Source organism: Plecotus auritus (assembly GCF_963455305.1).
Source record: "Plecotus auritus genome assembly, chromosome: 3".
NCBI classification, from domain to species: Eukaryota; Metazoa; Chordata; class Mammalia; order Chiroptera; family Vespertilionidae; genus Plecotus; species Plecotus auritus.
The window spans coordinates 100,002,948-100,234,833 of NC_137772.1; the positions used below are offsets into that span (position 1 = coordinate 100,002,948).

At 41.0% G+C, this 231,886-nt stretch overlaps 2 protein-coding genes and 2 pseudogenes across 4 annotated transcripts; 3 read left to right on the plus strand and 1 right to left on the minus strand.

Annotated features, from left to right (window-relative positions):
- Positions 1-34,393: 34,393 nt before the first annotated feature.
- On the plus strand, positions 34,394-171,279 carry LRRC63 (leucine rich repeat containing 63; the record flags this gene model as incomplete). Its single annotated transcript, XM_080660134.1, has 8 exons — positions 34,394-34,478; positions 72,559-73,239; positions 90,228-90,388; positions 100,589-100,687; positions 113,830-113,966; positions 142,469-142,552; positions 158,614-158,853; positions 171,123-171,279. The coding sequence occupies 8 exons, from the start codon at positions 34,394-34,396 to the stop codon at positions 171,277-171,279; spliced, it is 1,644 nt and encodes a 547-aa protein (XP_080516260.1).
- LOC308243289 (ataxin-3-like) lies at positions 103,617-109,305 on the plus strand (annotated as a pseudogene). The gene is made up of 4 exons: positions 103,617-103,637; positions 107,071-107,437; positions 108,286-108,971; positions 109,297-109,305. The product of its transcript is annotated as an ataxin-3-like (transcript).
- On the plus strand, positions 149,890-158,462 carry LOC308243290 (neurofilament light polypeptide-like; the record flags this gene model as incomplete). Its single annotated transcript, XM_080658644.1, is given in 5 exon segments — positions 149,890-150,264; positions 150,396-150,501; positions 150,504-151,267; positions 151,271-151,565; positions 158,440-158,462. Coding segments are annotated over 5 exon segments (1,563 nt in total).
- Positions 171,280-187,222: 15,943 nt separating the features above from the next.
- Positions 187,223-187,637, minus strand: LOC308244102 (annotated as a pseudogene). Its single transcript has one exon. The product of its transcript is annotated as an uncharacterized misc_RNA (transcript).
- Positions 187,638-231,886: the final 44,249 nt, after the last annotated feature.

The window sequence follows — 231,886 nt, forward strand, 5'->3', positions numbered from 1 at the left end:
AAATGAATGTTCCTTTGTTCATAAGTGATTGAGAATTTTTAGGTGGTGACAACAGAGCTTTAAGCCAAGTGTAGAGCCCTTCTGAGTATAGAACCCTGCAAAACTGCATGGGCCATACATGAAGCCAGCCCTGATCAAGAATCCTTCCTTCATTAATGAGAAAAAAGAACAATTCTGGAAGAATCACACACCCTGACTTCAAACTATACTGTAAAGTTATAGTAATCAAAGCAGTATGGTATTGGCAGAAAAACAGAGATACAGACCAACAGAAGCAAAATAAGAGCCAAGAAATAAACCCACACATATATGGACAACTAATTTATGAGAAAGAAGCCAAGAATATATAATGGATAAGAAAAGTCTCTTCAATAAATGATGCTGGGAAAACTGGATAGCCATAATCTATACAGCATGGTCCTGGCATAAAAATAGACACATAGTTTAATGGAACAGAATGAAGAGCCCAGAAATAAACCCATGCCCATATGATCAATTAATATATGACAAAAGAGGCAATAACATAAAATGAGGTAAAGACAATGTATTCAATAAATGCTATTAAAAATTGGACAGATAAATGCAAAAAATGAAACTAGATAATCTTTTTACACCATACACAAGAATGAACTCAAAATTAATTAAAGACTTAAATGTAAGACTCAAAACCATAAAATTTCTAGAAGAAAATCTGGGCATTAAAACCTCTGACATGTCTCTTAGCAATATTTTTTTCCTAATATATCTCCTCAAGCAAGGGAAACAAAATAAAAAAAATAAAGGAATGAAGCTACATCAAACTAAAAAGGTTTTGTATAGTAAAGGAACCCATTAACAAAATGAAAAGACAATCTACTGAATGGAAGAATATATTCACCAATGAGAAATCTGATAAGAAGTTAAAATTCAAATTTTATAAAGAACTCAGACAACTCAACACCAGAAACACAAACAATCCAATTAAAAAATGAGCAGAGGACCTAAATACATACTTCTCGAAAGAGGACATACAGATGGCCAATAGACATATGCAAAGATGCCCAACTTCACTAATCAGTAGAGAAATGCAAATTAAAACTATGAGATATCACCTCACACTTATCAAAATGACTTTCATCAATAAATCCACAACAACAAGTGTTGGTGAATATGCAAAGAAAATGAAACCTGCGTGCACTGTTGGTGGAAATTTAGGTTGGTGCAGCCACTATGGAAAACAGTAGAGGATCCTCATGACCCAGTGATTTAATTTCTGGGTATATAACTGAAGAAACCCAAAATACTAATTGGAAAAAATATATGCACCCTATGTACATTGCAGCATTATTTATAAGAGCCAATGTATGGAAGCATAAACGACTGGATAAAAAAAAAGTGGTACATTGCAATGGAATATTAATCAGCCTTAAAGAATGAAATCTTACCATTTGTGACAGCATGTTTGGACTTAGAGGGTATAATCCTAAGTGAAATAAGTCAGTTAGATAAAGACAAATACCATTTGATTTCACTTATATGTGGAATCTAATGAGCAAAATAAATAAATAAATAAATAAATAAATAAATAAATAAATAAATAAATAAATAAATTGAAACAGACTCCTAGACACAGAGAATAGACTGATGGTTGCCAGAGGGAAGGGGAGTTGGGACTGGATGAAGAAGGTAAAAGGATTGGAAAATTACAAATTGGTAGTTACAAAGTAGTCACAAGTATTAAAGTACAGTATAGAGAATATAGTCAATAATCTATATTATTAAAACCCAGTGGCCCTAACGCTGTAACGACCAAAGACTGGCGTGGGTGGGCGGGGCTGTGAGCACAGCCAGGAGCGCACAGGTGGGCAGGGCTGTGAACATGGCGAGGCTGCGTGGGTGGGTGGGGCTGCGTGATTTCACACACTGGGCTTCTAGTATTATAATAACCATGTATGATATCTGGTGATTACTGGAAATATCAAGGGGGACACTTTGTAAAGTATATGATTGTGTAAATACTAGGCTGTACACCTGAAACTGATACAAAATAATACTGAATGACAACTATAACTGAAAAATAGAATTTAAATAGAAAAAAAACTGGACAGCAATATGTAAAAGAATGAAATTAGACCACTATCTTATACTATACATAAAAATTATCTCAAAATGGATTAAAGACTGGAATGTAAGACCTAAAACAGTAAAATACAAAAAAGAGGAGCTCCCTTCTCTTTGCTAGACAGGCTGCTGCCCAATACATGAATCATTTAATAAAGCCAATTAGATTTTAAAATTTAAAATAAAATAAAATAAAATAAAATACAAAAATGAAAATATAGGCACTAAGCTTCTGGACATTGGTCCCAGAGGTGTTTTTGTAAACTTGACTCAAAAAGGAAGGGAAACAAAGCAAACACATCCAAATAAAAAGCTTCTGCACAGCAAAGGACACTATGGTGTCAGCACAACAAAAAGGCAGCCAACTGAAGGGGAGAAGATTTTGATAATGACACTTCCAATAAAAGGTTAATATTTAAAAAATGTAAAGAATTCATACAACTGAACAAGAAAAAATACACGAACAATTCAATTAAAATTGGGCAGAGGATCTGAAGAGATATTTTTCTAAGACAGACATACAGATGTCCAACACACATGAAAAAATGTTCAACATTACTAATTTTTAGGTAAATGCAAATCAAAACCATAATGAAGGGGTCATAGCCCCACATCAGGCTCCACAGACTATGGTTCCAGTGCCTGGAAGAGAAGTCCCTATAAATTCTGGCTGTAAAAACCAGCAGGGATTGTGGCTCATTGAGACAGAGGAAGACTTGAGTCCCAGGCATTCCTCTTAAAGGGCTTACACACAGTTTGACTTACTGAAGCATTGAGGCACCAGCTTGAAAAGCACCAGGATATACAGAGAAGAACTGAATTGTCTGCTTTCCAGGATGAGGGCTCGAGGGCCAGCTTCCTCCCATACAGTAGTATGGTCAGAAGCCATTGCTCCTTTGTTGAGCCCTCTCTCCACTCAACCTGCACATGCAGGCTGGCACAAAATCTGAGTCTCCATCAACATGGATAACACTCTTAGCCCCACTGGTGATTCCATGAGACTCTGCCCCACCAAAATTGCTGGCCCATCCCTCTAGCCCAGGGATAGGGAACCTTTTTTATGCCAAGGACCATTTGGATGTTTAGAACTCACTTGCGGGTCATACAACATTATCAACTTAAAAATTAGCTGGCTATATTTGATCAAACATTTAGTTAACTCACCTTGGAAGGCCAGGCAAAATGATTTTGAGGGTCTTACATGGTTCCAGGTCTAGGACGAGTGGCAGCCAGCCTCAGTTCACAGCTTATTTAGCCTCTCCCAGGAGCCTCCAAGCCCAGCACAAGCAGCAACCATCTGCAGGTCACTTTGTAGCTTATACCAGGAGGCTCTGGGCCAGGCACAGGCAGCAGCTGACCTTGGCCTGCACCAAACCTTCTCCCAAGAAACCCCAGAATCAACATACCTGGTGACAAGCTTCAGAACACACCAAAGAATCACACAACCATGTCCGCAAACCACACACACGAAGGGTAGACTCAGCAGGCCCCAGAGTCCTGATAAAGCAAATCTTGCTCTGTGGGGTCAGCCCATGCACTAAAGATCCTCTGCTGTAGTCATGGCCAGTCCTCACAGCCAATCAACATGAGAGTCAATCCCTCCCACTGACATGGCAACAGCAATCAAAGCTCAACTACAACAGGAGGGCACACAAAACCTACACAAGGAACACTCCTAGAGCCCCTGAGTTAGGTGATCAGGGAGACTATATAACTGGGTCCCACAGGATACCTACTACATAAAGCCCTTCTGCCAAGACCATGGGATGTAGAAGCTCCACCTAATACATACAAACACAGGGAGGCAGCCAAAATGAGAAAACAAGAAAACATATCCCAGATGAAAGAACAGAACAAAAATCCAGAAAAAGAACTAAAAATGGAGACAAGCAATTTACCAGATACAGAGTTCAAAACACTAGTTATAAAGATGCTCAATGAACTGAGGGTAAGAGTGATTGAACTTGGTGAGAACTTTAACAAAGAGATAAACACAAAAATAAAGATAGGAAACAATAAAAGAACCAGTCAGAAATGAAGAAGACAATAATTAAAATGAAGTATACAATAGAGGAAATCAACAGTAGGTTAGATGAAGCAGAGGATAAAATCAGTGATTTGAAAGACAAGGTAGCAGTAAACAACTAATCAGAAAACAAAAATAAAAAATATTTTAATACATGTGGATAGTTTAAGGATCCTCTGGGACAAAATCAAGCTTACCAACATTTGCGTCATAAAGGTACTAGAAGGAGAAAAAAGAGAGCAAGAAATTGAAAACTACTTGAAATAATAATGACAGAAAACTTCTCTAACCTATCAAAGTAAATAAACAAGCCCAGGAAGTGCAAACTCCCAAACAAGATAAACCCAAAGAAACCCCCATCACACATCATAATTAGAATGAAAAACGGAGAATCTTAAAAGCAGAAAGAGGAAAGCAGCGCTCCCTACAAGGGAACTCCCATAAGAGAGTCAGCTGATTTTTCAATGAGACTTTGTAGGTCAGAAGGAATTAGCACAAAATATTCAAAGTGATAAAAACCAAGGACCTACAATCAAGATTATTCTACCCAGCTATGCTATCAGTTAGAATCAAAAGACAAAGATCTTCCCAGACAAGGAAAAGCTAAAGAAGTTCATCACTACCAAACCAGAATTACAAGAAATGTTAAAGGGTCTTCTTTTTTTTTTTTCATTTAGCAAATCATTTATTGAGTGTCCACTGGAATAAATTTATTCTAGGTATTAGGGATATACCAGAGAACAGGCCAAGTCTCTTCCATTGTAGAGCTTATATTCTAACATTTAGAGACATTTCCAAAATGAAAAGCACTTAATATTGGGTGAAACCCCTCTGTAGGAAGTCAGCAGTGAAAGAGTTAATATGCTTGTAGGGCTCTAGGCTTTTTTTGAAACAGATGGTTTCTCTGCTCCTGGGAGTGTTTTAAGGGGAATTAGAAAGGACTGGGCTGAGGAGGGCCTGAGACCTCTCTCCCTTACTCCATAGCACACACACCTGCTGTCCTGGCCCCCAGTGAGCTATGTAACTTGTCCCCTACTTGGTTAGACACATATTTGCAGGCTAGTGATTGTGGCTGTATGCTTCTGGCAGTTTTATTTTCCTTTCTTGATCTTTATTTTTCAACATCAGTGAAGTCCCATTTTAATTTAATAGATGTTGGGACTTGTTTGTGTTCCTTCTGGTCCATGTTTACTTTTACATAATTGTAACCTGGTCTATATATATTATTTTTCCAATCCACCTTTTTTTTGTGGTAAAATACACATAACACAAAATTTACCCCTGTAAATTTACCATTTTGAAGTGTACAATTCATTAACATTAAGTACCAGTGCATATACCAGTGTTGTGCAATCATCTCGACTAAGGGTCTTCTTTAAGAAAAAGAAGAAGAAAAAAAGATAAAAATATGAATAATAACAGCAATAACTACATACCTATCAACAGTTACTTTAAGTGTAAACTGATTAAATCCTCCAATAAAAAGACATAGATAGCTGAATGGATAAGAAAACAAGACCCATATGTATACTGCTTACAAGAGATCCACTTCAGATCAAAAGACACACACAGACTTAAAGTAAAGGAATGGAAAATATATTTCATGCAAATAGAAATTTTAAAAAGCTGGGGTAGCAATACTTATATCAGACAACGTGGACTTTAAAACAATAGCTATAAAAAAATGCAGGGACTATAACAAGAAAAAAAGGGCCAGCAATTTCACTTCTAGGTGTTTATCCAAAGAAACCCAAAACAGTAATTCAAAAAGATATGTGCATCTCTATGTTCATTGTAGCATTATTTACAGTGGTCACAATGTGAAGGCAATCTAAGTGTCCACTGAGAGATGAGTAGATGAAGAAGAGTGATACATATAGACTATAGAATATTGCTCAGCCATAAAAAATATACAGTCTTGCCCTGTGCAACAATATGGATGGAGCTTGGAAGGTATTATGCTAAGTGAAATAGCTCAAACAGAGAACGACAAATACCATATGATTTCACTTATATGTGGAATTTAAAAAACAAAATAAACAAACCAAACAGAAACAAACTCATAGATACAGAGAGCAAATTGATAGTTGCCAGATGGGAGGGGGTATAGAGGATGGTGAAAAAGAATAATAAATTAAGATGTGCAAATTACTAGTTATAAAAACAGTCATGGGGATGTAGGGTACAGCATGGGAAATATAGCTAACTAGTTGCCCAGTGCATGAAATTCATGCACGAGGGGGTTCCCTCAGCCCAGCCTGAACCCTCTCCAATCGAACATTCCTTTCGCAATCTGGGACCACTGGCTCCTAACCACTCACCTGCCTGCCTGCCTGATTGCCCCTAACTGTCTCTGCCTGCCTGCCTGATTGACCCTAACTGCCCTCCCCTGCTGGCCTGATCTTGCTCCCAATGGCCCTCCCCTGCCTGCCTGATCTCGCCCCCAACTGTCCTCCCCTGCTGGCCTGATCTTTCCCCCAATGGCCCTCCCCTGTCTGCCTGATCTTGCCCCCAACTGCTCTCCCCTACCGGCCTGATTTCACCCCTAACTGCCTCTGCTTGCCTGATCATCTCTAAAGGCCCTCCCCTGTGGCCTGATCACCCCTAACTGCCTCTACCTTGGCCCCCACCACCATGGCTTTGTCCAGAAGGAAGTCAGACATCCAGAAGATGGCCGGTCAAACCAGTTTAATTAGCATATTACCCTGTTATTAGTATAGATAGATTATATAGGATAGGATTGCTTAAATGGGAGGGGGGGGGGCTTTTTCAGCAGGAGAAGATGCTCTTGGCAGACAAAAATACATAATCCCTATATCTGGACTGATAGCCAGCCATATGCACTATATTGCCAAACCAGTCATTAAAAAATTGAACCGCTTTCTTACACCTTACACTAAACAGTTGTTGCCCTTAAAACCCCTGCTCAGCCCCCATCTTAGGTTCTGCCTTCACAGTTCACCCAGATTAGGTTCTGATTGGTCGGTTTCTATGCCAGTCAGCATCAAAAACTCTGCCTCCTAGGCAGCCATTGGTTCCTCACACTTCACCCAGATTTGGTTCTGATTGGTCAGTTTCTATGCCAGTCAGCGTCAAAAGTTCTGCCTCCTTGGCTCCTCAGAGTTCACCCAGATTTGGTTCTGATTGGTCAGTATCTATTCCAGTCAGCATCTCTGGGCCTATCTCCAGGCCTGATCAGAGAGGTGGGGCTGATCAGCAGCTCCTGTGGAGGCCCAGAGAGAAACAGAGGCGCAGCTGCTGGCAAAGCCTGGAGAGAGAGAGGCAATGGCCGATCAACAGCTGCCACGGAGGCTGTGGATCAGACCCTGCCTCTCTCTCCAAGCCTGATTCACAGCCCCCTCAGCAGTCAATGCTGGGTCCCCGCGCCTGCAGAGGCGGCAGTCAGTGCTGTGTTGCCACGGCAACCCAGCACTGGCTACAGGACTGACTTCCGGTGTTCAGTTGAGCCTTCGGTCGTTACAGACCCTGGGTTTTTATATATTAGGATAATATTGTAATAACTATGTATGATGTCAAATGGGTGCTAGAATTATTGGGGTGATCACTTCGTTAAGTTATATAAATGTCTGATCACTATGTTGTACACCTGAAACTAATATTTTATGTTGTGTAATAAAACTTTTTAATTTAAATAAGACCTCAATGAAATAACACCTCACATCTGTTAGAATGGCTATTAACAAAAAGACAAGAAATAACAAGTGCTGGAGAGGATGTAGATAAAAGGGAATTTTTGTGCACTGTTGGTGGGATTGTAAATTAATGCAGACATTATGAAAAGCAGTATGGAGGTTACTTAAAAATTAATACTAGAACTATCATATGAGCCAGCAATTTCTCTTCTGGGTATCTACCCAAAATTTATGAAAATAATTTATAAAGATATATGTACTTCTATGTTCATTGCAGCATTATTCACAACTAGAGGGCTGGTGTACAAATTTATGCATGGGTGGGGTGCCTCAGCCTGGCCAGTGATCCAGGCCGATCAGGGCTGGTTGGCCAGGTTGGGGGGACCGCAAGATATTGGCTGGCCATGGGTAGTTGGCTGTGGGAGCACACTGACCACCAAGGGGAAGCTCCTGCATTTAGTGTCTGCCCCCTGGTGGTCAGGGCACATCATAGCAACCAGTCATTTGGTTGTTTGGTCATTCAGTCATTCAGTCGTTCAGTCATTTGGTCATAACAGTCGCTTAGGCATATATATATATATATATATATATATATATATATATACACACACACACACACATAATATATATATATATATATATATATATTATAGATAGATATAGATGATAGATCAGCCCTGGGCAAACTACAGCCTGCGGGCTGGATCCGGCCCGTTCGGCTGTTCTATCCGGCCCGCGGAGCCGAAAGAGCGGAGGGTTCTCTTGCTCTCCCCTCCGCTCCTTCACTAGCAGCAGTGTTAACATGGCAATGTCGGGAAACACGGCCGCAGCTCCTTCTTCTGAGTGGGCGGATTTATATCCGCCCATTCAGTAGAAGGAACAACCTCTCAATCTTCCAGAGGCTCCTTGTATTGCCCGCGGACGCGTCCCCCGACATCACCCTGGGAATGCGTAGACACGTTATTGTGGTGATGTAGGGAGACACGCCCCTGGAGAGCACAGTATCAGAGCATTAGCTAAAAAGGAGACCAGCAACACTGTTCCCACTGAAGTTGATGTTTTAAAGACCAAAAACCTTTCAACCCAGTCTACATTGCCATCTACATCTACGTCCTGGGCATAATTTGGAAGTTGCACTAAAGAAAATGTTTAATTTACTGTTTACACATTTTGTTCTTTTCTATTTGTTTTAGTTTTAAATTATTTTATTATATTTAAGTTTAATTTAAAAGGCTTTTGTACCTTTCCTTTGTTAGGCAATTTTATTTTGCCTTTGCCATCTTCAATATAAGGTATGTTATTGTGCTATGATTCCTCCATTTTTTGAAGTTTCAAATTATAATAATTAGTGTTTACATTCTTCTTGTTAAAATGTTTGAAATGAATAAAACTATTGAAATAATAAAAAAAGACTGTACCCTTTTATGTAATGATGTTTACTTTGAATTTATATTAGTTCACACAAACACTCCATCCATGCTTTTGTTCTAGCCCTCCAGTCCCGTTTAAGAACCCATTGTGGCCCTAGAGTCAAAAAGTTTGCCCACTCCTGTGATAGATAGATAGATAGATAGATAGATAGATAGATGATAGATAGATAGATAGCCAAAACATGGAAACAATCTAAGTGTTCATCAATAGATGAATGGATAAAGAAGATGAAGTATATATATTAAAAATGGCAACATTTCATCTTTTTTGGATGAATCTTGAAGTATAGTGCTAAGTGAAATAAACGAGACAGAAAAGAATAAAAACGGAATGATTTCACTTATATGTGAAATAAAAAAAATAAAAAAAGAAGTGAAAAACAAACTAACAACTCAAAACAAACTCAGATACAGATAACAAAATGGTGGTTACCAAAGGGGAAAGTGATGGGAGGAGGGCAAACTGGGTAAAGGGAGTCAAATATATGATAACAAAAGGAAACTAGACTTTGGGTAGTAAATATGCAATAGAGTATATAGATATCAAATTATAATGTTGCATACCTGAAATTTATATAATGCTATTAACCAATGTTACCTCAATAAATTTAATAATAATAAAGAACAGTCCAGCTGGTGTGGCTTAGTGGTTCAGCATCAACTCATGAACCAGAAGGTCATGGTTCGATTCCTGGTGAGGGCACATGCCTGGGTTGTGGACTCAATTCCCAGTAGGAGGCATGGCGGAGGCAGCTGATAGATTCTTTCTCATCATTGGTGTTTCTATCCCTCTTTCCCACTCTCTTCCTCTCTCTGGAATCAATCTATATAATAAAAGCCTAAGCGACCATTAAGGCAAAACAACTGGGACAATTGGTCACTATGATGCTCACTGAGCAGGCAGGCAGGCGAGTGATTAGGGGCAATCAGGCAGGCAGGCAGGTGAGCGGTTAGGGGTGATCAGGTAGGCAGGCAGGTAGAGCTGTTAGGGGCAGTCAGACAGGCAGGCAGGTTAGTGGTTAGGAGCCAGCGGTCCTGGATTGTGAGATGGATGTTCAATTGCGAGAGGGAACAGGCCAGGCTGAGGGACTACACCTCCATACACGAATTTCATGTACCGGGTTTCTAGTAAAAACATATTTAAATTACTACAGACCCAGTGCACAAAATTTGTGCATGGGGGGTCCCCCTCAGCCCAGCCTGCACACTTTGCAATCCGGGACCCCTCGGGGGGTGTCCGACTGCCGGTTTAGGCCCAATCCCAGGAATCGGGCCTAAACCAGCGGTCGGACATCCCTCTCACAATCCTGAACCACTGGCTCCTAATTGCTCACCTGCCTGTCTGCCTGGTCACCCCTAACTGCCCCCCCCCCCCGCCCCGCCAGCCTGATTTTCTCTCACTGCCTCTGGGTGCCGGCCTGATTGCCCCTAACTGCCCCCCCTGCTGGCCAGGTTGCCCCCAACTGCCCCCTCCCTGCTGGCCTGGTCACTCCTAACTTCCCCGCCCTGCTGGCCTGGTCACCCCCTACTGCCCCCCCTCCTGACCTAGTTGCCCCTCACTTCCCCCCCTGCCAGCCTAATCACCCCGAACTGCTCCCCCCTGCAGGCCTGGTCACCCCCAACTGTATTCCCCCGCCAGCCTGGTCACTCCTAATTGCCCCACCCCCCTGCCAGCCTGGTCGCCTCTTACTGCTCCCCCTGCCTGCCTGGTCACCCCCAACTGCCCCTCCCCTGCTGGCCTGGTCGCCCCACACAGCCTGCTGTTCAGTCGTTTGGTCGTCCCTCACTAACCCCCCTGCCGGCCTGGTTGCTGTAGGCAGCCATCTTGTAAGGGCGTGATGGTCAATTTGCATATTACCTCTTTATTATATAGGATAGTAATAAAAAAGAACAGACTCCTTCCTTAACCACCAATCCAATTTTTCTTCCCCTAAAACCTACAGTATTTGTTTGTAAGCCATTCTTGACATTTATTCCATGCCACTTTTCTTTGTCAATTAATCTCTATGACCATATAACTGTATGTGCTTGTAGCACCGTTTAGGTAATATACCTAAATACGTCATATGCCAGGCCGGCAGAAAACAAAACTAACAGACTTATGCACACAAGGAGTTCATAATCTGGGAAGTTACTAAACATAATAATAATTATAATACTCTGTAATGAACACTATTCTCAGGGTACTAATGACTTGGGAGTGGGGCTGTAGAGAGGAAGGCATCTTAGAATATGTGTAAGTGAGCCTCAAAAAGTGTGGGACCCAGGAAAGAGAGTGATGAAGGCCTTTTAGGAATGCAAACCTAAATAAACATAAAAAACTAATCAGAAAAATATTTGAGAAGGATGGTACATGGGAAAAGCAAAAGATCTGATATTGGAACTCTTACAGACGAATCTTGATTCCAGCATATGTAAATGGATCTTGTACAAGGCATTTTTACTTTCCCTAGCTGAACTAATATGTAATTGGAGAAAATGCCATTTGTATCACATGTTTATTTTGAAGAATAAATGAGATAATATATACTAACACATGTAACATGGTAGTCATAATGCCAAAATTTTATTGAATCTGAATTAGTAAATTGTGATTTACACAAAATACCTAAATATTCCATTATGTCAGTTCAAATTCACTCATTCCACCAACCTCTTTATTAAGATTCAACTAGAATTTATTTGCATCTACTCATGTCCTGTGCTGGGTGCCTTAACACATCACATTTAATATTTGCAGCAAGCCCATGATGTAGGTGGCATTTATTCTAAGAAAACTGAAGCCCAGATGAAAAGTTTTTGTTTTTACTGTTTATCTGCAGCTGCAATAGGAAATATTTCTGGTCAAGTTCTCCATTTTTAAAATAGAGATATGAATCAGCTGCCCCAATTCTCTGCATATTAGGCTAAAGGATAGCTTTGGTGAATTCATATGATACAGCTTCCTTATTTCAAGCACTCATTTATTAAGCAAGTATTTATTGTGTATAATGAAGTGGCAAGGAAGACACAAAACAAATACAGGTAAAGAGAATCATACAGACCTTATGCAATAGAGAGTATAACAATGAAATAGATTATTTTTAGATTAGTCTGTTGGCAGAGAAAAGGTATAGAATGGGAAGTGACTGAAAACAAGCAAGATTAGGAAGCTATGGCTGTTGATGAGGTATAAGGCAATAATTGCCAGGCTTGGGATGGGCACCAGGCAATAGGAGAAAGAGAAACATAAGAAGTGTTCCAGAGGTTGACTTTATAGACAATAAATGAGAAAGGTGAGTCAAGGATGACTGAGGTTAATCACTTAAGGAATGCAGGGAAGAGTGATATCCCAGATTGAAACGTGGCATTTAGGGAAGACAAGGATGAAATCTACTGCCCACAATAAGATTGAGGTAGCACTGAAAAGACTCAGGAGAGCTGGCCTGTGCACAATGCAAACTGTGTGACTGTAGCTGTGGGCTGGGTCAAGGCAGAAGGCACAGACTTGTGCTACAGCAGCATGAGATAAATCGAGCTATTGGATAGAGTCAACTCTAGAAGAAAGCACTTACTAGTAGAAGCAAATGAGCAGAAATTCAAGAACTGACATCTAAAATAAAGAGGGGGAAATAAAGAACAAAGGCCAGTTTAATTAAATTAAATTAAATTTTTATACCTATTAAAATAGAATATATTTAGATAATATATTAAATTTTAGATTAGTTTAGATATTAGAAAATAAAGGAATATACTTTAATTTTTCTATGTCAAATAAAATTTAAATATCAATAAAGGAGAAAGCATGTGCACTTCAAATTCTGTCCATTTTGAAAAGAATCATTCAGGGAAAGGAAGTAATGACTAAAAATGAATTCCTTGAACCAAACAGGCAGTATTAATAATGGAATCATAAACACCAATGTGTAAGATAGCTTCTACCAGCAAATTGAAATGATCACAAAATCATAGAATGATCATAACATGCAAATTCATTCACTATTTTCCTCATTCATCTTTCCTTCTGCAAGTCTTAAGCAGAACCATATGAATATGTCAAACAGATAAAAGTGTAGTTCTCTTCTTGGAATTGCAGTGGAGGGAAGAATAAAGCCCTATAATCTGTCTTCCCCATGGCTCCTGAATACAGTTGGACACCATAGCCTCTTCCCTTGGAGAATATTACTTCACCTAGAATAACTGGCAGAGCAACTAAAGGAGCTTTCTCCTATCAAACAGATGACTACCTGGGACAAGTTGAAGAGAGAAGCAATGGCTTGGAATTTATTAATTTCAACCCTGATAAAATCTCTGACACCAAAACATAAAGGTGGGGGATTGGTGTTGTATATCCTGAAGGACTGTCAAAAGCATACTAACATCACTTTGTAATACTGACATATTCCAAAGTCTGGTGTGCACATTAGAAAAAAACTGAGAAAGATTATGTGTTTGTGGAATACCTTTCCCTCTAGCCACTCAAAGGAGGTTCACTTGCAACCCTTTAACCTCTTCTGCCTTTGTTAGGCTAAGCTGCCTCAAGAATGCTGAGAACAAGGCAGCTTTCATCCTTGGGTCAATGGCTGAAATTCATCATGGATTCAGTCTAGTTCAGTCAATGCTAACAGGAGCTCACGAACTCAACTCATGTGAAGGACAAGTCAAGGCTCCCTTACTTACATCATGGTACTTGGACGCTTTCAGGCACAAGCTGTCTCATAAGTCCTCTGTGGCCCAGGGGGGTATAAAGAACAGTGACAGAATGTAGGAACAATAGCATGGCACTTGTTTCACAATCTGAGAGCTCAGGAAGAGTCAAGTACCCCATCTAGGGGATGCGGCTTGCCCTACCCTCAGAAAACCAGCATCTACCCATTGCATCTCAACCCCTGAAGAGGAGACAGCAACAGAGGCCAAGCCTACAGGTTTAAACAGCCTCAGAGAGCATCAGTGACTGGCTTCAGGATAGGGCCATCTGCCCCTTGTCCTGGGAACCTGACGGGTACTCCCCCATTACAGGAGAGCTGATAGAAACTCCTGGTTTCCAACTGGTCCCACTGAACTGCATAGGAGGATCTCCACCCATCCGAGGACAGGGAAATATTGGGACACTCTCAGAGAAGTAGCTCTGAGATGATGAAACACACCCACCATTTCCCCTGAAATCTGAAAGGCACCTCCCCCTCACAGGAGACCTGCAGGTCTTATACTCCCAATTCCACCAAAAACCCTCTCAGAAACAGCATTTTCAGTGATTAAGACTGACAGCTGGCCAGAAGGTGAAGGCGAGCAGAGGCAGAGCCTGAGGAACCTGGGGAAGTTTGCTGACCTGTCCGAGTCCTATGCTGCTACCAAACAGGCCTTAGAGTGCAAGTTGGCCCTTTCTGTGTGCAGCCATATCCTGTGGAGACAGACACAAACTGGATCGCTTGAAGCTTATAACAGGTTGCTGAGAGCTAAATGTGGACAGCCACCAAAGTACCTCCCAGGAAGCCCAGAATTGGCAGACAAAATAGTCACCCTCAGTCAACAAAGAACAAGATCAAAAGGGAGCTCCCAGGAGGCACTATACTCTGCTGAGACAAATGCCACTTCACTGTTTTTTTGCATTAGTCAAACCTCAGTTCTTGAATATTTACCATCTCAAACACTTCAGTTCTTGACCAAGTTACTAATGGAAAAATGTCTCAGTCTTGAACAAAACTTTGGTTTTCAACCTGGCAACCCTTTCATGCTGATATATTAGCATGACAAAAAGTATCTCTCACACCACAAACAAAGGAGAGAATGCGAATCATTTTACCACTAAACCTCACATAGATAACATCTCAGGATATTGTGCTGTGAATATTTTGTGTGTGTGTGTGTGTGTGTGTGTGTGTGTGTGTGTGTTTTCTTTTGTTGCTGGCAAAATGGATGATTAACACAATTTTAAAATATGAAGAGGCCAACGAGAGTGCAGGAGAGGGAAATGCACACGGCGGGAGCTGGAGGATCTGGGGAAGTCTCTGCCCAGAAAAGTCTGCGGCCGGCCGTTGGGGCTGGCATGATCTGTGAGTGTGGAAGGGGATCCAACAGGCTGCTAACAGAAGGGAACTCTAAAAAGCAAACCATAGCTGAACTGGGCACAAAAGGCCAGCCTAAAAATTTTAACAGTGTGCCGGCTGCTTAGACCCAAGGTGAAAAAAGACTGCACAGACTTGCGCCGCAGCGCACGTGTTTGCCACTTACTCTGGCTCTTTTTTCTTTCTTTCTTTCTTTTTCCCTCTTTAAATCCTTGCTTTTGATTACTAAGCCCAATATATAGGATCACCCAATTGGGGACACTCTAAGAGGCTGCAGGGGGAAGTTGTTTGTGTGGAACCTGGGGATCAGAGTGGGGAATAACCATCATAGAACCAGCTCTGGGGCAGCCTATTCCCCCAAACCGGTATTAAGTGCCACAGGGAAAACAAAATCTAAATGCTAGCTAGAGAAGACCTATAGAACCAGAGTTCAATCCAGAAACACTGCCACCCAGGGGTTGAAACACAAATTGACTCTTGTGTAAACACAAATAAAGGAGTATAAGAAACAATGAAGTACTGCCTGCTTGAGAATCAGGACTGTGGCCTACAACACTGAGGAGAAGTGGAACGAAGGAACTTCAATGCTGTCCTGACTAGGAAACAGGCGAGCCAAACAGAACAGTAGAGGACGTGAATGACCTTCACTACTGAACATTTTTATTTCATCTTTTACTTAAGAAACCAAATTTTTTTTCTTTTTTCCTCACTTGATTTTACCTTTTTAATTAGTACATTTTTATTTATTTATTTATTTATTTATTTATATATATATTTTTAATTTTTTTTTAATTTTTCTATTTTTTTAAATTAAGGTATTATATGTGTACATATCTTACCATTGCCCCCCCCACCCCACTCCCATACATGCCCTCACCCCCCAATGTTTTGCATCTGTTGGTTACTCTTATATGCATGCATATAAGTCCTTCAATTGATCTATTTCCCCCACCTCTCCCTAACCTTACCGCTGTAATTTGACAGTCTGTTTGATGCTTTACTGCCTCTGTATCTATCTTTTTGTTCATCAGTTTATAATGTTTTTCATTATCCCCAAATGAGTGAGATCATGTGGTATTTTTCTTTCACTGACTGGCTTATTTCACTTAGCATAATGTTCTCTAATTCCATCCTGGTGCCTACAAATGGTAGTAATTCCTTCTTTTTTATGGCAGCATAGTATTCCATTGTGTAGATGTACCATAGTTTTCTGATCCAGTCATCTGCTGACGGGCACCTAGGCTGTTTCCAAATCTTAGCTATTGTAAATTGTGCTGCTATGAACATAGGGGTGCATATATCCTTTCTGATTGGTGTTTCTAGTTTCTTAGGATATATTCCTAGGAGTGGGATTACTGGGTCAAATGGGAGTTCCATTTTCAGTTTTTTGAGGAAACTCCATACTGTTCTCCACAGTGGCTGCACCAGTCTGCATTCCCACCAGCAGTGCACGAGGGTTCCTCTTTCTCCGCATCCTCGCCAACACTTGTCGTTTGTTGATTTGTTGATGATAGCCATTCTGACAGGTGTGAGATGGTATCGCATTGTCGTTTTGATTTGTATCTCTCGGATAATTAGTGACTTTGAGCATGTTTTCATGTGTCTCTTGGCCTTCCTTCTGTCTTCTTTCGAAAAGATTCTATTTAGGTCCGTTGCCCATTTTTTTATTTGATCTTTTATCTTCCTTTTATTAAGTTGTATAAGCTGCCTGTAGATGTTGGAGATTAAACCTTTATCAGTGATAACATTTGCAAATATGTTCTCCCATACAGTGGGGTTTCTTGTTGTTTTGTTCATGGTTTCTTTTGCTGTGCAAAAGCTTTTTATTTTGATGTAGTCCCATTTGTTTATTTTCTCTTTGGCTTCCATTGCCCTAGGGGCAGTATCAGTGAAAAAGTTCTTTTGGCATATGTCTGAGATTTTGCTGCCTGTGGATTCCTCTAGTATTTTTATGGTTTCCTGTCTTATATTTAAGTCCTGTATCCATTTTGAGTTTATTTTTGTGTATGGTGTAAGTTGGTGGTCTAGTTCCATTTTTTTGCATGTATCTGTCCAATTTTCCCAACACCATTTATTGAAGAGACTGTCTTGACTCCATTGTATGCTCATGCCTCCTTTGTCAAATATTAATTGCGCATATTGGTTTGGGTCGATATCTGCATTCTCTATTCTATTCCATTGATCTATATGTCTGTTCTTGTGCCAGTACCAGGCTGTTTTGAGGACAGTGGCTTTGTAATACAGCTTGAAATCTGATATTGAGATCCCACCTGCTTTATTCTTCTTTCTCAGGATTGCTGTGGCTATTCGGGGTCTTTTTTTATTCCAGATGAATTTTTGGAGAGTTCTTTCTAGGTCTGTGAAATATGCCATTGGTATTTTAATGGGGAGTGCATTGAATCTATAGATTGCTTTGGGTAGTATGGACATGATGTTGATTCTACCGATCCATGAATATGGTATGTTCTTCCATCTGTTTACATCTTCCTCTATCTCTTTTTTAAGTGTCCTGTAGTTTTCCGCGTATAAGTCTTTTACCTCCTTGGTTAGGTTTATTCCTAAGTATCTTAATTTTTTTGGTGCGATGGAAAATGGGATTGCTTTTTTAGTCTCTCTTTCTGTAAGTTCACTGTTGGTGTATAGAAATGCCATAGATTTCTTGGCGTTAATTTTGTATCCTGATACATTGCCGAATTCATTTATTAAGTCTATTAGTTTTTTGATGGAGTCTTTCGGGTTTTTTATGTACAATATCATGTCATCTGCAAATAAGGACAGTTTTACTTCTTCTTTTCCAATTTGGATGCCTTTTATTTCTTTTTCTTGTCTAATTGCAATGACTAATAGTTCCAGTACTATGTCAAACAGGAGTGGTGAGAGTGGGCATCCCTGTCTTGTTCCTGTTCTTAGGGGAAATTATTTTAGTTTTTGCCCATTGAGTATGATGTTAGCTGTGGGTTTATCATATATAGCTTTTATTATGTTGAGGTATGATCCTTCTATTCCCACCTTGTTGAGAGTTTTTATCAAGAAAGGGTGTTGGATTTTATCAAATGCTTTTTCTGCATCAATTGATATGACTATGTGATTTTTATCTCTCAATTTGTTTATGTGATGTATCACATTTATTGATTTGCAGATATTGTACCATCCTTGCATTCCTGGGATAAACCCTACTTGGTCATGGTGTATGATCTTTCTGATGTACTGCTGGATCTGATTTGCTAGGATTTTGTTAAGGATTTTGGCATCTACATTCATGAGGGATATTGGCCTGTAATTCTCCTTCATTGTGTTGTCTTTATCTGGTTTTGGTATTAGGGTGACGCTGGCTTCATAGAATGAGCTTGGAAGTGTTCCTTCCTCTTGAATTTTTTGGAATAGTCTGAGGAGGCTAGGTTTTAGTTCTTCCTTGAATGTTTGATAGCAGTAGTAATAATATGTATTGAAAATAAAAATGTAATAATTAAAAAGGTAAAATCAAGTGAGGAAAAAAGAAAAAAAATTAGTTTCTTGAGTAAAAGATGCAAAAAATGAAAAAAAAATAAAAAAAATAAAAAATAAAAATAAAATGTGGAGTAGTGAAGGTCATTCACTTCCTCTGTTGTTCTGTTTGGCACGCCTGTTTCTCAGTCCGGATAGTATTGCAGTTCCCTGCGTTCCACTGCTCTTCAGTGTTGTAAGCCAGTCCTGATTTTAAGCAGGCGGTGTGTCTTAATTTCTCATATTCCTTTATTTTTGATTACACAAGAGTCAATTTGTGATTCAGCCCCTGGATGGCAGTGTTTCTTGGTTGACGTCCGGGTCTATCTATGGCCTCTCTAGGCAGTGTTAGAGCCTTCTTTCCCTGTGGCACTCACTACCGGTTTGTGGGAGTGGGCTGCCTCAGAACTGGCTCTCCGATAGTCACTCCCTGCTCCGATCCCCAGGTTCCAGAAAAACAACTTTCCCCTGCAGTCTCCCAGGGTGTCCCCAACTTGGTGATCCTATGTATTGGGCTTAGTAATCAGAAGCAAGGATTTGAAGAGGAAAAAGCCCAAGTGTGCGAACTCCAGGGCTGCACATAAGTCTAGGCAGCCGGCACACCCCTGAAATTCTTAGGCTGTCGCTGCACGTCAGATCAAAATGGGTTGCTTTTTAGAGAGCCCTTCTGTTAGCAGCTCTGAGGACCCCCTTCCACATTCACAGATCATGCCAGCCCCAACAGCCACGGATTTTTCTAGGCACAGACTTCCCTGGTCCTCCAGCTCCCGCAAAATGCGCGTTCCTCTCTCCTGCCGGGACCAGAGACCTCACCTTATCCCAGGCGAAATCTGACCTTTCTGTGGTGGAGTGTAGAGATCCTCTGAACCCATGTGTTTGCGCCAATTGGGGAGCGTTGTTCTGGGGCTCGCAGCTGTTCCGTGGGTGCCGCAGTTGTGGATTCTCAGGCTTCCGATAAGCTCCACTTTCCAGTTCAAGATGGCGCAGACTCCACGTCCAAGCCCACAGCTCTTTGAGGGGACCCAGCCGCAGTGGGGGCTGCCAGGTCAGGGGAACCCTGTCTAGCAGTCCCCCACCTTCTTCTGGAGTTCAGCTGTCCCCCAACTTGCCAACAAACACTCCTCGTACGACCCTCAGCTCTTCTTTCTTTCTGCTCCGGGACAAGGCTCGGAACACGTCTGTCTATTCTGCCACCATTTTTCCCTCTCCTCCATTTTTATTTTTAATCAGTATTATTACTACTACTATTTAACCTTTTTTAAAAAGTGTCATTTTATTTTCTCTTTATTTTATTTTGAGATTAGTATTCTACATTATATTTTCATATTTCCTTTAGCATCATTTTACTCTATCTCAACTTTACCTTTATGCCAACACTCTCTTCCTCACTTTTCCCCTTTTATTGTCCTGTTTCTCTTACCCTATCTCTTACCCGGCTTCACAGGGGAGTTTTACCAAACATTCAAGGAAGAACTAAAACCTATCCTCCTCAGAGTATTCCAAAAAATTCAAGAGGAAGGAACACTTCCAAGCTCATTCTATGAAGCCAGCATCACCCTAATACCAAAACCAGATAAAGACAACACAATGAAGGAGAATTACAGGCCAATATCCCTCATGAATGTAGATGCCAAAATCCTTAACAAAATCCTAGCAAATCGGATCCAGCAGTACATCAGAAAGATCATACACCATGACCAAGTAGGGTTTATCCCAGGAATGCAAGGATGGTACAATATCTGCAAATCAATAAATGTGATACATCACATAAACAAATTGAGAGATAAAAATCACATAGTCATATCAATTGATGCAGAAAAAGCATTTGATAAAATCCAACACCCATTTTTAATAAAAACTCTTAGGAAGGCGGGAATAGAGGGATCATACCTCAACATAATAAAAGCCATATATGACAAACCCACAGCCAACATCATACTCAATGGGCAAACACTAAAACCATTTCCCCTAAGAACAGGAGCAAGACAAGGATGCCCACTCTCACCACTCCTGTTTGACATAGTACTGGAACTATTAGTCATTGCAATTAGACAAGAAAAAGAAATAAAAGGCATCCAAATTGGAAAATAAGAAGTAAAACTGTCCTTATTCGCAGATGACATGATATTGTACATAAAAAACGCTAAAGACTCCATCAAAAAACTATTAGACTTAATAAATGAATTCAGCAATATAGCAGTATACAAAATTAATGTCAAGAAATCTATGGCATTTCTATACACCAACAGTGAACTTACAGAAAGAGAGACTAAAAAAGCAATCCCATTTACCATCGCACCAAAAAAATTAAGATACCTAGGAATAAACTTAACTAAAGAGGTAAAAGACCTATATGCAAAAAACTTCAGGACACTTAAAAAAGAGATAGAGGAAGACATAAACAGATGGAAGGACATACCATGTTCATGGATAGGTAGAATCAACATCATTAAAATGTCCATCCTACCCAAAGCAATCTATAGATTCAATGCACTCCCCATTAAAATACCAATAGCATATTTCACAGAGCTAGAAAGAACTCTCCAAAAATTCATCTGGAATAAAAAAAGACCCCGAATAGCCACAGCAATCTTGTGAAAGAAGAAAAAAGTAGGTGGGATCTCAATATCAGATTTCAAGCTGTATTACAAAGCCACTGTTCTCAAAACAGCCTGGTACTGGCACAAGAACAGACATATAGACCAATGGAATAGAATAGAGAACCCAGATATCAACCCAAACCACTATGCTCAATTAATATTTGACAAAGGAGGCATGAACATACAATGGAGTCAAGAAAGTCTCTTCAATAAATGGTGTTGGGAAAATTGGACAGATACATGCAAAAAAATGGAACTAGACCACCAACTTACACTATACACAAAAATAAACTCAAAATGGATAAAGGACTTAAAATAAGACAGGAAACCATAAAAATACTAGATCAGGGGTGGGCAAACTTTTTGACTCGAGGGCCACAATGGGTTCTTAAACTGGACTGGAGGGCTGGAACAAAAGCATGAATGGAGTGTTTGTGTGAACTAATATAAATTCAAAGTAAAGGAGCTGAGGGGAGAGCAAGAGAACCGGATAGATCAGCTGGATCTGGCCTGCAGCCCGTAGTTTGCCCAAGGCTGTACTAGAGGAATCCACAGGCAATGAAATCTCAGACATATGCCGAAGCAATTTCTTCACTGATACTGCTCCTAGGGCAATGGAAACTAAAGAGAAAATAAACAAATGGGACTACATCAAAATAAAAAGCTTTTGCACAGCAAAAGAAACCATCAACAAAACAATAAGAAAGACCACTACATGGGAGAACATATTTGCCAATATTATCACTGATAAGGGTTTAATCGCCAACATTTACAGGGAACTCATACAACTTAATACAAGGAAGATAAATGATCCAATAAAAAAGTGGGCAATGGACCTAAATAGATACTTTTTGAAAGAAGACAGAAGGAAGGCCAAGAGACATATGAAAACATGCTCAAAATCACTAATTATCTGAGAGATGCAAATCAAAACGACAATGCAGTACCATCTCACACCTGTCAGAATGGCAATCATCAACAAATCAACATCCTTGCTGCTGGCAAGGATGCATAGAAAAAGGAACCCTCATGCACTGCTGGTGGGAATGCAGACTGGTGCAGCCACTGTGGAGAACAGTATGGAGTTTCCTTAAAAAACTAAAAATGGAACTCCCATTTGACCCAGTAATTCCACTCCTAGGAATATATCCTAAGAAACTAGAAACACCAATCAGAAAGGATATATGCACCCCTATGTTCATAGCAGCAGAATTCACCATAGCTAAGATTTGGAAACAGCCTAAATGCCCATCAGCAGATGAGTGGATTAGAAAACTGTGGTACAGCTACACAATGGAATACTATGCTGCTATAAAAAAGAAGGAATTCTTACCATTTGCAGCAGCATGGATGGAACTGGAGAGCATTATGCTAAGTGAAATGAGCCAGTCATTGAAAGAAAAATACCACATGATCTCACTCATTTATGGAAAACAAAGAACAGTATAACCTGATGAACAAAAAGATAGATACAGAGGCAGTAAAGCATGGAACACACTGTTAAACTACAGTGGGAAGGATGGTGAGTGTTGGGGAGGGGGGAAGAGATCAACCAAAGGACTTGTATGCATGCATATAAGCACAACCAATGGACACAAGACACTGTGGGGGGTGGGGTGGGATGAGGGCATGCGACAGGGGTTAGGGGAGACTGGGAGAAGGTCAATGGGGGCAAAAAGGAGATATATGTACTACTTTGTGTAATACTTTAAACAATAAAAAAAAGAATGCACTGTAAGGAATCAAAAGTTGAGTGAATGAGGCAGAAGATTGAATAAGTGACTTGAAACACAAGATAGAAAAACATCCAATTGGAGCTGCAAAAACAAAAATGCATTAAAAAGCAGAAAGGAAAAAAAGCAGGAGGATAATTTAAGGAAATTTTGGGACAACATGAAATGTACCAATATTCATATCATAAGGGTACAAGAAGGAGAGGAAAGTGAGCAAAAAATAAAGGATGTGTTTAAAGAAATAATGACAAAAAAAATTTCCTAACCTGGTGAAGGTAAAGGTCACACAATTTCAGGAAGCACAGAGAGTTCCAGTCAAGATGAACACTAAGACACACACTCCAAGACACATAGTAATTAAAATGACAAAGAAATTAATAGTAATTAAAGAATTAGTGGATAGAGCATCAGCCCACAGACTAAAGGGTCGTGGGTTCAATTCTAGCTTGAGCCCCAGCCGTGGGTCACATGCAGGGGGTGGCCAATCAATGTGACTCTCACATGGATGTTCCTCTCTCTCTCTCTGTCTCTCCCCTCCTTTCCAGTCTTTGGAAATCAAGAAAAAATATCATCAGGTGAGGATTAATAACCACCACAACAAAAATAATACCAGAGACCCACTTCAGAACAAAAGATTTGCACAGATTGAAAGTGAAGAGATGGAAGAAAATATTCCATGCAAATGAACATGAAAAAAAAAAAAACTGGGGTAGCAATACTGATACCTGACAAAACAGTATTCAAGACAAAGGACATAATAAGAGTCAAGGAAGGACACTGCATAATACTAAAGGGATAGCTCCAACTAGAGGATCTAACCCTGGTAAATATATATTTACACAACATAGAAATATCTAAATATAAATAAGAAACTCTAGGAAGGCCTTTAGGGAGAGATAAATAGCAATGCAGTCATAGTAGGGGACTTTATTTACTAATTTATTTTATGCTCACCCAAGGATATTTTTCCCATTGATTTCTAGAGAGAGTAGAAGGAAGGGAGGCATGGAAAAGAGAGAGAGAGAGAGAAAGAGAGAGAGACATTGATGTGAGAGAAATACATTGATTGGTTGCCTCCCACATGTGCCCCTAACCGTGGCTGGGGAACCTGCAACTGAGGTACGTGCCATTGACTGGGAATCAAACCCATTACCCCTTGGTATGCAATCCAACTCTATAATCACTGATCCAACCCAGCCATGGCAATAGTAGGGACTTTAACACCTCACTGTCATTATTCACTGATGACATGATATTGTACATAAGAAACCCTAAAGACTCCATCAAAAAGCTACTATAAAAAAACCCTACTATATTTAGTAAATAAATTCACCAATGTAGTAGGATACAAAATTAAGACCCAGAAATCAATGGCATTTTTATATACTAATAATGAACCCTCAGAAAGAGAAACTGAAAAAAAAAATCCCATTTACTATTGCAACAACAACAACAAAAGATACCTGGGAATAAACTTAACAAAGAAGGTAAAAGACCTATACTTGGAAAACTATAGGACATTTAAAAAAGAATAGATGAGGATACAAACAAATGGAAGAATGTGTTCATGGATTGGACAAATCAACATCATTAAAATGTCCATACTACCCAAAGCAATCTATAGATTCAATGCAATCCCTATTAAATTAACAATAGCATATTTCACAGATCTAGAACAAATACTCCAAAAATTTTGTGGAACCAAAAAAGATCCCGAATGGCTGCAGCAATCTTGAGAAAGAATAACCATGTTAGAGGGAACACAATACTGGATAACAAACTATACTACAAAGCCATTGTATTCAAAACAGCCTGATAATGGCACAAGAACAGGAATATAGATCAATGGAACAGAACAGATCCTAGAAATTGGCCTAAGCCATTATGCTCAATTAATACTTGACAAAGGAGGTAACAGCATACAATGGAGTAAATATAGTCTCCTCTATAGATGGTGTTGGGGAAATTAGACAGGTACATGCCAAAAAAAAAAAAAAAAAAAAAAAAAAAAAAAGAAAAGAAAAAGAAACTACACCACCAATTTACACCATACACAAGAATAAACTGAAAATGGATAAAAGACTTAAATATAAGTCAGGAAACCATAAAAAATTCTGGAAGAAAACATAGGCAGTAAAATCTCAGACATCTCTCCTAGCAATATGTTTACAGATACATCACTTAGGGCAAGGGAAACCAAGGGAAAAAATAAACAACTGGGACTACATCAAAATAAAAACCTTCTGCACAGCAAAAGAAACGATCAACAAAATGAAAAAGGATACTACTATATGGAAAACTATATTTACTAATGATACATCTGTTAAGGGTTTAATTTCCAAAATATACAAAGAACTCTCAAAACTCAACACCAGGAAGACAAACAATCCAATTTAAAAAGTGAGCAGAGGATACCTAGGAATAAACTTAACTAAGGATGTAAAAGACCTGTACTTTGAAAACTACAGGACATTGAAAAAAGAGATAGAGGAAGACATAAACAAATGGAAGAACATATGTTCATAGATTGTTAGAATCAACATCATTAAAATGTCCATACCACCTAAAGCAATCTATAGATTCAATGCAATACCTATTAAAATACCAATAACATATTTCCAAGATCTAGAACAAACTCTCCAAAAATTCATCTGGAATAAAAAAAGATCCCAAATAGCCACAGCTATTCTGAGAAAGAAGAACAAAGTTGGAGGGATCACAATACAAGCCACGGTTCTCAAAAATGCCTGGTACTGGCACAAGAACAGACATATAGACCAATGGAATACAACAGAGAACCCAGAAATCGACACAAGCCATTATTCTCAATTAGTATTTAACAAAGGAGGCAAGAGCATACAGTGGAGTCAAAACAATCTCTTTAATAAATGGTTCTGTGAAATTTGGTCAGATACATGCAAAAAAATGAAACTAGGTCACCAACTTATACCATACACAAAAACAAACTCAAAATGGCTAAAGGACTTGAATGTAAGACAGGAAACCATAAAAATCCTACAAGACTCCATAGGCAGCAAAATTGCAAACATGTTGTAGCAATACCTTTACAGACACAGATCCTAGGGCAAGAGAGACTAAGGAGAAAATAAACAAATGGGACTACATCAAAATAAAAAGATTCTGCACAGCAAAAGAAACCATCAACAAAATGACAAGAAAGCCCACTGCATGGGAGAACATATTTGGCAATGTTATCTCCAATAAGGGGCCAACATTTACAGGGAACTCATACAACTTAACAAAAGGAAGATAAACAATCCAATTAAGAAATGGGCAACGGATCTAAATAGAAACTTTTTGAAAGAGGACATTCAGAAAGCCAAGAGACATATGAAAACATGCTAAAAGTCACTAATCATCCGATAGATGCAAATCAAAACAACAATGAGGTATCACCTCACACCTGTCAGAATGACTATCATTAATAAATCAACAAACAACAAGTGCTGGCAAGGATGCGGAGAAAAAGGAACCCTTGTGCACTACTGGTGGGAATGCAGACTGGTGCAGCCATTGTGAAAAACAGTATGGCGTTTTCTCAAAAATGTAAAAATTGAACTGCCATTTGACCCAGTAATACCACTTCTAAGAATATATCCTAAGAAAACAGAAACACCAATCAGAAAGGATATATGCACCCCTATGTTCATAGCAGCACAATTGACCACAGCTAAGATTTGGAAACAGCCTAAATGCCCATCAGCAGATGAGTGGATTAAAAAACTGTGGTACATCTACACAACGGAATACTATGCTGCTATAAAAAAGAAGGAATTCTTATCATTTGCAGCAGCATGGATGGAACTGGAGAGCATTATGCTAAGTGAAATGAGCCAGTCAATGAAAGAAAAATACCACATGATCTCACTCATTTATGGAAAACAAAGAACAGTATAACCTGATGAACAAAAAGATAGATACAGAGGCAGAGAAGGATTGAACAGACTGTCAAATTACTGCGGGAAGGCTGGGGAGGGTTCGGGGGGGTGGTGATAAGAGATCAACTGAAGGACTTGTATGCATGCAAGACACTGTGGGGGGGCGGTGAGGAGGCATGTGCCAGGGGGTAGGGGAGGCTGGGGGAAGGTCAATGGGGGGAAAAAGGAGACATATGTACTACTATTTGTAATACTTTAAACAATAAAAAATAACACACACACACACACACAAGTTAAAGAAAGCTTTAGTACAATGAAAAAAATCCTATCTAATGAAAGAGTAATATGCAAATTGACCGTACCTCTGCCACACCCACAAGCCACACCCACCAGCCAATCAGGAGAAAGTATACAATTTAACCCAACCAAGATGGATGCAGCCACAGAGCGAGCAGGAGGCTTGGATTTCCCCGGTAATGGAGGAAGCCAAGCTTCCCGCACATCCTGGCTGGCCATGGACTCCACTCAAGGCTACAAAGTTTCAATTATAGAAGATAAATAAATCCCAGATACCAGGGCCTCCGCTTGGGTCGCTGGGGGGTGTGGCCAGCCTGCAAACCACCACAGGCCTCCCCATGCCCCAAGGGAACCCCCACCCTGATCCAGGACACTCTTCAGGGCAAACCAGCTGGCCCCCACCCATGCACCAGGCCTCTATTCTATCTAATAAAAGAGTAATATGCAAATTGACCATCACTCCAACACACAAGATGGCTGCCCCCATGTGGACACAGGATGGCCACCACAAGATGGCCAGCAGGGGAGGGACCAGGTCTGCAAGGGAGGGCAGTTGTGGGTGATCAGGCCAGCAGGGGAGGACAGTTGGGAGGGACCAGGCCTGCAAGGGAGGGCAGTTGGGGGCGATCAAGTCTGCAGGGGAGGGCAGTTAGGGGTGACAAGGCTGGCAGAGGGGGGAAGTTGGGGGTGACCAGGCCTGCAGGGGAGGGCAGTGAGGGGCTATCGGGATGGCAGGAGAGCAGTTAGGCATCAATCAGGCTGACAGGGAGTGGTTAGGGGGTGACCAGGCTGTCAGGCAGAAGTGGTTAGGGGCAATCAGGAAGGCAGGCAGGCAAGCAGTTGGGAGCCAGCAGTCCTGGTAGGATCAGGCCTAAACGGGCAGTCGGACATCCCTTGAGGGGTCCCAGATTGGAGAGGGTGCAGGCTGGGCTGAAGGACACCCCCCTTCCTCTCCATGCATGAATTTTGTGCACCAGGCCTCTAGTAAAAAATAAATAAATAAATAAATAAAAAGTGGGCAGAGGACCTGAATAGACACTACTACAAAGAGGACATACAGATGGCCAATATACATATGAAAATATTCTCAAAAGTTATGAATCATCAGAGAGATGCAACTTAAACTACAATGAGATATCACCTACCACCTGTCAGAATGGCTATCATCAATAAATCAAACAAGTGCTGGTGAGGAGGTGGAGAAAAAAGAACTCTAGTGCACAGCTGGTTGGAATGCAGACTGGTCTAGCCACTGTGGAAAACAGTATGGAGTTTCCTCAAAAAATTAAAAACGGAGCTCCTGTTTGATCCAGTGATCCCACTTTTGGGAATATATCTCAAGAATACTGAAACACCAATCAGAAATAATATATGCATCCCTATGTTCATAGTAGTGTTATTTACAATAGCTAAGATCTGGAATCAGCCCAAGTGCCCTTCAGTAGATGAGTAGATAAAAAAGCTGTGGTACATTTACACAATGGAATCCTATGAGGCCATAAAAAAGAAGGAGCTCTTACCCTTTGAGACAGTATGGAGGGACCTAGAGACTAGTATGCTAAGCAAAATAAGCTAGTTAGAAAAAGACAAATATCACATGATTTCACTTATATGTGGAATATAATGAACAAAATGAACTAATGGACAAAATATGTCCAGAGATAGGGATGCATGGAATAGAATAACAGATTTTAGTGGGGTAGAGGGGACAGGAAAAGATTAACCAAAAAACATATATGCATATATTCGTAACCTAGGGGCACAGACAATAGTATGGGGAAGGCCTGGGGTGGGGCTGGGGTTGAGTGGAGGGGGGCAAAAAGGGAGAAATGGGAGTCACCTGTAATACTGTAAACAATAAACAAAACAAAATAAAACAGAAAAACTTCAGTTATAATTATAGATAAAAAAAACCTTTAAAAATGATTTAAAATTTCACTCAATGTCTAAAAGTATAGAACCTCAAATGAGTCTTTATAAATTGTTTTAATAGAGTTTAAAGTCCATCACCTATCAAAATTCTTTTTGCATAGTAGGTTTCCTATGAAATTATTCTGGAATGAGTAACTGAATTCATGAATATACTTTTGAAAAAATAGACATTTGTCCTTTCATTATGTTTGGAAGGTTTGTTTGTTTGTTTGTTTTAATCTATGATATAACTTGCATGACATTTCCTTATTAGTAATGTGTGTGTGTGTGTTTTTAAGAAATCCCAAGATCACTCTCCAGTTTAAATAAAGGAAAGGAAATAACTCCCATTGTGAAAGACAAAGAGGAATGACTAAATACCTGACCAAAATATAATTAAGAACAGAAACAAAGTTTTTGTGTTTGCAGTAAGATATAAGAGGTAAAAAAAAAAGGAGCTTATTAACTTCTAAGAAAATATAAAACTGTTCTCTATGGAGCAGGATGAAAACACACAAAATAAATGTATACATTTCAACCTTTATGCTATTGAAAAGTAAAGACATTTCCCAGTATACATCCTATATAATAAAGAGGTAATATGCAGATTGACCATCACTCCAACACACAAGATGGCCGCCCCCATGTGGTCAAAGATGGCCGCCCCCATGTGGACACAAGATGGCCACCACAAGATGGCCAGCAGGGGAGGGTAGTTGTGGGCAATCAGGTCAGCAGGGGTGGGCAGTTGGGAGGGACCAGGCCTGCAAGGGAGGGCAGTTGAGGGTTATCAGACCTGCAGGGGAGGGCAGTTGGGGGCAACCAGGCTGGCAAGGGATAGAAGTTAGGGGTGACTGGGCCAGCAGGGGAGGGCAGTTGGGTGTGACCAGGCCTGCAGGGAAGGGCAGTTAAGAGTGACCAGGTCTGCAGGGGAGGGCAGTTAGGGGCAATCAGGCTGGCAGGGGAGCAGTTAGGCATTGATCAGGCTGGCAAGGGAGTGGTTAGGGTGATCAGGCTTGCAGGCAGAAGTGGTTAGGGGCAATCAGGCAAGCAGACAGGTGAGCGGTTGGGAGCCAGCAATCCTGGATTGTGAGAGGGATGTCCCAGATTGGAGAGGGTGCAGGCTGGGCTGAGGGACACACACCCCCTCCCCATGCACGAATTTTGTGCACCAGGCCTCTAGTCCTATATAATAAAGAACTAATATGCTAATTAGACTGAACAGCAGAACGACCATCCGGACAACCTTCCGGATGAAGCCGGGGCTGCAAGGGCTGAGCCCCTTGCATGAATTTTGTGCATCAGGCCTCTAGTCAATATATATAAAAGCCTAAGTGACTATTATGATGGAATGACTGGAATGACCAGAATGACTGGTCGCTATGACATGCACTGACCACCAGATGGCAGACGCTCAATGCAGGAGCTGCCCCAGCCCCTTGGCCCTGGTTGCCGATGGGGCCTGCTGGCCAACCTCCTGGTCCTTTCCCCAATTCTGGCAGGCCCCAATAGCCTGATCCGGGACGAGCCCCTGGGCTGGGACAGGGAACTGGGGGTGGGTGGTGGTGGATGTGGCTTCTTTCCCAGGGTGCCTGAGGGCTGGCTCCCTCCTTGGGGCTGGTGGCCAACCTCCTGCGTTCCTCCCCCCAGCCGGCAGGTCCCAATTGACCTGCCACCCACCCGCCGTGGTGGCAGTTGGCCCTTCCCTCAGATTGGCAGGCCCCGATCACCTGGCCAGGGTGGGGATGGGTGGTGGCAGATTCAGGAGGAGGTGGGAAGGTGGGGAACCTGATTGGCCCTGATTGCCGGCCAGGCCTAGAGACCCCACCCATGCACGAATTTTGTGCACCAGGCCTCTAGTAATTAAATAATCAGATAAATTCATACCAAACAAATACCTGTTTCTCAAAAGCATTTTTGGCCCTTGCCAGTTTGCCTCAGTGGATAGTGCATGGGCCTGTGAACTGAAAGGTCCCGGGTTTGATTCTGGTCAAGGGCACATGCCTAGGTTGTGGGCTCAATCCCCAGTAGGGGGTGTGCAGGAGGCAGCCAATCAATGATTGTCTCTCATCATTGATGTTTCAATCTCCCTCTCCCTTTCCCTTCCTCTCTGAAATCAATAAAAATATATTTTAAAAAAAAGCATTTTTGTCTCCTGGGTTACTGTGGTGACTCTATTTAACCAGTGTATACTCAAAAAGAAATATTCATGTTTAGTTATTCTTTTATTTTTTTTTATTGTGTGAGGTTTTTTTTTTTTTTTTTTTTTTTTTTTTTTTTTTTTACAGTAAACTAAAGTCTATATTTAGAAATTCAGGTAAAAATCACAGCAGTGCCTATGATTATAGAAGATAAATTAGAAACATAAACTAGCAATGAGACAATTTCTTTCAAATAGCAGGAAACATGTTCTCTACTGCCATTTTTAAATCATTATTTGTGTTGATCTATTAATTTTGGATTTAAGAAAAAAAAAACTTTGCTAATTATGACATCTGACCAGATAAGCCAATAAGTATATCTTAAATAATACAGCATGAAATAAAAGGCCATTTAATTTTTGATGACTTGAACTCCTTAATGACATTTCAGTTTTACATACTGTAGAAAGGTTCAAAAACCTTTGCTGATTTGCTTAAAATTCCCGCTGGTATTTAGGAAATCTTTTAAAAGTAATGTTCTTATCCATTTGTTAATACACATTATTAATGTAAAATTCTTAGTAGTTTACAGATATTTAAACCTTGGGTGCTAGAGTGATCTGTTTTAAGATCTCAGAGGTGTTATTTGACTTATTTACTCCAGAGCATCATACTTTTCCTTCCCTCCCGCCCAGGGGGAAAAAAGAAAGTCTTCAAAATGGAGGCAAATTTCCAGACTAAAGAAAACTAAGATTCTTGAGGCTTGGAGTATAATCCATAGTTAAGAGGAATGCCAAGTATATATATGTAACTTTTAAAATTTTTATGAAACAAAAGATGAATTTCAGCTGTCATATTCTTTGAGAATGAATGAGACATGATGAGATGTTACACACTTATCATCCTATATAATAAAAGGGTAATATGCAAATTGACTCTAACACCGCTGGGAACGACTGGTTGCTATGATGCGCACTGACCACCAGGGGGCAGACGTTCAATGCAGAAGCTGCCCCCCTGGTGGTCAATGCATTCCCACAGGGGGAGCGCCCCTCAGCCACAAGCTGGGCTGATGGCTCAAGCCCAGCAGTGGTGGTGGGAGCTTCTCCCACCTCCTCTGCAGTGCTAAGGAGGTCCAACTGGGGGTGGGGGGCGGGGGAAGGAGCAGGACTAAGCTAGCAGGTGGACATCTCCTGGGCTGCCAGAGGGATGTCTGACTGCCAGCTTAGGCTTGACCCCCCACCCCCAGGAGCAGGCCTAAGCCAGCAGGTGGATATCCCCTGAAAGGGTCTTGGACTGCGAGAGGGTGCAGGCCGGGCTGAGGGACCCCCAAGTGTATGAATTTTTCATGCACCAGGATTCTAGTATATAATAAAAAAACTTCAATTTCCTGCCTGAAGTTGATTTGGAAAATGGTACAAAGTCTACAGCTGCTTTAAAAAACGATAAGATAACAGATTCTAAAAGCCTGTAAACCATTGAAAGCACACACACATATATATCTATATATTCGTCCACTGTTTTTATATCTCACTATTTCTTTTTTCAATATCCCCTTATTCAATATCCCCTTTTATCTAGCACCTTTAAAGGATCAGAAAGACAAAACCATTTGCATTAAATGAACAGAAAGAAAACAATGTTGGCTTTTCCGGGGCACAGCAAAATCTGCAAGGGACAACTACATGGAAGCGCAGCATTAAAGAATGCAGTCTCAGATCCTAGACACCGATGGTAATCGAGAAAAGTAAATCACTGTCATTAAGAATAAAATAGTAAAACGGATTGTCTCCACGGGGTTCCTTGCAGTAGCTGCACGTGGAGCGGCGTCTCCTCCAGCTCTCATTGCCCACAGCCTCCCAGGCAGCCCCACACCGAGGCTGAGAAAGGAGACCTGGCTCCATGCGCAGGCACTTTAGGGCGGGCCAGCCCCGCAGGAAGCTGCTGAGGCACGCCCCGCCTGTTCCTCCCCTGGGGTGCTCCCCTCCAGCACCGTCCTGCTCTCAGCGTTCCAGTTGCTAGGGCCTGTCTCCTTGACTTTTGACTGCACCTGCCGTGAGGGTGGCCTGGGTTCTTTCTCTACCAACTGCATCTTGCCAGCAGACCCACCGCCTCCCTTGGCCAATATCTCGCTGCCTAAATTCCCAGGAAAAGGAGATAAGTAAAGAGGAAAATTCGGTTGTTTTGAGAAGCAGCTGATTGCCCTAAAGAATAGTAGAAGTCCAATGTTTCCAAACACCTCTTCAGATAATACGGAGGGAAAATAACCGTCATCAAGAGGGAGGTACTGCCAGGGAGCATACCTTTAACGCTTATGTTCACAGTAATCTTTTGGGGATAAAACGGCCCATTTTTGTAGCTCCAAAGCGTTTCCTTTTAGACTGTTAACAGAATAGTGATGTACTAGGCAGTTTGATGTTGCCCCGATAACTAAGTGCACATTTTGGGGGCTTACTGGCATCATTTCTAAACAGTACTAATTGGGACAGAAATCCTGGAAAATCTCATTACACTGAAGACCATCTTATTTTTGGATTAAATAGTTATGGCCCAACTATAGTGGTTGAAATTTAAAATAAGTCATTGTTACAGAAAGAAAACAACTCAGATATTGTGGGTCTTTAGAGGCTATCACAAAGTGGTGACTTTTTCATCTTTTGACCAAAAACTTTTCCAAATTTATAGTGATAACATTTTGGAGGTAGAGAAAAAAAAAGAGGGTCATTTTTACTGTTCTGTATTTACTAGCTGAAAGAGAACTGGCAGATTGAACTTTTTGCTAACATGGGAAATTTTAGAATGATTGGTCATAGCATATGTATTTTAAAATTCTGCATTAATTATAAAGCTAAATTTTACCTAGATTCTCTATAGAAGTTTTAAAGAATTATTTTCTTATCCTATTTTTCTTTTATAGGAATTCTGCTTGGATTCAGTAGTGTTCACACCGAATGATTTTCATTAAGATGCAATTGAGATTCGAATGAATTATTTTTCAACAATAATTCAAACATATTCCAAAGCTTTCCAATTTTCAACTAATAGCTGTGAAAAATAGTGCTTATTATTAATTAAAATGCAAAACCACCCACAACTTCTCCGAAGACCTTTACCTCCAAAGCTCCCTAAGCTGCCATTACATAAGACTAAAGTCCATAGAGGTATGTATATTAATCAGATATGTTATTAACTATTTTTCATAGAAAGTTCTCAATTTGCACAGCTCAGAATCACAATAGTTACAAGACATCAATAACCAGTAACGGACAAATGTTTGTTGTATGATGATAGCATTCAATTTAATTCTACAAGTATAGTTGATTCTCATTATTTGTGGATATTGTAGGTATGAATTTACCTAATTGCTAAAATTTATTTGTAACCTTCAAATCAGTATTGTTCTGTGTTTTCTCTTTTTAACGTAACACTATATCGTGAAGAACACCGCGGAGCAGCATACAGAGCTGCTGCTCACTCCTTGTGGGACTGTGTGGAGAGGGGTTTAAATGGTAACTCGCGGGCATTCTGGATATGCTCAGGGCAGTAAAAACACGTATGTTCCCAGCTGACACATTCTGACTTTTTTGTTTCAGCTCTCATATTGTAAACAACTGTCCTTTCCGCAGTCTCTTTAGTGCCATGTTTTTTGAATATTTGTGCTTCTTGTTGGTCATTTTGCTGCCTAAAATATCCCCCAAGCACAGTGCTGAAGTGCTGTCTAGTCTTCTTAAGCATAAGAAGGCCGTGATGTGCTTTACAGAGAAAAATATGTGTTAGATGAGCTTCCTTTAGGCATGAGTTACAGTGTTGTTGCCTATGAGTTCAATGTTAATGAATCAACAATATATGTTGAATAAAGTGTCTTTAAAATAGAAAAACATGTAACAAGATTATGTATTGATTAGTTGTTGCTAATGTTGAGAGGCTTGCAGGAATCTAATACTGTTTTCTCTAGAAGCCATGGCTCTGTTGGATAATTCAGTGTTCACTGACACATTATAGAACAGTTTGGCCATAAATAACATGAATTAACTATTTATAAGCACAGGACTAGGAACTGGGGATATAGTGAGCAGAATAAGCCCTGTGAATCCTCTTCATTAGTTACCCTCTGGTGAAATTAAATAATTACATATGTAAATGTAAAATTGCCCTGTGATAAATGCTATGAAGTAAATATGAGCTACTTTTATAACTATAACTTTATATAATACCCTTAATCCTCTTTTTCCCTATATAGTATCTATTGACTTGATAAAATTAGCATATCCCTTTTCTTTCCCATATTTTGGTTTCCTCTACCACCTGATTTTGGCTGATTGTATTAATTATTTTAGTGTCAATTTATATTTTTAAAATGTGCTTAGTCTATAACTTGATTTACAGTGTTAAATGATTACCTTTTGATCCATGGCTATTAAAGATGTTTAAATCAACACACCTATACTACTACCAATTTCCTTTCCCACTTGCCCTACCAACTTTTGTTATATCATTTCTACATTTTTATAATTTTCTACTTTTACAAAATGTTCTGTAATAGTAATACCCACAGTTATATAGATTCACTGCTTACTACCAGATCTTTTGCTTGAAATTTATGCTCCAGTATAGAGTTTCTCACTATTGACATTTTGGGGCAGAATAATTTTTTTCAGTAAGGGGTGGCTCTTCTGCTTTTGGTACCTTGGAAATTCTATGACCTTGACTATTATTAATCCTATGTCTCCAAAGCTCTTGGCAGAGTGCTTTGCACACAGTAAGAGTACCAAATATTTGTTGAATGGGTGAATTAATAGTTAGAGTAACTGAAATGTAATTCATAAAAATGAATACTCAAGCACAAATAAAATTTTGAAATAAATATCTACAATTTGCATGCAGTTCTAAATGCCATAGGGAATTAATGACATGGTTGATCTAGTCCCTGCATTTCAGGACCTTTCAAGACCATTAATGAAGCTTTAAAGATGTAATACACATAAAAAAGAACCTTAAGTAGCCATACAAAGCAGCATAAAATTAATGTCCAATTAATAGTAGAGACAGTATAAGTTAATAGATGTGAGAAAGCACCTGAGTAAGAATTCTGCTTGAACTAAGACTGGAGTGATTAGTAAAAGTGAAATGAAATATGTTTATTTATAGAGGACACCTGTGTAGTTTTTGGTGGCCAAGGAGAGACATTGGAAAAGTAGACATTTAATATACCAGAAAAAAGCAGTCATGGGGAAATGTGTCAAAAAATAAAGAAGTATGGAATTGAGAAGACATATCATTTTCATTAGGAAGATTTTCCTAAATACCCCTTTCCTCTTCACCTAGTTAGAGTGCCTTCAGTTATGCTTCCATAGTATCCCATCCTTTACCCCTATTGAGCAATTATCATTCTCTACTCTAATTGTTTACCTGCCTAGTTTCTATACTAAGTTGTAAGATCTTTGATTGTAGGATAGTTCTGTGTGATTGTACCCTCGGCACTATGTGTACAGTTGGCACATGGTAGGTGTTAAGTGATTGTTGAGTTAACAAGAACAGTAAGTGTTGGTTGTATTAATAAAAAAAGATGGATTGCATAAGGTTTAAGGTAAATTTCAAAAGAAGAATTTTTTTCAATTTGGTTAGTAAGAGAAAGTATTCCACACAGTTTTATCAACATGAAAAATAAAGTTATAAATGAGCAGTGTGCCCTTTGTGATTGTCAGTAATATTAGGAGTACCTAAGGGTTTTCATTGGAACGTAACAAGTCATCACGCAGCAAGGTTAGGACAAATGGATCCAGTTAAATATATATAATTACGACACTAATAAATCTGAATTGTCATTATTAAGATGCAGGTAATTTGATGAAAACACTATAAAGCTATGTCAGAAAAGTCAAGGGGAAATTTAAGTTGATGTAGACTAGGATGATGGCAGTGAAAATCAGAAGGGAAAATCTGGGGCTTTTTGAGCACTTAACTATGAGAGAAGGTTAAAAATGCAATAACCTGTGTGAGAGTACTTGATAAACTGTAAAACCACTCTATAGCTCTAAATGTTATAATACTTGTAATATTTCTCATTTGGCCCACAATTATTTACTGACTTGTAGAAACTTGAAATTATGTAAAATGCCCTAGAATGGATGTCCAGGGATATGAATTTTGGTCTTAGCTCCACCCCCATTGTGATGTATGGCTTTAATAAGTCATTTAGTCCAGTGGTCACTAACTGGTGGTCCGTGAGGTCTGAAAGGTTGGTGACCGCCAATTAATCTTTATATTCTGAAACAGCAGAACTTAATTAGATCACTGATTTTTAATCCTTGTATTGACTCTAAACCAAACTATGATGGTACACAAATCCATAAGAACAATAGCTTACTTCTTCAGTGATTCTCATGGTGGAAAAAGAGAGAGGGCATACCTTTGATAAGCTCATCTGTAGCCTCAACATGACTGAGGAATGAATCTGTGAGCTTGAAGATAGACCAATTAAAAATTCTCAACTGTTTTAAAATGCAAAAAAATAAAAAGAATGAAAAAAACAAACAAAAAATGGCAGAATACTGAAGGCTTATGGGAAAATTAAAAAAAAAGGTATAACATATGTATAATGGCAATACCAGAGAAGATAAAAAAGTGAAGAGAGCAGAAGAAATAATTGAAGTAATAATGGCTGAAAATTTTCCAAAATTAATGACAGACCAAGCTACAGATCCAGAAAACTCATGAAACACCTACCAGTATAAATAACAAGACAAAAAAAAAAAAAAAAAAAAAAAAAAACCCACGTAGGCATACTACACTCAAACTGCAGAAAACTAAAGACAAAGAAAAAATCTTGAAAGAAGCTATAGAGAAAAAAAGATAAGAATTACATTGGATCTCTTGTCAGAAACCATGCAAACAGAAAAAGAGTAGAGTGAAATATGTAAAGTGTTGAAAAAAAAACCTCCACCAAACTAGAATCTATAAACAGTGAAATAATCCTTGAAAAATGAAGGAGAAATATAGACCTTCTCAAATAAATGCTGTGAGAATTTGTTGTCAGTAGACCTGTCTTGCAAGAAATGTTTAAAAGAAGCTTTTTTTAAATGTTAAAGTAAGTTCAGTCTTGGGATTCAGCATGCATGCATTCACACACACACACACACACACATACACACACACACACACACACACACACACACACACACACAACGGGAAATAATATAGGTCAAAAACTCACAGCTTCCTAAACAAAGGAAGCATGTCAGAGAAGGAGTAAATAAAGGAAAATGAAAACTTTTACTTTTTTGCCCAGCCAGCGTGGCTCAGTGGTTGAGCATTGACCTATGAATGAGGAGGTCAGGGTTTGATTCCTGGTCAGGGCATATGCCTGGGTTTCCGGCTTGATCTCCAGTTTGGGGTGTGCAAGAGGCAACTAATCAATGACTCTCATCATTAATGTTTCTTTCTCCATCTCCCTTCCTCTCTAAAATAAAAAAAAATAAAAAATAAAAACCAAAATAAACTTTTACTTTTAAAATTCTTACTTGACCTCATAATTAACTGTTTGTTCTAAGCAATAAGAGCAAAAATGTATTGGATGATTTTAACATATGGATAAATGAGATGAATTACAGCAATGTTACCAGTATAATGATTGGGAGAGAGGAAATGAGGAGAATCTGTTAAAAAATTACCTGCAGCCAAGCTGGTGTGGTTCAGTGGTGGTTTAGCATTAACCCATGAATCAGGAGGTCATGGTACAATTCCCAGTCAGGGCACATCCCTGGGTTCTGGCTTGATCCCCAGGAGGGGGCATACAGGAGGCAGCCGATCAATGATTCTCTCTCATCATTGATGTTTCTATCTCTCCCTCTCCCTTCCTCTCTCTAAAATCAATAAGAATCATATTTAAAAGATTTAAAAAACCCTGCAATACTCATTAAGTAGGATAGTGTTATTTGAAAGTGGACTTACATTAGTTGTAAATGTATATTGCAAGAGGAATCTTGTGGTAAACCAAACAGAACAAAACCTCATCACCAGTAAACTCTAGGGCAGTGGTCAGCAAACTCATTAGTCAATAATAGAGCCAAATATCAACAGTACAACGATTGAAATTTCTTTTGAGAGTCAAATTTTTTAAACTTGAACTTCTTCTAACGCCACTTCTTCAAAATAGACTCGCCCAGGCCGTGGTATTTTGTGGAAGAGCCACACTCAAGGGGCCAAAGAGCCTCATGTGGCTCGCGAGCCACAGTTTGCTGACCACTGCTCTAGGACAACCACTTAAGAATATTAAAAGAGAGAGAGATTTCCAAAGTGGTGGCGGTTTAAATGGAGCTACACTGACACTCTCCCAGGACCAAACTGTAATTACAACTAAAATATTATCCTGAATAATCAACTGAAGACTAGCTGGAAAGAACCCTTAAAACCAAGGATGTAAAGTGGAGACCTCATAGAGCAGTGGTTCTCAACCTTTCTAATGCCGCGACCCTTTAATACAGTTCCTCATGTTGTGATGACCCCCAACCATAAAATTATTTTCGTTGCTACTTCATAACTGTAATTTTGCTACTGTTATGAATCGTAATGTAAATATCTGTGTTTTCCGATGGGCTTAGGCGACCCTGCTAGCGGTCTCAACCTGTGCGTCGCGACCCACAAGTTGAGAACCGCTGCTGTAGAGCCTAAGACCATCAGAAAATACAGCTATTTACATTACAATTCATTAACAGTAGCAAAATTACAGTTATGAAGTAGCAATGAAAATAATTTTATGGTTGGGGGTCATCACAACATGAGGAACTGTATTAAAGGGTTGCGGCATTAGAAAGGTTGAGAACCACTGTATAGAGACTGGTAGGAAGTGCGGAGGCACAAGAGGATTGGCCAGGCTTCCATAGATAGCAGCTGAAGTTCTGGAGAGATATCTCAGCTGTGGGGTGTTCCCACTGAGAACTCTAGGGTATAAACCTTAAACTGGGCTCCCCAGCCCAAAGCACCAGAACTGAGAAAGGTGACCACATAACATCTGGTTTTGAAAAGCAGCAAGGTTGTATCTGCCAGAGAGAGACAGCTGGAAAGGCAGACACATTCTTAAAGGGCCAACACATAAAATTTTGTGTACAGCCACTCAACTTGGGCTACTGCAGAGGGAGGGCAAAGTTGACTAGAGCTGTATGAGAAGAATACAGGGTTGGGGGCTCTGGGGTTAGAGCTCAGAAGGCAGCCACCTGGTATTCTGCAGAGGACATCTTTCTCAGGCAGACCTTTATCATCCAGGCAATTTTTGCCTGGAGGGGGCAGGGAAGAAATTGTCCTACCCCATTGGAAAACATCTTGCACCACCCTGCAGAGGCTCAGGCTCATTAAGAGACTGAGAATAACAATCACCCTTCAGGCAGAGGCAGATATCTGGAGGCTTTGAATCTTTGCCTGATATGCTTCTGGACACAGTGCTAGGAAAAACAGATGTTGGTGCATATCTTGTTCCTTTCTAAAGGCAGCCAGCCCCAGCAGAGGGAGCCACAAGCTGCGGATTGCTGATACCTCCAAAAGGGTAGTCAGGGCCAGTCACAAACAGTGTCTGACATTGTCCTGCACCAGATACATTCCCAAAAGGCTAGATGTAGCAGATCTACCTAATACATAGAAACAAACCCAAACAGGAGGCAAAAAAAAAAACCCAAAAAAAAACCCAAAAAAAACAAACAAACAAAAAAAAAACAAGCCTCAAATGAAAGAACAAGAGAATTATCCAGAAGAAGAGCTAAATGAAATGGGGATAAGAAATTTATCAGATATAGAGTTCAGAATAATGATTACAAAAATTATCAACAGCATAAGAAAATATATAGAAACTATGAAAAATGACCAGTGAGGAATGAAGAATGACATAGCAGTAATAAAGGACACATTGGAAGGAATAAACAGCAGCTTAGGGGAAGCCAAGGATCAGATCAGTGAATTAAAAGACAGTATAAAAATATCAATCAGAAAACCAAATAAAAAAACAAAACAAAAAAACAGATCATATCAAGCATCTTCTCAGATCACAGTGGAATGAAATTAGAAATCAACTACAGTAAAAACACCCAAAAACATTCAAACACATGGAGGCTAAATAGCATGTTATTAAACAACCAGAGGCCTGATGCACAGATTCGTGCACATTGAAAGGAAATTAATTAGAAGGTGGACGGTGGGGAGGGGGGGGTGCGCGGGACTGGGCGAGATGGGTGGACATGCCATGGAGCCAACCTTCCATGGTCCCTCCCTGGCCAGCTGCACCTGGAGTGGCACCAGGGCTCAAAGGTATCTGCGGAATGAATGGGGTCCCTCCAGCAGATGGGGTCCCTTGACCTGGCCTGTGGGGATTGGGCCAAAACCGGCAATCTGACATTCCCCAAGGGGTCCCAGAGTGAGAGAGGGCACTCTGCAAAGGTGCTGTCACTCAGCAGCTCCTGTGTTGAGCATCTGCCCCCTGGTTGTCAGTGCACATCATAACTACTGGCCGGTTGGCCAGTGGCTTAGCCATATATATATATATATATATATATATATATATATAGATGAATGGGTTACCAACAAGATCAAGAAAGAATTCAAAAACTTCCTGGAAACAAATGAAAATGAACACACAACAACCCAAAATCTCTGAGACACAGCAAAAGCAGTCCTAAGAGGGAAGTTCAAAGCACTACAGGCATATCTCAGAAAACAATAAAAATCAGCAATAAAATAGTTAACCCTACAACTTAAAGAACTAGAAAGAGAACAACAAGAAAAGCACAAAGTAAGTAGAAGGAAGGAAATAATAAAGATTACAGCAGAAATAAATAACATAGAGACTAAAAAAGAATAAAAACAATCAATGAAACCAAGGGCCAGTTCTTTGAAAAGATAAATAAAATTGCCAGACTCATCAAGACACAAAGAGAGGAGACCCAAATAAATAAAATCAGAAATGAAAGTGGAGAAGTAACCACTGACACCACAGAAATACAAAGGATTGTAAGAAAATATGATGAACAACTATATGCCAACAAGCTGGACAATGTGGATGAAATGGATGAATTTCTAGAAAAATACAACTTCCCAAAACTGAATCTGGAAGAATCAGAAAACCTGAATAGACCAAGAACAACTGATGAAATAGAAGCAGTAATCAAAAAACTCCCACCAAACAAAGCCCAGGTCCAGAAGGCTTCACAGGGGAGTTATACCAAACATTCAAAGAACAACTAACACCTATACTCCTCAAACTATTTTAGAAAATCCAAGAGGAAGGAACACTTCCAAACTCTTTTTATGAGGCCAGTATTATTCTAATTCCAAAACCAGATAAAAACACAACAAAGAAAGAGAATTACAGGCCAATATCCCCGATGAACAGAGATGCTAAAATCCTCAACAAAATATTAGCAAATCAGATACAGGAATATATTAAGAATATCATATACCAAAAAAAAAGAAAAGAATATCATATACCATGACCAAGTGGGGTTTATTCCAGGGATGCAAGGATGGTACAATATTCACAAGTCAATAAACATGATGCATCACATAAACAAATTGAAAGACAAAAATCACATGATTATATCAATAGATACAGAAAAGCATTTGACAAAATCCAACACCCATTTTTGATAAAAACTCTCAGAGGTAGCATATCTCAACATGGTAAAGGCCATATATGACAAACCTACAGCCAACATCATAATCAATGGGCAAAAACTAAAACCATTTTCCTAAGTACAGGAACAAGACAGGGATGTCCGCTTTCACCACTCTTATTCAATATAGTACTGGAAGTCCTAGGCACAATGATCAGACAAAAGGAAAACATAAAAGGCATCAAAATTGGAAAGGAGGAAGTCAAACTCTAATTATTCGCAGATGACATGATATTGTACATAGAAAACCCTAACAACTCCATCAAAAAACTACTAGATTTAATAAATTAATTTGGCAGTTTAGCAGGATACAAAATCAAGACCCAAAAATCGATGGCTTTTTTATACACCAACTAGAGGCCCAGCACATGAAATCATGCGCAAGTAGGGTCCCTGGGCCTAGCTTGTGATCAGGGCCATGTCCACCGCCCCACAATGCTTGCTGCCCTGCAATGCTCTGCGATGCTCCCTGCTGCCACCCCATTACACTCCTCGATGCTCCCTGCCCCACAATGCTCACCTCTGCCGCCTTGTGATGCTCTGTGAAGCTCCCCACCCCGTAAAACTACTTGATGCTCTGCGCTGCTGCCCCACAATGCTCCCCGCTGCTGCTCCACAATGCTCCTTGATGCTCCCGGCCCGCAAAGCTCTGTGACGCTCACCTCTGCCACACCTCAACACTCCACAAAGCTCCCTGCCCTGTAACGCTCCATGATGCTACCCGCCGGCACCCTGCGATGCTCTGCGACACTCCCTGCTACTTCCCCATGAAACTCCTTGATGCTGCCTGCCCTGTGACACTCCTCAACACTCCCTGCTCCGCGACACTTGCTGCCACCACCGCTGCCACCACCCTGCAATGCTCGCCACTGCTTGCTGCTGAATGCTCACCACCGCTTGCAGCCCACCGCCCACCGCCCACTGCCACTCAACAGTCCCCAGTCCTGCCCTGCTGCCACCATCCCCTGTTCGCCATGCTTCCCCATTCACCATGCTGCGATCGGAGCCTGCGGGGTGGGGTTGGGGGAGGGACCAAGAGGTGGTCAAAGCACCTTATGGCGCCTGGTCGAGCGGTCATTCTGGTTGTTACGCTTATGGTCCTGGCCTTTTATTATATAGGATAATGAATTATCAGAAAGAGAAACTAAACAATCCCATTTACTTTTGCAATGAAAAAAATTAAGATACTTAGGAATAAACTTAACCAAAGAGGCAAAAAACCTGTACTAGAAAAACTACAGGATGGTGAAAAATGAAATAGAAGAAGATATAAATAAGTGGAAGAATATACCATGTTCTTGGATTGGTAGAATCAACATCATTAAAATGTCCACACTACCCAAGACAATCTACAGATTCAGTGCAATCCCTATCAAAATACCAACTGCATATCTCACAGAGCTAGAAGAAATACTCCATAAATTTTATGGAATCGAAAAAGACCCCAAATAGCTGAAGCAATTTTGAAAAAGAAAAATAAAGTTGGAGGACTCACAATACCAGATTTCAAGTTATACTACAAAGCCACCATAATCAAAACAGTCTGGTACTGGCACAAGAACAGGCATAGAGATCAATGGAACAGAACAGAGAACCCAGAAATCAACACAAGCCATTATGCTCAATTAATATTTGACAAAGGAGGCAAGAACATACAATGGAGTCAAGATAGTCTCTTCAATAAAGGGTGTTGGGAAAATTGGACAAATAGATGAAACAAAATGAAACTAAACCAACAACTTATACCATACACAAGAATAAACTCAAAATGGATAAAAGACTTAAATGTAAGTCATGAAATTATAAGGATCCTGGAAGAAACCTTAGGCAGGAAAATCTAAACATCTCTGATAGTAATATGTTTACAGATACATCTCCTAAGGCAAAGGAAACTAAGGAGAAAATAAACAAATGGGACCACATCAAAAGCTTCAGCACAGCAAAAGAATCATTACTAAAATGAAAAGAGATCCCACTGTATGGGATAACATATTTGGCAATGATATATCTGATAAAGGGTTAATATCCAAAACATATAAGGAACTCATACAACTTATCAAAAGGAAGACAAACAATACAATTAAAAAATGGGCAAAGGACCTAAATAGATACTTCTCCAAATAGGACATACAGATAGCCAAGAGACATATGAAAAATGCTCAGTCACTAGTCATCAGAGAGATGCAAATTAAAACAACAATGAGTTATCACCTCACACCTGCTAGAATGGATACCATCAACAAATCAACAAATGACAAGTGATAGTGAGTGTGTGGAGAAAAGGGAACCCTAGTACACTGTTGGTGGGAATGCAGACTGGTGCAACCACTATGGAAAATCATATGGAGTTTCCTCAAAAAACTAAATATGGAGCTGCCATTTGACCCAGTGATTCCACTTCCAGGAATATATACTAAGAAACCTGAAATGCCAATCAGAAAGAATGTATGCACCCCTATGTTTACAGCAGCACAATTTACAATAGCTAAGATCTGGAAACAGCCCAAGTGCCCATCAATAGATGAGTGGATAACAAAGCTGTGGTACATTTGTACTATGGAATACTATGCAGTAGTAAAAAAGAAGACTCTCTTATCCCTTGATTCAGCATGAAGGACCTAGAGAGTATCATGCTAAGTGAAACAAGTCAGTCAGAGAAAGACAAGTATCATATGATTGAACTCATATGTGGAATCTAAGTAACAAAATAAATTGATGAATAGAGTGGATCCAGAGACATAGAAGCATGGAACCGAGTGCAGAATCTGAGGGAAGGTGGTGGAGGGTGGTTGGTTGGGAGGTGATCAACCAAAGACCTTATAAGTATCCTATATAATAAAAGCCCAGTGACCGAATGGTGGAATAACCAGAATGACCAGTTGACCAGTCGCTATAAAGCACACTGGCCACCAGGGGGTAGATGCTCAATGAAGGAACTTCCCCCTGGTGGTCAGTGTGCTACCAGAGTGGGAGCACTGCTCAGCTGACTAGGATGAATGGCTCCTCCCACTGCAATTGTCACCTCCTTGCCCCAGGCTCCTCCTCCTCACTCCCTGCCGCCTCCTCCAGATGCCTGCAGGCCATGCAGAGCTGCCACCATCGTTCTCGCAGAACTGACCCCGGAGGCTGGGAGGCGGGTTCATGGCCACAGCAGGACTGAGGCCTACTTTGCTGCCTCTCAGTGCTGTTGTCCCTGGGCCCGGCCTCGACTGGGTTCCCTGGAGAGGCGAGTACTCAGCTCCATGGAAGATGTCAGACCAGGGAGCAACTGCTCAGAGAGTGGGTCCACAGTTGCTCGGTTGACTGGAATGAGCGGCACTCCTACAGTGGGCTGATCCCCGCAGGCCACACACCCCACCAGTGTGCGAATCTCATGTACCAGGCCTCTAGTATATACATAATCCATGGACACAGACAATAGGGTGCTGAAGGCCTGGTGCAGTGTGGGAGGGTTTTGAAGGGGATCAATGCAGGGAAGGGGGAGGGAACATATTTGATACTTTCAACAATAAAGAATTATTTTTTTGAAAAAGCATTAAAGGTATATGAAAAACTGAAAAACAAAACCAAGAAAAAGCACAGGAGGACAGCTTAAGGGAGCTGGGGGACAACATGAAATGTAACAATATTTACAACATAGGAGTCCCAGAAGGTGAAGAAAGTGAGCAAGGACTACAGAACCTTTCCCTTTTACTAAAATGGCAGTAAATAAGAATCTATCAATAATAATCCTAAATGTAAATGGATTACATGCTCCAATCAAAAGACATAGCTTTTGGATAAGAAAACATGACTCAAATATATGGTGTCTACAAGAGATCTACCTCAGAACAAAAGATTTACACAGGATGAGAGTGAAGGGATGGAAAAAATTTTTCAATGAAAATGGAAGTGAAAAAAACTGGGGTAGCAATACTCATATCTGACAAAATAGACTTCAAAATGAAGGCCAAAAGAGGAGATAATGAAGGTAACTATAATGGTAAAGGTATTAATCCATCAAGAGGATATAACCATGTTAAACATATATGCATCCAATATAGGAGAACCTAAATTATATATATATATATATATATATATATATATATATATATATATATGCCTAAACAACTATCACAACTGAACAGATGACCAAACAGGCTGTGTGGTACAACCAGGCTGGCAGGGGGGTTAGTGAGGGGCAACCAAATGACCGAGCAGCAGGCTGCATGGGGTGACCAGGCCGGCAGGGGGGTCAGTGAGGGGTGACCAAATGACTGAGCAACAGGCTGCGTGGGGCGACCAGTCCAGCAGCGGAGTTTGTGAGGGGCGACCAAAGGACAGAGCAGCAGGCTGTGTGGGGTGACCAGACCCATGGCGGGGGGAATTGGGGGCATCCAGGCTGGTGGGGGGTGGGCAGTGAGGGGCCACCATGCCAGCAGAAGGGGCCAGTGAAGGGTGACCAGGCCAGTGGGGAGGGCAGTTGGAGGTGACCAGGTCGGAAGGCAGTTAGGGGCAACCAGGCTGTCAGGGGGGAGCAGTTTGGGCTGACCTGGATGGCAGGGGGCAGTAAGGGGATACCTGGCCAGAAGGGGGGCAGTTAGGGGTGACCAGCCAAATGGGGGGCAGTTTGGGGTGACCAGGCCAGCAGGGAGGCAGTTAGGGGCAATCAGGCAGGCAGGCAGGTGAGCAGTTAGGAGCCAGTGGTCCCAGATTGTGAGGGGAATGACTGACTGCCGGTTTAGGCCTAAACTGGCAGTCAAAATCAGGCCTAAACCGGCAGTAAGACATCCCCCGAGGGGTCCTGGATTGGAGAGGATGCAGGCTGGGCTGAGGCGACCCCCGCTCCCATGCACAAATTTTGTGCACCGGGCCTCTACTATAAAAATAACTTCTAGAGGACTTTAAGGGAGAGATTGACAGCAATACAGTCATAGTAGGGGACTTTAACACCCCACTGACTTCATTAAATAGTTCTTCCAGACAAAAAATCAATAAGGAAACAGTGACTCTACATGACACACTAGATCAGATTATTTTAATTGACATTTACAGAACATTTCACACCAAAGTTGCAGAATATACACTTTTTTTCTCAAATATCCAAGGGTTGTTCTCAATGATAGATCACATGTTAGGACACAAAACAAGTGTCTACAAGTTCAATAAAATCAAAATCATATGAAGCATCTTCTCAGATAACAATGGCATGAATTAAATCAAATACAGTAGAAACACTCAAAAACTTTCAAATACATGGAGGCTAAATGGCATATTATTAAACAATGAATGGGTTAACAATGAGATCAAGAAAGAAATAAAAAACTTCCTGGAAACAAATGAAATGAACACACAACAACCCAAAATCTATGGGACACAGCTAAAGCAGTCTTGAGAGGGAAGTTCATAGCACTACAGGCCTACATCAAGAAACAAGAGAAAGTTCAAATAAATAATATAACCCTACAACCTAAAGAATTAGAAACAGAACAATAAGAAAAGCCCAAAGTAGAAGGAATGAAATAATGAAGATCAGAGCAGAAATAAATGATGTAGAGACTAAAAAATAAAAACAATCAGTTAAAGCAAGAGCTGGTCTTTGAAAGATAAACAAGATTGATGAACCTTAAGCCAGACTCATCAGAAACAAAGACAGAGGACCCAAATAATCAAAAACAGAAATGACAGAGATGAAGGAACAACTGATAGCACAGAAATACTAAGGAATGTAAGAAAATACTGTGAACAAATATATGCCAACAAGCTGAACAAGAGGATGAAATGGACAAAATCCTGGAAAAATTCGATCTTCCAAAATTGAATCAGGAAGAATGAGAAAACCTCAATAGGCCAATAATGATTGATGAAAATGAAGCAGTAATAATAATAATAATAATAATAAAACTCCCAACAAACAAAAGCCCTGATCCAGATGGCATCACAGGTGAGTTTTACCAAACATTCAAAGAATTAACACATATCCTCCTCAAACTTAGTCTAAAAAGTCCAAGAGGAAGTAATATTTCAAAGCTTTTTTTAAAGAGGCCAGCATTATCCTAATCCCCAAACTAGACATTATTAAGAAAGAGAATTACAGGCCAATATCCCTGATGAACACAGATGCTAAAAATCTCAACAAAATATTAGCAAATTGGACCTAGCAAAATACTAAAAAGATCAGACACCATGACCAAATGGGATTTATTTCAGGGATACAAAGATAGTAGAATATTTGCCAAACAATAAATGTGACACATCACATGAACAAATTGAAAGATAAAAATCACATGATCATATCAATAGACAAAGAAAAAGCATTTGATAAAACCCAACACCCATTTTTGATAAAAACTCTCAGCATAGTGGGAGTAGAGGGGTCATACCTCAACATAATAAAGGCCATATATGACAAATTTATAGCCAACATCATACTCAATGGGCAAAAACTAAAACCATTGCCCCCAAGAACAGTAACAAGACAGGAATGTCCGTTGTCACCACTCTTATTTAACATAGTACTAGAAGTCTTAACCACAGTGATCAGACAAGAAGAAAACATAAAAGGCATCCAAATTGGAATGGAGGACGTAAAACTGTCATTATGTGCAGATAACATTATATTGTACATAGAAAACCCTAAAGATTCCACCAAAAAAACTACTAGATTTAATAAATGAATTCAGCAAGGTAGCAGGATACAAAATCAACACCCAGAAATTGATTGCATTGTTACACACCAATAATAAATTCTCAGAAAGAGAAACTAAAAAAAAAAAAAATCCCATTTACCACTTCAGCAAAATTTAAGATACTTAGGAATAAACTTAACCAAGGAGGAAAATGTCCTGTACTCAGAAAACTACAGGAAGCTGAAAAAAGACATAGAGAAAGATATGAACAAGTGGAATAATATACCATGTTCATGGACTAGTGGATTTAACATCATAAATATGTCCATACTATCCTAAGCAATCTATAGATTCAATGGAATCCCTATCAAAATACCAATGGCATATTTCACAGATCTAGATCAAATACTCCAAAAATGTATATGGAACCAAAAAAAGACCCTCAATAGCTGCAATAATTTTGAGAAAGAAGATCAAGGTTGGAAGGATCGCAATACCAGATATCAAGTTATACTGCAAAGCCACTGTAATCAAAACAGAACAGGCATATAGATCAATGGAACAGAATACAGAACACAGAAATAAGCCCAAGCTATCATGTTCAATTAATATCTGATAAAAGAGGTAGGAACATGTAATGGAGTAAGATAGTCTCCTCAGTAAAAGGTGTTGGGAAAATTAGACAGCTACATGCAAAAAAAAAAAAAGAAAAAAAAAGAAAAGAAAAACTAGACCACCAATTTACATAATACACAAGAACAAACTCAAAATGGATAAAAGACTTAAATGTAAGTTGTGAAACCACAAACATCTTAGAAGAAACCATATGCAGCAAAATCTTAGACATTGCTTGTAGCAATGTTTGCAGATACATCTCCTAGGACAAGGGAAACAAAGGAGAAAATAAACAAATGGGACTACTTCAAAATAAAAAGCTTCTGCACTACAAAAGAAACCATCAACAAAATGAAAAGGGAGTCCATTTTATGGAAGAATATATTTGCCAATGATATATCTGATTAGTAGGTAATACTCAAAGTACATAAGAAACTCATACAACTTAACAAAAAACAAACAATCCAATTAAAAAATGGGCAAAGGACCCAAATAGACACTTCTCCAAAGTGGACATACAGAAGCTGAAGAAACATATAGAAAAATGCTCAAAGTCACTAATCATCAGAGAGATGCAAATTAAAATGACAGGTATCACCTCACAACTGTCAGAATGGTTTCCATCACAAATCCACAAATGACAAGTGCTGGTAAGGATGTGGAGAAAAGGGAACCCTAGTACACTGCTGGTAGGAATGCAGACTGGTACAGCCACTATGAAAAACAGTATGGAGTTTCCTCAAAAAATTAAATATGGAGCTGCCATTTGACCCAGTGATCCCACTTCTGGGAATATATCCTAAGAAACCTGAAACACCAATCAGAAAGAATATATGCATCCATATGTTCATAGCTGCACAATTCACAATAACTAAAATCTGGAAACAGCCTAAGTGTCCTTCAGTAGATGAGTGGATAAAAAAAGCTGTGGTTCATTCATACCATGGAATATTATGTAGCAGTAAACAGAAGGATCTATTATCCTTTGAGACAGCATGGAGGGACCTGCAGAGTATTATACTAAGCGAAATAAGCCAGTCAGAAAAAGACAAGTATCACATGATCTCACTCATATGTGGAATATAAAGAACAAAATAGACCCAGAGACATAGAAGCATGGAAGAGACTGTGAAATCTAAGAGGGAAGGCAGAGGCGAGTGTTTGGGTGGGAAGTGATTAAATAAGGAACTTACATGCATATATGCATAACCCATGGACACAGACAATAATGTGGTGAAGGCCTGGGGCAGACTCAGGTGTGGGCTAGAAGGGGTCAATGGAGGAAAATGAGGGATATCTGTAATACTTTCAACAAGAAATATGAATTTAAAAAGAAAAAATAAATACATAAATAAAAATTTTTAAAAGGAGAGAGAGAGAGAGAGAATGGTCACCAGCCCATGATAATTCTATTTAGTATTTTAGAGGTTTTTAAAAATATCACTGAATTTGTTGATTCCTAGAATATGTTCTGAAATATAGCACAATTTTGAATATTTTAAAAGAAGTATAATTGATATGACAAGAGAGAAATTGAGGAATTGAAGGAGAGAAGCTGAATCTTAAATTAAAACCAAAAGACACAGGCCACAAAGGGGTGTACCAAGAGTGTCCACCTCAGGTAACCGGGGAGGCTGAGCCACTGGGCCCTATAGGTCACCTAGCACACAAAGCCACTCTATCAATGCAGGGAAGCAGCCAAAATGCGGAGACAAAGAAACAGATCACAAATGAAAGAAATGGAGGAAAGCAAACGACTGGATATAGAGTTCAAAACCATGGTTATAAGGTTTTTCAAGAATTTTCTAGAAAAGGCTGATAAATTTAGCGAGACCCTTGAGGATATGAAAAAGGACCAACTAGAAATTAAGCATACACTGACTGAAATAAAAAATATTATACAGAGATCTAACAGCAGACTATAGGATCACAAGAATCAAGTCAAAGATTTGAAATACAAAGAAACAAAAAACACTCAACCGGAAAAGAAAAAAGAATAAAAAAATATGAAGATAATATAAGGAGCCTCTGGGACAACTTCAAGCGTACCAACATCTGAATTATGGGGGTGCCAGAAGAAGAGAGAGAGCAAGATACTGAAAACCTATTTGAAGAAATAATGACAGAAACTTCCCCCACCTGGTGAAAGAAATAGACTCACAAGTCCAGGAAGCACAGAGAACCCCCCAAACAAAAGGAATCCAAAAAGGACCACACCAAGACACATCATAATTAAAATGCCAAGGGCAAAAGACAAAGAGAGAATATTGAAAGCAGCAAGAGAAAAACAGTTAGTTACCTACAAGGGAGAACCCATACGATTGTCAGCTGATTTCTCAACAGAAACTATGCAGGCCAGACGGGAGTGGCAAGAAATTTTTAAAGTGATGAATAGCAAGAACCTACAACCAAGATTACTCTACCCAGCAAAGCTATCATTCAGAATTGAAGGGCAGATAAAGAGCTTCACAGATAAGAAAAAGCTAAAGGAGTTCATCACCACCAAACCAGTATTATATGAAATGCTGAAAGGTATTCTTTAAGAAGAGGAAGAAGAAGAAAAAGGTAAAGATAAAAATTATGAACAACAAATACATATCTATCAACAAGTGAATCTAAAAATCAAGTGAATAAAAAAATCTGATGAACAGAATAAACTGATGAATATAATAAAATCAGGGGCATAGAAAGGGAGTGGAATGACAATTCTTGGGGGGAAAGGGGTGTGGTGGGTGCGGGAAGAGACTGGACAAAAATTGTACACCTATGGATGAGGACAGTGCTGGGGGGGGGGGGTAAGGGCAGAGGGTGGGGTGGGAACCGGGTGGAGGGGAGCTATGGGGGGAGGGGAAGAGGAACAATTGTAATAATCTGAACAATAAAGATTTATTAAATTAAAAAAATTAAAAAATAAAATGCAAAACAAAACAAATAAACAAACAAACAAAATAAAACCAAAAGAGGTAGAAGAATTTAAACCAGAAGAGGTAGAAAAATAAGGAAAGGTTTTTTTAAAGAGAGGAGGCAAAACAACTACAATGAATAAAAACTTTACAAATGTGGCAGATATTAAGCCTCTAATGTAAATAATTCATTAAAATGTGAATAGTCTAAATACAGATATTAAAAGACAAAAACTGTCAGAAGAGATACAAAAATAAGACCTACCTCTATGTTGTCTATAAGAAACTTACTTTAAATATAAAAACATAGAGTAAAAGTAAAAGGATAGAGAAAATATACCATACTAACACTTACCAAAATAAAACTAGAGTTGATATAATAATTTCAGAGCAGACTTGAGAACAAGAAAAATTATTAGGGATAAACAGGAATCAATTGTTGAAGAAGACATAATAATTCTTAACTTATATGTACCTAAAGGAGAGAATGAAAATATTTCTGGCAAAAACTGCTAGATATGTAAGGAGAAATAGAGAAATCCATTATTATAGTTGTAGACTTCCACACCCCTCTGTCAGTAATTGACAGATCCAATGGGTAGAAAATCAATCAGGATATAGATGAACTGAATAGAACCATCAATCAACTGGATCCAATTGCCATTTATAGAATACTTCATTTAACAGAAGCAAATGCATTCTTCTCAAGCTCACATGGGACATTCACCAAGACAGATCACTTTCTGAATGATAAAGGAGCAAAATCATATAATATCTTCTCTGAGAACACAATGGAATTAAACTAAAAATAACAAAGGATATATGGAAATCCCAAAATATTTGGAGATTAAACAATTCACTTAAATAGCACTTGGGTCAAACAACTAAGAATATTTTTCAATATTTTGAACTGAATGAAAATGAAAACACAACAAAATTTGTGGCATGCAGCAAAAACAGGGCTTAGAGGTTATGTATATTGTTGAATGCATATATTAGGAAAAGAAGATTGATCTAAAATAATTTGAAAAGAAGAACAATATAAACCTAGAGCAAGCAGAAGAAAATAAATAATAAAAGTTAGAGCAGAATTCAATGAAAATTGAAAAAAAAAAAAAGAAATTCAACTGAAAAAAAATCAATAAAACCAAGAGCTGGTTCTACAAAAAAGATTAGTAAAATAATAAAACTTTAACCAAGCTAACCAAGAAAAAGAGAGAAAAAGAAAATTACTAATACCAGAAATGAAATGGGTTCATCACTTCAATTCCATGGACATTAAAAAGAAAATAAAAGAATACTATGAACAATTCTAGGTCCACACATTTGGCAACTTAGGAAAAATAGAAAAATTCTTTGAAAGACATAAACCACCAAAATTCACACAAGGAGAATTAAATAATCTTATCTAATAAAGAGGGAATATGCTAATTGACCATCACTCCATCACAAAGATAGCTGCACCCACAGCTGAGGCCAAGTTCCCATAAGGAGCCTTAACGAGCAATCAGCAGGGACCTGAGGCTACGCCCGCCCCTGCCCCAGTGGAGCTTGACAGGGGACCTCAGGCTGTGCCCCCCACCTGGCAGGGCTTGATAGGGGACCTCAGGCCATGCCTCCCGCCCTGGCATCAGGCTGGGGGACCTCAGGCCGCACCCCTCGCCCCAGTGCAGGCCAGGGGACCTGAGGCAATGCCCCCCACCCAACAGGGCTTGACAGGGGATCTCAGGCCATGTCCTCCACCTGGCGGGGCTTGATGGAGGACCTCAAAGCATGCCCCCCACCCCGGTCTGGGCTGGGGAACCTCAGGCCACACCCCCATCTTGGCGCTGGGCTAGGGGACCTGAGGCTATGCCCCCTGCCCAGCAGGGCTTGACAAGGGTGGGACTGGCTCAGTCTGGATCTAGCCCAATGTGGGGGGCCGGCCGGGTCTGCGTCTCACGAGATTTTGAGGTGCATATGGGTGGGTGGGGACTTGACTCTGGGTCCCATGGTGTGCCCCAGACTCTGACAGGAGGAAGGTTTTCATATACATTTTACTAATTTTCTTTTATCTCTACCCTTCTATGATAGAGAAAGGGCAAATAGCAATATTAAATTATTTCCTCTAATTAATCCCCTTTTAATGTGCATGAATTTCATGCACCAGGTCACTAGTCCTATATAATAAAGGCTAATATGCAAATACACTGAATGGTGGAACAACCAGTTGCTATGACATGCACTGACCACCAGGGGGCAGATGCTCAATGCAGGAACTGCCCCCCTGGTGGTCAGTGTGTTCCCACAGGGGGATCACTGCTCAGCCAGAAGCCCTGAGCCGGGCTCACTGCTTGCGAATGTAACAGCAGTGGCGGGAGTCTCTCCTGCCTACGGGGCAGCACTAAGGATGTCCAATTGCCAGCTTAGGCCCACTCTCTGTGGGAAGTGGGCCTAAGCTGTCAGTCGGACATCCCCTGAGGGCTCCTGGACTGCGAGAGGGTGCAGGCCAGGCTGAGGTCCCCCCCTAAAGTGCATGAATTTTGTGCACTGGGCCTCTAGTCCTATATAATAAAAGCCTAATATGCTAAGTGTTTGGTTGTTGGTCGGCCATTCAACCAATCAAAACGTAATATGCTAATGATGTGCTAAGGCCACTCAACCTCTTGCTATGATGTGCACTGACCACCAGGGGCAGATGCTCCTACTGGTGGGTTAGCTTGCTGCTGGGGTCCGGCCAATAGAGACTGAGCCAGCCAGGCCAGACATGCCTTGGAGTCCTCCCACAGTCCCTCCCTGTCTGGCCAATCTCCTGCGTCCCTCTCTGGCCCTGATCGAGCACCAGTGGGGTCCCTTGGCCTGGCCTGCACCCTCTCACAATCTGGGCTGAGGGACCCCTGCTCCCCAGTGCATGCATTTCGTGCACCGGACTTCTAGTCTATTAGAAATAAACCTTTATTTTTATCTATTATAATAGATAGGCCTATATCTTTTTAAAAAAATTGAATCAGTAATTAAAAAGCTTCCAAAACAGAAATTACCAGGCTCAGATAGGATCACTACTGACTTCTATCAAACATTTAATGAGGAAATTATATAAATTCTCTACAATGTCTTATATGAGGATAGCATATCCTAATACCAAAACCAGACAAAAACATTTTAAAAACCCCACTATAGGTCCATATCTCTCATGAACATAAATACAAAATCCTCCCCAAAATATTAGAAAATTGAATCCAACAATGTATAAAAATAATTACACACTACAACCAAGTAGGATTTATCCTAAACATGCAAGGCTAGTTCAGCATTCAAAAACCAATTAATGTAATTCATCATATCATAGGCTAAAAAAGAAAAATCATGTTCTCATATCAATAGACGTAGAGAAAGCATTTGCTAAAATTCAACATGCATTCATGAAGAACTTAGCAAACTAGGAATAGAGGAGAACTTTCTCAACTTGCAAATGAACATCTACCCAAAATCCTACAGAAACCAGGTGCTTTCCCCCTGAAATAAGGAAAGGATGTCCTCTCTCCCATTGCTATTCAACAATTGTACTACAAAATCCTACCTAATTCAATAAAAAAGAAAATGAAATAAAAGGTGTACAGGTTGAGAAGAAAGAAATAAAACATTGTTCTTTATTCTATGTAGAAAATCCCAAAGAATGTTACAGGATACAAGATTAATATATAAAAATTGCTTTCCTATATACCAACAATGAACAATTAGAATTTGAAATTCAAAACACTACAATTTACATTAGTATTAAACACACTACAATTTATTTAGGCATGAATCTAACAATATAGGGTGAAACAAAAGTAGGTTTACAATTGTTCATAGGAAAAACAATACCATAATTAATAAATAATAATACAAGAATAAACTATGTTTTGCATACTCATAATTGTGAACCTACTTTTGCCCTACCCTATATATTTGCAAGATTTATATGAGAAAAACTATAAAACTGTGATGAAAGAAAGAAACATCTAAAATAATAGAAAAATATTCCATGTTCATGAATAGGAAGACTCAATATTTTGTTAAGATGTTCTTCTGAACTTGATCTATAGATTCAATACAACCCTGGTGAAAATACCAGAAAGTTACTTTGTGTACATTGACAAAATTATTCCAAAATTTATATGTAAAGGCAAAAGACCTAGGATAGCCAAAACAGCACTGAAGTAAATAAAGGAAGTGGGAGGATTGTCACTACCCAATTTTAAGACTTTGTATTAATACAGCTACAGTAATTAAGACAGTGTAATATTGAAAAAAGAACAGACAAATTGATCAATGGATGAGAATACAGAGTCAAGAAATACAGTCAACTTTGACACTGGAGCACAGACAATTAAATGGATAAAGTATAGTTTCTTCAGTAAATGATACTGAAATAAGTTAACTTGACATTCACCTACAAAAAAACACACACAAAAACAAACAAAAAAATCCCTAAAAGGACCTAGACCAGACCTTACATCTTTTACAAAAATTAACACAGAGGAATCATGGGCCTAAATGTACAAATGCAAAATTACAAAAGTTCTAGAATATAACATAGAAAATTTAAGTGACCTTGGGTTTGCCAATGACTTTTTAGATATAGATATGACACCAGAAGAACAATCCATGAAAGAAAAAACTGATGAATTGGACTTTATTAAAATTAAAATTTTTCTGTAAAAGAAATTGTTAAAATAATAAGATGAGAAGCCATGCACTAGGATAAACTATTTGCAAAATAAATATCTGATAAAGGACTTGCATTTAAAAAAAAAGAAGTCTTAAACTTAACAATAAGAAAACAACCCAATTTAAAAATGGGCTAAAGATCTGAATAAACACCTTGCCAAAGAAGATATCCAGAGACTAAATAAGCATATGAAAAAAATGTTCAACATCATGTGCTATTAGGGAATTGTAAATTTAAACAACAGGAAGATATCACTACAGACCAATTAGAATAGCTAAAATCCAAAACACTGACCACACCAAATGCTGAAAAGGAGCAAGAAGAACTTTCATTCATTGCTGTTGGGAATGCAAAATGGTACAACCACTTTTAAAGACAGTTTGGTAGTTCTGTACAAAGCTAAACATACTTTTACTATACAATCCAATTGAACTCATAGATATTTACCCAAGATGAAACTGTGTATCCACACAAAAATCTGCACGTGCATATTTATATCAACTTTATTCATAATTTCTCCAAACTGGAAGCAATTCAATAGGTAAATTGATTAAACCAACTATCCATGAGACTTGGCCTTGTTTTGCCATCTCTAGGTACATTCATGCAATGTAATTTTATTTAGTGATAAGAGGAAAATGACCTGTCATACCACGTAACAATAGAGAGGGACTTTAACTGAATATTGCTAAGTGAAAGAACACAGTTGAAAAAGTTATATCCTGTAGGATTCCAACTATATGGAATTCTGAAAGGGCATATCTATGAAGACAGTAAAAAAAATCCGTGGTTACCAGAGGTTCAGGGAGGGAAAGGGATGAATCGGTAATGCACAGGGGAATTTAGGGTGGTGAAATTATTTTGTATTACACTGTAAAGATGGAGGCATAACATTATGTATTTGTCAAAATCTATAGAGCTCTACAACACAAAGAATAAAACTTTTCTGTAAATTAACCATACATCAATTCATTAATTCTAATAAGTGTTAATAATTGATGAAACATGGGAGAAACCAAGATGTCGGCATAGGTAAGCACCTAAACTGCTGCCTCGCACAACAATTTCAAAACTACAACTAAAAGACAGAACGGACACCATCCAGAACCACAGGAAAGCTGGCTGAGTGAAAATTCTACAACTAGAAGGGAAGAGAAAAGCTCACAGAGAATTGGAGGTATGGCAAAGGGTCTTTGTGTGCGCAGAGAAGAAGGTTGGCTGAGAGCCTGGCTGACTTTCTCTGGCGGAAGGAGGAAGGAAGCCCCTGACCACACTGAACCCCAGTTCTGACTGCACTGAACCCCAGTCCTGGGCGAAACCCTGTGGACCCAGGCTCATACAGGGCGAGTCTGGACTGTCAGGTAGAGAGAAAGGCACCCGGAGACTCGGAGACCCGGGGGAGACCCGGGGGAGCCCTGGCAGGCAGGGTTCTGGAGGCGCGCACGCCAGTGTGCATAAAGGCTGTGAAGGTTGCCACAGGCTTTCCCTAGCAGAAGGGAGTCCGAAGCTCCTCACTGCACTGAACCCCAATTCTGACTGCACTGAACCCCAGTTCCAGGCAAGCCCCTGGGGACCCGCACTCTTATGGGGGGGAATCTGGACTCTCGGGCAGAGACTCAGGAGCCGGGGAAGGCAGAGGTCTGCAGGCGCGCACACGCGCAAGGGCAAGGCTGACTGGAAGCCAAGACTGTCTGCTCCGCCCTGAGACTCCACCCCATCCAAGCTGAGCACAGAGGCTATTGCAATTTGGCAAGTCTAATCCTATAAGGCTGTCTCCAGCACCGAACTTCTCCCAGAATAGACACAGCTGATCCTTACAGCCAACTGGCCTGGAGGTCAATTCCTCCCAGTGATACCAACAACAATCAAGACTTAACTACAACAAGGCTGTACACACAGTCCACAAAGGGGTGCACCAAGAGTGTCCACCTCAGGTTAACTGGGGAGGCCGACCCACTGGGCCATATAGGAAACCTAGCACACAAATCTACCCTACCAACTCAGGGAAGCAGTGAAAATGCGGGGTCAAAGAATCAGATCACAAACGAAAGAAATGGAGGAAAACAAATGACTGGATATAGAATTCAAAACCACGGTTATAAGGCTTTTCAAGAATATCCTAGAAGAGGCCAATAAATATAACGAGACCCTCGAAGATATGAAAAAGGACCAACTAGAAATTAAACATACACTGACTGAAATAAAAAATATAATACAGAGACCCAACAACAGACTAGAGGAACACAAGAATCAAGTCAAAGAATTGAAATACAAAGAAGCAAAAATCACTCAACCGAAAAAGCAAAAAGAAAAAAAAATCCAAAAAGTTGAAGATAGTGTAAGAAGACTCTGGGACAACTTGAAGCGTACCAACATCAGAATTATGGGGGTGCCAGAAGAAGAGAGAGAGCAAGATACTGAAAACCTATTTGAAGAAATAATGACCGAAAACTTCCCCCACCGGTGAAAGAAATAGACTTACAAGTCCAGGAAGCGCACAGAACCCCAAACAAAAGGAATCCAAAGAGGACCACACCAAGACACATCATAATTAAAATGCCAAGAGCAAAAGACAAAGAGAGAATATTAAAAGCAGCAAGAGAAAAACAGTTAGTTACCTACAAGGGAGTACCCATACGATTGTCAGCTGATTTCTCAACAGAAACTATGCAGGCCAGATGGGAGTGGCAAGAAATTTTCAAGTGATGAATAGCAAGAACCTACAACCAAGATTACTCTACCCAGCAAAGCTATCATTCAGAATTGAAGGGCAGATAAAGAGCTTCACAGATAAGAAAAAGGTAAAGGAGTTCATCACCACCAAACCAGTATTATATGAAATGCTGAAAGGTATTCTTAAAGAAGAGGAAGAAGAAAAAAGTAAAGATAAAAATTATGAACAACAAATACATATCTATCAACAAGTGAACCTAAAAATCAAGTGAATTAAAAACCTGAGGAACAGAATAATCTGGTGAATATAATAGAATCAGGGGCATAGAAAGGGAGTGGACTGATAATTCTCAGGGGGAAAGGGATATGGGGGGGTTCAGGAAGAAACTGGACAAAAATCATACACCCATGGATGAGAACAGTGGGGGGGAGGTAAGGGCAGAAGGTGGGGTGGGGCGAGGTAAGGGCAGAAGGTGGGGTGGGAACCGGGTGGAGGGGAGCTATGAGGGGAAAAAGGAGAAACAATGGTAATAATCTGAATAAAGATTTATTTAAAAATAAAATAAAATAAAATGTAAAAAAATAAATAATTGATGAAACATGTGCAATAAAGGGGGCTCAACCTTTTTATAGATCTAAAACTTCTAAATTAAAGTCTACTAATTTAATAAACAGTTACATAATAAATATCATGAAATAAACAGCAGAGAAGAGAGGAGAGGAAGTCAAACTAATGAGTGTAAACTAGTTTGCCATTGAAGGGAAGGATAAATGTGCTGGGATGGTGGTAGTTGGAAGAGGTTCTAGAGTCTACCGAGGTTTTTTGCTAAATATCGTGTTTTGTTTTGATGTGGGAGAGAGAAAAAAATAAATTTGAAGATAGTGGTACAATCATTTTATTGAATGTACGTGCTTTGATTAGTTCCATATAAGCAGTAAGCAAATATTCTTCTCCTACTACTGCCCTTCAGACTCACATGGCACACATCCCTCTCCCAGGGCTTTTCTAGACACTTTCATCTATTTGCCTTTTCTCATTTTCAGATAATAAGCAACTAGTCCAATCTAAATAAATATTTTCATCTAGTATGCAATCCAACCTGCTCTTTCTTTCAGATCAGATCAATTTTTAGACAAGCCAAGGGAAAGAGAGGCATGAAGTTCTTCCACCTTGTTCTTTTACTCCCCGCTTCCCCCCCCCCATCCCCCCCCACCCAGGTAATGGTTTCTGGTTCCTTGATAGATGGGGCTAGGAGTGAGGAAGAGTTAAGATGAGAACAGGTATCAATCCCTGCATACTCCTGAAATGGCAGGAAATATATGACAAGTAATTTCAGGGATCCTCTTGCTTTATTCCAGTTTGGACACAACCATGGGTAAGCCAATACATTTTTTCTATTCTGTAGATATTGGTAGGATAAATGGATAGGAGAATGGTGAGATTTTATTTTCTCCTATGGCATATACTCCTGTTCTCTATAAATGGTTTTCTAAGAATGCCCTCTCATTTGGATTGTGGTGGTGGGGAAATTATCTTCCTCCACCCACCAGGGGGAGAGAAAGATCAGGGCAACACATAGCACTTCAATAGCACTAATCAGAAGAAATCCTCTCTCTAAACCCAGATCAATCTCTAACTATCTCTTGTGTAAAGAGAACATGTAGGTGAGAGCTAGACTTGTTTGGGCTATCTCTCTCTTTTTATTTCATGCAATAAACATTAATATTTCCAAAAAACAATCTTAAATATAATAATATTACATGCAATAAATATTAATATTTCAAGAAAAAAAGATTTTAAAAATAATAATATTACCAATATTGTACTAACATAGTATATTACAAAAGTTGTAGGCAATATTAAAAATCTTCAAATAACAGGATTACTTTTATTATATTCTAAAATATTGTTTTCTCTGGCTCTATTTTTGTTCATCAGTTTATGTTGTCCATTTTATTCCACAAATGAGTGAGATCATGTGATATTTATCTTTCTCTGATTGGCTTATTTCGCTTAGCATAATGCTCTCCAGGTCCATCCATGCTTTGCAAATGGTAAGAGTTACTTCTTTTTTATAGCAACGTAGTATTCCATTGTGTAGATGTACAACTGTTTTTTAATCCATTCATCTGCTGATGGGCATTTAGGCTGTTTCCAAATCTTAGCTATTGTAAATTGTGCTTCTATGAACATAGGGGTGCATATATCCTTTCTGATTGGTGTTTCTGATTTCTTGGGATATATTCCTAGAAGTGGAATCACTGGGTCAAATGGGAGTTCCATTTTTAATTTTTTGAGGAAACTCCATACTGCTCTCCACAGTGGCTGCACCAGTATGCATTCCCACCAGCAGTGCAAGTTTTCTCCACATCCTCTCCAGCATTTGTTTGTTGATTTGTTGATGATAGCCATTCTGACAGGTGTGAGATGGTACCTCATTGTCATTTTGATTTGTATCTCTTGGATGTGTAGTGATTTTGAGCACATTTTCATATGTCTCTTGGCCTTCTATAAGTCCTCTTTTGAAAAGTGTCTATTTAGGTCCTTCGCCCATTTTTTGATTGGATTGTTTATCTTCCTTTTGTTAAGTTGTATGAGTTCCCTGCACATTTTGGAGATTAAACCCTTATCGGAGATAACATTGGCAAATATGTTCTCCCATGCAGTGGGCTTTCTTGTTGTTTTGTAATGGTTTATTTGCTGTGCAGAAGCTTTTTATTTTGATGTAGTCCCATTTGTTTATATTCTCCTTAGTTTCCATTTCCTAGGAGCTGTGTCAATAAATATATTGCTATGACATATGTCTGATATTTTGCTGCCTATGGAGCATTCTAAGGTTTTTATGATCTCCGTCTTACATTTAAGTCCTTTATCCACTTTGAGTTTATTTTTGTGTATGGTGTAAGTTCGTGGTCTAATTTAATTTTTTGCATGTATCTGTTCAAATTTCCCAACACCCTTTATTGAAGAGACTATTTTGACTCATTGTATGCTCTTGCCTCCTTTGTGAAATATTAATTGAGCATAATGGCTAGTGTCGATTTCTGGGTTCTCTGTTATGTTCCATTGGTCTATATGTCTGTTCTTGTGCCAGTACCAGGAAGGTTTGAGAACAGTGGCTTTGTAATATAGCTTGACATCTAGTATTGTGATCCCTCCAACTTTGTTCTTCTTTCTCAGGATTGCTGTGGTTATTCAGGGTCTTTTTTTTTTTATTCCATGTGATTTTTGGAGAGTTTTTTCTGGGTCTGTGAAATATTCCGTTGGTATCTTAATGGAGATTGCATTGAATCTGTAGATTGCTTTGGGTAGTATGAACATTTTAATGATGTTGACTCTACTAATCTATGAACATGGTATATTCTTCCATTTGTTTATGTCTTCCTCTATATCTTTTTTCAGTGTCCTGTAGTTCTCTGAGTACAGGTCTTTTACCTCCTTAATTAAGTTTATTCCTAGGTATATTATTTTTTGTTGTTATTGCAATAATAAATAGGATTATTATTATTATTTTTTTTTAGTTTCTCTTTCTGTGAGTTCATTATCCTAATATATAAAAACCCAGGGTCTGTAACATCCAAAACAACTGAAGGCTCGACTGAAGCCAGGCTGCATGCGCAACAGGCTACGGTGGGTGGAGACTTGTGGCAGTGGGGACAGGGGTGGGGGATGCGGGGCCTGGTGGAGGGCGGACTGTACTCCCCACATGGCAGCAGCTGTGAGTGCTCCTGATGGCCCGAAGGTGCTGCTTCAGCTCAGCCTTCAGGCTTCACTTGGCACTATTCACAGCTGCCACCACATACTGTGGTATAAAACACATTGTGTATGTTAACAGAAGTGCAGGCACCACCTCCATGCCACACCCCCACTTCCGTCAGTCCCACTAGCCCAGAGGCGCCTTCCTGGAGCTGTTTCTGGACCACAGTGCACCCACTTCCTCGGGAGCCAGGTGTGCTCTGAGGACAGGATCTTCCCCACCCCTCCACTGCACTTCTGTCAGTCCCACCAGCTCTGAGGTGGCCCCCCGGCGGGCAGTCTGTCTCTCTGTGCACAGAGGGCCTGGGAGGACCCCAGCAACAGAGGAAGCACCGGGCCCAGCAGCTGCGGTGACAGTGGCCCTCCCTCAGCCGGCCGCCCTCACTCTTGCCCTTGCTGCTGGCTGATCCCGGGTGCAGCCTCCTGGCCCAGAAGGTGCGTGATCAGAGGGACAGCCACTGTGGCAGGCCAGATTGACATCCTCCTGGCCGCGCCTAGTGGATTTGCAGATCTGCACAGGTGCAGGCCTCCAATCTGCACATCCTCTACCCCCACCTTGCGTGTTAACATCCCCAGCATGCTGTCACCCACGCACACCCACAACAGTTCCGGACCATGACTCGCACACATTCCCCTGCCGCCCCTTCCCCCGCCCCTCTGCCGCACTTCCATCAACCCCGGCGTGCCTACATCCCCCACAAGGCATGTGCACTTCCCCTCCAGCATGCTCACATCCTTTGGAGCGTGTCTGCATGCTCGGGGTGGGCACCTGCGCTATGACAGTGAGAGGGCGGAGTGGTGATGCCCTGTTCCCACGGAGGCCAGTGTGGCGATGTGATTGCCTCCATGGGCTAATGCAGGTGCTGAGGTGGGAACAGGTGCAGACAGGCACACCTGGTGGGTGCGGGGTGGCCCTCACTGAGGTGCCTTCAGTCAGCATTGGAGATCGGGAACCCAGAGGAGGAGAGGAGGTCCGTCCTCTCAGTGAAATGGCAGGAGAGTCAGGGCGACTGCAGAGGAGGAATGTGCACTTTGGGTGCCGGTGCCCATGAGCGAAGGCTGCCCTGACTGAGCTTCGCTTGCTCGGGGCCTAGCATGCTCCTGCTGGACAGTGGGTGACAGGACGTGCTTTTCCGAGTAAATGAGAGAAAACATTGATTCTCCCACTGCCTGTGAAGGTGGAAAGTGGAGTGGGGAGACATGCGGGGAGTGAGTGAGGTTCCCTGTCTGGGGGTTCTAAACCCACTGTTGGTTCCTTTCACCGCTGACTAGAGGTATACAGGCTGTCACCCAAAATGTATACACACTTTGGATACCTACTAATTCCAATAGGTTTAAGTATGAAAAGAAAGAAACAACAATGAAGCTGTCATTTGTTAAAAGTGCGGGCATAAACTGGCAGTCAGACATCCCCTAAGGGGTCCTGGATGGGAGAGGGTGCAGGCCGGGCTGAGGGACCCCCTCCATGCACGAATTTCATGCACCAGGCCTCTAGTTGGTTATAAAAAAGCCATAGATATCTGGGTGTTAATTTTGTATCCTGCTACATTGCCGAATTCATTTATTAAGTCTAGTAGTTTTTTGATGGAGTCTTTGGGGTTTTCTATGTACAATATCATGTCATCTGCGAATAAGGACAGTTTTACTTCTTTTTTTCCAATTTGGATGCCTTTTATTTCTTCTACTTATCTGATTGCTATGGCTACCACTTCCAGTACTATATCGAACAGGAGAGGTGAAAGTGGGCATCCCTGTCTTGTTCCTGTTCTTAGGGGAAATGGGTTTAGTTTTTGTCCTTTGAGTATATGTTGGCTGTAGGTTTGTCATATAAGGCTTTTATTATGTTGAGGCATGATCCCTCTATTCCCACTTTGCTCAGAGTTTTTATCAAAAATGGGTGTTGGATTTTGTCAAATGCTTTTCTGCATCTATTGATATGATCATGTGATTTTTGTCTTTCAATTTGTTTATGTGGTGTATCACATTTATTGATTTGCTAATATTGTACCAGCCTTGCATCCCTGGAATAAATCCCACGTGATCATGGTGTATGATCTTTTTAATATATTGCTGGATGCAATTTGCTAATATTTTTTTGAGAATTTTAGCATCCATGTTCATCAGAGATATTGACCTATAATTGTCCTTCTTTGTAGTGTCTTTATCTGGTTTTGGAATTAGGATAATACATTAAAAGGGTTTGGAAGTGTTCCTTCCTCTTGGATTTTCTAAAATAGTTTGAGTAGAGGTGTTAGTTCTTCTTTGAATGTTTGGTATAACTCCCCTGTGAAGCTGTTTGGACCTGGGCTTTTGGTGTTTTTTTTTTTTTAATTACTGCTTCTATTTCATCAGTTGTTATTGGCCTATTCAGGTTTTTTTATTCTTCCTGATTTAGTTTTGGGAGATTGTATTTTTCTGGGAATTTATCTATTTCATCCACATTGTCCAGCTTGTTGGCATATAGTTGTTCATACTAATTTCTTACAATCCTTTGTATTTCTGTGGTATCAGTGGTTACTTCTCCACTTTCATTTCGGATTTTATTTATTTGGATCCTCTCTCTTTGTTTCTTCATGAGTTTGGCTAATGGTTCAACAATTTTGTTTATCCTTTCAAAGAACCAGCTCTTGGTTTCATTGACTTTTTAGTCTCTACGTTATTTATTTCTGCTCTAATCTTTATTATTTCCTTTCATCTACTTGCTCTGGGCTTTTCTTGTTATTCTCTTTCTAGTTCTTCAAGTTGTAGGGTTAAATAGTTTATTGCTGACTTTTCTTGTGTTTTTTTTGTTTTGTTTTGTTTTGTTTTGTTTTGTTTTTTGAGGTATGCTTGTAGTTTTATGAACTTCCCTCTCAAGACTGCTTTTGCTGTGTCCCAGAGATTTTGGCTTGTTGTGTGTTCATTTACATTTGTTTTTTAATTTCTTTCTTGATCTCATTGGTAACCCATTCTTTTTTTAATAACATGCTATTTAGCCTCCATGTGTTTGAATGTTTTTGGGTGTTTTTACTGTAGTTGATTTATAATTTCACTAGAGGCCTAATGCACAAAGATTCATGCAAGAATAGGCCTTCCTTCACCTGGATGCTGGCACCACTTTTGCTCCGGCCTGGAGTTGCCTTTCCGCCTTCGCTCTGGTCAGAGCCACCTTCCATCTCTCGCCTTGTTGTGTCAATTTGCATATTCCCTCCTTATTGGCTGTGGGTGCCACCATCTTTGTCGTGGAGTTACCATCAATTTGCATATTACATCTTTATTAGATAGGATTCTACTGTGATCTGACAAGATGCTTGATATGCTTTCAATCTTCTTGAACTTATAGAGACTTGTTTTGTGTTCTTACATGTGGTCTATCTTTGAGAATGATTCATGTCACTTGAGAAGAATGTATATTTTGCTGTGTTGGGGTGAAATGTTCTATAACTGTCAATTAAATCCATCTGATACAGTGTGTCCTTTAGAGTCTCTGTTTCCTTGTTAAGTTATTTTTTTTTTTTTCAGGAAGATCTATCCAGTGAAGTCAGTAGGGTGTTGAACTCCCCTACTATTACTGTATTGTTGTCGATCTCTCTGTTAAAGTCCTCTAGAAGTTTTTTATATATTTAGGTGCTTCTATAATGGGTGCACATATGCTTGTTGGATCAATCCCTTTAGTATTATGTAGTGGCCTTTATTGTCTCTTGTGATGGACTTCATTTTAAAGTCTATTTTGTTGGTTATGAATATTGCTACTCCAGCTTTTTTTTCCTGTTTGCATGGAAAAATTTTTCCCATCCCTGTAGTCTCATCCTATGTGTGCCTTTTGTTTTAAGGTGGATCTCTTGTAGACAGCATATAGTTGGGTCATGCTTTTGTACTCAGCTATCTTATGCCTTTTGATTGGAGCATTTAGTCCATTTACATTTAGGGTTATTATTGATAGGTACTTATTTATAGCCATTTTAATTCTGTATGGTGAGGTTTCTCTCTCTGTTTCTTCTTCTCAGCAATCCCTTACAGCAATCCCTTTAGCATTTCTTGTAATGCTGGCTTGGTGGTGATGAACTCCGTTAGCCTTTTTTTTTTTTTTTTTTGGTCTGGGAAACTCTTTATTTGACCTTTTATTTTGAATGATAGCCTTGCTGGATATAGTAATCTTGGTCTCAGATCCTTGCTTTCCATTACCTTGAGTACTTCATGCCATTCCCTCTGGCCTATAGAATTTCAGATGAGAAATCAGCTGTCAGCCTTTTGGGAACTCGTTTGTAGGTAGTAGTTTTCTTTTCTCTTTCTGCCTTTAAGATTCTCTCTTATCTTTAATTTTTGGCATTTTAATTATGATGCGTCTGGGCGTGGGCCTGTTTGGGTTCTTCTTTTTTTGGGTTCTCTGTGCCTTCTGTACTAGTGTGACTTTTTCCTTTACCAGGTTAGGGAAGTTTTCTGCCATTATTTCTTCAAACACCTTCTCTATGCCTTTCTCCCTTTCTGCCTCTTCTGGCACACCTGCTATTCTAATATTGTTACATTTCCATTGTCCCACAGCTCCCTTAAGCTGTCTGTTTTTAAATTGTTTTTTTCATTTTAGTTTTCTGATTGAGTGATATTTTCAACTCTGTCTTCTAATTAACTGATTCAATCCTCAGCTTCCCCTAATCTGCTGTGTATTCTTTTCAATGTGTTCTTTATTTGTGTTATGTCATTCTTTATCTCAGACTGCTATCCTATCTAATAAAAGAGTGATATGCAAATTGACAGTCACTCCAACACACAAGATGGCTGCCCCCATGTGGTCAAAGATGGCTTCCCCCATGTGGACACAAGATGGCCACTACAAGATGGCCAGCAGGGGAGGGCAGTTGTGGGAGATCAGGCCAGCAGAAGAGGGCAGTTGGGGGGGACCAGGCCAGCAGGGGAGAGTAGTTAGGGGCGACCAGGCCAGCAGGGAGGGCAGTTGGGGGGACCAGACCTGAAGGGGAGGGCAGTTCAGGGGGACCAGGCCTGCAGGAGAAGGCAGTTGGGGGGGACCTGGCCTGCAGGGGAGGGCAGTCAGGGGCGACCTGGCCAGCAGGGGAGGGCAGTTAGAGGTGACCAGGCTGGCTGGGGAGGGCAATTAGGGGCAATCAGGCCAGCAGGGGAGCAGTTAGGTGTCAATCAGGCTGGCAGGGGAGTGGTTAATGGGTGATCAGGCTGGCACACAGAAGTGGTTAGGGGCAATCAGGCAGGCAGGCTGGCGAGCGGTTGGGAGCCGCAGTCCTGGATTGTGAGAGAGATGTCCGACTGCCCATTTAGGCCCGATATGGTGGGATTGGGCCTAAATGGGCAGTCGGACATCCCTCGAGGGGTCCCAGATTGGAGAGGGTGCAGGCTGGGCTGAGGGACACATACACCCCTTTGCCCCCATGCACGAATTTCATGCACCAGGCCTCTAGTTTTTTCATAGTTACTATATCTTTTTTCATGCTTTGAGCATTTTTACCATCATTACTCTGAACTCTGTTTCAGATAAATTTCTTATATCTGCTTCATTTATCTCTTCTTATGGAGAATTCTGTAGTTCTTTCATTTAGGGGTTGTTTCTTTGTTTCCTCATTTTGGCTTCCTGTTTGGGTTTGTGACTATGTATTAGGTAGGTCCTCTACACCTCTCAATCTCTAGTGCAGGAGAGTGTTAAATGCTGTTTCTGACTAATTAAATCATGCTTAGACTCAAAGCCCCCAGAGACCACCTCTGCCTACATACTGATAGGATTCCAAGTTGAATTGTCCCCCAGGCAATTGTCCTCAGGTGTGGCGGGAGTTTTTTTCAACAGGGTGGGGCAGTTCCTAGAGGCTAATTGTTATTTTTAATCTCTTAAGTGGCCTCAGGGCAAGGTGTTTTCCAATAGGGTGTGTTGACTGTCTTCCCCCCAGGCAAGGCAAATGTCTATGTGGGAAAGATGTCCTCTGCTGCATGAGGGAATGACCTAGCCCAGGAAACTTGGGGTGTCTGTCTTCTGAGCTCTATCCCTCAAGTCCCCAGTCCTTCTTTCACAGCTCTCACAGCTCCAGTCCACTTCACCCTCCCTCTGCTAGAGCACAAGGTAGGTGGCTCCACAGGGAATTTTGTGCATTGGCCCTTTAAGAAGGTGCCTGAATTTTCAGTTGTTACTCCCTGGCAGACAGCCCTATGCTGCTTTTTATATCCAGATGTCATGTGGGTACCCTTCTCTGTTTGGTGCTCTCTGCTGGGGGGCCCAGCTTGGGGATTAGATCCCGGAGTTCTCAGTGGCAACCCCCACCCCCACAGCTGATATCTCTCTCTGGGACTTCAGTTGCTGTCTGTGGGTGCCTGGCCATCCCTTTCCAGCCTCTGCCCCTCCTACCGGTCTCTATGTGGTCTCCACTTTCAGAACTCAGGTATCAGGATTCTCTCTTGCAAGTTTTCCATTGATTATTCAGGAAGTTTTCCTGTATTTTAGTTGTAATACCAGTTTGTTCCTGGGAGCATGTGCGTGTAAGCATCCACTTACTCTGCCACCACTTTTAATCCCTGGGCCATCTCTTTGAAAGTAATGTCTTGCCATTATGGATAATAGTATGGAGTTTCCTCAAAAATTAAAAATGGAACTTCCATTTGACCCAGTGATCCCACTTCTAAGAATATATCCTAAGAAACCTGAAACAGCAATCAGAAAGAATGTATGCACCCCTATGTTCATAGCAGCGCAATTTATAATAGCTAAGATTTGGAAACAGCCTAAGTGCCCATCAGCAGATGAGTGGATAAAAAACTGTGGTACATTTCCACAATGGAATACTACATAGCAATAAAAAAGAGAACTCTTACCATTTGCAACAGCATGAATTGACATGGAGAACATTATGCTAGAGTCTATGCAGTGGTTGGCAAACTCATTAGTCAACAGAGCCAAATATCAACAGCACAACGATTGAAATTTCTTTTCAGAGCCAAATTTTTTAAACTTAAACTTCTTCTAACACCACTTCTTCAAAATAGACTTGTCCAGGCCATGGTATTTTGTGGAAGAGCCACACTCAAGGGGCCAAAGAGCCGCAGTTTGCCAACCACGGTGCTAGACAAAAGAAGCCAGTCAGGGAAAGACAAGTATCACATGATTTCACTCATATGAGGAGTCTAATGAACTAAATAAACTATGAGCAAAAATAGACCCAGAGACATAGAAGCATGAACAGACTGTTGAACCTCAGAGGGAAGGCAGGAGAGGGTGGGTGAGAAGAGATCAATTAGGTAGGCATAACCATGGGGTGGTAAGGGCCTGGGGGTGCGGATGGGAGTGGGCTGGAAGAGGTTAATGGGGGGAAAAAGGGACCTATGTAATACTTTCAACAATAAAGATTAAAATATGAAAAAAATTAATGTTGAGTTTACACACAGTTGGTCCCAACTAAAAACCTCTGGTCTAGAATTGGCAACTACTGTAACTATCATCATGCAATAAATATGTGGGAGTTTTATTAAAAAATTTAAAAGTCTTTCCCTCTGGGGAGCTGGAAATAGAATAGGCGAGATTTGAGGAGCACTGTTTTTCATAACAAGCCATAGAGTGCTATTTGACCCTTAAACTATGTGTATGTATAACTTTGATGAAATGCATATTACATTAAAAAATAAGAAAGTAATGCCTTAATGAATCTATTATCTCCTCATTGGAATTTAGAGGCCCTCATCATTTATTGTACTCAACTGAAAAAATAGAAAATAAATGTCATTTAACATTCTGTCACATAGGAAAGAGAAAATGTATTTGATGTAGGGAAATACCTAAAAATGTAGACACAGTACATTTTCTGGACCTAAGAGAGAAAAGAATACTTACTGTTATAACCCAAATGAACTCGTGGTACCTTGTAGCCAGTATCATAATGTTACCATGTTTAGAGGACACATTGGTCTGACACCTGGCATTGAAAAGAAGTGTAATCTTTGCTCAAAGTGTTTCAAATAAGGAAGAGATGATGATAAATAGTAAACATTCATCAGAATTATTTTTACTTGTCCATATTGCCAGAGTTTTAGTGGTAACTGTCCAAAAATATCTTTTATACTCTATTCTTTTCTCCATCAATTCTGTATTTTTTTTCAAGAATAAGCTCCCTACCCTACCCTTCATAAATTTAATACAATTTAGCCTCTTCACTTCTCCAATTATTCATTCAAACTTTATCTCCGTCAGCTAAACAAAATTCCCAATAGCTGAATATATACAGAAATATTTTAGAAAGTGAGAGAGGGGTGAGTAAATAAAACAAAGTTATGAATTCCAAGACATTACAGTTTTGTCCCTGACACCTTGATGAATATAATCTAATTGTGCTTTTTTTCTCTTTTTCTGGTTTAGCCAAGACTGATAAAATTGAGCCATCACATGAAAAGTTTGCTCAAGATGAAACCACTTTAATTGAAGTAGATAAAACTAGTTTTCCTGATGTTGTTTCAAGAGAGCAATCACAAAGCTTTGTCAATATCCAAAATCTCTCTCTTAATCACCATGTACAAAGAAGAGTGGCTAGTATTTCCACACCTCGAAAATCTTCTAAAGATGTTTATTGGAGCATTCCAGAGACGGCTACTGGTTCCATATTTCTTCCAAGTTTTCATCCAGCTTCCAGGCGAGTGTTTGGGAAAGAAACAAGCCAAATGGAAAAATCAAGAAAACCAAAGGAAGAGCCACCTAAAATAAAAACAATTTCTAATGATCACATACTGAAAGATATTCTGATTCTCTCCTCAGAGTTCTCCAAACCTTTAAATGCCCCTTCCTCAGTTACCAGTCCAAAACTCAAGGAAGTTCACCCTGAGTATTGTAGGACCTATACTTTTAAGCACCCTCTAATAGATTTAAGTGCAACAATGCCACGCCCTCTCCCAAGAACGATGCCTGTTCAAGCACAAAAACATTTACAACCATCTGACCATTTACAACAAAGTACGGCAGTGATAAATATTAATCCTTTTCTTGATACTGTTCTCCTACCAGCACCAGTTTTACCAAGAAAACCTCACAGACAGTCTGAAATAGGTATGTCTATTCTGAACCTGGTCTGTAAAAATGGGGTCAGAGAAAAGGGAAGAGAAAGGCATACAAACAAATGGTGTCCCCCACTTGAGTTTGCAGAGTGGAATGGTTGGATTGCTCTTTGCCTATACATTTAATGTATGGGCCAGAATGCAGTAACAGAAGTTTTGATCTTGCAGGTCTAATTAGACCAAATTGGGTATTCCACCCAAATGGTGGTGGTGGGAAACAGAGAAGGAAGTTCAAAAGATCAAAGAATATAATATAAAGGAACAGTGAGAATGAACAATCATTCAGAAGGTAATCTAGATGAACTCTAGAAGCAGAATGTTAATGCTAATGGACGCCTTTATGGGCAGATTACCATAGATAATTCCAATTCATTAAAAGATTAACAATTATAATGAAATCATAACAACATCAACATGAATTTTCACAAGTATTCAAAGTTGTTTTGTTTTTTTATTTTTTCTAGAAACTCAGGTAATAGAAAATGAAAATCTGGAAAATGTTCCAAAGCAAAGCATGCCAACCCCACCTGAAGGTAAATGCTAGGTTTATGTTATTCTTTTAAAATTATATGTAATATTATCTCTCTGTAAAAGTATTCAATATGGACGAGTAAAAATAATTCTGATGAATGTTTACTATTTATCATCATCTCTTCCTTATTTGAAACACTTTGAGCAAAGATTACACTTCTTTTCAATGCCAGGTGTCAGACCAATGTGTCCTCTAAACATGGTAACATTATGATACTGGCTACAAGGTACCATGAGTTCATTTGGGTTATAACAGTAAGTATTCTTTTCTCTCTTAGGTCCAGAAAATGTACTGTGTCTACATTTTTAGGTATTTCCCTACATCAAATACATTTTCTCTTTCCTATGTGACAGAATGTTAAATGACATTTATTTTCTATTTTTTCAGTTGAGTACAATAAATGATGAGGGCCTCTAAATTCCAATGAGGAGATAATAGATTCATTAAGGCATTACTTTCTTATTTTTTAATGTAATATGCATTTCATCAAAGTTATACATACACATAGTTTAAGGGTCAAAAAACTTGTGTGTTTGAGTATGTCTGTGTGATTCACACATATGTCTCACTTCATTTTCAGTTCCTTAAGTTGTTTACTCAGCAACTATTTTTTAAATATTGACTATAAACCAAACTTTGTACTGATGTTGGGAACATAAAACCTGCAGTATTCTTAATCTGGCTGGGGCAGATAGACATGCAATAATGAGAGTTAGCTACTTGACATGTGCCAGTTACTGTTTTAACATCATTACAGACCTATAAAAATTTTTACAAATACAGTGTTTGGTAAGCAACAATTACCAGGCACATAAAGAGAAAGACAAAATAAGTGAAAACTAGCAGAAACAGTAAGCAGTAGAAACATACCCACAGGAGTTCTAGGTGTTAGAATGAACAGATACATATTTCAAAATAACCCAGTGACTTCTGGTTCTGTCTAAGATTGAGTAGCTTGTATTGGACAAGTCCTTTCACTAAAATCACATACGAAAACTGTCCAAAATATAGAACCCATCTTTTTAAGGTATTGGAGATTATCCGTTACAGAGAAGACTGGAGTGGCTATGATCCTTGAAATAAGGGAAGCCTATGAGTTAGTTCTACATTTACCTTGTCTTTTTGCCAGTTTGGAGACTAGAGCACAAGTAGATATTGGTAGTATTTCTGGGTTAAGGAGATAGCAGTCAGACAGTGGGACTGCCAATATAGCTGGGACTTGAGGGGCAAAATATCATAGAGGAGACAACTGAATCTAAATATCTGCATACAAATTCCTTTAAGGGTGTTGGCTGATTTCTAAGCTGTGCATGTGCAGGGCAATACTCTAAGAAACACAGCTGAAAACATCAGCTGAAGTGCTAAAAAACTGAAATAGATTTTCACAGTTGCACAGGAGACAATTCTTGAAGTTTAAGCTCTGCCAAAATGAAGGGACTTTTGTAAATACCCAGGGTTTTGTGTACTCACAACTGTAAATCGACTTTTGCCCTACCTTGTATGATTACCACAATCAATTTAGTTAATATCCATCACTTCACATAGTTATAATTTTTTTCTTGTGATGAGAACTTTTAAGATTTACTCTGTTAGCACATTTCAAATATAGCAATAATATAAATTTCTGAGCTCACTATTTCTTCTGTTATCACCATCTGTGACATAAATTAACTGCTGGATCTCTTCCATGTCAAAAATCTAAATAAGTCATGCTGCCATCTCTGATTTATTAAGTTTATTCCGCTCTGGTGGTCCCCTCTTTGGAAAGTTTTAGGTGAGTTTAAGGGCCCTCAGATTATTCAGAGATCTATCAGGGAATTCCTAACCACATCTTCACCTAATCTCCCTCCTTTCCACTCAAAACCAAATGCTTTGGCTTAGAACGTATGGGTGAATGATCTGGAACCACAGCACAGAATTATGTCTTAGCTCAATCATCTTTACTTCTTAATCAATTTCCTTTACTAGGACAAGGAATCTATGTCATGCCATACATCATCCTTCTTTATTCTGTGGTTAGATTTCACACCTATTGATCTGAAGTAGGCAAACAAGGCCTATTTTAGAAATTAAAAATTGAACATTGTTTTCTTTATTCTAGGATGCATTATTACCTCTCATTGAAGCAATAGCATAAAAATTACTGAGATTGTAAAATATGTTGCTGCAAGTAATTTAGCAAGAATGTCTGGAAAAGTAAAAAGTATTTAATAAAATTTCAAAATAGTTTCTTGCCACACTTGGGTGTATACTTGGACAGGCCATTTTTTTTCTGTGTTAGATGTCTTTTATTTATGTTTTGACTATTAAATTTATTGGAGTGACATTGATTAATAAGATTATACAAGTTTCAAGTGTATAATACTGTAATACATTATCTGTATATTGCAGGGGTGGGCAAACTTTTTGACTCGAGGGCCACAATGGGTTCTTAAACTGGACCGGAGGGCCGGAACAAAAGCATGGATGGAGTGTTTGTGTGAACTAATATAAATTCAAAGTAAAGGAGCAGAGGGGAGAGCAAGAGAACCCTCCGCTTTTTCGGCTCCACGGGCTGGATAGAACAGCTGAATGGTCCGGATCCGGCCCGAGGGCCGTAGTTTGCCCATGGCTGGTATATGGCATTGTGTTCACATCATCCAAAATTTAATTTCCTCCCATCATCATATATGTATTTGTCCTCCTTTACCCTCTTCAACCTCCCTCTACCCTCTTCCCCTCTAGTAACCACCATACTGTTATCTGTATCAGTGAGTTTTTATTTGTTTACTAGAGGCCTGGTGCACGAAATTCATGCAGGAAGAGGATCCCCTCAGCCTGGCCTGCACCCTCTTGCAATCTGGGACCGCTGGCTCCTAACCACTTGCCTGCCTGCCTTATCGCCCCTAACCACTCTGCCTGCCTCATTGCCCCTAACCCCTCTGCCTGCCTGCCTGATTGCCTCTAACTGCCTCTGCCTGCCTGCCTGATTGCCCCTAATAACTCTGCCTGTCTGCCTGATCATCCCTAACTGCTCGCCTTCCTGCCTGATCACCCCTAACCACCTCTGCTTGCCTGCCTGATCTCCCCTAACTGCCTCATTGCCTCTAACCACTCTTCCTGCTTGCTGATGACCCCTAACTGCTTGCCTACCTGCCTGATCACCCCTAACTGCTCGCCTGCCTGCCTGATCACCCCTAACCACCTCTGCTTGCCTGCCCAATCACCCCTAACTGCCTTATTGTCCCTAACCACTCTGCTTGCCTGCTGATCACTCCTACCTGCTCGCCTACCTGCCTGATCACCCCTAACTGCTCACCTGCCTGCCTGATCGCCCCTAACTGCTTCTACCTCAGCTCCCGTTGCCCCACTTCATCCAGAAGGTCATCCAGAAGGACGTCCAGAATGAAGTCCGGAAGGTTGTTTGGCTGTTTGGTCTAATTAGCATATTATGCTTTTATTATTATAGATTTGTTTTATTTGTTACTTTATGGTTTATATTCCATATATGAGTAAAATCATATGGTTCTTGTCCTTTTCTATCTGATTTATTTTGCTTAGCATGATAGTCTCAGTTCCATCCATGTTGTCTCAAATGGCAGTATTTCATTTTAATGGCTGAGTAGTATTTCAATGTACCACATCTTCTTTAATAATCCATCTAAGCACATTAAGGTTGTTCCATTGTCTTGGCTACCATGAATAATGCTGCAATGAACATTGGGGTACATGTATCTTCACAAAATGCTTTCAATTTGAGAGGGGATAAATATTCAAAAGGGGGGTTGTTGGGTCATGTGGTACCTCTATTTTTAATTTTTTTTAAGAACCTCTATGCTGTTTTCCATAGTGGCTCTACCAAGTTACATTCTTACCAGCAGTGTATGAGGGTTCCTTCTTCTACACATCCTCTCCAACACTTGTTATTTCTAATCTTGTTGATAATATACACTAATAAAAGAGAAATATGCAAATTGCCCATACCTCCACGATGCCCACCAGCCAATCAAAAGTGAGTATGCAAATTAACCCAATAAAGATGGCGGGTTAATTTGCATATGCAGGCATGAAGTGGCTGGGGGCAGGGCCGCCCCCAGCCACTTCATGCCTTCATGCAGCGGTACCAAGCGCTGCATCCCAGGGACAGGCATCCTCGGGACCCAGGCTCTCTAAGCCTATAGGCCTGCATGTAGGCCTGGAGCAGCCAGGTTCCCGGAATGACCCCTGGTCACTCTGGGCCTATGCGCGCAGGTGCGGAGCAGCCGGGGGTAGGACGGAAACATCCCCCGAATCACCATGGCAATGCGGCGGATGTTCCTGCCCCGTGGCTGCTTATGCTTGCGCTGGCACCAAGCAGCCTGAGTCCTGAGGTCAGGTGTCCTCGGGAGCCAGGCTGCTCTGTGCCTGTAGGCCTGAGTGTAGGCCTGGAGCAGCTGGGGTCTGGGAATGACCCCCTAGCTACTCCGGGCCTATGCGCACAGGCATGGAGCAGCTGGGGGTGGGGCAGGAACATCCCTGGGACCCAGGCGCTCAGAGCTGGTGCACACATGCAAGTGGCTGGGGGCAGGGCGGGAATGTCCCCCACTGCGAGCAAGCAGACACCAGGGCCCTGCTTGCCCCTGTGGTGATGAGCCAGAGAGCAGACCACAGGGCTTTGCTTGCCCCTGGCCCCGGTGGCTAAGGGCAAGCAGGCCCCCACAGAGAGCAGACACCAGAGCCTGCAGTGACATCAAGCAGGCAGGTCTGCAGAGAGCAGAGAACCACAGGGAGCAGGCCTAAGCCGTCAGTAGGACATCCCTTGAGGGCTCCCAGATTGGAGACGGTGCAGGTTGGGCTTAGAAACCTCCCCACCCCTGTGCACAAATTTTGTGCACTGGACCCCTAGTAACTATTATAACAGGTGTGAAGTGGTATCTCATTGTGGTTTTGAATTTCCCTTACAGCTAGTAAGTTAAGCATCTTTTCATATATCTGTTGGCCATTTGTCTGTTCAGTTCCTCTGCCCATTTTCAAAATTGAATTGTTTTTGCTGCTGAGTTGAATAAGTTCTTTATATAATATATTTAAATATATTTTTATTGATCTCAGAGAGGAAGGGAAGGGGAGAGAGAGACAGAAATATCAATGATGAGAGAGAATTATTGATTGGCTGCCTCCTGCAAGTCCCACACTGGGGATTGAACTGGCAACACGGTCATGTGCCCTGAGCCATGCCAGCGGGGCTATATATTTTTTATATTAGACCCTTATAGGAGATAATGTTGCAAGTATTCTTTCACATTCCATTGGTTGCCTTTTTGTTTTGTTGATCATGTTGTTTTCTGTTGTTGTCTATGGGCTGCTTTTTTTTTTTTTTCTATGCAGAAGCCTTTTCATTTGATACAGTCCCATTCATTTATTTTTGCTTTTACTTCCCTTGCGTTTGGGGTCAAATTTATAAAATACTCTCTGAGATCAAGGTCCATAAGTTTAGTACCTGTGTTTTCTATGTATATAATTGTTTCAGATCAGACTTTAATTTAGGTCTTTGATCCATTTTGAGTTAATTTTTGTGTATGGGGTCAAATAGCAGTCTAGTTTCATTCTTTTGCATGTGACTTTCTAATTTTCTTAGCACCATTTATTGAATAAACTTGTTTCTCCATGGTATGTTTTTTGCTTTTTTGTCAAAAATTAGTAGTCCAACTCTAGCTGGTTTGGTTCAGTGAATAGAGTGTTGGTCTGCAGACTGAAGGGTCCCTGATTCAAAACTGGTGAAGGGCATATGCCTGTGTTGTGGGCTCAGTCCCCAGTAGGGGGTATGCAGGAAGCAGCCAATCAATGATTCCCTGTCATCATTGATGTTTCTATCTCTCTGTTCCTCTCCCTTCCTCTCTAAAATCAATTAAAAAATATATATTTTTAAAAATTAGTAGTCCATATACATGTGGGTTTATTTCTGGGCTCTCAATTCTGTTCAATTGGTTCTGCCAATAATATAAAGTTTTGATTACTGTAAATTTGCAGTATAATTTGAAGTTAGGGATTTTGATAATTCCAGCTTTCTTCTTTTTTCTCAAGATTGCTTTGGCTATTACGGGCCTTTTGTGGTTCCATTGAAATATGATGATTTTTTAATTCTCTTTCTTTGAGAAATGTCCATGGGATTTTGATGGGGATTGCATTAAATCTGTATATTGCTTTGGGTAATATGGCCATTATAATTCTGTTGATTCTTCCAATCCATGCACTCAAAAATATCTTTCTATTTCTTTTCATCTTCTTCCTTTCAGCAATGGCTTATAATTTTCAGTGTATAGGTCCTTCACATCCTTTGTTAAGTTTATTGCTAAGTATTTTAATATGTTTGTTGCAATCGCAAAAGAAATTGTGTTTTGTTTTGTTTAGTTTTCATTTCTTTTTTGGAAATTTTATTGTTACTACATGGGAACACAATGGATTTTTTTAAAAAGTATATTTTACTGAGTTTTTACAGAGAGGAAGGGAGAGGGATAGAGCGTCAGAAACATTGATGAGAGAGAAACATCGATAAGCTACCTCCTGCACACCCCCTACTGGGGATGTTCCTGCAACCAAGGTACATGCCCTTGACTGGAATCGAACCTGGGACCCTTGAGTCTGCAGGCCAACGCTCTATCCACTGTGCCAAACTGGTCAGGGCCACAATGAATTTTTATACATTGATTTTGTATCCTGCAACTTTAAAGTATTTGTTTATTGTTTCTAATAGCTTTTGGTTGAGTCTTTAGGGTTTTTTTTTTTATATAAAGAATCATGTCATCTGCAAAAATTGACACTTTTACTTCTTCCTTACCAATTTGGATGCCTTTTATTTCTTTTTCTTGCCTGATTGCTCTGGCTAGGATTTCTATGTTGAAAAACAGTGATGAGAGTGGGTTCTTTAACTTAGAGGAAAAGCTTTCAGTTTTTCACCACTGAATATGATATTAGTTAAAGGTTTATCAAATACTATAGGCCTGGTGCACAAAATCCAAGCACTTAGTGTGTGTGTGTGTGGGGGGGGGGTCCCTCAGCCCAGCCTGCACCTTCTCACAGTCCAGGAGTCCTCAGGGATCCTGCATTGAGTGTCTGCCCCCTGATGGTCAGTGCGTGTCATAGCGACTGGTCATCCCACCATTTAGTCAATTTGTGTATTAGCCTTTTATTATATAGGATGGCTTATATTATGTTGAGGTACATTCCTTCTATGCCCACTCTATTGAGTATTTTAATCATAAATGGATATTGTATCTTGTCAAATGCTTTTTTTTTTTACATCTACTGATGTGATCATATTATTTTTACTCTTTATTTTGGTAATGTGGTGTATTACATTGATTGATTTGCATATGATGAACCATCCTTCTGTCTCTGGAATGAATTCCTCCCCCCCATCCCTTGACCATGATATATTATCGTTTTAATGTATTGTTGTATTTGATTTTCTAGTATTTTGCTTAGGATTATGGTATCTATATTTATTAAAGATATTGGTCTGTAATTGTCTTTTTTGTGTGTTGTTCTTGACAGGTTTTGGTATCAGGATGTTAGCCTCATAAAATAAGTTGGAAAGAATTGGTTCTTTTCAATTTTCTGGGCGAGTTTGAGAAGAATAGGTATCAAATCTTCTTTGAATGTTTGGTAGAATCTACTAGTGAAGCCATCTGGTCCTGGGCTTTTACTTGTTGGGAGGTGTTTTTGGTTTTTTTGTTTGTTTGTTTTTTGTTTTTGTTTTTTTACTGTTTCAGTTTTCTTACTATTGATTGGTCTATTTTGTCTTTCCAGTTCTTCATGATTTAGTCTAGGAAGGTTATATATTTCAAAGAACTTGTCCATTTCTTTAAGGTTATTGAATTTGTTGGCATATAGACTTTCATAGTATTCTTGTATAGTTCTTTTTATTTCTGTAGGGTCCATTTTAACTTTTTCTCTTTCATTTATGATTTTGTTTGAGTATTTTCTCTTTTGTCCTTAGTGAGTCTAGCCAGAGGTTTGTCATTTTATTAATCTGTTCAAAGAATGAACTATGTGTTCCATTAATTTTTCTGTTGTCTTTTTGTTCTCTATTGAATTCTTTTCTAATTTTTATTATTTCCTTTATTCTACTAACTTTGAAATTTGGGTGATCTTCTTTTTTCTAGTTCTTTAAGGTAAAATGTTAGGTTATTTATTTAAGATTATTTTATTTTATTTTATTTTATTTTATTTTTAAATCACTGTTTATCCCCCTATACCCTCTTCTACCTTCCCCCCACAATCACCACACTGTTGTCCATGTCTATGAGTTCTTTCTCTCTTTTTTCTTCTTTTTGCTCCATCTGACCGTCACCCCCATCAATCTTCCCCATACCAGAACTGTGTTCCTGTCTCTATCTAGGAGTCTATTTCTTGTTAGTCCAGTTTGTTCATTAAATTCCACATATGAGTACTTGTCTTTCTCTGATTGGCTTATTTCACTTAGCATACTGTTCAAATCCATCCATGCTGTTGTAAATGGTAAAATTTTCTTCCTTTTCATGGCCAAGTATTATTCAATTGTGTAAATGTACCATAGCTGTTTTATCCACTCATCTACTGATGCACACTTGGACTGCTTCCAAATCTTGGCTAAATAATGCTTCAATGAACATCAGGGTACATATATTCACTCAATTAGTGTTTTGGGTTTCTTTGGATAAATTCCCAGAAGTAGAATCACTGGATCATAAGGCAGTTCCATTTTTAACTTTTTTGAGGTAATTCTATACTGCTTTCCACAGGTTATTTATTTAATATTTGTCTTGTTTTTTTGAGGTAGGTCTATAATGATATAAATGTCCCTCTTATAACCACCTTTGCTGTATCCCCAGAATTTTGATATGTCATATTATCATTCTCATTCGGCTTTATATATATTTTATCTCTTCTTTTATTTCTTCTTTGACCAAGTCATTATTTAATAACATGTTGCTTAATCTCCACATATTTCTGTATTTTCTTTTTGCAGTTGATTTCCAATTTCAAAGCATTGCGGTCAAAGTATATGCTTGGTATGATTTTAATCTTCTTGTATTTGTTGAGGCTGGCTTTGTGTTCCAAGATATCATCTATTCTTGAGACTGTTCCATGTACTAGGGCACACTAGAAAAGAATGTATTTTTTGGTGTCCTGGGAGGAAGAGCTCTGTAATATTGTTTATGTCCATTAGGTCTAATGTGTTATTTAAGACTGATATTTCCTTATTGATTTTCTGTTTGGATGGTCTATGTATAGCTGTAAATGAGGTACTTTAGGTCCCCTACAATAATTATATTTTTGTTAGCTTCTCCTTTTAGTTCTGTTACTAGTTGCTTTATATATTTCAGTGCTCCTAGGTTGGTTGCATATATATTGAAAAGTGTTATTTCTTCTTTTTTATTTTTTATTTAAATTCTTTATTGTTTAAAGTATTACATAAGTCTCCTTTTTCTCCCATTGACCTCTCCCCAGCTGCTTCCACCCCCTAGCACATGCCCTCATCCCTCCCCCTCACTGTCTGTGTCCATTGGTTATGCTCATATGCATGCATACAAGTCCTTTGGTTGATCTCTTATCACATCATCTCCCTCCCCGCCTTCCCTTCTGTGTTGGACAGTCTGTTTGATGCTTCTATGACTCTGGTTCTATTTTTGTTCATCAGTTTATGTTGTTCATTATATTCCACAAATGAGCGAGATCATGTGATATTTATCTTTCTGTGACTGGCTTATTTCGCTTAGCATAATGCTCTCCCGTTCCATCCATACTGTTGCAAATGGTAAGAATTCCTTCTTTTTTATAGCAGCATAGTATTCCATTGTGTAGATGCACCACAGTTTTCTAATCCACTCATTTGCTGATGGGCACTTAGGCTGTTCCCAAATCTTAGCTATTGTAAATTGTTCTGTTATGAACATAGGGGTGTATATATCCTTTCTGATTGGTGTTTCTGTTTTCTTGGGATATATTCCTAGAAGTGGGATGACTGGGTCAAATAGAAGTTCCATTTTTAATTTTTTGAGAAAACGCCATACTGTTTTCTACAATGGCTGCACCAGTCTGCATTCCCACCAGCAGTGCACAAGGGTTCCTTTTTCTCCACATCCTTGCCAGCACTTGTCCTTTGTTCATTTGCTGATAGTCATTCTGACAGGTGTGAGATGGTACCTTACTGTCGTTTTGATTTGCATCTCTCAGATGCTTAGTGACTTTGAGCATGTTTTCATATGTCTCTTGGAATTCTATATGTCCTCTTTCAAAAATATGGACACTTTCAAAAAGTGTCCATTTAGATCCTTTTGCCCATTTTTTGATTGGATTGTTTATCTTCCTTTTGTTAAGTTGTATGAGTTCCCTGCACATTTTGGAGATTAAACCCTTATCGGAGATAACATTGTTTGGCAAATATGTTCTCCCATGCAAGTGGGCTCTCTTGTTGTTTTGTAATGGGTTCTTTTGCTGTGCAGAAGCTTTTTATTTTGATGTACTCACATTTGTTTATTTTCTTCATTTCAATTGCCCCAGGAGCTGTATCAGTAAATATATCGCTATGACATATGTTTGAAATTTTGCTGCCTATGGAGCCTTCTAAGGTTTTTATGGTTTCCCATCTTACTTTTAAGTCCTTTATCCATTTTGAGTTTATTTTTGTGTTTGGTGTAAGTTTGTGGTCTAGTTTCATTTTTTGCATGTATCTGTACAACTTTCCCAACACCATTTATTGAAGAGACTGTCTTGGTTCCATTGTATGCTCTTTGTCAAATATTAATTGAGCATAATGGCTTGGGTCAATTTCTGGTTTCTTTGTTCTGTTACATTGGTCTATATGTCTGTTCTTATGCCAGTACCAGGAAGGTTTGAGAACAGTGGCTTTGTAGTATAGCTTGATATCTGGTATTGTGATCCCTCCAGCTTTGTTCTTCTTTCTCAAGATTGCTGCAGCTATTCAGGGTCTTTTTTTATTCCAGATGAATTTTTGGAGAGTTTGTTCTAGGTCTTTGAAGTATGCCATTGGTATTTTAATGGGGATTGCATTGAATCTATAGATTGCTTTGGATAGTATGGACATTTTAATGATGTTGATGCTATCAATCCATGAACATGGTATATTCTTCCATTTGTTTATGTCTTCCGCTATCTTTTCAGTGTCCTGTAATTTTCTGAGTATAGGTCCTTTACCTCCTTGGTTAAATTTATTCCTAGGTATCTTTATTTTTTTGTTGCAATGGTAAATGGGATTTTTTTTAAATTTTCTCTTTCTGTGAGTTAATTATCCTCCTATATAATAAAGAGGTGATATGCAAATTGACCGTCACACCCTCACACAAGATGGCTGCCACCATGTGGTCACAAGATGGCCACCCCCATGTGGTAATCAGATGGCCGACACAAGATGGCTGGCAGGGGAGGGCAGTTGTGCATGATCAGGCTGGCAGGGGAGGGCAGTTAGGGGCAACCAGACGAGTAGGAAAGGGCAGTTGGGGGCAACCAGGCCAGCGGGGGAGGGCAGTTGGGGACGACCAGACTGGCAGGGGGGGGAAGTTGGGGGCAATCCAGCTGGCAGGGGAGCAGTTAGGCATCGATCAGGCTGGCAGGGGGGTGGTTAGGGGTTATCAGGCTGGCAGGCAGAAACAATTAGGGGCAATCAGGCAGGCAAGCAGGCAAGTGGTTGAGAGCCAGCAGTCCTGGAATGTGAGAGGGATGTCTGACTGCCAGTTTAGGCCTGATCCCCCGAGGGGTCCCAGATTGGAGAGGGTGCAGGCTGGGCTGAGGGATCCCCCCCCTCAGTGCACAAATTTCATGCACCAGGCCTCTAGTTGGTGTATAAAAAAGCCATAGATTTCTGGGTGTTAATTTTGTAACCTGCTATGTTGCCAATTTCATTTATTAATTCTAGTAGTTTTTTGATGGAGGCTTTAGGGTTTTCTATGTACAACATCATGTCATTTGTGAATAATGACAATTTTATTTCTTCTTTTCCAATTTAGATGCCTTTTATTTCTTTTTCTTATCTGATTGCTATGGCTAACACTTGCAGTACTATGTCGAACAGGAGTGGTGAAAATGGGCATCCCTGCCTTGTTCCTGTTCTTAGGGGAAATGGTTTTAGTTTTTGCCCATTGATTATAATGTTAGCTGTAGGTTTGTCATATAAGGCTTTTATTATGTTGAGGCATGATCCCGCTATTCCCACTTTGCTGAGAGTTTTTTCAGCAAAAGGTGTTGAATTTTGTTAAATGCTTGTTCTACATCAATTGATATGATTATGTGATTTTTGTGTCTCAATTTGTTTATGTGATGTATAACGTTTATTGATTTGTGGATTTTGTACCAGCCTTGCATCCGTGAAAGAAATCCCAATTGGTCATGGTGTATGATCTTTCTAATGCAATGCTGAATCCGATTTGCTAGAATTTTGGTGAGGATTTTGGCATCTATGTTCATGGGGGATATTGCCCTGTAATTCTTTTTTTTTGTAGTGCATTTATCTGGTTTTATGATTAGGGTAATGCTGGCTTCATAGAAAGAGCTTGGAAGTGAGCCTTCCTCTTGAATTTTTTGGAATAGTCTGAGGACAGGTTTTAGTTCTTCTTTTAATGTTTGGTAAAACTCCCCTGAAGCCATCTGGCCTGGGCTTTTGTTTGCTGGAAGCTTTTTGATGACTGCTTCAATTTCCTCCTTAGTTATTGGCCTGTTGAGATTTTTAGATTCTTCTTAATTGAGTTTTGGAAGGTTGTATTTTTCTAGGAATATGTCCATTTCCTCTAGGTTGTTTAGTTTGTTGAACTAGAGATGTTTATAGTATTTTTTTATTTTTACAATCCTTTGTATTTCTGTGGGGTCTTTTGTTATTTTGCCTCTTTCATTTCTGATTTTGTTTATTTGGGTTCTCTCTCTTTGCTTCTTTGTGAGCCTGGCTAGAGGTTCATCAATCTTGTTTATCCTTTCAAAAAACCAGGTCTTGGTTTCATTGATCTTTTTGTATTGTTGTTGTGTTTTTGGTCTCTATTTCATTTATTTATGCTCTGATCTTTATCATCTCATTCCTTTTGCTCACTCTGGGTTTTTCTTGTTGCTGTCTCTCTAATTATTTAAGTTGTAGAGTTAGATAATTTATTACCAGTTTTTCTTTCCTTTTCTTTCTTTCTTTTTCTTTCTTTCTTTTTTTTTTTTTTGAGGTAGGCCTGTAATGCTATGAACTTCCCTTTCAGGATTGCTTTCACTGTGTCCCAATGGTTTTGGATTATTGTGTTTTCATTGTCATTCATTTCCAGGATGTTTTTAATTCCTTCTTTGACCTTTTTGGTAACCCAATCTTTATTTAATATCATGCTATTCAGCCTCCAAGTGTTTGAATTTTTTATTGTTTTTATTATAGTTGATTTTTAATATTATGCCATTGTGATCTGAGAAGATGCTTGATATAATTTCAATCTTCTTGAATTTGGGGAGACTTTGCCTGTGACCCAATATGTGGTCTATCTTTGAAAATGTTCCATGTTCACTTGAGAAGAATGTACATTCTGTAGATTTGGGGTGAAATGTTCTGAAGATTTCATTAAGTCCATCTGATCTAATGAGTAATTTAAGATTGCTTTCTTTGCTGATTTTTTGTCTAGAGGATTTATCCAGTGATGTCAGTGGTGTATTAAAGGCCCCTTCTATGATTGTATTGCTGTAAATCTCTCCCTTGATATCTTCCAGGAGGTTTTTTTTTTTTAATGTATTTGGGTGCTCCTGCATTGGGTGCATATATGTTTACCAGGATTATATCCTCCTGATGTATCAATCCGTTTAGTATTATGAAGTGGCCTTCCTTATCTCTTGTCATGGCCTTCACTTTGAGGTCTGTTTTGCCAGATATAAGTATTGCTACCCAGCTTTTTTTTTTTTTTTTTTTCATTTCCATTTGCCTGTAAGATATTTTTCCATCCCTTCATTTTCAGTCTGTGTGAGTTTCTTGTTCTGAGGTGGGTCTCTTTAGACAGCAAACATATGGGTCATGTTTTCTTATCCATTCAGCCACTTGCTGTCTTTCAATTGGAGCATTTAATCCATTTACATTTAAAGTTATTATTGATAGGTACTTGTTTGTAGCCATTTTTATTTTTTGTGCCTGTGTTTCTTCTCCCCCCACCCCCCTTTTTTTCTTCTTTTTACAACAGTCGCTTTAGCATTTCTTGCCTTGCTGACTTGGTAGTGATAAAATTCTTTAGCCTTTCTTAGTCTGTGAAGCTCCCGATTTCCCCTTCAATTTTGAAAGATAGCATTACTGGATAGAGTATTCTTGGGTTCAGTCCCTTGCTTTGCATCACTTTATATACTTCCTACCATTCCTTTTCTGGCCTGATGTGTTTCTGTTGAGAAATCATTTGATAATCTAATAGGAGATCACTTTTAGATAACTTTCTGTCTCTCTCTTGCAGCTTTTAAGATTCTCTCTTTGTCATTAATGCTTGCCATTGTAATTATCATGTGTCTTGGTGTGGGTCTTTTTGGGTTATCTTGTTTGCGACTCTCTGTGCTTGTGTGACTTTTTTCTTCTCCAAGTCAGGGAAGTTTTCTGACATTATTTCTTCGAATTGATTTTCTAGCCCTTGTTCTTCTTCTTGTCATTCTGGCACCCCTATAATATGTATGTTGCTTCATTTCATGTTGTCCCAAAGCTCCCTCAGGCTCTCCTCCTGTCTTTTGATTTATTTTTCCAATTGAAGTTCAGATTGTGTGTGTTCTGCTTCCCTGTCTTCTAATTCACTAATTCGGTCCTCTGCTTCTCTTAGTCTACTATTGAAAGCTTCCATAGGGTTTTTTATTGTAGCTATGTCACTCTTTCTTTTTTCTTGGTTCTTGCATAGGTTGTTGATTTTCTCATCCATCTGGTTTATGAATTGTATTACCCTTATTCTGAATTATTTTTTCTGACATATTTCTTACCTCTGTTTCATTTAGTTCCTTTTCTGGCAATTCCTCCTTGTCTTTCCTTTGGGGGTTGTTCTCCTGTCTCCCCATTTTTGCTTTCACAGAAGGATCTAGGTGTAGAGTCACACAGCGCCTGTGGCTGCAGTGGTAGGCTTGGTGGTGAGTGGTGTGGTTGCACCTCAGATGGTCTTGGTGTCTGTTCCTCACACAGCTTTTCACGCTGTGGCAGGCTGCAGCTACTCCTTGGGCAGTCATGGCAGCAGGTGCTGGCGTGGGCACAGTGTCTGGGGCTAAATCTTCAGGCCTGTGGGAGGGGAGTGCATTTGGGAACTCACAGGAGCCTGCAGCTGTGGAGGCTTGAGTCCCGGTGTCCGTGGTTCTGCAGCCAAGGCAGCAGGTCCCTCGCCGGAGTGACTGTAAGGTCCCAGTGGTGTCTGAGAGCACCCTGTGTGAAGTTGGGCTGTGCTCCCAGTCAAAGCAGCTCTCCTCTTTAAGATGGCATGGCCTCTGCAGCAGAGATGGCCTCCTCAGGAGTGATTGCAGTGGTAGCAGAGGCTGCCCAACTAGGTGAGCCTGGTCCACCAGCCCCTGAAAGTCCTGAGGGATCTGTCACACACACACACACACACACACACACACACACACACACCACATCCACACACTCCTCTTTCTCTCCCTCACTCACTCACACTCTCTTCTTCACTGCCATTCTCTTGGCCACCATCTTCCAATATCTGTTATTTCTTCTTGATGTATTTTCCCCTTTATCATTACAAAATGTCCATTTGTTGTCTCATATTACCTTTTTATCTAGAAATGTATTTTGTCATATATAAGTATGGCTACACCTGCTTTTCCCTGGAAGCCATTTTATTGGAGTATCATTTTCCATCCTTTCACTTTGTTCTATGTTTGTCTTTGTAGCTGAGATATGTCTCATGAAGGCAGCATATATAGCTGGGTTTTGTTTTTTATTCAGCCCACTACTCTGTGCCTTTTAACTGGTAAGTTAAGTCCTTAGAGCAGTAGTTCTCAACCTTTTTAATGCCGTGACCCTTTAATACAGTTCCTCATGTTGTGGTGACCCCAACCATAAAATTATTTTTGTTGCTACTTCATAACTGTAATTTTGCTACTGTTAATGAATCGTAATGTAAATGTCTGTGTTTTCTGATGGTCTTAGGCTCTACACCTGCAGTTCTCAACCTGTGGGTCATGACCCACAGGTTGAGAACTACTAGCAGGGTTGCCTAAGACAACCCTGCTAGTAGTATTGCTGTATCTCCATTGTTTCTTTTCCCTTGTGTTTCTTTTTGTTTGTTTTAGTATGATGGTCTTTTATGATGTTTTCCTCAATTTCATTTTTTGTTGTTAGGTGTTTCAGTTCTAGATTATTTGTGGTCATCATTAAGTTTATGCAAAAGAAATTTTCATATATACAATAGTGCACTTTCTTCTGAGTCCATCTTATCTCCATTCACCAGTGTAAGTTCTTTCAAATTTCACTCTAAGTGATAACACATTTGTTTCATGTATTTTTTTTGTTTATTTAGGTATTATTAAACCTAGAAAACGAGATGAGTCAGAGGCAAAAGTTGTTCATGGTGAAGGTTTTAAGACTGTTGCAGCAACAAAATATGAAACAATAGCAGCAATGACCAACCTGGCTATAGTAAACTGTCAAATATATGGAAGAAATGCACTTAATCTTAAGGTATGCTAGATCTTTTTAATGGCATGTTTTGTTGTATTATCAATTATTTTTGCTTTAGGTTGCCTAACTTAAGTTAGTTTATATAGTATAAAGGAATCTTTCTTATTGCAATAGAGACTTTCCCAGGAACACATTAAAATTGCATCTCTAAACCTATCTGTCCTAGTTTGCCTTCATTCCAGTTTTTAAAAATGCTTATGTCCAAAGCGATTATAATGCTTTTTTAAATTACTTAACATGATTAAAATAGTGGGATTCAGAATTATCATTAATTTATCAACAATTTTTGGCCTTTGTGCCAACTCTAACAATAGGCTAGTTTTTCGCCCAGTATAATGAACAAGAGGCCTGGTACATGAAAATTCGTGCACTCCTGGGCGGGGGCGGGGGGGGGGGGAGGGGAGGAGTCCCTCAGCCAAGCCTGCACCTTCTCACAGTCCAGGAGCCCTCAGTCGATGGGGAGCGAGCCTAAGCCACAGTCTGGCCTCCCTCTGCAGTAGGCAACTGGTGGGCCAATCAGGGGATGGCAAGCAGCCAGTCCCACCCCCCACAATCGCCCCTCTGGCACTGCTGCTCACCACTGCCCAACGATCACCGTCCCCTCCCTCTGCCCATTGACACATGCCTTGGCTGGCCTGGCACCACCTGCTCACCAGCCTCGCCCCCCACTGACCAGTTGTTCTGTCGTTCAGTCAATTTGCATATTCCACTTTTATTATATAGGATAACTGTAATAATAGTTACCATTTATTAAGCACCCCCTATGTGCAAAGCAAATGATAGTTTTCAAACGTATAATTCAGCAAAAAACAACCACCTTATAATTTAGAAAAGTAGATATTATAATCTTCATTTTACAGATGAGAGCATTGAAGTTCAATGAAAGTAACTTGCAGATCGCAAAGCAAGCAAGTGGCAGAGCTTGCATTTGAACCTACAACTCTTTGACTTCAAAATCTATTTTTATATTAAAATATATTTTGAAATATTTTCATTAAAATTGAAAAAGTAGGAAAAGTTACAGGAAGAGTTTCTTTGGGAAATTAGGACATTAAAAAATTTTTATGTGCCTGGCTGGTGTGGCTCACCTGACTTCTTTTGCTGTCATACCCTCACCCATATGTACTCTCTCCTTTCCTTGGGATCTGAGATGCTCTTCTATGTTGACACCCTCCTCATTATTTGGGTTCTGTCATCCTGTACTGAAATTTTATGATGTGTAGAATTCCTTCCTGCCCTACTCAGGTTATGATGGATTATGTTGGAGTAATCCTTTCCTGCCCACATAGATATCTTTTGTTTTGGCTAATTTTAATATTTTCTTTTTGTCATTGAATTAAAGCAGTTTTACTATGATGTGCCTAGGTGTAATTTGTTAAAATACTTATCTTCCTATAGTTCATAGCACTTTTTAAATGTATAACTTTATATTGCTCGTCATTTCTGGCAAAATTTTCTTCAAATATGCCCCTGGCCCACTTTTTATGTCCTCTTCTTATTGGAATTCAGACACATGTGTCTGAGGCCTTTTCATCCTGTCCTTACTCTCTTTCCTGTATTTTCCTTTTACTCTCTGTGCTTTATTCTGAGTTTTTTTTTTTTATTACTTAAATTATAGTTCAATTTTATTCTCTTTTCAGCCAAGTCCTTGATTTTTGTTATTTTATCATCTAAATATTTTGTCATTTAAATTTTTATTTTATTATCTAATTTCTTGAGCCTATTAATCAGTTATTTTATTTTTTAAAGATTTTTAAAGTTGATTTTTAGAAAGAGAGGAAGGGAGAGGGAGGGAGGGAGGGAGGGAGAAAGAGAGAGAGAGAGAGAAACCCATGGGAGAGCAAAACCTCAATTGGCTGCTCCCTGTAGGCCCCCCACAGGGAATCGAGCCCACAACCCAGGCATGTGCCCCCACCAGGAATCAAACCAGCAACCTTCACAGGAGGTGCCCAACCAACTGAGCCACACTGGCCATGGCACAGTTACATTTTAATACATTGGATATATCCAATATGTGGTTTCTCTGTGGGCCTGTTTCTATGATATATCATTTATCTTGATTTTTGTCCAATTATTGTCTTTTTGCATGTCTTTTTATTCTTGACTAGAGGCCCAGTGCACAAAATTCATGCACGGGGGGGGGGTGTCACTCAGCGGAGCCTGTGCCCTCTCGCAATCCAGGACCCCTCAGGTAGGGTCCCTAGGCCTGGCTGGTGATCAGGGTCTATCGGGGCTTTCCTTCCCTTGGCTGCCGGCAGCTGGCCCTGCCCCCTCCACTGCCACTGCTTGCATTGCATCTCCCCCCACCCCCCGCCCGCCACTGGTCACCTCCCTCGGCAGGTGACAGGCATGGGGTGAGATCACTTGGCTGGCCTGGGCCTCTCTCTGTGGGGCACTGTCAGCCGGGTAGCCTGGGCCTCCCTCTTTGGGGTGATCCATTGCAGAGCCCCCTCCCCCCATTGATCATCCCACAGAGGGTGGTCTGGGCCTCACTCTGCAGGGTGATCATGGGGCAATGGCAGGGCCCCCCAACCAATTGCATTGCACCCTCCTTGGCTGGCCTGGCACCAGTGTGTGTCATAGCGTGGTCATCCAGAAGGTAGTCTGGACGGTCATTCTGCTGTTTGGTCATTTGGTCAATTTACGTATTATGCTTTTATTATTATAGACTGCTTGGTAAATGTTGTTTAGAGGGATTTTGAGGACCTAGATGATGTTCTCTTCTTCCAGAGAATTTTTATTGTTGCTCTGGCAGGCAGAGAAGCTAGGGAATATTCACTTTAATTCAGTCAGACAATAAACTGATTTTATCCTGGGCTCTACCCTTTGTAGAGGTTTTCTGTTAACCTCTTCTCTCAGGGCTGTAGCCTTTCAGCCATCTTATACCGTCTGTGGCCCCTCTTGCTTGGTATGTCCTGAATTCCATGTTTTGTCTCCCTAGTCCAATTAGACTGGCTATAGTTCTATTCAGCTTCTTGATAACAGTTTTGGTTTAGGCAAATGACTTTTTGAGAAAAATAGTATTGAGTGTTGTGTTTATCACTCTGAGGTTTTCTTCTCTCTGGAGTTTCGGCTTATAAGTTTTAGTTACCTTGGTCATTCCTTAAGTCTTTGTTGTGCTACATTTGTTTTTTGTTTTAGTAGAAGAATTGATTTGAAAAAAGGTCAGTAGTAGAAGTGAAAAATCATTTTATCTAGTTTTGAAGTGAATTCCTTTAATCAAAGTTGTCAAGCTTTTTCTGTAAAGGGCTAGCTAGATAGAAAAGTTGAAGGCTTTGATGGCTACATGGTCTCTGTCACAACTACTCAACTGTGTTGTAAAAAAAGTATTCATATACAATAGCTAAACTTGTGCACATGCTGTCTTCCAATAAAAATTTGTCAAGAAAAGCAGATGGCCAACTTTATTTTGCTACTCCCTTTTTAAATGGAAGAAGAATACATCTTTTAAAAAGTTGGTTGTATCTAGTCAAGAAAAAATATTTCCATAGCCATTAATAATATTTTTTAAAATATTGGACTCCAGAGTAGGATCCTGAGCTCTGTACAGTGATAGAAAAGAATTAAAAGTCATAATTTCTGGAGCTTATTAAAAAACAGATTTTATATAAACAAAAATTTACACAAATCAAATGTACTGGTCAATATTACATAGACTAAGTGCATAAGTGCTTAAAAGTTACTAGAGCAATTCAAAAAATTGAGAAAGCCTTCACATTATTATTTAGTTTTTTACATTCCTTCCATGACAACCACAGCATTGAAGTTCAAAAACAAATAAAGCTCTTTCAATTTCTCCATCTTTCACCTCTAGTCTTATTGCCTTCCCTGTAACCCCTGATTTGGGCAAAAATGAATGGGATTTGAACCTGAAGGTGCCCACTCAGTAGTCAGCATGACAGGATGAGGGTCCTGCCTCCTGGCTAAGCCAGCTCTGTCACAAACCCCCACTCTATTAATAAATCACCGTGATATGCACTACTTCTTTCACATCCTTTATATTAAATTGCACACAAAAAATGAATGGATCTATCATTTAAACCTATAATCTTGCCTATTACCAATAAAGCCAAACTTTAATCTTCAGGGGATTTGAAGTTGAAGATTAAAGTGCCTTTTTTTTTTTTTTTTGTCTTCTGTTCTCAGGACATAAACCCTGACTTCCACCTCAGCCTTTTTTCTAGCCTCCTCATTTTGAAACCACCATTTGAAGTCCCCCTAATGTACCAGGCTGCTTCTCACTCCATCTGTACCTCTTTTTCTTCTGGGAAGTTTGCCCTTATAGAAAAAGTAAAATCTTGGTCATAAAAGTTAATTCTATTATAATAGCTCTTCAATAAATATTTCCAACTCCTTAGTAACCACTATATTTTACCATTTTTAAAGTGTACATTGAGAAAGCCTTCACGTTATTATTTAGTTCTTCACATCCCTTCCACGATAACCACAGCAAACAGATTTTATGATGGAACAGTAAAAGAGAGATCTAGGGTACCTGGCATAGGCAGGCCTAATGTTATAGTCACAGTCTTAGACATTCACTCATTCAGCCAATATTTATAAGAACCCACTATGTACCAGAGAAAACTATGTATCTCACTATGTATTAATGTGCAAAACAAATAAAAATGCCTATTTCATGGAGCTTATACTTTAGTGGGGTGACATTATACAGTACATATAGTTATACATAGCCTGTTCTGTGGTGAGAAGAGCTATGAAAAAATAAAGCAAGTGGCTGGTCAGGGAGAGGTTGCTATTTATGATGGGTTGGTCAGAAAAGCCCTCTTTGTTCAAATGACTTATGAGTATACAGCTGACTATAAGTAGGCTGCTGACTGAGGTGAGAAGATAATTCTTGGGAATAGATAGGGGGCAAATTTATACATGCAGTCGGAAATGTAAAGGCCCTAGTTATGTGCACACACTAAGTTGAATGGTTAGAAACTGTAACAGACACATTTCTGCTACATAATTTAGTGTACCACGATTTCTGTCAAGAAGAGAAAAATGTTTAATACCAGAAAAAAATAACACCTACTTTTATCAACTACCAACATGTAGACATTTACAAATATTAATATTTTACTAAAATGTCAGTCTTGTACTGTCAATTCCAAGATTTTTTAGTCATGAACCTTTCATTCTTACATAGTATTTGCCATAGCCTAATTCATTGGCAAAATTACCCCATTCACTGCAAGCTTAGGTGTTTGATCATCATTAGAGTTCCTTGGTGCATTCAGTTGGTCACTACTGATTCTATGATCCCTAAGAAACAAATTTAATGCTTCAATTTTCCTGAAGCATTAAATATACTGGGGGCACCAGTCATGTTTTAGTCAGTTCAGGTTGTTATGATAACATGCCATAGATTGTGTGGCTTAAACAACATTTACTGATTACAGTTATCATGGTGAGAAAGTTTAATATTGAGGTCAGCTGATTTTGTTCCTGGTGAGAGCCCTCTTGTTCACAGCTGTCTTCTTGCCATTATCATATGGCAGGGAGGAGGGAGAGGTGGGGGTAGGAAGGGAGAGAGAGAGGGCACTCAGGTCCCCTCCTTTTCCTATAAGGGCTCAACCCTTCATCAGGGCTTCACCATTAAAACCTCATCTAACCCTATTTCCCGAAGGCCTCTCCTCTATGAAACATCACAGTGGGAATTAGTGTTTCAACGTATGAATTTGGGGGGACACAAACATTTAGTCCATAACAAGACATAAGTTTTCCTTTCAGAAATCTGTATATTTAAGCAATAAATTTTATATAGGTGTCAGATTAATACAAAGATAACAGAGAAATAGAAGTGTTGGCGATGTGGGCTCTCAGTTCTTGACTTTATGCAGGAAAGATTTCACAGTGTGAGTCCAGGTGATTTTGAGAGTACATTTATTAAAGCTGGGGATAGTGAAACAAAGGAAGGACTTAAGATAGAAGAGCAAGATCATAGCCACAGAAGTGAGCCTAGGCGGAGTTGCCTTGGTCCTTTTGAAAGAAAACACAGAAGCAGAAGAAATGAGCCAGCTGGGCTATATGGATTCAGGAAACAAGTTACAGAGGCAAAAGAAGGGCTATTGACAACAGGTTCAGGGGGTTAGTCCAGGATGAGCTGTCCCCCTTGGTTGTAATTCTCCTGGGAAACTTTAGAGCTTACAGGAGAAAGAAAAGCAGAGATATAAGCCTGAGGAAAGAAGTGGGGAAAGGCCATGTGCATACTCCAGAGAGATGGGGAGAGATGAGAGAGGAGAGAGAGAAAGAGAGAGAGAGAGAGAGAGAGAGAGAGAGAGAGAGAGAGAGAGGAACTGGATCCTTTGCCTTAAGAGGTTTTATCTGTTTTCCAAAGACAAGAATTTTAGGGGAGGTCTCAAGGGAGAATCTCAATAGAATATTCATCAGCTTTCCAGGTGTGTCTTTGAAAGGTCATGGTCTCTACTGTTTGTTTGGCACTATGGTAGGATTCATTAGTCATTGATTAATGCTTAAGGGAGTGGTAGTGCAAGGGAGAAGGAGGCAGGTGAGTCAGGGTGCTGGATAAGGCCAGTTTGAATTAGCTATCTGTCTCAGTTCCCCATTCAACTTGCTAAGGAATTTTCTTACTACCCTACCTCAGAACTAGAGACATGAAAAAACCCAGGTGGTGAAAAGGAAAATTAAATATAAAATATATTTATTGTTTCATAATTTACATTTAAGTCTTTTATTTATTTTGAGTTTATTCTTGTGTCTGGTGTGAGTTGGTGCTCTAATTTCTTTTTTTGCATGGACCTGTCCAATTTTTCCAGCAGCATTTATTGAAGAGACTGTCTTTACTCCATTGTATACTCTTTCCTCCTTTGTCAAATATTAGTTGAGCATAATGGCTTGGGTTGATTTCTGGGGGTCTCTGTTCTGTTCCATAGATCTATATGCCTATTCTTGTGCCAGTGCCAGGCTGTTTTGATTATAATGGCTTTGTAATATAACTTGATAGATGGTATTGTGATTCCTCCAACTTTGTTCTTTCTCAGGATTGTTGCAGATATTTGGGTTTATTTATTTATTTATTTATTTATTTATGGTTCCATGTACATTTTTGGAGTATTTCTTCTAGATCTGTGAAATATTCTGTTAGTATTTTAATAGAGATTGCATTGAATCTATAGATAGCTTTATGTAATGTGGACATTTTAATGATGTTAATTCTGCCAATCCATGAACATGATATACTCTTCCATTTGTTTCTATCTTCCTCTATCTCTTTTTTCAGTGTCCTGTAGGTTTTTGAGTACAGGTTTTTTACTTCCTTGGTTAAGTTTATTCCTAAGTATCTTATTTTTTGTTGTTATTGCAGTGGTAATTTTTTTTAAAGTTTCTCTTTCTGAGAATTCAATATTAATGTGTAAAAGTGCTATAGGTGGCAAAATCTGACATCTCTCATAGCCAATATATCTCCTGGGGCAAGGAAAACAAAGGAGAAAATAAACAAATGGGACTACATCGAAATATAAAAAGCTTATGCCAAGCAAAAGAAACCATCAACAAAATGAAAAGGGAGCCCATCCTATGGGAGAACATATTTGCCAATGATATATCTGATAAGGGGTTAATAGTCAAAGTACATGAAGAACTTATACAACTTAACAAAATGAAGACAAACAATCCAATTACAAAATGGGCAAAGGACCTAACTAGATACTTCTCCAAAGTAGGCATACAGAAGACCAATAGACATAGGAAAAATGTAAAAGTCACTAATCATCATAAAGGTGCAAATTAAAACTACAATGAGGTATCATCTGACCCCTGTCAGAATGGCTACCATCAACAAATCAACAAATGACAAGTGATGGTGAGCATGTGTAGAGAAGGGAACCCTAGTGCACTGCTAGTGGGAATGCAGACTGGTGCAGCCACTATGGAAAACAGTATGGAGTTTCCTCAAAAAATTAAATATGGAACTGCCATTTGATCCAGTGATCCCACTTCTGGGAATATATCCTAAGAATCCTGAATCACTAATCAGAAAGAATGTATGTACCCCTATGTTCATAGCACCACAATTTACAATAGCTAAGATCTAGAAACAGCCCAAGTGCCCATCAGTAGGCAAGTGGATAAAAAACCTGGTACATTTATACCATGGAATACTAGGCAACAGTTAAAAAAAAAAAAAAGAATCTCTTATCTTTGAAACAGCATGAAGAGACCTGGAGAATGTTGTGCAAAGTGTAATAAGCTAGTCAGAGAAAGACAAGTTGATACTTGGAATCTAAAAAACAAAATAAACTGTTGGACAACATAGATCCAAAGACATAGAAGCATGGAAGAGACTTTCAAATCTCAGAGGGAAGGCAGGGATGGTGGGTGGTTTGGAAGTGATTAACCAAAGAACTTATATGCATATATGCATAACCCACTGCCATAGACAATAGTGTGGTGAAAGCCTGGAGTGGGGTCAGATATAGGCTAGAAGGGGTTAATGGGGGGGGGGGAGGAGACACATGTAATACTTTAAACAATAAAGATAAATTTAAAAAATAAAATATATTTCAATATGTAGTGAACACTCAAAATGTTTGCTCATTATTAATTGATGTCCTGTAACACACATGTCCCTATACTTACTGAATACATAAATAGTTACTACTATTTCTATCTGATTTCGACCTCTTACATGTTTAAGAAATTACTAGAGGCCCGGTGCATGAAATTCATGCACAGGGGTGTGTGTCTCTCAGCCCAGCCTGCACCCTCTTCAATCTGGGACCCCTCGAGGGATGTCCAACTGCCCGTTTAGGCCCGATCCAGGTAGGATCGGGCCTAAAAGGGCAGTAGGACATCCCTCTCACAATCCAAGACTGCTGGCTCCCAACTGCTCGCCTGCCTGCCTTCCTGATTGCCCCTAACCACTTCTGCCTGCCAGCCTGATCACCCCCTAACCACTCCCCTGCCAGTCTGATTGATGCTTAACTGCTCCCCTGCCAGCCTGTTTGCCCCTAACTGCCCTCCTCTGCAGGCCTAGTCACCCCTAATTGCCCTCCCCTGCAGACCTGTTCCCCCCCAACTGCTCTCCCCTGCAGGCCTGGTTCCCCCCCAACTGCCCTTCCCTGCAGGCCCAGTTGCCCCCAACTTCCCTCCTCTGCCGGCCTGGTCACCCCTAACTGCCCTCCCCTGCAGGCTTGATTGCCCCCAACTGCCCTCCTCTGCTGGTCTGATTGCCCCCAACTGCCCTCCCCTGCTGGTCTGATTGCCCCCAACTGCCCTCCCCTGCAGGCCCAGTTGCCCCCAACTGCCCTCCCCTGCAGGCTTGATTGCCCCCAACTGCCCTCCCCTGCTGGTCTGATTGCCCCCAACTGCCCTCCCCTGCTGGTCTGATTGCCCCCAACTGCCCTCCCTTGCAGTCCTGGTCCTTCCCAACTGCCCTCCCCTGCTGGCCATCTTGTGGTGGCCATCTTGTGTCCACATGGGGGCAGTCATCTTTGACCGCATGGGGGCAGCCATCTTGTGTGTTGGTCAATTTGCATATTATCCTTTTATTAGATAGGATTAGATAGGATAGAGGCCTGGTGCATGGGTGGGGGCCAGCTGGTTTGCCCTGAAGGGTGTCCTGGATCAGGGTGGGGGTTCCCTTGGGGCATGGGGTGGCCTGGGCGAGGGGCCTGTGGTGGTTTGCAGGCCAGGCACGCCCCCCCGGCGACCCAAGCGGAGGCCCTGGTATCTGGTATTTATTTATCTTCTATAATTGAAACTTTGTAGCCTTGAGCGGAGCCAAGCCTCCTGCTCGCTCTGTGGCTGCAGCTATTTTTGTTGGGATTTATTTATCTTGTATAATTGAAACTTTGTAGCCTTGAGCAGAGGCCTGGGCCCTCCAGGGCAGGCGGAAAGCTTGGCTTCCTTCATTGCTGGGAACAACCCAAGCCTCCTGCTCTCTCCGTGGCCACAGTCATCTTGGTTGGGTTAATTTGCATACTCGCTCCTGATTGGCTGGTGGGTGTGGCTTGTGGGTGTAGCAGAAGTATGGTTAATTTGCATATTACTCTTTTATTAGATAGGATTATCATGACAGACTAAAATGAATGAGTGGGAGATAAGTATAGGCTTATTTGTGTACTGTGTCAACCACTATAAGTCAGAATATGGGATTTTTAAAAATTTTGTATAAAATATTTTATGTATTGTTAATAATTAACCTCTTAATCTCTGGTCACTTTCTTTTAGGGCTTTTTTATCCTGAATTGCCCGGACTTAACACCTTTGGCTTACCAATTGATATATCTTAACTTATCATTTAATGATATCTGTTCATTTCCCACAGAAGTAAGTCCATTTTTATTATTGTATAAACTTTAATAAATTTATTATGAATAATAATTATTATAATAAATAGACACATGATATCCTTGAATTACTATGAAGTAAATATATTTTAGATTGCATCCCAAAAGGCTTATTTTCAGAAGAATGAGAAGTACAGTACATCTTTCTTAGGAAGTCCCATGACATAATTCGTAAAGACTGTTATTATAGTCAGGCACTTAAATATGTTCTCATAATTATACAATGTATATAAAATAATTTATCTATTCTCACTCCAAATAAAACCTAAAATAAACCTATTCATGCGTTAATCCGAAATTTTAAAAACACAGTTTAGTGACCAGGTAATATGATACTATAACAAGTTTTAGCTATCATGGGTCAATATAGGATATTCTGCATAATAAAATATATGTAGAATAATCACATATGCTAATGAGCTAATGTATTGTTATTTTATTTTACTATTTTTTTAGTTTTTGACATTTTTAAACTTTTATTATTGAGAGTATTACAATATCCCTTTTTTCTTCCATTGCCCCCCTACACCCAGTTCCTGCCCTGCCCCAGGCCTTCACCACCCTATTGCCTGTGTCCATAGGTAATGCATATATGCATATAAGTTCTGCTATTAATCTCTTCCTGCTACCCCTCTCCACTTTCCTCTGAGATTCATTGGTCTCTTCCATGTTTCCATGCCTCTGGTTCTATTTTATTCATCAATGTATTTTGTTCATTAGATTTTTTGTTCATTTATTTTGATTTTTAGATTTAATTGTTGATAGATATGCATTTATTGCTATTTTATTATTCATATTTTTTACCTTTTATTTTTCCCTCTTCTTCTTGTCCTTATCCTTCCCTCTTCTCCTTCTCTTTCTCCCTCTCCCTCTCCCTCTCCCTCTCCCTCTCCCTCTCCCTCTCCCTCTCCTTTTCCCTCTCCCTCTCCCTCTCCCTCTCCTTTTCCCTCTCCCTCTCCCTCTCCCTCTCCTTCTCATCCTCCCCCTCCCCCTCCCCTTTCTCCTCCTCCTCCTCCTCCTCCTCCTCCTCCTCCTCCTCCTCCTCCTCCTCCTCCTCCTCCTCCTCCTCTTCTTCTTCTTCTTCTTCTTCTTCTTCTTCTTCTTCTTCTTCTTCTTCTTCAAGAACACCCTTCAACATTTCATGTAATACTGGCTTGGTTGTGATGAACTCCTTTAGCTTTTCCTTGTCTGGGAAGCTCTTTAACTGACTTTCAATTCTAAATGATAGCTTTGCTGGGTAGTGTAAACTTGGTTATAGGTCATTCCTTTTCACCGCTGAATATTTCTTGCCACTCCCTTCTGGCTTGCAAAGTTTCTGTTGAGAAATCAGCTAGCAGTTGTATGGGTGCTCCCTTGTAGCTAACTAACTGCTTTTCTCTTGCTGCTTTTTTAACAATAGATTTTATTGATTTTTTACAGAGAGGAAGGGAGAGGGATAGAGAGTTAGAAACATCGATGAGAGAGAAACATCGATCAGCTGCCTCCTGCACACTCCCTACTGGGTATGTGCCCGCAACCAAGGTATCCCTTGACCGGAATCAAACCTGGGACCCTTGAGTCCACAGGCCAACACTCTATCCACTGAGCCAAACTGGTCAGGGCTTCTCTTGCTGCTTTTAAGATTATCTCTTTGTTTTGAACTTTTGGAATTTTAATTATGATTTGTCTTAGTGTGAGCCTCTTTGGGTTCATGTTGTTTGGGATTCTGTGCTTCCTGGACTTGTATGTCTAGTTCTTTCACCAGGTAAGGGACGTTTTCTGTCATTTTTTCAAATAGTTATTTGATATCTTGCTCCCTCTCTTCTCCTTCCAGTACCGCCATGATGCAAATGCTGGTACAATTGAAGTTGTCCCAGAGGCTCCTTACACCATCTTCATATTTTTGGATTCTTTTTTCTTTTTGCTGTTCTTATTGTGTGTTTCTTGCTTCCTCATATTCCGAATTCTTGATTTGATTCTCAGTGTTCTCTACTTTACTATTGATCCCCTGTAAATTATTCCTTATTTAAATTAGTGTATCCTTCATTTCTGACTTGTCTTTTTTTATGTTGATGTTCTTGCTAAGTTCCCTAAAGTTCTCATTAGGTTCCTTGAGCATATTTATAACATTGTTTTGAACTCAGTATCTAGTAGTTTTCTTGCTTCCATTTCATTTAGTTCTTTTTCTGGAGATATTTCCTGTTCTTTCATTTGTAATATATTTCTTTGTATCTGCATTTTGACTGTGTTTGTTTTTATGTATTATGTAGATCTGCTATGTCTCCTGGAGTTAGTAGAGTGGCCTTGTGTAGTAGGTGTCCTGTGGGGCCCAGTGGCTCAGCCTCCCCAGTCACCTGAGCTGGGCACTCCATGTGCACCCCTGTGAGAATTATGTACACTGTCTGATTATAGTTGAGCCTTGATGTATGTTGGTGTCACTGGGAAGAGCTGACCTCCAGGCTAATTGGATGTAAGGACCACCTGTGACTATAGTGGGAGAGCTGCTGTGCAGGAGCCAACCCTATGGAGCAGGATTTGCTTCATTTGGCCTTTGGTGCTCACTGAGTCTGCCACTTGCTTGTGTCACTCATGGAGGTGGTAGAATTGTAATCCTGTGTGGTTGAAGCTGACTACTAGGTGTACTGGCTCTGGGACCTCCCAGGAGGTGCAAAGAGCCTCTGCCTGTGCCCTGTCTGAGGTCACCCAGCATGAGCTACAAAGCAATCTGCAGATGGCTGCTACTTGTGTTGAGCTTGGAGGTGCCGGGGAGGGGCCAAGCTATGAACTAGGGTGGGTTGCCACTAGTGTCAGGTCTGGAGCCCCTTATTGAGAAGTACAAGGGACACTAATACCAGGTGCTGCTTATTTGAGAGATTTTAGGAAATTAAAATGAGAGAAGAGAGGCCAGTTGTATGGAAAAGCCACTGGAAATGGCTTGGATGAACTCGAAAGTAAGGAGGGGTGGGGTCTCAGGAAATCACTGTACAGGTCAAATAGTATGAGCCAGATTGATGGAGATTCAGATATGGCACAGCTTGTCAGCTCTGTGGCAGGGAGGGCTCAGCAAAAGAACAATGGCCTCTGCCAGCACTTTTATCTGGGAGAAAGCTGTCCCTCCAGCTCTTGCCCTGATTCTGGACAATTTAGATCCTCTGTGAGTGGCCCAGGTTTTTTTCAATCTGCTGCCCCAGTGCTGGAGCTCAGAGGGAGTGAGTTGAAGTAAGTCCATGCATCAGCCCTTTAAGAGGAACTGCCTGGGACTCCAGCAGTCTGTGTCACTCAGCCACAATCTCTGCTGGTTTTTACAGTCAGCTCTGGGATCCTGGGTTGGGGGCCTGGTGTGGGGCAGAGACCCCTCACTCATCAGGGAAACCTCCACAGTCAAAATATCCCTCCTGATTTTAAACTACCAAATGTGAGTGTGGGACCAGCCAGTTCTGCGATTCCCCCCATGCAGCTATGATCCTCCTACTAGTCCTGATGCACTTCTTCTTTAATTCCCTAGCTGTAGTACTTCCATTCAGCTAGATTTCAGGTAGTTCTGAATGATGGTTGTTATGTATTTTAGTTGTAAATTTTGATGGAGTTGTGGGAGGTGGCAAGTATCACATTTACCTACACTGCCATCTTCTCTAAAAGCCTGTCATTTTAAATAAATGGGTCATTACAAGTAATTATGATAGATTATGTTCTCTGTGTCTTTATACAATTCTTTATTGGTCATTGGGTATTTGGTTGTTCTGTGAATTGACTTTCAGAATATTGACTTTTAGCAAATTGACTTCTTTCCTATTTAAAATACTATATAGTATTAAAAACATCCTATCTAATAAAAGAGTAATATTCAAATTGACTGTCACTCCAAGACACAAGATGGCTGCCCCCATGTGATCAAAGATGGCTGCCCCCATGTGGACACAAGATGGCCACCACAAGATGGCCTGCAGGGGAGGGCAGTTGTGGGCAGTTAGGGGTGACCAGGCCAGCAGAGGAGGGAAGTTGGGGGAGACCAGGCCAGCAAGGGAGGACAGTTGGGGGGGACCAGGCCTGCAGGGGAGGGCAGTTGGGGGGGACCAGGCCTACAGGGGAGGGCAGTTGTGGGCAATCAGGCAAGCAGGGAGGGCAGTTAGGGGTGACCGGGCCAGCAGAGGAGGGCAGTTGGGGGAGACCAGGTCAGCAGGGGAGGGCAGTTGGGGGTGACCAGGCCTATAGGGGAGGGCAGTTGGAGGGGGCCAGGCCTGCAGGGGAGAGCAGTTGGGGGGGACCAGGCCTGCAGGGGGGGGAAGTTGGGGGGACCAGACCTGCAGTGGAGGGCAGTTGGGGGAGACCAGGCCTGCAGTGGAGGATAGTTAGGAGGGACCCAGGCCTGCAGGGGAGGGCAGTTGGGGGAGACCAGGCCTGCAGGGGATGGCAGTTGTGGGTGATCAGGCCAGCAGGGAGGGCAGTTAGGGGTGACCGGGCCAGCAGAGTAGGGCAGTTGGGGGAGACCAGGTCAGCAGGGGAGAGCAGTTGGGGGGGGGGGGCCAGGACTACGGGGGGGAGGGAAGTTGGGGGGACCAGGCCTGCAGTGGAGGGCAGTTGGGGGAGAACCAGGCCTGCAGTGGAGGACAGTTAGGAGGGACCCAGGCCTGCAGGGGAGGGCAGTTGGGGGGGACCAGGCCTGCAGCGGAGGGCAGTTGTGGGCGATCAGGCCATTAGGGAGGGCAGTTAGGGGTGACTGGGCCAGCAGAGGAAGGCAACTGGGGGAGACCAGGTCAGCAGGGGAGGACAGTTGGGGGAGACCAGGACAGCAGGGGAGGGCAGTTGGGGGGAACCAGGCCTGTAGGGGAGGACAGTTGGGAGGGACCCAGGACTTCAGGGGAGGGCAGTTGGGGGGACCAGGCCAGCAGCAAGGGCAGTTAGGGATGACCAGGCTGGTAGAGAAGGGCAGTTGGGGGAGACCAGTTCTGCAAGGGAGCGCAGTTGTGGGTGATCAGGCCAGCAGGGAGAGGAGTTTGGGGTGACTGGGCCAGCAGAGGAGGGCAGTTAGGGGCAATTGGGCTGGCCAGGGAGCAGTTAGGTGTTGATTAGGCTGCTGGGGGTGGGGGGTTAGGGGGTGATCAGGCTGGCAGGCAGAAGCAGTTAGGGGCAATCAGGCAGAGGCAGGTGAGCTATTGGGAACCAGCAGTCCTGGATTGTGAGAGGGATGTCTGACCACTCGTTTAGGCCCGATCCGGGATCGGGCCTAAACGGGCGGTCGGACATCCCTCAAGGGGTCCCAGATTAGAGAGGGTGCAGGGTGGGCTGAGGGACACCCCCCTGACCCGTGCACAAATTTCGTGCACTGGGCCTCTAGTATTTTCCATAATTTCTCTGTAATATTGTATTTAATCTTTCGCTAGAAGTTATTTTTTTTTCTTTTCTAATGCTTAATAACTCTTTTATAAATTTGACTAGGAGAAATTGACAAGAATTTCCAAGGAATAGGGGTCTTTTTTCTTCAGGTTAATTTTAACTTCCTTTTCTAAATAGTTGTAGATGAGGCCATGTATCTACCAAGCATATTCTATCCACTAAAAGAAGAATGAATAAATAAGTGCTCTTCAAATGTAAAATTTAAAGTGCCCACTTTTTAAAGGGATAGAAATCAATAGAACTTGCCATTAACATACAGATCTGTGTTATATAGCAACTAGAGGCCCAGTGCACAAAATTCGTGCATGGGGGCGTCCCTCAGCCCAGCCTGTGCCCTCTTGCATTCCAGGACCCCTCAGGGGATGATCCTCCCAAAGATTGGGCCTAAGATGGCAGTCAGACATCCCTCTCGCCGTCCAGGACCCCTCACTCCTTACTACTCACCTACAGTGGAGGCGGGAGAGGTTTCCACCACCACTGCTGCACTTGCCAGCTGTGAGCCTGGCTTCTGGCTGAGTAGCACTCACCCTGTGGGAGTGCACTGACCACCAGGGGGCAGCTCCTGCATTGAGCATCTTCCCCCTGATGGTTAATGCGCATCACAGTGACCGGTCATTCCGCCGTTTGGTCAAATTGCATATTAGGGTTTTATTATGTAGGCTAGATAAAATTTTCCAACCAGAATGGTTATATCCAGGCTTGGAAGGGCTGTACTGGGGGTAGGCTAATGATAACTAGTTATCAGCATAGTGTAAATGCAATCAATAGAAGACCAGAAGCTGGCATAAATGTGGTGATTGAAATTGTTACAAGTTTCATGGAAAATTCAAGATGCTAGACTTAAGCAAAAGACAGAATCTATTCAAATAGTTTTAGACACACAAAAAAGGTAGAAGCAGAAATGGTAAACAAGAATGTTAATATAACAAACTGTATAGATATATATTCCATCTTCTTTTCAAATCTCAGATTATTTAAAAACACATAAAGAGTAATAATTATAATAATGTATTGTTGATCTTTGATGAGGAACAAGAAGGCTCACTGTGTGCTCAATATTGCTTGAATATCTATTGCAAGGAGGATATTTTAGCTCTGTGGAATTATCTTCTATTGCACACCAGCTAGATGGAGAAGAGAGAAGAATGGCAGAAGAAGGCACTATTAGTAAAGACTATAGCACATTTTTATAGCAGCCTTCTGGAAAAATGGATGATAGTGGCTTTTCTCTATTCAAGTTATAAGCAATACCTTGACAGTTTGGGTTTTAAAACTATTCCTATTTAATAGTCCAGCATATCAAAGGATCAGGATCAATCTCATAAATGAAAGGTCATTTGTATGCAATTATAGAAAACACTAGAGGCCCGGTGCACGAAATTCATGCACTGGGGGTGGGGGGGGTTCTAAGCCCAGCCTGCACCCTCTCCAATCTGGGACCCCTTGGGGGATGTCCGACTGCCGGTTTAGGCCCAATCCTACAGGTATTGGGCCTAAACCAGCAGTCGGGCATCCCTCTCACAATCCGGGACTGCTGGCTCCTAACTGCTCCCCTGATAGCCTGATTAACACCTAACTGCTCACCTGCTGGCCCAATCGCCCCCAACTGCCCTCTCCTGCTGGCCTGGTCGCCCCCAACTGCCCTCCCCTGTCGGCCCAATCTCACCCCCAACTGCTCTCCCTTGCTGGCCTGATCTCGCCCACAACTGCCCTTCCCTGCCAGCCTGATCACCCCTAACTGCTTCCCCTGCTGGCCTGATCTTGCCTCCAACTGCCCTCCTCTGCCAGCCAATTTGGTTCTGATTGGTCGGTTTCTATGCCAGTCAGCATCAAAAGCTCCGCCTCCTAGGCAGCCATTGGCTCCTCACACTTCACCCAGATTTGGTTCTGATTGGTCAGTTTCTATGTCAGTCAGCGTTTCTGGATCTATCAATGGGGCCTGATCAGAAAGGTGGGGCTGATCAGCAGCTTCAGTGGAGGCCTGGAGAGAAATGGAGGTGTGGCTGATGGCCAGGCCTGGAGAGAAAGAGAGAGGCAAGTGCTGATCAACAGCTGCCACAGAGGCTATGGATCAGACCCTGCTTCTCCCTTCAGGCCTCTCTCCAGGTGTGATTCGCAACCCAGCACTGACTGCAGGATTGACTTCTGCTTGGTTGAGCCTTTGGTCATTGTGGATGTGACGGACCCAGGGTTTTTATATATTAGGATTGGTTTACAGTTAAAAAATTAGAAAAACAGTGGTTCAACTTTAATTCTCTCTTGATAGGTCTAGAATTAATATCAGATACATGCCGTGCACTTTTCTTGGCTCAATTAAAACAGATTATTCTATATTTGTTGTTAAGGGCAATCTTCCAGGTTGTGAAGCTGAACAACTCCTGCAAATGTTCAGGGTCCAACAGATGCATTGACCAAAACTTATTGGAGAAGAAAGAGTTAGTAAAACTAAAAGAACAGAATCTAGAAAACAGATATGAGATGAGTCTTAGAAGCAAATGATGAGTCAGGAATGTTAGATAAAGATGAGGGAGATTTGCAGTGAGCTTTGGCACTAAGTCACCAACAAATTGATATGGAAGATGAAGAAGCAGATCTCTGCAGGGCTGTTCAGCTCAGTATGCAAGGCAGTTGCAAAAACATATCTCAAGATATTCCACAGACATCAAGTCAGAAGACATCTTACTTCAGAAGAGCTATGGAAGAGAAGCCTACTTTGAAAAGCAGCAGCAGCAACAGCAGTAGGAGCCACCAAGACAGCTTTCACACCAACCATAAGTTCAGAAGCACTTGGCAGTGATCTCCGTGATGATATGAGTGAGGAAGACAGGCTTCAGGTAGCTGTGACTATGTCTTTAGAAACTGTTAGAAATAATTTCATAACAGAAGAAAAAGTAATACATTTTATAAAATCTCTAAAATATACATACTTTCCAACATTATCTTGTGTGATTAAAGCAAAGGGTCCATTTTGATAATATGTAAAAGAACAATATGCAACCGAGGAAATAAGACTTTTAAGTGGTTTGCAAACAAAAATGTGAGAACATGGCAAAAAACATCAGTTGGACTAAATAATGACCCTTCAAATACTAGCCAAAGAAACATTCAGCAATTAAATAAATTTAAAATGGTTTTCTAAATGTTCGTTTTTCATTTTCAGTGTTCAATATCTAACATGTCTAAAATTGGGGCATTTTTTCTTGGATCTTTTTGCAGACCAGCTAATAAGCTCTTGCCACAGAACTTCCCTGTACATTTGGTTTTCTTTTCCTCCCTTCTGTGTAGGTAATTTGGCTCACTTTCATCACTTAATAGTTGCTTCTATGTCTCCTTTTAGGACAGTTTATTCTCTATGTTGCTGATAGTAATGGTTCCAGAAGGATAAGTATTCTCCCTCCACCTATGTATTATGCACTTCGGTGTCTTCTCATGTTATTGTTTTTGATCACAATTTATCTGCTATCTTATTATTTTTTAAAACTCTACTAAAAGATGGTAATCTTTCTTGAGATTTGCTTTTTAAGCCCTCTAAGATGATATTGTCATTTCATAATTCTGGTGCATTCCTAAATTCTAATATCATCTCTGCATAAGTATTTAAGAATAAATGAGCATTTAAATAAAGAATAATGTATTGTTAGGTCTGTAACATATATGGATGTAGTACATATAACAACTACAGTGCAAAAAAAGAAGGAACAGGCAATAGAGCTATTTAGGAAGATTTCCATAACTCACTGGAATTAAGTTAATATAAATCTGAAGTATATTATCATAAGATATATATTACAACCCCTAAAACAATTGTTAAGAGAATAACTGAAAAGAATATGGTGAAAAAAGTTATTAAAGTAATTAAAATATTGTACTAGCAAATATTCATTTGATGCAAATGAAGGCAGTAAAGAAAGAACAAATGGAAAATTACATTTAGAAAACTGTCTGTACTATATGTAAAATGGTGATGTAAATCCAGCATGCCATTAATAACATTAAATGTAAATACATCAAACAATCCAAAGATACACTTAAGAGCAAAAATACAGAGTTCAAAGGTAAAAATATGGAAAAATATAACATGCAAACAGCAACCATAAGAAAGCTGGAGTGACTGTACTAATATCAGATAAAATAAATTTCAAAACAAAATAAGTTACTAGAGATTAAAAAGGGACTTTTGTCAATCTATCAGGATAATAGCCTATATAATAAAGAGGTAATATGCAAATTGACCCTCACACCTTCGCATCACAAGATGGCCACCCCCACGTTGTCACAAGATGACTGCCCCCATGTCATTACAAGATGGCCACCACAAGATGGCCACCCCCACATCATCACAAGATGTCCACCTGCACATTGTCACGAGATGGCCGGCAGGGGAGGGCAGTTGGAGGCAACCAGGAATGCAGGGAGGGCAGCTGGGGGGGGGACCAGGCCTGCAGGGGAGGGCAGTTGGGGGTGATCAGGCCAGCAGGAGAGCAGTTAGGTGTCAATCATGCCATCAGGGGAGCAGTTAGGAGTCTATCAGGCTGGCAGGCTGAGTGGTTAGGGGCAATCAGGCAGCCAGGCAGGTGAGCAGTTAGAAGCCAGCCATCCCAGATTGTGAGAGGGATGTCTGACTGCCGGCAGTCGGACATCCCCCGATGGGTCCCAGATTAGAGAGGGTGCAGGCTGGGCTGAGGGACACCCCCTCACCACCAGTGCATGAATTTCATGCACTGGGCCTCTAGTAATTATATATACACACATATACATACATACATACATACATACATACATACATACATACATGTGTACATGGCCATAGAATACAAAAACTGAAAGAATTTAATGAAAAAATTAGAATTTCAACAATAATACTTATAAATTTCAATGCCCCACTTTCAAAAATGCATAGAACAACTAAGCAGAAGATCAACAAAGAAACAGAAGACTTGAACAACACTTATAATCGCTTAGACCTAACAGAAATCTATGGGACACTTCAACCAATAGCAGGAGAATACATAATTCTCAAATTCACATAGAACATTTTCCAGGATAGACCATAAAGTAAGTCTCATACATTTAAAACAATTGAAAATCACAGAAAATATATATTTTTTGCTACAGTGAAATGTAATTAAAAATCAATAACTGAAAGAAATTTGGAAATATATGAAAATTAAGCAACACATTATTAAATAACCAATGATTCAATTAAAAAATCAAAAGGGAAATTTGAAAGTACTTTAAGGTGACTGTAAATGAAGAGACAACATACCAAAATTTATGGGATGCCTTTACACCAGTGCTCAGAGGGGAATTTATAGCTATAAATACTTTTATTTAAAAAAGAAAAATTAATAACCTAATATTCTTTCTTAAGCCACTATAAAAACAAAGAGCAAACTAAACCTAAAGAAAGAATAAAGGAGGAAGTAATAAAAATTAGTACAAAAATTTGTGAAATTAAGAATAGAAAAACAGAGAAAAATAAACAAAACCAAGAGTTGATACTTTAAGAAATCAACAAAATAGACTGACCTTAAATAGACTGACCAAGGAAAAAGAAGACCCAAATTACTAAAATTAGGCATGAAAGATGGAACATTACTACCAACCTCACAGAAATAAAAAACATTTTATGAGACTACTAAATTTAACTGTAAACCAACCAACTAAATAACTTTGATAAAATGGGCACATACCTAGATAGACACAAGAATGGACTCAAGAAAAAAAAAATAGAAAATCTGAATGGCTCTATAAAAAGGAAAAAATTCAATAGTAATTTTAAAACTTTCCACAAAGAAAAGGCCAGGACCAGAAAGCTTCATTGGTGAATTTTACTATACATCTTAAGAAGAATTAACACCAATCCTTTACAAATTCTTCCAAAAAAATAGAAGAGAAGGAAAAAACCAATTCAAACTAGAAAACCAGTAATATGCTTATACCAAAACTGGACAAAGATATGGAAAGAAAAACAAACTACAGAACAATATCTTTCATGAATATAAATGCAAAAATTCTCAACAAAAATGCTAGCAAACATTTTACACCATGACCAAGTGATATTTATTCTAAGAATGCAAAGTTGGATAAACATACAAAAATCAGTCAATGTTACACACCATTTTAACACAGTAAAGGGGGAAAACTATACGATTATCTCAACAGAGACAGAAACAAATTTAAAAAATCCAACATCCTTTATGATAAAATTATTCAATATATAGAAGTAGAGGTGGATGTCTACAACTTTATAAAGGATATCTACAAAAAAACCACAGCTTATGTAATATTTAATGGTGAAAGACTCAATGTTTTCCTCCTAAGATCAGGAACCAGATGAAGATGTATACTAGTACTCTTTCCACTTTGTATTTAACATTGTACTGGACTTTCTAGCCAAGGCAAGAAAGAGAAATAAAAAACATCCAGCAGGAAGGTAGGGAAGGGTTAGGAGGGGGTAGTAAGAGATCAACCGAAGGACTTGTATGCATGCATATAAGCACAACCAACAGACTCAAGACACTGGGGACGGGGGACGAGGGCAAGTGCCTGGGGGTAGGGGAGCCGGGGGGAGGTCAGTGGGAGGAAAAAAAAGACATATGTACTACTATTTGTAACAATAAAATTAAAAACAAACAAACATCCAGGTTTAAAAGGAAGTTAAGCTTTCTCTACTTGTAGATGGCATGGTCTTATATATAGAAATCCTAAGGGATTCACTAAAAAATATATTAGAATTGAGTTCAGCAAAGTTGTAGTGTACAAGATCAATATACAAAAATCAATTGTATTTCTACAAAATAGCAACAAACAATCCTGACAATAAAGCAAGAAAGAAATTTTATTTACATGAAAAAGAGTAAAATACTTGGGAGCAAGTTTAACAAAAGTACAAAACTTACACTGTGAAAACTACAAAACATTGTTAAGTTAAAGGAAACGTATACTCAGATGACAAGACATCCCATATTCATGGATCTTAAGACTTAATATTTTAAAGATGGCACTGCTCTCAAATTGATCTTTAGATTTATTGCAATCCCTATGAAAATTACAACTGACCTATTTTGTAGAACTTGAGAAGCTGGTCTGAGAGTTTATAAGTAATTACTCCAAATAGCCAAAGCCATCTTGAAAAGGAAAAACAAACTTGGAGGATTTAACTTCTGATTGGAAGAATGAGCATGATCTATTCCACCAATTGTAGATTTTTATGATTATAAAAAGGTTTCATTTAATGTTAAAGATAGCTAATGTAAGACCTTATTATGATTCACCAGAGGGCAAGAAATATATTAATCAAGCAAAGATCATAGGTTCAAATGGTATATTCTACTATTAAATTTCATATGAAAAATCAGTGTATATGAAACAAGCTGGTTATAATAGCTGCCACCTCATTGATTACTAAGGTTAGTTACCTTATATTTCTGCAGATATCTCCTTCCTTCCTTCTTTGCATAATTGCTCCTTATGAACCCATAGGTTGATCAAATAGGATCACTTTCTCATTTAGAAAAGAACCATTCCTGAGTCAAGGAATATGTGTATAGCACTATTTTACATATCATGCATAGTATGCTGGTCAGTCATTTTGAAGGCTTCCAAAGGTATTAGATATGTGTGATACAGACAATTAATGTTACTGTACTGAATCTACTACATTAATTCAAAGGGTTTTTAAAATGGAATAGGAATTTGCATACTTTATTATCCTACTTATGTTTGTTTCTCTTTTCTGTTCCTCAGATATATTGTCTTAAACATTTACAAATACTGATCCTGAGAAATAATCCTATCAGAATAATCCCTCATGAAATTCAACAACTTAAGCTCCTTAGAGTTTTCAACATTGCCTTTAATTTGATTATGACTCTTCCTCTTGGGTAAGGTTGATAATTTGAGATTATAAACATAGAAAATAAAGAGCTTATGATATAGAAAAGGATCAATTCCCCTTTTGAAAGCAGCTAGCAACTTTTTAGCTTGTTAATCATTCTTATTCTTTTCCAATTAGCTGCTTGTTTTTCATTGCTGTGTTAAAAATAATCCTACTAGCCAGATGCCAATTAACCTTTCTCGGCCTCAATCTCCTAATCTACGAACCAAGAAATTAGTCTTTATGATATTAAGATCCTTTAAACTCTAATAGGAATGTTAATATTTGGGTTTAAAAGAGATGGCTTTTCCCCACGTATGAACTGTTACTTATTTAATTACTAATAAAAATTTTAAATCAAAACCTTTACCAAATGCCAAAACAAGATACCACTTCCAGTAAATGCTTAACAAATTGAATATAGGTTAAGGACAAAAGTATGGGGACTTTGAAATAGTTGAACAATATTTCTCAAAAAAAGATTCTTATAGTAATTAAGGAAGTGCATCAAAATTGATTTATAAAGTTCTTCATCTAGCAGTTTGTAATTAACAATCCAACAAATTCTACATTCATAAACCTTAAAACTATTTAGTCATTTAAAAGAATAAAAAGGTATGTAAAATATTATACTATTTCTGTATAAAAATTTAAAAATCACACATTATAAAAACACTAAGGCAGTAAGAAAATTGCATTATGGGAATTTTATTTGTTTGACTCGCCTATATTTTTCCACAGTAACATAAATTGTATTTTCCCTGCCTTGATATTAGAATTAGCCATTTCTCTAAGAAAACCCTGTTTTTGTTTTTATTAATCCTCATGCAAGGGTATGTTTTGATTGTTTTAGAGAGAGGGGAAAGGAGAAGGAGAGAAAGAAACATCAATTGGTTGCCTCCCACATGCACCTTGAGTGGGGATCGAACCCACAACCTGGGTATGTGCCCTGTCCAGGAATTGAACCTGCAACCTTTGGCACATGGGATGATGCTGCAATCAACTGAGCCACACTGTCCAGGCCCTGTTTTCCTTTTATTGAAGAATGATCTTTAAAAACCACTAAGTATTGAATGTCTCCATTGCTATTGAGATGACATTGTTTATAGACACTCCCAGTATACAGAGCTTAGTAACATATGTATTTAGAAATCTATGTGTATACATATCTATAATTATTTAATCTGTGTATATTTATTTATATACAGTTACATATATATACACACAACTATATGTACACACATATGTACATATATGCATCTAAATCAATGAATACTGTATAATCTATAATAACAATTACATGCTTTAAATAACCATAACTTATTTAAATAAAATGTAAAAATACCTAAACCAACTAAAAGTTTATCATAACTACATGGTCAACATTGTACATTGTTTAGAGATTAAACAAACTAGTTTGAATTATTGGTTATAAACAAAAGTTTTAAGAAGCCCTCACACCTGTCAGAATGATTGTCATCAATAAATACACAAATGACAAGTGTTGGCAAGGATGTGGAGAAAAGGGAACCCTTGTGCACTGTTGTGGGAATGCAGATTGGAACAGCTATTATGGAACACAGTATGAGATTTCCTCAAAAAAAATAAAAATGGATCTGCCTTATGACCCAGTGATTCCACTTCTGGGGATTTATCTGAAGAAATCCAAAATACTAATTTGGAAGATTATATGCACCCCTATGTTCATTGCAGTGTTATTTACAATAGCCAAGCTATGAAAGCAACCCAAGTGTCAATCAATAGACAAGTAGATAAAAAAGCTGTGCTACACATATACAATGGAATATTACTCAGCCATAAAAAATAGTGAAATCTTACCATTTGCAACAGCATGGATAGACCTAGAGGGTATTATACTTAATGAAATAAGTCAGTCAGAAAAATACAAATACCATATGATTTCATTGATATGTGCAATCTAAAGAACAACACAAACAAAGAAACAACATTGAAACAGACTCATAGACACAGAAAAAAAAAACAACAACAACTGGTGGTTGCCAGAGAGGAGGTGGTTGAGGGACTGAGTGAAAGATGGGAGGGAGCTGGGGGAATGACCGAAAAAGATAAAGAGCCTGGCCCAGGAGCCAAGAGGTAACTGGGTTGATCCCTGTCAGAGCATATGCCCAGGTTGTGGTTTTAATCCCCAGTAGGGGGCGTGCAGGAGGCAGCCAATCGATGATGTTTCTCTCTCAGCGATGTTTCTATCTGTCTATTTCTCTTCCCTTCTCTCTCTCTCTAAAAATTAATAGAAACATTTTTAAAGAAAAAGATGAAGTACAAATTGGTAGTTATAGAATAGTTCTAAGGATATAAATACAGCATAGGGAATATAGTCAATAACCAACCAAATGGCCGATCAGCAGAACAACTGTCTGGACGACCATGCTATGATACGCACTGGCCCCAGGCCAGCCAAAGCGAGTGTGATGCGATTGGTCGGGGGTCCCCACCACCGCCCCATGATTGCTCCACATAGGGAGGCTCAGGCCACTGGCTGGCGGGTGGGCGGGGCCTCTCTCTGCGGAGCAATTGATCGCATGGCTCCCCAACTGTGAGAGGGTGCAGATCAGGCTGAGGGTCACTCCCCCGAGTGCACGAATTTCATGCACCGGGCCTCTAGTATTGTAATAACTATGAATAGTGTCAGATAGGTACTAGATTTATGAGATGGTCGCTTAGTAAGTTATATAATGTTCAATCACTGGGTTGTACACCTGAAACTAATATAACATTGTATGTCAACTATAATTGAAAAAAAATATTTTAAAAAGTTTTAAGGAGCTATTTTTTAAAAATATTAGTGTTTCTAAAATAAAGCAGTACAATTTTAATAAATGACATTGGATATGTATGCAAATCAAGGGATGATTGACAGCATATTGAAGCCAAGTATAAAAAATGTAATTGGAATTATGGGAATAATAATATAATTATAACTAGAGGCCTGGTGCATGAAATTTGTGCACAGAGGGGGGGTTCCCTCAGCCCAGCCTGATCCTCTCCAATTGGGGACTCCTTGGGGGATGTCTGACTGCTGGGGATCGGCACTTGCCTTTATCTTTCTCTCCCAGTCTGGCCAGCAGCCACACCTCCATTTCTCTCCAGGCCTCCACCTGGGCTGCTGATCAGCCCCACCTTTCTGACCAGGCCCCATTGATAGGACCAGAGACACTGACTGGCATAGGAACCGACCAATCAGAACCACAGGGATTGGGCCTAAACCAGCAGTTGGACATCCCTCTCGCATTCTGGGACCGCTGGCTCCTAACTGCTCACCTGCCTGCCAGCCTGATCACTCCTAACTACCCTCCTCTGCCAGCCTGGTTGCCCCTAACTGCCTCTGCCTGCCTGTCTAATTGCCCCTAAATGCCCTCCCCTGCTGGCCAGATCTCACCCCCAACTGCCCTCCCCTGCTGGCCTGATCTCGCTCCCAGCTGCCCTCCTCTGCTGGCCAATTTGGTTCTGATTGGTTGGTTTCTATGCCAGTCAGCGTCAGAAGCTCCGCCTCCTAGGCAGCCATTGGTTCTTCACAGCACCCACATTTGGTTCTGATTGGTTGGTTCCTACACCAGTCAGTGTCTCTGGGCCTATCAATGGGGCCTGGTCAGAAAGGCGGGGCTGATCAGCAGCCCAGGTGGAGGCCTGGAGAGAAATGGAGGTGCAGCTGCTGGCCAGACTGGGAGAGAAAGAGAAAGGCAATGCTGATCAAAAGCTGCCACAGAGGCAATGGGTCAGTCCCTGCTTCTCTCTTCAGGCCTCTCTCCGGGCCTGATTTGCAGCTCCCTCAGCAGTCAGTACTGGGGCACTGCGCCTGCCATGGCAACCCAGCGCTGACTGCAGGACTGACTTCCAGTTGGTCGAGCCTCCGTAATTACTGGTTCTTATGACCCAGGGTTTTTATATATTAGGATTGTTATGGGGATTAACTTTATTGAACCTCAGAGAAGACTTAGAGCAAGCTCTGACATAGGTAAACATGTTCATTTGCAGAGCTTGTTAAATGCAAACTCACACAGAGGAAACTTATACAGTGCGGGATGAAGGTGCTGAATTCTTTGTCTTTAAAGGTTATTGTCAGAACTCCAGCTTTCTGAGCAAAGAAGACCCAACATAGAGTGGCAGCAGTAAGGGAGCTGTAACTGGATAAAATTGAGTGAGATGCACTGAACCAATTATGTAGTTGGATGTTATTACTGTTACAAGTAATAGCACTGATATATTTTAAATATTATATTTTCATTTTTGTAATTAATTCAGTAAATGTTTATGAAGTATCTATTGTGTGCTCTCTAGTTGATCACCACCTAAGGGGAAGGCAGACAATTGCACATAATTAGAGAAAGTAAAATAATGGAGATGCACTTTGTAAAATTCCAAACAGTGGCATGTAACCCAATCTGGAGAGTGAGAGGTGGCTCCTGGGAAGAGATGACATTTAATGCAAATGTAACTGAGTGTGAATGAGCCACATTAATAGTGAGAAGGAGCAAGGGGTAGTATGACTGATTATGGGTTAGATATTTCCTTAAATAAAAGTGATAACACATATAGAAATAAATGATATGTGAAGCAGCATATATAATCTGGAGTAGGAAGTGCAAGCAATTTGCTGTTTGGGAAGCTTAGAAAGCAAGGCCAAGTGGTAAGAAATTAGAGTGGTGAAGTAGGCAGAGACCAGATTGTCTGTGGGCCTTGTGAGCAAAGGCACAGTATTTGTTGAAGGGTTTCCCAAAGAGGAGTGGTGGGTTCAGATCTGCATTTTAGCTCATGGTGGTGGCAGTGTGGAGGATGCATGAGAGGTGATAAAACAAAATAGAAGGCAAAGAGCTGGGAGGCTATCACAGTAGTTCAGGCAAGAGCTGCAAAGCATATCTAGGGCAATGATCACATAGAGAAAAAGGAACAAATTGTTAACTGAGGTAAAATTAGCAAGATCTAGTATTGATTAGACATAGATGATGTAGGGAATGGAGGCATCCAAGTAAAAAAACAGTCAAGGTTACTCCAAGATTTCTAGTTAGAGTGAAATAATTCAAGCATGTAAATATATACCTATTAAGTATCCTTTATAATAAAAGCCTAATATGCTAAGTGTCCTGTCATCTGGTCATCCGTTCAACCAATCAAAGTGCAATATTCTAATGATATGCTAAGGCTGCTCAACTGCTTGCTATGACGTGCACTGACCACCAGGGGCCAGAGAGTTGACTGGTCAACCAGTCGCTATAATGTGCACTGACCACCAGGGGCCAGACAGTTGACTGGTCAACCAGTTGCTATAATGTGCACTGACCACCAGGGGGGCAGACACTCTGGCCAGTAGGTTAGCTTGCTGCTGGGGTGAGGCCGATTGATACTGAGCGAAACAGGCAGGACATGCCCTGGAGCCCTCCCACGGTCCCTCCCCAGCTGGCCAACCTCCCATGTCCCTTCCCAGCCCTGATCATGGGTGGGTGGGTGGGAGGTAATCAACCAAAGACTATCCTATCTAATAAAAGAGAAACATGCAAACTGACCGTACCTCAGCTACGCCCAGAAGCCACGCCCACAAGCCAATCAGGAGTGAGTATGCAAATTAACCCAACCAAGATGGTGATTGATTTGCATATCCAGGTGCTGAGCGAAGACTGAAGACAGCGTAGAAGGAAGCCAAGCACTGCAGAAGCAATCAAGCGGGGCAGGGGAGAAGGGAGGGAAGCAGACTGCCGCAGGAAGCCCTATTGCAGGAATCTTCCTGCAACGGGCCTCTAGTCCCATATAATAAAAGACTAATATGCAAATAGACCAAATGGCTGAATGACCAGTCACTATGATGCTTACTGACCACCAGGGGGCAGATGCTCAATGCAGGAGCTACCCCTTGGTGGTAATTGCAGTCCCATAGGGGGAGCGCCACTGAGCCAGAAGCCCGGCTCATAGGTGGCGAGCGCAGCGGTGGCGGGAGCCTCTCCCACCTCCGCAGCAGTGCTAAGGATGTCCAACTGACAACTCATCAGTCAGTCAGACATCCCCCAAGGGCTCCTGGACTGCAAGAGGGCGCAGGCTAAGCTGAGGGACTCCCCACCCCTCGAGTGGATGAATTTCGTGCACTGGGCCTTTAGTTTATGTAATACTAAGCTTTGTGCTAAGATTTGGGTTTAAGATGATAAATGAAAGGGGCATTATTCTTTCTCTTATGGAATTTAGAATCCAGGAAAAGACACAAGAATTTCTAACAAACATCACAATAAATACATAGATACAAAACATCCTAAGGACTATAAATGAAGAGATCAATAAGAAAGATGTCAGTAATATATCCAAGATGGCAGTGGAGTAGGTGGAAGGTACATTCACCTCCTCCCAGGACCAAACAAAAATTACAGCTAAATTATAGAAAAATTGATGTGAATTACCAATTGAAGACTAGCTGAACAGAAGTCTTATAACCAATGATTTATAGAAGAAACCACATGAAGACTACTAGGAAGGGTGGAGATGCAAAAGACTTGCCCTGCTCCCATGAGCAGCAGTAGAGATTCCGGAGGGATATCTCAGTTGCATGGGTTACCCCTAAGAAGCATGGGGTCTTGAACCCAACCCAGGCTTTGCAGCCCAGAGCACCAGAGCCAGAAAGAGGCACCCACATAACATCTGGCTGTGAAAATCACCTGGGATTCTGTCCACCAGGGAGAAGTGATAGTCCTAGAAATACAGGCACCCTCTTAAAGGGCCAATGCACAAACTCTAATTTGCAGCCACTCACCTTGGACTCGAAAGAAAGGGCAGAACAGACTAGAGTTGTGTGAGGAGAGACTGGGGTTTGTGGCTCTGGAGAGAGAGCTAAACAGACAGCCACCATGATCCCTGAGCTGAGTTCCTCTTCCATACTACAGATACCATCTTTCTTAGATGGAGCACTCCCCTACAAGTGGCATCAGCTCAGGGGAATGCAATAGCTGCATCCTCTGGTCCCCCTGCCACCTCACCTTATAAAAGCTTGCACCCTGCTGAAGAGTCAGCTGCTTTGGCTGAAGTATAGAGATCTGGGCAGAATGAAGGGGTATCAGTTACTGAGTTGTGTGGCTTTGGAGTGGGAGCAATTCTTCTCACTTTCCCGTGAACTTGACTGACACCTCAAGATCTGCTAGCCCCAACTGATGGGCTCCTGGTAGCCCCACACTCCTGACTCCTGATGGCTCCACCTGCTGAGGTCTGGGAAGGTTCTGGGATGGACAGATTGGTGAGGCTCTGGGACAGGGGCCACTCTCCTCACCTTCCCCCAAGCCTCACCAGCACCTCCCCTACACCAGAAATTCACTAGCCCCATCCTCCTCACTTCTGGAAGCCCCACCCTGCTGAGATTGGACTCTGGGGTGAATCCAGGGCAAACTGAGTCTTATAGCTCTAGGACAGGGACCATTTTTACCTTACATAACCAACTGTGGCAGAGCTCTCCCTTCACACAGCCAAATCTCGGGCCTGATAAACTCTGCTTACCTCACCCTAACAACTCCCTGAATCCCTTCTCCATCACAAAAATGTGTAAACACCCAGTGGATGGCAATTAGATCTGGTATACTTGGATACATTTGCTGAGCGGCCTCAGACTCAGCATGGCACCAAGATTGAACTTGTATTAATCTGGTGAACATGATTTGTCCTACCTTTTGACTCATTGAGAACCTACGTAATGCAACTTGAGTACTACCAGAGGTTCTTTCAGACTAAACCTAACAGGCAGCCAACAGGCAGAGGCAAGTGGAGGTGGATCTCGGGGTGACTTGAGACTTTTGCTGACCTTTCCCTGGGCCTAGTGCTGATAAAAGCTGTCCTTGGTGCACAGTTTGATTCTCCTTATGCCCAGGTCCAGAAGCAACAGCCACACTGTGAATTGTGTTGTAGCTTTAAACAGGTTACCCAGGGATAGTCACAGGCAGTGTCTGACATTGATGTGCTCCAGAGTCCCTCCCAAAAGGCTCCAAAACCAAAACACTCAGAGGCTAGCATCAGACAACATCAGAGCAGGATCCATTTAGCTTCGCAAGGGTCATATACAAAGGGAGACCTGGGTTAGCATCAGACCCTGCTGAAGAAAATGCCACTGCATGTGGTCAACACCTGCACAGCAGCTCAAACAATATGCTCAAGATTGATCCTCACAGTCAGCCAGCCTGAGTGTTGAATCCACACATGAATGAGCCAGCAGCAATCAAGACTCAATTACAATAGGAGGGTCCACATAACCTACATAAGGGACATACCTATAGCACCCAGCTCAGGTGATCAAGGAGACTATGCCACTGGGTTCCATAGGATATCTACTATGTAATACCACCCTACTACGACTGGAAATCACAGCAGATCTACCTAATACAGAGAAACAAACACAAAGTGGTAACAAAAATGGGGAGACAATAAAACATGCTGCATATTAAGGAACAGGAAAAATCTCCACAAAAAGAACAAAAATGCAATAAAGGCAAGCAATTAATCAGATATAGAGTTCAAAACAATGGTTATAAGGGTGCTCAAGGAATTTAGTGAGAACTACAACAGCATAAAAAAGAACATAGAAACCATAAAAAAGAACCAGTCAGGAATGAAGATGACAATATCTGAAATGAAGAATACATTAGAAGAAATAAGCAGTAGGTTGAATGAACATAAAATCAAATCAGCTATTTGGGAGACAATGTAAGAAAAAACACCCAATCAGAGCGACAAAAAGAAAAAAGAATTTTAAAAAATGAGGATTGTCTTTAGGACCTTTTGGACAACATGAATCATGACAACATCCACATCATAGGGGTACAAGAAGGAAAAGACAGGGTTCAAGGGATAGAGAACTTATTTTAAGAAATAATGAACAAAAACTTTCCTGACCTGGTGAAGGAAAAAGACACACAAAGCCATAAAGTGAAAAGAGTATCAAACAAGATAAACCCAATGAGGCCTACACCAAGACACATCATAATTAAAATGGCAAAAGTTAAAAACAACAGAGAATCTTAAAAGCAGCAGGAGAAAGACAGTTACCTACAAAGGAGCTTGCATAAGACTGACAGTTGACTACTCAATGGAAATATTTCAGGCCAGAAGGAATTGGCATAAAATATTCAAAGTGTAGAAAAGCAAGGACATACCACCAAGATGAGTTAACACAGCAAGACTATCATTTAAAATTGAAGGAGAAATAAAGAGCTTCCCAGATGCCCTGGCCGGTTTGGCTCAGTGGATGGAGCGTCGGCCTATGGACTGAAAGGTCCCCAGTTCAATTCCAGTCAAGGGCATGTACCTTGGTTGCGGCACATCCCAGTGGGAGGTGTGCAGGAGGCAGCTCATCGATGTTTCTCTCCCGTTGGTGTTTCTAACTCTCTATTCCTCTCCCTTCCTCTCTGTAAAAAAATCAATAAAATATTATATATATATATATATATATATATATATATATATATATATATATATAGGCTTCCAGGACAAGAAAAAGTATTACAGGAAACGAAGAAGAAAAAACAGAGGGACATAGTTGAAAGAATAAAATGGCAAACATAATTACCTATCAAAAATCACTCTTTAAACTTTTTTATTTATATTTTTAAAATATGTTTTTATTGATGTTAGAGAGAGAGGAAGGGAGAGAGAGAGATAGGAACACTGATGTGAGAGAAACATTGATTGGCTGCCTCCTACACTCCACCTACTGGGGATCGAGTCCACAACTAGGGCATGTGCCCTGACAGGGAATAGAACTGATGATCTCTTGGTGTGTGGGACAATGCTCAACCAATAGAGTCATACCGGCTAGGCATCACTTTTAATGTAAATGGCATAAATGCTCCAATCAAAAGACACTGGATAGCTTAATGTATATAAAAAAAACAAGACCCAAATACATACTCTCTACAAGAGACCCACTTCATAACAAAAGATGCACAGTCTAAAAATAAAGCAATAGAAAAATACATTTCATGCAAAATTATTTTTATTAAGGTGGGGTAGGAATACATATATCTGACAAAATAGGCTTTAAAACAAAGGTTATACTAAGAGACAAAGGAGGGTACTACATAATGATAAAGGGAACAATCCAACAAGAGGACATAAACCTTCTAAATATATATGCACCCAACATAAAAAACACCTAAATATATAAAGCAAATCTTGATGGACATCAACAGAGAGTAATAGTAATGCAGTCATAGTAAGGGCTTTTAACACTCTATTGACCTCAGTGGATAGCTCTTGTAGATAGAATATCAACAAGAAAAAAACAACTTTAAGTGACACACTAGATCAGATGGACTTAATTCATATCTTCAGAACATTTCATCCCAAAACAGCAGAATATACACTATTTCCAAGTGCACATGAACTGTTTTCTAGAATAGACCACATATACCCTAGCTGGTTTGACTCAGTGGAGAGAGCATCGGCCTGCAGACTGAAGGGTCCTGGGTTTGAGTCCAATCAAGGGCACATGCCTGGGTGTGGTCTCAATCCCCATGGGGGCAGCTAATCAATGATTCTTTCTCATCATTGATGTTTCTCTCTCTCTTTTTTTCTCTCTCCCTCTCCCTTCCTCTCTGAAATCAATAAAAGTATATATAGAATAGACCACATGTTAGAACACAAAACAAGTCTCAATAAATATAAGAGATTAAAATTACATCAAACATTTTCTCTGACCAAAATGGTAAGAAACTAGAAATCAATCACAAGAAAAAAACAACATACATGAAGACATGGAGGCTAAACAACGTTATTAAACAGTGAATGGGTTAACATGAGATCAAGGAAGAAATCAAAAGATACCGTGAAACAAATAAAAATGAGAAAACAACAACCCCAAACTATAAAACACAGCAAGAGTAGTCCTAAGAGGAAATTCATAATATTACAGGCCTATCTCAAGAAACAAGAAATATATCAAACAATCTAACTTTATAATTAAAGGTACTTGAGAAAGAACAAACAGCCCAAAATGAGTAGAAAAATGGAAGTATTAAATATAGGAGCATAAATAAATGAAAGAGTCTGGAAAAAGCAATACAAAAGATCAATGAAACCAAGAGATCTTCTTTGAAAAGATAAACAAGATTGACAATCTTTTAACCAGACTCAACAAGAAAAAAAGAGAAAGTATACAAATAAATAAAATCAGAAATAAAAGAAGAGAAGTGACAACTGATATCACAGAAATATAAACAATTGAAAGAAAATATTATGAACAACTATATACCAAAAGTTAGACAATCTGGATGAAATGAATAAATTACTAGAAATATGCAATTCTTCCAGGAAGAATCAGAGAATCTGAATACACAGATTATAACTAGTGAAATTGAAGCAGTAAAACAAAACAAAACAACAAAACAAACAAAAACACCTCCCAACAAACAAAAGCCCTGGACTGGATGCCTTTACAGGTGAATTTTACCAAACATTCAAAGAAGAACTAACACCTATCCTTCTCAAACTATTCCAAAAAATTGAAGAGAAAGATAGACTCCCAGTCTTATTTTATGAGGCCAGCATTATCCTAATTCCAAAACCAAAGACACAACAAAGAAAGAAAATTACAGGCCAATATCCCTGATGAACATAGATGCTAAAATCCTCAACGAAATATTAACAAACTGAATCCAGCAATACATTAAAAAGATCATAAACCATGATCAAGTAGGATTTATTACAGAGATGCAAGGATGGTACAATACCCACAAATCAATAAACTTGATACACCACATAAACAAAATGAATGATTAAAAAAACACATAATCAGATCAATAGATGCAGTAAAAGCATTTGATAAAATCCAGCACCCATTTATAATAAAAACTCTCAGCAAACTGGGAATAGAAGGAGTAAACCTCAATGTAATAAAGTTTATATTTGACAAACCTACAGCCAACATCATACTCAATGGGCAAAGCTACAATTGTTTCCCTTAAAATTGGGAACAACACAGGGATGTGTGCTTCCACCACTCTTACTCAACATAGTACTGGAAGTCCTAGCCACAGCAATCAGACAAGAAGAAGGAATAACAGGCATCCAAATTGGAAAGGAAACTGTCATTATTTGCAGATAACATGATACTGTATATAGAAAACCCTAAAGATTCCACCAAAAAACTACTGGGACTGGTAAATGAATTCAGTAAAGTAGCAGGATACAAAATAAATATGCAGAAATCAGTTGCATTTTTATACACCATTAATGAACTATCAGAAAGGGAAACTAAGAAAACAATCCCATTTACAATTGCATAAAAAAATAATAAAATACCTAAGAATAAATTTAACCAAGGATGTAAAAGACCTATACTCAGAAAATTGCGAGACACCAAAGAAAGAAACTGAAGAAGATACAAATAAGTGAAACCATATACTGTGTTCATGGGTATGAATAATTAACATGATTAAAATGTCCATACTGCCCAAAGCAATCTATAGGTTCAACTCAATTCCTACATAAATACCAATGGTGCATTTTGCAGAACCAGAACAAATATTTCAAAAATGTATATAAAACCACAAAAGACCATGAGACACAGCAAGCTTGAGAAAGAAGAACAAAGTGGGAGGAATTACATTACCTGATATCAAACTATACTATAAGGCCATAGTAATCAAAACAGCATGATACTGGCATAAAAACTGAGTATCGATCAATGGAACAGAATAGAGAGCCCCAAAACAAACCTATGCCTCTATGGTCAATTAATATTTGACAAAGGAATCAAGAAAATACAATAGAGTAAATACAATAGTCTATTCAATAAATGGTGTTGGAAAAATTGGACATATATGAGGGGAAACAAATGAAAGTAGACTGCCTACTTACAACATACACAAGAGCAAAATCAAAATGGATTAAAAACTTAAATGTTAGACTTGAAACCATAAAAATCCTAGAAGAATACATGCAGAAAAATTTTGGACATCTCTGATATATTTCAGAGGAAGGGAGGGGAAACAAAAGAAAAATCCTCAGGTAAAGGAAACAAATGAAAAATTAGACAAATGGAACTACATCAAACTAAAAATTTTTTGCACAGCAAAGAAACCATCATCAAAATGAAAAGACAGCCCACTGAATTGGAGAATATATTCACCAATGATACATTTGATAAGGGGTTAATAGACAAAATTTATAAAGAATGTATAAAACTCAACACACATATAAAAATCTAATTTAAAAATGGGCAAAGGACAGAATAGATACTTCTCCAAAGAGGCTATACAGATGGTCAATAGACATATGCTAAGATGCTCAATGTCACTAATTATCAGAGAAATGCAAATTAAAACCACAATGAGATATCACCTGTCAGAATGCCTATCATCAATAAATCAGCAAACAAGTGTTGGCGAGGAATGCAGATTGATGTAGCTACTGTGGAAAGCAGTATGGAGTTACCTCAAAAAATTAAAAATGGAACTTCCTTATCACCCAGCAATTCCACTTCTGGATACATATTCAAAGAAACCCGAACACTGTTCTGAAAGAACATATGCACCCCTACGTTCATTGCAGCCTTATTTACACTAGCCAAGATTTGGGAGTAGCCCAAGTTTCCTTCAGTAGATGAGTGGATAAAAAAAGCTGTGGTACATTTTAAACAATGAAATACTGTTCTGCTGTAAAAAAAAAAAAAAAAAAAAAAGGAAATCTTAGTCTTTGCAACTGCATGAATGGACTTGAAGAGTATTACGCTAAGTGAAATAAGCCAGTCAAAGAAAGACAAATACCAAATGAATTTACTTATATGTGGAATGTAATGAACAAAATAAGCTAAGAAACAAAATGAAAACAGACTCATAGATACAAAGAACAGACTGACAGCTGGGTGAAAAAGGTGAAGGGACTAAGCCAAAAAACTCATATTTACAGACAACAGTATGGTCATTACCAGAGGGGTGGGGTAGGGGGGGTAGAAGTAGAAGAGGCTAAAGGAGGGATAAATGCTGATGTAAGGAGACTTGACTTGGGATGATGAATCGCACAATACAATATACAGATGATGTATTACAGGATTGTACACTTGAAACTTATATAATTTTATTAACCAACTAAAGGCCCAGTGCACAACATTCATGCACTTGGGGGGGTATGGTCCCTGCACTCTCTTGCAGTCTGGGAGCCCTCAGGGGATGTCTGACTGCCCGCTTAGGCCTGGTCCCTGCAGGAGCAGGCCTAAGCCAGCAGTTGGATATCCTTAGTGCTGCCGCAGAGGCTGGAGAGGCTTCCACCACCACTGCTGTGCTTGCCAGCTGTGAGCCTGGCTTCTGGCTGAGCAGCAGACCCCCTGTGGGAGTGCACTGACCACCAGGGGGCAGCTCCTGCATTGAGTGGGATGGGGCCAAAACGAGCTCTCCGACATCTCCCAAGGGGTTCTGGATTGCGAGAGGGTGCAGGCCAGGCCGAGGGACCCCACCAGAGCATAATCGGGGCCGGGGAGGAACACAGGAAGTTCACCAGACAGGGAGGGACTGCAGGAGGGCTCCAGGGAGTGTCTGGCCTGTCTCACTCAGTCCCAATCGGCCTGACCCCAGCATCAAGCTAACCTACTGGTTGGAGTGTCTGCCCCCTGGTGGTCAGTGCACATCATAGCAAGCGGTTGAGTGATCTTAGCATATCATTAGCATATTACACTTTGATTGGTTGAATGGACGACCGGACACTTAGCATATTAGGCTTTTATTATATAGGATTTTACCCCAATAAATTAAATAATTTATAAATAAGTAAATAAATAAATAATAAGTAAATAAAGTCAGGGGGAACATGAATGAATAAATTGAGTCACTAAGAAAGATTCACTTGAGGAAATGGCAATTAAGCAGAAACTTGTAAGTCCAGGTCAAGAACGAAGAATATTTCATGCAGTGGGAATAATTATGTGAAGCAAGTAGGATGTTGGCTTCAAAAGCTAACAGAAAGCCATTGTGGCTTAGGGTATAATGAGATTAGAGTTTGGCCCCAGGTGAAAGTGAAATAAGATTTCATAGCTAAATTTTTAGTAGGTGAGTGACAAAATTAAAACTGAGAGGGTTTGAAGGAAGAGAAATAATAAATTCAATTTTAAATTAATATGTTGGTTTTGAGTTGTGGTGCTGATCACAAAGCTAGAGGTAAGGATTTTGAGCTATTAGCAGAGACAATGTGTACTGCAATCTTCTGATGAGATATTTCTGGAGAAACACTAATGTTTAGGTTATAGACAAAGAAAGAGAAATTATAAAGGGTGAGAAAAAAATGTCCAAATTGCTGAAAGCAAATCAGATGCATCATGCAAGCCAAGCAAGTGAATTATTTCAAAAATGAAGGATGACCAGCAGTGTCAAATACAGTAAGATTAAAGATGAGAACAGTTTCAGTGGAATGGTATGAATAAAAGCCAGTTTAAGGTGGCTTTAAATGGAATGTAAGAAGTGAAATTGGTAATAGAGTGTGAAGACCACTCTGGAGAAAATTGGGTGCAATAGGGGAGAGATTAGATGAAATCTAAAAAGAATGTGGAACCTTAGAAAAAATTTTGTTGCTGCTATTTGTTTTTTATGGAAAATTTTTATGAAAATTAAGGCATATTCACAGGATGGTGAAAAGGAAACAGTAAGGAATAGAGTGTAGCTGATGGTGCAAAATTTTATGAGAGGTGAGAGATAAAAGGTCACAGATGGAGATGTTGGCCTGGAACAAGAGGATTAATCTTCATCTCCTAAAACTGGAAAATAGGCCATTATATGGGTAAGAAAATAGGAAATTTATTCAGTCAACAAAGATTTACTTAGCTCCTACTATGTATCAGTTGAAAAAGATTGCTCTGAAATGATTTAAAATAATCTTTGAGAATAAGAAAAGTGAAGATTGATAAAAGCTTTAAAGACAGTGTGATGATTTAGTGCTAATATTGAGAGGAATACCAAGGAGAATAAAATACACAAAAACATGAAAGTTTGACAGAAAATTATGTGGGCTTAACTGAGACTAGAAATCATGACTTTGTAGTGATTTTCTTTAGTAGCTCTCTGTCACTCATTTACAAAAGAGAGAAGGTAGATCTTAGCCTCAATAAAAAAAACCTTCCATGAGAATGTCCACAGCAGTTTTATTCACAACTAGAGGCCTGGTGCATCACTTCATGCATGGGTGGGGTCCCTCAGCCTGGCTGGCGATCAAGGCCTTTTGGGAGGCCGACTGGCTGTGGGGAGGGGCTGAGGGAGGTTGGCTGTGGGAGCCCACTGACCACCAGGGGTCAGCTCCTGCATTGAGCATCTGCCCCCTTGTGGTCAGTGCGTGTCATAGTGATTGGTCGACCAGTCGTTTCGGTTGTTCAGGTCATTTGGTCATAACGGTCACTTAAGCTTTTTTATATGTAGATAGCTTAAAACAGGAAACAATGCAAATGTTCATCAACAGAAAAATGGAAAAACTAATTGTTTTACTCACCATAGCCAAAAGATAATAACACCCCAAATATTCATTAACAGATTAATGTATAAACAAAATGTGACACATACATACAATACATTATTCTTCATAAAAAGGAATAAATTTTGGTACATACTACAACAAAAATTATCTTTGAAAACATTATGCTAAGTGGAATAATTCAGACACAAAAGGACAAATATTGTGTAATTCCACTCATATGAAGTGCCTAGAATAGGCAAATTCATAGAGACAGAAAATTGAATAGAGGTTACTAGAAGTTGGGATAGGGGAAAGAGAGGCAACTGGGTCATGATTATTTAATGTGGATAGACTGGAATTATAGGAAAGTTCTAGAAATGGATAGTGGCTGCATAAAATCCTATATAATAAAAGGGTAATATGAAAATTGACCCTAATGGCAGAATGACCAGAATGACCACTCGACCAGTCCCTATGAGGCACACTGACCACCTCTTGGTCCCTTTCCCTGGCCAGCAGGCTCCCATCGCCCAATGGTGAATGGGGAACTGGGGGTGGGTGGCAGAGGACGTGGGTGTGCCAGGCCAAGGCCCCAGCCCCACTGGTCACCCCACACACAGAGGGCAACCCGTGGCGAGGGGTGGGGCCAGTGGGCGGGTGGGAATGGCTGACTTATCGGTTCCTCCCCCTGGATGGCAGGCTCTGATCACCTGATGGCAAACGGGGAACGAGGGTGGGTGGCAGCAGGAGGCGGGACTGGCTGCAGGCAGCTGGGGAAGATGGCCCTGATTGCAGGCCAGGCCTAGGGACTATACCTGCACATGAATTTCGTGCGCCGGGCCTCTAGTATTGTTATAAGTAAATGATACTAAATAGTGTACTTAGAAATTATTTAAATAGCAGGTTTTATGTTATAAATATTATACCACAATTTTAAAAACATAGTTACTAGAATCCTGGTTTTCCCCTCTTCCTTCTCATTTCTCTTCTCTCTAAAAAAAATTTTAGGTATAATTTTCATAAAATAAAATGCACTGATCTTAGGTATTTGATTCAAATAGTGAAATAAATGTATACATGCATGTAATCATAATCCAAAATAAGATATTAAGCATTTATATTACCCCAGAGAGTTCCCTCATAGACACTTCCAGTCAGTCTCCAGACTTCTAACACCATAGACTTTTTTTTGCCTTTTCTTTAAAAGCATATAAGTTTAATGAAACAATAAATTATTTGTGTGCCTGGCATCTTTAATTCAACATAATATATTTTTAATTTTTATTGTTGAGAGTATTATAGATGTCTCCCTTTTGTCCCCCCATTGCACCCCTCCCCACAGACCCCACCCCAACCCAAGCCTTCACCACTTTATTTATTGTCTGTGTCCATAGGTAATGCATAAATGCATATAAGATCTCTGGTTAATCTCTTCCCACACGCCCCTCACCATTTTCCTCTGAGATTCATCAGTCTGTTCCATGTTTCCATGACTCTGATTCTATTTTATTCATCAGTTTATTTCATTCATTAGATTTTTTGTTAATGTATTTTTATTTTTCTATTCAATTATTGTTAGACTAGAGGCCCGGTGCACAAAATTCATGCATGGGGGGTCCCCTCAGCCCAGCCTGCACCCTCTCCAATCCAGGACATCCCTCTCACAATCCAGGACCACTGAATCCTAACTGTTCACCTGCCTGCCTGCCTGATCACCCCTAACTGCCCCCCCCTGCTGGCCTGGTCACCACCAACTGCCCCCCTGCTGGCCTAGTCGCCCCCAACTGCCCCCCTGCCAGCCTCATCACCCCTAACTGCCCCCCCCCCCCCCGCTGGCCTGGTTGCCACTTACTGCCACCCCCTGCTGGTCTGGTCATCCCCATCTGCCCCCCCATTGGCCTGGCTACCCCTCACAGCCCCCCCCCCTGCCAGTCTGGTTGCCCCCAACTGCCTCCCTGTGGGCCTGGTCACCCCACGCAGCCTGCTGCTCAGTAATTTGGTCACCCCTCACTGACCCCCCCTGCTGGCCTGGTCGCCCCATGCAGCCTGCTGCTCAGTTGTTTGGTTGTTCCTCACTAACCCCCCTGCCAGCCTGGTCACCCCATGCAGCCTGTTTGGTCATCCGTTCGGTTGTTTCAGTTGCGACTTTCACTTAGGCTTTTATATAGATAGATATGTCTTTATTGCAATCCTCCTCCTCCTCCTCCTCCTTCTCCTCCTCCTCCTCCTCCTCCTCCTCCTCCTCCTCCTTCTTCTTCTTCTTCTTCTTCTTCTTCTTCTTCTTCTTCTTCTTCTTCAACACCCTTCAGCATTTCATATAATACTGGTTTGGTGGTGATGAACTCCTTTAGCTTTTTCTTGTCTGTGAAGCTCTTTATCTGACCTTCAATTCTAAATGATAGCTTTGCTAGGCAGAGTAATCTTGGTTGTAGGTCCTTGCTATTCATCACTTTGAATATTTCTTGCCACTCCCTTCTGGCCTGCAAAGTTTCTGTTGAGAAATCAGCTGATAGTCATATGGGCATTCCCTTGGAGGTAACTAACTGCTTTTCTCTTGCAGCTTTTAAGATTCTCTCTGTCTTTAACTACTGGCATTTTAATTATGATGTGTCTTGGTGTGGGCCTCTTTGAGTTCCTTTTTGCTTCCTGAACTTATTCAGTCTATTTCTTTCACCAGGTAAGAGAATTTTCTGTATTATTTCATCAAATAGGTTTCAATTCCTTGCTTCCTACCTTCTCCTTCTGGCACCCCCATAATGCTTGAAGTTGTTCCACAGGCTCATTATACTATCTTTATATTTTTGGAATTATTTTTCTTTTTGTTCTTCTGATTGTTTTTTTGGGTTTTTTTTTTTTTTTTTTTTTTTTGCTTCCTCATATTTCAAATTGTTGATTTGATTCTTTGGATTGTCTCCTCTAATGTTGATTCCCTGTAAATTATTTGCTATTTCAGTTAGTGTATGCTTAATTTCCCACTGGTCCTTTTTCATGTCTTTGACATTCTCACTAAGATCCTTGAAAGTCTCACTAAGTCCTTTGAAAATCTCATTCATTCCCTTGAAGCTCTCATTAAGTTCCTTGAAACTCTCATTAAGGTTCTTGAGTAACCATATAAACATTGATTTGAACTCTGTATCCAGTAGTGTGCTTGCTTCTATTTCTTTCATTTGTGACACGTTTCTTTGTCTCCACATTTTGGCTGCTTCTCTCTGTTTGTTTCTATGTATTATGTAGAGCTGCTATGTCTCCTGGAGTTCATAGAGTGCCTTGTGTAGTAGCTGTCCTATAGGGCCCAGTGGCTAAACCTCCCCAGTCACCAGAGCTAGGAACTCTAGGTGCATCCCTGTGTGGGCTGTGTGCACAGTCTTGTAGTTGAGCCTTGATTGCTGTTAATGCCACTGGAAGGAATTAACTTCCAGGCCAATTGGCTGTGAGGACTAGCTGTGGCTACAGTGGAAGAGCTGCTGTGCAGGAGCTGACCCTATGGAGCAGGACTTGCTTTAGTGGGTCTTTGGTGCTCACTGAGTATGCCTCATGAGTGTGTCGCTTGTGGGTGTATAGAGTTGTTATTTGGTATGGTCTGAAGCTGTCCGCTGAGTGCACTGGCTCTGGGGCCTCCTGGGAGGTGCAAAGTCAGCCATTGCCTAGGGCCACCTATCAGGAGTTACAGGGATATATATAGATAGCTGCTACTTGTATTGGGCTAGGAAGTGCCCAGGCCAGGTCTAGCCGTGAAGCAAGGCAGGCTGGTGCTAGTATCAGGTCTAGAAACTTTTATTGACAGGTTTGATACCAGCTGCTGCTTGCTTGAAAGATTTTAGCAAAGTCTGAAGCCTGAGCCAGGACAGGCCATTCATATGAAAAAGCTGCCACAAACAGCTTGGGTGGGGCTGCAAATTAGATGGGCAGGGTCTCAGGGAATCACCAGGGCATAGTGAACAGTGTGGACCAAGCTGACAGAAACTCATATATGGCTGCCAATCAGCTCTGCAATGGGAGAGGTCCCAGCACAGGAACAATGACCCATGCAAGTACCCTGTCTTGGAGAAAACTGCCCCCGAGTTCCTGCCCTAATGCAGACAGTCCAGTTCCTCACTGTATGTCCCTGTATTCCTCCAAAGCTGCTGCTGGGCAGTAGAACTCAGAGGAGGTGGGACCATGTAAGTTTGTGCACTGACCTTTAAGAGGAACACCTGGGACTCCAGCAGCCTCTGTGTCACTCAGCCACAATCCTCCACTGGTGTTCACAGCCTGAAGTTATGGGGGCTTCTCTTCCCAGATCTGGGACCCTGGGCTGGGTGTCTGAAGTAGAGCTGGGAACCCTTGCTTCTCACAGCAGTCTCTGCAGCTATGATATCCCTCCCAATTTAAAAAACACCATATATGAATGTCAAACCAGCCTGTCCCCACCTCCATCCTGCCTACCAATCTCAACGTGCTTTCTTCTTTACTTCTCTAGTTGTAGGACTTCCATTCAGCCAGATTTCAAGTGGTTTTAAATGATGGTTGTTCTAGATTTCAGTTGTAATTTTGATGTGGTATGGAAGGCGATGAGTACCCACATTTACCTATGCTGCCATCTTGGTTCTCTTTTCTCAAAATAATATTTTTGAGATTTATCCATGTTGTTGTATGTATCAGTATTCCATTCCTTTTTTCTTTTTTTTTTTTTTTTTGTTTTGTTTTGTTAATCCTCACCTGTGGATATTTTTCCATTAATTTTTAGAGAGTGAATGGAAGGGAGGGGGACAGATGAAGAGAGAGAAACATTGATGTGAGAGACACATCGACTGATTGCCTCCCTCCCACACCCCTATCAGGACGAGATCCTGCAACTGAGGTATGTGCCCTTGGCTGGAACTGAACCCAGGACCCTCAGTCTGTGGTCTGACACACTATCCACTGAGCCAAATCGGTAGGGCTTCATTTCTTTTTAATCATGAATAGTATTCCGTGGCCTAACCCATTTCAGCAAAAATAGAGAAGGGATTATCTGAGACAAGCTTTATTTCTCACTGAATAAATTTCCAGGACATACACGGAAGACCCACATTCCTGACATTTTTATACCAACAGAAACATTGCCAGCTTTGATTAAAAAAAAAAAAAAAAAAAAAAAGGACAAAGAGTATAGAAATGAAAAAAAGCTACCAGACTCTCAAAATTCTATGTGCAGGAAATAGACTGGTAATGTGTGTTAACTTTAACCAAATGTGTGCTAACTTTCATGAAAAAAAAGGGGGGGGGGAGGGGAGGATGACTCAGAGGGTGAAGTAAGAAACCCATGAATATGAAACCATCTATTCAGAACCAAGAGCTGGGAGGGCCGAAACTTGAAATTAGAGAGCAGAGCTGTGAACTGCAGATGATTATTCCCAGGCCTTGAAAGCTAGATTTTAAATTATTTGCGGTCAATACTACATTTACCTTCATTTTATCCCTTTTTAACTAAAATGTCTATAACTGTTACCCTATACCTGCCTCACCATTATATTTTAGGAGCGGATAACTTGTTTCATTAGTTTCACAGAAACACAAGTGAAGAAAACCTGCACCAATAGATGAATCATACCTGGAGCATTACCAATACTGACTTAGATGACAAGATTAGGAACTTTTGAGATTTAGATGAGATGTTGGACTTTGAGCTGATGCTATAATGGGATGGGACCTTTGGGGAACTTGGGATGGGTTAGTGTATTTTTCATGTGGGAAGGATGTGAATTGTTAGGGACCAGAGGGGGAGCTATGAAAGGCAGAATAATGGTCCCCAGAGATGTCCAATGTGATATGTTAACATTACATGGCAAAAATAATTAAAGTTGGAGGTGAAATTAAATTTTCCAGTAAACTGGATTTTAGGGAGATTACCCTAGATTATCTGGGTGGGCCCAATCTAATTAGAAGAGCTCTTAAAAATGGAAGACAGAATTAGTAGCATGGATCAGAGAGATGCAACATGAAGATGTGACTTGCTGTTGCTGGTTTTTAAATGGAGGATGGTGGCTATGAGTAAAGGAATGTGGCAGTTTATAGAACCTAGAAATGGCCTTCAGCTTATAGCCAGCAAGAAATCAGGGCTATCCAACCCATGTGGCTCAGTGGTTGAGCCTTTACCTATGAACCAGGAGGTCACGGTTTGATTCCTGGTCAGGGCACATGCTCAGTTTGCAGGCTCAGTCCCCAGTAGGAAGCATGCAAGAGGCACCAATCAATGATTCTCTCATCATTGATGTTTCTATCTGTCTCTATCTCTCCCTACCTTTCTGAAATCAATAAAAATATATATATTTTAAAAATAATAATGTTTTTTAAAAAATGTTTTAAAAAAAAAGTAGAAATAAGGGCCATCAGTTGTACAGTCAAAAGGAGCTGAATTCTGCCAACAACCTCAGTTATCAAGGAAACAGATAACTCAAGAGTCTCCAGATGGAATGCAATTCTGCTGATGCCTTAACTTTAATATGGTGAGACCTGTGACAGACTTCTGACTTATAGAAATTTAAGATAATAAATGTGTCATTTTAACACACTAAGTTTGTGTTGCAATTTGCTATGGCAGCAATAGGGAACTAATATAAATCCAGCCAAAGATTTCTACTGTTTGGGGGATTACATTCTTATAGGGGGAGATAGTCCTATATAATAAAAGCCCAGCAACTGAAATGGTGGAACGACCAGAATGACCAGAGACCAGAACAACCACAGCCCCTTGCCCCAGCTGGCCCTACGCCCCCAGGGAGTGATTTAGGGGCAATCAGGCAGGTAGGCGAGTGGTTAGGGGTGATCAGGCAGGCAGAGTGGTTAGGGTGATCAGGCAGGCAGGCAAGCAGTTGGGAGCCAGTGGTTGAGAGAGGGATGTCCGACTGCCAGTTTAGGCCCAATCCTGCTGTGGATCAGGCCTAAACTGGCAGTCAGACATCCCCCAAAAAGTCCCAGATTGCAAGAAGGTGCAGGCCAGGCTGAGGGACCCCCCCTTCACAAATTTTGTGCACTGGGCCTCTAGTCAATAAATAAAATCCTATCTAATAAAAGAGTAATATGCAAATTAACCACCACTCCGCTACACCCATAAGCCACGCCCACCAGCCAATCAGGAGTAAGTATGCAAATTAACCCAACCAAGATGGCTGCGGCCACTGAGTGAGCAGGAGGCTTGGGTTTCCCTGGCAATGGAGGAAGCCAAGCTTTCCACACACCCTGGCAGGCCCAGGCCTCGACTCAAGGCTACAAAGTTTCAATTATAGAAGATAAATAAATCCCAGATACCAGGGCCTCCATTTGTGTTGCAGGGGGGCATGGCCAGCCTGCAAACCACCACAGGCCCCTCACCCAGGCTACACCATGCCCCAGGGGAGGGCAGTTGGGAGGGACCAGGCCTGCAGGGAAGGGCAGTTGGGGGGAAATCAAGCCTGCAGGGGAGGGCAGTTACGGGTGACCAGGCCTGCAGAGGAGGAAAGTTGGGGGTGACCAGGCCTGCAGGGAAGGGCAGTTAGGGGCAAACAGGCTGGCAGGGGAGCAGTTAGGCATCAATCAAGCTGGCAGGGGAGTGGTTAGGGGGTGATCAGGCTGGCAGGCAGAAGCGGTTAGGGGCAATCAGGACGGCAGGCAGGTGAGCAGTTGGGAGCCAGCAGTCCTGGATTGTGAGAGGGATGTCCGACTGCCCAGTAGGATCGGGCCTAAACAGGCAGTCGGACATCCCTTAAGAGGTCCCAGATTGGAGAGGGTGCAGGCTGGGCTGAGGGACACACACCCCCGTGCACGAATTTCATGCACCGGGCCTCTAGTATATAATAAATAAATTACATAGTATGTTAGAATGTAATAAGTAATACACAAAAGTAAAAATTAGAAGAGGAAAGGGAGATGAGAGTGCAATTTTAAAGGGGTAATTAGGGTGGGCCTTTTGTAAAAGGGACATTTGAACAAAGGGGGTTAGCAGTATAAATTTAGCAGTTCAAATAAAATTTAGCAGTATTTTATTAAATAAAATAATGGGTTACCTAATTTATTTGAAATAATAGTATTATAATTTATAATAAGACATATACTTTTTTCAAGGTTTATCCAACATAGAAAAAAAATGGTTGTTCATTATATTGGCTAAACATAGTATTTTAAAGATTGTCTTTTTCTATTTTTCTCATTCTTAGTCTGAATGTTTCTTATGGTTTTCATATTTTTAAAATACATATATTTATCTCAAGATATGTTATGTTGGAAGCTTCTCAAAGTTTTTCTAAAAATGTGATAGAGTTCTTTCTCTATTTCCATTTCTAACTAGATCTTTCTAGTTTTTTGAGACTCAAAGTAACATAGGAGAATATGTTAGGTACTATCTGAGGCAAGCTCTTCATCTTAGATGCTACAAACTTTGGCAGATTGTTGACCCATTCTTAACTTCCATGACCTCTTGGTTTTTATCTGATAGAGAAAAATTGCACCAGTTTGCAAGGGTGTTATAAAAATTTAAAAATCTTATACATTTCTTAGTAAATTATTTTGATTTGTGTATACCGTCCCAATAGAACTTTTCTTGTTTTGAGGCAAACCATTCAGAGACCCAATTTTCCACTTCTTCATATGTTTTGAAGTGCTGCTCAGAAAGTGTGTGTGCCATCGATCAGAACAAGTAGTAATCTGAAGGAGCAAGGTCTGGTGAATATGGCGGGTGGGTTAATACTTCCCAGGCAAAATCTTTTAACGTGTCTTTAACTGGTTTTGAAGTGTGTGATGGTGCGTTATCATGAAGCAAAATTACTTTGCCGTGTCTTCTGGCCCATTCTGGTCGTTTCACTATCAAAGTGTGGTTCAAATTGATTCTTGTTGTCAGTAGCAATCAGTATTAACGGTTTCACCTGGTTTTAGAAGCTCATAATACACCACACCTTCCTGAACCCACCAAATACAGAGCATTGTCTTCTTTCTGAAGCGATTTGGCCTTGTAGTCGATGTTGATGGTTGACCTGGATAAACCCATAATTTTGTGCGTTTGGGATTCTCAAAATAAATCCATTTTTCATCGTCAGTCACAATTCGATGCAAAAAAAGACTTTCTTTCATGCCATTGAAGCAACATTTTACTGATGACTTTTTGTTTTTCCATTTGTCTTTCGTTCAGTTGATGTGGCACCCATTTTCCTTCCTTTAAAATCTTTCCCACGTGGTAAAAAAGAAGGAGTTCTTACCATTTGCAACAGCATGGATGGAACTGGAGAGCATTATGCTAAGTGAAATAAACCAGTCAGAGCAAGATAAATATCACATGATCTCACTCATTTATGGAATATAATGAACAACATAAACTGATGAACAAATATAGATCCAGAGACAGAGAAACATTGATCAGACCATTAAACCTCAGAGGGAAGGTAGGGGAGGGTGGGGGTAAGGGGGAGAGATCAACCAAAGGACTTGTATGCATGCATATAAGCATAACCAATGGACACAGACAACAGGGTGGTGAGGACATGAGTGGGGGTAATGGGGGGGTAATGGGGGAATAAGGACACATATGTAACACCTTAATTTATAAATTTAAAAAATAAATAAATTATATTGAAGAAAAAAAAAACAAACAAAAAAAAACCAAAAAACAGAAAAACAAACAAAAGAATATCTTTCCCATTGCTTGTAAACAATTGGAAATTGTTTGCTGAGCAACATTTAACCTTTCTGCAAGTTTTTTTTGAGTTTGACATGCATCTTCATCCAATAATACTCATAACTGTTGGTCTTCAAACTTTTTTGGTTGACCTGGACGTTCTTTGTCTTTCACATCAAAATCATCACTTTTAAAGCATTTAAACCAGCGTTCACAAGTATCTTGAGATGGAGCATGTTCACCATAAGCTTCCCGAAGTGTATGATAACTTTCAAGAATACTTTTCTTCAAAATAAAGTAATGAATTAAAACTTCCCGCAAATGCTCTTTTTTGAAACGAAATTTGAAATTTAAGTGTAAAAATATCTATGATGTTAACACCTTCAGAAAATTTGACATATGAAGTTTTGAAGTTTGCTGTCAATACAACAAAATAGCATACATATCAAATTGCATATATATCAACATATGTGTAACTCCATCTCTTAAAAAAAATCCGCATTATTAACTGGTACACCTGGTAAGTAGCTCCTTGCTCAATAATGTGCTGATGAATAAAGCAATTAAATAAGTGTAAAACAATCTGCACATCCTAAAAATTGACATAGATTTGGTGCTGGTCGGGTATAGAGTATCAGATCTAACTGAGGATATCTAAACAGATTTGCCCTCTAAATCATATGTGTAACACAAATTTCAACACTAGAAAATGCAGTTTCTTAATAAGCTTCCTCAATAATTCCTACAATTCCTGTTAGACATCACAATTAACAGGAATTATCATTAATGGTGAAAGCCTGGAACCACATAGTTTGCCAGTTCTGAAGTGATAAGGGAAGACAAATTGGTTTTAAAAACTTCCTGAGCCAAGGAAATAAAATAACATAATTTTGAACTGAAAAATAAAAAAGGTGATATTAATATTTTTAGAGAGGTAATAAGAAATCTGAGATGACCACTAAATTGAAAAGACATTTTTTTTGCTTTTCTATTTAAATCTCATTAATTTCTCAGAGCAAATAATTTTAAATTAACTAGACTCATCATTCCTTATATTCAATTGTAATTTACTAAGCACTTATGATATATTAGGTGCTGTGCAAGACCTTAGCTATACTGAAATGTAAAATTGAATTGTTGGCCTCCAGAACCTCCTAGTTTAGAAGACAGACATTTATTACCCAATGTGTAAGTTCTATGACTGTGATAAAGAGAGAAACAGAAGAGGCTGCTCATACAGTCTGATGATTTGGGAAGAGTTCCTTGGAAGAGATTCTTGCTGAGCCAAGACTTAAAAAAATGAAGACATTGATCGATGACTCAAATTTGGAGAAATTGCATTTCATATTTAGAAATATGTGATGTGAGAACTAGCTAATTCAGGGAATTTTAGCAAATACTGGTAAAGGCTGGATCATAGGTTAATGTGATAGAGTGGGATAAGTAGTCTGTGGCCAAATCATGTGGACCATTATATGATATACTAAGATAGTAGGAAATTAATGAAATATTGTGCTCATATTGCTTTCATTAATGTTTATGCAAGTAATTTTTCATCTTTTATTTATATGGAAAACAGGAAGGTATTTGAGGACAGCATATACAAAGCTATATTTACTAGGGATTTTGATAAATGCTGTACTTAGCACTTCAATTTCAGTCTTGAAGAACCAACTGCCATTCCCAAACCTTAAGGTACAAGGTTCTCTGTGTTAGTCTTCGTGTTTTTTGGTTCTTCTTTTTAGTAATGCTTAGCTTAATGGAAAGGAAGACCAAAGGTATTTCACTAGGAAAATTGTAATGCAACTGCACTGGGTTGAATAGTATCCCTCAAAATTTTATGTCAATGCAGCACCCCATCATGACCTTAGGAAATAGGAATCTACAGATGTAATTAGCTAAGTTAATATGAGGTTACTGATTTAGGGTGGGTTCAAAATCAAATAAATTGCATCATAACAAGAAGAAAATATGCAGACAAAGATATAGATTGGAGTTATGCTGTCACAAACCAAGGAGCACCAACAATTGCTGGTAGCAAGGGGCAGTTTCTTCTTTAGAGCCTCCAGAAGGAACCATCCCTAACAGCAACTTGATTTCTAATTTCTGGCCTCGTGGACTGTGAGAGAATAAATTTCTATTTTTTTAATTTCAGCTCTAGTAAATAAATACAGTAAACAAGAAAATATACTTAAATGTTGTTAGGAATTTCTCAGGTGACTTTTTCTAGATGGGACTTTACCTATTCCAAACATTTCAAACCAGACTTAATGGGTAGATGAATAAGTTTTAGGAAATCTTATTATAATTATATCATCTACTAGTATAATGTGGAAAAGTCTATATAAATTTCAAGATCTTAGAAAAATATTAGTGTCCCTCTATGCCTATGTATTTATTCAAATATTTAATTCTTATTTATGCTTAGTCATGACAAATAGATAATCATTTTTACAATTTATTTTTTCTTTCTATTTAAGGTTATTTTCTTTGTTCCACCTTGAAGAACTTGATATTTCCTACAATAGTATTGCTTCTATTCCAAATGAAATCCAGAAACTCAGGTATTTTGGAATTAATAAGTACACAAAAATCATATTCCCCTGAAGGATATATTTGGTGATGATGGAGAAAATTCAGTTCATTCATTTATTTAATAACCATCAAATATATGTAAAGGAGCCTGGCCGGTGTGTCTCAATGGTTGATCCTCAACCTATGAACCAGGAGGTCATGGTTCGATTCCCAGTCAGGGCCATGCCAGGTTTTAGGCTCAATTCTCAGTAGGGGACATGCAGGAGGCAACTGATAGATGATTCTCTCTCACTGATGTTTCTCTCTCTGTCCCTCTCCCTTCCTCTGTGAAATCAATACAAAAATATATATTTTTAAATGTGAAGCATAAAGTTTATCCAAAGATAATCTGAATGATTGGCACTCTGTATTTTTAGGATGTAATGTTTCCAATAATTATTTAAAGAACAGTACTGATGTCCACTTAATAGAATGACAAGCTACTCCTGTTGATTTTTTCATGTGTGCTCCTGTAGTTCTTATCAGCTTTATTTTATTTTATTTTTGTGTAAAGAGATAGATATACACAAAATGCTAATGATACACAATGTAATTTTAATGCTAAGCTCCAATTCTTTCTCACATTAATCTTTTAAAAGTCTCTGAAATTTATATCCTTCTAGGTTGGTACCATACTATGTTGATTATGACTTTACAATAATTTTAATAGCTATTAGGGAGATTAGATTTCAATAATAGTCTCTTAACTATTTTCTTTAGATCATGATCTTTAAAATATTTGATATAATTTCAAGCCCCTCCTCACCCAAAACACATAAACACAAAATTGGGATTTTAATTGAAATTCCCCTAAGTTTACATGTAAATTTTGAAGAATTCACATTTCTGATGATAATAAATATTTTTGTTCTAAAACATAGTATATTTTTTCATTTGTTCAGATCTTATTTCATATTCTTCATAAGAATTTATTATTCACTTCACATAAGTCCTTTGTCTTTCTTACTAACCTTTCTAAGTATTTTATAATTGTGTTGCTACTGAGTATGTAGTATTTTCTCTATTTTTTTTTTCCTAGCTCACTATTGCCAGTACAGAATAGAAAAAAGCTTGCGCTTCTTTACATTAATTTAAAATCAGCTTATGTAACCAAATTATTTTATTTGTTCTGGTTGAGTTTTTCTAGATTTTCTTTGGCTTACAAGAATCATAATATTAACTTTAACAAAATTAGATAATTTGTCTCTACTTTTCTAATATTTATACCAATTATTTAATTTATTTGTATTTTATTAGGGGAATTGAAGCTGTTCACATTTGAAATGACTGATATGTTTATTTTTTGCCTTCCATTTTACTTTGTATTTACTATCTATTTACTTTCTCCTTTTTCTATATATTTCTTTAATTTTTTTTTCAGGATGTTATTTGTTCTCTTTTTTTATTCCTTGTTAATTTCAGAATTCTACTGTACTTTTCAGTCTCTTACTAACTATAATTCCTTTCCCAAAACTCATAAACAAATACATTTTTCTTTAATATCTTACAAAAACAAGCTAAAATTCACTTCCCCCAGCATCATAGTCTGTCTCCTCACTGCTGTGTTCCACCAATAGTTAAGACCTTTAGAATACTTTCATTTTCCTGCTTTCCTAAGTTCCTTCTCAATGCACTTACTCCTTATCTAATTACAGGTTTTGTTGAGACAGTTTAGGAACTTTTATTTCAGATTCTCATTAGTATTTTTCCTTTTATTATGTCTCTTTACTCAAAGAATATTTAGCACTTAGATCTCACAAGCTTAACAAATAAAGCAATGTCTCTCATTGGTGGGCAATCTCACATTACAGCCCTTTCACAAGCAGTTTCCATCCTCACGTCCTCCTATAGCTTTCAGAGTTGCACAAGAGGTATCTGCTGCCAGTTTAATTTATTTTTCTCTTTACGTTCTTATTTTTATCTGGAAAGACTATGGTGTTCTCATTATCCTTGATCTTCAGAAATTTTGTCAGATTATGCTTAACAGTAAGTCTTCTTTTATAATCTGTTTAAAAGTTTCCTGCATCTAATTCCACTCTGGTAGAGGGGCACACCAACAAGCAATTCTTGGACACTAGCTGGGTGTACTACAATTCAACTCAATTCTGACACTATCTCCCTGGAGACAGCATTAGATCCCACTGGTTGTAGGCTCAGTCCCACAAGACTGCCCCCCACTTCAGATGCCTCTAGCAAGCCTAGGTTGTAAATCAGAAGTTCATTCCCACGACCCTTCCTCAGGTGTAATTAATTTGCTAGAGCAGCTCACAGAACTCAGGAAACCTATTTACCCTCTAGATTACCAATTTATTATAAAGGACATATATTTAAAAACACAAATGCACAGCCAGATGAAAAGATACGTAGGATGAGATCCTGAACAAAATAGCTTCTGTCCTCATGGATTTTGGGGCTCAGTACAGTTGTATAGTGAAGTGTTCTGGTTCCCACACCTGGAAGCTCTCCTAATCCCCTCCTTTAGGGTTTTTATGGAGTCTTCACTACATAGGCATGATTGATTAGAGTACTCACCATTGGTGATTGATTCAACCTCCAGCCCTTCTCTGCTCTCCGGAAATGAGGGGTCCACCCCTTTAGTAATGGTTGGTTGTGCTGGCATCCTGCACCATTCTCAGGTGCTTTCCAGCAGCCACCTCATTAACATAAACCTAGCTATCGTAGAAAGGGGCTTGTTGTGAATAGCAAGATGCCCATTTTATTTTTATGGTTCTGAAGCAATTTCAGAAACTGAGGAGACCAAATATAACAGATGTTCCATTGCTCCTATTGCTCAGGAAATTCCAAGCGTTTGGGGAGCTGTGGGTCAGAAACTGTAGATTCAGAACAAATATATATGAGAAATATATTTTGGTCATTTGAGTGGCCAAATATGTATTTCTTATAAATCATGATATCACGTCTGTTTTTATCGAAATTCGGTGAACTCTTCTAACCAGCCAGTTCAAGAAGGCATTTATCTGTTATACTATCAACAATAAAAAATATATCAAACTTTTTTTTAATTAAGAAATGTTTCATTATTGCCTCTCCTTCTCCATCTGTTTTATTTTCTCTTCCTGAAACATCTATTACTTACATGTTAGGTATCCTGGATCTGTCTTCCATGACATCTACATTGTTTATCATTATTATTTTTAAAAATGCTTTTGCTCTATTTCAGTTATTCTATTTATTTCAGTTATTTCTTCTATCTTGTCTTTTCCTCTAACTCTTATCTCTACCAATACCATGTTCTTCTTTAGTTCATCCACTTAATTTTTTTAGTTTTACAAATCATGTATTTTGGTTCAAGAATGTCTCTGTATGTGTGTGTGTGTGTGTGTGTGTGTGTGTGTGTGCGCGCGCTATATTTGAATCTTATTGTTTCTCCTGCTCCAATTTCTTATCTGTCTCCACAGAGAAATAAGTAAAGAAGTGCTTGCCTTAGGAAAATGGTTTTGTATGTTTTGTTTCTTTTTCTCCTCTGGCTGCCCTATTTTCTGCTCAGGTCTAAGAGCAGTCTCAGAGTACCATTCAGAGCACCAAGTGGGTTAGTGGTGTAGCTGGAGGAGGTTTCTCTGCTACCTAGGATGTCAGATGCAAAAGTTAACTCAACATGGAGCTCTTTAAAGACTATTTAGCCTTAAAAACTAGTTATCCTACTGAGCATCCCCAGAACTCTTTGAGAGGAAGGGTGCACCCATATTGGTGGGACCTCTAAGATAAATCAACTCAGGCATGGCAGCCTCACCAATGGAGGTTCTGGGGACTCTCCATGGCATTTCCCTAGAGTGCACCACTTATTCTGATTGTCCAGAGGACTCTCTGCTTCTGGCCCCTAGGTTGTGTTTGCTTTAGAGAAAAAAAGTGTCTATGCCAGCTCTCTCCTTGGGGACCAAAGCGGAGCTAGAGTCTGGCTCACCCTTTCTAGACTGTGAGAAGCGCAGTAGCCAAACTTTGATGGAAGAACAAAGCTAGCTGAGGTACCTCTTCTTAGCCTCATTGTCTTAAATACTTTCTTTGACCATTATCAGCAGGAATCATAATTAAAGAACTTAAATTGTGTGTATAAGAGATGTGAAACTAGACTGCAAATGAGAACCTATAGCCACCACCACCCCCAGCTGTTTATTAACTAGTCTTTTTATTTAAAATCTATAGCTAGTTGGTTATATCAATGTCTTCCCTCTTAATACATTTGACAAGTTAGACCAGCTTTTGATTTGATTTTTATATGTTCCTCATGAAGAGATACTTTTTTAACTGTTCCCAGCACTAGTCAGAAAGGAGACAAGTGATGTAGAAAACATGATCAAGACACAAGTGTTAAAATATGAGGAAATGAGAGATGCTGGTTCCCTTTGAATAAAGGAAAAAAGGTTGCTAGAAGCAATTGACACAGTAAAATCAAGGGGTGATGAAAAGTCAAAATACAACATAGCACATAATACATTTTGAGAGTGTTAATTTCACTGTTTAGATTGGGTTTAAATGAAAAAAATGTGTTGGTATTCAATTTTTCTTTGAAAATAAATTCTTTCTTTGTATCATTATCCTATACCTTATATATTACATTTTATTTAGTACTAGAGGCCCGGTGCACAAAATTTGTGCATGGCGGGGAGGGGTGTCCCTCAGCCCAGCCTGCACCCTCTCCAATCTGGGACCCCTCTCACAATTCAGGACTGCTGGATCCCAACTGCTCACCTGCCTGCCTGCCTAATTGCCCCTAACTGCTTCTGCCTGCCAGCCTGATCACCCCCTAACCACTCCCCTGCAGCCTGATCGACACCTAATTGCTCCCCTGCCAGCCCCATTGCCCCTAACTGCCCTCCCCTACTGGCCTAGTCGCCCCTAACTGTCCTCCCCTGCAGGCCTGGTCACCCCCAACTGCCTTCCCCTGCTGGCCTGGTCACCCCTAACTGCCCTCTCCTGCCAGCCCGATTGCCCCTAACTGCCCTCCCCTGCCAGCCTGGTCACCCCTAACTTCCCTCCCTTGCCAACCTGGTCGCCCCTAACTGCCCTCCCCTGCTGGCCCGGTCACCCCAAACTGCCCTCCCTTTCCAGCCTGGTCCCCCCCAACTGCCCTCCCCTGCAGGCCTTGTCCCCACTAACTGCCCTCCCCTGCAGGCCTGGTTGACCCCAACTGCCCTCCCTGCAGGCCAGGTTCCCCCAACTGCCCTCCCCTGCAGGCCAGATTATCCCCGACTGCCCTCCCTTGCAGGCCTGGTTCCTCTCAACTGCCTTTCCCTACTGGCCTGATCACCCATAACTGCCCTCCCCTGCTGGCCATCTTCTAGCAGCCATCTGTGTCCACATGGGAGTGGCCATCTTGTATGTTGGAGTGATGGTCAATTAGCATATTACCTCTTTATTATATAGGATTATATAAAATAATATGCATTAATCTTACTATGTTTGAGATTATTATTTTTTATATAAGAAATAATGTTGCAAAGACCTAAAATACAAGCTTAATTCTACTATTCACACAAATGCATTTTTGTGCAAAATAATATATTGGTTCAGTTGCTTTTTAAGTTAATTTTACTTTTTTTAAATTTTTTTCTTTATTGATTAGGGTATTACATATGTGTCCTTATCACCCCATTGCCCCCCCCCCCCACTCATGCCCTCATCCCCTTGTTGTCTGTGTCCATTGGTTATGCTTATATGGATACATACAAGTCCTTTGGTTGATTTCTCCCACTTACCCCCACCCTCCCCTACCTTCCCTCTGAGGTTTGAAGTTCTGATCGATGCTTCTCTGTCTCTGGATCTGTTTTTGTTCATCAGTTTATGTTGTTCATTATATTCCACAAATGAGTGAGATCATGTGGTATTTACCTTTCTCTGACTGGCTTATTTCACTTAGAATAATGCTTTCCAGTTCCATCCATGCTGTTGCAAATGGTAAGAATTCCTTTTTTTTACAACAGCGTAGTAAATTCTTTACCATTGTGTAGATATACCACAGTTTTTTAATCCACTCATCTGCTGATGGGCACTTAGGCTGTTTCCAAATCTTAGCTATGGTGAATTGTGCTGCTGTGAACATAGGGGTGCATATATCCTTTCTGATTGGTGTTTCTAGTTTCTTGGGATATATTCCTAGAAGTGGGATCACTGGGTCAAATGGGAGTTCCATTTTTAGTTTTTTGAGAAAACTCCATACCGTTCTCCACAGTGGCTGCACCAGTCTGCATTCCCACCAGCAGTGCATGAGGGTTCCTTTTTCTCCGCATCCTCGTCAGCACTTGTTTGTTGATTTGTTGATGATTGCCATTCTGACAGGTGTGAGATGGTACCACATTGTCGTTTTGATTTGCATCTCTCGGATAATTAGTGACTTTGAGCATGTTTTCATATGTCTCTTGGCCTTCCTTCTGTCTTCTTTCAAAAAGTATCTATTTAGGCCCATTGCCCATTTTTGATTGGGTTGTTTATCTTCCTTTTGTTAAGTTGTATGAGTTCTCTGTAAATGTTGGAGATTAAACCCTTATCAGTGATAACATTGGCAAATATGTTCTCCCATGCAGTGGCCTTTCTTGTTGTTTTGTTGATGGTTTCTTTTTCTGTGCAAAAGCTTTTTATTTTGATGTAGTCCCATTTGTTTATTTTCTCTTTAGTTTCCATTGCCCTAGGAGCTGTATCAGTGAAGAAATTGCTTAGGCTGAGATTTTTCTGCCTGTGGATTCCTTTAGTATTTTTATGGTTTCCCATCTTATGTTTAAGTCCTTTATTCATTTTGAGTTTATTTTCGTGTATGGTGTGAGTTGGTGGTCTAGTTTCTTTTTTTTTTTGCATGTATCTGTCCAATTTTCCCAGCACCATTTATTGAAGAGACTGTCTTGACTCCATTGTGTGTTTAAGTTAATTTTTTTGATTCTAAGAAAATACTTAAACACTTGTAATTTATCATTGCTAAATTTTATTCTAATTTGCAGGAACATTGAGACAGAATTTTGCTTCAGTATTATAAATTGCATAAAGGGCTTAGAAAAATCTTTACTGTTGAGAGTATTACAGATGTTCTCCTTTTTTCCCCCCATCACCCTCCTCCACCCAGTTCCCTCCCTGCCCCAGGCCTTCATACCACCCTATTGTCTGTGTCCATAGTAATGCATATCTACACTAATAAAAGAGAAAGATGCTAATTGACCGTACCTCCGCTATGCCCACAACCAATCAGGAGTGATATGAAAATAAACCCAACAAAGATGGTGGGTAAATTTGCATATGCAGGCGGGGCAGGCAGCACCTGATGTGTCCCGCAGGGTCCAGGCCATGATCGGGGACCCCAGCCAGCAGCACAGGCAGCACTGCGATGGGGACCGGGCAGGCCCAGCAGACAGCACCTGAAGCTGCCCGCGGGGTCCAGGCGGTGATCGGACCCGGGCAGGCGTCATCGGCAGTGCCTGACATCATCTGCGGTATCCAGGTGGAGATCGGGACCGGGCAATTCCAGCAGGCAGCGCCTGATGCTGCCTGTGGAGTCCAGCCAGTGATCGGGACTGGGCAGGCCTGGCAGGCAGTGCCTGACGTCGCCCGCAGGGTCCAGGCGGCAATCAGGACCGGGCAGGCCCAGCAGGCAGAGCCTGACACCACCCACAGGGTCCTGGCCTTGATCCAGGACCCAGGCAGGTGGCACCTGCAGCGCCTGATGTCGCCCGCAGGGTTCAGGCCGTCATCCGGGACCTGGGTAGGCAGGGGTGGCCAGGGTTTCCAGGATCACTGTCTGCCCCCAGGCTGCCTTCAGACACGGGTGGAACAGGCCTGGGTTGAACATTTTAATGAAAATGGGATGCCTGTGCCCCACCCCACTGCTCCCAGTCCCTGGTGAGGAGAGGGAAGTGGGCAGTTAGGAGGCACCGGGGCTCTGAAGGGGCTGGGAGCAACCTGCAGGCATGCTACCAGGAAGAGGTGCTGAACCATGAGGATCAGAGGGCTGGCTGATGGAGGTGCGCAAAGGTGCAGATGAGGCAGCTCTTGCCGGCGCTGAGCTGGAAAAGTGCACCGACAGCCTGATGGATGAAATCGCCTTTCTGAAGAAGGTGCACAAAGAGGAGATCACCGAGCTGCAGGCACAGATCCAGTACGCTCAGATCTCCGTGGAGATGGACACGTTCTCCAAGTCCGACCTCTCCTCTATGCTCAAGGACATCCGCGCCCAGTACCAGAAGCTGGCTGCCAAGAACCTGCAGAATGCTAAAGAATGGTACAAGAGCCGCTTCACCGTGCTGACCGAGAGTGCTGCCAAGAACACCTACACGGTGCGCGCCACCAAGGATGAGGTGTCCGAGAGCTGCCGCCTGCTCAAGGCCAAGACCTTGGAGATGGAAACAAGCTGGGGCATGAACGAAACGCTGGGAAAGCAGCTGCAAGAGCTGAAGGATAAGCAGAACACAGACATTAGTGCTATGCAGGACACAATCAACAAATTGGAAAATGAATTGAGAACTACAAAGAGTGAAATGGCACAATATTTAAAAGAATACCAGGACCATCTCAATGTGAAGATGGCTTTGGACATTGACATTGCAGCTTACAGGAAACTCTTGGAAGGTGAGGAGACCCAGCTCAGTTTCACCAGCGTGGGAAGCATAGCCAGCAGCTACTCCCAGAGTTCTCAGGTCTTTGGTCGATCTGCCTATGGTGGTTTACAGACCAGCTCCTACTTGATGTCCACTTGCTCCTTCTTTTCTTAATACACCAGCCATGTTCAGGAGGAGCAGACTGAGATAGAAGAGACCATTGAGGCTGCAAAAGCCGAGGAAGCTAAGGATGAACCCCCCTCTGAAGGAGAAGCTGAAGAGGAGGAGAAGGAGAAGGCAGAGGCTGAGGAAGAGGAAAAAGAGGAAGAGGAAGAAGGTGCCAAGGAAGAATTTGAGGATGCAAAGGAGGAAGAAGGAGGTGAAGGTGAAGGAGAAGATGCCCAAGAAGCTGAGGACGAGAAGAAAGATGAAGGTGCTGGGGAGGAGCAAGCAACCAAGAAAAGATTGAGCCCCCCTTTCCTTAATTATTTCAGGAATAATCCTCCCAAAACCAGATCAACCCGGGGAGAGAAACCAAGATGGCGGCATAGGTAAGCACCTAAACTGCTGCCTCGCACAACAATTTCAAAACTACAACTAAAAGAGAGAACGGACACCATCCGAAACCACAGGAAAACTGGCTGAGTGGAAATTCTACAACTAGAAGGAAAGAGAAAAGCTCACAGAGAATTGGAGGTACGGCAAAGGGGCTTTGTGCACGCAGAGAGGAAGGGTGGCTGAGAGCCTGGCTGACTTTCTCTGGCAGGAGGGGGAAAGAAGCCCCCGACCGCACTGAACCCCAGTTCTGACTGCACTGAACCCCAGTTCCGGGCGAAACCCTGTGGACCCAGGCTCATACAGGGGGTGTCTGTACTGTCAGAGAGAAAGGCACCCGGAGACTCCGAGACCCGGGGGAGCCCCGGGGGACCCCCGGTGAGCAGGGGTCTGGAGGCGTGCGGAGGTTGCCACAGGCTTTCCCTAGCAGAAGGGAGTCAGAAGTTCCTGACTGCACTGAGCCCCAGTTCTGACTGCACTGAACCCCAACTCCAGGCGAGCCCCTGGGGACCCATTCTCTTGCGGGGGGAATCTGGACTCTCGGGCGGAGGCTCGGGAGCCGGGGAAGGCAGAGTTCTGGAGGCGCGTGCACCAGTGCACACAAAGATTGCAGAGGTTGCCACAGGCTTTCCCTAGTGGAAGGGAGTCTGAAGCTCCTGACTGCACTGAGCCCCAGTTCTGACTGTACTGAACCCCAGTTCCAGGCGAGCCCCTGGGGACCCATGCTCTTGCAGGGGGAATCTGGACTCTCGGGCGGAGGCTCAGGAGCCGGGGAAGGCAGAGGTCTGGAGGCGTGTGTGTGTGTGCAAGGCCAAGGCTGACGGGAAGCCAAGACTGTCTGTTCTGCCCTCAGACTCCACCCCATCCAAGCTGAGCACAGAGGCTTTTGCAATTTGGCAAGTCTAATCCTATAAGGCTGTCTCCAGCACTGAACTTCTCCCAGCGTAGACACAGCTGACCCTCACAGCCAACTGGCCTGGAGGTCAATTCCTCCCAGTGATGCCAACAACAATCAAGACTTAATTACAACAAGGCTGTACACACAGTCCACAAAGGGGTGCACCAAGAGTATCCACCTCAGGTTAACTGGGGAGGCCGACCCACTGGGCCATATAGGAAACCTAGCACGCAAAGCTCCCCTACCAACTCAGGGAAGCAGTGAAAATGCGGCGACAAAGAAACAGATCACAAATGAAAGAAATGGAGGAAAACAAACGACAGGATATAGAATTCAAAACCACAGTTATAAGGCTTTTCAAGAATATCCTAGAAAAGGCCGATAAATATAACGAGACCCTCAAGGATATGAAAAAGGACCAACTAGAAATTAAACATACACTGACTGAAATAAAAAATATTATACAGAGACCCAACAACAGACTAGAGGAACACAAGAATCAAGTCAAAGAATTGAAATACAAAGAAGCAAAAAACACTCAACTGAAAAAGCAAAAAGAAAAAAAATCCAAAAAGTTGAAGATAGTGTAAGAAGCCTCTGGGACAACTTGAAGCGTACCAACATCAGAATTATGGGGGTGCCAGAAGAAGAGAGAGAGCAAGATACTGAAAACCTATTTGAAGAAAGAATGACCGAAAACTTCCCCCACCTGGTGAAAAAAATAGACTTACAAGTCCAGGAAGCGCACAGAACCCCAAACAAAAGGAATCCAAAGAGGACCACACCTAGACACATCATAATTAAAATGCCAAGAGCAAAAAACAAAGAGAGAATCTTAAAAGCAGCAAGAGAAAAACAGTTAATTACCTACAAGGGAGCACCCATACAATTGTTAGCTGATTTCTCAACAGAAACTATGCAGGCCAGACGGGAGTGGCAAGAAATTTTCAAAGTGATGAATAGCAGGAACCTACAACCAAGATTACTCTACCCAGCAAAGCTATCATTCAGAATTGAAGGGCAGATAAAGAGCTTCACAGATAAGAAAAAGGTAAAGGAGTTCATCACTACCAAACCAGTATTATATGAAATGCTGAAAGGTATTCTTTAAGAAGAGGAAGAAGAAAAAAGATAAAAATTATGAACAACAAATACATATCCATCAACAAGTGAACCTAAAAATCAAGTGAATTAAAAACCTGAGGAACAGAATAATCTGGTGAATATAATAGAATCAGGGGCATAGAAAGGGAGTGGACTGATAATTATCAGGGGGAAAGGGGTTTGGGGGAGCTTAGGAAGAGACTGGACAAAAATCATACACCTATGGATGAGGACAGTGGTGGGGAGGTAAGGGCAGAATGTGGGGTGGGAACCGGGTGGAGGGGAGCTATGGGGGGAAAAAGGAGAAACAATTGTAATAATATGAATAAAGATTTAATATATATATATAAAAAAAAACCAGGTCAACCCCATCACCAACCAAGCAGTTGAGTTCCCAATACTATATGAATTAAGAAGTCAATATATATAACATTCTGAGGTGACTCAGGTTGGACATTAAATGTTGTGCTATGACTTTTCTCCTTATGCAGAGTATCTGTTTGCTTGCAGAGTGGCTTCCTGGCTTGCTTCCAGCCTGTGCATGGTCCACGCTTATGAGTTCAGGATCTATGACAATGTGAATAATTCAGATGTTTACAATAAAAACACATGAATACATGAATTCACTGATGTTAATGTTAAACTTCATGAAAAAAATAGTCCTTTGAATCTTTGGTGGTTAGAAATTAAAGACCTCAAATCATGTGCAATAAACAGTAAATAAAGTTACACTGAATGACAAAAAAAAAAAAATACATTAGGGGCCAGGAAACATTCAAAGAACTGGGGAACCATTCCCAAATCAGGAAGGGAAGTCACAGGTTGTATATTATTGCTACAAATACAGTATTTCCTACTACTTACAACATACACAATGTAATGTATTAGATGCCTTCCTATCGCATAAGTATGTATTCTCATAGAGTAATACGGGTAGATATGTTATAGTTATGGCAGTATGTCATATCCTATCTATATTAATAAAAGGGTAATATGCTAATTATACCATGAGACCTTCCAGATGTCCTTCTGGAAAAAGCCATGGTGGCGGGGCCAAGGCAGAGGCGGTTAGGGGTGATCAGGCCAGGAGGGGAGGGCAGTTGGGGATGATCAGGCTGGTGGGGAGGGTGCAGTTGGGGGCAAGCAGGCTGGCAGGCAGAGTGGTTAGGGGAGATCAAGCAGGCAGGCAGGTGAGCGGTTAGGAGCCAGCAGTCCCAGATTGCAAGGGGGTTGTCCGACTGCCAGTTTAGGCCCGATCCCACAGAGGTCCCAGACTGGAGAGGATGCAGGCCAAGCTGAGGGACAACAACCCCCCCCCCCCCGTGCATGAATTTCGTGCACCAGGCCACTAGTCCCATATAATAAAAGCATAATATGCAAATCAACCAAACGGCAGAATGATGGGTTGGCGGAGGGTGGGGGGAGTTGGAGCTGGCGAGCAGGTGGCACCAGGCCAGCCAAGGTGCAAGCCAGCAGGCAGAGGGAGGGGACGGAGATGGGGTGGATGGGTGGCGGTGACCAGTGGCAGGGCAGTGAGGGCCGGTGCCATCCTCTGCTCGCCTGCCTGGTCAGTTGCCACCCACAGTGGGAGGCCACCTGCAACAGCGGCGGGGTGATTTGGGGCAGGGCCAGCTGCTCACCATCCCCAGATTAGCCCGCTGGGGTCACCTCCTGCAGAGGGAGGCTACTGGCAGTGGTGTTGCAATGGGGGGCAGGGCTGGCTGCTCGCCACCCTCGCTGTCCCATGATTGGCCCACTGGTCACCTCCCACAGAGGGAGGCCAGACTGTGGCTTAGGCCTGCTCCCCAGTTGGACATCCCCTGAGGGCTTATAGACTGCGAGAGGGTGCAGGCCTGGCTGAGGGACCCTCCCCCCCCCAAGTGCAAGAATTTTCATGCACTGGGCCTCTAGTCCTATCTAATAAAAGAGTAATATGCAAATTGATTGTCACTCCAACACACAAGATGGCTGCCCCCATGTGGTCAAAGATAGCTGCCCCTATGTGGACACAAGATGGCCACCACAAGATGGCCAGCAGGGGAGGGCAGTTGGGAGGGACCAGGCCTGCAAGGGTGGGCAGTTGGGAGCAATCAAGCCTGCAGGGGAGGGCAGTTAGGGGTGAACAGGCCGGCAAAGGAGGGAAGTTGGGGTGACCGGGCCTGCAGGGAAGGGCAGCTGGGGGGGACCCAGGCCTACTGGGGAGGGCAGTTAGGGGTGACCAGGCCTGCAGTGGAGGGCAGTTAGGGGCAATTAGGCTGGCAGGGGAGCAGTTAGGCATCAATCAGGCTCGCAGGGGAGTGGTTAGGGGGTGATCAGGCTGGCAGGCAGAAGCAGTTAGGGGCAATCAGGCAGGCAGGCAGGTGAGCAGTTGGGAGCCAGCAGTCCTAGATTGTGAGAGGGATCCCAGATTGGAGATGGTGCAGGCTGGGCTGAGTGACACCAGCCCCCCCTCCCCCGAATTTCGTGCACTGGGCCTCTAGTATGCATATAAGATCTTGGTTAATCTCTTCCTGTTCCCCTTTTCCCCTTCCCTCTGAGATTCATCAGTCTGTTCCATGTTTCCATGCCTCTGGTTCTATTTTATTCATCAGTTTATTTTATTCATTATATTCCTTGTCCATTTATTTTTATTTTTAGATTCAATTATTGATAGATATGTATTTATTGCCATTTTATTGTTCATATATTTCTTGTTCTTCTTCTTCTTCCTTATATTAAAGAACACCCGTCACCATTTCATGTAATGCTGGTTTGGTGGTGATGAACTCCTTTAGCTTTTCCTTGTCTATGAAGTTCTTTATCTGACCTTCAATTCTAAATGAAATCTTTGATTGTAGATCCTTGCTATTCATCACTTTGAATATTTCTTACCACTCCCTTCTGGCCTGCAAAGTTTCTGTTGAGAAATCAGCTGGCAGTCGTATGGGCATTCCCTTGGAGGAAACTAATTGCTTTTCTTTAGCTGCTTTTAAGGTTCTCTCTTTGTTTTTAACCCTTGGCATTTTAATTATGATGTGTCTTGGTGTGGGCATCTTTGGATTCCCCTTGTTTGGGATTCTCTGCTTTTCCTGAACTTGTAAGTCTATTTCTTTCACCAGGTAGGGGAAGCTTCTGCATTATTTCATCAAATAGATTTCAATTCCTTGCTCTCTCTCTTCTCCTTCTGGCACCCTCATAATGCTTGAAGTTGTCCCACAGGCTCCTTCCACTGTCTTTATATTTTTGGAATCATTCTTCTTCTTGCTCTTCTGATTGGGTGTTTTTTGCTTCCTCGTATTCCAAATGGTTGATTTGATTCTTGGGATCATCTACTCTACTGTTGATTCCCTGTAAATGATTCTTTATTTCACTTAGTGTATGCTTAATTTCCCACTGGCCCTTTTTCATGTCTTTGACATTCTCACTACGATCCTTGGAAGTCTCACCAAGTCCCTTGAATCTCTCATTAAGATCCTTGAGCAACCGTATAACCATTGTTTTGAACTTTGTATCTAGTAGCTTACTTGCATTCATTTCATTTAGATCTTTTTCTAAAGATTTCTTCTGTTCGTTCATTTTGACATTTTTCTTTGTCTCTGCATTTTGGGTGCTTCCTTGTGTTTGTTTCTATGTGTTATGTAGAGCTAGTATGTCTCCTGGAGATGGTTGAGTGCCTTGTATAGTAGGTGTCCTGTAGGGCCCAGTAGCTTAGTCTCCCCTGTAACCTGAGCCTGGCACTCTAGGTGCATAATTCTTGTCATAGTTGAGCCTTGATTGCTGTTAGCATCACTGGGAGGAATTAACCTCCAGGAACTGACCCTATGGAGCAGTACTTGCTTCTGTAGGGCTTTGGTGCTCACTGAGTCTGCCTCTTGAGTGTGTCGCTTGTGGGTGTGTAGAGTTGTTGTCTGGTATGGTTTGAAACTGTCCACCAAGTGCACTGGTTCTGAGGCCTCCTGGGAGGTGCAAAGTCAGCCACTGCCTGTGGCCACCTATCAGAAGCTACAGGGGGATCTTCAGATGGCTGATATTTGTATTGGGCTTAGATGTGCCCAGGCAAGACCCAGCTGTAAAGCAAGACAGGTTGGTTCTAGTATCAGGTTTTGGACCTTTTATTGATTAGTTTGACACCAGTTGCTGCTTGCTTGAGAGATTTTAGCAAAGTCTGAAGCCTGAGCCAGCACAGGCCATTCATATGGAAAAGCTGCTGTAAACAGCTTGGGTGGGGCTACAAATTGGATGGGGCAAGGTCTCAGGAAATCACCAGGGTGGAGCAAACAGTGTGGGCCAAGCTGATGGAAACTCATATATGGCTGCCAGTCAGCTCTGTAACAGGGGAGGTCCCAGCTCAGGGACAATGAGCCCTGTGAGCAACCTCTTCTGGGAGAAAGCCGCCCCTAAGTTCTTGCTCTGGTGCCAGACAATCCAGTTCCTCCCAGAATGTCCCAGGTTTCTTTTAAGCCACCACCTCAGTGCTGGAACCCAGAGGTATGGAGTCCTCACTGTCTGTGTGCCGGCCCTTTAAGAGGAATACCTGGGACTCCAGCAACCTCTGTACCACTCAGCGACAACTGCACTGTATTTTACAAGCCTGAAGTTATGGGGATTTCTCTTCCCAGCTCTGGAACCCTGGGCTAAGGGTCTGGTGCGGGCTAGGATCCCTTGCTCCTCACAGGAGGCTTCCACAGCCATGACATCCCTCCCGATTAAAAAAAAATGCCACATATTGGTGTTGGATCAGCCCATTCCACCCTCCAACCCTCATACCAGTCTCAATGTGCTTTCTTCTTTACTTCCCTAATTGTAGGACTTCCATTCAGCCAGATTTAAGATGGTTTTAAGTGATGGTTGTTCTGTATTTTAATTGTAATTTTGATGTGGTTGTGGAAGGCAGTGAGTGCGGCATTTACCTATAAATAGGTAAATGCCGTTTTGGTTATCTCATAAATTCCTTTTAATGTATGGTTTTCTTTATTTGCAGATCTCTTAAAAAATTGGTTGTTGATGGGAATGACCTGACATCTTTTCCACCTGGAATTTTAAAGCTTCAACTGAAAAAAATTCGTTTTGAAAATACCTTCACTCTTCCTAGTCTTTGGAAAGAGAATTCGTTGAATAGTCCACAGCGTCTTACTCAGCTTACTTCTTTGTTCTTTTTAAAAAATAATCTACATAAATATTATGATGCAATCCCAGATGAAATTCAAATGTTACTAAACTGGTAAGCAAATTCTAAAACCCTTTTAACCAAAATGCACTTTTAAGCATTTAAAATTTTCTTTATTACAGGCTCAAATAATAGGTTTCCTATGAACACACACACACACACACACACACACCTCATATCACTCACCATACATAAAAACATATACACAATTCTTTAAATTGCTCCTTCTGGCTCTTCAGGCATAATAATGTAGTCTGAATTCAGCCCATCTCCTAACAGACTAGAGTTATTACTTAAATCTAATGTGAGATACAGATTGCTAAGGTGTAGGTGGCAACATCTATACAGTTGTTATATAAATCTTTTCTATGAACCACTAAGGACATAAGGTGCATTCTTCAAAAAAAAAAAAAAGGAGACTCTTTAGTCCCATGTATACTATGCAGGGAAATGTTTTACTCTATTCTAACTTCTTAGAGACCAGGAATAGAGCAGACATATATAGAGCAACTTCTTTTACTCTAGGATCAATGGCCAGTGTGAGAATCACTGCCTAATCTCAGGACTAGGGTTCTTAAATGCCACACACTTTCAGTCTACTCAGGCTTCTCTCTTATTTCCTTCAGGTGGTTTAAAACTATTTTTATCGCAGTACTAATCATCAGTGCTTATATTATTGATTTAACAAATATTTGTCGTATGTCTAAGGGAAATGGTTTCTCAGGAGTATATAAATTAGCAATATTGACTCAATAAAAGACAGAAAACCTGAACAGATTAGTAACTATTGAATAAATTTTAATAGGTGATTAAAAATGTTCCAGTAAAAACTAACAAGACCCCAAAGTGTTCAACTTTATTATTATTTTTTAATCTTCATGCAAGGATATATTTGTGGATTTTAGAGAGAGAGAGAAAGAAACATCAATTGGTTAACTCCCATATGTGCCCCAAACAGGGATTAAACTCGCAACCTAAGTATGTGCTCCAAATAGGAATTGAACCTGCAACCTTTTTTGGTGTATGGGGATGATGCTCCAACCCACTGAGCCAACCAGACAGCTAGAGCCAAAGTTTCCAGTGTTATGCATTGAGATGTCAGTGCTTATGAGATTTGAATGCACCTAAGAAAGTAAGAAAAATCTCCAAGGACAAACAAACAAACAAACAAACAAAAAATTAAAACCTAACTAGTGAAAGGTAAATAGATATGAGACCAAGAGATTTGAATTCACCACATATTTTTGTGAGAGAATGTCCTCAATTTAGACTTTGAATATTCAAAAAAATTAAGCTTAAATGAGTATTATTTTACAATTTAAAGAAATTTCCAAATATATGAGAAAATAAGCCACCAAGAGTAAAAGTCAGCAAAAATATTCAATAGATATACTGTAAATCACTTAGGATGTAACATATTAGAATTGTTTACAGGATATGAACTAGCTATTTAAGTGTTTAAAAAATAAAACATAATTTCAAAAATGCTTAAGGAATAAAAGACCATCAAATATGACCAGACAAATATGAAAAAGAAATTTTAAATGAAATAAAATTCTGGAAACTAAAAAGTATAATAGTTGATATTAACTTGATGTATTGGTGAGAAACATAAATATGTATAATAAAATAGCAATAAATATGTACCTATCAATAATTATTTTAAATGAAATTAGATTAAATGCTCCAGTCAAAAAGCATAGGACAGCTGAATAGATAAGAAAATAAGACATATATATTTGCTTTCTATAACAAATGCATTTCAGGTAAAAAAGCACACACAGACTGAAAGTAAAGGAATGAAAAAAAATATGCCATGAAAATGAAAAAAAAAATCCGGGGTAGTAATCCTATCTAAAAAAGACCGAATATGCAAATTGACCATCACTTTGTCACAAAGATGGCGGCGACCACAGCCACAAGATGGCGGTGCCCAGTCCCCTCAGCCCCACCAGAGTCATCCTTTTAGCCCATGCCACAGAGAGCATTCAACAGGGCCCCTGCAGAGAGCAGACAGCAGGGCCCCTGCAATCAGCAGACAGCAGGCCCTGCTTGCCCTGGCCATGATGGCGAGCCAGAGAGCAAACAGCAGGGCCCTGGCCACAGCAGCGAGGGGCAAGCAGGCCCCCGCAGAGAGCAGACAGCAGGCCCTGCTTGCCCCTGGGTGTGGCGGCGAGCCAGAGAGCAGACAGGCAGGCAGGTCCGTAGAGAGCAGAGAACCATGGGGAGCAGGCCTAAGCCGTCAGTAGGACATCCCCTGAGGGCTCCCAGATTGGAGAGGGTGCAGGTTGGGCTGAGGGACCCACCCTCCACCCCCCATCCCCCGTGCATGAATTTCGTGCACCGGGCCTCTAGTACATATATATTAGACAAAATGACTTTAAAACAAAGGCTAGGAGAATGGAAAATGGCGGCCGAATATGCAGCAGTGTTGTGTACCTCCTCCTAGGGCCAGGCCAGAAAAGCAACTAAATCAAAGAGCACCCACCCCAAATTAACAAATGAGATATAGCTGAGGAAACAATTTTCAATAAGGAAGGGCAGAGGAGAACGCCGTTCACCAGCCATACCCGCGTGAAACCAGCACTGTGCCCAAGCAGTTAGTGGAGCAGTACTTCCTGGCAGGCTCCCAGATGTCTGCAGGGAGCGCTCACAGCCATAGTCAGCTCCCACACCAGGCCTCCTCACCAGCCAGCTGAGACCCAGGGTCCTAGGATCCGGCTCCAAGACCCTGCAGTGTGTGCAAGCCAGGGGGAATCCTGTGCCCTACCCCCACCGCAGACACCAGAACCATGCTGCTAACCTGACCTGGAGCCACCTGGCGCCCTCTCCAGCCTGAGCCCCGGGACCTGCTGCTGTGGTGACCCAGAGCAACCCAAAGCACACCCCACTCTGGGTCACAGGAGAGTGGGTACTGTGCAACCCAGAGCAACCTATACAACCCAGAGCAACTGGTACCCACTCTACCTCGACCCCTTGGACAGCCCTGCTGGGGTGACCCAAAGCTACACACACCCGATTTTACCCTGGTCTGGGAGGGGTGACCCAGAACAACTCGCCTGCTCCACATTGGCCCCTAGGACAGTCCTGCCAGGGCCATCTGGAGCAACCCAATGTGCACCTCACTCAGGGCAACAGAAGAGCACAGACTGAGCAACCCAGGGCAACCCGCCCCAGCTCCACACTGAGGAGGGTTGAGCTGGAGCAACCAGCACTCCTCTCACTCCAGGATACAAGAAAGTGAGGACTGTCCGACCTAGAGCAACCCACACCCACTCTACCCTGAGCCCAGAGTCTTGCTGCCAGGGCAACCTGCAGTAACCCAGGAGGAGACCCACTCAGGCCACAGGGAGCTCTGACTGTGCGACCCAGAGAAACCCACAACTGCTTCTCCCTGGCCCCTGGGACAGTCCTGCAGGGGCTACCTGGAGCAACCCAGCACACCTCGTCTCACTTGAGGCCACAGGAGAGCACTGCCAGGGCGACATGGAGCAAGCTGGGGTGCCCAGCCAGGGGCCACAGGACCATGCTGCAAGTGCACTGACAGAAAAGAAGAAATAGAAAGGGAAGAAGGGATGGTGGACATTTTAACCTCTTAGGTCTGTTCACAGAGTCACAGGGTTCAGGGCGCTGGTCGGGAGCAGGAGGAGGCCTGGGGGGCAGCTGACTGCAGTGCGGGGTGTGTCTGAGGCTCCTTGAGCCCCAACAGACTGAGATCGGGTCTCCGTGCCTCCCGGACTCCTCTCTGCTCACAGCGTTCCCGCAGCCTGACCCCACTTCACCCTCCAGCCTGGGGCACCCGCGCCTCTCAGGTCCTGCCACCCAGGTCCCAGCGTTCAGAATGGTAGTCTTTGGGTGATTAAAATTAACTTTCCGGAAACCAAGATGGCGGCATAGGTAAGCACTAAACTGCTGCCTCACACAACAATTTCAAAACTACAACTAAAAGACCGAACAGACACCATCCAGAACCACAGGAAAGCTGGCTGAGTGAAAATTCTACAACTAGAGGGAAAGAGAAAAGCTCACAGAGAATTGGAGGTACGGCAAAGGGTCTTTGTGCGCGCAGAGAGGAAGGGCGGCCGAGAGCCTGGCTGACTTTCTCTGGCGGAAGGGGGAAGGGAGCCCCCGACTGCACTGAACCCCAGTTCTGACTGCACTGAACCCCAGCTCCGGGCAAGCCCCTGGGGACCCATGCTCTTATGGGGGGAGTCTGGACTCTCGGGCAGAGACTCGGGAGCTGGGGAAGGCAGAGGTCTGAAGGCGCATGCGTGCCAGTGCGCACAAAGGCTGCGGAGGTTGCCACAGGCTTTCCCTAGTGGAAGGGAGTCGGAGGCTCCTGACTGCACTGAGCCCCAGTTCTGACTGCACTGGACCCCAGCTCCAGGCGAGCCCCTGGGGACCCACACTCTTGTGGGGGGGATCTGGACTCTCAGGCGGAGACTCGGGAGCCGGGGAAGGCTGAGGTCTGAAGGCACGTGCGTGCACGCAAGGGCAAGGCTGACGGGAAGCCAAGACTATCTGCTCCGCCCTGAGACTCCACCCTATCCAAGCTGAGCACAGAGGCTATTGCAATTTGGCAAGTCTAATCCTATAAGGCTGTCTCCAGCACCGAACTTCTCCCAGCATAGACACAGCTGATCCTCTCAGCCAATTGGCCTGGAGGTCAATTCCTCCCAGTGATACCAACAACAATCAAGACTTAATTACGCCAAAACCGGTTTGGCTCAGTGGATAGAGCGTCAGCCTGCGGACTGAAAGGTCCCAGGTTCGATTCCGGTCAAGGGCATGTAACTTGGTTGCGGGCACATCCCCAGTAGGAGGTGTGCAAGAGGCAGCTGATCGATGTTTCTCTCTCATCGATGTTTCTGACTATCCCTCTTCCTTCCTCTCTGTAAAAAATCAATAAAACATATTTAAAAAAAAAAAAAGACTTAATTACAACAAGGCTGTACACACAGTCCGCAAAGGGGTGCACCAAGAGTGTCCACCTCAGGTTAACTGGGGAGGCCGACCCACTGGGCAATATAGGAAACCTAGCACACAAATTTACCCTACCAACTCAGGGAAGCAGTGAAAATGCGGCGACAAAGAAACAGATCACAAATGAAAGAAATGGAGGAAAACAAACGACAGGATATAGAATTCAAAACCACAGTTATAAGGCTTTTCAAGAATATCCTAGAAAAGGCCGATAAATATAACGAGACCCTCAAGGATATGAAAAAGGACCAACTAGAAATTAAACATACACTGACCGAAATAAAAAATATTATACAGAGACCCAACAACAGACTAGAGGAACACAAGAATCAAGTCAAAGAATTGAAATACAAAGAAGCAAAAAACACTCAACTGAAAAAGCAAAAAGAAAAAAAATCCAAAAAGTTGAAGATAGTGTAAGAAGCCTCTGGGACAACTTCAAGCGTACCAACATCAGAATTATGGGGGTGCCAGAAGAAGAGAGAGAGCAAGATACTGAAAACCTATTTGAAGAAATAATGACCGAAAACTTCCCCCACCTGGTGAAAAAAATAGACTTACAAGTCCAGGAAGCGCACAGAACCCCAAACAAAAGGAATCCAAAGAGGACCACACCTAGACACATCATAATTAAAATGCCAAGAGCAAAAGACAAAGAGAGAATATTAAAAGCAGCAAGAGAAAAACAGTTAATTGCCTACAAGGGAGCACCCATACGACTGTCAGCTGATTTCTCAACAGAAACCATGCAGGCCGGACGGGAGTGGCAAGAAATTTTCAATGTGATGAATAGCAAGAACCTACAACCAATATTACTCTACCCAGCAAAGCTATCATTCAGAATTGAAGGGCAGATAAAGAGCTTCACAGATAAGAAAAAGGTAAAGGAGTTCATCACCACCAAACCAGTATTATATGAAATGCTGAAAGATATTCTTAAAGAAGAGGAAGAAGAAAAAAGTAAAGATAAAAATTATGAACAACAAATACATATCTATCAACAAGTGAACCTAAAAATCAAGTGAATTAAAAACCTGAGGAACAGAATAATCTGGTGAATATAATAGAATCAGGGGCATAGAAAGGGAGTGGACTGATAATTCTCAGGGGGAAAGGGGTTTGGGGGAGCTTAGGAAGAGACTGGACAAAAATCATACACCTATGAATGAGGACAGTGGGGGGGAGGTAAGGGCAGAATGTGGGGTGGGAACCGGGTGGAGGGGAGCTATGGGGGGAAAAAGGAGAAACAATTGTAATAATGTGAATAAAGATTTATAAAAAAAAATAAATAAAAATTAAATTAAATTTCCCACGGGGGAAAAAAAAAAGAAAGGGAAGAAGGAACACAGGCATAAAGGATAAAAATGGCTACAAATAAGTACCTATAAATAATAACATAAAAGGTAAATGGAGTAAATGCTCCAATCAAAATACATAGAGTGGTGGAATGGATAAGAAAACATGACCCATATATTTGCTGTCTAAAAGAGACCCATCTCAGAAGGGATTCACACAGACTGAAAGTAAAGGGATGGAAAAATATTTTCCAGCAAATGGAAATGAAAAAAAAAGCTGGGGTAGCAATACTTATATCTGACAAAACAGACCTCAAAATGAAGGCCATAACAAGAGATAAGGAAGGCCACTTCATAATACTAAAGGGATCGATACAAGAGGATATAACTCTGGTAAATATATATGCACCCAATGCAGAAGTACCCAAATACATAAAAACAAACCAAAAAAAACTTTGGCAAGATAACATGGGAGAGATCGACAGTAATACAATCATAGTAGGGGATCTTAGTACCCCATTGACATCACTGGATAAATTCTCTAGACCAGTGGTCGGCAAACTGTGGCTCGCAAACCACATGCGGCTCTTTGGCCCCTTTTGTGTGGCTCTTCCACAAAATACCACATGCGGGTGCGCACGTACAGTGCAATTGAAGCTTTGTAGCCCATGCGCAGAAGTCGGTTTTCGGCTCTCAAAAGAAATTTCAATAGTTGTACTGTTGATACCTGGCTCTGTTGACTAATGAGTTTACCAACCACTGCTCTAGACAAAAAATCAGCAAAGAAACAGAAATCCTAAACGACTCACTAGATCAGATGGACTTAATCTACATCTTCAGAACATTTCACCTCAAAGCTACAGAATATACATTATCCCCAAGTGCACATGGGACATTTTCAAAAATAGACCACATATTGGGTCACAGGCAAAGTCTCTTCAAATTCAAGAAGATTGAAATCATATCAAGCATCTTCTCAGATCACAATGGCATAATTTTAGAAATAAACTATAATAAAAACAATAAAGAAATTCAAACATTTTGAGGCTAAATAGCATGTTATTAAATAATGACTGAGTTACCAAAGAGATTGAAGAAGAAATAAAAAAAAAAAAACATCCTGGAAACAATGACAATGAAAACACAACAATCCAAAATCTATGTTCTGAGAGGGAAGTTCATAGCATTACAGGCCTACCTCAAAAAATAAGAAAAACTGATAATAAGTTACCTAACTCTACAACTCCAAGAATTAGAAAGAGAACAACATGAAAAGCACAGAGTGAGCAGAAGGAAGGAAATAGTAAAGATCAGAGTGGAAATAAATGACACAGAGACAAAAAAAAATGATCAATAAAACCAAGAGCTGATTCTTTGAAAGAATAAATAAGATTGATGAACCTCTAGCCAGGCTCACCAAGAATCAAAGAGAGAGGACCCAAATAAACAAAATTAGAAATGAAAAAGGAGACCTAGCTGGTTTGGTTCAGTGGATAGAGAGTCAGCCTTTGGACTGAAAGGTCCCAGGTTCGATTCTGGTGAAGGGCACATGCCTGGATTGCAGGCACAATCTCCACTGGGGTGTGTGTGTGTGGGGGGGGGGGGTCTTGCAGGAGGCAGCCAATCAATGATTCTTTCTCATCATTGATGTTTCTATCTCTCTATCCCTCTCCCTTCCTCTCTGAAATCAATAAAAATATATTTTTAAAAAAATAAATGAAAAGGGTGAAATAACAACAGACCCCACAGAAATACAAAGAATTGTAAAAAAAAATACTATGAACAACTCTATTCCAACAAACTGGTCAACCTAGAAAAAATGGACATATTCCTAGAAAAATACAGCCTTCCAAAACTCAATCAGGAAGAATAAAAATAAAATCTGAATAGCCTGATAACTATGGAGGAAATTGAAGCAGTAATTAAAAAACTTCCAGCAAACAAAAACCCCGGGCCAGATGGCTTCACAGGGTAGTTTAACCAAATATTCAAAAAACTAAAACCTATCAGACTATTCCAAAAAATTCAAGAGGAAGTCAAAATTTCAAGCTCTTTCTATGAAGGCAGCATTACCCTAATTTCAAAACAAGATAAAGACTCTAAAAAGAAAGAGAATTACAGGCCAATATCCCCCATGAACATAGATGCCAAAATCCTCAACAAAATTCTAGCAAATTGGATTCAGCATTACATTAGAAAGATCCATGACCAAGTGGGATTTATTCCGGGGATACAAGGCTGGTATAATATCTGCATATCAATAAACGTGATACCTCACATAAACAAATTGAGAGACAAAAATCACATAATCATATCAACTGATGCAGAAAAAGCATTTGACAAAATCCAACACCCTTTCTTAATAAAACCTCTCAGCAAAGTGGGAATAGAGGATCATACCTCAACATAATAAAAGCCTTATATGACAAACCTAGAGCCAACATCATACTCAATGGACAAAAACTAAAACCATTTCCCCTAAAAAAAGGAACAAGTCAGGGATGCCCACTTTCACTACTCCTGTTTGACATAGTGCTAGCCATAGTGATCAGACAAGAAGAAATAAAAGGCATCCAAATGGGAAAGAAGAAGTAAAACTGTAATTATTCCCAGGTGACATGATATTGTACATAGAAAACCCTAAAGACTCCATCAAGAAACTAGTTGACTTAATAAATGAATTCGGCAATGTAGCAGGATACAAAATTAACACCCAGAAATTTATGGCTTTTTTATACACCAACTAGTGGCCTGGTGCACGAATTTGTGCACATTGAAAGGAAATTAATTAGGTGAAATATTTTAATATCATTATTTGCCCTTTCTCTATAATAGAAGTGTCAACCAAATTCATGATGGACAATGACAGATCAAAACACACATGTGCAATTGGTGCCAACAAGAGCTTTATATGTATCATACATGCGCGAGTCACCTTAGCCTTTTATATGTATAGAATAAATGTGCTTAATAGACCTGCTTTCTGATTTAGCTAAACATTTTCTAGCCCAGTGAAGCACCCCAACTTCTCTTTCAGGTAATTGTCAGCAACACAGCAGTAAATATCAACACTAAGCACATTATTATTTTAGATCACGTAGGGAGAACAAAGGGTAAAATATTTAACTGCAGCAGTGTTTGACTATATTCTGTGCAGTGAGAAAACCTGAAGTCATTTTCAAGGTCCACCATTTCTTACTTCTTTTCAGTTGGGATAAGTTTCTAAGCTTTCTAAATCTCCATTTTCCCGCTAATGAAAAGAAAATAGGATTCCCACCAAGTCTCCTATTTATCTACTCCACAACTTCTGTGAGGATCAAATGAGATGAGGCATGGGAAAACACTTCACAGACATTTGGTTAAAGTGTAAAATGTTCCCACCTGTGTTCCTGGAACTCCAAGGAGCCTAGTCACTAGGGAGAGGAAGCCAGGCATTGTTATGTGCCCTCATTACCCGGCACCCAGAGCACCCATTTTAGAGCTAGGCTGGGCTATGGGCTGCATTTTGCATCATGGGGTCTCAGCAGCATTGGCTGCAAGTTGGTGGGCTGTCACTTCAGGGTGGTGGCGGGGCCTGTGTCCCACTTGAGGGAAGCCGAGTGTTGCTTTCTGGGTGCCAGGTCTGTGGTGTTGTTTCTTTGTGCGCATCATAGCAGTTCCTGCATTGAATGTCTGCCCCCTGGTGGTCAGTGCATGTCATAGCGACTAGTCAGAAGGTGGGAAGGACACTTAGCATATTAGATAGATAATGGGCTCCTTTCAATACTACCTGAGTTTATGCAAGTAAGATGGCTCTTGGGGGCCTCTAAATAGCTTCAGGGTAGGGAAGGGTTGCCAGAAGATCAAGCTTTGATTAGAAGGTTGGAACTTTTAACTTCACCCCCCTCCACCACAGGAAAGGGAGGTGAGAGATGCTGAGATGAGTTCAGTCATCAATGTCTAATTATTTAATCAGCATGCCTACTTAATGAAACATCCATAAAATCCCCTAAGCAACAGGGTTCGGAGAGCTTACAATTTGGCAAACATATCTGGTGCCTGGAGAGTGGCACACTCCAACTCCATTGGTATGGAGACTCCTGCCCTCAAGACTCTTGCTATTGGCGCCCCTGGGTGGGCATCCATTAATGCCGGGGTTCTTGTCCCAGCATTACAAAGGGTTCAGCAATTTGGAGAAAGGGCTGTACATAGATTCAAGAAGGAGTCCAAAGACAAAAGATAGTTTTGAAAGGCATTGGGGGTCAGAGGAGCTTCAGCTAAAGGAGCTAAAGACTACCTCTTGACTCAGGATCTGGTGCCAGTTATTAACACAAATTGTCCTAAGGCAAGGTGGAGACATACACTTCAAAGGGTAGGGTTTCAAAGGATAGGGTTTACAGAAGCATTGTCAGATTGGGGAATAGCCTACAGCTGTTCATGTGTTTGGCCAACAGGAGGCAATAACATGCAGATTAAAATGCCCTGAGCTGTCTGGCAGTAAACAATCCTATTCAGGTTTGGGGGAAGTGCCTTTCCAGCCATTCCAACAGGTAATCACATATGTGGCTCAGCTCTTGTTGAGCCCCCAAGCTTCACCAACCTTTTGATGAAACTCTTGTAATTATGACATGTTGGAATTTGTTCCCAGCATCTTGCAGGCCTAACTTCCTTTGGCTATTCATTGGTATCCTTTATATTAAAATCTAATAATAAGTACAGCATTTTCCAGAATCTTGAGTTGTTATAACAAATTATCAAACCTGGTAAAGGGGCATCACTGGAACCCCTAATTTGTAGCCAAGTGGAGAAAAATGTGGGTAACCTGGGGAACCTATACTGGTCACTGTATATTAAGTGAGGGCAATATTGTAGGACTGAGCCCTTAAGCCTGTGGAGTCTGGCACTTACTCCCAGTAATTAATGTCAAAATTTAATTGAATTGACTTTTAGGACACCCAGTTGACATCTGCAATAAATTCAACATTGTTTGATGTCAGAAGAAACCTCTAACAAATATGTAGTCTTTACGCTTTTACATGTCATGTAAATATCAAAAAAATATGTCATTCTTCAACTTGTTTTTTATTCTCAACATTTTTAAGATTTGTCCATATTGATTTTATATAAATTTAGTTCATTAACTCCTGTATAGTTTTCCTCAGATTGAATATTTCTAAGCTATTCATTCTTTCTCCTGCTGATGAACACTTGAATTGGTTCCAATTTTACTATTACTAAGAAGTCAACAATAATGATTTTAAAACACATCTCCTTATGTAAATTGGCAAGTGTCTCTGGTTTATAGAGTATGTGTATCTTCAACTTACATAGAAATTGTCAAATTGTGCTCCAACATGATCATACCAATTTATATGCTACCAAGAAATTGTGAGAGTCCCTGATGGTCTCATCCGGATCAAATTTTGCACTGTCTGACTTTTGAATTTTGCCCATGTGATTATTGTGGAATGGTATTTCTGTGCTAGTTTGTTTTTATTCTCTGATCACTAATGAGATTGACAAGCTTCTCATGTTCTTTGGATATTCAGGTTTCTTATTCTGTAAATAGTCTGTTCACGTGCCAATGTTAATGTGCTAATGGGTTAATGTCCTTTTAAAAAAAAACTGACTTGTGAACATTTAAAAATATATATGGACACTAATTCTACACTAGCTTATGTTAATCCCTCTATTTTTAAAATAACATATTTTTGAATTATATAAATAACATTTATTATAGAAAAACTTTATGAAGAAATTTAGAATTACCTGTGATTACACTGTCCAAAGATAATTACTGTTTTTCATTTGGGATCTATCTTTAGAGTGTTTTCTTACTATGAATCTATACTTTTTTTATTTTAAAAAACAGGTTGTTTTATATACACATATCTACTAACTTGTAATTGTTCACTTGTATCTGTCTTAGCTCCTCAATTATATGGTAAGATCAATGATGATAAAAATCATAGTTTCTATTACATTGAGTCTTACATAGCATCAGCAAAATGTCCTATCTTTAGTAGAAATTTACTAAATATTGATTTAATGTTTATTTCATTGCAGCACATCCAGATGTGAATGGTGTGATGGTCCTAAGTTTGATGAAGGTTATCGTGTCATCCAATCCTGCAATGTTTTTGGAGCAACACACCTTCCTGTTATGTTTCATGTCTGTTCTTCTTCCTGCTACAGAGAAGTACTTGAAAACAGTTCCTGGTGAAAGAGTAACTCTAAATTCTGAGTTGATGATCATACAATGATTTTTGAACCCCACTTCAAAAGCCATTAAAGTTTATGTAAATACCAATTCATTTCTTTGAGAGTACAGATTCTGTATGGAAGACATTAGCATCTTCTCACACTTTTGTGAATCTTCTTTGTAATTCTACCTCCTTATGAAAGTTTGTGATTGTTAGGGAGTTCTTGCAGAATAATTAGTTAAGAAGAATTAATGAAGGTTTTTGAATTTCAATGAAGATCTATAAAATTTATTTCAGACAATTTTTACTATAAAAATATAAATGTTATATTCCTCTGCAAAAAGATTTATCTTAAAACTGGCCTTTTCATGCATCCATTCTAACTGATAACATTTCAAAGTCATCAGTTGGGGTTTTGCCTCAGGTAGCTTCAACATGATGTATCCAAGCTTTCAACATTTGTGCATTTCTATGAAAATTTATCCAGTGCCAATCATCTGAATTGTAGATTGCTTCTGGGAATAAAAATTTACTTCCAGCCCTGGCTGGTGTGGCTCAGTGGTTAGAATGTTGGCTCCCACACAAAAGGGTCACAGGTCCCTGTCAAGAGTACATACCTGGGTTACAGGTTCCATCCCTGGCCCTGGTAGGGGCACATGCAGGAGGCAACCAATTGATTTGTCTCCCTTACATCAATGATTTTTTTCTCTCTTCCCCTCCCTCCCTCCTTTCCATTCTCTCTAAAAATAATTGGAAAAATCTCTTCAGGTGAGGATTAACAATAACAAAAAATTAATTCCACACCAACACACTCCCAGGACTAAACGGGAATTAAAAGTAAAATACAAAAAACCCACCCTGAATAATAAACTGAAGACTAGCTGGAGAGAACCCTGATAACCAAAGTTGGAAAGTGGAGACCACATAGAGACTGGTAGGAAGGGCAGAGGCACAAAAGGGCTGGCTGGACTCCCACAGACAGCAACTAAAATTCTAAAGAGATATCTCAGCTGTGGGGGGGGTTGCCATTGAGAACTCTGGGATCTAATCCCCAAGCTTCCCCCACCCACAGCAGAGAGCACCAGAACTTGGAAAGATGTCCACATAAGGCCTGGCTGTGAAAAGCAGCAGAGTTGCTGTCTGTCAGGGAGAGAAGGCTGGAAATGCAGGCACCATCTTAAAGGGCCAACACACAAAATTTAGAGTGCAGCCACTCACCTTGGACTCCAGCAGAGGAAGGGCAGAGTGGAATTGAGTTGTGTATGTGCAGAAGCCAGGGTGGGAGGCTATGGGTAAGAGTTTGGAAGGCAGAAACCCCAGTTTCCTGTGCTGAGGCATTCCCTCATGCCACAGACGTCATCTTTCTCAGGCAAACCTTTGGTATCCAGGCAGTTTTTGCCTGGGGGAAAGAGAGTTGACCCACCCTATTGGAAAACCCTTTGTCGTACCCTGTGGAGTTTCTGAGGCTTATTAAGGGCCTGAGAATAACAATTAGCCTTCAGGCAGAAACAATTACCCCACCCTGTTGGTAAACCTCTTGCCACACCTGTGGACAATTGCCTGAGGCTACTCAAAACTGAATACAATCAGTCTGCAGGCAGAGGCAGGACTCTGGAGGCTTTGAGTCTTTGCCTGACCTAATCAGTCAGAAACAGCATTTAACACTGCCCTGCACTAGAGATTGGGAGGCATAGCAGATATACCTCATACGTAGTCACAAACCCAAACAGGCAGCCAAAATGGGGAGAAAAACAACAACCCCCAAATGAAAGAATAAGAGAATTCTCCAGGAGAAGAGATAAATAAAATGGAGATAAGAAATTGATCTGATATAGAGTTCAGAATAATGATGGCAAAGATGCTCAACAGCATGAGAAACAATATAGTAACTATGAAAAAACAACAGTCGGAAATAAAGAATGACAAAGCACTAATAAAGAACATAGTGGAAGGAATACACAGCAGATTAGGGGAAGCTGAGGATTGGATCAGTGAATTAGAAGACGGGGTAGAAAAAATCAATCAGAGAACCAAAAAGAAAAAAAAATTTAAAAACAAGAGGAAAGCTTAAGGGAACTGTGGGACAACATGAAACATAACAATATTCACATAATAAGTGTGTCAGAAGGGGAAAAAAGTGCGCAAGTGATAAAAAACATATTTGAAGAAATAATGACAGAAAATTTCCCTAACCTGGTGCAGGAAAAATTCAGACAAGTTTGGGGCACAGAGAGTCCCAAGCAAGAAGAATCCAAACAGGCCCACACCAGACACATCATAATTAAAATACCAAAAATTAAAGACAAAGAAAGAATTTTAAAGGCAATAAGAGCAAAGGAATTTGTTATCTACAAAGGATCTCCCATAAGGCTATCAACTGATTTCTCATCAGAAACTCTACAAGCTAGAAGTACTCAAGGTAATGAATAGCAAGGATCTGAAACCAAGATTACTATATCCAGCAAGGTTATCATTCAAAAATAGATGGTGAAATAAAGAGCTTCACAGACAAAAAGGCTAAAGGAGTTTATCACCACCAAGCCAGCATTATAAGAAAAGCTAAGCGGACTGCTGAAATGAGAAGAAATAGAGGGAGAAACCTAGGCATACAGAATTAAAATGGCAATAAATAAGTACCTATCATTAATAACCTTAAATGTAAATGGATTAAATGCTCCAATCAAAAGACATGTGATGGATACAAAAACATGACCCAATTTTATGCTTTCTACAAGAGACTCTCCTCAGAACAAGACTCACACAGGATGAGAGTGAAGGGATCGGGAAAAATTTCCATGCAAATAGAAACAACACCACCAAAAAAAGCTGCGGTAGTAATTACAGATGTTCCCCATATCCTCCCCTACCCCAGGGCCACCTTAACCCAGTCCCTGATCCTCCCCTCCCTTGGCCTTTACCATCGTCTGTGTCCATGGGCATTACTGTATATGCTTTGGCTAATATCTTCACCTTATTTTATCAAGAGCCCCCACAAACCTCTCCCCTCTGAGATCTGTCGGTCTGTTCCATGTATTCATGCTTCTGGTTCTATTTTGTTTATCAACTTATTTTATAAATTTATTTTCTTCTTTAGATACCACATATAAGTGAGATACAGTATTTGTCTTGCTATGACTGGTTTATTTCACTCAGCATAATAATCTCCAGATCCATCCAGGCTGTTACAAAGGGTAGAGACCCTTCTTTTTTAGAGCTGTATAGTATTCAATTGTGTAAAAATACCACAGCCTTTTCATCCACTCATCTACTGATGGGCATTTGGGCTGTTTCCAGATCTTTGTTATCCTATCTAATAAAAGAGTAACATGCAAATTAACCCTCACTCCGCTACACCCACAAGCCATGCCCACAAGCCACGCCCACCAGCCAATCAGAGTGAATATGCAAATAAACCCAACCAAGATGGCTACGGCCACAGAGAGCAGGAGGGATGCTTGGATTTCCCTGGCAATGGAGGAAGCCAAGCTTTCCACCTGCCCTTGCCGGCCTAGGCCTCCACTCAAGGCTACAAAGTTTCAATGATAGAAGATACATAAAACCAAACAGAAATGGCGGCAGCCACGGAGCTGGAGAGAGCAGGAGGCTAGGGTTGCCCCCGGCGATGGAGGAAGCCAAGCTTTCCGCACACCCTGGCCGGCCCAGGCCTCCGCTTAAGGCTACAAAGTTTCAATTATAGAAGATACATAAATCCCCCCCAAAATGGCTGCCACCACAGAGCAAGCAGAAGGCTTGGCTCTGCTCCAGGCTACAAAGTTTCAATTGTAGAAGATAAATAAACCCCAGATACCAGGGCCTCCACTTGGGTCGCCAGGGGGTGTGGCCGGCCTGCAAACCACCACAGGCCCCTCGCCCAGGCCACCCCACGCCCCAAGGGAACCCCCACCCTGATCCGGGACACCCTTCAGGGCAAACCAGCTGGCCCCCACCCATGCACCAGGCCTCTATCCTATCTAATAAAAGAGTAATATGCAGATTGACCATCACTCCAACACACAAGATGGCTGCCCCCATGTGGACACAAGATGGCCACCACAAGATGGCCAGCAAGGGAGGGCAGTTGGGAAGGACCAGGCCTGAAAGGGAGGGCAGTTGGGGGTGATCAAGCCTGCTGGGAAAGGCAGTTAGGAGGGACCCAGGCCTGCAGGGGAGAGCAGTTGGGGGTGACCAGGCCTGCAGGGGAGGGCAGTTAGGGGTGACCAGGCCTGCAGGGGAGAGCAGTTAGGGGTGACCAGGCTGGCAGGGGAGCAGTTAGGCATCAATCAGGCTGGCAGGGGAGTGGTTAGGGGGTGATCAGGCTGGCAGGCAGAAGTGGTTAGGAGCAATCGGGATGGTATGCAGGTGAGCAGTTGGAAGCCAGCAGTCCTGGATTGTGAGGCCCAGTGGGATCGGGCCTAAATGGGCAGTCGGACATCCCTCGAGGGGTCCCAGATTGGAGAGGGTTCAGGCTGGGCTGAGGGACACACACACCCCCGTGCATGAATTTTGTGCACCGGGCCTCTAGTTGTAAATAATGCTACAACAGGGGTGTCTATATTATTTTTGATTGGTGTTCCAGGATTCTTAGGATATAGCCCCAGAAACAGGATTGTTAGGTCAAACAGCAATTCCATTTTTAATTTTGGGGGGAAACTCCATACTGTTTTTCACATTAGCTGCACTAGTCTGTATTCCACCAGCAGTGCTCTATGGTTCCCTTTTCTCCACATCTTTGTGAGCACTTGTTTGTTGATTTATCGATGGTGGCTATTCTGGCAGGTATGAGGTGATATCTCATTGTAGTTTTAATTTACATCACTCTGATGATTAGTGATGTTGAGCTTTTTTCATATGTCTATTGGTCATTTGTATGTCCTTTTTGAAGAAGTGTCTATTCAAGTGCTTTGCCCATTTTTTAATTAGATTGTTTGTCTTCCTGGTGTTGAGTTGCATAAGTTCGTTATCTATTTTGGAAATTAAACCCTTATTGGATGTATCACTGGCAAATATGTTGTCCTATGCAGTAGGCTTGCTTTGCATTTTGTTGATGATGTCTTTGCTTTTTATATTTATGTAGTATAATTGGTTTATTTTTTTCCTGTTTCCCTTGTCCTAGGAGATACATAGGCAAAAATATTGCTCCAAGCGATGTCTGCAATTTTACTTCCTATGATTTCTTCCAGAATTTTTATGATTCTAAGTCTAACATTTAAGTCTTTAAATTGCAGTTTATTCATGTGTATGGTTTAGGTAGGTGGTCTAGTTGCTTTACTTTTCTTTTTCTTTTTTTTCGCACGTATCAATCAAATTTTCCAGCACCATTTATAGTATAGACTATCTTTAGCCCATTAGCTCATTGTATGTTTTTGCCTCCTTGTCAAATATTAACTGACCATAAAGGCATCGGTCAATTTCTGGACTCTATGTTATGTTCTATTGATCTATAAGCCTATTGTTGTGCCAGGAGCAGGCTGTTTGTCATTATAATGACCTTATAATATAGTTTGATGTCACATAATTTAATCCTTCCAAATTTGTTCCTTTCTCAAGGTTGCTGAAGCCATTGGGATCATTTTTGGTTCCATATAAATTTTTGGAATATTTGTTCCAGATCTGTGAAATATGCCATTGATATTTTAATAGAATAGCACTGAATCTATAGATTTCTTTGGTTTGTATGGACATTATAATGATGTTAATTCTCCCAATTCATGAACATAATATGTTTCCACTTGTTTGTATCTTCCTCTATTTCTTTCTTCAATGTCCTATAGTTTCCAAGTACAGGTCATTTATCTCTTTGGTTAAATTTATTCTTAGGTGCCTTATTTTTGTTGCAGTAGTAAATGGAATTGTTTTCTCAGTTTCTCTTTCTGAAAGTTGATTATTGGTGCATAAAAATGTTACCATTATCTGGATATTAATTTTATATCCAGCTACTTTGTCAAATTCATTTATTAGATGTAGTAGGTTTTGGTGCAGTAATTAGGGTTTTCTATGTACAATATCATGTCATCTATGAATAATGACAGTTGTATCTCCTCCTTTTTAATTTGGATGCCTTTTTTTCCCTTCTTGTCTGATTGCTGTGGCTAGGACCTCCAATACTATGTTGAATAAGAGTGCTGAAAGTGGACATCTCTGTCTTGTTTCTGATCTTAAGATATATGCTTTTCGTTTTTTCCCATTGAGTATAATGTGAGATGTATGTTTTTCATATATGGCCTTTATTATGTTAAGCTTTAATCCCACTATTCCCACTTTGCTGAGAGTTTTAAAAATAAATGGATGCTGGATTATATTGAACTAGAGGCCTGGTGCACGAGGTGGGGGGTCACCTCAGCCCAGCCTGCACCCTGTCCAATCCGGAACCCCTTGGGGGATGTCCAACTGCCAGTTTAGGCCCGATCCCAGGGACCAGGCCTAAACTGGCAGTCGGACATCCCTCTCACAATCCTGGACCACTGGCTCCTGATCGCTAACCTGCTTGCCTGCCTGGTCGCCCCTAACTGCCCCTCTTGCCAGCCTGGTTGCCCCTAACTGCCCTCTGCTGCTGGCCAGGTCGCCCCTGACTTGCCCCTCCCTGCTGGACTGGTCACTCCTAACTGACCCCCTGCCAGCCTGGTGACCCTTACTGCCCCCCCCCAGCCAGCCTAGTCACTCCTCACTATCCCCCCTCCCAGGCTAATTGCCCCCAACTGCCCCCCCTGCTGGCCTCGTTATCCCCAACTACACCTCCCCTGCTGGCCTGGTTGCCCCCAACTGCCCCCCCAATAGCCTGGTTGCCTCTTACTGCCCCCCCCCATTGGCCTGGTCACCCCCAACTGCCCCCTTGTGCTGCCCTGGTTGCCCCTAACTGCTCCCCCACCCCCGCCAGCCTGGTCGCCCCTCACAGCTCCCCTGCTGGCCTGGTCACCCCACGCAGCCTGCTGTTCAGTTATTTGGTTGTCCCTCAATAAGCCCCCTGCCAGCCTGGTTGTAGGCAGCCATCTTGTGAGGGTGTGAGGGTTAGTTTGCATATTACCTCTTTATTATATAGGATACTTTTTCTCTATCTAGTGATATGAGGATATGATTTTTATCTTTCATTTTGTTTATGTGATGCATCAGATTTATTAACTTGTGAATATTGTACCAACCTTGCATTCCTGAAATAAATTCCATTTAGTCATGTTGTATGCTCTTTTTATATTGTCATGTTGTATTGCTGTATCCATTTTGCTGATATTTTCTTGAGGATTTTAGTATCTATGTTAATCGGGGATATTGGACTATAATTTTCTTTTTTTTTTTTAGTGTCTTTATCTGGTTTTGGAATTAGGATAATATGGCCTTGTAAAAAAAGCTTGGGAGTGTTCTCTTCTATTGAAATTTTTGGAATAATTTGAAAAAAAACAGGACTTCGTTCTTTGAATGTTTGGTTAAACTGCCCTATGAAGCCATCCAGTACAGGAGTTTTATTTGCTGGGAGTTCTTTGATTACTGCTTCAATTTCATTAGTTGTTATCAGTCTATTCAGGTTTTCTGAATCTTCCTGACTCAGTTTTGTAAGATTGTATGTTTCTAGGAATTTCTCCATTTCTCCCATATAATTTGATTTGTTGGCATATAATGTAATTGTTCATAGTATTTTCTTATAATCCTTTGTATTTCTGTAATGTCAGTTGTTACTTTGCCTCTTATTTCTTATTTTATTTATTTGGATCCTCTCTTTGTTTCATGATGAGTCTGGCTAATGGTTCATCTATCTTGTTTATGTTTTTCAAAGAACTTGCTCTTGGTTTCATGTATCTTTTGTATTTTTTTAGTCTCTATGTCATTTATTTTGACTTTGATCTTTATTTTTTTCTTTCCTTCTGCTTACTCTGGGATTTTCTTGTTGGCTTCTCTCAAATTCTTTGTGGAGTTAGATTGTTTTTGTACATTTTTCTTGTTTCCTGGGGCCAGCCTATAATGTTGTCACTTTTTCCCTCATGACTGCTTTTGCTGTTTACCATAGAATTGGGGTTGCTATCTGTCCATTTTCATTTGTTTCCAAGTTTATTTTTTTATTTCTTCCTAGATCTCATGGGTAATCCATTCATTGTTTACAAACATAATATTTAGCCTCCATGTGTTTGAAAATTTTTGAGTGTTTTTCTTTTTAAAAATATACTGTTATTTATTTCAGAGAGGAAAGGAGAGGGAAGAGCGAGATGGAAACATCACTGATCAGAGAGAATTAATTTTTTAGTTAGACCTTTACTGTTGAAAGTATTATATATGCCCCTTTTTTTCCCCCAATGACCACTTCTAACCTGCTCCTGCCTCCTGCCCCAGGCCTTCACCACCTTATTATCTGTGTCCATAGGTTATGCATACATGCATACAAGTTCTTTGGTTAATCATTTCTCACCCATCCTCCCCTGTCTTCCCTCTGAGATTCCACAGTCTGTTCCATGCATCTATGTCTCTGAGTCTATTTTGTTCATCAGGTTATTTTGTTCATTTGATTCTACATATGAGTGAAATCATGTGATACTTATCTTTCTCTGACTGGCTTATTTCACTTAGCATAATACTCTCCAGGTCACTCCATGCTGTCTCAAAGGGTAAGGGATTCCCCTTGGCCCCCCTTGTTTTTTTTGTGTGTGTGTTTTTTACTGCTGCATAGTATTCAATGGTATAAATGTACCACAGTTTTTTATCCGCTAATCTACTGATGAACACTTGGGCTGTTTCCAGATCATAGCTATTGTAAATTGTGCTGCTATGAACATAGAGGTGCATACAGTCCTTCTGATTGGTGTTTTGGGTTTCATAGGATATATTCCCAAAAGTGGGATCACTGGAGCATATGGCAGTTCCATATTTAATTTTTTGAGAAAACGCCATACTGTTTTCCATAATGGCTGCACCAGTCTGCATTCCCACCAGTAATGCCCTAGGGTTCCCATTTCTCCACATCCTCCTCAGCACTTGTCATTTATTGATGGTAGCCATTCTGACAGGTGTGAGGTGATACCTCATTGTAGTTTTAATTTATATCTCTCAGATGATTAGTGACTTTGAGCATTTCTTCCTATGCCTCTTGAACTTCTATATGTCCACTTTGGAGAAGTGTCTATTTAGGCCCTCTGTCTAATTTTTTATTCAATTGTTTGCCCCTCTTTTGTTAAATTGTATGGATTCTTTATATATTTTGGATTCTAATGCTTTATTAGATGCATCATTGCCAAAAATGGTCTCCCATACAGTTGGCTTCCTTTTCATTTTGTTGATGGTTTCTTTTGCTGTGCAGAAGCTTTTTATTTTGATGTCGTCCTATTTGTTTATTTTTCCTTAGTTTTCTTTGAGAGATATCTGTAAATATATTGCTATAAGAGATGTCTAAAATTTTGCTGCCTATAGTTTCTTCTAGGATTCTTATGATTTCATGGCTTTCATGTAAGTCTTTTATCCACTTTGAATTTATTCTTGTATTAGGGGCCCAGTGCACGAAGATTCATGCAAGGGGGTTGGGTCCCTCAGCCTGACCTGCGCCCTCTCCAATCTGGGAGCCCTCAGGGGATCCCTCTCCAATCCGGGAGTTTCTGTCTATCTTTGCCATCATATGAGCGAATTGTCTGAGACCCCAACCCAGTTTGGTTTGTTGCTCACAGAATAATAGAGGCATTTTTTTTCTTTGCTTCATTAGTGGAGATTTCCTGGAAGTTTTAGGATATCTTCCCTTTAATTTTTCCTAGACACTCTGATTTTACTTATGTCTCTCACCTTTGCTTTCCCTCCATCCCCCACCGCAACAGTAACTTGATCCAGGCTTATTTTGCTCTAGTGTCTAGGAGATCCGTCTGCCACCATAATTATGATTCCCAGCATTCCTGGTGCTCCCTGCACTCTGGGCTTCCGTTTCCAGCCCTGGGGCTGCCACCAGAACTACTATTCCCAGAATTCCTAGTGCTCCCCATGATCTTGGTTTTCCCTTCCTGCTCTGTCTCCATCCCATGGCCTCCTGCTCTGCCAAGTCCTCCTAGCCACCAGCTCTCCCTCTCTGCTCTCTGTCTGGCGGCTTGGAGACCCAAGTTCCTCAAGCCGCTCCACTCTCCATTGGCTCTCCCGCTCTGCTCTCTGCCTGGAGCCTGTGTATGCAAATAAACTTGCCATCTTTGTCTGGTTAATTTGCATACTCACTCCTGATTGGCTGGTGGGTGTCGCAGAGGTACAGTCAATTTACATGTTTCTCTTTTATTATATAGGATATCATGTAAGTTGCTAGTCTAGTTTCAATTTTTTGCATGTGTTTGTCCAAATTTACCAACATCATTTATTGAAGAGACTGTCTTGACTTTACAGTAAGTTCTTAAGTCCTTTGACAAATATTTATTGAGTGTAATGGCTTGGGTCAATTTCTAGGGTCTCTGTTCTGTACCATCTATACTAATAAAAGCCTAAGTGGCCTTCGCATGTGATGTCGTCACAAGATGGCCACCACAATATGGCTGCCACAAGATGGCTGCGTACACAGTGGAGGCGAGGCCCAGCAGCCGCTCCACGCAGTGAGGCCTGGGGGTCTGTGGCTCCATGTGGTGCAGAGGGGGCCGGTCCTGGCATTTCCACCACCTTGTGTGGAGGCGGGTCCCGGCAGAGGAGTCGGGTTGCGGCAGGGGAGGGAAGTTGTGGGCGATTGGGCCAACAGGGAAGGGCAGTTGGAGGCAATCAGGCTGGCAGGGGAGGGCAGTTGTGGGCAATTGGGCCGGCAGGGTAGGGCAGTTGGGGTCGATCAGGCTGGCAGGGGAGTGGTTAGGGGGAGATCAGGTTGGCAGGCAGAAGCGGTTAGGGGCAATCAGGCAGGCAGGCAGGCGAGCGGGTAGGAGCCAGCAGTCTCAGATTGTGAGAGGGATGTCTGACAGGGATCGGGCCTAAACCAGCAGTCAGTCATCCTTGAGGGGTCCCAGATTGGATAGGGTGCAGGATGGGCTGAGGGACACCCCCCTCCCTGCCCAGTGCAAGAATTTTGTGCACCGGGCCACTATTCTCTATTATAAAACACCTGTGGTCGGATGCTGAAACAGCTGAACGACCAAACAACCAGACTCACCAGGCGGTGCATTGATGGGTCCTATGGCGCCAGTGGGCAGGACTCTGTTCTGGGTCCTGTGGCACTGGAGGGCAAGACTCTGCTCTGAGTCCTGCAGCACCAGCAGCAGGTGGCTGGGACTCTGCTCTGGGTCCCACGGCGCCCGTGGTGGGAGGGATTTCTGGCTTCCACGGTGCCCACCGCGGGAGGACATTCTGGGTCCCATGGTGGTGGCTGGAGGGCCTTGGGGGTCCTACAGCACCAGTGGCAGGAGGGAGTCCAGGTTCCCGCAGTGACAGCGGGAGGGAGTCCAGGGTCCTGCAGCAGTGGCAGGAGGGAGTACAGGGTCCCACGGCGGCGGTGGCAGGAGGGAGTTTGAGGTTCCATGGTTGTGTTGAGAGGCAGTCTGGGGTCCTGTGGCATGGGGGTCTGGGTCTCGTGCGATTTCGTGCACTGGGCCTCTAGTATATATATAAAAGCCTAAATGACTGGCCAGTAGCTATGACATGCAATGACCACCAGAAGGACAGATGCTCAATGCAGGAGCTGCCAAGCTGCGGTGACTTGGCAGCTGCAGGTCTCGGGTGATGCACCTGGAACCAGAGAGGAGGGAGCCTGATTCCGGGGTGCGTCACCCGAGAACTGCCCTTTCACAATCCGGGACCCCTCAGGGGATGTCAGAGAGCCGGTTTTGGCTCAATTCCCAAAGGCCAGGCTGAGGAACCCCACCAGTGCACGAATCCATGCACTGGGCCTCTAGTTGATCTATATGCCTGTTCTTGTGCCAGTACCAGGCTATTTTGATTACAGTGGCTTTGTAATATAGTTTGATAACTAGTATTATGATTCCTCCAACTTTGTTCTTCTGTTTCAAGATTGCTGTGGCTATTCATGGTCTTTTTTTTGGTTCCATATAAATTTTGGAATATTTGTTCTAGATCTGTGAAATATGCTGTTGGTATTTTAATAGGGATTGCATTGAATCTGTAGATTGCCTTGGGTGATATGGACATTTTAATGATGTTAATTCTACCAATCCATGAATGCAGTATATTCTTCCACTTGTTTATATCTCCCTCTATCCTTTTTTTCAATGTCCTGTAGTTTTCCAAGTACAAGTCTTTTACCTCCTTGGTTGTTTATTTCCAAGTATCTTAATTTTTTTGTTGCAATTGTAAATGGGATTGTTTATTTAGTTTCCCTTTCTGAGAATTCATTATTGGTGTATAAAAAACCTTCAATTTTGGGGTGTGTTTATTTTGTATCCCGGTACATTGCCAAATTCCTTCATTAAATCTAATAGTTTTTTTTTTTTTTGGTGGAGTCTTTAGGGTTTTCTATGTACAATATCATATCATCTGCAAATAATGATAGTCTTACTTCCTCCTTTCATATTTGGATGCCTTATGTTTCCTTCTTGTCTGCTTGCTGTGCCTAGGATTCCCAGTACCATGTTGAATAAGAGTGATGAAAGCAGACATCCCCGTCTTGTTCCTGTTCTTCAGGGAAATGGTATTAGTTTTTGACCATTGAGTAGGATTTTGGCTGTAGGTTTCTCATATAAGGCCTTTATTATGTTAAGATTTTATTCCTCTGTTCCCACATTGCTGAGAGTTTTTACCTAAAATGGCTGTTGGATTTTGTCGGATGCTTTTTCTGCATCTATTGATATGATCATGTTATTTCTGTCTTTCAATTTGTTTATATAGTATATCACATTTATTGATATGCAAATATTCTACCAGCCTTGTATCCCCTGAATAAATCCCACTTGGTCATGGTGTATGAACATTTTAATATATTTTTGGATCCAATTTGCTAATATTTTGTTGAGAATTTTAGCATCTATGTTCATGAGGGATATTGGCCTGTAATTCTCTTTCTTCCAGTGTCTTTATCTGGTTTTGAAATTAGGATAATGCTAGACTCAAAATAAGAGCTTGGAAGTGTTCCTTCCTCTTGCATTTTTTTTGAATAATTTTAGGAGTATAGGTTTTAGTTCTTTGAATGTTTGGTAAAACTCCTGTGAAGCCATCCATTCCGGGTCTTTTGTTCCCTGGGAGTATTTTGATTACTGCTTCTATTTCATCAATTGTTATTGGCCTATTCAGCTTTTCTGATACTTCTTGATTCAGTTTTGGGAGATTGTGTTTTTAGGGGGGATTTGCCCATTTCATTCACATTGTTCAGCTTGTTTGAATATAGTTGTTCATAGTATTTTCTTACAACCCTTTGTATTTCTGGGGTGTCATTAGTTACTTTCCCACTTTTGTTTCTGATTTTATTTACTTGGGTGCTTTCTCTTAGTTTAAGGATGAGTCTGGCTAATGGTTCATCAATCTTGTTTATCTTTTCAAAAAACAAATTCTTGTTTTCATTTAATTTTTACATTGCTTATTTTAGTCTCTATATCACTTATTTTTACTCTAATCTTTTTTATTTCCTTCCTTCTACCTACTCTGAACTTTTCTTATTGTTCTCTTTCTAATTCTTTAAGATGTATAGTTAAATAATTTATTATTAATTGTTCTTGTGTTGTTTTTTTGTTTGTTTGTTGTTTGGTTTTTTTTTTTTTTTTTTTGAGGTAGGCCTGTAGTGCCATTAACTTCCCTCTCAGGACTGCTTTTGCTGTGTCCCAAAGATTTTGGGTTGTTGTGTGTTGATTTTCATTTGTTACCAGGAAGTTTTTGAATTCTTTCTTGATCTCATTGCTAACCCATTCATTGTTTAATAACATGCCAATTAGCTTCCATGTGTTTGAATGGTTTTGAGTGTTTTCACTGTAGTTGATTTCTAATTTCATTCCATTGTGATCTGACAAGATGTTTGATATTTCAATCTTCTTGAACTTGTTTTGTGTCCTAACATGTGGTCTATCTTTGTGAATGACCCATGTGCACTTGAGAAGAATGTATATTTTCCAGTTTTGTGTTGAAATATTCTTTAAGTGTAAATTAAATCTATCTGATCCAGTGTGTCATTCAGAATCACTGTTTCCTTGTTAAATGTTTGTCTGGAAGATCTATCCAGTGGGTCAGTGGTGTGTTATAATCCTCTATGACTGTATCTCTCCCTTAAAGTCCTCTAGAAGATTTTTATATATTTAGGTGCTCCTATATTGGTTACATATATGTTTACCAGGGTTATATCCTATTGTTGGATTGATACCTTTAATATAATGTTTTTGTCTCCTGTGATGGCATTCACTTTGAAATCTATTTTGTCAGATATGAGTATTGCTACTCCAGCTTTTTTTTGTTTCCATTTGCATGGAAAAAAATTTTCCATTACTTCACTCTCAACCTGTGTGAGTCATTTGTTCTGAGGAGGGTATCTTATAGAAAGCATAAAATTGGGTCATGTTTTTGTATTCATTCAGCTACTGCATGTCTTTTGATTGGAGCATTTAATCCATTTACATTTAAGGTTATTATTGATAGGTACTTATTTATTGCCATTTTAATTCTGTATGCCTAGGTCTCTCTCTCTCTCTCTCCCTCTCTCTCTCCCTCTCTCTCATTCCAGCAGACCCTTTAGCTTTTCTTGCAGTACTGGTTTGTGATGATAAACTCCTTTAGCCATTTTTGTCTGTGAAGCTCTTTAATTCACCATCTATTTTGAATGACAGTTTTGCTGGACAGAGTAGTCTTGGTTTCAGATCATTGCTTTCATTACCTTGAATACGTCATGTTATTCCCTTCTGGCCTGTAGAGTTTCTGATGGGAAATCAGCTGACAGCCTATGAGAGCTCCTTTGTAGATAACAAATTGCTTTTCTCTTGCTGCCTTTAAGATTCTCTCTTTGTCTTTAATTTTTGGCATTTTAATTATGATGCGTCTGGGTGTGGGCCTGTTTGGGACTCTCTTGCTTGGGACTTTCTGTGCCTCCTGAACTTGTGTGACATTTTCCTTCACCAGATAAGGAAGTTTTCTGCTATTATTTCTCCAAATAGTTTCCCTATCCCTTGTTCACTTTCATCTCCTTCTGGCAGTTCCATTATGTGAATATTCTTAGTTTCTTATTGTTCCACAGCTCCCTTAAGCTGTCCTCTTGTTTTTAAATTGTTTTTTGTTTTTGCTTCTCTGATTGAGTGATTTTTTTTCTACCCTGTCTTCTAATTCACTGATCCAATTCTTAGTTTCCCCTAATCTTCTGTGTATTCCTTCCCTTGTGTTCTTTATTAGTGTTATATCCTTCTTCTTAGTTACTATATATTTTCTCATGCTGTTGAGCATCTTTGCCATCATTATTCTGAACTCTATATCAGATAAATTGCTTATCTCCATTTCTTTTTTCTTTTTGTTTGTTTGTTTGTTTGTTTGTTAGAACAACTTGGCAAAATAAAATTCCTGTTTATTGTTGGACAACATTGTTTCACACATACATAAAACAGGCCAAAAAAAAAAAATAAACAAACAGCAATTTCATAGACAAAAAAAAAAAAAGAAACCTTTTTAATCTTTGGTCTTTTTGACCATCTCATACAAACCAACTACTTATAGTACAGCTAGGTACATGCACAAAAAGTTACTGGAATGCTCGTAATAAGATTTTTTGTTGTTGTTTTTGCTTTTTTTTACAAGTTTTTTTTTTTCTCTCCTTTGAGATTATAATGAACATGGTCATACCACAAGTAAAGTCAGAAGTAGGACAGAAAATGCTCCAAAGGCTGGTTTGGTCATCCCAAGATAATTTGAAATGGCTGACTCCTAGCAATATGTACAAAAATATAAGATGTAAGTAAAAAATACAAACAAATTTTCCTTTTTAAGTACTTTTAAGAAAAAAAGCATGGCCTTGGAAGTTTTTGTTCTTTTTTCCTCCCCTGTTGCAAATTCACATTGTGGTTTTGAGGTGTGTCTGTCATCTACAGATGGTGCTGCCCACGGTGGGTGGGTGGTTGGGAATCTCTACTCAAAGGTGACCACATTTAGATTCTGAGATGGGAAGTGGAGGCTGAATAGGTCACAGAGGCCTTTAAGTTTAGCTTTTCCTTTTTTTGCTGTCTGGTCATCCTCATCAGTCTTCTGCTTCTTGGTGTCAACATTGTCATCCTCATCATCTTCAGCTGCCCATTTGCCTGTAGCTGCCTCAGCCTCCTCATCTTCATCTCCATCCTCTTCATCACAATCACCTTCCTCTTCCTCCTCCTCCTTCCTCTTCTTCATCTACCTCATTGTCAGCCTCCTGCTCCCCATTTTCCTTATTAGCGTTCTCATTCGCAGGTGCATGTCTTCCATTCTCTGCCTCCTCCACAACTTCCTTCTTCCCCTTCAAGTCCTTGGTAGTGATCTCAGAGCTGGTGTCCAACACCATGGCTGACATGGTGGGGCACACCAGTGATCCTATGCAGTGTATTTTTTTTTTTAAAGCGAGAGTTGGAGGACTCTGGTGAAGAAGCTGCCAGAGTCTGCAGCGGTGGAGGAGGCGTGCGGCAAAGGTGGTTACAGCAAGCAGAGAGGGAAACACAGGAGCAATGCAAAGGTGGCTTTTCAGAGCAACCAGTCTTATCCCCATTTTATTTAGCCCTTCTTATGGAGAATTCTCTTATTCTTTGTTTGTTTGTTTGTTTGTTTGTTTGTTTGTTTGTTTGTTTTTCTCCCAGTTTGGCTGCCTGTTTGGGTTTGTGACTCCATATTAGTTAGATCGGCTATGCCTCCCAATCTCCAGTGTAGGACAGTGTCAAACACTGTTTCTGAGTAATTAGATCAAGCACAGACTCAAAGCCTCCAGAGTCCTGCCTCTGCCTGCAGCCTAATTGTATTCAGTCTTGAATAGCCTCAGGCAATTGTCCACAGGTGTGGTGAGAGGTTTTCTTACAGGGTGGGGCTATTGCTTTTGCCAGGAGGCTAATTGTTATTCTCAGGCTCTTAATGGGCCTCAGAAACTCCACAGAGTATGACAAAGGGTTTTCCAATAGTGTGAGGAAACTGCCTCTCCCCAGGCAAAAGCCACTTGGATAGCAAAGTTTTGCCGGAGAAAGATGACCTTCCTACTGTGAAGGAGTGACTCAGCAAAGAAAAACTTGATGTCTGCCTTCCAAGCTCTAACCCCAGAGCCCACAACCCTGGCTTCTGCTCACACAGCTCCAGTCCACTCTGCCCTCCCTCTGCTAGAGTTCAAGGTGAATGGCTGCACACCTTGTGTGTTAGCCCTTTAAAAGGGCTCCTGCATTTCTAGCCATCTCTCCATGGCAGCCAGGTGTTACATAGGAACCTTTCTCAGTTCTCATGCTCTCTGTTGGGGGGGTGGGGCACAGCTTGGGGTTAGACCCCAGAGTTTTCAGTGGCAACTCCCCACAGCTGAGATATCCCTCTGGATCTTTAGTTGCTGTCTGTGGGAGCCCAGTCAGCCCTTTTGCACTTCTGATCTCCCTACCAGTCTCCATATAGTTTCCACTTTCTGTCCTTAATTATCAGGGTTCTTTCCAGCTACTCTTCAGTTGATTATTCAGAATGGCTTTTGGGGTATTTTAGTTGTAATTCTAGTTTGGTCCTGGGAGAATGTCAGTGTGGCATTCATTTACTCTGCTGACATTTTTAATCTCTGAAAATTACTGATCTGCTGCCTCTTGCATGCCCTCTACTGGGGATCAAGCCTGCAGTCGAGGCATGTTCCCTGACCAGGAATTAAACTGTGACCTCCTGGTTCATAGGCTGATGCTCAACTGCACTGGTTGGGCACTGAGTGTTTTTCTTTTACTTAATTTCTAGTTTCATGCCATTGTGATCTGAGCAGATACTTGATATGATTTTAATTTTGAAATTCTAAAGCCTTATTTTATTTCCTATCATGCAATCTATCTTTGAGAATGTTCCTTGTGTACTTGAGAAGAATGTATATTTCACTGCTTTGGGATAAAATATTCTATAGATATCAATTAAATCCATTTGATCTGGTGTGTTATTTAGGGTCACTGTTTCCTTTTTGAATTTTTTTCTGGATGATCTATCTAGTGAGGTCACTGGGGTGATAAAGTTTCCTACTATGACTGTATTGTTGTCAATCTCTCCCTTAAAGTCCTCCAAGAGCTTGTTGATATATTTAGGTGTTCCTATATTGGGTACAAATATGTTTACCAGAGTTATATCCTTTTGTTGGATTGATCCTTTTAGTATTATATAGTGACCTTCTTTGCCTTTTTTTATGGCCTTTGTTTTGAAGTGTATTTTATCAGATATAAGTATTGCTACCCCTATTTTTATTTTTTCATCTCCATTTGCATGGAAAATGTTTTCCATCTTTTCACTTTTATCCTGTGTATGTCTTTTGTTCCGAGATGGTATCTTATAAATAGCATATATATTAGTCATGGTTTCTTTTTTAAAAATATATTTTTATTGATTTCAGAAAGGAAGGGAGATATAGAGATAGAAAAATCAATGATGAGAATCATTGATCAGTTGCCTTCTGAGCAACCCCAGTCATGTGCCCTGACTAGGAATCAAACCATGACCTCCTGGTTCATAGGTTGATGCTCAACCACTGAATCACACTGGCTAGCCATATGGGTCATGTTTTCTTATCCATTCAGCTACCCTATGTTTTTTCATTTAGAGTAATCCATTTACTTTTATGGTTATTAATGATAGATGGTAGATACCTATTTGTTGCCATTTTTATTCTTTATGCCTATGTTTTTTTTCTCTCTCTTTCTGTCTCTCTCTTGCCATCGTTATTCTGAACTTTATATCAGATAAATTGCATATATATATATGCAATATATATCTTCTTATAGCAGTCACTCTAACCTTTCTTCCAACTCTGGCTTGGTGATAATAAACCACTTCAGCTTTTTTTTTTTTTTTTTTTTTTTGGTCTGGGAGTTCTTTATTTCTCCTTTAATTTTGAATGGTGGTCTTTCTAGAGTAGTCTTGATTTCAGATCTTTGCTTTTCATTACTGTGAATACTTTGTGCCAGTCCCTTCTTGCCTTCGGTGTTTCTGTTAAGAAACCAGCTGACAGTCTTATGGGAGCTCCTTTGTAGGTAACTGACTATCTCTCTCTTGCTGCCCTTGATATTCTCTCTTTGTCTTTAAATTTTGCCATTTTAATTATGATGTGTGTTGGTTGGTGTGGACTTTTTGGGTTCATCTTGATTGGGATCTCTGGGCTTCCTGAACATGTGTGACTTTTTCCTTCACCATGTTAGGAAATTTTTCTGTCATTATTTCTTCAAACTGGTTCTCTATCCCTTGTTCACTTTCTTCTCCCTCTCTTACTTCTGTAATGCGGATGTTGTTCCATTTCATGTTCCCCCTAAAATTCCCTTAAACTGTCCTCATGCTTTTAAGTATTTTTTCTTTTTGCTGCTCTGATTGAGTGACTTTTTTCTACCTTGTCTTTTAATTCTCTGATCTAGTTCTCTGTTTCTTCTAACCAACTGTTAATTCCTTCCAGTATGTTTTTTACTTCAGCCCTGTCATTCTGCATTTCTGACTGGTTGTTTTTCATGGTTTCTCTGTTGTTTTTCATACTGTCAATCATTCTAAAAACCATTAATTTATACTGTTTCTGACAACTTGCTTGCCTCCATTTCATTTAGCTGGGGTTTTTCTTGGGATATTCTTCCTGTTCATTTATTTGAGGCCTGTTTCTTTATTTTCCCATTTTTGTTGTTTCTTTGTGTTTGTTTCTGTGTATTGGATAATACTGCTATGCCTCCCAGTCTTGGTGGAGTTGACCCAGACTCAGAGGTATAGTCTTCTTATGTGACCCAGTGGTATAGTCTCCTTGGTTTGCTGAGCTAGGAATGTCCCTTCTGTGGGTTATGTGAGCCCTCCTGTTGTATTTGTGTCTTGATTATTGTTGTCCCATTCAAAGGTAGACTGAGCCCTCAGGCTTGATGATTGTGAGGCTCAACCCTGAGCATGTCATGCCTACTGTTGTACAGGTGCTGACAGAACAAAACCAGCCACAACAAGACCAAACCAAAAACAACACCCCAAAAACAAAACAACAGGAAAAAAAAAAAAACTAAAGAAGAATACGAAAAGACATAAGACCAAAAGAATTAGAGGATAAAAAGAAAAAACTGGAATAAAAAGAAAATATAAAAGTAAAGGAAGAAAAGAAATAGTATAAGAATAAAGAAATGAAAATAAAATGATAATTTTTAAAAGTAATGGTAATGCATACAATTAGATATAGAATAGGAAAAGAGAAAAGAAGAACACATAAAATAAATTTAAAATAAAAAGGGAAAGAGAAAGATAAAAATGAATAAAATAAAAGGAAAGAGAAAAATAGGAGATATGTAAGAAAAAAGAGAAGATGGAGGTGCGGGGGGAAGCACCTTTAGATCTGCTATTTGTGGAGCTCTCCTGATTTTGCTCCAATGTTGTTGAATCTGGCCCCTGGGCCTCCCAGGAGGTTTTCTGGTGCAAGCCAATGTGAGTTGCTGTCTCTGTTTGGCCCTTGGCAACCTGACTAAAGCACAGCAGGGCATAGTCCCAAGCAGTCTCGTGGGTGAGACATCCCAGAGGCTGGGTTTGCCTCAGGTCTTATACCTTGAATGTCACTGTACTGAGCTACTCGTCCTCCCCCCACTGAACTGAGCTCTGTGAGTGTATCTGGATTTTGGCAAGGATGTTTTGAAGAGACTAGCGTTGGGGGTGGTGCCTGTCATTTCTGGGGCGGGGTGTGGGGACACTTCCTCTCCTTCCAATGCCTCAGCTAACCCTGTACTGCTAGCAACCCCTCACTGCTACCCCAAGCAGGAGGGGATTTTTAAAAAAAAATTAGCACTCAAATTTCTCTTGTCACTCAAATCTTTCAGTGTGGCTGGCCCCTGCTGGGCAAGGTCTCCACACAGGTTCTGACCAGCCCAAGTGTCTGAGTCCACTGCACTGTGGATTCAGACATAGATTTCCAGCCCAGAGCTATTTCCCCTTGCCTTGGGTAACAGCAGGGCAGGGCAGAACCAGCCATTCCACAGGTGGAGGAGGGAAGCCTCCCCTGTGCTCAATGTGGTCAGGACAGATCCTCTTGCCCAGGCCACACCATCCAGCTCCCATCCTGCTCTCCACCAAAAGTTCTTCCAGAGAAGAAAGGAATCCTCAGATTAACTGCTGGGTGTACTGGTCAGACTCCTCCACTGGCCCTGAGTTTCCTAATGTGGCCCCTCCCACAGACACAGATCACAGCAAACTTCCCCAGACTAATATTATCACAAAGCAATCATTCTTTGCCTGGAACGGTGCAGTCTGCGTCTCCCATGTGGACCTAATTACCACTGTGTGGTCTCTCTTTCCCTTCCCTGGTGCTGCAGATTAGGGATCCCTGTGTGGGCTCTGACCCCACACTCCCATTGTGCGGGGATTGTGCTGCTGCACCTTCCCTCTGGCTTTGCATCTGCACAACCTCTCCTGGTTGCCACATCTCCCCTCTCCTTGCCTCCTCTCTCCTCTCTGTGCTCCCCACTCAGAGTATTTCAGATCAGTTATATATATACTTCCACTGTTTTTTTAAGCCGAATGCTCTGTGGATGCCCAGCACTTGCCCATCTGACTACCAGACAGAAGCCTTCCCAAGAGACACAGCCCCCAAAACTTAGCTCTGCATGGCTCCCCAGCAGAGTGGGTGGTCACAGCACAGTGAGGCCGAAATTCACAGCTCCACCAGGGCTCTGAATGGCTGAAAACTAGCTCCCCCCATGCCATCCAACTAAGCAGGGCGGACTGAAATGCCCAACCCTGCAACATTCCTCTTTGCTGCAGAACCCAGCAGGATGGGGTAGACTGAGCAGTTCAGCAGTTGCGGGGAGGGGTGTCACCCATGTACTCAGGGTGGGAGAGACCAATCCTCTTTCCCAAGCCACACGGTTTAGTCACTGACCCGCTCTCTGCCTAAAGCCTTTCCACTGAATAGACGGCCCCTCAAAGGCACTGCTGCCTATACCTAGCTTCCCTTCACCGGACTCAAACAGGGCCACGTTGCCTCTCCAGCAGTCATAGACCAGAGCAAACTCCCCAGGCTGGTGTTGTAACAATAGGAGCACTCTTTCCCTGGGATGCTGTGGGTCAGTGTCTCCCAGATGGACAGAATCCCCACTGATTCCCACCACCTGATGCTACAGGGGCTCCCCTTCCTGTTTCTTTTGGTCTGGATTGGGGATCCCTGCATGCAGTTGAGTTTGCACACTACAAGTGGGAGGGCGTTTTGCAGCCAGGATATCTCTTCAGTTTCTCAGCCACCATACCTGCGTGAGGGGGCTCACCCTCTTTGCATTTCCCCCCTCCAGAAGTCTCCTCCTGGCTTATTCTGTGCTCCTTGGTTATAATATTTCTGATCAGCTACACGTCAACTGTTTTTTCAAGTTGATTGCTATGTAATTTAGCTGCAAGTCCAGTCTGGGGCTGGGAGCAAGAGGACAGAGCTTCCAGCTACTCTGTAGCCATCTTGGAATCTATAAAATAAATCTTTATTTGACACGTTTAAATTGTCAGTTCTAAATATGATTTAATATAATGCTCCCAGAAACATATATACTTTATAAAAACAGACATATATGCATACTTTTGAGTTAATTTATGGCAATTATTTGCAAGATATGTTTTTGTTTAGAATAAGTGGCAGATCAGTTTTTCTAGGATCAAATCATTTATTCATTTATTCAATTAACAAATATTTATTGGATTTCTTTTGCATGACAGACACTGACCTAGAAATAAACAAAAGTTCCTGTCTTCATGGAATTTTTGTTCTAAATTGATTATCCTTTTTTAAAATTCTTTTTAAAAATAGGGTTTACTAGTTGCCCTTTTTCTGTTTTGTTTTGTGTGTTTTTTAAGGTATTTTCTAGCACAGTGCCTTATACATAGCAAGCACCTTCTACAAATTTATTCAATTGAATAAATTCTCAACAGAACAAAAAGTGACTCTACTCTAGCTGGTTTGGCTTAGTAGATAGAGCGTCGACCCACAAACTGAAGGGTCCCAGGTTCAATTCCAGTCAAGGGCATGTACCTCAGTTGCAGGCTCAATTCCTGGCCCTGGTAGGGGCATGAGCAGGAGGCAACCAACCAATGTATCTCTCTCACACAGTGATGTTTCTCTCTCTCTGACTCTCCCCCTCACTTAAACTCTCTCTAAAAATCAGTGGAGCCCTAACCGGTTTGGCTCAGTGGATAGAGCGTCAGCCTGCGGACTGAAGGGTCCCAGGTTCGATTCCGGTCAAGGGCATGTACCTGGGTTGCGGTGACATCCCCAGTAGGAGGTGTGCAGGAGGCAGCTGATGGATGTCTCTCTCTCATCGATGTTTCTAACTCTCTATCCCTCTCTCTTCCTTTCTGTAAAAAGTCAATAAAATATATTTTTTTAAAAATAAATAAAAATCAGTGGAAAAATATCCTTGGGTGAGAATTAACAACAAAAAAGTGACTCTAATAATATATTGCATATATATAACTTCCAATTTTAAATATTCTGATCTATTGTCAGATTCAGATGAGATGGCAGACTATATATTGTCATTTTTAAAAATTAGATATATGGTCACAATGTTTAAGTTATTTATCAGAATAAAAAGACACTATGATTTGAATACTCTTAATTTGCTCAATTAATCTCCCTACTATATTTGCATCTCTTCAAACTTTTACATACCATTATACAGCAGATTACATTGACTAAATGTTTTATAATTTTAGTATTACTTGTGTGGCACAGAAGACCGATTACACATAGCATCACCTTTCTCCTTTCCCTTCTTAAGAGTCACATTTTGATTTATCTAGGCTAAATTGCCTCCTATATATAAGATATTACATCTCCCAGGCTCTCTTGAAGCTAGATCTTTTCACTAAATTTTAGCCAATAAAATATAAGTGAAAATGAAAAGGCTAAAAGGCTAATTCCAGTGTAACCCTGATGTTTGGCAGGGGCGGTAAGCAATCTGAATCTGTGCATGCTAATGTACATGCTTGATAACCTATAATTAAGTCACTGCCCCTTTCTCCACAATCTGGTCTTACAAGACCTGTTACCTAAATGCTCACATTTTACAGAGGCCATAAACCATGAGCAATACACAACCCCTGCAGGGGGTTATCAGCACTGGCACCAGGCCAGGCCCTTAGATATGGTCTTAAGGCCCCGATCCCAACACATGGGGCTTTTTGCAATGCCCGCGAAAGGTCCAGAAGTATGATCCATATTTGGGGGACAAAGAAACCAAAGGGGATAAAAGAAGAGCTTTGACCATATTGGTTTGCTCAGACTTTGAAGGCAACTCCTCTGAGACCACTGGCCTAATAAAGCTGTGTAACTCCATTTCTCTAAGCATTGCTTGGGTTTCTTTGATCTTCTACAACAAAAACATTGATAGAACTCAAGGGAAGTTCTTTTAGGGGAGCAGGTTGATTTGAGAGAAGACCCTTTTGGTCTTTCCCCATTCCTACAGCCTAGAATGCAGACAAGATGACTGGAGTTTCAGCAGCCATTTGGGGCCATGAAATGACCTTGAAAATATAAAGTACAAGCCTAGATCTTTGATGATACCATAAACCACAATATGAGACCTAGTATTTTGCCTATCTTGTACATGAAGAGAAATAAATTTCTATCATGTTTTAGCCACCAATATTTTTCTGTCATCTCCAGCCAAACTAGTCCTAACAACTATAGCTAGTATTATCCAATCAGCTACACTAGCAAAGAGTCATAAATATTTATTGGGTTCATCTACTAGAGTAATCTGGTTTTAGCTCATTTCTTTTCCCCTTCAAATGGCTCTTAACTGCCTTTTAAATCTGACTGCACTTAGGTTTATATGTTAGGCTGGGAACAAGTTTAAGTAAACTGATTTGCCTGTGATCCCATCCGTGGGGTAAGGCAGGGAACCTGTATTCTCTCACCTCATCAGACACTGGTCTATATGACCTACGGGAAAGGATGAAACCAACCACTACTGGTCAAATTATTTTTCTTTGTGTACCTCTATATACCTCTTAAAAGGCTTTTTAAAAAGTGCTCTAAATCAGCAACCTAAGAAAGCCTGGGAACAACCTATAAGATCTGTTTCGTTATTGAATACCCCACCATTTACTGGAACAGCAAATTTCAAGCCCTGCATCATCATAGCCCCCCGACTCAATGCAAACATTACTAATCAATCCAAATACTTTCACCTTTTAGGCACTGACCTACCTCTGGATCCTTGTCAATATAACTCACCAGACTAAGCTTCTCCTTGTTTACTAGTACATGTTAGCACTTTATAATGCATTTGATATCACCTCTTAGGTTGCTAAGCTATTGTTTGCTGCTGGTTAGCAACTATAACAGGATGCTGAAATGGGACTCTTGCTGTTTCTATTTTAGCTTGGGCCCAGATGCTTAAAATAAAATGATAAAGTTCCAAAGTGAGGTATTATACAGAACATTCCAAATCAAAGTGTTATACAGAACTTGGAAAGAAGGTGGACAAAACTAATTTTGTGATAGCTAGTGAGAGCCACAGTGGGAAATACCTGGTAAGTGAAGGACTCCCCAAGAAACCCACAAAATTGCCCAGAGAAAGTCAGCTTTGAGAACCCAGCAAGCCCAGGTGGCACAATTTCAAATCATGACAGTGCCAGGAACTATGTCCTTTTCTCCTATTGCCCTGCCCCCTGGGATACTAATCTGAAAGGGTCAGAAACTGCAGCTAAGCAATGGGAGAAAAGGCTTGGGAAGGGGGGACAGATGCAGCTGATCGTGGCTCCTACTTCACTGTGAGTGTGAGGCTGACACAATACTGTTCTCACTGGTTTAGCTTGGAGTGTGATTATTACACTGGACTGGATGTTTTGTTGATGCTCTTATGACTCAAAAGGGCTGGAAAGACTTCTGGACCTTCCAGAGATATCATGCAGAGTCTGGGAAATAACCAGTCCTTGGAAGAGGTTATAAAGAACTGTGGAGAGAAGGGGTCAAGTTATTCTATGCTGACCCCACTGCTTCCACCCTTCATTGGATATCACTTGCTCAAAAAAGCAGCCACACTGCCTTCACAATCAGGCCCCTCATGGTCCACAAACAATGCTGAAGTCCAGGGCACTGGAACCACCTGTCCCCTTTGAGAAAATTTCCACCTGGCTGCTCTTGAAAATTGGAAAGGATGTTTCCTGACCCCTGGAGCATGAGACAAATAAGGGTCAGTCTCCTCAAAGTGTCACATCAAACTTGAAATGTTATCTGACCTCCTTAATGACATTTCCTCAGCAAGTTGCTAAATTTGTTGGATCACTGATAAAATCTAAACCAGTTAACTTTTCACTATATTTCAAATACAGAAAGCTGATGATAAAAAATATTGCAGCCCGGTCAGCGTGGCTCAGTGGTTGATCCTCGACTTATGAATCGGGAGGTCATGGTTCAATTCCCCATCAGGGTACTTGATCCCCAGTCGGGGGCATGCAGGAGGCAGCCAATCAATGGTTCTCTCTCATCATTGATGTTTCTATCTCTCCCTCTTCTTTCCTCTCTGAAATTAATAAAAAATATATATAAAAAATAAATTCCAGCCCTCACTGGTTTGGCTCAGTGGATAGAGTGTCGGCCTGCAGACTCAAGGGTCCCAGGTTCGATTCCAGTCAAGGGCATGTATCTTGGTTGTGGGCACATACCCAATAGGGAGTGTGCAGGAGGCAGCTGATCAATGTTTCTCTCTCATTGGTGTTTCTAACTCTCCATCCCTCTCCCTTCCTCTCTGTAAAAAAATCAATAAAATATATTTTTTAAAAAGTCCAGAAGCCAGAGGTATCTCCAGAATACTATTATGATTAGATTTCCTTAAGCTGAAACTTTATGGGGTCAATTAGCATTTTCCTCAGAAACTCAGCTAAGCCACTTACCATAATTTTTAAAACTTTGATGAGAATCATGGGCTTACTTGAAACAATACAAATAATATCTTGATTTTCTTCTTTTATTTTTCACTGGCTCTATTTCACTTAGCTTATGGGCTGTATAAATACTTTGTACTAAGAAGAGATGCACACAAATTGTACTTTTTGATCCCTGGGTTACTTTTGCTTCTGTCATACACTTTTGATTTAAGAAATGAGTCAGTAAAAAGAAATTTATAGTAACATATAAGTAATTTGTAGTAATGCAAAATTTGATTCAACAAGCAGATCAATAGTCTCCGTAAGAACTAGAGCAGACACAGAGACAGTTACAAAAAGTCATTGTCTAATTGGGAAATATCTGCCCAGACACCAGCTTTCCAATTGATGTTAACTGAAGTTTCTCTTGGCTCAGAAAACAGTTCTTGAAACAGCATCCAGACAAGGGTACTTCTTTGTAATATTATGCATCATAGAAAGAATTGTCCTAATGGCGGGAACGTTCAAATTTCCTTTTCCCCTGTCATTTGACAATACATGAAGGAGGAAATCCCCAATTATCTATAATAGTTTTTTTGGCAAAGCTCAAAGAACCTTTAAATGTCTCTGCATTTAGATTCCAATTGCGTTCATTCCATTCTAATAATAGAGGATGTTTGTTATCATGACTACTAGATCTAGCTCCCGTCCCTCCATTTTACAGAGCAAATAGGATTACACCTATGTGTAGTTGTCCATGGACAAAGTGGATTATATGTCCTGTGTAAAAGACAAGTAAGTTTTTAAGTAGGAAAACAATATCACCTTATAAAGGTAATGGGGATGCAAATAAGCATTGTCCCAACCTAAGGGTCTAGATCAGTGGTTCTCAACCATTTTTGTCCAGGCCCCACCTAAGCATCTCTAAAATCCTGATGCCCCCCACTGTGACATATAATTCTTATTATTACAAAAGTGAACTCCCATTCACGTGGAAGAAGCCTAAAAGGTCATTAACTTGGTCTAAACAAGCTTCCAAAGAACGTGGCATCTGTGAAAGAGAAAAATAAAAGAACAAAAGGACAGTTGAAGTACGGAGGAAGGAATCACTAAGAAATTGTTAAAAAATAAAAAGTATGAAGTGATATGAAAAAAATAACAAATAAAGTTTCAAAACATATAATAGAGAACTGAAATGCATAAATTATGTCACAATACATATTTATATATTGTACATGAGGCCCCTAGAACCATAATAAATACAAAAAAACTTCACTATTAATAACTCATTCTCAAATTGCCCCCCTGTGGGGCGTGTGCCCCACACTGGTAACCACTGGTCTAGATCTTATTCAGTTCAGCAGGATCCCTGCCCAGGCACAGGAAGGGAGCTCCTCTCAGCAGTCCCCAGGGTTCCTTTTGGGTTTACAGGTATCCTGAGGCGTTGTGGGGAGGTATCTGCACTGCACGGGGCAAATGGACATACGCAGGCTTTGTGGCACTGCTGGGGGTCATCCAGTTAGTCTTTCATCTCAGGAGACACAGAACAATTAGAGCCCAGGTTTATCCTACATGCAGCTCAGAGGTAGAAGGGAAGGAGGTCTCCACATGCCTGAAGGCTGGATGGTCAGTGATGAAGACATCATTCAAGACAGCTACCAGGTGCATGAGAGGCACTTGGTACAAGCCTATGGGCCTGTTCCTCCAGACTATCTTCTCACTTTCCTGACAGCCTCCCCTCCCCATTCTGACCATCCCCTTTTGCTCAGGTCCCAGTTAACTGGGTCTCCATCCCATAACCACTTATTTCAGCTCTCTCTTCTCTATTCTCTGAGAGTAGAAGGTTCCTATTTTATATTGTCTTTACTACCTTCCCAAACAGCTGAATTCTCCACTTTTCTTTCACAAGAGACCTTGATTTGCCCATCCAAACCACAGTCCAGTTATTATCAGCCAAAGCCTATCTGAATTCCCCTTCCTTTAGGGCCAGGAAGGCTCTGTCTTCAAAGACCTTTTTATTTATTCAAAGACCTTCAGATAGACCCAGATCCTAGTCCTACAGTAGTGTCCACTGAGAAAGCCTGATAACTCCACACTAAACACACAATTACAGGCACTAAGTGCTCACTAGAATGTTCCCTAAGGAAAACACTGTTTGCCCAAAAGTAATACATAAAAATAACATGTTTAGTTTTCTTTTGTCAAAAAATTCAACCTTTTTAAAATAATATGTCTGAATTAAATAGTTATCTTCAAATTGCATAACCTTGAGATATTTTAAGAGACTATTTCCAGAACTGAGTGAAAAAAAATAAAATAAACTCTTCACATTTATCTTAATTGGTTAAATTTTTCATAAAGAAAGATTTATGGGCATTTTATTACCTACTCTAGTAGGATAAATAATGGTCACTCTACCACAACCCCACCCTACCCCAGGTTGTCTATGCCCTAATCCTGGGATCCTGAAAATATATATTGTCAAATTCCAAAGAGACTTGGCTAATGGACTTAAAGTTACTAGTGTTTCGGTGCCTGGAAGTGGTGACAGATGGTTTGTGGTTTCTGCCCCTTGCAACACCCACCATTCTGTCTGATGCAACCCCTCTGATGCAGTGTGAAAGGCATTGTAGCAGGAGCAAACTCTGGTTTGACCTACTTCCTCATGCTTGAACAGCAGCCTCTGTGTCACTCAGCTACAATCCCCACTGGTTTTTATAGCCTGAAGTTATAGGAACATCTCTTCCCAGCTCTGGAACCCTGGGATGGGTGTCTGGTGTGGGGCTTGGACTCCTTGCTCCTCAAGGGAGGCCTCTGCAGCCAAGATATCCCTCCTGACTGAGAAAGAAATGTCACACGTGTGTGTCAAACCAGCCTGTTCTGACCTCTGTCCCTCCTACCAGTCCAATGTGCTTTCTTCTTTACTTCTCTAGTTGTAGGACTTCCATTCAGCCAGATTTCAGGTGTTTCTGAATGATGGCTGTTCTGTATGTTATTTGTAATTTTGATGTCTTTGTGGGAGGTGACGAGTACCGGCATTTACCTACGCCACCATGTTGGTTCTTCCATTTTTACTTTTTAATTACACATAATACTTATGAAAGTTTTGGTGATATTATCCCTTATAAGTTTTTAAGTGTATGTACACAGTTTTAAAACGTAAAGGTTCTAAAGGCTTATCATAAAACCCCTAGTGTCCTTTTCATCTCCCAAGTTCTGCTCCCAGCAGCAGTCTCCACTTTTCTAACTCTTCCTGCTTTTACTTATTCCCTTCGTTTCAAACAATATGCTTAAACTCTGACTTTTTGTTCTATTTTAATAATATATTTTTAATTTTCTGCCACAGTAGGGAAGAAGTCTAATGTACTTATTTCCTATCCTTACTTTCCCTCCTAACATTCTTTCACTACAGTTATGACACAACTTTTTGTGAAGTCTAATATCACCTCCTTTAGTGACTTGTGCACTATGCCTGACCTCTTTATCATATAACTCCTCATTTTTCTTAGAATAAAAATTTACTTTGTTTTAGCTGTCAGATATTTTATGTACCTATAGCTAATTTTTATAGCTAATTTTTAAAAATACTCCTTCATTATGGTCACATACCCATCACTAATATTTTCCAAACACTAACATACCAGCTACTTTTTGTGGTTTTCCCTGAAGCCCTCTGCTCTCCATGCTGTCACCACTGCTTAACAAGGTCTGCTGCATACATTTCATCCTGTCATTTCCTTCACTGCCATCTCAGTAATCTTCGTTGTTGTTTTTTGCCATTCTCCTGTGTTATATTCTCTCTGTTGTGGACCTGTGTCTTCCTCTTTATTGATTTACTCCTTTGTTTTAGAGCCTATTCTCCAGTAGTTTCCTAGAAAATGTAAAAGGAAGATCATTTTTTGAAGGCTTTGGAAATACCTTAATTCTAACTTCAGTGTACAGTTTACAGAATTCTGGATTGAAGAGCATTGTTACTCAGCATTGCTCCACTGTTTCTTTACTCTGATACTACTGCTCAGGTATCTAATGCTGGTCTGATTCATGATTTTTACTTTCCAGAAGCTTTCATCATCTGCATTTTTTGTGAATGTGTAACTTCACAACGAAAAACTTTGGTGTGGGTCTTTTTCCATTCCTTCAATGGGCATTCAGTGAGTCCTGTTATTGGGAACTCAAGTCCTTCAGTTCTGAGAAGTTACCTCATTTTATTGCTTTGATGATTTTCTGCCCTCTTTTCTCTCTTCTCCTTTATAAAACTCCTATTAGTTCATACTGGATATCCTAGACACATTTTCTAATTTTCTTATTTTTAATTGCTTTAACTCCACTTCTAGTTTATGTGATTTTTTTTTAGTATTATCATTCAACCCTTAAATTTTTTGGATATGTGCCATTTTTAATCTCAAAGAAAATTTTCTCCTTTTGATTATTTTTATAGTATCTGATTCTTGCTTTAGATGCAAGAATCTTTGGCAGGAAGCTGCAAAGATAATAGATGGAGGTCCCAAATACCCTTTACCCAGTTTCCTTCATTGGTTACATTTTATATACTTATAATGCAATATCAAAACCAGGAAACTGAGGGGAAGGAAATGACAGCTAAATAGACAGACCTATCCTACACTTTGTTCCAGGGACAGACTGGAAATACAACTAAATTGAAGACCATCCACCTGGAATTACCAACTGAGGTCCAGCTGAGGAGGAGACTTATATCAAGGAAGGACAGAAAACACCTGGAGATCGGTAGGAAGGGCAAGGCCATGAGAGGAGCTGACCCAGGGGTGGCAGGCCAGTGGGCCAAGAGAGGAGGGAGTGATGGGCTGCAAGAAGGTATGTTCCCTCAGAAGACAGAGGTCCTGAACTCAGGCTGGGATCCAGAGCACCAGAGCCAGACCCAAGTGATATGGAATTTTTGGACTGGATCCCGGATTCTTTGTCCGCCAGAGTCAAAGAATGAATCCACAGACAGAAGATGGTATAGCAAAGGTGGAGGTTTATTGAAGAACAAGTACAGACTCCCACGTGGAGAAGGGGAAAGAGTCCCACAGAACGGACTCCCACATGGGGAGGGAGAAAGGGTCCCACCAACTTCCTGTTTCCACAGTTTATGAAGGCTGCAGTTCCTGTGTCCTGATAGCCCCTCTGATTGGTGAATATTCCCTTTTGAATTGGTTACTATAGTAAGTCCTGAGGCCCTCCTCCCTCATTGTCCTCTATTCCCTCTGGGTTTTCTTCCTCCTTTTTATTTTGTGAATATAGACCTCTTGGCTACTCCCAGTTCTCTTGTCTTATTCCTATATTCCCCTAAAATTCCTATTTCACAAGGCCTATGTAACATCCAGCCATGAAACACAGCAGACAGAGCCTGGAGCCCATAGACCAGAACCAGTTGGAGGGAAAGCCACAGTTTCATTTAGATTTATTATTATTATTACTAGGGGCCTAGTGCATGAAATTCATGCACAGGGGTGGGGGTTCCCCTCAGCCCAACCTGCACCCTCTCCAATCTGGGAGCCCTCAGAGGATGTCCTACTGATGGCTTAGGCCTGTTCCCCGTTGTTCTCTGCTCTCTGCAGACCTGCCTGCTTGACGCCACCACAGGCCCTGGTGTCTGCTCTCTGCAGGGGACTGCTTGCCCCTTGCTGCCACAGCCAGGGGCAAGCAGGGCCCTGCTGTCTGCTCACTTGCTGTGGGGGACTGCTTGCCCCTTGCCACTGTGGCACGGGGCCAGCAGTCCCCTGCAGTCTGCTGTCTGCTCGCTCGCTGCGAGGGACGTTCCCGCCCTGCCCCTGGCTGCTTGTGTGCATGCCGGCTCATTGTGCCTGGGTCCCAGGGATGTTCCCGCCCCGCCCCCAGCTGCTCTGCACCTGCGTGCGTAGGCCCAGAGTGGCTGGGGGGTCGTTCCGGGACCCCAGCCACTCCAGGCCTACGTGCAGGCCTACAGGCTCAGAGCGGCCTGGCTCCCTAGTACGCCTGTCCCCGGGATGCAGGCTGCTTGGTGCCAGTGTGCATGCAAGCGGCCACCCTGCCCCCAGCCGCTCTGTACCTGCATATGCAAATTAACCTTCCATCTTTGTTGGGTTAATTTGCATACTCACTCCTGATTGGTTGGTGGGTGTTGCGGAGGTATGGTCAATTTGCATGTTTCTCTTTTATTAGTGTAGATAGCACAGGTGTTTTCATTTGCAACTACTCACCTGAGGCTTTGGGGCAGGGAGGTGCAGATTTGAGGTGCCTAAGGAGAGGCTGGGGTGGGAAGCATTATGGAGAGATGTGGAAAAACAGTAGCCAGGAGTCCTGCATTTGGTCATTCTTATATTCCCTAACCTAAAGGGCCATTTTTCTTGAGAAGAGCTAGCTGCTCCTGGTAGCCACAGGGCAGGTAAAGGAAACAAAACAAAACCACCCTAGGTGATACAGCCCACCCCACCCTTAGGAGCCCTGCCTGCAACACCCTGTATTTTGACCTTTTCAGAGGAAACTAAAGCAGAGGCCAAGTTTGAACAGTCTCAGGAGAGTCAGTGACTGGATTGAGGGAGGGGCCTTCCACCCGACTATTCTAAGAACCAGTACTTTCTCCACATGGGAGAACTGATAGAAAGTGCAGGTTTCCAGCCAATCCCACTGGATTGCATACAAGGATCTCTGCCCATCCAATGTCAGAGTAGTATTTTGGGCCACTTGCAGAGGAATAGCTCTGGAACAGGGAAACACACCCACCACATTCTCTGAAATCTGAACAGAACCTCCCTCACCTAAAGCCCTTTCAAAAACTGACTTTTGAGTTATTAAGATTAACAACTGGCTAACAGGCAAAGGCAGGCAGAGACAGAACCCGGAGAGCCAGGGGAAGTGTGCTGACCCAGCCCTGGGCCCCATACTGTTAACAAACCTGCTTTAGAGGGCAGATTGATCCCTCCTGCTTGCAGCCAAGTTCTGTGGAGAGACAAACAAACTGTGGATCACTTGGAACTTCAAGCAGGTTGCTGAAAGCCAAAGGACAACAATGCCTGACAGGAGTTAGCACCTAAATATTTCATGGGAAGCCCAGGATTGGCAGACATAACAGTCAGCCCAGTCATCAGAAGAGTAGGATCCAAAGTGAGCTTCCATGGGACACTAAACCCAGCTGCAAAAAATACCACTTCCCCTTTTTCTTTTTTTCTTCTCTTTTCTTGTTTTAAATTTTTCCCTTTTCTTTCTTTTTTCCTTTTTTATGTATCTTCTTTATCTATTTGCTTTATTAATTTGTTATTATTTGCCGGAGGCCAATCATTCTACCACTGATGGAAGGATGTGGACAGGAAACTGGGAAGGCTGGTCAACAACCTTAATTGTTTTGATCACTCACTGTTTAGTTGAAACATTGTTAGCTGAAGCAGCCTCTGTTTCTCCTATGTAAATTTGTTATTGGAATTTCCTGCCTAAAGGTTATGGGCGTATCCCATAGTCTCAATAAAAGGGATTGAAAGGCCAGAGCAAAGGGTAGTCCTTCCACTAGAGTTGGGCTCCCGCCTGGCCCCCAATATTTCCAAATTAATACTTTTCCGAGTCTCTTTTCATTTGTGTGCGGCCTTCTCCAGAACCCAAACCCTGAACTGGAACCCTGAACCACGCGGGACGTGAAAGGGGTTCCCACATCTGGCGCCTGAACTCGGGACTTCTGGAGGAGATGATATTTTTCGCCTAAGAGCGAAGGAAAGGAAAAAATTCACCTAGAAAAAGGTGAGGGAGGTTCACCGCACACAAAGCCCACGGACTAGCTGCAGAGTCGCGAACTGTAAGTAGGGTGGGAACGTCTTTTTCAGCCAGGCTAATGGGGAAGAATTAGGTTATAAAATAATGTGGTTTCTTATTCAAATTAAAGTCTTAATTGGTATTTGGAATTTAAAATCTGTAGTAAGAAATGAAACTCCACTGCTGAAACTGCCTCTGGTGTGGAGAAATTCAAAGGTGGCAGGAGAGGGCAGGGCTATCTGCTCTCCTGCAATGAGATTACTTAAGGTTTCATTTAAAAATTATAAAAGAACTCTCAGGGAAATGCAAATCTTGGCCAAATTGGGTGCTAGTTATAATTTTGGAAAGCGAAAAAGAAAGAAAAAATTTAAGATCTGTCTATCTTTTAATTCGGCCAGATCTGTTGCTGAAACTTGCCCCAAAGTAAGCAGGATGTTGTTATTGATCTAGGAACTGCTAAATGTTTGACTTGCCAGCTTTAAAAGTTCAAAGTGCAAATTAAATTGGGAGAAATTATATAGTTGTGGTAATTAAAATCATATATGGATATATACATATATATATATTTGATCATTTTTTCCATGTTAAAATTTCAAGGCTTTAACAGAGATGATTCTTGGAAAGCTCCAAGGGCCCGGAGTAATACAAGAAATTTATTCTCTCTTCTTAAAGGAAATATTTTTGAAATTTAACCGATTGATACTTGAAATTGCATGGAAAGCTTTATCAAATATAAATTAATAAATATATTTTACTTTTAGATGTTATAAAGGTTTTGGCCTTTAAAGTAGGGGACTATCACTACTTGCTCCTGGGAGAGGTGCAAAAAATGTAGCTAAGACCTTGTCTATACAAAAAGAAATTGCCAGCCAGTTTGAAATTGAATTGCCATGACCTAGAGCAAAGAATATCCTTACATGATATTATTCTACAATGTCATTATAATTTTTGATATTTTACAACAGCATATTGAACAATTATCCCAAACAAACTTACAAACTAATTCTTTGCATGTTAGGCAGCAATTTAAAAAAGGACATGAAAGGATTTAATCCCTTTCAGAAAGGAATTAAGGCCTCACTGGGAAGGCACTTGAGCATCCTATATTGGCCTTTCTTGCCTTATTTGCTAAGAGGGACCCTCTCCTCACAATCCAATTGCCCATAGCTGTTGCTTGAGTTTTCAGTTCATGCTGAAGTTGAAGCCTCATGGTGGCTGGCACCATGGATCTGTCTCTCGCACAATGGCGTGAGCTGGGCCCTTTCCTGGAGAAGAAACCTGGGTTCCCCAAGATATGTGATCAGCGCCAGGGCCCCGCCAGCAGGCGAGAGGATCCCAAGGCAAGTGCTGGGCGTGGAGGCCATAGGGGCATAGGCTACCAAGGAGACAGAACTGAACCTCATATCACCATGCTTGGCCCCGGAGGATGGCTGGTTAGTCAATGACGGGTAAGACTCCTCAAGGGAGGGGCAACCTAAGACAGGCACAGTCGCAGGGGGCCATCAGGAGAGAACTTGGGGATCAACAGAGGTGGGGCACAGTCCCTCACCCCCCTAGCCTTGCAGGGGCTTGAATCCTTGCCCCTTCTGAGGGAGGTCTCCAGCCCCCATGGCTGCTTCGCGCTTCCCATGCCCAGCTCAAGATCGGGACCCAGGTAACAGAGCCCAGCTCAGATTGAGATCCAGCTACATACAAGAGACTTGGCCCAGCTCATATTGAGACCCAAGCAACAGAGAAGTAGCTAATGGTGACTGCCCTATATCTAAATCTAACCTAAATCTAGGAGTGCTCAGGGCTTTCTCAAGGATGCATATAATTCTTTCCATTAATTTTTACAGAGTAAACTAAAATTGTTGTTAAAGTATTAAATTTGACAGAAAATTTAATTGTACAAGAGGCTGTTCCTAAAGTATTAACCAAAATTTATAAAAAATTTTCCAAAAGCCTCCATTAATCAAAAAAAGGGGGAATAGTGGAAAAATAGCATGTAAGGAAAAATATTCTGCAAGAAAATTACATCTAGAAAATTTTTACTTTAAAAAATTTTCATTTTCATTTGTAATGCTAACAGCAAGACACCAATGAAAAACATACATTGTGTCAAAATAGGCCAAAGGAAAATCGTTTGGGCAAAAATAAAAAGGATCCCAAGTAAAATTTATAGAAAAGATTCCTTTATTAACTTTTGGTCGAGAATATGTTTGTATATTTTCAGAAAACAACTCCAAGACCATGTGGATTCCTGCAACAGAGAGGAATTGACAGGTCTGCTCCAACCACGAAGACAAGAGGAGAAACAGTCTAGAGATGGAAGACGCTGACGACACCTTACCATGCTAGCAGTCAGCAGCTGTGCGTTGCTGCAGGTTGCCTAGGACCAAACCAGAGAGGGTCGGACCTGCATTGCCACCATCCAGATATCATTGCTGACGTATACACATAAGGAACTGTTTGACACTTAAACTGGGACTCACAATTGTTTGACACTGAAACTGAAACTCAGAACTGTTGAACATTGAAATTGGGACTCAAACATTTTTGTTCTTATGTGTTTATTTCTGGTCTACAGATGTAAGATTTTTTTTTAAGGAAAGAAACGGGGGAGATGCCGGAGGCCAATCATTCTACCACTGATGGAAGGATGTGGACAGGAAACTGGGAAGGCTGGTCAACAACCTTAATTGTTTTGATCACTCACTGTTTAGTTGAAACATTGTTAGCTGAAGCAGCCTCTGTTTCTCCTATGTAAATTTGTTATTGGAATTTCCTGCCTAAAGGTTATGGGCGTATCCCATAGTCTCAATAAAAGGGATTGAAAGGCCAGAGCAAAGGGTAGTCCTTCCACTAGAGTTGGGCTCCCGCCTGGCCCCCAATATTTCCAAATTAATACTTTTCCGAGTCTCTTTTCATTTGTGTGAGGCCTTCTCCAGAACCCAAACCCTGAACTGGAACCCTGAACCACGCGGGACGTGAAAGGGGTTCCCACAATTATTCTAGTCTATTTTTTTCTTTCATATATCTAATTTTTCTCTTCCTTTTTCCTACTCAATCATTTTTTTTTTCCTGTCCCCATTTTCTCTTTCTCCCGTTTGTTTCTTTTCCCATTTTCCCCTGCTATCACATCTTTTTTTCTTTTCTTATTTTGGGTCTATCTGCTTTCTCCTCTATTGTCCTTTTCAATTGTTTTCTTTATTTTAAGCCATTTTTCTTCCCCTACTCCCCTAATTCCTTATTCTTACTTTCTTTCAGATCTGCACCTACATATTCCTTTTTCTTCCCTCCTTTTTTTTCTCTTTCTCGCTTTTCCTTTTCTCCTGCTAGCTCATCTTTTTATCTTTTCTTATTTTGGATCTATCTGCTTTCTCCTCTATTTTCTTTATCAATTTTTTTGTGCTTTTCTTTTCTTCCTCCTTTATTTTTAAACCATTTTTCCTTCCCATATTCCCTTAGTTCCTTATTATTACTTTCTTTATTTCAGAACTGCACCTATATATTCCTTTTTACCCCCTTTTCTTTCTCTCTTTCATTTTTTCTCCCCTTTTCTTCTTTCTCTTTCTTTTCCCTTTCTCCTGCTATCTCACCTTTTTTTTTTTCTTATTTTAGGTCTATCTGCTTTCTCTATTTTCCTTTTCAAAGTTTTCTTTTCATTAGTTTTGTTTTATTTATTTATTTTGCTTTTCTCCCTCCTTTATTTTAAACAATTTTTCCTTCTCCTATTACCCTCATTATTTATTCTTACACACACACACACACACACACACACACACATACATATATATATAGCGTAATATGCTAATTACACTGGACATTTTTCTGGATGACCTTCCGGATGAAGCAGGGCCAGCAAGGGAAGTCCAGGTTCTGGATGCCAGAGGGAAGCTGGTGCCAGCAGCCAGGGGAAGGAAGGCCTAATCTTGCATGAATTTCATGCATCGGGCCTTTAGTATCCTATATAATAAAAGGCTAATATGCAAATAGACCGAATGGCAGAACAACCAAACAACTGGTCGCTGTGACATGCACTGACCACCACGAATGTGCACGGAACATGGCGGGCATTGGCCATGGCGGGATGGTGGAGCAGGTGAGTGGGGGCACCAGACCAAGGCGGGGCGCCAGTCGCTGTCATCAGGGAGAGCCTCTGGTGGTTACTGAAAATTATTTGCTCTAGTGTGCTGTGGTTCCACCCAGTGCTTGCACCTGCTGCCAATGCTGGCCCCAACTGCACCTGCTGCCGGCGCCAGAGCTGCCACTCGCACCACTGCCGGTGCCTGGCATTGGCCCTGATTGCTTGGTGCCATCAGCAGGTGTGAGCAGCAGCTGCCAGCCCCAATTGCCCCTCAGGGCTTTTCCACCTCCCCCTGCTCCTGAGGGGAAATCAGGGCTGGCAGCCACCTCTCACACCCGCTGCCAGCGATGGCCCCGCTCACACCCGCTGCCAGTGCCAGAGCCGCCACTGGCACCCACTGCCAATGCTGGCCCCGCTCCCACCTGCAGTCAGCACTGGAGCCACCACTCGCACCCGCTGCTGGTGTCCAGCGCCAGTCCCAATCACTTGGCATCATCAGCGGGTGTGAGTGGCGGCTGCTGATCCTGATCATCCCTGAGGGCTTCTCCACCTCCTCCTGCTCCTGAGGGGTGGTAGGGGCAGCAGCTGCTGCTCGCATCTGCTGACAGCACTGGCCCCACTTGCACCTGCTACTGGCACCATCCCTAATCGCTCTGTGCCTTCAGCGGGTGCAAGCGAGGCAGCACCGGCTGTGCGTGCACATTTATTGAAAATAAATAGTTTGCACATTTATTGAAAATTTCAAAATCCCTTTTTGTCAAGTTCTACTTTATAATAATTTTAGTCACATCATTTACCCAACACCTCATTTAGCTACTTAGGGAAGATACAACCCTGAGGTACCACCCAAACTGTGGGTGGGAGGCGGACAGGACTGGTTTTTCAGGTTTCAATGCTCATGTATCCCATTGTCTTCCTTTGTTTCCATGAATTGGAGACAGACTTGTGGTCATGTTGCTGAGGTTCCTAAAAGTCTCAGCAGCCTCTTATCTCCCAATATAGCAAAATTGGGACTTTTAAGACAAGGACCCTAGATTTCAAGCCACAAGGCAAAGCATCATATTTGTGACTGGGACACATGAGCCTTACCCTGGAAGTACATTGTGTATACTGCTGCCAAATGAAGGCAGACTGACTTTTTTGCAAAGTGGTTTGAAATTGTCAGATAAAAACCAAATCCTGTAATGTTGGTTGCAAAGGGATTGTGGGCATTAAAGTCCTAGTCTTATGAAATTAGTGTACATGTGACAGCCAATGCTTTGCCCATTTATGCATTTTCCAGTAAGTGCACAGTCCTCTCCTTTTTGTGCAACCACCAAAAGGCAACTCAAGGGAAAACAAACCTCAGAGAAACTGTAAAATGTGACCTCACTCAAAACAACAATGAGGTAGCATCTCACACCTGTCAGATGGCTAACAGAAACAAACCAACAAACTGCAAGTGTTGGCGAGGATTCGGAGAAAAAGGAACCCTCATGCACTGCTGGTGGGAATGCAGACTGGTGCAGCCACTGTGGAAAACAGTATGGAGTTTTCTCAAAAAATTAAAAATGAAACTCCCATTTGACCCAGTGATCCCACTTCTAGGAATATATCCCAAGAAACCAGAAACACCAATCAGAAAGGATATATGCACCCCTATGTTCATAGCAGCACAATTTACAATAGCTAAGATTTGGAAACAGCCTAAGTGCCCATCAGCAGATAAATGGATTAAAAACCGTGGTACATCTAGTACACAGCTGTAAAAAAGAAAGAACTCTTAACATTTGTAACAGCATGGATGGACCTGGAGAGCATTACGCTAAGTGAAATAAGCTAGTATCAGAAAGATAAATATCACATGATCTCACTCATTTGTGGAATATAATGAACAACATAAACTAATGAACAAAACTAGAGACAGAGACATAGAAGCATCAAACAGACTGACCAACCTCAGAGGGAAGGTGGGGGTGGGGAGTTAAGAGATCAACCAAGGACCCTAGATTTGTCATATGTACACTAATTTCATAAGACTAGGACTTTAATGCCCACAATCCCTTTGCAACCAACATTACAGGATTTGGTTTTTATCTGACAATTTCAAACCACTTTGCAAAAAAGTCAGTCTGCCTTCATTTGGCAGCAGTATACACAATGTACTTCCAGGGTAAGGCTCATGTGTCCCAGTCACAAATATGATGCTTTGCCTTGTGGCTTGAAATCTAGGGTCCTTGTCTTACATGTATGCATGTATATAAGCATGACCCATGGCACAGACAGTATGGGGGTGGAGGGCATGTGCTGGGGGAGGTGGGAACGGCTGCGGAGAGATCAATGGGGGAAAAAGGAGACATATGTAATACTTTAAACAATATAGAATTTTAAAAAATAATGACAAAGAAAAAATCCTCAAAGCATCCAAGGAAAAGAAGGAAGTAATTCACAAAGGAAAATCCATCAGAATTTCATCCAACATCTCAGCAGAAACTGTACAAGCCAAAAGAGAGTGGAACCAAATATTCAAATGTCTGAAAGAGAGAAATTACCAGCCATGCATAATATATCCAGCAAAATTATCCTTTAAATATGTAGGAGAAATAAGAACATTCCCAGACATATAGAAACTGAAGGATTTTATCACCAGAAAACCTCCATTGCAGGAAATACTCAAGAGAGTTATTCTGCCTGAAACAAAAAACATAAGGATCACCAAAAAACTTGCAGCATAAATAGGGATAATTTGTGACAACAAAAACATACAAGAGGAAGGGGGAAGGGTATGAACTGGCAAAGATGAAGATCAGATTCACTCAAAAGGGAAAAAACTATGATATATATGCAACTTCACTTTTTATAAACCTAATGGCAACCACATACAAAAATCCCCAAAACAGGACATATAGTGTAAAAATAAAGGAAACAGAGAAAAGATATATGAAATACCACCAAACAAAAATAAAAGACAAAAGCATAAAGGAAAAGAACCAGTGAAGGCACAGAGTTACCAGAAAACCAAAGATAAAATGGCTATAGGAAATCCTTATACATCAATAGTTACCCTAAATGTAAATGGTCTAAATTCACCAGTAAAGGGCACAGAGTAGCAGAGTGGAAAAAAATATGCTGCCTAAAAGAGACACATCTAAACAGCATAGACAAAGGTAGATTCAAAGTAAAAAGGTGGAAAATGATTCTCCAAGAAAATAACATCCACAAAAAAGAAGGTGTAGCCATATTTATATCTGACAAAATAGATCTCAAGATAACAGATAACAAGAGACAAATATGGACACTTTATAATGATAAAGGGAACACTACATCAAGAAAACATAACACTTCTTAATATATATGCACTCAACTAGGGAGCATTGAAATATATTAAACAGCTACTCACAGAACTAAAGGGAGAAACAGATCAAAACACAATTATAGTTGGAGACCTTAATATTCCATTGACAGCTCTAGACAAATCAACCAAACAGAAAATCAATAAAGAAATATCAGCCTTAAATGAAATGCTAAACCAAATGGATATAATTGACACTTATAGAACATTTCATCCCAGAACATCAGACTATATATTCTTCTCCAGTGCACATGGAACATTCTCAAGAAGAGACCATATGTTGGGTCACAGAACTAGCATCAACAAATTTAAAAAGATTGAAATGATACCAAGCATATTTTCTAACCAAAATGCCTTGAAATTAGAAAACAACTGCAAAAGGAAGTAAAAAACAAAACAAAACAAAACAAAACAAAAAAAACACCACAAATACATGGAGATTAAAAACCATACTACCAAAAAATGACTGGGTCAAAGAAGAAATAAAATATGAGATCTAAAGATATATAGAGAGACAAATGAGAATGATAATACAACATATCAAAACCTCTGGGATGCAGCAAAAATAGTAATAAGAGAAAGTTTACTAGTATATCATTACAGGCCTGTCTCAAAAAACAAGAGAAATCCCAAGTAAACAACCTAACATCACATCTTAAAATACTAAAAAAAAGAATAACAAAAGCAACCCAATGTTAGCAGAAGAAAGGAAATAATAAAAATTAGAACAAAATTAAATGAAATATAGAACAAAAAGACTATACAAAAAAATCAATAAAACAAAGAGCTGGTTCTTTGAAAAGATTAATAAAATTGACAAACCCCTGGCTAGACTCACTAACAAAAAAAGGGGCAAGATCCATATAAAATCAGAAATGAGAGAGAAGTCACCATAGATATCACAGATATGCACCTCTATGTTCATTGCAGCATTATTCACAGTGGCTGAGACATGGAAACAACCAAAGTGTCCTGTGATAGAAGATTGTATAAAGAAGATGTGGTATATATGCACATGGAATATTACTCAGCCATAAGAAATAATGAAATAGTACCAATTGTAACAACATGGATAGACCTTGAGAACATTATGCTAAATGAAATAAGTCAGACAAAAGCTAAAAAACATGATTTCACTCATATGTGGGATATAAAACTGAAACTTATGAACACAAATAGCAGTGTGGTGGTTGCCAGAAGGAAGGGGGTGGGGGAGCAGGGGGTCCTAATATGAGGAGACAGGAGAAGAATTTGATTTTGGGTGGTGAGCACATGGTGCTATATACAGATTTTGAAACATAGAATCACACATGAAACCTATATGTTCATGTTGACCAATGTCACCCAATAAAAATTAATTTAAAAAAATTTTCTTGTGGCACACAAGTTGAAAATTACAGATATAATAAGTCAATAAAAAATAAAAAAAAAAACCCCAAACATATGCTGCTGTTGTTTAAGCCGCAAAGACAAAAGTAGATTCAAAGTGAAAGGGTGAAAAATGATTCTTTAAGCAAATAATATGCACAGAAAAGCAGGTATAGCCATATTTATATATCACAAAATAGATTTCAAGATAAAAAGGTAATAAGAGACAAAGATGGACGTTTTATAATGATAAAGGGAATACTACATCAAGAAGACATAACATCCTATATAATAAAAGGCTAATATGCTAATAGACTGAACAGTAGAACAACCGAACCGGACAACCAGTCACTATGACTTGTGCCGACCACCAGGGGGCGCATGTGGAACATGGCGGGCATCAGCCATGGCAGGATGGTGGAGCAGGTGAGCAGGGGCACCAAACCAAGGCAGGGCACCAGTCGCTGTCATCAGGGTGAGCCTCTGGTGGTTACTGAAAATTATTTGCTCTTGTGTGCCACAGTCCCACCTGGCGCTAATACCTGCTGCTGGCACTGGCCCCACTTGCACCCACTGCCGGCACCAGAGCCACCACTCACACTTGCTGCTGGCTCCTGGCACCGGCCTCAATCACCCCTCAGGGATTTCTCCACCTCCTTCTGCTCCTGTGGGGCGATCAGGCCTGGCAGCTGCCTCTCACACCCGCTGCTGGCAACGGCCCCGCTCACACCCACAGCCGGTGCCAGTGCCGGTGCCGGAGCTGCCACTTGCTCGCACCTACTGCTGATGCCCAGCGCCGGCCTTAATCGCTCGGCACCATCAGCAGGTGTGAGCGGCTGTTGGCCCCAATTGCCCCTGAGGGCTTCTCCACCTCCTCCTGCTCCTGGGGAGATCAGGGGGCAACCGCCACTCACACCCACTGCTGGTGCCAGCCCCAGTTGCCCGCACCGTCAGGAGGTGTGAGCAGGGCTGGCACCATCAGCATGTGGGAGTAGTGGCGGGAGTACGGCTGCTGACAGATAAGGGACCAGGGGCCACAGTGGGAGGGGCCAGGCAGGGGCATGGAGGATGGGCCCCTGTGCCCACTGCAGCCTCATGGCCCACAGTTCCTTTCAAGGTGCACGAATTTGTGCACTGGGCCCCTAGTTTAATATATAAGCACCCAATCAGGAAGCACCAAAATATATAAAGCAATGACTAACAGAACAAAAGGAAGAAACTGACAAAAACACAATCATAGTTGAGGACCTTCATACTCCACTGATAGCTCTAGACAGATCAACCCAACAGAAAATCAATAAAGAAATATTGACCTTAAATGAAACACTAGATTAATGGGCGTAATTGACATTTACAGAACCTTTCATACCCGAACATCAGATTATGCATTCTTCTCCAGTACACATGGGGCATTCTCAAGGATAGACCATATATTGGGTCACAAAACTAGCATCAAAAAATTCAAGAAGATTGAAATCATACCAAGCATAGTCTCTTTCCGCAATGCTTGAAATTAGAAATCAACTGCAAAATGGAAGTAAAGAAACCCACAAATATATGGAGATTAAATAACATACTATTAAAAAATGACTGATTCAAAGAAGAAATAAAAGATGAAATTAAAAGATATAGAGAGACAAATGAAAATGACAATACAACATTGGGCTGCAGCAAAAACAGTAATAAGAGGGAAGTTTATATTATTACAGGCCTTTCTCAATAAACAAGAAAAATCCCAAGTAAACAACCTGACATTACATCTTAAAGAACTGGAAAAAGATGAACAAAAGCAACCCAAAGTCAGCAGAAGAAAGGAAATACTAAAAATTAGAGAAGAATTGAATGAGATAGAGAACAAAAAGGACTACACAAAAATTAATACAACGAAGAGCTGGTTCTTTGAAAAGATTAATAAAATTGACAAACCCCTGGCTCAACTCAATGAAAAAAAAAGAGAAAAGGCTCATAAACAAAATCAGAAATGAAAGAGAAGTCACCACAGATATCACAGATATACAAAGGATCATACTTGAATATAAAATACTATATGCCACCAAATTCAATAACCTAGAGGAAATGAGTAACTTCCTAGAAGTATATAACCTTCCTAGACTGAATCATGAAGAACTGGAATATCTACCATAAATAGACTTACCAACAGTGAAACAACCATCAAAAACCTCCCCAAAAATAAAAGTCCAGAACCATATGGCTTCACTAGTGAATTCTACCAAACATTCAAAAAAAGATTTGATCCCTATTCTCTTCAAACTCTTCCAAAAAATTGAAGAAGAAGCAATACTTCCCAACACCCTTTATGAGGCCAACATAACCTTAATGCCAAAACTTGGTGAGGATAACAAAAAAATTACACACGAATATTTCTAATAAATATGAAGCAAAAATCCTAAACAAAATAGTAGCAAATAAAATAAAACAATACACATGGGGCATTAATTAATTAATACCAGGTTTTAATTTTTAAAGAAAATAATACATCACAATCAAGTGAAGTTCATTCCAGGGGCAAAAGGATAGTTTAACATATGCAAATAGAACAATGTAATGCACCACATTAATAAAACAAAAGGAAAAAGATCATATAACTTTATCAATATATGTAGAAAAATATTTGATAAGATATAACACCCATGTATGATTAAAACATTCAATAAAATAGGTATAGAAGGAAAATACCTCAACATAATAAAGGCCACATATTACAAATCCTCAGCCAATATCATACTCAATGGTGAAAAACTGAAAGCTTTTTCTTTAAAATTAGGAACAGGATAAAGATGCCCACTCTCACCACTCTTATTCAACATAGTTCTGGAAGTCCTAGCCAGAGCAGTCAGGCAAGAGAGAAATAAAAGCCATCCAAACTGGGAAGGATGAAATAAAAGTGTCACTTTTTGCAGATGATATGATTCTGTATATTTAAAAAAACATACACACATTAAAGACACCACTAAAAAACTGTTAGAAACAATAAAGTTGCAAATTACAAAATCAATTTATAAAATCCACAGTTTTCCTATATACTAACAATGAAACTTCAGAAAAAGAAATGAAAACAAACGATTCTTTTTGCAATTGCAACCAAAAGAATAAAATACCTAGGAATAAATTTAACAAAGGCATGAAGAGCCTATATACTGAAAACTACAAAGCATTATTAAAAGACTAGAGGCCTGATGCACGAAATTCGTGCATGGGGCGGGGGTCCCTCAGCCCGGCCTGTGCCCTCAGGGGATGTCCAACTCCCCTCTCTCAATCCGGGACACTTCATGCATCAGTGACCATACTTTTCATACGGGTGAAAGGCATCTTGCTGTTGTATGGGCAGCTACATTTTTTTGCCCTGATTATAAAAAAGTAGTACATAACATGATCCTTCTGAGGCAGTAGTACCATTTTCCCAGTCTCATGGGTGGACAAAATGAAGCAGAGAGAAGTTAAGTAATTGGATTTGTCACACAGTTATAAGTGTCAGAATCAGGGCTGACCACAAAATGTGCAAACCAGAGTCCATGCATGTCATCACTGCATCATCCTGTTTTTTCAGTGTTAGAGTAATAGTCTTGCCAGGTTTTTATTTTTAAATCTAAGAGACTGTTCCCAATATATAGGGTAGGGTCCCTAGGCCTGGCCAGCGATCAGCGCCAATCTGTGGGGCGACCGGCGGGTGGGATGATGGCGGGGGTTGGGGGGGGAACCGCTGGCACCCCTCTTGGCTGGTGGCCTGGCGCCGCCCGCTGTCCGGCCTGGCGCCGCCCGCTGTCCGGCCTTGGCACTGGATCACTGCCGCTGGTTGCCTCCCTCTCAGGGGGCAGACACTCCATGTATGTAGTTTGTCTTTTAAATGATAATGGTTGGCCCAGCTGGCATGGCTCAGTGGTTGAGCATTGACCTATGAACCAGAAAGTCATGGGTTTGATTCCCGGTCAGGGCACATGCCCAGGTTCAGGGCTCGATCCCCACTGTGGGACTTGCAGGAGACAGCCTTTCAATGATCCTCTCTCATCATTGATGTTTCTTCTCTCTCTCCCTCTTCCTTCCTCTCTTAAATTAATAAAAATCTGTATATAGAAAATAAAAGCAAAAAAATAAATTAAATGATAATGCTTGTACATTAACAAGAGTTTAAAAAAACAAATTGTATAAATATTGTTGGTATAAGAAATGTCCAAATCTGTAGAGAAATTTTATGAGTTTATTTGAGCCAAACTGATGACAATTAGCAGGAAGCAACATCTAAACAGATTGAGAAAATGCTCCAGAGAATGGCAGTTTTGCACCTTATTTTATACATTACAAAGGGGAAGACGTAAGGGGATTCCATAAATCTATTGGTGATAGATTATGGAGGCAGGAGAAAGCAAAGCAGGGAAGTCTCTGAGATTGGTTAAAGGGTAAAACAAATAGACACATACTTCTTTTACATTGGTGGGTACAGGATAGTTAAAAATTAACTTAACAGCGTATAGAGATGGTGTGTGGGAGAACAGGATAGTGATGAAGGTTTCTATGTTCTCTTGTTCTGGTGGGAGATTGTGCCCTGTGGTGTCTAGGATAAGGGGATTACTCTGACATTCCAAAGGTATGTTATCATAGATTTAAAAAGACAATAGACAGGCTTAGTTAAGATAAAGATTGGCTTTTTATCAAGGAAGGTACTGGCCTAGGACATGACTACCCACTATGACTCCCTTTTAGTTATAAGTTTTCATTTCAGAACATCCTATGTGGTTACTTTAGGTCTCTGAGCTTTTACGGTTTTCCTTGCAGATGTCCCCTGAGCTTGTCAGATGTGGCCCTTATTTTTGTCCACATTTTTTAAAAGTTGGTGTTTCTGTCTTACTATCCAACTCCACAGAGAATGTACTTAGAGTTGTTTTCCCTGCCATTATGTTGGTTTTATAAGTCAAACTCAACAGCTCCACATTTAACCTCCTATGACTTGTAAATGAAAAATTTATGAGTGGATTAGATAATTTACAGGGTCTCTTCTGGCTCTAGAATCTGTGGTTCAGGAGTTCCTGAGAAATAGGAACAAGGATGTTGGCAAAGCTGCCTGAGGAAGGGGCATATAATAAGAATAGATCCACAGTTGTTTAATAATTATTCACCTTACTAACTATAGATAAAAAGTTTACTTATAGACCCTGGGAAATTATAGGATGGAACAAGGGTGTAAAAAGATGGGTTCATTAATCAGAAAAGAAATACATTTTGAGAACAAGGACAGGACACACTTGGTTTGGTTGCTGTGCCTGGACCCCGATCCCCTCGGGGAATTTGCCTCAGGATGCTGACCATTCTCTGGTCCCAGGAACAGGCTGAGTTATTTGTAACATCATAGATTAGCCACCTTGTTATCGGACTTTGAGCTCCTGAAGGCCAGACTGCAGACCCTTCCCTTCCCTTTCCATGTTATACTTGCAGCTCCAAGCTGCATGTAGCTATCTTCTACCTCTACATCAGCCAACTGGCGAAGGGGGGTCAGAGCAGAATTCCCAGGGTGACCAACTGCTCTCCCCATACTGCCAGCATTATTGAAATAAACACTCATATATGATTCAACCCTGTCTCTACTTAATTTGGCTAAAGTAGTGACAGGTGGCATTGGACCCATTGTGTCCAGTTTCACAACTAGATTTGAAAATATTTTGAGGCAAAGCTAAGACCCCAGTGCCTCACCTAAAATAACCAGAGCACCTTGAGGAAATTATAAAATCAACACAACAAAACCCTTAAGTAATAATAATTAACATTTAATTTAGGACTTTCTAAGTGACAGATGCTAATCTACAAACTTCACACATATTACCTTTCTTAACACAGCATCCTAAGTGATGGGTAGTGCTGTTACTACCAGTCTAGAACTGAGGCTAGTGGAACCAGAGGTGGGAGCAACTTGTTCAAAGTCATACAACTGTCTGATGTATTGTAGGATGTTAGCAGCATTACTGGCCTCTACCTAGTAGATGCATTGGCAGTCCCCTCCCAATCTCAACAGTCAAAAATATCTCCCGACATTGTTAAATGTCCCCTCAGGGGCAAATTGCCCCTGGTTGAAACCAGTGCTTTAGACCATAGAATGCTTTTCTTGATGGAACAACTCAAAGGACCAATGGTCCAGGGAACTCACTTCTGGAAAGACTGATTTAGTTCATTTCTTCTCATCATATAGCTAAGAAAATGAAGATCCAAAGAGGTGAGGTGACTTGCATGTCAGTCATATAACTTGAGTGATGCATATAAGAGATATCCTAGGCCTTTGGGCTTCAACCCTATCCTAGCTTCTTTTGTGTGACACTGACAATGCAGCCTGGGGGTGGTAGTGTTTGGGGCCAAAACTGATACTTTGTGTGTCTTTACCCTGAAGAACATTGAAATGGGGCAGATTTCCATTTACTGAGGCTGATTTTCTTACCACAGTTAGGTAATTATTGATGGGAAACGAAGCAAATGGGGAGACATTGTTGAGCATATTCAGCTAGAAAGCAGAGGCCTGCTTGCTTCACCAGGAAGCTACAGCTTCACACTCCCCCCAGAGAACCACCAGTCCATTCCCTGCAGACCAATTGGGGAAGGGATAGAACAAATGGGGAGGTAAATACATGCACAATAAAGTCAAAATGGCACAGGGGGAGGTGTTGGCCATGGAGGCGTGCCAGTCTAATTTGGGGAAAAGATCATTGGCTAGGGGTGGACCCCAATGCAAGCCAACGAAAGTTTGGGGAGCTGATTAGTTATTTGAATAAGCTTCTGGTTCCTCCCAAGTCTGAGAATACATGATACCGGGTGAACAAAGAATCTCTCTCTCTCTCTCTCTCTCTCTCTCTCTCTCTCGCTTGTGACCCACACTCACCCTGTTTGTTAATGTTCTCTCCTGCCCAGAAGCTTGAAACCATGCAGGTCTAGTGGCCACGAGGGCCCTCAGAAGACCACACAGGCCCCAAAAGGACTATGAGGCAGAAACTCTGAGCATTGACTTTGGTTCTGCTTTTTTCATGGTGGAATGGAGAGGGATGGGACATTGCAAAGCCAGGAGAACTCTTTTGATATTACATTACAAATGAACCACCTTGCCACATCACAATCTCCCACTCATGGATCCTTGAATTGCTTTTCTCACAATCCCATAGAAGAGCCTATTTCCCACAAACAACAACTTCAATGTGGAATTTGGATCAGGGATGTAAAAGGTAGGTGGTCTGAGAAAGTTCCTAGAGAGCACATGCTGTGCTTTCCGAAAGTGCTCAAGCAGAGGCCAAATCCTGAAGCCAGGACCTCAAGGAGTGGGAGGTTGGAATAGGTGCAAATTTAGTCCTACCCTATCTCTACATGTGCATGGTGTATAATATTTTCTAGAAGTAGGGATACATCTTATGCCTCTCAATTCACTTCAACTTTGGCTTTTGATTACCTAAATTCTACTCTTGAGAAGTAAGGAGGTAATCTGTAGTCAGCTGCCATGTCTTTGTATGACTACTCTTTGTTATTTAAGGTTCAGAATCAATGTCACCAATCAGAGAGACCTTTGGCTATTTATTTTAAAATATAAAACCTCAGTCTCTACCACATAATAGATGCATAGTAAATCGTCATTTTATTCTTTTTTTTTTATCCTCACCTGAGGAGACGCTGAGAGAGAGGGAGAGAGAGGGGGGTCCATGTGAGAGAAAAACATTGATTGTTTGCCTTCTGCATGCTCCCCAACCAGGGTATGTGCCCTTACCAGGAATCAAACTGGCAAACTTTTGATGCACAGGATGATGCTCAACCAACTGTGCCACTGTGGCTGGGCCATTTCATTCTTTTTATTAGACAGCATAGTCTCTGGTGCTGTTGACAAAGAAAATGCCACAAACATAAAGTATTATGGTTTAAGTCCTCACCTGCCCCCAGCTCTGAGGTTGGTATAGGACTGGGAGGATGTATTTACCTGTTAACATAAGTTAGTATAGCTGGGAAGACTGAGAGAATAGTAATAAGTGGGTGAGTTTGGCTTGCATCAATGTGGCACTGAGTTTCTTAGGACAAGAAGGCCTGGTGGTGCCCCAGAGACCACATTAAAGGAACTGGGCTAAACCAAATGAAGGCTGGAATCCATCTATAGTCTCCCCTCAACTCTGACACATGTTTATCCTTATAGTTACCCACACCTGGGGGCCTCACTGCTACCACAAACCCATGTTTATAAAAGCAAACACCTACAGATTATCTCAACTTTCTCTTCACAAGCTAAAAGTCAGAGAGGGGTCTCAGGCATAAAAACCACAAAAAGATGGCTCTTCATTAGTTATCAATCACCTTTCTAATGTCCTCATCAGAACAGTCCCTACACATATCTTTTAGAAGATAACACTTGAATGGCATTTTAGAGGTTGTAAATGTTTTCACGTACAAAGTCTCAATGATAATTCATCACATCCCCTATAGGTAACAGATCTAGCAAACAACAAAACCCAAATTATATTATCAAGGCATGAAATTGTTAGATATCTATTTTATATACACTGAGTGGCCAGATTATTATGATCTCTGAACGCATAATAATCTGGCCACTCAGTGTATATCCTATATAATAAAAAGCTAATATGCAAATTGTCCCCTCAACCAGGAGTTCGACCAGCATGTAGGCCGGCCAACCGCCCATGTCCCCTCCCCCTAGCCAGGCTGGCCAGACCCCACCCATGCAAGAATTCATGCACCGGGCCTCTAATATATATATATATATATATATATATATATATATATATATATATATATATGCGCGCACACACACACACACACACACACACACACTGAGTGGCCAGATTATTATGCATTCAGAGATCATAATCTGGCCACTCAGTGTGTGTGTGTGTGTGTGTGTGTGTGTGTATATATATATATATATATAAATGTCACTTTTTTTTCTAGCCAGAGCTCAAGTGAATAAATCACTAAGGAAATTTGTTGTCATGGAAAAAGTCACTGAGTACCCTCTGATGACTGATGTTTAAATGTTGGTGTGCATGCCTTGTTCCTGTGAAAAAGGTGTGTTTAGTTCTACTCCAAAGTTGGAATAGTAATCTAAAATTGGATTCTCTAATTATATACAATTTATTCTCTAATATGTTTTCACTCAAGGAATCTTCTTTTCAGAACTATAGATACAAAAAATAGATATCCATTTTTAAATCTTGGGAACATAATTTGGGTTTTGTTGCTTGCTAGGTCTGTGATCCACTAGCTATACATTGGGCATGTCAAATGAATTCTTTGTGCTTCATGTTTAGAATAAAATTAATAGTGCCTCACCTATAGGGGTGTGATGAGTTATCATTGAGACCTTGTACATGAAAACATTTGTAAACCAGAAAATGCCATTTAAGTGTTACCTTCTATTAAGTACCCCATAAACTATCTTTGATAATCTAGGTGAGCCTAATCCAGTCAGTGAAAGGTTTTAAGAGCAAAATTGGGGTTTTCTTGAGGAAGAAGAAATTCCACCTGTGGACTGCAACTTTAGCTCCTGCCCAAGTGTCTGCTCTTTCTGAGGGCCTGCCCTATAGGTTTCAGATTTGCCTAGCCAACCTCACAATCATGTAAGTTAATTCCTTACAATCAATCAGTCCATCAACAAACAAACGTGTGTGTGCACACACGTGCATGCGTGTGCGTGTGTGCACGTGTGTGTGCATGTGTGTACGTGTGTGTGCGCGCGCGCGCAAGTGCGTGTGTGTGTGTGTGTGTGTGTGTGTGTATTACTGGTTCTGTTCCTCTGGTGGAGCCCTGACAGGTACAGTGACAAGAGCAGCTTCCTCCCCAGATGGTGTCATCTTCCTTCTTATTTATCCATGGTCAGTGAAGTTGCTGCTGTAGTGCCAGACAGGGCATGTCTTGGTACAGATGTTAGTCAAGCAGTTGGGGAGTACATAGTCATTCTAATTTTAACGTTGGCTTTAATGGCATATCCAAATCTGAATTTCTATCTAAGGAGCAGTCATAAATCTTTAAGAAAACGACTAAAAATTAAGTGGAATATGGGTGACGAGGACAACACACAAAATAATATTTCATGAACATATGCTAAGATGCTCAGTCTCATTTGTAATTAAAGCAATGTGCATTAAATCATTGAGACATCAAGTTTTATATATCAAGCAAAGATTTAAAAGAATAGTAATAATTTTGTGTGGTTTATTACATGCCATTTATACTTCAATATATCTGTAAGAAATTAAATGAAAAACAATGGGGAAAAAGGAGACATATGTACTACTATTTGTAATACGTTAAACAATAAAATAAAATTTTAAAAAAAGAAAAACAGAATGGTGTTTGGGAGATTGCTGAGAAATGAAGTTCTCAAGCACAACCAGAGCACATATAAATTAATCCATTATTTCAGGAGGGCAATTTGGTAACATTTATAAAAACATTAATACTTACACTTTGATCTAGCAGTTCCATTTCCTAAAATTTATCTTAGAGCAATAATTTAAACTGGTGCCAAAGGAGCAGCTAGAAAAAAATAGAAGAAGAAAGGAAGGAAAGAAAATCACCATTCTAAGGAAATAACTACACTGATTATAAAGGCAAAGATATAAAAAACTAGAGGCCCGGTGCACAAAATTCATGCATGGGGGGGTGTTCCTCAGCCCAGCCTGTACCCTCTCCAGTCTGGGACCCCTTGAGGGATGTCTGACTGCCCATTTAGGTGGGATTGGGCCTAAACGGGCAGTCGGACATCCCTCTAATAATCCAGGACTGCTGGTTCCCAACCACTCACCTGCCTGCCTGCCTGCCTGCCTGCCTGATTGCCCCTAACTGCTTCTGCCTACCTGCCTGATCACCTCCTAACCACACCCCTGCCAGCCTGATCGATGCCTAACTGCCCCCTGCCGGCCCTATTGCCCCTAACTGCCCTCCCCTGCCGGCCTGGTCACCCCTAACTGCCCTCCCTTGCCAGCCTGGTTGCCCCTAACTACCCTCCCCTGCAGGCCTGGTTGCCCCCAACTGCCCTCCCCTGCTGGCCTGATCACCCACAACTGCCCTCCCCTGCCGCCATCTTGTGGCAACCATCTTGTGTCCACATAGGGGTGGCCATCTTTGACCACATGGGGGCGGCCATCTTGTGTGTTGGAATGATGGTCAATTTGCATATTACCTCTTTATTAGATAGGATGACCATAGGGTATATATAATAGCAAAAAAATTAGACAAAAAATTAGTTAAATTATAGTAGAACCACAGGAGATGATATGTTCAGACATTAAAATAACTATCTGGATCAATGTGAATTGATATGGAAAGATAGCTAATATTATTGATTGAGGAAAGTATGTTATAAAACAACTTTTATTATAATAATCCTTTTTATGGTCGTAGAAAAATAGATAACAAAATAAGTATACACTTTCAAACGTTTTGGGTTTTTAGTGTGAAAATGAATGACTTTTATAATCAGAAATAATACTACATTACCTTTCCCATTTAGAGAAAAATTACAACAAACAATAACAAAGAAGGGGGAAATGGGTGACATCTGTAATACTGTCAACAATAAAAAAAGAAGTTAAGGGATTATTTTAAAGTTACAAACCCACAAAAACAGAAAGGATGGGGAGGTGATATTAGCAACAAAACTTTGAGAACTGGAAAAAAAGTCAGTGTATATATGGTAGCTGCCACAATCTTAGCCCAATCTTCCTTTTCTGCTTTATTTTCTCCACAGCAGGGAGCTACGGGAGGGGGCTGCAGGTGCACCGAGAGCTCATTTGAGTGAGCTGGCCTGAGGGGCTAGAGAGGCAGGGGCTTTAGTACAGTCATCCTGGATCAGCCCTGCCCAACTTTTTTTTTCTTTATTGATTAAGGTATTGCATATGTGTCCTTATCCCCCCATTGGCCCCCCACCCTCCCACTCATGCCCTCACCCCCCTGGTGTCTCTGTCCATTGGTTATGCTTATATGCATGCATATAAGTCCTTTGGTTGATCTCTCCCCCTTACCACCACCCTCCCCTACCTTCCCTCTGAGGTTTGACAGTCTGATCAATGCTTCTCTGTCTCTAGATCTGTTTTTGTTCATCAATTTATGTTGTTCATTATATTCCATAAATGAGTGAGATCATGTGATATTTATCTTTCTCTGACTGGTTCATTTCGCTTAGCATAATGGTCTCCAGTTCCATCCATGCTGTTGCAAATGGTAAGAATTCCTTCTTTTTAACCGCAGCATAGTCCATCTGGGCACTAAAGCAGAAACACAATGTCACATGGTCATTAACTTCAGGATGGGATGGAAAGGAGGTGATTAATAAAGGAAGTTAATCTATTTGGAATTGTTAGGTCTGATCAAATAATTGAATCGATAACCCTCTCCCGGGAACTGACCTTTAGGCCACTTCACAATGGATATTCCCTTTTGCTTAGACCACATTCCACTTGCTAAGACCATTATCTCTCTCCTCCAGACCTTCCCAGGATCTGGACCTGCACAGAGAATTCTCTGCCCAGAAAATCCTCCCTAGAGTCCTTTAAAATCTCTGATTCCCCATCCCTGTTTGCTGGCACCATTTTTGGGCTCAGACCATCTGATACCCAATTGACATAATCCTAATATATAAAAACCCTGGGTCATAATGTCTGGTAAGACCGAGGCTTGACCAACCGGAAGTCAGTCCTGCAGTCAGCGCTGGGTTGCCATGGAAACCCAGGGCTGACTGCTTCTGCTGCAGGGCAGTGCCCCAAAACTGACTGCTGAGGGGTCTGCGAATCAGGGCCAAGAGAGAGGCCTGAAAAGAGAAGCAGGGACTGATCTGTTGCCTCTGTGGCAGCTTTTAATCAGGACTTGCCTCTCTCTTTCTTTCCCAGTCTGGCCAGCAGCCGCACCTCCACTTCTCCCCAGGCCTCCACCTGGGCTGCTGATCAGCCCCACCTTTCTGATCAGGCCCCGTGATAGGCCCAGAGATGCTGACTGGCATAGGAACTGACCAATCAGAACCAAATTGGCTGGCAAAGGAGGGCAGTTGGGGGCAAGATCAGGCTGGCAGGGGAGGGCCATTGGAGGTGAGATCAGGCCAGCAGGGGAGGGAAGTTGGTGGCGAGATCAGACTGGCAGGGGAGGGCAGTTGGGGGCAACCAGGCAGACAGGCAGAAGCAGTTAGGGGCGATTAGGCAGGCAGGCAGAGGGGTTAGGGGCAATCAGGCAGGCAGGCAGAGGTAGTTAGGGGTGATCAGGCAGGCAGGCAGGTAAGGGGTTAGGAGCCAGTGATCCCAGATTGTGAGAGGGATGTCCGACTGCTGGTTTAGGCCTGATCCCTGTGACAGTTGGACATCCCCCAAGGGGTCCCCAATTGGAGAGGGTGCAGGCTGGGCAGAGGGAACCCCTGCCTCTGTGCACAAATTTCGTGCACCAGGCCACTAGTAAATTTATAATCCCTTACCACTTTTGGCCTCATGTGTTCCTTCAGTGACCCTAACAGGAATCAAGTTTAGTCAGAAAAAGGCAACAAATTCTGCATGTTTTTGTGCTTGTGTTCAGGATGTATATAGAGTGTTCCCTAGGATACACATTGGGGAAACTTCTGCTAGATTCCTGGACTACTCCATGAGGAAAGGAGAGCATCGGGCCGTGTTTGTGGTGCGAAGCCTAAGCCACTCCAGGCCTTGCATGTGGAAGAGCTACACTTGAGCATTTTTATCAAATCATGCTTCAGAACTGGGAGAATAAACAACTAATCTTTTCTGTCAAAGAAGGGAGTTTGGGCAGCTGCCATTTTGGCTCACATGACTTGCAGCTCCCCTAGGTGCCACCATTTTGAAAAGGCAAAGATCAACCCCTCCCTTTTCTTTAAATTAGCCAATCATGCAAGACTGTGAGCCCAAGCTCTTCCATCAAGAGAGAGGGACAGACAAAGTTTGTCAGGCATAAAACCCTGAGCAGACCACCTGTTCAGTGTGTGGGTGCTGCCAGACCATGTGCATGAGCAACCTCCTGCAGGAGTAAAGATATTTGCCTTGCTGTCTGGCTCATGAGTATCCTTTGTGATCTGCCAGGACCCTGGTTTTGGAGGCTCGCCTTATTTCTAAGAGAATCAAGGAGAAGTTGGAATCAGAAACCAATTCTGATTGTTGTGGAAACTCAGCTTTTCAGGCTACAAACTTGTTTAGAGCAGGCACTAGATCTGATTCACATCTATGCCTAAAGCCTGGCACAAGACAGATACTTAGTGATTGATTTTTAAATTGACTTCAACTTAGGAGTCCACTGAGTTGCTGGGTATTGATTGGTTACCCAAAAAGCAGACTTAGAAGACAGGCAACAGAGACCTGAAAATTAAGGTCAGTCTTCCTGTACCAGGAGAGCCCCATGCAGAGCCATACACTGTTAGCACCATGAATTAGTTATGGTCACCAAGAGCAGCCCCTTGGGTGTAATGACTGGCCAAAGGGTGCCATGTGCCCTGGAAGGCTGGCCAAGGTGTGATAAAAGGCCACAGTGAGTAGTCACAGCACAGGACTGGTGTCCACTCAGCTTTCTATAGAGTTCAGGGTTGCTAGAAAAATACAAATTGCACAGTTTATACTTAAAACTTATTTTCTGCTTATATAAAATTAGAGGTCCAGTGCATGAAAATGCATGCACTGGAGGGGGGGGGGTCCCTCAGCCTGGCCTGTCCCCTCTTACTGCCCGGGACCCCTCAGGGGTGGGAGGTGACCCAGCGATCAGGGGAAGGCGACGCCCATCACACCTCTACTGCTGCCACTGCTGGCAGCGCAAGCCTCGGCCAGCCCTAGTTACCTGAGCCTCGGGTGGCCCTGGGCAGCTGGGCAGCTGCCATCCAAGGCTTGTCTGTGCCTCAGGCCAGCCCTGGGTGGCTGGGCAGCTGCCATTAGAGGCTTGCCTGTGCCTCGGGCCAGCCATGGGCAGCTGGGGGCTAAGGGGACTGGGGGACTGGGGGACTCTGGAGGCAGGTGCATGGAGCAGCCAGGACTGCCTGGGGGCAGGCCCAGCCTTGCTGCATGCCTGCCACCCTGGCGGGGCTGAGGGGACTGGGTGCCGCCATCTTGTGGCTGTGGGCAATGCCATCTTTGAGGTTGTGGCAGTCAATTAGCCTATTCCTTCATTATTGACTGTGGGTGCCACCATATTTGAGGGAGGGGCAGTCAATTAGCATATTCCCTCCTTATTGGCTGTGGGTGCTGCCATCTTTGTGATGGTGTGAGGGTCAATTAGCATATCCCCTCTTTATTAGATAGGATTCAAATTTTACTGGAGGATTCTATATTTTTATTTGCTAAATCTGACAACTCTAATAGATCTGTGTCACTGCCCACAACCAGTTCTCTCATCTAAAGATGGGGCCTGATCCTGGCTCTGACAATAAAAGAAGACTGGTTGGAAAATGACTCTCAAGAAAGCCAATAGCAATTTCACCTTGACAGTGGAAATCTTTAGGTTTTTTATGGATATTAGCATCAGAAAAGAGTAATTATTCTAAGTTACCTCTCTATACTATTTTACATTATAGCACTTTTACTTTAATGATCTTACATTATCATCACAACGCTGCAGAGTGGGTGCTATATCTCAGCCTATCTAATAAATAGGGAATATGCAAATTGACCATCATGCCATAACAAGATGGCTGCACCCCACAGTGGAGGCTGAGTTCCCGTAACGAGCCTTAATGAGCAATCAGCAGGGACCTGAGGCTGCGAGGCTGTGTCCCCTGCCTGGTGGGGCTTGACAGGGGGCCTCAGGCCACGACCCTGCCCTGGTGCTGGGCTGGGGACCTGAGGCTGTGCCCCCTGTTAATGCTATGCTCTACAGTCTCATCAGGAGTTACTATAGTAACCAATTCAAAAAGGAATATTGACCAATCAGAGGGGATATCAGGACACAGGAACTGCAGCCTTTATAAACTGTGGAAACAAGAAGTTGGTGGGACCCTTTCCCCCTCCCTACGTGGGAGTCCATTCTGTGGAACTCTTTGCCTCTTCCCATGTGGGAGTCTGTACTTGTTCTTCAATAAATCTCCACCTTTGCTATACTACCCTCTGTCGGTGGATTCATTCCTTGACTCTAATGGACAAAGAATCCGGGTTCCAGTCCAAAAATTTCATATCAAAATAATGCTCCTATGAGTGACGTCATAGTAGGCAGACAGCAAACACATTTGGAAAAACCTCAGCATCAAACTGAGAAAACAAGTCCACCACTTCCTCACACACTTAGGGGAACCTCTCCTATCTGAGGGGAACTGGGATTCTAAGATACTGAACATAGAGTCAAGGCAAATTCTGTACTTTTCTCTGTACATTTTTGGGCTTCTGCCTATGCCTCCAAGTATCTCTTCACCCTCACTCTCATCTCACGTGTTTCTGCCTTTAGCTCCTGCTCTTTTCCTAGCCTCTGACTGGGGTCAGTGTGCCCTTAGATCCTAGAACTCAGGCCCTGCTGTGACCTTCCTCTGGTTATGCCCCCCACAGCCCCCCCCAAAGGTGATGGGACAAAAGCCAAGCGGACATGCCCAACCCAAATCCGCACCCTCCTTTTTAGACAGTGCTCTGAGTATTCCAGAATGCCCTACCCAATGGCCCCAGACCACTTACAGGAGCTGCTCAGGACCTTTCCCTTGGTCCAATTGATACTGTTGTAACAACTCAGTTATGAATAATTAGAAAGGAGCAAAGAGAAGGCCAAATATATAGGCATGCCATTTGTGCAGCTTTGCCAGGAAGCTGCAGTTTAACACTCCTCAGGTCAGTCTATTCTCCACAGATCCCGGGGGGAAGGGACTAGACAGGGGAAGAACAGAAGTATGCCTGGTAAAGTCGGTGAAACAGGCAAGGTACTTACCTGCGAGTCATACCTGGGAACAGGTCATTGGCTAGAGTATGCGTGGCCACTGCAAGCCTGGGAAGATTTGATGTTTAAACTTCTACACAAAGGAGTTCACGCTCTTGCTCTTGCTCTCTTGCACTCCTGGCTTACAGGGCTCTCACACCCCTGTATTTGCTGGCATGGCTCATGGCCATCTGGACCCCAAACAATGGACTAATGGACTAATGGACTATAACCAGCCTGATGCTGTACAGAACCCAGCTCCACCATGGAACAGAAACTTTGGACACTGGTTTTGCTTCTAGATCTACTGAATCTCCAGATGCACAACTTCCAGGACTCGATTATTTCTCTTAATCGGGACTTTGGAAAACCGAGATATAATTCCACACAAATAAAAATCACTCAT